The sequence below is a fragment of the Myripristis murdjan genome, chromosome 24, assembly GCF_902150065.1.
Source record: "Myripristis murdjan chromosome 24, fMyrMur1.1, whole genome shotgun sequence".
Taxonomy (NCBI): Eukaryota; Metazoa; Chordata; class Actinopteri; order Holocentriformes; family Holocentridae; genus Myripristis; species Myripristis murdjan.
This window is the reverse complement of record NC_044003.1, coordinates 17,032,974-17,257,365: the sequence shown is the minus strand read 5'-3', so window position 1 is coordinate 17,257,365 and position 224,392 is coordinate 17,032,974. Positions and strand designations below refer to the sequence as shown.

General features: G+C 40.4%; 9 protein-coding genes across 11 annotated transcripts; 6 read left to right on the top strand and 3 right to left on the bottom strand.

Annotated features, from left to right (window-relative positions):
- The first annotated feature begins 2,655 nt into the window (after positions 1–2,655).
- On the top strand, positions 2,656–30,442 carry LOC115356645 (brain-enriched guanylate kinase-associated protein). The gene is made up of 7 exons (XM_030047863.1): positions 2,656–3,729; positions 6,307–6,344; positions 19,179–19,340; positions 21,285–21,351; positions 22,694–22,801; positions 23,312–23,392; positions 28,073–30,442. Exons 1-7 carry the CDS (start codon positions 2,656–2,658, stop codon positions 29,492–29,494), a joined length of 2,952 nt encoding a protein of 983 aa, XP_029903723.1. The 3' UTR covers positions 29,495–30,442.
- An 864-nt stretch (positions 30,443–31,306) lies between these two features.
- rdh14b (retinol dehydrogenase 14b) lies at positions 31,307–34,382 on the bottom strand. The gene is made up of 2 exons (XM_030047223.1): positions 33,634–34,382; positions 31,307–32,944 (listed from the first exon to the last, which is right to left on the bottom strand). The coding sequence occupies exons 1-2, from the start codon at positions 33,985–33,987 to the stop codon at positions 32,327–32,329; spliced, it is 972 nt and encodes a 323-aa protein (XP_029903083.1). The 5' UTR covers positions 33,988–34,382; the 3' UTR covers positions 31,307–32,326.
- Positions 34,383–37,682: 3,300 nt separating this feature from the next.
- On the top strand, positions 37,683–48,685 carry LOC115355687 (interleukin-31 receptor subunit alpha-like). Of its 2 annotated transcripts, none has more exons than XM_030046537.1 (16): positions 37,683–37,998; positions 40,380–40,613; positions 40,717–40,846; positions 40,947–41,119; positions 41,214–41,341; positions 41,468–41,488; positions 41,752–41,911; positions 43,857–43,939; positions 44,103–44,307; positions 44,539–44,703; positions 45,220–45,321; positions 45,429–45,569; positions 45,675–45,815; positions 46,485–46,569; positions 46,780–46,861; positions 47,513–48,685. In XM_030046537.1, exons 1-16 carry the CDS (start codon positions 37,950–37,952, stop codon positions 47,939–47,941), a joined length of 2,328 nt encoding a protein of 775 aa, XP_029902397.1. In that variant the 5' UTR covers positions 37,683–37,949; the 3' UTR covers positions 47,942–48,685. The 2 variants fall into 2 exon arrangements, with proteins under 2 accessions (XP_029902397.1, XP_029902396.1); XM_030046536.1 differs by having other exon boundaries at positions 40,344–40,613.
- Positions 48,686–49,730: 1,045 nt separating this feature from the next.
- rngtt (RNA guanylyltransferase and 5'-phosphatase) lies at positions 49,731–142,217 on the top strand. 2 transcript variants are annotated; one of them, XM_030047081.1, is made up of 17 exons: positions 49,731–49,868; positions 49,967–50,174; positions 51,504–51,613; positions 51,759–51,862; positions 51,994–52,082; positions 59,352–59,427; positions 60,336–60,585; positions 64,221–64,330; positions 65,447–65,548; positions 82,459–82,594; positions 84,862–84,933; positions 99,266–99,430; positions 114,458–114,526; positions 127,229–127,329; positions 131,160–131,226; positions 139,385–139,508; positions 140,851–141,017. In XM_030047081.1, exons 2-17 carry the CDS (start codon positions 50,111–50,113, stop codon positions 141,015–141,017), a joined length of 1,806 nt encoding a protein of 601 aa, XP_029902941.1. In that variant the 5' UTR covers positions 49,731–49,868; positions 49,967–50,110. The 2 variants fall into 2 exon arrangements, with proteins under 2 accessions (XP_029902941.1, XP_029902940.1); XM_030047080.1 differs by having other exon boundaries at positions 49,747–50,174; positions 140,851–142,217.
- Positions 142,218–164,680: 22,463 nt separating this feature from the next.
- Positions 164,681–169,043, top strand: cnr1 (cannabinoid receptor 1). The gene is made up of 2 exons (XM_030046917.1): positions 164,681–164,893; positions 165,891–169,043. The coding sequence occupies exon 2, from the start codon at positions 165,939–165,941 to the stop codon at positions 167,349–167,351; it is 1,413 nt and encodes a 470-aa protein (XP_029902777.1). The 5' UTR covers positions 164,681–164,893; positions 165,891–165,938; the 3' UTR covers positions 167,352–169,043.
- A 1,549-nt stretch (positions 169,044–170,592) lies between these two features.
- On the top strand, positions 170,593–177,717 carry akirin2 (akirin 2). Its single transcript, XM_030046925.1, has 5 exons — positions 170,593–171,144; positions 172,273–172,407; positions 175,697–175,846; positions 175,942–176,013; positions 177,085–177,717. Exons 1-5 carry the CDS (start codon positions 170,964–170,966, stop codon positions 177,093–177,095), a joined length of 549 nt encoding a protein of 182 aa, XP_029902785.1. The 5' UTR covers positions 170,593–170,963; the 3' UTR covers positions 177,096–177,717.
- Positions 177,718–178,913: 1,196 nt separating this feature from the next.
- On the top strand, positions 178,914–190,706 carry rars2 (arginyl-tRNA synthetase 2, mitochondrial). Its single transcript, XM_030046915.1, has 20 exons — positions 178,914–179,074; positions 179,332–179,405; positions 179,499–179,601; positions 180,826–180,909; positions 181,020–181,117; positions 181,219–181,274; positions 181,431–181,514; positions 181,615–181,691; positions 183,240–183,398; positions 183,611–183,717; positions 184,790–184,885; positions 185,725–185,785; positions 186,091–186,167; positions 186,515–186,639; positions 187,690–187,757; positions 187,897–188,006; positions 188,208–188,303; positions 188,471–188,545; positions 189,245–189,308; positions 190,506–190,706. The coding sequence occupies exons 1-20, from the start codon at positions 179,039–179,041 to the stop codon at positions 190,590–190,592; spliced, it is 1,737 nt and encodes a 578-aa protein (XP_029902775.1). The 5' UTR covers positions 178,914–179,038; the 3' UTR covers positions 190,593–190,706.
- Positions 190,707–190,820: 114 nt separating this feature from the next.
- On the bottom strand, positions 190,821–197,817 carry slc35a1 (solute carrier family 35 member A1). The gene is made up of 8 exons (XM_030046918.1): positions 197,605–197,817; positions 197,104–197,284; positions 194,978–195,137; positions 194,269–194,421; positions 194,043–194,109; positions 193,527–193,703; positions 193,304–193,438; positions 190,821–191,982 (listed from the first exon to the last, which is right to left on the bottom strand). Exons 1-8 carry the CDS (start codon positions 197,612–197,614, stop codon positions 191,849–191,851), a joined length of 1,017 nt encoding a protein of 338 aa, XP_029902778.1. The 5' UTR covers positions 197,615–197,817; the 3' UTR covers positions 190,821–191,848.
- A 6,838-nt stretch (positions 197,818–204,655) lies between these two features.
- Positions 204,656–208,121, bottom strand: LOC115355979 (protein yippee-like 5). Its single transcript, XM_030046934.1, has 3 exons — positions 207,960–208,121; positions 207,228–207,394; positions 204,656–205,905 (listed from the first exon to the last, which is right to left on the bottom strand). The coding sequence occupies exons 2-3, from the start codon at positions 207,366–207,368 to the stop codon at positions 205,684–205,686; spliced, it is 363 nt and encodes a 120-aa protein (XP_029902794.1). The 5' UTR covers positions 207,369–207,394; positions 207,960–208,121; the 3' UTR covers positions 204,656–205,683.
- Positions 208,122–224,392: the final 16,271 nt, after the last annotated feature.

Here is a 224,392-nt window from a genome sequence, read left to right as displayed (position 1 = left end):
ACAGAGCACAACCATTGAGCAAGCATCACCAATTATCTCCACCTCTGTGCTTGTAGCAGGAATCCATTTCAGCACCATTACCTCTGGGCAGCCATGGGCTGACAGTCTCTCCCGTCAGGCCGATAGTTCTAAATTGGCTCCCACCCCTCTCCTCCTCCTGAGATTGAAAAGAGATTATTAAAGACATTCATCATAGCAGTGGGTTAAGCTTGTCTGGAAAGTTGAGAATGTTGAGAAAAGGTGACACAATGGTAAGGGCCTCAAGAAACAGGAAAAAGAAATGAATCGGAGAGATCATGATAAAGAGATGGGTGTACACGCTGAAGGCTTGGTATGTCTCCCCAGCACCAGACAGGGTGGTCCCTTGGGTGTCCTGTGAGCTGGCTGGGCACTAGCAGCAGGCAGGGTGTGGGGACCAGTTCTGGAGGGGCGCATGCGCAAAGCGGGCCACTCAGTCATGGCTAAAATCCTACATAACGGATGCTCTACTAATGACACCCCTGGAGACCAGAGCAGTCTGCCTCCTGCATGACAAGATGCACCCTATATTATTCCTGTCTGATCCAAGTTGACTTCTTAGAGAAACACTGTAGGCTACAGGACTGGCTCAAGTTCTCCTCTGTGGTCTTTCATTTTGACCTCAAATTATGATTATGTTGGCCTGGAATATGGAGGTCATGCAGATAATTAGAAATCCCTGCAGCCAAGAGAGCAAGTAGATGTTTAATCCCATGTAAGACCACTGTACAACATTTCATGCACAACACAGCCCTTAAGATGACCTGAAGCTGAAACGCTGGGTGCTGTGCTGGCTTGAATAAATCCCTGTGTGCAAGAATTTGCTTGTTTTCAGTGTGTTTCCCCCCCGTTGCATATTCTGGAAGACCTCTAATGAGCCTACATTGTCAGTCTGGATTAGCTACAATTTAATTGCCACCTACAGTGGGCTTGAGTATGGACTGGGGTCTCAGCACATTTTAAGATTGCAACAAAATTGGCCCAGCCTATTGCATCAAGAACAGACATTTCTGTCAAACTGCTGCCACTCAGCAGTGAGGAGCTAATCCTGATCTCTCACACCCCTCCCATGCACAGAGTAACAGAGGTGTTATCGATGCAGTTATGTAACCCCCTGAATATTGATGAACACTACAGCTATGCCCATATGAATACACTATTCAGGGTGTGACAGCTCTCTTCATCATGTACAATGCAATGTGCATCCCCATGGGTGCCTCGCATTAGCAGAGAAGATAGCATCCTCACGTGTGAATCTGTTTGTTTCTCTCTGTAAAGTGTGTGCATGGCTAGGTGTGTGGGTGGGTGTGTGTGTGTGTGTGCAATTTGTAGATGTGAGTGCAAGATGATAAACTTGCATAGGGACCGGAAAAAATAAAGTAAAAACAGCTTACACAGTATATATTGTTATAGCACAATTAGTTTAATTTTAGCGCCGGTTTAATTTCAGACTTCAAAAACACAAAACTGGGCCATTGTCCTATATTGCCTGAGATGGTGTTGCCGATGTAATTAGCTTTTGTTGTCTATCTCACTGACACTGGTATACTTTGTTGGTATCCACTGGCCATGTTGAGATGTTATTTCCAAAATGCAATCTGCTGCTAACAGTTTAAAACCGGCTTCAGATTGTAACCATTGCTATAATTTAGACTGCTTTAGCTCTATAACGTGATTTGATCACTTGAGTTATTGTTGGATTTGAATGCCTCAAAAATTAATGGAAAATGGCAATTTATTCCAGTGTAATGACTGTAATATGAACAATTCAATTATTCAGTTTGTTACAATTTTTTTTAAATTATTTCAATATATTGGTATATATTATGAAAAGGCATTTCCCATTCAAGCTTTAAATGGGTTTTCTCTTTCTCTTTCTTAGTCCAACAAGCATTTTTTTTTCTAAAGCAGAAGCAAAATGGTCGCATCTGCAAACACAACTCATCATACTTAACAATGTTCTGTAATGAGATTACTGTAATCTGTTACTCACCAACTCTGTCCATTAGTCTGTGGGTCTCGGTTTTGCACTGCATCCCATTATTTCTCTTCCCATCAGCTGCCATGTGCTATCTGGGATCAATGCTCTGTGCAAGTCACTGACCTGGAAAGAGCTGAAAAAGCTTTGCCTGCTCTGCTATCAATAGATGGTCTAATTAAGAACAGCACCCTCAGAGTAAGCCCCTGCTCAACTAGCAAAGATACTTGCCCAGAATATATTAACTTTCTCCCTTATTAGGCCCAAACTTGAAGCGTCTGCAGAGGAACTGGCATTTTCTCTGTCTTTGACTTTGGCCTCAGAATGTCTCAGCACAGGGCCAACAGGATGTGGTGGATTCCATTCAGGAATCAGTGACAATTTTTGCTAGGTTGCCTTGATGTGGCATCTTGTATGATTCCCCTAAATTAAAACTGAACTCACAGATGTCCTTGTCTGACATAGCAGGGGGTTATCCTGGCTTGGAGGGAGGCTGTCTGTTCAACCCAGAGTGAAATTTATTAGATAACTTCTAGGTCAGCCTGCCACGATGACACAGGATTGGGGTAGAACTGTTTAAAATTGGGGCTGTTCACTGAACCATAGAACAACGGTGAATGGCAACAATTAGAGAGAGTGCAGCCACACAGACAGTATCCATGCCGATGGACAAGACAAGACAGACTCTGCCAGGCCAGGCCCAGCATTCCCCAAACTCCTCAGCCTCCTCTGCTGCCCTCTGCCCCACTTTGAGCCATGACCAGTACTGGCTAGAGGAGCTGATAGGCCCCTTATCCAGCAGGTCCTCCCCTAGCCTGCCATCCAGCCCCAGCATCCCAAGCAGCAGTCCAGGAGGCAGCAGGAGCAGCAGCGAATGCACTGACAGCCAGCACAGCTGGAGCTCCGGGGCGACCTGTTTCCTGCACAGCTCCATCAAGAGGCAAATCCAGGAAGCCTTCCACACTCGACTGAGAAAAGAGAAGAGGCAAGGGAAGCCAGCATTCTGGCTAGCTAGAGGGCTTCATGGCAGAGCTCACCCATGGGCGAAGCAGGGAGGAGGCAGCAACCATGGCAAGCTCCACGCGTGGCCAGAGAGGGGTGGAGTGTGTCAAGGGAGGGGCTCCCCACAGCACCACGCCAAAGCTAAAAACTCCAAACTGCAGTGGCTGCTGGAGGAGAAGATCAAAGCCAAGCTGAAGTTCTCACAGTTCCTAGACGAGGTGACGTACAGCGTGCTCAATCCAAACAGCCTGCAGGCATTTGGGATCTCTCCCACGCCCAAAAGGGCCAGCTGCCAGAGCTGCAGCCACTATTCTGTCCCCACCGCCACCACCACCATCACCACTGCCAGCACCCCAGCCAAGCCTGACGACAAGATCCAAGTGGTGCGCTGGAGGAGCCCGAGTCTGCCCAGCTCCATGGCCCAGCAGCAGGACACTTTAACCGTGGATAAGAATCAGGAGGAGCAGACTCTCCTAGAGCCAGTGCAGAAATCCTATCTAGAAACAGATATTGACAGCGTGAGGAGTGAGGACGAGCTGAAGCACCGTCACACACAAGCAGAGGTGCCGCCACTGCTGGAGATAGATGAGAAGAAAGTGATACCGCCTCCTCCGGAGTTCTGTCAAGGGTCTATATTTGAGATGAAGAGCTCCTTTCCTGTAGTTCACTGGAACTCGGGCCTCTCCAGATACCCTTACAGATCTGTTTCTCTGCCCAGGGGCATCAACATGGTGAGTGATGGAAGTCTTCCCAGTCTTAAATACAAGCCAGGCTTCTGAACATATGTTTAGAGAAAAAAAGGAGTCGGGTGGAAGCTGTTTATCTCATAGTTTGAAGTTATGTTTGAATAAATTAGATTTGGAGATGATTTTCAATGAGATTTTTAAAAGGTGATTTCAGGGGCCCTTTCTGTTTTGCTGTATAGTACACAATGAAGGGAGACAAAAAAAAAAAAAGAAGAAAAAAAAAGGATGAGCATGAGTGGTACTGTATGTGGCTTATCCTGCTGATCCACAAGCACTCCCGCAGCTGAACTGTTTAAGAGTCAAGATAAATTATTTGGCCTTGACTGTGAGTTGGGGCCGTGCTTCATGCTGACCAGCGAACAGACATTTATGGGTGTGCTCATTAGTATTCTGGCCATCGCTAGTTCCTCCACAAACAATCTGAACTGAACAATGCAGTCCTTTACTGACTCATCCGCTCACTAGCATTTATTGTGTGACATCCATCATTTACTCAGCTGGAGACTTAACCCCCCCACCACCACCACCCCAGAATGGCTTTGAACGCACAGAACCCATTTAAACAGCTGAGGTGTTTTCTCCAGCAGTAACAAGCAATGGTTTCCCCACGCTTGTAGCAGTCTTAGGGAGTTTGGCTCAAAGGCTCAATTACCAATTACTAAATCAAAATGTATTTCATGCAGCTGAAGCCTGGACATGACTTCCACAGGTGGAGCTTCCAAAAATCAATGATAATTATCTGTTGTTTTTATGTACCTTGTTAAGTAAATGAAAGTATTTCAAAAATGTGCTTTATTTCAGTTGGTGAAAAGTGTTATGTTTTATTTCTTAAAGCAAATATCATCAAATACAATTGAATCTCGCATGTTTTGTGTCCACTGGATAGTGTAAAGTATCTCTTAACAAGCCATTTCACTGTTCATGGAGACTGCAGTTGGAACTTCTCAGAATGATTTGCAGTCTGCCGGTGTTCCTCTTCGAAAATCAAAACGTACCTGACAGATCTCAGAATCTGCACTGCTTCCATTCAGTAATAAAGGAGAAAATCACATTGCCTTAATTTATTGTCTGATTAAAATTCAGCCTTTGCTGTCACCTTAGCAACTGCTTGAAAAAAGGTGGGTGGTTGTGGGGGCTGAGAGACAAGCATGTGAGCTTGTTGGTGTGTGTGTGCTTTCGTCTGTGTGTGTGTGCGTGTGTGTGTGAAGCTGTAAAGTTTCAGCTCCTCACACAAGTCCTTGTACATGGTGTTGATGCACATGGCGTGCAAGTGCATCAACGTAACATTCTTCACAGGCACACAACCTTCTGCTGTGTACTCACTGATGAAGCAGCTCAATTCATTAAGTTCCCCACAGCCTCCCATTAAAAGCATTTGCCACTGATATTCCGACGAGGCTATACATGTTTGTGACTGACCCTGGAGACCAAATTTGCTATCATCGCTGCTTCGCTCATTAATTACGGGTGAATGTGCATCATTTCCTGAGCCTTCCTGCAGAACGACGGATGCTTAAATCAATTTCCCAGCATTCACCAAATCATAAAACATGATAACATAGCGGCATGGATGCCACACTCTATCAAGCCCGCAACCTAAATCTGAATGGAGATGAAAATTCCTGGGGCATAATCTCAAGTTGATGCATAATTCATGGCCAGAGAGAAAGAGGGACAGAGAGAGCGAGAGAGCGCGAGAGAGAGAGAGAGATAGGGACCGGGTGATAGGTAGGTCTTCTATTATTCTCCCTAAAGAAAGGGGCCGGTGTGCAGCAGGCTGGTGTGAATCTTTTTCTTCCTGACAACCTGGGACATATGTAAGATTCAACAGATTGAACCACCTGTTCCCCCTCACCTAGCCCCCCTCCTCTATTTCCCTCTCCCGCCCCCTCCCTCTCTCTCACTCCCTCTCTCTCTCCATCTTCCATTTTCACATCTCTCTCCCTCTTCCTTTGCTTCCTCTGTCCAATTCAACACCTCGACACAGATATTGAGTTGCTGCCAGTATCCCTCGTGGGGGGGCTTGCCATGTATCTGCAGTCTGGCTGCAATGGAGGTTTCGCACCCCCCCCCCTCCCTCCTCTCTCTCCCTCTCCCTCTCACTCTCTTTCTCCCCTCTCCTGTCTTCCCTCTCTCTTCCTCACTCCACTCCCCCCCCCGAACTCCTCTCTCTCCTTCCACACTCTTGGTATGATATGATTGTTCTCTTCCCACCTCAAGTAAAAGCGCAGATGCAGACAGGCTTGTTTTGCGTTGGGAGACAGTGGGGAGAGCGAGCGAGCGAGCAGGCGGGGGGCAGGGGTGTGTGTGTGTGTGGATGTGTTGGGGGGTGGGGGGTAGGGGAGGGTGGAAAGAGGAAGACGGAAAGAGGGAGGAAGAATGTAAACAAAAACAGTGGGAGATGGCGAGTGCGACTGGTGAATATGTATGTGGGCTTTATTTTCTTTCTCTTTTGCGTGAAGTGTGTGGCGGTGCTCTCGAGTGCTGCAGCAACGCTCTACTTGGCAGCTCCCGGGCCAGTTGATGGGTCCCCTCCACTAACATGCTGTCATTCCCCTTTAGGTGCCTGATGAGGAGATGAACAACATAGACACTATCAGGTAAGCTCTCTCTCTCTCTCTCTCTCTCTCTCTCTCTCTCTCTCTCTCTCTCTCTCTCTCTCACTCTCTCTCTGCACATATCTTTCAGCGCTCCATCATCACACCCCCGCGCTCTCCCTGTCTTCTTCCTTTATGCTCCCTCCCTCCCACTCTCCCTCTCTCTCTCCCACTCTCTTTGCGCTCTCTCTCTCTCTCTCTCTCTGTCTGACTCTCTATCTCTTCTACTCTTGCTCAGTCTCTCTCTCTCCCTCTCTCTCCCTCTATCTCCTCTCCACTCTCTCCTGGTTGGGCTGCTGCTGCTGTTGAGTGGTGCTGGTGGTGGTAGTGGTGGCGGCAGCGGCGGAGGGCTTGCGTGTAGAGGTGGGGAGGGGGGGGTTCTCCGAAGCTTTAGGGAGAGCTTGGGTAAGCCATTCCAGATTGCATAGGGGGGGTTTTCTCCATCCCCAGCAAGGCTCCGGCAGCAGGATTTTTATCTCTCTCTGTCTCCAGGATGAAGCTCTGCGTGAGCGGAAGGTACTGCTTCACCGTTACATCTTTGATTCAGATTACAGAGCTGGCTTGTGTCTGCCTGTGTGTGTGTGTGAATGTGTGTATGTGTGGGTGTGTGTGTGTGTATGTGCTCATGTGTATGTTGTGTCGCTGCATGCGCACGCACAGTGTCAGTTTGCTTGCTCTGGTTGCTGATGCAGTGCTGTTAGTAATGATCAGCTATTCTGATAGTTTGTGGAAAATAATGGAGTGTTTTATCCTGCGACTTGTGCGGAGCGGGCTCCTTATATCAAGGCTGATTGTTCAATGCAGGGAAAGCCTCATCTGTAAAAATCTGACTGTGGCGTATGTGGCATTATAAGGTTTCCCTTTGTGGAATCATTAAAAGGGTCGCTTCATTAGTCTTGCACTTGTTAAGATTACGTAAAGCTACATCTACTACTCTTAAATGTCTGCCTCAGTGCAAATTTGGCCGATCACCTGTCGGAATGCTCCCACGGTATCTGTCACAACACTAATTAATTACTCCGCATGATAGTGCTGCTTTACCAGTGGTGAATAAGCATGCAATACTAACCCTGATTAATCATTTTTTTTGCATGATCATGTCTCATTTGTTCAAATTAAACTCTCTAAGTGAAAACCAAACAAGTCCACATGCAGATTTTATAAAGATGACAGGTTACAAAAATGACAAATGTTGACATCCACTTTTAAGTGGTATTAACCAGGAATTAAAGCAGGTAAATGTAGAATAAATATGACTAAATGCTAAAGATCACCGCTTTTTTTTTTTTTTTTTTTTTAGTTTTCCCTCACTCCCCTTTCTTGCCTACCTCTCCGCTTTACCTCACTGTCCTACAGTAGACATGTTTTAATTAATAATATTACTAATGAACCGTAATTAATCCCACACAGATGGGAAAGATCCTGAGCTATTCCTTTTGTGTTCGATTACCTATGGTGTCATTATGATTCAGGCAGATTACAGCTTAAAAGCCATTTAACCAGTCGATGAGGGATAATTAATCTGATGGGGTGTTTCTCCAACATGAGGCATCGATTGTCCTCACCTCTGTGTCACAGCTTTAATTGAATTGTGCCAGCTTTGCCAAGATGAGGGTGGTGGGGGCGGAGCCTGGTGCCCCTTTGCTTCCTTCCCGTTGCTCTTTTTTTTTTTTATAAAGTAGGAAACTAAGTCACCTGTTGCCTCTCTGATGAAGCCGGGACACTGGAGACTGGGACTGTTATCGCTGGGTGTACCTGTGACCCCGACCCCACCCACCACATCCCACCCACTCCCTCTCCAATAAGCCCCGCCCCCACAGCCCGTCTCAGAGGCCTTCCAGTCCACATGATGAAATGTCCTGAAATCTCTCTCTCTCTCTCTCTCTCTCTCTCTCTCTCTCTCTCTCTCTCTCTCTCTCTCTCTCTCTCTCTGTCTTTCCCAATTTTGTCCTTCCCTCGGCCAGTCTCCTGTGCCAGGGGCCCTGTGGCGCAGATAGAGATGTATATTTTAGATGAAGACAGATTGGGGCAGGGAGGGCAGACTTTGGCTGGATGAACATGAGTTTTAAACTGTTGTCGGAATATTCTGACAGGAGTCAAATATTGATCTTCTGCTGAAAACAATTTGATGAGTTTCATTCTAAAATGAGATTGGGAGGGAAAAAAGAAAAAAAAGAAATAAAAAAAAAAACTGACAGTCATTCCCCCAGTGTGATTGATAGCACAATATAGGACTAAATTATGCTGCTTTCTGGAGGACAGAGGGGAAAATGATGTCCTTGGTGACAAAAAAAAAAAAAAAAAAAAAAAAAAAAACACTTGTACACTGGAGTTGCTAGATTTTAGTGATGTTGAATGACAAATTCTATCTACTGTCAGTGGATCTGAATTAAGAATACTTCTTACTACTTCTTACTTCTTACTATTTTCAAGCTATTTAAGTAAAATAACAGGAGGAAGAATATATGAACATGTTTTTTGTAAATAAGAACAATAACTAAAATATCCCTAACCCTAACCCTTTGTTGGTGAATTATAATATCACATAATGCTAAATATGCTTTTTATGTTAGTAGCAAATAAATAAAAAGGTTCAAAGTCACTGTAATGTTTGCTTCCCAAAGGACAGTTCTTACATTTATTTAACTGTATGTTGAGAAAAAAGAGTACATGTTTTTTCAAAGAAATGTTCTTAAAAGTGGTAATCCATGAGATACTTGTTTAATTTTATAATTTCTGCACTGCATTTCCCAGAAGTCACTTGTCAGTCAGTGCATTTAGTACTGTCATGTTTTTTGGGTGGATTTTGTCCTAATGAAAGCACTTTCTTCTCAGGTACTTTTCTGGCTATGTTTACCCTGCTCTTTTTTTTTTTTTTTTTTTTTTACTGCAAACAAATAGGCAACATAAAATGCATCACTTCCTGTGCAGTGGAGGACTTTTGCCAGAAAATACCCACCTGACACCGGGTGCTTAGAAGAGCAGATATAAAAGTTTTCATGAACTAGCTTTAGGTTGAATCACTATTATTTAATATTAACTGGCAAAAGTGAAGCAAACTGGCATTCATTTATATAAAAATGTCACAAAGTATTACCTTAAAATACAGTAATTTTGGCCTGGAGGGAAGAGGTCAGTGGTGAAGAGGTTTAATCTGTTTGAGTGAACAAAGTTGGTCAAATGAGCCATTCAAGTATCATGCACTCCTCTCCCCACTGTGGTCTGAACAGCCTGCTATCCGCTCCCTCTCTCTATTATACATCAAGCGCTGACAGCTCCTCTAGGGGTCATTAAGTATATCTTCTCATCTCAACCCCATTATTTCCCCTCCCCTTTGCCCTGCACAGCACTAGTGGTCAGATCTATTCCTCACCATGATGAAGCCGCCAGCCATGTAGATGGGGGGAATGGCTTTGGTGCTTATCGCTGCTGCCATAACTCCACAACTGTGATTTTTACATGAATTGAAAGTTTACATAGTCATTTATGTCCACGAAAACCGGTTCAAAACCTGTGATAGAATTTTGAAATGCACACTCGCAAATGTATGTAATGTAAGGCTGCCTCTCCGAAGCCCTGAAAAGCTGCAAATATGCAAATATACCAAATTTTCTTCCGACACCAGCATTATGCAAGGATGGAGCGGAGAGTAAACTCACCTTGGCTCAGTTCACCCAGTTCTATATTTGCAGAATATTTCCCCACTTCTTTTGCCTCAAAGTAAATTCATACTGTACATCCTAGTAAGCAGTATGAAACTGACAACAGGGTTTTTTAAGGGGAAAAAAGTATAAAACATAAGCTTTCATAATAGAAATACAATCCATTTTTGTTTCTTTTTTTAGTCTTGGGGTCATGTTAGTCTTGTTTCTTTACCCAACTTTCTACTTAGTATGACATAACTGCTGTTACACTGGGAAACCTTTTGCTTCCTATATTGCTTTCTACATTTTCTTCACATTTTTCCTGAGTAAAAGCACCATTAACGCATTCCTGAGTTGAGGCTTTTTAGACAGCCCCTTGAGATGTATGGATGTGGACCACTGAGTACATCTGAGAACTCAATAAGTGAATAAGACTACGAAGCTGGTATACATGGACATATGCACTCATGCATGCAAGCAGACATACACACACACACACACACATAGAGATCCATACAAACACAGAGTAGTACAGGACCGGGCAGCAGCTTTGCAGAGGCGGCGTCTTTGTTGTGTAACTGTGCCTAATCACTACCTGTCCGTTTGAGCTCTACTCGTAAACAATATGTTGCGATGGCGGGCAGCATGCTGTGTGTCTTTTGTGTGCATGTGTGTGCGTGTCTATTCTATTTTTAATGATTGAACCACTTTTGAAAGCTGTTTGGGCCACTTTGTCCCATCTCTTTTGGCTGTAGCTGAAAAGATGGCCTAATTCTGGGGTTAAAGTAAGCCAAATGCCACTCCATTTAGTGACCTATTTCATGTAGGACAGTGTTGTTCAAGCAGCAGGTCAGGACCCGGGAAGAGTGATGTCTGAATAGAGAGACAGTGGACAAACACAAACTCGGGTCAGAAATGGGTTTTCTTATAGATTTCGCTCAAGACTTCATGGCAAATTTGCAATGCAAAAGCAATTCGGAAGCACTGATTTGGAACACATCGTAATCTCTCACTCAATTTCAAATGAAAAAGTTCCACATTTGCAGATGAAGTTTCACGGTAAGTGTGTGGATTCTGGGTCAGAGGAAGATGAGGTCTCAGTAGGTTTGCTAGGCCAGCTCTCAATGGGATTCATTGGCGCCATAACATGTTTTTCATGTCCGCAGGCTCATACAGTTTTTTTAGAACAGCATGTGCTTCTGTTTGCATGCATAGTGTGTGTGTGTGTGTGTGTGTGTGTGTTTGTGCATATGCATCTCAATGGTCTTATGGTTTGGGGCTTTTCTTGGCTCTACTCTCTTCTGAACTCTCTACGTTTTGGATTTTAGTCAAAACTCTTCCTGGAAACATGTTTTAACATACAACAGACAAAAAGATGAAAGTGTTTGTGATCTTTATATAGGCTGCATGTAAATAGGCTGCACTTAATATTAAAGCCAAGCTTTTGAATAGAGAGTTAGGATGGCATCCATCATAACTTATTAATATTTACCCACTTGCTCTTGATGTTGAACTCCAGCTATCTATATCTGGACCATACTTTGACTCATTGCCCAAGAAATCTGTGTGTGTGTGTGTTCATGTGCGTGTGTGTGTGTCTGTGTGTGTGTATCTTACGCACAGCTAGGTTCATCATTTTTTCTGCCTCTCCTAAATTCCTCTCAGGATGCGTGCCCTGATTATAAACTTCCCCATATTAAGTGCCATCAACCGAACATGAAATCCATTCTGCAGGTCATTATCCACTAAAGCTGGTGATGATGTTGGTATTTGGTGAATAATTACATAGGTGTCTTGATCTGACTTTGTCAAAGCGACACAGTGACACAATCACACACACACACTCTCTCTCTCACTCTCAGAAACATCCACACACTGACATAAACCTACGCACGGCTTAAACCCACGCACACACCTGATAGCGCTACTGTGTTGAGAGCTTTTTTTTTTTTTTTTTTGCTGTGAGGAGGTTGAGTCATACATGTCAGCAGGCTGACTGACACATAGTGTGTGTGTGAGTGTGTGTGGCAAGGGGTAATGGGGGGAGAGTGGGAGGATCTGTGTGCCTCAGGGAAGGTTAGCCACCTTGTTAACGTGAAGACACACGCAGATGGCAGATCGAGCTTCTTCTTCGTCTTCTTCTCCTGCTCCGGCTGCCGCTGCCGGATGAGTCAGCCACTTGGGTTCCCCCCGCTTCTAATGCCGAGGTCTGGACCTGTGATTAGGGCTTTCCTGAGAGCTAATCCATCTGTGAGGTACATGAGAACGAGAGGGCAGAGAGCATGAATCAGGTAGACAGACAGGTAGAGAGAAGGAGATGATGATGATGATGATGATACAGAGGCCTCACACCCACTCCCTTTCTCTACTCCCTTTCCTCATCTCGCTTCTCCTTCTTCTCCTGTCTCACACCTCTTCTCTCTTCCTCTTTTTACTTCTCTCTATCTAAATTGCAGGAGTCCAGCTCAAGGGAGCAGTCCAACCCAATGTTCCCTGTTTGTTTTTTCATTTCCTTTTCTTTTCTCATCATCTCCCCATCCCCATCTCTTCTTCTTCTTCTTCTTCTTCTTCTTCTTCTTCTTCTTCTTCCTCCTCCTCCACCTCCTCCTCCTACTCCTTCCTCTGCTCCTCATTGCTCTGGGTACCTCTCAAATGTCAGCATGGCACACGAGTGGGTGGCAGGCAGCTCCATCTGAGCGAACCCCTGTCTGTGTTTGCTGCAGTGCGCGGATCGGCTAAAGGAATAAAAAAGCGAACATCGTGTGTCGGTGCTCGGTAGTTTGGCACCTGACACAGCAAAGAGACGTGTTGCTAATGGCTGCCCTTTTGCCTTTTATGGTAGTTATTGTTTTTTTTAATTTCTCTCCCTGAGAGAATGGGAGTGAGGGGGGAGAGCCTAACAGAGCTGATGGCACAGCATACAAACACACACATATGCAGACACACACACACACACTGAGACAAGCAGGTGTGTATGCATGAACATATACACAGATAGACACACACACACACACACACTCACACTTGAGCAGACACCCACATACAGATGCACACATGTATATAAACACACACACAGGCCCACATGCTCATACCTTCACATCAACACCAACCGGCATCTTCAAACATAAACTTAGACGTGCTTATACTCACACCCTTAAAATATCACACACACACACACTCACACACACATAGCCGGTGTGGTATGACTCAGAGGGGAGCAGCTGGAGTGAAGGCTCCAGTGGCGATGGTGAGCTGTCACCATCTGGAGGAGTGTATGTCTCTCTGCCTCCTCAGCCAGCAGCATAAATCACTTCCCAATGACAGAGCGTCAGTAGATCAACATGTTTCTGCACGTCTTCCGCTTTCTACTTGTGTGTGTGCGCGCGTGTGTCTGGGGATTACTGTGTTTCAGTCTGACTAACAGCCCAAACATGATGCTTTTCCTCGGCTCTGTGGCCCAGCTACACTGCAGTCACACCCGAGTTGGTCGCTCCGCATTCGTCTCCTCCTTGACTGGATGGTCCAGCACTCAGATCAGCCTGGCTTTGATCAAACGCCGGGCCGTCTGGTCTAATATCTCGCACCATTTGTCTGCATGCTGATGGCCGCACCTGTGCTGCGGACCCCATGGAGATGCAGGGGGAAGGAGGGAATATTTACTCCAGTTGCTTCTGCAGAGGAAAGTCTGTTAGCCTTGTCAAGCTCTTTTCAGTTGGACTGGGCAGATATGTCAGTTTGTGTCTACTCAGTGATGACATCAAGCAGATAAAAGTGTTGGGTTTGTGGATAGAATGCGGAGGGTGTGTGCGTGTGTGTGTGAGAAGGAGGCGGGTGTTATTATATTATAGGATTATTATCATAGGGAATGACTGATCAGTTAGTTTGCCTATATCTTGGGGCTGATATTGGTATCACATAATGGCCCAGTCAAGGACATCTACCTTTGACATGATGCCCACAACTACATAAATACAGTCTGTAAACCTATGAAATGATATTTTTCTTGCGCATTTTCTGTAATCATCATATTTTTAGTTCTTTATTCAAAGCAATGAACTATTCCAGCATTTCCCAAACCACTGAATATGTGGAGCTGGTCATATGTGTCACAGGGAAAAATGTTTCACTTGCAAAAAAAAAAAAGCCATAGAAGACGTATGATATGTATTTCATGACACATCCAAAGAGGAAAGCTGTGATTGAATTGCATCCTGGCCTACTGAAGATACTGTCAGTGGGGAAACAGGTATTTGCGCTGAGTGTTGAATGTTTGTGCCAAATAATAGCTCTAGAAAGAAGCTCTTTGATTCTGAAGGAACTGACACCAAAACCTAAATTTACTGTCAATCCACTACATAGCTGAAAAAATGTTTTTGCTATCACATTCCAGTGTGCTGTGCTGGAAATATCTTGACGTGACACAGTGTTGTCTATGTTTGGCCAGGAAGCCAGTCCCTCCTTGGGAATAAGAAAAATACACCATCATTCAATAACATGGACTAAGAAATGCAAGGTACATTGTCGATCATCTGCTGTTCGTATTTCAGGATGTATTTCTTCTTTGAAGAGACGTTAACCCTAAAAAAAGTAGTTTTACCATCATATAGTCTAAATATCATTATTGAAGGTTTTCTCTACCAAGAGTAAGGTTTTTTTTTCCTACATTCATCTTGTTTGGTATTTTGGTGGCTTGTGAAATTGACTAAGCCAAGATTTTCCTGTCAGGGATTACTGATTTGCACTTGCATTGCCACATTAAAGGTAAATTCAACACTAAATCACATACGGTGAAACATTTCTCTTGTTCTGCCTGCTAGTGGTTCAAGTTTTCGGGCATGTGCCACTTCTGGCCACACCCAGTCAGCGATGTGGCAGCAGGTATTTCTAGCAGCTGTCAAAGGCAAAGTACCTACAGCTACACAACGGATTGGGTTTTCTGCAAGTGCTGACTCACGCTTTCAAGTCCCCCTCCAGTCATTTATTAAGCCCCTAAAATAATCTCTGTTCATCAGTATTACTTATTTAGAGGTTCTTTTTTCCATGAAAAAAAAACATGTCTCGGTGTCTTAAATGTACCTGTAAACCTTGCCCTCATTAACAATGCCCAGCTCTATGAATATGTAAATAGTCGCCACCCATCCCCCTGCCTGCCGGTGCGCCGGCTTGTAACCAGAGCTCCCGTCCCAGACAGTCCTGAATATTGTGCCATATTTGAAAATCTAACCATTTTTTCATTAGCACCAGCTAATGATATGCATGACTGTCAGCTGACAGTATTGGCTGTTGCATTTGTAATGTACCAAATATAGCTGGCCTACGTCTGAATCTCATATTTCAGGGGCATGCACAGACACCTCCACCTTCAGTAGAAGATTGTGAAAGCACCTCTTCAGTGACAAACTCTGCACAGATACAAGTCAGTATAGTCAAGGTTAGACATTTTAGGAGACATAAACATACAAAAAAACACTTTTGAGTGGAGGGGGACTTTAATGGCTTATGGTGCAAGGTGAAATCGGATTCTATGCTGTTTTCATGGACTTACCAAGTGATGCACGCATGAAGAGATCCTATTCAGAAGCTTACCAAAACAGCAGATTCAGCTTTCGGAGGTTGATCGAGCCCTAGTTACTAATGGTTGCCAATCTGTGTGTTTGCTTTGTTTGGCAGGGTCAACACAGGTAGAGTTCTCAGTCACTCTGCAGGCCAAACTTAGCTGGTCTCCATTGGAAAACTAACACACATGCCTGTTCCCTGTGGTCAACCCCTATAACACATGAGAGGGAGGGAACACAGACAAACCATGAAAAAGATATACATTGGCAAAACCGCCTTAAAAGTCTCCCGAAATGGCGGCAAACATCAGAAAAAGAGGTAAGAGTGAACTTCTCAGACGCCCTCCTTCCATCCATCCTTGTGTTCATCTGTTTGTCCGTTCATCCGCCCACGAGGTGTCTCCTCTTGCCGTCGAGTGGTGCTCAAGCAGCCTCATCCTGGTCCTCCAAGCCCAGCAGTCATCCCGACTCGTCATCTCATCTCAGCGGAATGAAAGCACTCATTTCATCTGACTCAGCTCCTGTTCAGAGAGGTCACTAATGGGGGATTTTTCATCCCTGGAGCCGCTTCACATAAGCTCATCTTCTGTCATACAACAAACACCTGTACTCCCCTGCTAATACCTGCCAGCCAAAGTGAAGTGCGGGGTGTGGGAGACGGGGGCTGGCAGGATAATGAAAATACAGTATGAAATGCCATCGAGTCAGTCGAGATATTCATTGAATTACACTGTTGTCAGGCGTTTTTACTCACTGATTCAGTTTTAGTTTTGAATACAGGTTTCCAGATTCCTGTAGGAAGTGTGTAAAAAAATGAAGGATATTCCAAATCAAAAGTAAATAGATATGAAAGTAACAGCATCATTATTTAACTAATTTCACTTTATCAGGAGCTGTACTTTTGCTTAGGCAGTTAATTGCTTCCAAGGTCAGAGCTAATCAATCAAAATCAGAAATAATGTCATTAGCTGAGTTAGCAAGTAAATTAGCTGACTTTCATAATCTCAATGCAAAAGCAGGAATCTGAGCAAAACATGAGCAGACCCTATAAATGGCTTATGTTTTTCATTGATTCGTTGCCATGGTATTCATTACCTTTAGAGGTTAGTCTCAGCAGCTATTGACCTTGGACCTTAGACATCAAACAGCAAATAAAACAAACAACAAGACATAAAACCAGCTAATAAAACACAGTAAGATTAAATACAGAAAACTCAGAACAGGAACAGTACACATATCCAGCAAGCCTCTGAATTTCAAGGATCTGTACAACTCCAGAATTTAGTGGGCTCACTGCTTTGGGAGCAAAGGATTTTTTTATACACATTTCTAGTTGCTCTTACAACTTTAAAGCATCTCCCAAAGGCCAGTAACTCAAATTCGACAAAAAACAGGTGTATTTTCGCTGTTGTCTTTGTATTCCCAGTTACTGGACTCCATAGCAAAGATGCAGCTTGTGTGGATAAATCCTAAACCAAATGAACAATGAATATATGGACAACAACCGTGTCCCTAAATCATTGTCCTGGTACTAAAATTAACAGTATATAAAATAAAATAATAAATAAAACGAGGTGCCTTGCTTTTTTTTTTTTTTTTTCATTCAAAACTGGTGCAATTGATCACCAGTCCCCGCTAGACATTGTGCTCAAAGAGGAAACACAAGAAGGTGGAGTATGTGTAGCCTAGAAACATACCGTGGATAAACCAGCATGACTAGTTTGAACTTGGAAAGTCAGCCGAGCTCATTAGTTAACCAAGGTAACCAAGTTAACCAAGGTAGAGAGATTCAAGGTTACACTTAACAACTCGTCTCGCGTGCAGTTGTTTGAAACATTGCAGAATTGTCACACGTTTACAGGCTAATAAGGAATGCTTAAGATAACACAACCCTGCCGTATGAATGAAGTGAATAAATGTGTAGAGAAATTCATATAGGCCGACTAGGGACCTACATTATTATTGGCAACATTTCCATGATGAACCATATTCTTGTCAAAATGTCGATCACGTGTGGCAAAGTGGGAGAAATCGGGCAGAAGTAGCAAATCCTGAATTACCAAGAAGTAAACACGACAGGAATGTTTTTGTTTTTTTGTTTTTTTTTTTGAGTAGGAAGCCTGTAGTTATGGTTACAATAATATGGCATGATCCTAATATGAGTATGACAAGACTGCATATTGTCCATTTAATAACAAGAGTGCTAGGCTTCAATATTTTATATCCCCTCTCACTCCTCAACTTTTCCACAGGGCTTCAGTCTAACACACTAAACGAGAAACAGAGACACTTTGGCTCCACCCACTGAGACTGAACTCAACCAATGAGATGATTTCTGCCTCCAAAGCAGCTTTGACTCAAATGCTTGTTTAACTAAAAGTCCAATCTCCCAAATCAACACGTAATTTGTTGTATTTGTACCACTCGAGTACACCATCAGGTTTGTGTCTGTATTTGGCATGTCTGTGAATCAGCTGATTTCCGTAATACCTTGTTAGAATAACGGTCCAAAATTAACAATCTGGTTGATGAGGTTTATCAGACATTAGGCTACAATGCAGAGAAATCCAGAAACAATACAGAGAAAGGGTTACATTGCGAATATTTGGTCCAACCAAAAATAACTGAAAGGCTGATTACAATTAAAGCATGTGAATCTCTGTTGAAGTGTGGATTGTCCCAGTCTAATCTTCATCCCACTGATTGCAGGAATATTGGCCTATATATTAATTGGATGGAAACTGGATGACACCTCCACGTAGGGACTTGAAAGCACTGAGAGGAAGCTGTCCCTTGGTTTTATGCTCTTTCAGCCCCCAACCACTGTATCTATGATCTTGTTAAAAGAGAGAGAGAGTGAGTGAAAAGAGCAACGTGACTACATCTCCATCCACTTTCTGCTATCTGTTATCTGGCTGCAGATAGAGTCATTACACTCTTTCCTCCATCTGTCTGTCAATACAGGCTCCATTAAGCCCAGCAATGGACACTCAGATCCATCACGGCAACAGACATTTCCTCTTTTCCCACTCACGCTTGCCCTTTTATTAGATTGCAGCCCAGGTAATGCACATACTCTAAAAATAGTCATCATTGCGCTGTCTTGCTGAATTACACGTAGGGGGAGGTAACACTGTGCGGTAAATCCAGCCTTCAGAGTCTATTCTTGTGATGGATTGGAGTTCATTGGCTCATATTTCATCACAGATTAAACCTTCCCATTTGTCAGTAGGGTCAGTCTTACTAGTGATGGGCTTTCTGTGATATGCAGCAAGGCTTTAACGCATAGAAAACGTCTAACACTCAAAGAGCTAATGACTTTGAAAGCTCTACTTTCTCCTGCCCGAATTCTTAATTAGGGGTCTGCGTTTTGGTCCCATGATTTCCTCATACAAAGCACTTTTGCATCGAGCATTCCTGCTTTTATTACCCTCTCATAATGTTCTCATCATCGCTGCATGTTTATTCAGAGGCGCATTAAAAGAGATTTGTAGTCCCTGTACGTCAATTTAGATCAGCATATACCCATGTTACAAGCTTGTTGCCGCAACCATATGCCCTTTACACTATCATCTGCTCTGAATGTGTGTGCGTGTGTGTGTGTGTGTGTGTGTGTGTGTGTGTTTGTGTGCACACAGCTCATTGCAGGAGCAGAAGGAGGACCTGCGGAAGCGTCTCTCCTACACGACACACAAGCTGGAGCTGCTGGAGAGTGAATTTGACTCCACTCGGCAGTACCTGGAGACAGAGCTGCGCCGTGCACAGGAGGAACTGGACAAGTTCACTGATAAACTCCGCAGGTACACTGAAGACCGAGGCTTTACTAATAAAGTAAACGGACATTAAAGGAATGCTCCAACATTTTGGGCAAAATACCCTTTCTCCGACTTACTCTCACTGAGACAAGATGTTTGAAGCTGATTTGTGCCAGATCTTCCTATACCTTCATAAATGTGTTCAGCGGTTACAGTCTCTAACTTCTAACTTCTGCTGAAATCATTTTTTTTTTTTTTTTTTAACATTTTGAAATGGGTATTTCAAATACATATGACACATGGTGCAAGACAGCTTCAGAGTAAGGCTTATTTTTTAATTTTGACAGAGCCATGCTAATGACTCCCATAGACTTCAAGTCTTTATGCTAAGCTAACATGAAATGGTACCTGAATGAACCAAATCACAGGATATATAGAAGTGAAAATGGTAACGAACATCTTGACGCGGTCTGGGTACATCGAAAAAAACAAAAGGGTATTTTGCCCAAAATGCTGGAGTATTCCTTTTAAGATTGGCAACATATCCAGCATCGGGTACCAAAATGACAGGCAGTGTCGGTGGTTAGAGAAGTGGATTTGTGAAGGAATTATGATCTGAAAATATCTGCTTCGAGCCCCTGGATTGGTTGAGAAAATCTGGGTTGGTTAAGTCAATTAGTAATGTTGTCTCCGTACTCAACATCTACCATTAAATCCCCCCCTGAGCAAGGCACACCCTCACACCTCCGACTGTATCAGGAGTGAATGGAGCTTCCTTTGTTGCTAGCAGTCGAAACGAAGCAGAAATTGCAGAAGTGGTAAACATGAAGCAAGAGTTCTCTGTAAACACTGTTGCTCAGCTGACAAAACATCCTGCACCAACATTCAAAACCCATGAAAAAAGGGAAGCAGCATGGAAATGGAGGCATCTGTTATCATCTATAGCTATCTATTTTTAATGTTCAATCCAAGTAGTCTTGAATGTTTAACAAAAAAGTTTGTAATCACATGCCGAATGAAGAACAAAGATTTCACAAACTGTAGCCATTTCTGATAGCATGGTCTTGATCAGTGACTTCAACAAACGGAAGCAAAAAGGATACGAAAACCCTTCAAATTCTCAAAATCTACATGCAGCATAAACAGAGTCTTGACTCCCCATTTGTCTGTTCACTATGTCCTATATCAGTGAAATTACGGTAAAAATGACTAAGGATGTCCAGAAAAATGCTACTAAAATTAACAGCAACTGTGCAACTGTGCGACTGGCCTGGAAGTTCACTGAGCTAAAGACCCACCTCCAGCTAGATCATTTGTCAGTAGTCCTACTTATGCACTGGCTAAAAAGCATGTGCTCAGTTTGGGTGTGTTCAGACAGTTTAATGAACCCCCTAGCACCTGTTTGATGTCCCTGATCCACTCTGTACCACAGAAATGGATTAGAAACCCACGTTCTCTATGAGGAATACATTTACTGGGCCAAACTACTTAGGTGAGATACAAAATAAAAAGATTTTGGGTGAAATATTCCTTTAAGAGGTTGGCCTGACCCCCTCCTGCATATTGCCATTCATCAAATGGCTTTCCTTTATAGGTGCTCATCAAAACCCATCCATGGGTAAATAAAAAAATATTCATTTTTCCAGGCAAAAAGATTTTCCCATGTGACTGGAGCAGCAACTGTCATACATTCATTAGGCAAAGATACCCAAAAAGATGCCATGTGCATCATTTCCTAAACTGGACAATGAGCACAATAGAACGAAGCATCAGGTTTATGATCCTATTGCTGGTATGAGATCTGTGAGATGTGTTTGTGAAAACGGCACTCAGGAGTGCAACAAGCTGCAATCCTGGCATGTGATTTAGTTCTAACTTGTATACTGCTGAGGCTGCCGATATGCATATTTTCAGTTTGGAGAGATCTCAGGTCTAAGTTTATGTACAAACCATTATCTGCAAGTGAGCAATGTCGTTTGTATTCTTTAGAATACAAAGCAGCTACTCAGCACTGCAGAGGATCAACCAAGATCTGGAGGAAAAGATCCACAGAAATGTAAGTGTGAGACTGAGGTGGGTGTTTGCAAGTGTTTATGTGTGTCTGTGTGCACATGGGCTCCAATACTTGTGGTTAAGTACCTGTAGACACAAAGGAGAAGCACATAAGCAAGTCATGCGGTTTAGAGATGGTAGTGAAAGCTTTGAGGGATGATTTGAATATGAATGCCCTGCTGTTGGTACCACTGACGTTAATTATGGCTTATTACAATTGGCTGTCCTCCTTCCAATGGCAGAGTGATAGCGAGCCCATTGTTCCCCAGTGCTCCATGCCTCACTTCATTTGTCAGACGTTGCTTTTGCCGGTGGAAAGATACAATTAACCAGCCAGCCAGGGAACACTGTATGACCATCATGTGTCTTTGCTATTGAATAGACAGCTGAAAATATTCACGGACAAGGTTTGCTAGAGCACAAGATAATAATCATCATCGTCGTCATCGTGATCACAATGAGCTGAAGCAGAGGGACGTTAGGCACTCATGGTAAGGAAAAACTGAAGGTCACCTAGCTTTTCATGAAAAGAAAAATACTTTTTGTTTAGAAATAAAAGCCAGCAATTTTTTTTCTTATGATGCGACCTCATCAGCTGTTATTGACTCATCTCACATCTTCCCAGGGGTTGACAAGAGCGAGAGGGGTGCTGAGTAAGTTTATGTGTAATGATGAAGCTTTTTCACTCCACAGGGGCCACAAACTCCTCCGACCCCTTGGCCCTTTTCAACTTGAGAATGTAATTACCAGACAGATAAAAACAGATTATATATATATATATATATATATATATATATATATATATATATTGGAGAGTCTGTAGAATGACTACCACTTAGCCATGTGCAGGTGGTGCAATAAAGTCCAAAGAGAAAAGAGGAAGAAAAAAAAGAGAAAACTTTTGCACATCTAAACCTATACTAGGCGAGATACTCAGAAAAATCACAAAGTGGGGCTCCAACAGGGAAGAGTGTCTCATCCTTACTAACTGAGATGCCATAGATTTGTCATATTTGCCCATATTAAATTTTCATACTGGGCAAGAAATTGTCCCCACACACCTAAAGTGATAAATTGACATTTCAGAGCCAAATAGAAGAAGAGTCTCCTATACAGTAGTGAGTTAGTGCTCCCCTCCGTGCAGAGAAAGCTCAATTCACCAGTGATGACTCAACCTGTGCCAAACCTTTTTTTTCCATCTCCCCCTATAGCCACTAAGAAGAGGACATTTATCACCCTGGAGTGCACAGTGCACAGTTTACTGACATCAAGTTGGTTGATTTCTTGATAATGAAATTGTTCAAACTTTCAAATGAAAAAAAAAAAAAAAATGTTGTTCTCCTCAGTCCCAGCACCATGATGATGAAAAGAGAGCTCTGAGCAGGGAGATCATCGTTCTCAACAACCACTTGATGGAGGCTAAACTCACCATCGAGAAACTACGAGAGGACAATGTAAGGGCCTGGCGGACAGCTGAAGGTCCACTGTGCTTTTATCTAAAAACCATGCATTTCAGTTTAACTTTGCTCCTAGACTACTCCACTTTCCTCTGTGAATGGCACAGAGGAAAGCATGAGCTGACTTAGGATCAGCTTTTACTTAGCTCCAAATTCTGTGCAAAATGCTGCACAAAGCAACAAACGATTGTCACAACACCAGATAACCTAGACAGATGAACATGCAGTTCTCTGGAGAAGAAATTAGAGCCTTGTTTGAGTCATTAGGAGCTATAAGGTCAGTCAGTTCCAATCCCCTAAGTCTCTGAAGAGGCTAAGGATTCAATTAAAGATTTGATCCAGTGGTACAGTGATCTCTAGCCAGTGGAGCCGAGAGGAAAACTCACCAACACCAGTGGAATCCTTTACAATTAAAACAATATTGTCTGAATTGTTTTTTGATAAATGGCACTATTTGTCTCCAGATTAATTTCCATTTTTCTGTCACTGGCCATGTTGACTCCTTAGGACCTGTACAGGAAGGACTGTAACCTGGCTGCTCAGCTTCTCCAGTGCAATAAGTCGCTCTACAGGGCCCAGCTCTCTGAGGTCAGTCCAAAATACAGCGCATTCACCCATACATGTCCATCCAGTGCAGCTCAACTTTTCTGAAAAACGTGACACTCTATGTATCCTGCTATCACTCTAATCCAGAACAACTTGAGTATAACAGTAGAATAAACTTGAAGGACCATACCAGTGATTTTGCATGTTTAGAACTCCAGTATCCTCTTTTCCAACCTTTTATCCAGCCACTGGTTTCCATTCATCCCACTGCAATAGGAAAATTTACTTTTCAAGACTTCAAACCTTCTTTACAAGTATTTTATCACCATAATAAAAATCCACATTAGTTTTCCTAAAAGCAAAAACACTGTTGACTTGAAACTGGGGGGAGTGACAGATCTCTCTGCTGGAAAATAGCCCCCGGGGAAACGTTTGCTTTACACAAATTATCAGTACTATGGTTTATGAAAGGCAATGACTTTATTAGCTGCAGAAGCAGAACATTATAAGGTGGGTGTTTCAACCAGGAATTCAAATTTCAAAATTGAGGGATTTTGATTACATGTTGTGAAATCTTTATTACCCCCACATGAACTGCAAAATGGGTTATTGCAATATAAAATGTGGTTAAACTATAGTAAATGGACCAAACATCCAGAATCATTGGTATGGTCCTTTACCTGCTGTATCACTGAAATCAACCAATATTAAGAAATCCAAGGGCCTGACAATAGATGACAAAATAGTTAATACAATATAACTGATACAAAAAACAATCTCAACACATTAAAAGAGAAAGAAATGGAAAAAGGGATGTGAGTCAGGAAGCAGGGATGGGGGGGGTGGTTGTAAGGTGCCTTATAAAGATATGAGTTTTGTGCTCATAACAGCAGATGGAGAGAGGCTCTGCTGTCTTGACTATAGCGGGAAGGTCACTCCACAATTGGGGAGCCAGGGGAGATAAGAGCTGAGACTAGGTGGAGTGATGACTAGGTCGCTGCAGGGAAGAGAGATTGCAGCTTTAGTCATGCAAACAGTTTTTGGAAGCGGCTCTGCTCCGGAGGTGGAAGTAATGGGCTCCACCTTATGTTCCCAAGGTCCTGTGCTCTGTTAGTGTATTCATTATTATTATTATTATTATTTTCAAACTGAAACAGCTGCATGTTCCTTTAATCTTCATACTTACATTAAAAAAAAGCACAGTCTGATAATATGTGTTGAGTAAATAATATTTGAAATGGTGCTTATGGCTTCCAAAGATGCTGTCCTATTCAAACATGTTTTTTTTATTAACATTACAAAACATCAACATTGTTTGTAACAAGCCACATGATTTCTAGCCACAAAGAAAATATTCAGCATTAGCAACATATACAATCCTATGAACCCCCCAATATAAATACAAGAAAAGCATAATGTCCTTCAGGTCCATGTCTGCTGGTAGACAAACAAAAATACATAATCTGATAGTACACGTTTAGTGAATAATATCTGAAATGGTGTTTACTTACTGAAAAATTCAATCTAGGCATATAACTTGTGATTCGTTGGCTTTACCCATTGAGTGTCGAACCAAAAATCAAATCAGTGCTCGGCAGCATTGATTTGATTGCACTGAGCATTTGGTAATGATAGCAGCTAGCATAGGCAAGGCATGTATTGAATTTCATACAAACTTAATGCATTGAGATTTGGTGACTGACTCTGACTCTAAAAAAATATTTTAAATGATCTGTGCTATATTAAAACGTGCTTAACTTTAAAACAAAGCAGAAATGCAGCAGTTACTGGATGTTAAAAAGGGGGAAACTCTTTAGCTTTCAGTGCTGTGAAAGAAAATTGCCCCACAGTTTCATCCTTATGAAATCTCTTTGGCAGGGGACTGAAAATGAGTTGCGCGTTTGAACTGCAAAGTAACATTAGCATGAATCTTCTGTTGAGACCCATCACTGCATCAGTGAGACAAGATTATAAACTAAGCCGGGGCTCTGAAGTCTTTTCTCTACCTGTCGCTGCTCAATATGCAGCTAAGTCAGAGTGTAATTATACTGCTCAGGAATTGGTAATCATGCAATTGTTTGATGATGATTAAGCATCCTACAGGAACTGCTTCATGGCAAAGTGAGGACATGATGGATGGCTAAATGTGCACGGCTCTAAAGCTGGAAAAACACAGAGGGGGAGATTGCAGCCCTGCTATGTCATCCTGCTGTTGTTGCTTGTGAAGAGAAATACACGTGGTACTGATGAGTGTCTTTAACAAGTCTGAGTCTGCTTGGTGCTGCTATCCACTGCATCTGCCCTCAGCCGTGTGCCTTACCCACGCCACGTGACAAGAGCAGCCCTAATGCTGGCAAACGGCCATAGGATAAAGAATGCGTCCTCACGTTTTGCCCATATGGCTGAATGGAAATATCAATGCAACCCCCCACCCCCTCCACTCACACATAACACAAACACATCCACATTCCCACACATTAACTGCATACTGCCTGCATACTGCAAATATGTAGTCAAGTGAAAAGCAGTTAAATGGCCCTGCAGGCTTATTGCCAAACATAATGGGGGTCAGAGGTCATTCGTACACTTGCTGTATGTCCAACAGTCTGCTGGCCCTGTGGGTGGAAAGTAATCGAAAGCATATTGATGAATGGTGCTGCAGCATTTTGAGAAGTGCAATGGCTCTTCGGCTCCTGCTGAAGTGCTTTGGTTTGTTTTACTGCAAAACAAGCACAGACAGGGTACATAATGATAGGCCTAAATATCTGAATACACATAAAAGCTAGTTGTGCTTTTGTACAAAACAAGCACACGGAATAATGTGTGGACAGTAATTAAGTGGCATTTAGTTTGGTCAAAGTTGGAATAAAATTGTTGTGATGAAATGTTTATTCAAGTTCTCTATGTTAGCTTTGCTCTCCTGTATCTACAAGTTATAATTAGCTTGCTTCTCATTGCCAATTAGCAACAACTGACTAGATTCCTGTTGATGATGTGCTGCAGTTGGCTTAATGTTTGTTGCTATGGAGAGTCAGACACAGTGGATCAGGGCTTTTTTTTTATTGAAGAATGCTCAGAAAAGAATGTTTTTCTTTTCAAAGCAAAGCTGTTTAGTTTGCCTTCATCCCAAACTCTGACATTAATTCTGACACCCCCCCCCCACACACACACACACATAAATATCTATCTATCTATCTATCTATCTATCTATCTATCTATCTATCTATCTGTATATATGTGTGTATATATATATATATATGTGTGTGTGTGTGTGTGTGTGTGTGTGTGTGTGTGTATACATATATATACATACATACATATATACATATATACGCTAGTCTGCCTTCACACGCATATGAACGTGAGTGACATCTCATTCTTAAACCATAGGATTTAATATGATGTCGGCCCACCCTTTGCAGCTATAACAGCTTCAACTCTTCTAGGAAGGTTTAGGAGTGTGTTTATGGGAATTCTTGACCATTCTTCCAGAAGTGCATTTGTGAGGTCAGACACTGATGTTGGATGAGAAGGCCTGGCTCGCAGTCTCCACGTTAATTCATCCCAAAAGTGCTCTATTTGGTTGAGGTCAGGACTCTGTGCAGGCCAGTCAAGTTCTCCCACACCAAACTCGCTCATCCATGTCTTTATGGACCTTGCTTTGTGCACTGGTGCACAGTCATGTTGGAACAGGAAGGGGCCATCTCCAAACTGTTCCCACAAAGTTGGGAGCACGAAAATGTCTAAAATTTCTTGGTATGCTGACGCATTAAGAGTTCCTTTCATTAGAACTAAGGGGCCGAGCCCAACTCCCAAAAAACAACCCCACACCATAATCCGCCCTCCACCAAAGTTGGCGACCTCTGCGCACTACGCACCACGCCTCAGCATCTGCTGACCCCGCTCTGTGATTTTACGTGGCCTAACACTTCGTGGCTGAGTTGCTGTCATTCCCAATCGTTTCCACTTTGTTATAGTACCACTAACAGTTGATTGTGGAATATTTAGTAGCGAGGAAATTTCATGACTGGACTTATTGCACAGGTGGCATCCTATCACGGCACCGAGCTGGAATTCACCGAGCTCCTGAGAGCGACCCATTCTTTCACAAACGTTTGTAGAAGTAGTCTGCATGCCTAGGTGCTTGATTTTATACACCTGTGGCCATGGAAGTGATTGGAACACTTGAATTCAATGATTTGGATAGCTGAGTGAAAACATTTGGCAATATAGTGTATCTATCTATCTATCTATCTATCTATCTATCTATACACACACACACACACACACACACACACATATATATTGTGCTGTGGCATTGACACACGTGACATACACACATGGAGACATGCCCAGTTTCCATTACACAATACAAAAGGGAGGGGGAGAGGGGGGCATGTATAGAGACATGTAATACACTGTACACTGTACATGTCAATCTACATGTTGCTCTTACTTCAACACTTAGCTGTGTTCATGTATACAGGGATAGTCTGGTAGTGAGTGTACAGTAGTGCATTAGACCAGTGTGTGATGAATTAGTTACACTGAACAGAATGAAATGCATTCAATAATTTATTAACAGTATATGTTCCCTAAGGCTGTAAAGTCGCATCGTATGCAACAACTTGTACAGACACTGTAATTATGTAGTGCAAGTACTGACCTCATGGTACAGTGACACATGTATTTTCCTCTCCTCTCTATTTGTCTCTCTCTCAGCTTCCCGCTGATTTTCAGCAGCGAGTGACCATGCACTTGGAAGAGTCTCCTCTCTGCCACACGTCCTACTCCGACTCTGTCCCTGCCTCTCTCATTGCCAAGGTGCTGGAGAAGCCAGATGAAGCCTGCAGCAGCAGCCAAGCCTCCCGCTCCCCTAGTCCCCAAACCCAGGACCATGGCTTTCTCCTCGACAGCATGGCTACGGGGGAGCGCCTGGGCCTCCGGGCTGCCTACAAATCTGACCTGTACAGCAGTGACACGGCCCTGTACTGCCCTGATGACAGGCACCGTGAACGGAGGCCAAGCATGGACCTTCACGGCCAGAGGAAGCTGGTGTACGGGCCACAGAACTCCACGGACAGCAACCCGGAAGAGGGCTCAGAGGGACTGAGGCTTGGCTTCTCCCAGGAACACTTTGCCAAGTTCCAGGCCACACTTGGTGCAGGCTCCAGCTCCTACTCCAGCTTCAGTGGAGGTGGGTCTGAGGACAAAGGCAATGGCCCACCCAGCAGTACAGCTTCCTCCCCACACCATCACTCCCTCTACATGGAATGGAGGGATGCAGGAGATTATGAGAGAAAGAGTGACTCATCCTGGGAGCGGGACAGTCCAAGGGGCTTTGCCAATGCTCATCCCTTTCAGCAGGCTGAGCTGAGCCACCACCAGAATGGCAGCTCCCCTGTCTACAGTCGCACCATGTCCTCCTGTTTCAGTGAGCCCTATGAGCCCCTCCCTCCCTCCTCCTCCCCCAGCGTCGCCTATGGAGACAGTCGTCGTGGCAGCACATTAGCACCTGAGGAAGAGGAACTGATTGGCAGGTGGAGACAGCTGAGCGTGGAGGACTTAAGTGCCCACTCCTACCGCAGCCCTGGCCGGGCTTCACCCTACAGCTTCTCAGAGCAACATTTCTCTGTTCGACCCGCTAAGATCCGACTGGGGCCGCTCTACAGCAGCTTCCAGGAAGGAGCTGACTACTACCATCATGGAGTGGGTGTCATGGACCCAGTGTGGGTGGCTGCCAGCCCCAGCCCCGAATGCAGCCCAGGGCTGCGGCAGGCCCACAGCCAGGCCCACCTGTACCGCACCAAGGAGGACAGCCAGGAGTCGGAGCACAGCCTCTACCACTCAGGGAGCTCCAAAGACAGGGAGGGCAGTGTGGCAGCTGGTGGACATAGCAAAGATTATGTGGATCCCAGCCCCAACAGCTCCACTGAGTCTCTGAACCAGAGGTCCCTGGAGATGGCCGCAGACCTGCAGCACTATCAAGTGGAGATGCATAGTTTACCTGCACAGGTGAGCCAGCCACCACCACCACCCCCGCCCCCTCCTCCTCCTCCGTACAACCAAAAATTTGGCTCCCTGGGACTTTCCAGAAAGGACAGTCTGACCAAGGCCCAGCTGTATGGAACACTTCTGAACTAAGAGACTTTCCAATCAGGTATATTCTTTGATAGGCTATAACATGCAAGGCCCTGGTAAGTCCAGCTACAGCTTCTCATAGCACGATGACTAGTAGAAATCATGTATTTATGTACATGTATCATGTATTTATTGCTGATATTTTCAAAGGCTTTGATTGTAAGGCAAAGGATGACAATGGTTTTCATGGCAACAGTGAATGTCTGAAACAAGTGAGTCATGCCAAAATAATTAGGGCAGTAGATAAAGATTAAAGCTCTCAGAGCCTTGACGGTTTGTAAGAATGTATATGTATTTAAATTTCAAATGTATAAATATATACTTGATCTTTAAAAATTGAGTGATATATTTTGTATGTAGCTGTTAGAAAGAAAAACATCTGGAACAATCAATCAAATGCAAATCTTCTTAATGAACCTGGAACTTGTATATAAATTGAAATGAGAGAAACTGCCAAACCTATATGAGAGAACTCAGAGATGTATTTTAATTGAGATATGATGCCTGTATGAACTGCACAGAGTTGTTTCAGTCATTTTTTTAATCATAGGCTGAAACAGTGTTGGCCTTGTGAAGATGTAAGTGTGAATGTTTAACACAGGAAGACAATGCGGAGCAAATGAATGACTTAAATGAACGTTGAGAAGCCTAAGTTTTGTTTTTCTTCCTTCAGCTGAATTTGAAACTATTGATGGGTGTGCTATTTTGTTATTGATGGAAACTTTTGAAATGTAAACATCTGTTTTTGCAGTCAATATTATTTTATTTTTTTCTCTATATCCCATGGAGAGATTTCCCTGCCCCATTCTACCTCAAATTTGGATGCCCAGACCCCATCAAGCCACTGCAACCCTGTTTCTATGACAACAATGCATGTTTATATATTTCTGTTGTTTTGTTCGCCTAATAAAGCACAAATTATGCATATATGCTTCAAGCTTTGCTCGAGTGTGTTCAGTGCAGCTGTGTGGGGATTTGAAATGTAGATGCAGGTGTCCTAAGAACTCTACAACCTAATGCGGAAGCATCTTGTCATTTTTTTCTAAAATGTAAGGTTATTTATTACATTTCTACATTGCTACCTATTGTTCTGTGGAGAAAGAGAGAAAATATAGAATTGAGAGGGTGATGACAAATGGCAGAGGTCATTAGTCATTCAAACCCACATCGTTGCAGTCATGTTGCCTGAGCCTGCTGAGTCACTGCAGAGCTGCACTTTGCCACTATTTTGAATTTAGAAATGGGTTAGTAGGCTTTTGCCAAGACCAAATGCAAAAAGCAAAGAGGCCATATTTATTTATGTGTTTAAATAAGTTGCCATCAGGAAATTATACTATCAGGGAAATTGATGCTGTGTACTAATTAAACCATCACAAAATAGGAGCTAGTATCTGAAATACACAGGCATTTAGGCTTTTGCATGCACTTGATGGGTAAGTATACTGCTATATGTGACAATGTACATTGTGTATATCTATATATGTGTGTGTGTGTGTGTGTGTGTGTGTATATATATATATATGTGTGTGTGTGTGTGTGTGTGTGTATGTATGTATACACACACACACACACACACACACACACACACACACACACACACACACACACACACACACACACACACACACACACACAGAGGACAAAGCCAGGCAGTCATTTGCTCAGTGGGTAGATTTCAGAACTGTTGACTTTTTTCATTTGAATTTTGCATTGAAGTGACTGCCACAACTGGTTTCACTGTTGTATTGAGAGGATTTGCTTGAGTGTTTACATCCATCCAGAGGAGGGAGCCACAGTGCAGAATCACCTCACTGATCCGCATTGTCAACTTTATTGTTCCTGCCTCCTCAGACACAGCAGAAGGCATTTACACTTCAAACACATCAAGAGAGGGAACTGGATTACCAGCCACCCCCTCCCTTCCTTTTTACACTGCAAAATACATGCTTAAGTATGCACAAATTTAGCATCAAATATAACTGCTGAACTAGATAGATATGCTTTTCAAACCACTCTGAGGGCTTTCACAACACAAGCAATAATGTGACCGCTCAATGAAAGCAAATGTGACAACTCAGCCTCCCTTTGATGAATTCTATGGGGAGATATCTTTGCTCCCTTTGATCTTGATATGTATCTTGGTCAGGTTACGGGCAAAGAAAGCACAGCCCTATCTAGGTTTCCTATTCATACACACAGCCCAGCTGAGCACTCTTTGAGTAAAGCAAACCAGCTAGTATGGTTGAAAATCTATCTTCATGTCTGTTTGCATTCATATTTTCCCAATTCTTGCATACCTTGCAGATATGCAATAACACACAGTTAATGTCATGACAGGCTGGAAAAAAAAAAAAAAAAAAACACAAAATAGGCATTTAAATTTGTTTTACTGGTGATCTGAAAATTTTGCATTTGCATTTTTACATTTTGCATTTAAAATTGGCATATTTCTCTTGCTTACCTCCACTTAAATGCCCAGTGCTCACAAATTAATGTGGATGCTTGTGGTGAACCATCACTGAAAGGAGCACATCATTAAAAGCACTATTTATCCTCTGATTAGCTCACATTGCACACTCACAGCATGCTCGCTGTCACATGATTTACACACCCAGTAATGAAACCCAGAAAAACATCATCTCCAGTAACACCTTAATGGATTTCACTAACATTATTTGTCACGACTATTAATTAATCCATGTCCATGAAAACGAGATCCCTTTGAGTATTATGGTCTTTTTGCCAGTATTTTCAGTGATTGCGGAGTTGGTTTTGTGTCTTATTCATATACATGTTGGATCCCCAAAAACCATCCACATCATATTTGCCCTCTGCTCAATGAGTCAGCCCAACCATTTTCTCACTTATGTCCCACAGTCTCTTGGCTGCCTGGTCATCTGTAGCTTTGGCCATCAGCTCCTCCTCTTCACAGTTAGCAAAGCACTTCCCCGACACGCCGTCAACCTCTGGGGAGCAGGACAGGTACAGGGGAGTCTGGGCCCCTTCCAACGGGCTCTTGAAAAAGGCCAGTGAGGCGAGGTAGAACAGGGGCTTGGCCAGGAGGGGTATGTGAACATGCCTGCCCAGCCTTGTCCTCACGATGCCTGGGGTGAGGGCGTTGACTGTCACCCCTGTGCCCTCCAATCGACGAGCCAGTTCAAGGGTAAACAGCAGGTTGGCCAACTTGCTCTGACTGTAACAGAAGGCCTTATTGTAGTTATTTTCACTATTCAGGTCGTCAAAGTTGATGTGACCATACTTGTACAGTTTGGAGGAAACCACCACAACGCGGCTAGGAGCAGAGGTCTTCAGAAGGTCCAACAGGAGGTGGGTGAGGAGGAAGTGGCCCAGATGATTCACACCTAGCTGCATCTCAAACCCATCCTCTGTCTTTGTGTAGGGACACTGGTAGACGCCAGCATTGTTGATGAGCACGTCAATCTTGGATTCCTCCTGATGGGGCCAGAGAGATTGAAACCCATTTAAAACCCCGCAGTGAATTTCAACTTCACAGCCCATGCAGCAGAAGACTAACTAATAAACTCTTGGATGTGATTATTTAGATGTAGAACTGTAGTCAAATAGTACAGCATAGAAAGTATAACATATTACAAAATACAGTACATTATACTAATTTCATATTCTGCTGCAAATTAAAATAAGGAAAAAGACTAACATTGTTCCCAGGCCACAATGGCTTAGACAAATTTCACACAATTTTAAAGTACTTTCAAGCCACCTCAATTACAGGACTAAACGCACCCTCAAAATAATGGTTTGGTTCCCTGCCAAAGTGACTGGTAAGAGCATCTTGGCAGCTGCAACCACCCACCAGGTACATTTTGGCAATTTGCCCTACCTTGAAAATAATTCATCATAAATTTGGGCTAAATGGATCAAATTTCCAGTTTTTGGATACAATAGAGTGGCAACAATTGATTTCAGCACCACGGATAGTTCCCATTCAACCATACTGCCGTTCAACCTGTCTCTTTTGTATTGTACTTGACAATGGCTGGAATGAACTAGACCTCAGTGATACTCAAAAGCTGCACAGAAGTCATGACTAACACAAACATCGGTCCCATCTCTGCTGAGGGCTGCAGAACTCATCGTAAACTTCATCGCCTATCATAACTTACCTCAACAATTTCTGCACAAAATTTGCGGACTGATCGAAGCGAGGCCAGGTCCAGGTGTTTGACAACCACTGCACCCTGTCCCTGTCCGGTTTGCTTCTTCATTTCCTGGGCCGCTTCCTCGGCACTCCGCTGGTCCCGACAGGCCATGATGACCCGGGCCTGGAGTTTGAGCAGCTCCTCGGCGACGGCCTTTCCAATCCCGCTGTTGGCCCCGGTCACGATGACAGTCTTCCCCCGCATCATGTCGGCTGGATAGCGAAGCAGCTGCGCGGCTTTCTGCCGGGGGAATAGACGCCGCATGATCAACAACACCCCTCCGCCGACCACAGCGGCAATGAGCACCGCTGTCGACATGAAGGCAGGTACCCGAGCACTCAGCCGGGACAAAAATAGCTCACATGGGGTGTCAATGAATACGGTAGGGCATGTGTTTTATCCTCAGTTACACAATTAACCCGGAAACAGTCCAGAGGCAGACCAGCACTTTAACCCACAGGCGACGTTACTTTGCTATAACGTTAGCTTGCTAGCCAAACATCCGAAGTAGCTAACGCTTTACTTCGTGCGTTTGGTGAAATAGCAGGTGAAATACGGTTACTGTCCGACTGGAAGGAACAGGAATGGTTGCTGTAATACACTTAAACGACGACAAAAGTAAGGAAAACAACAACACCAACAGGCGAAAACAAGTCAAGTTCCTCCTTCGTTTGCCGTCGTTGGCTGATGTGCACACAAGTATTTCCGGTGCATTCAGTATCACGCCTACATCCCCCCAAAATACGAACTTATTAAAATAGGAGTCATCGCCACAATATTTTGTTTATATATTTTGTAGCACAACATTTGAATGTCTCACCCCCCCCCCCCCCCCCCCCCCCCTTTTTTTTTTTTTTTTTTTTTTGCCTTATAGATGTAATTTGAAGTGGATTATTTTTTCCCTAATATCAACCTACATGCAATACTTGATAATAACAAAATGAAATATTATTAGTAGGAATAAAGTAAATATTTGACCCCATAACCATAATCATTACTACGTTTGCTGCTTTACAAAGCCAGAAGAAACAATTTCAAACTGCTTGCTGTATAAAAAGATTTCACCTGTAAGGAAATTTGCATCATAAATCTATGTATTTGGTTGTAATTAGATATTTCAAAGAAAATAGAGCTGGATTCTAAACACAATAGTGCATTCTTAGGGTATTGATTGTAAAAATAAACACCTTTTCCAATAATAGTGTATTTTAGGGAAAGGTATGAGCATGCATTTACCATGCTGTGCAGCAATATGGATAGTGTTGCCAACTTTCATTCATGCATACCATGGTGCAGAGAGAGAGGCTGCAGGGAGCACAGCTAGTTGTCTTCTGAAAAAAAAATAAAAAATAAAAAATTCTCAATATGAGATTGCTGTGTTGAGGAATGCAGTGAACTCTGCCCGTGCCTTGTTTGCATCATGTCGGAGGAGACGCTGCAGCTTCACTTTTGTTAAGTAGCCATAAAACTGGTCATCTCTTCTCTGTGCCAGTTTTTGCTTGAAGGCAGACATGATGGAATATAACTCAACACAGGTGGTTGAATCACTTTCCAGCTTCTTTATAACTTCCTCAAAGAGGGAGAAGATGTTATTGCAGAACAGGAGGTAAACCTCCACATCATCAGCATCTTCTTCAGTTGAGTGTTCACTGAGCTTTAATAAAGCTCTGATCTGTTTGGGGCACTCTTCCCCCAGGCTGATGAAATAAGACCTGAGAGCAGACCAGGTTTGCATAAGAAATGGCAGGATTAAGGGACAGCTACCTTGTTGTAGCATGTTGCAGAATCTCCCAGAACTCCACATCACAACATTGGCAAAAGTCTTTGAGTGATTCCCTTTGTCTGGCAGATACAGAGAAGTGGCCATAGATCTTCAGCACAACATTTTCCACATCTACAGTGAGCTGGTCGAGAGCATGCTTCACTGTGTTGTGCATAATATGGGCATGGCAGTTCCCTTGCAGTAGACCTTTTTGCTTTTTCTTCAGGTTGGTGAAGACAGAGTTGTGAATTCCATAATTTACAGCAGTATTATCTGAACTATATGCTGTAATTTGATTTAATGATAAGCCAAGTTTATCAAGAGATTGTTGTATGCAATCTATAATCCCAGCAGCTGACTCATCTGCATTCTCAGCAAAATCAAGCATTTTGTTACAGATCCCACTTTCTGGCCTAAAGTATTGTACAGCAAGGGGAAACATCTTCCTGTTCCCTTTATTCGATGCATCTGTCTGTATGGCAAATGGGATGGGTTTACCTGACCTGCCTGTTAAGACATCAGCAACGCCAGCCACTGCCTTCAGAGCAAGGATGTCTTTGGCCATTGCTTCTGCCTTTGTTCTCCCCAGAGACATTTTCTTTGCGATTTTGGAGTCATGCAGAATCTTTTGGTTGAGCTTGTGCCCATAGTCGGCACTGTTATAGCTGAGGTTGTGTTTAACTGTGTGGTACACCTGCGTTAACTCAGCTGCTGTGATCTAGAGGGGAGGACTAGAATTCAAAAATATTAATGACATTTCATAATTGTACAGAATGGAGTGAAAACATGTCATACTGTTTGCAGTAACACTGCCCAACATAATTTTCAATATTGGTAAGTAAATTCATTCATTCATTTTTTGATCATAATAAAATATCAGTTTTCTTTAACCCTCTTACACCTGCAATTCAGCTAAAACCGCCTTCATTTATTTTGCTTTTTATGGTTGTAGAATTGTCAGAATTGTGCAATGAGTGAGTACTTTTGCTCATTTTTACAGTAAAATTACAACTTTCAATACCTGGCAGTTATTCAATATTTTCTGCGTGTTTTCACTGTGTAATAACAGATAAAAGGCATATATACATACATACATACATACATATATATATATATATATATACACACACACACACACACACATACACACACACACACACACACACACACACACACACACACACATATATATATATATATATCCATATTATATGGATGCAAAAGTAACAGTGCCTATTAGTAAGTGTCTATTACAAAGACTCTTATCTTACTAAGGCTTACTAGGAAATCTTCTGTGCCACTTTTGACACTGGACACTGATTGGAGAGACCAGGATGCAGAAAATATGAGGTGCTGCAACCAAGCCAAATGCGTGATAGACCCTGTTTTATCACTGACTTAATGCCAAAGCTCATGGTTGGGGGAAAATGTTGGCACTTTTGCTTGAGAGAGTCTGCTTGAGAAACGCAGACTGATATATCCCGGGACTGTTCATACTCAGCTGGCCATGGACATGAACAGTGACACCCTTTTAATTCACTTTCCCTCCTATGGCATCACTGCAATATTCATGTAGGAAATTATACTTTATCTAACAGGTTAAGATGAAGGTGAAGGGTTTATTGTTCACACAAAGCCCAGTGTATGTGTGTATGCATGTAATGGTTTGTTTGTTTGTTTGTTGTATGTATTCTTAGGATGTGCATCTTAGTTGGCTACTTTACTCAAAATTATTTCAGGGTTGATCTGTGTATATCCAGTGTAATGTAGATATGTGTAGGGCAAAACACAGCTTTTCTTAAATTTGTTTGTGCATTTGTTGGTCTAATCTCTGCAGCTCTAATTTCCGAGAGGAAGTTTTCCGATAAGAAGATTTCTTATTTCTATTCCCTCTATTAGGACAGAGCCCCCTAGGGTCAGCTGTGGAAAAAAAGTAAATCTGCAGGTTTACTTTCGGTTTCGGATTCATAGTCCCTGCTCTCGGGTTACAAATGCATGGATTTGCCCAACAAATCAGAGAGGAATAATCCTAACCCCAACCCGAGGGCGCGGATTATGAATCCGAGATCATGGTTTTAAACCACGCATTTCTAACCCGAGAGCAGCACACAGATTTACCCTTTTCCTTGCTTTCCTGTTTTTTTTTTTTTTTTTTTTTTTTTATTTAATTTTATTTTATTTAAAAAAAAAAAAAAAAAAAATCTATAAAACGGAAACCTACAGTTTAGGGGCTGTCCATGTTTCTTCACTTCCTCTTCAACAGCCGGCTCTGCCTCCTAGTTGAGCAATTCCTACCGAGTATTTCAGTGTCTGGCCAAGTTCCTCTTAGTGGAAGTGTAGCACAGTGTAGTCTCTTGTCTCTGAATAACGACAAAGTAAAGACCAACTTTATACTTTCAAGTGCAATCAACGCAGCTGGAGGTTTTAAAACTGCACTTAGACATGGCCTACGTTTTGTATGAGTACATAGTAGGATATTAATAGCCTACATTGTGCTCTGGTCTTTTAGGATAACGGAATGCATCCGCGTCGAGTCCTGTGTATTCTTGTCCTGATCATCAATACAGGTAAATCGATCTTTTCCATTTAGCCTGTCTGGTGTGAACGCCTGATCTGAAGCCTGATCACGAGTACTCAGTGTGGATGAACCTAAAAAATGTAGGAAGTGCCTCAGCATTTTTCTTTGGTTTCATTCTAAAACATAAATTAATGAATAGATTTTATTAAATCACCTATAGCTAGTATCCGCCGGTAGGGCAGACCTCAATAGTATTTAAAATGTGTCGAATTTTATGAAGTGTTTAATGCGAAAATGTCGAAAACAAATTGAGCATGATTTTTTGTGGATTAGATTTTAAGTGTATGTTTAGCTATTTGCATTCTCATATTAAGCTATTGTACATTGCAGCTGTAATAAATATTCCCACTAAATTGGTCTAAAATGTAACATAAAATGTTAGTGTAATATACATTCCGGTAATAATGTATTAAAGTCTTCAGACTGATACAATCATATTTGTCCTGATAATATAATACATTATTACATTAACAGATAGTTATTACATTCCAAGTATTAGAGCATTTTCCAGAGTAAATTTAACAACAGTCCAAAACCTTGCAAGTTTTTTTTATTTTTTTTTTTATTTTTTATTTTTTAATCTTTTGATGACAGTTTGTCATAGCATCAGGTTTTAAATTTCTCAGGTCATACCTGATTTCAAGCATGCAGCTGTTTTGGATTCAAATACTCAACTAGATACCATGTACACATTTTTTTCTCAGACAACTTTTCAGGTTCAGAAATGTATCTAGCTTTAAACCCTGCGGTGTGTTTTAACCTTGCCTAAGTGATGTCTCAGTGTGCTGTGATGTAACATCCCAGTGAAATTCATGTCACTTCTTTTGAAGGAGACCGCAATCAAAGGGTGCGTCAAGGCACTTGTTGCAACAGTTTACTGGTGTCTCTGTAACCTGCACAAATGCTCAGCCACGAGGCCGAACAGCCTGTGTTACCAGACATTAAGTAAGGCTGATCACACTGTTAGGTGTTGTCATGAGGCTGCTAAAGAGAGAAATCCTCAATGGGAGGGCAGGCAGGGCTGCTGGAGCCTTCCGGTACCTTCCATTTTCAGGGTTAGCTGGTTCGGCAAATGAGTTGGTACACACTCCTCAGTGTAGTCCAACTTCGGTGGCCTCCATCCTGCTCTCTATATTAGCCACACAGCTTTTCTCGGGTCCGATGAGAATTGGCATTGGGCTGCCCCACCTTGCTCTGTTTCTCATGGTCCATCCCAGACAACAGAGCATCGTTGCCTGTCTCTCCCCCTTTCTCTTTCATCACCTTTTCAGACCCAAGGCTATCTTTCCATACCTGCTGTTTTTCTAATCAGGTATGCAGGGAGCTGGGACCTATCTCACCCCATATGCATGCTGGAGGGGTTGACAGCCCTTCACAGCGATAACACAATCACACATATTCACGCCTATAGGCAGTTTAGAGTAATCAGTTAGGCTGATGTGCATGCCTTTGTACTGTGGGAGCATGCAAACTCAGAAAGGACCAGGGCTGAAATTCAAAAACAAGACGTGCTAATAACTTTAACAGTATTAAAAGCTTTTAGCTAATTACATGGTTTTACAAGGAAAAAAACACTTCATGACAAATCATTTTTGTACATTATGCAAGCGGTCAAACATATATTTGATATAATTTTGTAGTTGTAATGTATATTGATAAAATGTCAATACACATTATGGCATATCAATATATCAGATGTTTCCAGCACCAAAACTACGATATTTTTCATTGCTAAAAATATTCATATAATTAAAGGAGTTTCTCTTGCAACTGATACCACAGAATAACCAAAATAGTACATGTATTTGTTTTTGTGATAGATTTGAGCACAAGAAAATAATATGGTGTTGTTGACCCCTTTATATTTACTCAATAAAAGGTCTAAAAGCCACATTTGCACATTTGGAGAAACAGACGGTTCTGGCTCATATTCTTAAGAACAGTGAGCAAAATATTAGGAAGAGGTTGATCTGAAACAGACAGAGCAGCTGAATCCACATAAAGATAAGGACTGTGTACTGATTTCACCTGCAGATCTGAAAAACAGGGTAATTGTGTATAATTTATGTCACTAAGTCACAGACGTGTGGACAGTGTTTCCATATTGTTAATTATTGATACAAATTTCCAAGTTATTATTACATCAAAATATGTTGCATAATTGATTGCCAATGTAATAATGCACTACTTGATCAGAAGAATATAGTTTCAGTCATGACATGTTAAATATTATCTGGCAGTTTAATACATTAGCTTTTTTTTTTTTTTTCTCACATAAAGGGATATTTTAGTGCATTTTGAAAAGTTACCAGCCCACATTATTGTTTGTTACAGGCCGACATGCGCAGACATGCACCGTTTCCCCCACAGATCAATACTTTGAGATGGGATCGGATATTGAGATGATTTGCCAGAGTTCCTGCAGCCCCGGCAAAATCTACTGGAAGCTGAACAATGTTCGCGTTGATGACAGCCTTTCAAAGACCTTCAACACCTCACATACAATCCTGCAACTGAAAAATTTCTCTCAGCCCAGTGCTACATTGCAGTGTATTAGTTATAGTACTAATCAAATCCTCGGAGGGACTACCATCAAAACATACTGTAAGAAAAGCTTTTTGTTGTTGTATCGTATTCTGGCAGTATGGCTATAGATGTGAGCAGTGAGATGAGATTTTTGACAAGCTGTCTCATTTTTCAACACCAGCAAAACCCAGTAAGATATCATGCATCTTGGAAGCTATTGATTCATGGTATCTACCAGAAGAGTTCATTTGTAGCTGGGAACATCCGATGAATTCCTCACTGAAAATAAATTACACCGTAAGCTCTCAATGGTGAGTTTCACAATATCTCTCTTAAATGTAATCATTAATGCTGAGTCATGTCTTGTCACATTAATTTATTGACATCATACAAACCATGTTTTCCTTTCAGTCTCTCTTGTGTAGACAAAAACAAAAAAATCTGCAACACAACCCTGACCTCATGCAAATTCAATACCACTTCTTTACCAAAAATCGGCCATGATACCTTTGTCACCGTGACAGCGGAAACTGCTGCTTGGGAGGCTCACTCAGACATTTATACATTTCACTATTATCAAATATGTAAGTTATGTATATTTTGTAGAAAAAAATCTTCCTTTATTTTCTGTTTGAATTTATGATATTAAACTTTGTTGTTATGATTATTTTTCTTCAGTGAAAATGAAACCTCCAGATATATCAGTAAAGGCACGCTTTACTGGTAAAAACCATTTACTGGTAAAACTGGACCGAAAAGATTATGGCAAACGTCATGTCATTCATTATCAAGTCAAATACAGCAAGGTATGTCTGTCTTCGATCACCCCTTTGTTCATCTTTACGGTTACTGAATATACTTACGGTTACTGAAACAAAATTCTCACACCTACTCACATTTTCAACTTTTTCTGTTTGACTTTCTGTTTCAAGGCTCATAATGGAACAAAAAAGGTAAGGAAACCAACTTCTCATTACAGTTTTCATTTCAAAAGAACTTCCTGCAAAATTGGAGACTGGGAATGCCCCAGTGGCAAAACCGTGTCATGACTTTTATGGGAAATTAGTATTAGTTTCGATAGTGATAAAGGATGAGGCCCTACATGAACCCATCTAGCAGACTCTGCTTTTCATACCTGTGCTTCTTCCGTCTTCCGCAACTCAGGTGATGTATGGTTTTAACATCTCCTTTTTCGTATTTTCTATTTTTATTTTAGCAGGTGATTAATGAGTCTATTAATCTCAAGGAAGAGACAGGAAACGTGACAATCAATGTAGAATCCTGCATTGACTATACAGTGTCAGCACGCTGGGCTTTAGAAAAGGCCCCGTGGAGCAACTGGAGCGAGAACAAGATTGTCCGGTCCAAGCTGAACAGTAAGTGCAAAAGTCTTTTTTTTTTTTTTTTTTTTTTTTTGCCAGTGTTTAAATCTGATGATCTACCATACAATATCAAGAGAGAGGGCTCTCTTTGAAAACTACCAGAACCTTTGAGCACCAGTAACCATGCCTAGGAAGCGAATAATATTCAAGACGCCCTGGGAGCCTGGAAGTGGCCAGTTTCAACCTCCCAGTTCCCTCCCAGAGCTCCACTTGGGAAAACATAAACAACAAACATAGCCACCCACAAATGAACACAAATTATTCGGCTGATTTCTGCTACTGAACAATCTGAGCAAACTGAACAATATCAAGAAGAGAGAAGAGGCAGAAGGTAATTTTTATAACCCAAAGGATTACCCCCGGATTTTTAAGTCAAATAAAAAAGTTGGTGGTGCACAAAATCAAATGACACAATGGAGTGATTAAATAAGATATTGCAGTTTGTGTGTTTGTTTATAGTCTTCACCACACAGAAGCCAGGAAGTTGCTTTGACGTCATATGCTGTTTCTCGGCAAACTGCGGGCTCAGAAATCCTACCCAAACTCCCTAGCGGAAGTTCCCATGAGGGGTTGCATTTAAGAGCACTTTTCCTAATAGGAGCTGAGATTTCTCCCAGTTCCCTGGACATCTCAATCCAGCATTAATTAGTAGCAAGTGCAGTTTTGGGTTGGCAGTATAGTTGATGGAAAGTAATGGCACATTTGGCAGTAGGCTACAGTAAAGGGTAGGAGTATTTGTTGGCCTGGCTTGATTGGATTGGAGCTGAATGAGTTAACTGTCGAATTTGTCAGCATTTGGGTCTGTTCCTGAGAATCATCCATTCAATCTTGTATGCTGTTGGGGAGATTTGCTTGTGAGTGCATCTCCCAAACCATTGGTGCCAGCACATGTGCACCCACTCTCAAGAAGACTTTAAAACCCATTTCAGTGATAGGACAACCATGGGTGTGGGACCTTGGGGAAAATCCCTCCCCTACCTTTAAAATAATGCACACATTTCATCAGAGATACTTTATGGAAGGAGAAAAAGTATGCTGAGTTTGTGAGGATAGTATAATGGCTTTTTCTTGTTCTCCATTCCCTTCTCTGTTCTGTGGTTCTTACATCAGCATGAGGGGAACTGGAATCTGATGAAGATGCTCTGCCTCTAATTATCTCTGTAGTTGGGAAGGCTATCTCTAATAAGTGCCTGTAGCGTCTTTGATGATTAGCTGCTAACCTTGAATACAGGGGGATATTCCAGAGAGCGAGTTTACTGACCATACCGAGTTTGTTAAGCCAGACTTGAGGGAAACTACTTCCAGGAAGCGAGATTAGATGAATACTCGACATGTTATTCCTGTCTTCCTGCCTTATAGAGAAAAGGATAGTTGAGACGGTCTACATATAGAGTCAGTGGCACAAGTTGGGCTGATCCTCTGCACCATATTGCATTTACCAAACTTCAAATTCAAGAGGCGTGGAGTGGGACGCTCTGGTGTCCTTGTGGTCGGTTGCCATGGTGAATCCATTTATCTGTGCTCCACTGATGTCTTATTGAGTTCACCATGAACATGCCTTGCCTCAGTTACGTTAAATAGGGCATGTGTCACACTTTCTTGAGAACTGAGTTGGCCAAATATCATGGAACTCAGGAAGCTGACATGATACAGGTCAGTGTTTGGACAAGCTGGCAGATATAAAATGCCACAAAGACTATAAATTCACTCCAGCAGGAATCTGAGTTGACCAATGGACTTGCACAACCAGAAAAGTCAAAGCATCTTAGCAGACTGTGGGAACAATCAAATGTTACCTAGAGAAAATATCACTACACATTTCTAGGCAATAGCCTTGTTTCCACATGAGATTAAACTCAAAACGTTTTGGTTCTCAGGACTAGGCCATTAGTCTAATCACATATTTCTGATTATACTATTATCTGGTTATACTTTACAGAGAGTGCCATCAAATTGGGCCTGTGGAGGAAGGTTGATGAACCAGAGATCAATGGCATTAGAAAAGTTCATGCCATGTGGACGGTAAGGATGCTCCTCCCTGCAGCCTTGAAGTAACTTAATTCTCAACCTGCACTTCCAAGGTTTTTAACCTTGGAAAAATAACTCAATGAAAAAAACGTACTTTTCCTCAAGAGATGATCTATACATTACATCTAATCATAAGTGCTTTAAACTCCTTATGCAGGAGATTCCACCAACATGTGAAGGTGAATTTCACTACACCCTTCACTCCACTCCCATGGATGAGATGAATTACACAGCAGCTTCTTGTGGCCCTTCAACTTGTGACACTGATGTGAACCACAATGCACACAGAATCACTCTTACAGTCTTCCACAACGGAAACCTGCTGGCAAATGAATCCACTTACATTCCAGCCATTGGAGAAAGTGAGTGTTGCTGTGTTTTAGAAATGAAAACCATATGTAGAATATATTACTTCATTTTGTGAAGTACAACTTACTCACAGTGTGAGTAAGTTGGATAAAGGCTATATTGATCAAAATGTTTGAGTATTCCTTTAAACAGGATGGTATGTAGATGTGTATGTAAGTTAATGTTTATGTTTATGAAAATCCATGTGTGTGTGTGTGTGTGTGTGTGTGTGTGTGTGTATGCAGGCCTCCCTCAGGTTGACAAGCTCCATACCTCAACTCATGAGGGCTATATCCTGGTTAGCTGGAAGGCTCCTAGTCAACCTGTCAGTGGCTACATGATCGACTGGACCCACAATGGGAGCCAATACTTCTGGAAGGAGAGCAAATATACTAACACAACCATATCCAGTAGGTTGGAGAGGAGAATTTAAATGGTGTATGGATGGTGGATTGAAATGTGGGGAAGAGCAAAAATAAGTGGATTGACCATCTGAGTCATCATCAGTGGTGATTTGTGCATATGACATAACTTGTTTGACCGCCAGATCACTTTGTATCTACTTTTCAGTGGTCTTAATGGGTGTAATAAAACACTTTAATGGATGCACTGGTGATAACACATTTTTAAAAGCTTCTACTGTTTGATGTTACAGTTGGGAGGATGTTGTTATCGTTTTGGAAAACTCTAAGTATGAGTCACACACCACTCACAAGGCTAAGACGCCAGGATGTGCTACAGCTTGTCCTGTTGCTTGCTACTCGATCCTCTTTCTTTTTTTTCCTTTTTTTTTTTTTTTTTTTTAATCAAATTAAGATGACAACTAAACGGTCATGTAAAGTGGCTTCGATCAAAATTTGCAATGTGTTTTCACTGTCATACCCTCCTGCCATTGTTTAAGATCAACAATTTGCCCTTTCTTACAGAGCTAATGGATTTTACACCATACAACATTACAGTAACCCCACTCCTTGATCACAAGACAGGGCTTGAAACACAAGCCTCTCAGATCTGCTCCAAGCGAAAGGGTACATAGTTCTTCAGCTACTTTTTTTTTAATGATTTTGACAAACTATATACAAGTATCTAGTATCTAGTCTGAGTTTATAATCATGGTCCCTCCTTGTAAATTTAGCTCCAGAAACCATCACCTTCACTAACGTCGTAGCTAAGGACAAAAGTGCCCTTGTGAGCTGGACTATGGAGCCAGAGCAGTGCAGTGATGTAGTTGTCAACTTCACAGTCTTCTACAGGGCAGATAAAGGACCACTGCTCAGTAAGTCACACACAGCAACATCTGAAGAAGGCATGTTCAAAGCTTGAAGACATTTATATCTTATTACATTATATTCATGGAAAACTACCGTGCTTTTCCTCTTAGATGCAACTGTTGACGGCACAATACAAGAAGTCTTGTTGGAAGATCTGGAACCAGATACCCAATATGTCGTCTATGTCACCGCCATAGCTATAACCGGGAATACAAGTAGCTCTGAAAGATATTTTGAAACCAAAAAATATGGTGAGTAAAATGTGCAATATCTCTGTCTTTAGCACTTACAAGGAAATACAGCCAAATTTCAAGTTTTGAAAGTTGTCAGTTGTTCAGTATTTATTTCTCTGTCCTGCAGACAGAGAAAGTACATGAGAAATTATCTTCTATACTATTCAGTGATGTCACATAGGTACACTGGCCTGTAGAGAGAGGATGGGAGATGACAGAAGAGGAGAATATGTCAGTGCCTAAATTATGTACAAACTTCTGATATAGCTTATTTGGAGGTGTCATATGAGTTGACAAATCAGCGTGACATGACTAATGTGTCAGAGTTCTCTATTTTCACTGGAACAGAGCTGTTCATGTCCACAATCTCTGTAGACTGTTGAAGGCCAGAAATAACCCATGAATAATATGAGCTGAGGGTCATTGCCCTCTGATTTGAAGTTTCCCAGTAGTTTTGTCGCTGCTACTTGGAATCCACAATCTGAGTGAAAATAATGTATCACATCTCTTGCAGTGCTCTGTGTTTAACAGGTTCTCAAAACAACATGACTTTAACATGACTCACATACCACTATGAAAGAATTCATTATGCAACAGTACAAAGCATGGGAACTGTTATCATTTCATGCACTATTGCATACTGGCGGTCAAAGAAGTACTCCATAATTTTTGTTCTTTTTTTGGTAGATCCCAGCCTCATCGCAGCACTCAGTATCTATGGAAGCGTCGCTATCTTTCTTGTGCTGTCTTTTGGATTATGCTGTGCTTTTCTGTAAGTTTCAGTCATTTACTCTCACTGACAAATTAATAGAGATTGATTTCAAGTGAAAATATCATAACCAAATAAATTTCAAATTCAAGCCAAGAAAATTCAATATCAGAAGTACTGTAGAAGAGTTGTTTTCCTTTGGTCACAGCCCAGCAGTATGTGGCACCCAAACTGAAAGATGTTCCTTGGTGATGTTTATAATCTGTTTCTCAGGTGGAAGAAATTCAGGGATAAGATGGTGCCCAATCCTGGTCTCAGTTCTTTGGCATTGTGGCTGTCCCAGAGCCATCAAAAGGTGAACTTATTGGTGATGAATGCATTTTATAATTTATTTATTTATGGTTTATTTGAACAGGACAGATATAGTATACTAAGATAAGCTGAAGACAGTTATCTAATGCGGTTACACCCATTCATCTGGCTGAGGCTGAAACAGTTCCATATTATGAACAATCACAAGTGAAATGAAAAAGCTCTGCAACTTTATTTAGATGAAAGTGCAGTGGAGTCCATCCAGCTCCATCTATGTGCAGGTTTTCATCTCAGAGAAAAAAGAAATTAATTAATGAAATTAGCTGGCATTTAGTTGGCATGAAAACTTACATACATATGGCTGCCAAAGGCATGTCGTTACAATCTCCTACAGTTGTGTATGGGAGGAAACTGGCAAAGGAGACAAAGGCTATGCAAAATCAAATAATGGCAGGACACTCCCTGTGTATCCTTTTCCATGACTTACACAACCCTGGATGCTTGGTTTTATCTTCGGTATTACCACAACCACCCAATAATATGTTTAGCACAAAACTACTGATTGAATTCTATTTTTGCCTCCATGACAAAATTTTCCATCTTTCTGGTTCACCCTTTCTCTCTCTGTGTGTGTGTGTGTGTGTGTGTGTGTGTGTGTGGGTGGGTGTGGGTGTGTTTTTGTGTGCGGCCACAGATTTTGCAACCATTCAGCACTCCATATGAAAGCCACACCATCATTGAAACTGTTTACCCTTGTGAGCCGGACAGGACAACAACTGGCACTGGTGCACAAGCCACGGCCTTCAATGATAATCTAAATTCTAACCTGATCAGTGATCAAGCAGAGGAAAAGACTGACCTGGCCAGCTTTCCTACTCCAGTGTCCCAGGAGGAAAGGCCGGTCAAAATGGTGGAGAGACCATCCCCTCAAGAAAGCATAGCCCTCCTGGCTTCAGAGAGCGGCCCTCGCAGCCCCTATCGAAGCCAAAGCTCTGCGGAGAATTCTGAACTCAACAGCCCTGAACAATGCACACACCTGCTGGGACTGAAACAGCAGATTAAGACTGCACCGGTAACTATGTATGTCTCTATGGACATGTTTGAACAGGGACAGGACAAATGAACAACGTGGAAAATAAGAGTAACCCTCCAACAACTGGATGTGCCAGTCAGCTTTTAAGTTAATCTGAATAATGTAGCAGTGGCTGAACATTTCTCTAGTTATGTTAGTGTAGCATTATCCTGAGGTGAGAGATGGTTATTGAAGATGTGATCAAGACATCCCCAATAACTTTGCTTCCAACATTACCCCTTGCACAAGCTAAGTGACACAATTATCTAAGGTGTTTATATGACAGAGGTTGCACCCAACAATTAAGAAAGGTGACATTTTTGTGCGTGGTAATGTCACATTCAGCCTTTTAATAACTAAAATAATGGAAGAGTCCATTGCATTTTCATATCAGCAAATGTCAATTTGACTATTTTCTGCTGCTGATTGATATAACAAAATAGTGATTAAACAATTACCCTGTTCGTTAAAGCTTTTGAACACCGCTGTTCCACTTTAAAACCCAACACTTTTATTATACAGCATATCATACATCACTTGTCAGCTACTTGTCATGTCAGATTGACATGACAGATCCATAGACCACTGTATTCATTTAGCAACACCTTTTGTTTTTATTTCATTCCAATAAAAGAATTGGTGAATTTCTTTCTTAATTAAGCACTGATAACACCATTGTTTCCGACACTGGTAACATCCCTATGACTGATATTTGTCCTATGCAGGATTCAAGTTTTTAATGGCATGTAAGTACACTGGCTGTGTTTTTATGCTTTTGACAATAAACTAATGAACTTGGAGTTTATATTGTTTACTGCACTGCTAACTACAATTTATTCTGTATTGTTTAATATATTCAGTACTTTCAGTCAAAATTATGGGGTCCAAATTTATTTTTAGATGTTTTCTTTTTACTCAGCATTGGAGCACACCATGTAATGTAGCCCATCTTAAAAATACTGAATCAAATACAGTGTGTAAGGCCTGCATTAAAACCTAGATTATCCAGTAGTTGTATGTTCTATGCAAAGGTATGAGGATAGGGATTTAGTTGTGTTACAAGTTCCCAACTTTAAAAATAATATACTCCATTGTTATTTGGGTGGATGTTCTTGTTTGTGGTCTTCATGATTTCAAGAACTTAGGTTAAAATGTTAAAGTAGTGGTAAATGGTTTGGCTGGGGCAGGAGAAGTTTTCCTGGCACAGTACGAAGCAGATTACATTTAACAACCGAGCTGTGCATGAGCCAGTCATGTATAGAGCAGCATTTATCCAGCAGGTTCTTGCATTTGTCAGGTGATAATGTCTATAAATGGTGCATTGATATTTATTGGGCAGCTGATGGCTTGAAACAGGAACTGTCAGTATCAATATTACACTCATTCCTTTCAGCACATTTATCAATCTGAGCATTCGGTGGTGGAAAACTGTTCAATGATAAAATTTATATTTGTAGATTTTATTCTGACAATACAAAAAATAAAATGACCCAATGTTTCAAACTTTATTAGTAAGCATTCAGTAAGGGAATGTTGACTGGGTATGAGGATAATTATTTTTCAATTGCTCACAACAAACCTCCCAACATTGCAATAATGTAGGACTATAGCAATTGTTGAATGAACAGACACATCGGGAGAAGCTTTTAGGATCAAACTGAGATCAAAATCAAGGCTGGAGACGAAATGAAATAAATGTTGGACTCTGGCTTGAGATTAATAGCTTGATTAGTGCCATCTGGTGCCACCTGACGGAGTTTCATGAGTGATCTCTGTATGTACCGGTGGGTGGCAGTAGCACAACATGAAGCATCAAACCTGCAGACAATTGACAACCAGAAGAAGAAGGCTAGCTAGTTTTAGCCAGCTAACTCGTTCGTTGCAGTATTAACGGACTTAATGCTAGCTAACTGCTAACAACAGGACCAGAGGAAACAAACTGAAGGGATAACGCGGTTTCTTTGGGGGCTGATCTACTGTGAGTCACGACAACCTATGATTCAATAAATTATTTACCTGCCCGTCAATATTTTGGTCGGGCCCAAACTTTCTGGATGATTCTCCCGAAAATTTAAGGCCCTGAATCCACGGTGCGTTGGTAGGCGACAGCCGCGGACCATCGTGCTTTCTGAGGAAGCACTGCTGTAACTGAGCTGAACAAAGTCTTATGAAATATCAATACATCAACGTTTTGCTGTAGCCACGACCATCCCGAACACAATGTCACATAACGGGCCTCCTCCTCGATGGCGGAATTGTCCCAGAAGAGGACAACCTGTGGCAAGTGAGTCTTAAATGCTGTCTGGTTCAACCGCCTTGTCTGCCCTGAGCTGTGCTTTTTTTTTTTTTTCTTTTCGTATGCATTGCATGTTGTATACCTGGTAGTACGTGACTGAGGAGCTTTCCTGACTTATTAGGGTCCCCTATACAATTTGACACATGTAGAACACCAAACGGCACTTCATTGCTTTAAGCATCATCCTCCAGAGTTGCCTGACTGGAGTCATTCAAAAAAACCTTCCGCCAAAATGCACCCGGTGGATCGAGTAGCGTATGATTCAATGAAAAAGTTTCCTTTTTATAAAAACTGAGTGATGTTTTGGTGATCACTTGCATGCCGAATATACTACAACGTATTAAAGATTCATAAAAACTCTTAAGTCATGTTCTATGAAGTGTGCACAAATGCCAGTAACTCAAGTTAATTTAAATGGTCACATTGTCACAGAGCTTTTCGCTTCCAGCGCTGTCTGGTCCATGGCTAACCCAGCTAACGGTACTAAAAAAGCGCTGGTTAATGAGGTATCAAAGCATAACTTGTTGCAGACGTACCGCTTTTTAGCAAATAAACATAACTTCATGTTACAGCAAAGACGTGGAGTTTATAGGGACTGTATCCTGTCACAGTTGGACCATTTAAAACATTAGCAGAGAGCAACAGAGCTAGCCCTGCTGACGTTACATTGTCACGTGTCAAAACAAACTCAACGCTACCCGTAGCTCAGTTTTTCCACAAAACAGAAACCTAGGGCACTTAACGTTCAGAGCTATTACACTATAAAAATTAATACCAGATTCATCTGAGAAGGGAGTTCAATTTGATGATTTGAAAATAACGTTACCCGTGACAGCAACAAAAAGATAAATATGGATAGCACATAGTTCTGACCTACTGGATGTGCTTCCATAAGCATTAACATGAACAGGAGTCATGTCTTAACATGATTTTTTCCACAAGATATTCACCAAGATTATGAAAAAAGCATCTGTGACAATTTTTTAGTGACCTTTAGTTCCAATCCAATACGACTTGTATGAAGTCGATGCTAAATTTATTGTAAACAGTCTGAAAGTGCCTATCCTCCTTGACTTGACCGCTGGAAAACCTCTATTACTTTTCATATGCTTTTTCTTTAATTAAGGAATAATTTAGTATGGCTTGCAATTATTAATGTTAATGTAGTGCAATTGTTGACACATTTTCATGGTGTATTGTATTATTTAGTAGTGCATGAAGACATAAATCTTTCTTCATCCTACAAGGGATGCCTCTTAGGAGTGCTTGAAGTTTTGGTTTCTAGGGAATCCTATGTGTGTCTGTTTCCTTCTGTAGACAAATTCCTGCCGATGAAAACAATGTTGGGTCCCAAATATGATGACAAAGTTCCAGAGGAGAATAGATTTCATCCAAGCATGCTGTCAAACTATTTAAAAAGTCTAAAGGTAAGTACTTATATGAAAAATTAAATACTTTGCCAAGTGCAAATCAATGAGAGCTTAAAATGGAAAATCCATGTGTTTTGTCTGTGTGTGTGTGTGTGTGTGTGTGTGTGTGTGTGTGTGTGTGTGTGTCTGTCTCTTTCTTCAGGTGAAAATGGGTTTGCTGGTGGATCTGACCAACACTACTCGCTTTTATGACCGCAATGACATTGAAAAAGAAGGCATAAAATATGTGAAGCTTCAGTGTAAAGGGTATGTAGGAATTCAGGAACTGAAATGATTGTTTTAATCTTATAGTTCACTGTTGAGTATCGAGTTGCCTGATGAAATGGTGTTTTTCAGAATCTCATGCATGCCATTACTATAATGTCATCCTGTCTTAGCCATGGAGAATGCCCCTCAACGGAGACCACTGAAATGTTCATCAGGCTTTGTGAACACTTCATGGATAAGAATCCCACAGAGTTAATAGGTAAGGAAAACCTATCATATCATAACCATGCCTAGATGGTTCCAAGGCAAAAACTGATCAAGTGTGTGGCTCAGCTGCCATTTGGGACCTTTTTCCAGCAGCAGTTTTGCCTTTAGTGGTATGCTCAGCACAAATGAAAGTAACTCCTTGCACTGACACCGCAATAATACACCCACAGATTTGTTAATGTGGAACTGGATCAAATAGTGGATCATATTGTAAAATAAGAGCTTGTACTTTATTAGTCTAATATGTTATTTTGTCTAGTTGTAATGTGCATTAGAGGAGGTTTGAAGTTTTAAGTTTTTCCCATCACTATACTCTTCTCTGGTTACATTAGTGCTACATTTGCACTTCCTTTCTCTGGCTGTTATCTTGCTTGTGTGTGCTGATATGACAGGTAATATTTTTTAAGATTTGGAAATGATGAGGTCCCTGCCAGAGCAATGACACATTATCCTTTTTACATGAAGCTGTGTTTTTTCATACTTCTGTTCAAGGTAACATTGTGCACGTCTTTAATTGTGCCTTTGTGTAGAGAACCAAGAGCTTCACCACTGTGACCACTGGTATTGGGTATTGGGTTGGTACAGGTTTAAATAGGTTATCATTTCAGGGTATTTTCCCCAAAGTATAATTTCATATTTGTAGCTTAGTCATTAGAAACTGATTTTAGGGTTTTGGAAAGTCTCTGACTGGCTAAACAATGGACTAATTTCAAGTATATTTCCCTGCTCACTCCAAAACATGTCATCTAGGTCTGTATTGTTCAGTAAAAAGAAAAGACTAGACCAGAGCTCCATGTGGGATCTGCTGAGAAGCTGTACTCTTTCATTCTTTGTACTTCTTAAAAGGACAGAGGTGGCAACTGAAATTTACGTCATAACATTATGTTATGACGTTGTGCTGCTCCTGTTTAGCCTCTGCTGTGTTTATAGACAAGGATGAGCAGATATTTGAATGCAGAATTCCCATGCATTTCTCAAATCTAAAGTATGCAGAAAACACCATTGTCTGTATTATTCAGACTGAATGTTGTTGCCTGAGCAATAGCTCATTTAGATGGAGCTGTGATTTTTGTCAAGCCTAGTTCATTGTTCCTCTTTTGGCATTCAATTTCTCTTTAGTCTGCTCTATATAATTACTGATACTGTGAGCTTGTAAATGTTGAATCTTAAGTAGGAGCATCTTAATTTTGCTTAATTTTGAAAGGACAAAATACAATAAAATAAAATAAAAGCATTTGCTCATTTTGCATGAGATTTTGAGATGAACAGCACACTTGCCCTTGTGAGAAAGATTTGTACAGTTTAAATGAGCTTCTTTTTATTTTTACTGAAGTAGATTTTTTTTTTATAGCAGTACGTCTACTTCTACTAAAGTAAATTATCAGCAAAGTAAAAGTATTTCTACTGTAGTAGCAATGTGTAGTACTCCTTCCACCACTGAGCGTATATAAAATGATAAAATAATTATAAAATATTCCACAGGCCCCAGCATCTTAATGAGACTTATAGTGTCAGTATAAGGTTAGAGGAAAAAGTGTTCATATTAAAACATAATCGTACTGTACAATGAAAGCGTAATGTATGTTTATAGATAATCATTTCTTGTCCTTTTGGCGGTATTGTGTCGTTTGGTTTTTAAAATAAAGCATTTATTGTTAAGTTAGTGTTTGTCAGGGAAGAAAATGTAAATGCTGTATTTCATCTCGGGGACGGTACTAATCTTAATGCATTTTAGAGGAATCCTGTTATGTAGACATGAACAGCAAAACTTAAATAAATCATTAGCTCAAGAAATATCTGCATGTCTGACTGTGGACCTGAACACACACATACAGTTCCTATCAGAGTATTTTGGCGTATGTTCGCATTTGGGAGTCACCCCTTTCATAAATTGTTTACACATACATGGAAATCTCTTTCAGATAGACTGAAGTGCAATACAAAAAGGTTCGTCATGAGGTTAGCCAAAAACGTCATTAGTTTAAGGCCTATTGGCTGTCGATGTTAGATTAGTCCAGTCATTTTATGAAAAAACCTAGGACAAATTGCAAGAGAAGCAAACTCAACTGATTTTGTATCCTCAGTATGTTCTGAGTGATGGAAAAAAAGTCCCAGGAAATCCCATTGGTGGAAAGTTTTGAAAATCACCTATTTATGACCATATATTACCAAAAAACTGTTTTTAATACACAGGGGAAAGGGGTTCAAAATTTTACTTTCAGATATCACTATAAAAATTCATTCCTTGAATTAAAAGGTTACTATATAAAAGTGAATTAAAAGGTTACTATATATATAGTAACCTTTTAATTCACTGTTTAAATATCTGTTCTGGCATTTATTCCTTATATTCCTTATTAGCCCATATCAAATCAGATCATGTGTGATATGCATGTGTAAACAGAATAATTCAAAGAACTTGTAATTTACTTTTTTTCTTGTCTTTGTGTGTGTAATCACCTTGTGAATTTTTATAGTGATATCTGAAAATAAATTTCGAACCCTTTCCCCTGTGTGTTAAAAAGGGTGTTTTTTTGGTAATATGTGGTCATAAATAGGTGATTTTCAAAACTTTCCACCAATGGGATTTCTTGGGACTTTTTTTTCCCTCACTCAGGACATACTGAGGATACAAAATCAGTTGAGTTTGCTTCTCTTGCAATTTGTCCTAGGTTGACCCCAATTTTGGCCTAAAATTACTGGACTAGATGGTTAGAGACAAATATACTGTGTTATCCCATTGGGAAATTTGACATGGACCCTAAAGGGGCACAGAGCACCAGCAGACGGTAATATGCTCATAGACTAAACACACGGCGCTGATATCGTTAATGGATAGGTATTGAGTGGGGCATCACAAAATGCATAAAAGTTATTATAAACTTTGTCTTTACAAGTTATGATTTTATACAATCGCTGCTCATTGACAAGTGAGCTGTTTTTCTCCACAATACTTATGCTAACATTTTAGCCATTTAGCATATGCTGTCAGAGCGACTTAAGGTTTTAGCGTAATTTACATGGACATAAAACGATTCAAATGATCGATACCTGCCTGACATTTCTTTTGACCAAGCCACGCTAAGAAATAAATTTGACAGTAGCATTTCGGCCAGTTTAATTCCTACATTGTTAATGACATTTTATACACGAATCACGAATTCATTCATTAAGGAGGGACGGTATTTTCCATTTGAATGCCGAAAAATATGGCCCAGTTGAATCGGAGTCGTTTAAGTTAGGAACTGTTTCTTTGGTAATAATCGAAATACTACTAATACTGAAATATACGTTTCCTGCACAACTGTGGGAATGTCAAACCTTCCAACAAATGTCACTGTGACGTTGCAAACATCGCTTTTTCTTTACTGTGATCCAAGTGGACAACAGACAGCCTTATCAAACCTCCTCGGGAGTTTGAGAAGAATGGTTCATCTTCCTAAAATCAACCCAACTGGGGGGCAAATGGGAGGCAGCTCCATGCCACCAGCACCAGTCCAGGAGCTGCGCAACAGCGTGGTCCGACAAGACCAGAGGCGCAAAGTAGCCGCTCCGCGGCTGAAGCTTCCAGCTATTTACTTAATGGACCGCCACAAAAACAAGAAGCCAACTGCAGCTCTCCAGTACATCCAGCAGCAGACAGACACTGCTCAGCCTCTTGATGCCTGCAGGCAGCTTTCCTCAGAGGATACACTCCCCAAGATTAGACCTGTGGATACTGGATGTTTGCTGACTACGAATGAAACCGGTGCCTTCTGTGTTGCGGGTTATCCAGCCTGTGCCTGCAGAGAGATCATTTGTGCTGACTCCCATCACCAAGGGCATTCTAACACCGTCAACAAGACCCAAAAGAAGAACAAGAGGAGCAGGAGAGAGATGTTCCAATAGGACAGCAACACGCAGTTCTAAGTCTGGGGACTCATTATTCTCTACGTTTGAAAGGAGCTATCTCTGAGGAAGATCACTGCTGCCAACATACCATTTTCAGAAACTGCTGCTTTTTTAACCCAAAATTTCAAAGATGTGTTGCCCAGGCAGGGACATAATAATAAAAAAAGTTGTTGTAATCTTTTGGCCTCTTGGCATGTGCAGTAGTATAAGAACGCCCAAATAAATAATCATTGTGGTACTGTAAATTAAGCATTATTCAGTGAAAGCTGGTGGATGTCATTTTGGAATGAAACCTCATTTTACATTAAATAAATATAGAAGGAATTACACTTGTGATGTGTAAAAGATTACAAAGGTACCAACCAGGCAGACATTTCAGCTGGTCTATGTTGCTGGTAAATCTATTCCTTAAAATATTTAGCTATAAAAATATCAACAAACCATTTTTCTTTAGGAATGAAGAAAGAAGTATTTTTAATATCTGCATAATATCCCATAATCTTTTTCGGTTAGGTAATGAGCACCAGGATAGGCTCCAGCACTCCCCACAACCTTTACGGATAAGCGGTTTAGAAAGTGAATGAATGAATAATTCCAAGCTATTCTAAAAAATTCAGACATGTACAGTTTCAGTCCCTGTGAATCTGCATATATCTTTTCTTAGTGAGATCACTCTAAGGCCATAGGTTGAACTGCCTTCTAAGTAGCAGTACCTTCTGTGTGCAGCAGGGAGCAGCCTTGGTCCTAAGTTGGACGTGTTGTAATAGCAGTAAGGTGGCGGGTTGTGTTTCTTCTACATCTGTATCTATCTGAGGAAGCTGTGGAGGAAGATGCATAAAAAATTTAAAGACTGAGACATTTTCTGCTGATAATAGTCCAACACACTTCTTGTTCTTCAGTTTATTGAGTTTTGTTCATTAATTCTCTGCTCTTTAAGAACTCCAGCCTCTAAATTAGCTGTGTGTGTGTGTGTGTGTGTGTGTGTGTGTGTGTGTGTGTGTGTGTGTGTGTGTGTGTGTCTTTCTCTTTGGTTGTCATGGTCTCTGTGTTCTACAACAGAAAGCCTTGAAAAAGAAATGACATAAGAGCCAAGGGGAGGGGCAGAAAGATATTTACATATTGTCAAGCATCGACATTATGCAAATATCCAAGCACAGGATGTACAGTCACCCTATTTAATTCTGTGTGTGTGGTTCTGGACCAGTTGCTGCCCAAATCCCACGTGCCCAACCTGGTCCTACATTAACCCCAGGGTTGTACTGCCAAATTCCTTGGTCGCACTTAATGCATTGATCATTTTTCTCTCCTGTGGAAGTCCATTCATTTCATTTCAAATGACAGAATCCATCTGTCACTGCTATATCATCCTGTTGCAGATGCATTGTGCTGCGGGTGTTGTATGCCTTGAATTTACTCACTTTATAAAGTCTGACTCTGTGTGAATAAACTACCACTGATGTTGGAAAGAGATCAGTGTTCATTTTCAGTAATTGTAAACATTATCAACTTTGTCGTGGTACTGATGTTAGGAGAAATTAATGTTCTAGCTGTTATGCTCCATTAACAATGAATTAGAGGTTGACATGATTGACTCTAATTGTTGTAATTTCCAAGATGTTTGAATTTTTCATCTAAAACCCTGTTTTTTTTTTTGTTTGTTTGTTTATTTTGTTTGTTTGTTTGTTTGTTTGTTTGTTTGTTTTGTCCAAGAGTTCTCTGTTTACCTGAACATTATCGTGGGATTGAATTAGTTAGTCAGATAAACTCTCATTACTTCTCTGGGAAATGTGACAGCAGTGAATATTCAAATTAATTCAATAATTTATTGTCATGCTAGAATAAAGTTGATTGGAATTCAGTATGACTAACAAATTGCTAACAAGGTTGGGCCATGAATAGCATTGTACTCACTTTGCGTATGCAAATATTTGGAAATGGAAAGCAAATAGTCTCCAACATAGCTGGGAGACTTGTCAAACTTCAAATTCATGATTCTGAATGACAGAATTTATAAAATGTTACTAATTTAATCATTAGTTTACTGTATTGCTATCAAAAGACATCATGTATGTAAAAATATGAGTCTGTAGAAGCTAATTTGCCTAATTAGTCTACTGCTGCCCCGCCTTTTCTCATAGTCTTAAGGCGGTTCTGGCTCAGTGAACAGCTTCTCTTTCGGTGTGTTTTGTTTTTCATATTTCTTTTAACTGCTGCAGTTAGCGAGGAATCCAGCTGTCTTTCACTTCCCATTCAGTGTGAAATGCTCTTTGTGTTGTGCATGTATACTCAATGGCCCGAGGCAGCCTTGGGGACACGTCCAGCCAGCACTGCTGGTGAAGCTGCACTTTCACACTACAGACAGCAGGGTGCTCTCTTATATCTTACTCAGCCATGTCACAACTCAGTCCTGAGCCCTGTTGCCCATTAACTACCACCTGTGTTGTAAAGTGGAGAGTAGAATGTATGAATGTCATTTTTATATTGTTCCTCAAAAGCCACTTGGTGATTAGTCTTTGTTGTCTCTGTGGTGCACAGAGTCCAAATTTGACAGCTGGGCTGGTAAATCTGATCAACTCCATCCCCTCCCTGTAGTTGACTCTATCTTTATTAGTGCCGGTATTGCCAGACAAACATCTTCTGCTGTCTCTCTCTGCTGTGGTGGGAAATATTAGAGTGGGATGATTGTGTTTATCATCATACCTTTGGAACGCCGCTGTGCACCTGGTGAAGAAAACTTGTCTGTGAGGCTGTGTCACAGCATTGGGAGGATTTGTTTTTATAGTTCAACCTTTTTGCTCCTTCTTTAAATGGAGTACAAATGCTTAGAAATCTTAAGGACCCCCCCCCCCCCCTTTTTTTTTTTTTTTTTTTTTTTTTTTTCTTTTTTCAAAACCTCCCTCAGTGTGTCATTAGTCTCTAGGTGTCTGAGCTGGTGTCTGACAGTGATTTGGGCCACAATTTCAAGGCAAGATTCCCCCTCAAGGAGAACTGAATCAGCCTGCAAGACTGTTTGAGTGTCTGGCCTGTTGCTCAGTATGCTCTAAGACTTGTGCTCTAACTTACTCCATCTCAAAGAGAACTGATATTATTGGTGTGGGAAGGGAGGTCATGTGGTAAGATCATGTGAAACTGCAGCGTTCTTGAAATAGTAATGCCTCTTTCACATTATGTCACATTAAATTGATTGCATGAAAGCAATGAGTGATAGATAGAGGATGGGTGTTTTGATGCAGTGGTGATACACAGATATACACCTATTTTTCCATTGCACTGCTTATAATAAGAGCATCATGTAAACACCTACGATGTATTTCAACTTGGTTTCTGAGTTATTGACCTCTGGTGTTTTGGTGTTTTTGTTCTCCTAAAGGTGTACACTGCACACACGGCTTCAATCGGACTGGCTTTCTGATATGTGCATACCTGGTGGAGAAGATGGACTGGAGGTAAGCCTGATCCCGCCTTGGAGCAGTCTGGGTGCACAGAGTATATTTTAGGTTTCAGAGGCTGGGCGATGCTTTCCTCAATCTCCCCCAACCTTTGTCAGTAGACTTAATGCATTATAACATGTACCACACAGTATGAATTCCCTGCAGCAGCTTGCATCCTTGCTGTAGGTTTAAGAACCCGCAGCCTCCATCTGTCCTTTTGAGAGAATGCTGTGGTCTGCTCCTGCTGATAGATCCTGCAAGAGTGATGGCATGAAAGTTACATTGTCAGTACCAATCAAGCAACCTTTCACAAAAATCTTGCTGGTTAGGAATGGCTAAACTCAGCGCAAGACAACAGGGGTGCTGAATAATTTACAACAGCTGAGCGAAGGAGGGATGAGAATGTGTCTTAAGTCAGAGGTTGAGCAGAGTCTGGGAAAGGAGAGCAGGATTTTTGAATTCTCTGGAAGCTGTAAACATGTAGGCAGGATAAATCCTCCCACCACTTCCTCTGTATTACTGTGAGAGCAGCTACAGCTGTGGCCTAAGCTCTGCAATATCATGTGTTGCTAACATAGCATGAATGATAAGTAATCAGCAGCGGTAGTATTTAATGTTTAAAGGCAGGTGTTTTTTAACATGTCAATCTAAATAACTACAAATCTTTATTGCTGTTTGTTTGATAAACCTATTTTGTCGTAGTGGCTAACTCAACTTCACTGAGATCAGAACGCTTGATGCACTGTGTCACGTTGTTGTTCATCACACAGTCAACAAGGCTTTTGAGAAAATGAGCACTATCTGTAGTCACCCTTTTGCCTTTTCATAACACTCAGAGGCAGTCCACATGTTAAATAAAAACAAACAAGTACAACCAAGCCTCTTTTTAAATCAGCGTTCTGTGTTTCTCTCTTCCTTATCAGTGTGGAGGCAGCTGTGGCTGCTTTTGGTCAGTCCCGAGCCCCTGGGATCTACAAGGGAGACTACCTCAAAGAGCTTTTCCGTCGCTACGGCGATGTGGAGGATACACCCCCTGCCCCTGCACTGCCAGAGTGGTGCTTTGATGATGATGATGGGGATGTGGACGATGACGGGAATGTAATTGGCCAGGAGTCAGGCCCCAGCTCCTCAGGGTCAGGGCCTGGCAAACGAAAGAAAGAGAAGCTAAAAATGGTAAGACTTCCGGGGAGTACGAAGAAATGGACTGTCAAGTAGGAAATCCATCAGTCTTGCTCCACATGATGTGGATCTCATGCAGTGAGAGTAATGTAGGGTCCATAGAAACTCCAAATGTCCAAATGAGTGACCTCTCATATTCAGTCATGTGGGACATGCCAGTAAATTTGTTGTACAATTTCATTCTATCTTCTATCTCTTCAGGCACAGAAAGATATAATTCTTAGGGATGCATGATATTGGGTTTTTTGCTGATAACCAATATGGCAAATCTTTTGGTCGATTGCCAACACCGATACTGGTATATTCACATTTTTTTTCACCTAACTGCAAGGAACATCAGGTCGCTCCTGTTGTGAAATTCACATATTATTATGCCTACTCTCATCGTGATAACCCACTGGCAGATACAGACATTAAATACAGTGCTTGTCAAATTGTATAAAAACTACTTACTAAATGTTAAACTAACTTAGCATAGTAACACATGCCATATCTATTTTTATTGGGGATGCACAATACTGGATTTTTTGCTGGTATCCGACATGCGGGTATTCATTTTAAAGCCTTTATTGGTAGTACATCCCTAATAATTCTGATTGGGTATTAGGCTTTGTCCTCTTTTTATGTAAAGATATCATCAGCTCACATAACAGTGATAGTTCATGAAATTAGAAGTGTTGAATCTTATGCAATTATCTTTAATTAGTTTTTCTGCTGTTTACATTTAGCAGATGCTCTTATCCAGAGCAATTCTCACTCAGTGCAGCAGTCAATTAAAGCTAAATTCTTGTGTCACAAAGACTACAAGCAGCCAGTGTAGAAGAGATGCAGAAAACAAGTATTTAAATTAAGTATACATTATAGATTAGGTAAAAACATAGCTGTAACATTTTAATAATTGTATACTTAGTGTAATTATGTATTCATGTTAAAATTGTAGAGTTAGTAAACATTCATTCATCACTGTAATTTCAAATGGCTGAGTAAAAAACTGAATCATGATAGTTCAGTGTCTAATAGTGCAGACAGGTCTAGAGGGAAGAGGCCAGAGAAGAGAGCAGCATCTCTGCTCAACCGAGACAATGTTCCTTAATGACAGAGAAGCTCTTCAGTCTGCCAGTCTGGCCCGAAGTCAGACTGGTTGGCGTCCATTTGGCTGTTATGAGGGAATCATCATAAAATCTGCTTGGATGGAACACGTTTTGAGTTTTGAAATGAAAAGTAAAGATGCTGCTCTGAAGATTTGATACTAGATGGACTGATCAATTGTTGGGTCCAAAGGAGTTGAGCTCTGGCTACAGTTTGTTTTTGTTTTGTCAGAACCATAGCAGAAATGTTTACTTCATTGCACTTTTGTATTTGGCTCATGTAGTTTAACATTGCCCAAGTACAAGCGAAGAAGAGCCTGTTAAACCAAAGTTAACATGCACTTGCAACTGTATTGGACAGAGATTCCAGTCCATGTAACTGAACATGATGGACTTTGTGAATCTGGCACTCGTCAACGTAATTTCTCATGCATTTGGTCTGGTGTATGCGTGTGTGTGTGTTTGTGTGTGTGTGCCTGTTTGTCCACAACTAATCTCACAAACTACTGGGCCTGTCAGCCTAAACTTTTTGTGCACAGCTATGACTGTATGATGAGGAACCTCTCATGATTATGATGATTCATTTGTTCGCTGCTGCCTCTCTTGGTGAACAAATGAATGAAAGCTTTTTGTTTTTGTTTTGTTTTTTTAAATCCTGTTGTGGCCATGCTCATTCCTTTCATCTTAGAGGAAGACTGAGACTTGCTATTTCAGACAGTTTCACTGTTGCACACAATTGTAAATCAATTGTAAAACTTACTACAAAGAGGAGGTTGATAGACTTTTAGTGTGGTGCTCAGACAATAATTTGTCTATAAATGTAATCAAAACCAAACCAAAGAGCTCTTAATTGACTTCAGGGTCTTCAGGGCAGTCTAAAACCCGCCCCAATTCATGTAAATGGAAAAATGGTTGAACAAGTTAGGAACTTCTAGTTTGCTGGTTTTCACGTTTTCACAGATAACCTTACCTAGACCAGTCACACATCTCTTTTAGTAAAGAAAGCTCAGCAATGCCTGTATTTCCTTAGGAGACTCACCAGAGCCAATGTACCAGTCCATTTTGTCATACTTTTTCACAGAGCTGATATAGAGAGCATTTTAACTTACAACATCTAAGTGTGGTATGGTAATTGCACTGCAAAAGAATTAAAAGCCATACAGAAGTAATTATGTCTTCTGAACATATCATAGGCACCAAACTCCAGGACATCAATACTATTGGTGAACACAGAAGCCTCAAAAGAGCACCAAGGATTTTAAAGGACAGTACCCATCTTGGTCATAGTCTCTTCTCTTTTACCATCAAGCAAAGGATACAGGAGTATGAGATGCCAGACTAGCAGTTTTTTTTTTTTTTTTTTTTTTCAAACAGGTCTAAACTCATCCAGCAGACCATGCACTAACTGCCCGTCTTTTAATCTGTTTTTTTTATTGGTGTATTTATGGCTTTTACTGATTCCACCAGCATTCTATATACATGCATCTTAATTCATGCATCTTTAAGTACTTGCACATTACTTTGTTTATTTTTTAATGCTCTGTTTAATGCTGTGCCGCTGTCACTGTTATCAGCACTGTAGTGACAAAAGGTTCATTCAAAGCAGCTGTTTACCTTGTAGCTGAAAGTCTGCAGCTTCACCACATTTTTTAATTGGAGGTCAGAGAAAAAAAATCCAAGTAATTCAACAAGATTCTTGTGTGGGTGAAATATATCCCTCATTTCCATCCAAAAGGAGTTTTTTTTTTTTTTTTTTTTTTTTTGCCTCAACTTTTGGTTTTGTACAAGCAATCTACCGTGAACCTTAGTGCAGCCTTAAGGCACCAGATCAGTGGCCTGAATGATGTTGGGCAGTAGCCCTGCGGGCCTGTACACCTCAAGGGTAGATGATGAGATTACAGGACCAGCAATGGGCATTCCTTTCCCACTCAAAGTAGTATATGTTATCATCCAACATCAGTTTCTGTACTAAATGGCACATATTATCATATTACACCGGTTTCTAGATTTCATCTGGGAAGAAAGAGAGAGGTTATGTCAAAGAGAAATGAGTAAGAAAGCTTAGGAAAAGAGGCAGTGTGAAAGTGGGGAGGAATCCTTGTTAATGGGAAGGAGAGCTACAGATGTCATCAACCTTTTTATCGAGGTAGCTTACGTCTGATCCCCCTGGAAACAAGAGCACTGGGTGGAGGTGTCGAGGGGCTGAGGCGAAGGTGCCATGTGGTTTCCTGGGAGTTGAAGCGTAGAAGCAAATTGAAGAAGATGGATTCAGAAAATGATTAAAGTGTGAATGGCACTGAATGTGGAGATGTTACAAGGAAAGCAACATTTATACCTTTCTTGCGTTTTGTCTCTGTGCTCAGGGATTCAAGCTATAAAGAAGCAGCTGTTTGGCAAAGTTTCACCAGTACTGAGAATTTTTTGTGCGTGTGTGTAGGTGGCTGTGAATATTTCTTCAGATTCCTCTAAATTCCAACCTGTTGTGTTCTTTTTTCTTTTGTTTTGTTTTGTATGTTTTTTTTTTTTTTTTTCCTCTCCCAGGATGCAGTATTCCTTGAAGGCATCAAAGTGAAAGGCGTCACACAGGTCACCTCGCAACCCAAACTGGGACAGATCCAAAGAAGATGTCAGGAGTTTTGCCAGTGGGAAAAGTGAGAACCTCCCTCTCTCCTTCGCACACCCCTCTAGGAAACAGTATTTTTGTGTCTTTGTGTGTGTGTGTGTGTGTGTGTGTGTGTGTGTGTGTTGGTGTATACATGTGTGGGCGTTCTGTATTGTGTTGTGAGTGAGTCATTCGTCCTGAGTTGCTGCTTGTTTTTTTTTTTTTTTTAACTTTCAGATCATGACAGGCACCATAGTTAGGATTTTTTTTTTTTTAGAGAGAAAATGCTGCCACAATCTTTTTATAGCTGCACTGAAATTTCAAATGTTAAATCACTATTGGAACTTGAGGCAATCTATAATTGAAGTAGCTAGGTAGTGCACTGTATGGCATTAACAAAAAACCCTTTAGCTGCAAGCCAAAACAAGCCACTGGATATGATGTGGATGAGGTTTCCTCCAAGTCTCCTTAATCAACAATGTAACAACAGAGTGCACTGCTTTATTGTAGCCTATATTGTTGCGTTCTATACATGATTGTTTTAAGTTATTTGGTTTACTAACATAAGCAATACTTGCCACAAAAAAAACATCTCGGCCCAGTCCATCTACCAAATTGATATGCCTGCATTCCCAATGCATTCTCGCCTTCTAACATGGTGTATTGCATATAGAACCTTTAATACAAGAAATGCAGCTCCTAGTGCTTTACACTTCAGAAATTACATGCACTTAGTGCTTCACATGTAAAAACAGGGATAGAGTGCCGTAGGTAAAGTAACATAAGCTGGAAAATCAGCACCCTTCGATACTGCATATTCAATACAGTAAGCCTTAAATGGAGCCATGTGTACCACTTTAGAGTGACATGTTTAACGCTAATGTGCTATGATAAGCATGTGATAGGTATGCAATTGAGCTTGCTAGCATAAAGGATAAAAGGATGTTTTTTTTTCTTTGAGCAGTTGTTGACAGCCAACAAGTAGATGGTGCTCTTTTCATAAGATGTCAAAAATGGCTTAAGACTATAATTCTGCCAAATGTATTTGTAAAGACTAGGCATGTGATGGATTAATGCTGGGAAACAGTGGTCAGATGAATGTGAATGAACAGAATGCAGTCAGAAGAATTAAAAACTCGTGTGTGTGTGCATTTTTATCATCCAGGTCTGGTTTTCCTGGTGCCCAGCCTGTGTCCATGGATAGGAGAAACCTGCACTTCCTAGAGCAGAATCCATACAAAGTTAGCTGGAAGGCTGATGGCACACGGTGGGTCTGCTACATAATGATTTCTCCTCCATTCTTGTAAATGTGTGTTTCTCTCTTGATGTGATTGACTGGATAGTTTGCCCTCCCCTCCTTTTCATTAAATTCCTTTATGAGTTTTCACTAAGCACAGGGTTGGGCTATCTGCATGAATAGTTAAATCGGAGGTGTTAACTCACTTTCCAGGCTTGTTAGTGAAAACTGTCAGAGAAATGCTAACACTGCCTCTCTTCGGTTCCCATTAGGTTTTAATCACCTTCATTTAACTCAGCACTGTACAGCTGTGGAGACTTGGGCGGTGTAATTGCATATGGGCTTAACTGATGCAGCCAAAGGCTGACTGTTTCGCATCTTGTACCCAAGTGGAATAAGATGCAACAAGGCACTTTTTCTTTCCCGTCACTCTGCTCAGTGAATTTGTTGTGCTCTCTTGTCGTGTGTCTCTATTGCCAGCGGCTAGCATTGCAGGGAAAGGAGTTTTAGTATTCTGGTAGTCAGCTATGAAGCACTGTCTCTCTTGCTGGTGGAAATATTCACTGTGCTGGTGAATATTTAATGAGTGCAGTCAATTTGGAAATTTTACATATCAGTGCTTTAATTTCCTGTTAGAGTGAGACTAGCAGAGTACAGATTTGGCCCCTGACCAAGATGGTGCTAATGTGTGTAATCGACTGCCATCAGCTGCAAATTCTTGGAAGTGTTGTTAGAAACAGGAATCATAGTTTTCTCAGAGGTTCCTGTCAAATTTGTATATTGAATGATCCTGAGCAGCTCTTCTCTCCTGCTCCTTCCCTGCAGACCTTTTCCCCTTCCAGCTACTTGAAGAGCCTTATTCCAACAGAAATGCTTAATTTCTCCAGGAGAGGGAGAGACGGAGGGAGAGAGGGAGAGAGGGAGAGGGAGAGAGGGAGAGGGAGAGAGAGAGGGAGAGAGAGAGAGAGAGAGAGAGAGGGAGAGAGAGAGAGAGAGGGAGAGAGAGGGAGAGAGAGGGAGAGAGAGGGAGAGGGAGAGAGAGAGAGAGAGAGAGACTCGTCACATCAGGCTGTGCCTTAAGTAGAGCTACTTGATATTTCCAGGATGAGATGGATTTTACATGGGGCTTTGGGGTTAGATGAATAAGACTGGCTCGCTATCTCTGTAAAGCATGTTCAGACTCTGGCTTTGTTGAAGATCAACATTGTCACTACCAGTCCCACCCAGTAGAATAATTTAGACTCACAAGAACAAATTGTGCTGCAGGATAATGGAGAGAGGCTAATTTATCTGTCCTAAGTATAATTCAGTCCGTGTTCATGCCATGTGTATGTATGTGCATGTTTGTTGGCACTGGAAGAGCGAGGGTCTTTTGCACCTGATGCTGTCAGTGTTTTGAAACCTCCTCATACCTGTTCCTTCTTGAAATCTTGAGATAATAAACATACCCTTAGTTTTTTTTTATTATACAGCACTATGTTCTGAGAGCATTGCATGTAAATTGATCTCTTCAGTTTACCTGGAGCTCCTCTTGCCAGTCACTGTCGTTGTGAGTGCAGTTGTTTTCCACAAATTGAATAACCACATGAAAGATGTTATTTGGACTTGTCGCAGTTGTTGGGATAACTTCACCAAATCAGTTAAAGAACAGTGTTTATAAAGGTAGAAGCATAACCATTTCATCATTTAAATGATTATTCTACTGCTAGCACTTTTGCATTAACTAATTCCTGAACTGAGGTACAACATATTTGTTATCAAATGATAAATTCGGTAACTGGTGATGTAATATCTGCAGTATCCTGATGTTTACACTTCACCACTATTCATTTCATACCATGCAAATAAGCCGCCTCTTGGAAGATTCAGCTCTAGATGCAGATCAGGCTTTTTACATAGCAAAAACCCTGATTTTTAGAGAACCATGTTTGATAAGTTTCCTCTTGGTCTTGGCATTTCTTTTCTTCTTACCTAATGCAGCCCTGTGATGTGAAAACTGTTTTGAGTTATGATATATGCTTGAAAAACAGGTAATCAGACAGAATAAAATGTTCACAAAAATATAAGTTTACAACAATTTTTGCACTCAGAACGTTCCTAAATCGTTTTCTCTCTTTTATGTCTTAAGTGGGCTCACCTTTGTGCTTTCTGACTGACATTTTTGTAAGCTTGAACACCTTTTCTACTTTCTTCCAAGGTAATTTGGAGACAAAATTCCTGTCATTTCTTCCAGAGATTAGCCTGACAGCCGTTTAAAAAAAAAAAAAAAAAAAAAAAACCCTTCATCAGTGTTTTTTGGGCCTTTGTGGTCATCTCTTCTATAATCATTCAATGTTGGGCGTTTGGGTAGATGTGTCACCAACAAAGTACACAGTCACTGTTAACCTTGAAAAACCAAAGCCAAGATTCCATTTTATCAGAACCACCCACAGTTGCATTTTTAGCAAGCAAACATGACTTATAAACTGATCAATATCAAAAAGTGCTTTACATATTTAACTTTGTAGTTGCCACATGCTGATTTCTGCTTGATGCCCAATTCACAAATGTGTTTTGGCAGGCACACAACAGTATTGTTAAAGAAATGTCAGAGCAATAGCTTGTGTCCTTCTGCTGCTTAAATGCTCGGCCAATGTAAAAACATCCTTGTTTTCTGCACAAGCTTTAATAAATTCAGTGTTTGCCCTAGAAGTCTCTGTTGCTGTTTGAAGAAGGTTGTTACTTGGAGGAGAAAATATATGAAGGATGCAGCTCACGAAAAGTAAATGATAAAAAAAAAAACAATTGTCGGAATGATGATTAAAGTAGAATTTATTTGATAAAATATAACTCCTTTTGATAGAGGAGTTTTTTTTTTTTTTTTTTGTCAAATCAAGTTGTTTGATAATACACCTTCTGTGTTTCATCAAAATTCTTGATTGTTGTCAAGAGACGCAGGTGGCAGCTACCATAAGGTGCTGAAGTGATGAATTAAGGATATGTACTTGGTACCTGGCACTTCTGAACAGCATCAGCTGAAGTGTGAATTAATTCTGCGTTCAAGACAACTTGCAGTTCAGAAAAAACAAGCTCCAAGTTGCAAAAACAAATTGAACGGCCTCAAACTTGGAAATTTCAGGTCGGAAATTCGGGCGTCATTTCAGAGCGCCTGATTTATCTGACTTGACATCGGTGACGAAGTCAAAAGTGACAGCCCTCATCATGAATTGCAAGATGGAACAGTATTTGTTTACATTTGAATGCATAATTTGATTTGTACTTGTGCAATCTGTGAAATATGCTTATATTTCACTGTGATTATAGCAACATGGGGAATTTAACAGCTATTTTACTGTCTTTTCTTTGTTTTTTTTACCAGCCATATTATGACTTGCCATCTCACTAGTTAGGTCACAACAGAGCTAACGTAGGCTTTTATTGTTACCGACCGTCTCTGCCAAACTTCTTTGGACGTCTGTGTTTTCCCCTGCGTTAACATGCAGCGTGAACGCATTGATGTCAGAAGTCTGAAATCTCTGGGTTGGAGTTTGATTGCTGCATAAGTGCATGTTGAATGATCTTGTTGGAGCAATATTTTTGTACATTACCTTGTTGACTTGTCTGTTGGTCACTTAGTCAGCAGTCAGGTCCAGGGGGCCATATCTATAAATCTATTTGGTGTGAATTTTGGTGCGAACATTCATGTTGACTAGAGGATGGAACCTGGTTATTTTGGTGATCCCATGACCTTTGCACTAGCACCACTTTTTATCTTGCACAGGGCATATCTCCAAATTTATTTGGTGGATCCCCATGAAATTTGTTGATAGCAGTCATGTTGGCAAGAGAATTAAATCTGTTCATTTCTGTGACCCTGTGATGCTCCCTCACGCGTCACTAGCAGGCAAAATTTTTAATCTTACTTGTGTCTTACTCTATCTAACTTACTTAATCTTATTAATGCACACTAATGTCTCAAAACTACTTCAGCATTACCATGAAATTTGATTACAGCATTAATTTTGGGTGTATAATGATACTTCTCAACTTTGGTGACTCCATGACCTTTCCTCTAAAGCCAACAGCAGGCCAAAATGTTGTAACAGTGGCAGTTGCTGGAGTGGTGGTTATAAGCTGAAAATTTTATGACAACATTCGTGTTGACTAGACGATGAAACCTGACAAATTTTTGTGACTCCTTGAACTTCCCAATAGTGCCAGCAGCAGGCCCAATGGGACATTTGCGTTAGAAATAATGTGCTCATTTGATTGGTGTAAGCTTGGCCTTCTGTACATGAATGCTCACTGAAGATTGCAGTACCACTGGTGTGGGAGGTTGTAACTGGGTGTGTGTGTGCTATTTTCACTTAAATCTCTTGTCAGCCTAAGAATTTCCGATGCATCCGTTTGGATATACTCTTACTACGCTGATAGTCATAGCTATGTAGATTTTCCTCCTTTTTAGGTGCATTCCTTTTCTGCCTTCTTACTATGCCAACAGTAAAGCAGAAGGGATTGACACGGTGATTTCATGTGGATATTTACATAATTATTAACTGTGGTCTGCCGTAGTGGAATGCAGGTGATAAGGCATTGCTCTGATTTGGGCAAAAAAAAAAAAAAAAAGCATATGACATCCTTTTGATAGTGGTGTGACATTGCCCTCTATTGAACTGCAAAATGGAGCTCAGCTATTTGAAGGGGTGCTACCTTATTGGTCCACAGCAAGCACCGCTATGCTGTGCTTCATTCGTATAGCAAATGGCCATCTCTCTCTTACATGTTTGGTTTTGTCTCAGATTCAGTGATTTTACTGAAGATATGATGGTGACAGGTTGTTGTGATTGGTGACAAACCAAAGTAGGAATTAGGATTAGTTGAACCTTGGTGGGTGTGGGTCTCATTAAGGCTGGACACTGACAGTGTCCCTGACTCAGAGACAGCAAGCCACTCGCTATAAGGACAAGACAGATGGCAGTGAACGGTCCCAGGGTCAATTGCCAGTGGGTCTAAACAAGCACCATGTCAGGAGATTAACTCTGTTTTTGATCACCATTGTTTAGGCTGTTTTTAATCATAGAAACTCTCCAATGATGAATAAAGTATGAATTCTGAAAAATTGAACTTTCATGTGTGGAGCAGTTATGCCGCACATTTGATGACATTAATTAGTTTTGAGATTGCATCTACTGCCAGTGAGGTTCACTGATTGCCATGGTGCAGTGCGATCTTTATTCTTCATTCTTGTCATGCATTACATAGACTGTGCAGAGAATTCCTTTACTGAATGTCCTCCTCCTTTGCCAGTGGCTTTCTTCAGACCGGAAACAGACTTTTAATGGGAAATTTGTCTCTTCAAGGTGGTGCAGGAAGATTGTCTCTTTGCATATTTCTAGAGGCAGTCTTAAAATGATTACATTTTCTAAGTCTCTCCAGCTTTTCTTTGTTATTTCACTGAAGATAAGAAAGTTTCCTATTCTAGCATAAGTCATTTTTGCTTTCAAATAGATTAATTCCATTTCTTTGTATCACACTCAGAGCCTACAAAAGCATTATTTTTGCAGGATAAATTAAGCAAGCAGCCATGTGCATTTTCAGCAGCATCCTACTAGCACTCCCACACAGTTAACTCATAATCCCACCTGGGTGATAACCAGTGCAACCACAGCCTTCCACATATGGCCACTGGGTACAGTGCAGCAAGAACTATTTCAGGTGAATAGCCATGCTCAGCGGCACAATAGCAGTCATAACGATGACAGAGTTTTGCTGCTCTCCAGTCCTACTCACCACCAAACACTGTGTTCCCACTCCCGATTCACTGGCAGAAGATTTATTCAATACGTGACAGGTGTAAGTCTGCTATCTGCCCATGAAGTGGCCGCTGATGGGCTTTGGAAGGAACAGGAAAGTCACTGGATTTGCCAAGAGGGAACACATAGCCGATGTTAGGTTTTAGCTGTCCTGTTGTTGAGCCGTATCTCAGGGATAGGTTTGTCTGCACCTCAGAATAGCTGGAGGAGGAAGAGAAATTATTTGTGCCCATGCAGCTTCAAAAAACTAAACAAAACACTATTGCTGTTCCCTTTTGGCTTTGAAATTGGACCAAAACGTTTTTTTTGTTTGTTTGTTTGTTTGTTTTTTAAAGATAATCTCAAACTCCCCTCTCTATCTGCAGCTTCCAAATAAATAATTCTGTCAAAATGAGGAATCAATAATCTGATGTTTTCATTGAAGTCTAAGATTAGATAAGATCTTCTGTCTGAAGGAGGAGTTCACATGGCTGCTGTCTGTTTATTGGTCATTCACTGCCAAAGCATTATTACTCATCTTCCACAGTCTCTGCTGCTTATTGTGTTGATTTATGATTACTACAGCTCTCCTGAGACAGGGTTCATAATTTGCACTAGCATTCTGCTTTCCCCTCAGACTTACCAATATTAATACTTCAATAGGAATTTGCACAGGGCAGCTCAGTGTGTTTGCAGCTCCAAATGGCAGCAAGAGATAACTTGGAATAATTTGGACTTTAGTACCCAAAAATTATGCAATGTGACATCAATTAACTGTGTGCAGCATGCTCATATTTACCAACCCAGCTGATCTGGGTTGCTTTACACTAAAACATAGATTTAGCTTTGACTTGTCATTTCCTTTGAACAGAGAAGTATCAATACCTGACACCAGTGTTTCATTTGGACAACTAAGCAAATTTATGCTAATTCAAATTATAAGGATGGAATTCTGTTGTAGCCCCACTTTGTGACTTAGGCTGATTAGTATATTTTTACATAAAACTTTTCCTTCAGGAAACTGTGTATCTTAAAACTGTTTCAAATTCTGCTTTGTATGAAAAATGTTGAAATATTGCCTGAAATATGTTTGTATGTTTTGTTTATGATCTTGTGACATTGAGAATAAGTTACACCCTGTTTTACTGTGTGCTGCTTGAAGATTTTAGGGCTCCCCTGTTTGAAACTACAAGATATAAAAATGCTGGGCTACTCATAAATCTAAAGCCCTGGAGATAACGCAAGTTATGCAGTTTGTTTAAATGCCTTTGCTTAATATTTGATTTATTTAGTTGTTTATTTACCTATCTATTTACATTTTGCATGGATGTTTGCATGAAGAATCTTTTGTTATCTATGCAAGAACTGTTTTTTAGGTGGTTTTGCCTGACACTCGCTGTGATTATGTTTGTTACTTTTTTTTAATGTAATAAACCATAAACTCAAGCTAAACTAAGATCTATAACCTGTATAGTTTTATGAACGATGGGTTTGCTGCACTTTTGCTTACCCTTACTCATAGTATACACATCTGTATGTGTGTGGCATGAACTCTCTGTTGCTAGTACATAATGGTGCCTGTATGTTGCAGTATCAGAGGAGACGTTTGCAGGTTTCCACAGTATACAGAAGAATAGTGCATTTGCAATGTCATGTGCAGTGTGTACTGCACAACGATGTATTGTGGTCCTTGTTGTTGCAAAGACTTGAATCTTTTGTCTAAATGAGAAGTGCACTTGGTCCTCTGTGGGTAGTAGAGAAGCAGTCCTGCCTGAGGACCCAACGCTAATGATGTGCAAAGCTGCTGGATTTGATCTGAGGCCCCCGAGAGCTGAGCTGCTGTCAGTCAGGCCACAGGACTGTGCTGGTAAAGCCAACACAATGGCCGTCTGTGCCTCATTAGGGCTAAAGCGCTCAAGGGACAGAGCTCAGGGATAAAGGGAAAATCTTAGGCTCACAGCACCCATCAGAGGACAGGGGCGGATAAGAGCAGTGAACATGCACTTGTTTGAATAAAGGGACACGTTAGATTGAATATTTTCCGATTGGTTTGAACAAAGAATACGGTGTCTGCCATTATACTTCAGAGGGAGAGAGAGATTTGAAGATGGTGAAATTGTGCTTCATACTTCACTGATGAAGAAGAGCTCCACTGGGAGTTGCACAGCACTAACGGTCTCACTGTGCTCTCTATCTCACATACTTGGCAGCGTCAGCCATGGCTAACTGGCCAATTAGACAGCAGGGGGATCTACTTTAGCGCAGTGCAAACCTGTTGTAACCTCTGTGGTGGGCATGTCTGTTCTTTTCTATAGTGACGTTTATCTCTTTGATCTTCTTAGACAGTGGTCCTTTTCAGAGTCAGAAGATATCAGCGTGGCTTGCTATCGCCCTTGTGCACAAGGAGATATCTTTCCGTCTGTGGGAATTATTATTTGCTCATGCTCAGCTGTCGAGGCGTTTCCTGCTCCCATTCTCATTCAGTACAGTCTCCCTTGCCTCTAAGCCTTTTAATACTTTCATTGTGTGTCTGCAACCACCCTGAAATGTAGATCACTGCATATGGTGCGGCTATGTCTGGTGCTCTCTTTGACATCAGTCCTTTTTTTTCCTCCCACATTGTCTTTTTCTCTCTGCAAATTCCAAATGTCTTTTGGACGACCCTGATTCATATCTCAGGGCTAGTTTTTTTGTTGCTTTCTTCAGTCCACACTGGTATTGAAAAGTTGTGTTGAAGAGGAGGGTCAAGCTCATCATTCTCTATTGATCTTGTTTAACTGAAGAGGGTGTGGATGGCTAAGCCTATTATTGCCAACACTTTCCACAGCCAGGCCAACCTCGGATCATTTGACTATAATGGCAAGAATTAGATTATATGTCTGGTTTAGTGTTTAATTTTTAATTAATTAATTAATTTATTTATTTATTTATTTATAGTAAATACAAGCTGTTCATTGCATTGGTCTCTGAGCGCACACGCGCTCAGAGACCAGAGTCCCTTACTGCTAAGGGATCATCATTACCTACACATTCATGCCTTGAATTGGTTCATAATAAGCAGAGCATGAAGCATATTTAGTGTTTATTTTGAAAACATACTTCATTTTGACAAGTTTGCCCATTGAAGCCCATATTTCTGCAGAATTAAGTTGGAAGTAATTTGATACTATGGCCCTCAAATATAAAATGGGGTGAAGTGGAGTTGCACATCATTAACCTAATGCACCGTATAATGTGATTTGCTCAGTGTTACAAAGTCATAAAACGTGTCTGTGCATAACTTTTGAAACAATACAGGGAGTGGAATTCAAAGGTAGTTAGCATTTACTCTGAATATAATGAAGCTCATTGTTTCTCCTATAGTCATTCAGCAATGTCACGTTTGCCTGAACAATGCAAATGTGGCATGTTGGGATTAGTCAGTTCAGCCCAGCAGGAAACAGGGGTATACTTTCAGCAGCTCAAAGGTGCTAAGCACATGAACCCGTGCACACACACCACACTTGATGTTTTCCTTGCTGGATTCACAGTAAGGCAGAAGTTACCTCAGATATCACAGAGAAGAAGTAAAGCAAAAAAGCACCGCGCTCATCTTTATGTCATCTTAAAGCTTTTTGTTAAGCAAACTACTTAGTCAATGCCCCTAATGAAACGATAGTATCTTCAACACCTTGTTGAATGTTTTCACTGCAGACACTACATCGTACTGTTAACTACATAACTTTGGCTAGATTGCAGTCATAAATGGTGTTTGCCGGACTCACCTCTGATGCCCTAAATAAGGACTGATAAACCTCATGGAGGGCTTGGCTTTCCATCCCCTAATGTAAACTGAGCTAAAGCTTTAGAATAAAATCTGTCTAAACCTAATGAGACAAAAATGGGAGTTCCAAGTTCCAAGTATTGCAAAACAAATGTACAATAGAAATAAATCTATACAAATGTACAATGGAAATAAATATATTGTAAGTTTCTTTCTCAATCTTAAACTCATAAGGATATCGCAGCTGCTATAAACTTGATTCTTTGCTTGTGATGCCTGTATAATGGAGCCTAATCCTTGTTGCACTTGTCTCGTTGAACATGAGTAAAACTATCTTGAATGATTCTGTGGCAGTTTAAAGTTAATCTTCCAGCATTTTGCACAAATATGAATCCCAGTGGCAACAGCACCGCTGCTGGGGAACAAAACAATCCTTAAAGGAAACGCTAACCCATTGCTCTCAACCACAATTTATGCAAACTTCTATTTGCATCCTACCTTATCCTCTGTACTCAGATACCAAACTTACATGGCATCTTGAGCTTACTGTCTCTGTAACCGAAAACAAATTGGTGAGCTAAACTGTGAACTCCAGTCCACAAATAGTAATAGTAAAAAGTAAATCTAGGTACCTTTGATACAGTAAGCCCAATAAAATTAAAACTTTGATTCAAGTACAAAATTTTAGAAGTGTATTCACTTTTCACTGCAACCCTGCATTCCCTCTCGGTCTCCCCTCAGTACCCACTTTCGCAAACCCGTGCCTAGTAGCTCCCCAAGGCTCCCACTTTGAACCAGCTGGTATTTATGGCAGATTAATTACACGTAATCCATATGTGATGATGGTGGAGAGTCACAGCAGGTATTAGAAATGCACAGCATTGGCAGTGGAAAAGTCATTAATCTCACAACCATCGCTGTCTTATTTCCCCTGAAGCTGTACATCCCTTCAGCCTGTGTGTTATTTCCTATTTTGTATGCCATCAAAGCTTTCTGCCAATTTGTTCTGCATGGATGCTGTAATATGATAAAGTAGCAGCCCAATTTGCCTTCATTCTAGGTTGCATTGATTAGGATACTTAACCTTTTGAAACAGAGCAGGACTGGAGTTGCTCATTAGGGCATTAGGACTTTATTCACCCCTTGGTATTTTGTGATAAAGAGCAGCAGTTGGGTTGGTTTTTGGAGGTGTAATTAGGTTCATCATAAGAGGTGTGTAATGAAGCCTTGAGACTGAGAGTACATGTGTCAGTGACACACAGCAGAAGTATTTGCCATCTGTATTTTGGCTGGGTTCACATATTTGGAGAGCTACTTGTACATGAACTATAGGCTTTTTGGCGTCTTCTTATCAACAGGTATGGCATACAAACATTACAAATGCACAGAATGGCAATCCTTTATGTTGCTCAAATGATTGATAGATAGACAGACAGACAGACCTCTGTGGTATTTCAACTGCTGCTCTTAAAAGAATACTCCAGTATTTTGGGCAAAATACCCTTTTTCCAACTTAGCCAGAGTCAAGGTGTTTGATACCATTTTCAACTCTGTATGTCCAGTGGTTCAGTTCCTATGGGTAGCATTTAATTTTAGCTTAGCATACAGATTTGATCTACAGATCTATGGGAGTCATTAGCCTGACAAAAGTGACAAAATAAACCTTGCCACAACTCTGAGGCTGACTTATTTACACAGTGTATCATGTGTATTTGAAATACATGTTTTGGCTTTAAAAAAAAAGAGTTGTTTTAGGAGAGGTTAAATGGTGGAGCTGTAACTACTGAACACAATCCCTCCATCTATCACAGTGACCTGTCCACCGCTGAAGTTACAGGAAGATCCAGCACAATTAATTCCCCCTGAAATGACTCTCATTTGTTTATTGAAAGTGTATTTTGAATACACATGACACATTGTGTAAATAGTCTTATTTACACAGCTTCAGGGTTGCTGTAAAGTTTATTTTGTCACTTTGATGGGGCCAGGCTAACAACTCCCATAGACTTAAAGTCTTTATGCTAAGCTAGCACAAATTGTTACCCAGTAGAACCGAACCACTGGACGTACAGAGGTGAGAATGGTATTGAACATCTTGTTTCAGTCTGGGTATGTTAGAAAAAGGGTATTTTGCCCAAAATGTTGGAGTATTCCTTTAAGAACTGAAGCTTGTCGTGGCGGATGATGGTGCAAAGGAAACAATGGTATTTTTGTTTTGCGGGTGGGTGTGACCCATCTTCTTAGCTTGTCCATGGGAGCCTGCAGAAGTTGGAGATAAAGGATTTTGTCTGTTTGCTGTCCCTCTGCCAATACAGACTGATCAGGCCTGCACCGCTGATCAAACCATAAGCATTTGGTATGACGTCTTTGTTTGCACTCATGCCCCTCTAGATATCACAATTTGTTTTTCTTTTTCTTTTTTTTGTTTGTTTGAAATTACAAATGATTTGGTGATAAAGACCATGTTGGTATGCAGACTGCAAATTACCATCTCTTGTTGACTCAAAAAAATGCTGAGCTATTTAGTTTGTAAATCAAAGTTTAGATAGTGATCAAGACAATAAAGACAACCAAAACACACAAAATAAAGGCTATGTGAAAGAAATGGACAGTTGCAAAAAGGACACAGAAACTAAGATGGAGGTGGGGTGTGGATCCTGGTTAGGGAGAGATTTGATACACTGGCACAGAAGGCAATGATGGATTTCAGTTGATACATGTGTTCATCAGTACTGTATGCTTGTTTCAGAATGAGAAAACAACGTTACAGGCAGATCTGCCTGTTTGGTTGTGTTCAAATTGAACAAGACTGAATGAGAATGGTTCTAAGCAGATCAGCTTATTAATAAAACTGTGCTATTAACCCAATTTTGAATATGTTTGTTATAAATTGGTGAAGTTTTAGGTTTATACACCTAGTCAGGGTAAAGGATGAGACCCGGGCATGTCGTGAAGTGAATAATAAATTATTATTTCCTTTGAGATAAACATATTTGCCCTATCAATAGATTGTAAGGCTGTGCGTATGCATGCTTCCTGATTTATTGAATGTGCTTATGTGTAGGTTAATGTATTAACAGAGCTGACTTCAAATAGACTGACCTCATTAACACAACTCATTTGGAGGAGATTTTTAGAACCCTAATAAGAGTGAAATATCTAGCATGGCACATATTCACCTAATTCTTGCGAACCTGAATAGATTACATAGGTGGTTATTGGTTTTATCTGGGTTGAAGTTTTAGTCTGGACACAGACACAGACTCTGAAATCCATGGATCTGTTCATTTGGAGTAAATTAGTCCTGTTACCAGATAATGTTTACAACCTTGGGATGTCAGTGTAAAGCTGAAAAGCTCCCCTGCCACCACTGCAGCCTAACGACTGTAAGCCCAACTTGATTGGAAGACATGGTCGTTCACACACAAACACACATACTTTAACCATTCCTATAGAACTGACGTAACAGTTAACAGCTTACAATCACAAGCATGTTATTAAAGTTGTTTGGTAGAATAGAGTTGTAGTTAGGCTAAATAAGGTGTAAGGGCCTGCATGCTGGTGCTTCATGCTCCAGCTACTTTGTTACCTGTTTGGCATGCTGTAGAGGACAAGAGGGCATATTTGCCCAGCAGCTCTTTGAAATCATTCTGCCACAGGGGGAAATTAATAACAGGCAAATGCTCATAATGTAGCCCACGCTGGCAAATATGCATATTCTGACAGCTGTTGTAGCAGTGGAGCAGTCATTGCTCTGAAGTCTTTGAATCTCCAACCACTTGGGGCTGATGAAAAAGTTACATTATGGCATTATTCTGCAACATTCAGTCCTAGGGGTTTCTTCAAATATTAAAAATATGTTTAATAGAAGAGATTTGTGGGGGTGCTCTTCCTCTAAATATCCACCTATGGTTTTGTTTAAACTATGAACTAAAGTAGGATTTTTTTTACATGTTCCTGGCTTTTATTGCAGTTGTTGAGCTTGTCAGCAGGTCTACAGGAAATTAGATTTTTTTTTTTTTTTTTTTTTTTTTTTTTTTTTTTTTTTTTTGTCACAGTAATGGTCATTTCTAAGTCTGATATCTGACCTGCAAATGCTGGCAACATAGTTGTTGGGCAGCCCTTCTAGTTATAGAAACAAATTGCTTTGACTCCATGCAATGTCTGCAATATTAAGATAAAATTATCTCCTACAAGTACACATTTTTTATGAGTACAAACCATCCCAGGACTTTGTAATAGAAAAAAAGAATTTGGTTGATCATTCAGCATAAGGATTTACATATTTTATACATATTATATGGCCTTAGATATTTAGTTTACTATTCAGCATAAGGATTTACATATTTTATACATATTGTATGGCCTTAGATATTTAGTTTACCATTCAGCGTAAGGATTTACATATTTTATACATGTGGTCTTGTAGTCAGTATGTGAATCCAAATGATCCCACCCCCTCCCATCCCATGAACCCACAGGCTTTCTCTAAACTGAAGGTCAAAGCTGACCAGTAGACACTGTAAAATAAGGGACTTGTGTTAACTAAATTAATATCAATCTTTTTAGACTTGGCTTAGTCTTACCTTCATGTATTTTTTTTTCTTAATCCATCTTGTGCACTTACTAGTTTGTCCTCCTCCTTACTTACCTTTATTCCAAATTTTGTGCTGTTGCCTCTGTCTTTATTTGAATTTTTTAGGTAAGTTATTATACTACTACATGTCCCTACCTTTGACATCTGCCATTGACAAGTCAGGGATATTTTTGATTCAACCCTACTGCCGTCACCTTAAATCCTGGGCTTGAGCACAATAACTCAAATACTTTTTATCTGAATCTTTTCAAAATTGCTGTGAATACTCATGACCCCTAGAGGACAAACACTGCTAGATGTTGTGACCCATAAACTTTCCTCTAATGCAACCATCATACCAAACTTTCAAGTTGTGAATGCAATGTTAGCATTACTGTTAGCAAACAGCAAAAGAGGATGCGTTAAACACTTGACATTATAGGATAGATAAAGATTGAATGGTCTCATTACTGACATCAACCATACTTAATACACTTACCCATTCATTGGCAACACCGTTGAACTAAATTAAGGACATAGTCACAAGGTCTCATTGAGGATTCAGGGGCTTTAAAGATGTACCCTGCTGCTGTTCACTGATAACATGTCTGGATGGACAAAGCTATCAAAAGGAATATGAGTGCAATTTCAGAGATGTTATTCAGTCTCTATACATCCTGCTGCTGTGTTTAAGTGCTAAAGTAGTGATGCAGTTTGACATTTGCCTGAAAATTGTGGCCTGACCTGACCTAGAAAAATCCTTTGGTAAACATACCACAAGAACTAGAATGATGGGAAATGTCAGTGGATGTGCAGCATATACCACCTACTAGTACACACTGCACACAGAACTGTCAACACAGGAGGACAAATGGAAGACCAACTGGTTGCTCCTGCAGTTCATAGATGACAGAAACTGTATTTTGGCTGTCTGTCCCCCATGTTGACACAGAAATTCAGAGCTGGAAGCCATGTCAAAACAGTTTTGATACACCACTTAGCGCCTTTAATTTGCCCACAGCCATTGAGAACGATAGGTATATTTGTTGATGCAACCATCTGGTACTTTCTATCTGTCCAGGGCTTGAGGATTTTAGCTTTTTGTGAGGCCAAACCCCAACTATAGTCTGACATAAATATGTTGTTGCTGTTGCTTTTTTCTAATGACAAATTGCCCATACCAGAATTTTTCCACAATATTTGTGAACCCAAAGTCTAGACTTGTAAGTGAGAAATTCATTCCAGCTCTACTGAAGTTCACTGGATGTCAGTTTGGTCTCCTCACATTGGGGCATACATGTCAGTCTATAATTGGTAGCAAAATAAAGGTCTGACTGATTTCTTCAACCAATCACAGTAATCTAGTATGATGTTTAAAACTTGGGGATTGACATGAATTTTATGTGTGTACCAGAGTAAGCTTTGTTTTGTGTGTGTGTGTGTGTGTGTGTGTGTGTGTGTGTGTGTGTGTGTGTGTGTGTGTGTGTGTGTGTGTGTGTGTGTGTGTGTGTGTGTGTGTGTGTGTGTGTGTGTGTGTGTGTGTGTGTGTGTGTTTGTGTGAGACAGGGCTGCAATAAGAGAAGAAAGTTGTACCTGCAGTGAAGGAATTGGAAGGGACACAATCACTAGGGGCTGTCCTGTAGTTTAGGAGTGAATGCTCAAATCATCATTCCCACCTTTAAGTTCTTCTCAGCCAAACTAGAGCCTCCTTTTAACTGCTACATGCATTAAAGTAAATGTTAGCAGCAGAAGCAACAGCTGTTTGTAAGATTCAAGGATATTGCAGTTTAGGTCATTTTAAGTTCAAGCTTTGAATAAACAAAACTTAGATTCTGCGTTTCCCCCAAGGTTAGTAATGCAGGCAGACGTGTTGTTCTGACACTGGATTTTGTCACCTTGAATTAAATTACTGAACACTGAAGTTCTCTATTGTAAAACGGCTCATTAAACTGTAAGATGTAGAGCTGTTAAAGATATATGGTATGAGAGCTGGACCTTCCTCAGCGTTGCTATAGTACATTGGGTTGTGATAACCTTGAGGCCATTCCAAATACAGGCTGTGAAAGAGCATTATTCAACAGGTAGATCCACATAAACAGTGTGATTAGATAAAGCTGATGTCTATCTCCACTGATACTTCCGACACAGCCAGAAAAGTGGAATTGCTTACCATGCTTACTTTTGTGATTACCAGCCATGTAGATACCAATCTTTCTTGTTTTCCCTGACATGAAAAAAAGCTCTTCAGCTTTCTTCTTTTGTTTAATTTCAATTAAACAGACCACTTTACACATTTGAGATATGCTCCAACTCTCTGTTGTTTATGGGGCTGAAGGCAGTCCAAATCTCAAATGCTGTGTTTCTCTCTTCTCAAGGCAATTTGAAGTAAACTTTGAAGTATGATTACCATATTCGATCTGCCAAAACAAACTAATTAGAAGAAAATTATAGGCAGTGTTGTTTGTGTGGAGAAATGAACCTTGAGCAAGGGAAGTTTTACTTTACTAGTTTAAGTGTGATGATTCTGCAGTAAAATTATCATAACTGAAATGGAAAGTTTCTGCAAGTTAGATCGATAATTCACAAAGGCTTATCTGCTCATTTTGCGCATACATAGCATGTGCCGAACCGCTTGTCCACTACCAGTTTATCCCTGAGGGTGCACACTTTTAGACTGTGCATGCATGCTGTCGATCTCACCATTGGGACCAAATGAAACTGAAAAACAAAAATGGAAAATTAATGTGTTTTGTAAAATAGACATACTTGCATGCTGAATCCAAACTATCCAACAGGGAATAATAACTCTCTGATGGTTTCTCTTCTACAGGTACATGATGCTGATCAGTGGAAAGAATGAAGTGTACATGATCGACAGAGACAACACAGTCTTTCACATAGACAACCTAGAGTTCCCTTTCCGTAAAGATCCACGCGTCCATTTATCCAACACTTTGCTGGATGGGGTGAGTTCTTTTTCCTTTTTGCTCTTCCCTGTCTTCCTCTTTTGGGGAGTCTGCCATGCTAGCTTCACTGTGGCCTTGCCCAGAGTCGTACAAGTCGACCCTGCCCTCACTTCACTGGACATGGACCCCATCCCCCCCTTCTACCCAACTTTGTACCTGCTCCCATGCTGCCCTGCTGCTCAACCCTGCAGATAATTGATGTCAGTTGCTAGCAACCACCCCCGGGAAAACCTCACGTAAAAGAAGTGCATCCCTCAGTCCGGCAGTAGAGCCTGTCAAAGAGGATCACCAGGAAAGCATATGACTGTATCCTGGAAAAAAAAGCTAGTCTTGCCCTGCTTTGTTTTGCCTTTGTGTTGGATGCTTGTTGTAATGCTCAGCGCTGGGCTTCCTGGGGGCTGGGGGGTTGGGTAGGGGGGCGCGGGAGGTAGTGTGTAGGTTGGGGGGGCTTATCTTCGCTGTGTAATAACAGGCTTAGGCTTTTATTGGCATGTTTGTGCGTTATAGGTCACGCAGGTCCCAGCTGCCCCCAGCAGCCCCCAGCAGCAGGTGCACAAGACATCAAGACATGAGTCATTATCGCCTCCCCTAACCGGAAATACAAGCAAGAAAATTGGTGCATGTTCATGTTCTCCGCAAAGATTTGATTAGATGCGTCTGGCACCGCTTCACGGACAGTATTCCCATGCAGGACATGTGATAATATGAGCTGGCTCTCAATTCTTCTTGTTTTCTCAGAGTTGAGCAGTTTTTTGCAAAGTAGGTATGTGATTCCTTTTGGCTTAGGACTTGCTGATTTGATATGGTGAGTTTAGCTTCCTTACCCAGGAAGGCCATGCAGTGGCAACACATTAGTGTTCCTTTGAAGGAGCTTTGCGGGTGTGTGTTTAGATTGCTGAAGGGGTTGTTTTGACTTGTGTTTATTGTCATCTGTTGATGCTTCTGGCTCTCTGTACAGAGAGGCTGTGTGTGGCTGTTTACGGTGAGCCCTCTAAGAAGCCCAGCTGTGTTCTTTGATACATTTTATCTGTAGCCCAGAGGAAGTGTCTTTGTCTTTATATGCAGATTTTATAGTGCACTTTAAGTGAGCTGTACATCAGCTAGAGATTCAATATCTTTGATGGCTGTGCACAGGAGATTGAATTCTTGATTGTTCTGTCAATGAATTGCTTTTTGCTTGTGCAGTGGCTCAGTGCTACCAGATGTCTAATAATGACAGCCTCCTGTAATGACATCATTTGTCCCTTCCAGTATGTCCCACCGTGCAATGCATACCCACCAGTTGCTCAAGCTCCTCCTCTCTGTCAGGCCGGCAGTGGCACGTTATTTGTGGAGCTTTGCTCTGTGAGATTCGTGAGAAAATAACTTCACCCAATTGCAACACAATGCATTTGGTCAATTTGGAAATACTTTGCTGAATTCTCCACCCTTTGAGTGACTTGCCTGCTATCCCTTGAATTGTCAGTGTAGCAGTTGGGCACGTTCAGTAGCCTATTATAAATATCATATGAAGGGCAATGGACTAAAATAGAGTCCTATAAATGGAATGCTTCCCCTTCAACATTAAAACATTAAAGTAAAAGAAAGGAAAGGCAGGATTTATGCTAATGTATCAGAGTTAAGACACTCTTGTCAATAACAATATGATAGCTGTGGTGGCGTTGTCTCCATGCCTGTTTTATCTGTCCCCTCACCACATGCTTGTGTAACAGCTCTGTGAGAACCAATCTTGTGTCTCCTGAACCGCCAGTACCTGATTCTGAACTTGAGAGTCTTGCATAATGGATATACAGTGCTATTTCTTCTCTGTGCCTTTCCTCACTGGACCTCCCCCACCTCTTCCCCACCACCACCACCCCTCCTTGCACAACACACACACACGTCGCCCACCCTTGCCCACCTCCCCAATTCCTTGCTATTCTTCCCAGTGCCGCAGGCATGTTCCCTCTCTGAAGATGTAGCCCCTTGAGAGTGCTCACCCCCACTTCTTGCCTCTATCCTGCATAACCGATCTCAGAAAGGAAATGTTTTCAACATACTGTGAGATGAATAGTCCACAGATTTAGGATTTTTCTTTATGGAAGTTTTTCTTATTTATCGTCTGAAAATATCTTTATGTTCTCTGCTCAGGTATATTCCTTTATTTCTCTAACGTGTCTTTGCACCAATCAGTTGTACAGCTCTCTCTTTCTCCCCTCTCCCCCTCTCTCTGCTCATCGCTCTCTCTGAAGATAAATTGCCTGCCGTTTCTCCCATTGTTTCTGCAGGAGATGATCATTGACAAGGTGAATGGCCAGCCGGTGCCCCGCTATTTGATCTACGACATCATCAAATTCAATGTGAGTAGCCCAATCAGTGGAGGACATGCTGCCACTGCTTTGACCTATCACTCTTCCACACTCTTGACAATCTGCCAGATCAAGATCTCAGACAGTCTAACAGCCCATTGTAACCATGCCATCAGCAGCCCCCTCTGCTGTTGTTGCTGCCCTGTTTTTTGACCTTTAGTGACCACGGGTCTGCTTACACAGAGGAAATTATGATTCAGATACTTGGTGTTCTTAAGGCCAGTGTCCAGTTTTGATCTGACATTTAGGTGTGTGTGTGTGTGTGTGTGTGTGTGTATGTGTGTGTGTGTGTGTGTGTGTGTGTGTGTGTGTGTGTGTGTGTGTATCTATCTGTCTATCTATCTGTCTGTCTGTCTGTGTATCTGTTGGAGCAGCATGCAATGATGTTGTGTCTTGGGGAAGGATGGGGTAGTGGAGCTAGATGGCAATTTTTGCTGTTTCATTCTTTTTAGTCTGTTTTCCAGACATGCATCCGTGAGACATGGAGGTATACTATTTTGACTTGTGGGTGTATGGGTACAAAAATGAAGAAATAGAAAATCAGTATAAGATCTCTGGATTTACTGTGCCAAAATATCAGTTTCCATATTGAAAGCAATGAATATGATGTAATATTTTATATATGTGCTTGAATCCTAAAACACAGAATCAAGAAAAACGGTAAACATGGAATTACATATAACAGAACCTAAAAAAAAAAAACGGATTTCATTGGGTCCTAGAGAATTTGAAGTGTTTCCATTCAAGTTTTATCATGCACAAATTCAAAATTTGCATAAAAAGCGGTGGTTGAAAACTCAACTGTTGCCTTTTAATAAATTGAACCTACCAAACTTGTGACTTATCTCCATTGTGTTCACTCTTAAACAAATTACTAGAAACCATTTAATTGGTAAATTATTATTAAAACAATAATTTTAGTACATAAAATGAAATGTAAAAATATTTAACTTTAAATAAATGTTTACAGTATAACCTTGGGCAACAAAATATATAACCAGTGACATTTCTGGGGAAAAGTCAGTCCACTCAAGACTGTTAAAAAAGCTGCTCATAGTAATATAGGTCAATGGAAATCCACAGTGCAGGCACAAACATTATTGTCCGACTGCCTGTGTGTTTCTGGCTTTACACCCCTGATGTGAATGTGACATGACTACCATGGTGCTGGAATGCATATTTGCCTCTCGGTAGTCAGCAGTAAGTAGGATCTTTGGGTGTTGAGGTAGAAAATGCATTGGCATTGAATCAATCAGAGTTGGTTATCATCAAACCGGAAAACTCAAATCCTTGAAATTGGGTTCGTTGAAGTCAGTGGCAGGTCAGTTCATCCTGGCACAAAGATGACAATGGTGTACTGGAGAAGAACAGCAATCTGTCTGACCTTGTGGCCAGTCAGTCACCAGGGTTTGCTAAAGCCTCACTTTGGTCACAACACTCTGGGGCTGAACTCTCTCTGAGCCATGCTGAATTTCACAACTTAATTCTTTGTAAAATATCGTTCTTTGAGTAGTTGTAGTTGAAGCTGGCTTAAGTTTTTGATTAGTGCACAATATAGGAGTTATGATTTGCAGCAGGTGAATGAAATGTCTGTGCACATTGTATTGTTTTAAATGGTACTGATCATCCTGTTGCTGCACTAACTGCCCTAGCTGTGTGTAAAATTTGCTATAGTGGTGTAATTATGTATTTCCCTTGTTACATTATTTTGACCTGGCCATTTTTTAAAGGACAGCCTGAGGACAACAATACAAGGCTGTTAATTGCTAACACTCTTTGCAAGTCTAAATTAATTCATCCCTTCAGATGATCTGCCTGCCTAGCAGGCAGGCACAGAAACGAATGAGCCTACACTCTGCCGTCAGCAAGCCTGTGCTCCCTGCCTTATAAAAACTTGATGAATACCATGGGGAAGGGGAGGGAGGTTGACTTAGGCCATTATGTTTGTCTGTCGCCTCCTTTCTTCATCGATTAGAGGATCACACAAGCAAGAGGCTCAATAAAGTCTCCAGTGGTGAGGGGATCGTCTTTGAGATGGTGCAGAAGTTCGCCGCTCCACACGACTCCCCCAAGCCATCAGTAAAACACTGCTGTATTGATCCAAACTTGCCTTTATTGGCCTTCTCCATTATCTGTGATAGGTCGCTCCTTGGCACCAAAGTTCCATCCTGAGTTCCTCCAACAGGAGGAGGAACACACCACCCACCAGCTCCATGGCTGCCTAAAGTGTTTTTTTGGGGGGGAAGTCAGCATTTGAAAGCAGTGCTGGGATGTGTGTAATTAGTCCTGCATGGGGTAGTATACTCACAAGTACACAAAGGGGCACACAACAAACATGCAGCTAGTTAAGTTTCTGTTTTGGTTTCATCTCTGGATTTGGGTGCAGGCGAAAACAAAAGGTGTGCTTGCCAGGCGCAGGTATGAATAGTATGTGGTTGCTTGTGTGATTTTCAAAACGGTATTTTCAAAGCAGTGTCTTGGTTTCTTGTGTATGTGTGTGTGTATATATCTGTACTCTTTATAGCTGCTTTACCTCTAATAGCCAGCCGATGTTGCCTTATAAAAAAGGCTAACAATCAATACACAGAGTGGACAGAAAAGTAAAGTAAAACATAGTCTCATATAGCCAGACCTATTTGCACACATCGTTTTAGCGCTGTGCCAGCACTGGAGAAAGCTCTGGCTGGACCCAGTATCAGAATGCAGCGACGCTGCATCTGTATCGACAGGGTGACACTGTAGCCTTCCCGAGATAAACTTAGCCTATCTCTCATTGATGGTGGGATGCACTATGGCAGCAGGTGCCCGCTACCTCTGTGCCAGCAGAGCACCATTACTCCATAGCTGTGATAGTTTTGTTTATGTAGGCTAGTGTTTAATTGATAAACAGCCAAGTATTAAAATTACATACAAGAATAGAAAAGCAAGCTTAGCTTTTATTGGTTCTATGAGTTAAGGAAAGTTTAAATTTCACCTACATATTATTTCTTAATTTGTTGCATCATTTTTACAACAAGTTTTCAAGTATTTGTTTTCCATCCTTTCCTGTAATACTGACTTGTAGAGAGAAATCCAAGAAACTCCTCGTATTTATCTGTCCCAGGTTCTGTTAAAAAAAAAAAAAAATCTGGTTAGATTTATTACAGAGTTTATTATCTAACCTAAAGGAAACTGTTATAATACTTCATACCATTGTCTAATTAATAACAGACCATCTGAAGACACCCTGACCTGGTGCTGAATAATGAGTTTGCTAGGTCCCAGATGAACAGTTAGCCTAGTGTGTCAGTCAGTATGAATGGTATCTATGGGTCTAGTGTAAATAAGTTAATTTGACGTTGTTTGGGCTATATACATCACTCAGTTTTATTTTCAGCTTGTGTTCAGTCACAGTCAATAGTTCATACAAGATATGGCCATCACAGACAAATATGCTCACATTTGATTTATAAAGCTAATTTCCAATTCCCTGCCTGTACTTTTCAAAAGTACAACTGAGATCAACAGTCACTGACTAGAACTATGTATGCACTTTGCATGACCATAAGTGAGAATGGCTTAAATTGATTATCCACACACCATTGTGCAGATGCCATCACTGTACTGTAGTCACCATACCCTTAAATCAGAGTGGAATCTCAACTCACTGCTCCCCATCTCCAGCTCTGAGTCATTGGTGTCTGAGTCCAAGTCTAAGTCTGTTATGTTATCAAATATTAAAACAACAAAACCTCATAATTATTAGGATGTATCCACAATAATGATGACATATTCAAGTCTCAAGTCATCAAGGTTGAATATATACAACTTATGTGTTGATATACGGCACTCAGTTGTGTTGTGACTTCATTGATTCACTGGCAGTGGGGTTGATCTAGTACATGAGTAACCATATTCATCCCCCATAATCATGGATCTTAGAAATTAATAGGAAAAGTGCTGTAGTGTTCTCCAGCTACATTAAATATTTCATCAAGAAATAGGAATCCCTTCCAGATTTGCCATGTGGTAAGGAAATGTGCATATTAACAGATTAATATGCAGTAATCACTGTTTCCTACATTTGCATAACACAAATATGTATAATGGATACAGGTTGCGTACATTATTGCATCGTGGGACCCGGTGGGTTTCCTGTGCCTGACCTATGCAGGACTGTGGATTAGAATGCAATGACAAATATGTGTCCTCTATATATATCCATGACAGGTAATTTGAGGGAGGTTTTGCTCATCTCTGTAAATGATGTTAGAAATGAATGGGGTTTGTCACAGCTGCTCATGTAGCTAAGACCCATGTATATTCTGCCATCCTACAGAGGGCTGTTATGGAGAGCCTGTGTGTATATGCCTTTGCAAACATGAAATTGGTTGGCCCTGACTGTCACCCTGAGGCTTGGAGTGAATGTTCTATTTCTGCTATAGCTGGAGGGTAAAAAATAAGGCATTTTTGTCTTCCTGGAAAGTTGTCGTTTCATGTCAGTTCTTAGCAGTAGCTTGTCAGTCACTGTCAACTCCCCCACTGAGGACAAATTGACGAGCTCCGCTGTGATGAAGGCACAGAAATTGCAGATGTACAGTATATCTCCATATTGTGAAATTAATACAAAAAAAGCTTGTATTTTCAAATTAAACAGTCAGTTCAGCTTGGAGTTTTGCACTTAACATCAACATCAGAGTCCTGACATTTTCACTGATTGACGGTTTAATTAACCTTATTATCTTTCATCCAAATGATCTTGATTTAGGTGCCCAGATAAACCAAATCGGTTCAATGAGATCAGCAGCTGAGCAGAAATTAATGCTTGTAACATTCACTGCAGAGGAGAGGTGCCATTTCTGTTGAGGTATGGAGTATGTCAGTTCAATTTACTTCTGCCTGAGAAGTTGGATGGAGGCCACAGTCTGTGGTTATGCGGGGCATTCCTTCTAAGAATAGTGCCTGAACTACATCATGCTTTCGTCAGACTAACGGCAGCATCTCTGTGATGGCGCTCTGTTGCTCTTCTGCACTCATTTCAGCGTGTGAGAGAATTTAGCCTTCTCCACACCATCCCCCTACTCCTCTGGACTAGTTTTGCAGTGGTTGCCCATGCAGTAAATACATTTCTTTTTGTTATACCTAACTGTAAAACAGTGGTTCCTGCCTTTCTTATGGAGAGATAAGGTTTTCACACAGGGGTGTTGTCTTTTGCCTCAAGGATAGTGTTAGTGTTTTTTTTTTTTTTTTTTTTTTTTTTTCCCCTAAGTCATCAAGGCCTAGCAATGGAAAGGCTGTTCATTTATGCCTTGATGAAATTATTTCCCTCATAGAGATAGTGGACCATGTGTCATACTTGAAAAGTCACATCCACTGGAAAAAAAAAACAAAACATGCATTTAGCTGCAGGGAATGTTTTCTATTCATATAAATGCAACCAAATATTACTATAACTACCTAGTTTGGGCCTGTCCATGGATCATTTGGCACCCTGTGTGCACTGGAGAGATAATTTACGTAGAAAAGGTCAATATTTTTGGTTTCTTTCCAAGTGAAAGAAAGGAAACCTTAATTGAAATAATATAGCTTCTTTAAATTCCACATTTTCTTTTTCAATAGCTCCCTGGATTACTGTTGACATATTACAACAATGGGCGAAAAAACAACTGTAATTAGCTAATGACTTGGTGTGAGCACGCGAGGTGTAACAAGCAAATGTTAGGCATTGTGTAAGAAAACGCATTTTTGAATTTATTCACATTATTGCGCAAATTTTTTACTCTAAAAATTATTTATTATTGTTTCATGTGGTACCCATGAACATATTGAGAGTCCACAGCCCCCAACCCCAGTGTTTCTTATTTCTCATACAGTATCTGCTTTTCTCTTTTGTCTTTGGTGCTTTCCACCCCACATCAGCTTTTGGGCATTTTTTTCCAGCTTGTTAACAACACAAAATCAGCAGGAGCCAGAGTCACGCAATATAAAGTCACTGCAGAGCGATGGAATGTTTTCCCTTCAGGGATGGGTGGGACTTATTTGCGCAGTCTCTTTATAAATCCCAGTGCCTCCAAAGTGCATCTAAAACACTCTCCAGACACTCTTCTCATCATCTATATGCTGCTTATCACTGTGACTCAAATACCAGCCCATCTCATTTTTCATGTTGAGTACTCAATTTGACATTGTTTAAAACCTCAGGAAGCTCAAATGGGTAATATATATATATATATATATATATATATATATATATATATATATATATATATATATGTATGTATGTATGTATTTTTTCCCCTTTTGGGATTTAATACATACCACCAAGGTCTGGAAAAAGAGGCAGTATTCCTATATGGAGAGAGGCGTTGTGTAATTAGATGGTTTGTCCCTGGGACCCACATCTCAAGTTTTCAGCAGCTGGGATTACTCCTCTGTGACCAACTAGCAACTATAGCTTGGTAATATAAGCCAATTAGCTGATAGTAAATATAACAGCAAAAAACAGAGCCTTTCATGGTGAAATTGTCATATTCACCATACTATCATTGTGCGGAGGGTGGAATTTGCAGTGGTGGGTTTACATTTCTAGACCTGTCATGTTTTGGTTCATTAGGCTTGAATGTGTAAAACTGTATTTACATTTAAGCCCCTCCTTTTCTCTGAACACAGTTCACATCCATACTGGTCTTTTCCAGCGACTTTACCTGAGCAATAATGGAATACTAATGCAGTCATAACTGACAGCTCTTGGCTGTGTTTTAGATGTACTGTATATTATTTTTGAAATGTGCCAGAGAGGTATGCACAACATGTTACAACATGACACATAAAGGTGCAGGAAAGGTAAACAGCAGGGGCTTTGAAGATGGTGATGAGGACTGCACAGTCAAATATTTGTGAACACAAATAACTTGTGCCTAAAGCCAGAAAAAAGAGAATCTTGTCCCTAACTTTTGCTATTCGTCAGGAGGGAAAGGTAGTGAAGCTGAGTGGAAGAGGAACTGGAGGGATTTCCTGTGGATCAGGGTGCACACATTGAGTGTCATTCATGCAATGTACGTAAATTTGTGAGCATATTTGTTTCAAATATTTTTTTATTGGAAACATTTGTGCAAAAATGTTGACATTTATAAGAGTAGAGAACTGCTTCATTTTTTACACTATTTGACAAAAATAAAAAGGTTAGAGAAAGAAGAGAAAAGGAAAGGAAACCAAAAACATGCAAAACACTTGGAGACTAAAAACTCATGATAGATTCATGAAATGTGTGGAAGCACCTGTTTTCAATCATATTCACATAAATCCCAGTCACTCAGAAATGGGAAGCACGTACATGTAACCTTAATTATCATAAATTAAGATAATGGCACTGCCTCAGGGACACCTTTTTAGGCAAAGGAGAACACCCACATTCATAATCTTCCAGGCCAAATTGCACATTGAAGAAAGTAATAAAGATCACTTCAGTGATGGAGAAACTGAGGTAATGCTCTGTGCTGTTGCAGCGAAAGGAGCTTCCTATTCTGCTGAAGAAGCAGAGGAGCACCTGCACCGAATCAGGTGTAATTTTTATTTGGCTATTAGAAAAAAAAAATCAGAGCTATCAAGAGTTCATCAATATCCAAATGTGCATAATTTTCCCTCAGCTTTTACTCATAAATGTGTCCTCTTTCTTCAAACTTCAAGTTTATTTAGAGCCTCAGATCACTGTTAAAGTCTCAAAGGGCTTTGCATGCCCTAAAGTTTACAACAAACAAAAAGTTTTGATGAATGAGACCCATTGTCCGGATTGAAACTGCCAATGCACCATGGAATAGAGCTCATTAGGGTAGAAAACACATTCTGTGAAATTAATTAATCAACCAATCATTCGGAGCCTGTTTTTTATAAGGACGTTGAAAAGAAGAAAAAGCACCTGTACACTGTATTACTGATTCCTTATTTACTGGAAGGAAACTTTTTGACCAGGGTTGGCCTTCCTCAGGCACATGTGGCAGACGCACCCTGGTTGAAATGTCGCCCGTTAATTAATGAACCAGTAATTCACTGTGTGGGTGCTTTTTTTTTTTTTTTTTTTTCTTCATAATTTGATGCTTTCCCAGCACCTGTTTGGTAGATGTGCTTACTTTGTCTCCTCTTTTGCTCATATTCACATAATTAGTTCTGCTGCTCTTAGACCATAGTAAAACAGAGAGGAATTGTTAAATTGAGTATTACTTCCCTTTAAAGCCAATGATATATGGACAACAATATGAGGCAAGGAAATGGAGGCAAATGACAGTTTGAGAAAAATACAGACTGCTTACATAGTGATGATGAAGAACCAAAACCCACTGATAGCACATTATGGCCCAGTGATGTAAACAGATAAATACAACACATGGATATAAACAGTTTTATCTGGCAGCTGTTTTACTTGTAATATATCAAGGGAAGTTGCACATTATCCTGCTACTGACTGACTCCAATTGTCTCACAACTGCCTAATGTTCTTTACCTGAAATTAGCCCAAATAGTGTCAAAGCTTAATGTTTTTTTACAAGGTACGTTTGGCTCTGCTGCAGTTCGAGTTCAGTTGTTCAACCTTGTCAATGATACCCTGAAAGAAAAAAGGTTTAAATCTAAACTCTTCCACTCTCTGGTGTTTTAACATTTCATGCACATTTTACTCTGCATTCAGTTAAATTTGCACTTGAGATCTGCTTTTTACTGAACTGTAGCTTGTTGGAATTGACATGTCCTTTTAAAAAAAAAAAAAAAAAAATTCTTGCTGTATGTCATGTTTCATTTTAAGCTCTGTCAACACATTTATGATTTATGCATCTGTGGACTTTTATGCTCCAAAATATAAAGGGCCCTTTGTTCAGCTTGTAAGAATTGCTTTATTACAGAAACTGTATGATAACTGTGTGGATATGAACCAGCACGATATAATAACTATGATGACTGGCTGATGTTTACTGCAAATGACTTCGTGGAACTAGAAATTGTTCACTTTCCTCTATATCATAACAACAGTTTAATATAAATTAAATAAAGTGGTCTTCACTCAAATTTTGCTAAATGGATCGACTTTTGTAACAGGGAAATCTGATATTTCCATGCACAGTATTTTGAGGGAGCACCAGGTTGTATATTTATTTATTTACATTTAAGTGTATTTTGAGATGCATAGTATAATCAGAATTAATTAAACAGGTCTAAGAGTCTAACAGCCTGATTCACATTTTGTATAAGAAATTGTTTAAAGAGAAAGTGAGTCACCAAACTAATAGTTAATGACCTTGTCATGTTTGGAGGCCTGTGTTATTGGTAAGGGGGATGGATAATAAGTTTGTAACCAGCTGGAAGATGAAGGCACTGGAGTAAATTCTTTCAAGATCAACTAAATTCTGCCAATGCCATGCTTGCCTTTATAGGGAACACTTGATATGACATCCTGAAGCTGGGTCAGTTTTACAGGAGCACCACTCAAAGTAGTTTTCATCAAAATTTATAAGGGACATTTTACTTGAGGACTGTTCAGACTCAGCTGAGAAAAAAGGTGGAATGAGCACATAGTTTCTCAAGGACTCAATCTGACTGTGAGAACAGTGTTGATTCAACCATTAAATTACATGCTCATTCAATGCATTTTGTTAGTTGAGTCTAAACAGTCCCTTGGCAGTTTTGATTATTGCGTCTTTAACTATGCTAGCAAAGTGATGTTGGTTTTAAAACCCTTGTTTGCTTTAATTGTGTTAGTCTCTCACTTGTGTTGAGTCTTTTTCAGCAGGTTACATGTCTTGTAAATATACTTTATAAAATAACAGATGAAAACAAATGTCCCTTTCCAAACTGTGTATGACAACCTTTGGTAAATATGTGTGTTTTGGTAGGCTTATGTAATGGGCTTCACAACTGTTTATCTACTATTTCACTACAGTATTTCAAGCATGCCTTTACCAAAAGAAGTTTTTTTCCCTTCTTTATTTCTTTTTTTACAGTGACATATTTTCAACAGCAGCGACACTACAGAATGACTATAGAAATACTATAATAATGATACAGACACATTGCTGCCTACGAAAGGTAGAGGTGTGTCTGCGTTTTTATTGCTCTGTAGAATATGTATGGGGGAGCACTGACTAAACTACTATTATAAAGACTTCTCCCGGCTGAAAGTTAAACGGCAAGCCTCAGATCACATGAGCTAAATGATGAACATTCCGACTGATGTTACCATTTGTAGAGCCTCATGCCATCGGTAGCAGGACTAAAAATAGGGCAACCCCATCTATTTGACATTTCAGATATTCATTAGTCAGCTTGACATTCAAACCTAAGTTTAGCATTCAGTATAGCACTGCTTCCCCCCACTCCACCCCCATTTAATGTTCACTGACGGCAGTTTATACAATATAGTTTATCAATATGGCACATAGACCTTCTGAAGGATGTGTCAGGAATTGCTAAAATGGGGAAATAAATCAATTGCCTGTCATTATAAATGTGGTGGAACCCCACAAAATGCGTAAAGCACACAGTTCGACCATAGAATAAACCAGGAAACCAGGAAATATACCAGGAAAGATTCATCACCATATTGCTTTTGTTTTTAAACCCCCCCTCCACGCTCCTCTGACTTCAATTCACTTTGCACCTACTGCTTATTAAACTTATTTTGCCCAGATGCTGAAGCAGTTGGTTCAAGCTAAAATTAATCATGAACATTCGCTATTGTACCAGCCAGAAAGATTGTTTTAGAATGGAAAAGGACTTTCCCATGATGGCAAAATTTCTGGTAGAGAAGGTAAACTTGCAAATAATGGGCCACATGTACTTAAATTTGTGTGGTGGCTGGGCATAATTTTCCAACTTCCAACTTGTTTTATCTCGAATTTCATTGTGAATTTCTGGGAAATTGCAATGTTTTGGATTTATTTAGTGGTACAAATTACCCCTGCTCGGAAAAAATAAAACAGAATTATTATCCCAAAATTATTTGAGTAATATAACATTTTGAAACAGTGTTTTCATGACAACACAGTGCCAACATAAAAATAATTTTCATGCCACAATCTTCAGCAGAACCAAAATTGGGAACATAACATCAACAGAATCAGAGACATGTAAAACCTCAGGCACCACTGCTGCAAAAATGACAGGGGAATAAAAAAATGTAAGTCATCTAGACATTTCACGTATTCTATTGATCCCCATTCCAAAGAGTGTCGGATTGACAAGAGTCTTATCTGCTGTGCTCTCCTGTTGAGCAGGCATGGACTGCACATGCCTTGAATCATTCACACTTACATCTTGTTCTGTCCTGATGACACAGCTGACAGATGGTGCAGAATGTGTGGGACATGATACCAGTTGTTGAGAATGTGTGCTACATTTTCAGTCATCACTGAAAATGAATGTCGACTCTTTGAAAGAATGCTTAAATTTAATTTAGTTTTGGCTCATAGTTACAAAGTCATATATATTGGTAAAATTGATGCTTTTATTGCTTCAATTTTTATTCATTTATTTATTTTTACCACACTTAAATAGATCACAGCTGAATGTTTCACAACTCATTATGAATGGCAAAACCACTGCATGCTCTCTGTTGATTTCTATCACTATAGTGTAATAGACACCATGCAGGCCAGAATGACTGTTTGACTTCACCCATACAGCTGAGATTCTCTAGTTCTCAGCTTGTATTTAGGATAACACAGTTCAGTAAGAATGAATAGAGCTAATTCCCAAGTTGTGTGTTTTTTGTCACTTGTTTCGGTAATTAAAAATGCCCTGTGATTAAGAGTCTCGTGAGCAGATCTTGGTCCTCTGGTGCTGGAATCTGCATTTTAATGCCATTTTTAGTCGTCTGCTGTGAGAGTTGTGTTCTCAAAGTTTCTCTGCAGTTTGAAAACACAACCAGATGTTTCACTCCCTTTCTTGCTGTTACAAAGGAGAGTAGTGGTGCTATCTACCTCCCATCGAGTAGTGGATACTGGCTCGATGCTCGTTAGCCTCCTTCCCTTGAGGTCGACCCGGCAAACAGTATTAAAAATACCGACCTTAATCCACTCAAAGTGTTAAATAAACAAAGGTTTAGTATGGTGATGTGTAGCAAAATGTTTTACAGCCCAAAATGGCATTAAAAAAAAAAAAAACACCACATAACTATCAATGGGAGAACTATTTTCTTGTGTGGTCTAAGCTCTCTGTGCTGGTTCTCAGTCACAACGGTGGCTGGCAGATGCCTGAAAGGTACATGAAATGTATGAAGTAGAGGGGAACAGGGCAAAATTAGAAGCTAGCCACAGCATTACTGACCACCTATCTTTTTAGTACTCTGGAGAAAGTTGTTTCTTTGTCCTCTGATATGCGTACATGCCTTCAGTGAAGAAAACAAACGATAGCAACCTCAAGCAGTCTACTTCCATCTCTGCTGTTGCTTTCTGGATGTCGATAGTAGGAAAAATACAGTGTGAATAGTATTTTGAGCAACTTTTAAAGTGATGTTAAACTTTCTTTGAGTGGATAAAGGTGTTTATTTTAAGAATCTTAGCAGAGTCCACCTCAGTTGGCAGGAGGATAACTGTTCTGAGCATCTATCCAGAATCCTACACTCAGACAGCACCACTACTGAAGATAGCACTGCGATTGACCTACATAACAAGTGGAGTAATATTGAATTTTTCAAATAGGTGCACTACCCCTTTAAGAGAACCTCTCATAATCCATGTTCAGACCATCTTAAAAATAATAATTGTTTGCTCTCATGAAACTGTAGCACTGCTTACCAGGCACTGCAGCGTGTGGGTAAATATGAACATTAATGGTTAAAGATGAACCGTCTTACACTGAAGCTGTTTTAATGAAATCATGCAGTAGTCAGTCAGGCTAAGCATGAAACTACACTTGAGGTGTCTCATACTGAAGACTGGAACTCCCTTAATATTTCATGCTTAGGGGCAAGATTCTAGTCTTTTTGCTGTTTTTCTGAATCTCAGCAATGCTCACTAAACATTACAGCCCCATCAACTTCATCCAACCTAAGCAACCCCTCCTGTGCCCTTTGATTCCATAGAAAGCTCTTGAGAGGAGAAGTGGCCTTTACCTTTTAACAGTAACAGAGCAGCATACAAATGCCCCCAAGTCACAGCTTCTCGCTCACTGCCCTTCTTTGCCTGTAGATGCGGGAATATTGATTCATAGCCCACCAGTCCAGGACCACTACATGAGTAATTTTGTCACCAAATAAATTCTTGACACTTTATCTCAGCATTTATTCCATTCTCACTCTCTCTCTTTTTTAATCTTATGGCAAAAACAAAACAACAGCTTACATTCTGAGTTTGAGCTTTTTTCATGTTAGTATAGTGTGAAAAACATTAAATGTCAAATGGTCATCACCCATGAATTTACTCTTATTTCCATCTGGCTGACGTGCCATAATTCACTTGCTGTTTTTATGTATTGATTTATTTTCTTTTTTCAATGCTTTGAATGGTGAAATCTATATTTTTTTTTCTCAGACTTTCATTTTGAAAGAAGAAATGGCCTACGTGTTGTAAAACTCAATTATTGTACCAAAGTGATTTCCTCCGAGCCCCTCTGCCTCCACTTTCACTTGAAAGAAGTCAGACAGACAGTCATATTGTTTAATTTGGCTGCGTTACTGTCTCCAATCAGTGTCAGTGCTGCTCTCTCTTCCACCAGGCGACTTTAATGAGCAACTGGAGGCAGCAGATTAAGCATTGTTGCACTTTAATTTTGCTATAGACACAGTGGACAGCCAGATGGACCTGGTGGCAACAGTGCTTGGCCTCAGTGGCCCTGTCTATTTGGAAGGCAATGACCGCTCAGGTCGCTGGTGCTCATCTATTTAGAAAAACAGAGTGTGAAAAGACTAGAATGGAAGGCAACTCAAGAACCTGTTGTCATAGAGACAAGGGAAAGCTGATTGCAGTGTACATACAGGGCACTTTTGGCATTGATATTGTAGCAGCCACCATGGCTGTATGGGAGCCCTGCTCAGCCACATGCCAGTGTTCGTCCTCCAGCCGATGTCTAGTCAGATCAACATTGTTGCCATGGCAGGGGATTGGCAGCTCATAATGGCTTCGCGTACTATCTGTACATTTTTTTTCCTCCACAAACAATGCACATTCGGTTGCTTATTTGATAGCTTGGGATTAATTGGAAACTTCAGCCTAAATGCTATTCTAGAGAGTGTTATTTGGATATTGTTTTCTTTATACATATAGTAAAGTGTCAATGTGTATAGCAAAGTATCTGCATGAGAGTCATCTTCACAAAAATGCACAGGATGATGGAGTTGTTTGTTGCTTTGTTTGTTTTGCAGGAACAGCCTGTTGGCCAGTGCGATTTCAATATCCGGCTGTTATGCATAGAAAAGGAGATAATTTCTCCCCGGATGGAAAAGATGAAGAATGGACAGATTGACAAAAGCAAGGAGCCCTTCAGTGTTCGAAACAAGCCCTTCTTTGACATTCATGCTTCACGAAAGGTAACACAAACAAATACATCTTTTTTTCCCGTTTCCAACCCTCTTTCTCCCTGTTCATCAGATGTGGCATAGTCAAAATCAGTTCCTGTTCTTCACACAGATACATAGATGGCCTAACAAAACAAACATCAAGCTGGCACACGATGCACCAGTATTCTTACTTACGTAGGCATGAAATTGTGAATGTGTTTCTTTGCCTCTACAAAATCTTAGTGTTGTTATCAGTGCCTGTTTACTTTTGCCTGTAAACGAAATTGCTGTTGCCTTAATGCTGAGGGGCTTTGTAGATGCATCTTAGCACCATTAGAGTGTGAGTAGTGTGATCAAAGCATTTATTTGACTACTACCAAGAAATCAGCCTTTAATCTAATAATCAGCGTTTTTGTTTGATTACTATCAAGAAATCCGCCCTTCATCTAACAATCAAAATTGGGACAATTGCTTGTAAAACCATCCATAAGAGATGAAAGTGAGTTAATTCTGTGTGAAAGGATATCCTTGGACAAAACAAAACGTGACACGAAGCACTTGAAGACTCTTAAAGTGTGAGCTGTCTAGTTTGGGAAATATACTGTTTCTATATATTTTGTTGGATAATGTACCTTTTGTGCATTTCTCTTTTGGATGTGCCACAGAATGTATAGCTTACATTATCATTACTAAGGCTATGAGCCTGTGCTCTTCTCAAGGCTGAGTACAAGAGAGCCTTGTCCTCTGAAAAGATGTTAAGCCTCCCACAAAGGCCTGCACTTCTGGCCTAATAACGGATCTGCTGGAAGTCAGTGCAAAATTAATTTGATCTTTTGCGCAGGCCAAGATCAGTGGGAAATCGTCGCCCTGCACATTCACAAATGATCAAAGTGTGTGGAGGGGCTGAATTTGCAGGCAGTCCTTGTGCTGTTGTCACATCTTTTTCTCAGCCAGGCCCAACATTGATATCTTGGTTTTCACTTCTTGTTTTTGTTCTCTGTGAAATGTTAAGTATGAATGACTGGGTTACCTCCAGTCTAACCCTGTGCTGTCCACCCCTTTAATGGCCTTTATGAAGGATCACCCACCGCCCTTTGGGGTCATGTTGATGAAGATATTCTAGAAATGAAGTCACTGGAACTATGTCTGGTTCCTCACTGCCTCATTGTTCTATGTAGTGGCCATCTGCTCCCCATACAGCCATTTCTCTGTTGTAAGGGACATTAAATGGGGGAACTGGAATCTGGCTCATTAATTCATAGCAGCGCAGCCCTCTGCTTTATGGCATGCTAGCCAGAAATTCCTTTTAAGGATATCTTAATCACAGGCTGGAGTTGTATGATGGCTTTTGTCTGTTGCGAGGCTGCTATTTTGTGACTGTACCACTTATGCATTCATGGCACCATTTCCCCTCCAATGTCTTCTCAATTTTTGTGCAGTTGTCTTACAATAGCCTCTTTGGAGTACAAAATTTGTAAATTGAAACATCTAGATGATGTATTTTTGGAATTTCCCTCTTTATGTTGAATGGGCTTGGCAGACAAGATGTATTCTGAGTGGAAGACTATTCTGAATTTAATGGCTTAAAGAACATAATTATGTCTGTCGTCTGCATAATGTAACTTCGTCAGTGATGCTGGCTCCATAGTTTATTGTATGTGTTTTGTTTAGTTCTGAATGGAAAAACTCTGCAATGCATGTGCACTGTAACTGATTGTCAGGACATCAGAAAGAACTGGAATGAGCTTCTATCCCAATGAAAGTTACTTATTTACATCTGCAGCAACGTATGCTATTTATTTTACATGTGTATAGCTACAAAATTACATACTTCATGTTTATGCTAATCTCTTCCCAAAGCAAGCAGTTGTATTTTCTTACCTTTTATCCAGCCATTGGATTCCTTTCATTCCACTATGATATGAAAATTAAGTTTCCAAGACTTCAAACTATCTTCACACCAGTATTCCATCACAAAGCAGCAGTATTGCTGTGTCTTGATGACTTCAGACCATGCGGAGTGAAACCATGTCCTCACCAGAGAACGGTCCCCAAGGAAATGTTTGCTTTACACAGCCAGTTATCAGTTCTGTGATTCATGTTTCAATCAAAAAATCAGATTGGGAAATGGAGGGATTTTGATTGTGACCATTGCAAAATAGTAGATTCAGATGTAATACCACAAAATGCAGAAAAGTTCAAGGGGGTTGAATACACCTGAAGAAGTTTTATCTACAACTGTTATTATGATGGATGCATTGGACCTTAGCATATGATTGGCTTTTAAAACAATGTGTCACAATTAGAGTTACCTTTAGCTGGTACATGTTGTTTGTTGGCTGGTACAAAATGCAGTTGTCCAACAAATAAGAATACTGAAGAGTAAGCAATTAGGAGTGCTGCACGTGGTCAAACATAAACATCGAGAGAATGATGGCAGTGAAAGAAAATGTGAAAAACAATCAGGTGCTCTTCCAGGTAGAGGGCAAATAATACACAACAATAAAATAATAATAATAATAATGATAATAATCCAAGGCTCTCTGATTATGGGAAGAAAAAGTTTTTAAAAAATTCAGCATGATAGAACAACGTGTTTTGACTACGGTGTCTTCATCAGGGTGTAAATTGCATTCAAATTACATTCAAGTTTGTTATTGCCCTTGCTTTTGAAAGAACTGCTCACCCGAAAATTTAAATGTGTGCAGTTGAACACAGGTGAAATTTCTATGCCCACTTAATGCACAATGAGATTCTGTTGCTAAAACAGGTCTGAGTTGGCATTTTCTACAACAAAGTTGGTTGGAGCGTTAAAAAATGACCACAAAAATACTTCATACAAATAGCTCATGCAGCACAGTCTAAGTGATCTGAAGACAAACCAATTGCACAGTCTGTCTAAAGTTTATTATTACTGTCAAATCAAATCAAATTTTTATTGGTCACAAACAAAATCATATACAGTACAACATACTCAATACAGTGAAATGCTTGGTGTGTCTGTCTCTGAAGTACAAGGTACAATCATGACAAAAGCAAGCCAGTGTGCCTTAGGATGCTTTCAGAAATGCTTGAACAAGCCAAAATAATGATGAACAAGGGAAACTGGTTGAGTTGAATTTTATATTCTAACCAGGTTGTCAAGATGAGACATTTTTACTCTTTGTTGAACATTTAAGTCTAGTCATATGCAACTCAAAGCCAGTAAACTCAGAAAGATTCTGCTCTCCATTCCTCAATTTCAGTACGAAATAGCTCTGTACTACTGAAATAGGCATCCAAAAAGATCAATGTTTCAAGATTTGTTTTGTTATTTTATTAGTTTTATGTAAAAAGTAAAATAAGTCATATTTACAGCTGTCAAACTCAGAACTGTAAGCATGTAAAGAGGGTATAAATGCAGCAAGACTCTTCCACCAAATTGCTGTGGTAGTGGAACACGTCAGTCATATGAAGTTGTAGAAAAAGTAATAGAAAATTTGCAATTGAAAATTTTGGTTTCCTTGGCAGTTGGTAATTTATTGGAAGTTATTATCAGTTTGCGATATTACTTGGGCTGAACAAGCCTACCTTAGGCTCCTTTTGAATATTTGACCAGGTAGGATTAACTTGCAAGGTAGCAGAGTGCCACCAGCTAGTTAGTATACTGGCCTGCCCAAAGAGCTTGAAAATTATTTTTGGCCAAGCTGACTGATATTCTAGCTCATTTCATTACAGAAGTTACAATCCTGGAAAGACAGATGCATTTGAACTATGTACTGGTGAAATGATACCACACAAGTTATACCTTTGCTGTAGTCTAAACATCATCTCAAACACTTAAAGAGTGAGACATAGAGGGGAAGTTGGGGAAATCCTGGATTTCTGCTTTAGATAATCTCTACCTTGCTTCTAGTGTCTGCTAAGCTTATTTCCTGTCACTCCATTCCTCAAGTGCCTCATTATTTTCACTGTATTCATAAAGCAAGCTGAGTAGCACATGTGGCTTGGTTCAGTTCTTTGGCTTCAAACAAGGGTGTCTCTTTATATATAAACTTAGAAATTTTTTAATATAGCCTCCATCCCATGGCCATCTGAACTTTTCATGTGCTATACTGCTGTAGCAGATGTACATCCTGTTGACAGCTCACTGTTGAAACATTTGCTGCCTTGGTTTCCATTGTCTTTGTATTTTTCTTGGACTTCATGCATATTTTATCCAATGTCATGGAGGTAATGGTGACTAAGTTTAAATGCCTGTGCTCACCTTTTTTGAGGCATATTAGTGAGCGCCGTATAGGAATTCACTGCATTAGTGAATTTGTGAGCAGATGTAACTGCATCTTCTGCCATGCACATGTTTTTTGTATTCAGGGGATCATTCAGAATTCACAGTCACATTGTGTGACAGTTTGAATGCTGTCAAGAGCTATGACAATGAGGGCTGAAATGTAGCAAGAGTTTCAGTGGGTTAAATGGGTGGATAGGATGGGCGTATGTCATCTGCCTTTGTTAGCTGCCATCAAACTGTATTCTTTCAGATGAATTTGTCTTGGGTCCAATTTTTTTGTTTGAATATGTTTCCTGAAATTATATCCTCAGTGTAGGGTAACATTTGTTTTGCTCAGTTTATTTTTCTCCAGAGTGGGCAACTCTTACATAGGAGTAAATATCAGTTTGGTGTATTCTTGAATAGGAAAAACTCAGAAAGGCATGCACTGTTTGCATAAGCCTAACATTTGTACAGCTTAATTAAATATGAGTCAAGCTGTTTTTCCAACTGTATTCAGATTTAATGAAGTCACAATTTGGTCACTTTTTTTAATATTAAAGAAAAGGAAACTACATAGCTCCAGTTTTGCCCTTTGTCAAAAAAAGAAAAAAAAATTAATATCCAGAGCTCATTTATCAAACACCTAAAGCAATTAGACATAAGTTGAATAAACATCTCTCTAATGAGATCAGTATCACCTTCAATCTGGACATCACTTCGAGTACCCGCCCCAACTTCTCCCAGTATTAGAAGTATTGCTCCCCACTAGTGAATTTTGTGAGATAGGTTTCATTTGAAACCAGTGGAAGAATGACAGCTTTCCTACCAGAGAGCCAATCTCATGTTGAAATACTTTTTTCTTTTTTTCTTTTTTTTAACCAAAGATGGAATTTGCACAGGGACCTCAAATGTCGTTATCTAGATACTTTTGAGAGATTGCAATCTTTTTCATGGAGCTCAGACTGATTGCCTAATCGCAGTGGTTGAGATAAAGGTTTAGTTTATGTACTGAATACAGAAGAGCTGGGAAAATTGGACTTCTTTGCAAACAGAATTGGTGAAATGAGATAGACTTCATGACCACTGAACTATACAGTTATTATCACTGATGTGCACCAAAGCATTTATTTTGTTTGGTGGGCTGTTGGGTGTGGGATGTAAATCAGAGGCATTTATCTCAATCTCACTAGAGCAACTTTGCTGCTGCTACTTCATCATAAGGAAATTAACTTAACTCAGCTAAGGTTTGATCTAGACTCTAATCTATGGATTTGATACATGAAAAATAATGAAAACTCGTGTCATTCAGGTTTAGGGTCTTGCTATTACTTTTCCAGGCATTCAAGCCGTCTGTCATCTTATCTTGGATAGCCACATGTATTTTCTGATAAAGAAAGGGTTTTCTGCCATCGTCTGTCCCAGGAGCCTTGCAGCTTATTGTTATCAGTTCTTATCTGAATGAAGTTGTCTTGGGTTTATCTCAAATGCATGTCTCGTTTTATTGTCGTCAGTTGCTGATGTTTGGCCCAGAATGCTGATCCTAGACACCGTGTTGAGTAACTACAGCCAAACCCTTAATAATAATTGTATTAACAGGAATGCACTTTATCTCTCAATAACTTCCCTTCTTCTCCAGTTGGCTCAGTCCTCATTATGGGGTCTTGATTTTATTGAAATGGCCTGCTCTCATTGTTCTCCTGTTCTACTGTTGAGCCCTGACAGACGTGTCAGAGAGCTGTTTTCACTGTCGGAGCAGGTTCATAGCACCAGGCTGAAAGAAAGTAAATCCCCCTTAACAGTGTGTCTCATTAGCTGAGCGCTGTCAGTCTACGGGTTCCTCACTGGCTTGCTGACCTCACATCCCTGTCAACCATCCGGTGTCCAGCTGCTGAAGGTGGAAAAACAAGATAGGTGTAATTTTTTTATCTCTTTTATCTAGGTTCTTAAGCAGAGTTAAAGTTGAGCTCTGACATCTGTCTATGATCTGACATTAAAGTAATTAATATCTAAGGTTAAAAAGAAAAGGTGGTATTCTTAATTTCCCATATGCCTTTTTCTTCTGTTTCATAATGCCACATTATATCCAACCCTTTTGCTTGCTGTGTAATCTATAGTTTGTAGAGTTTTCACAAAAGCAGTGTTTTTCCAAAGTGTTAACTCTCAAGGCTACCACATTCAAGGCATATGTTTATCTTTTGAAGCTTAGAAGTGTTGTCTGAGAACAAGCATACCAGTTAATAAATAGGGCAGTACTGAACGGCACCTTATACCTTGGCAGTGGAGGTTTCGTACAATACTGCCTCCGCATAAATGCTCCACAGCAAAGGCTTTCAACTTTCTTTCTTTCTTTATTTTTTTATAAAACCCACATTTGCATTTTTTCTGGTGACACAATATTGATTTTTCTGGCTAATGGGTAAACTGGTGAAGCAAAATCTGCTGTGTTTTTAGTCTACTGACCTACAATCCTACAGTATTTTATTAAGTCTAATTAACATTGCAAGGACGTGGGAATCCGTTGGCAGGCTAACATCACCGGTTAACGTCCCACAGCTCAAATATGTATCCTTCTCAGTTTATGAAATACACTGCCATAAAGCATTCCTCAGCCTGTGCAGCTGGCCTTGCTAATAAACCGATCCTCCATGGTTAGGTTCAGGAATAAGATGAACTTCATCACCTGCATCCTCTCCTGCTACACCCACTCACAGCAGGAAACATGTTGACTGTTGTATAAGGGCTTATGTTGCTTGGAAGAACACACTACATAGACCCGATGACTAACATTTGTTTACCTCAGTTGCTTTGAGATTTTTTTTTTCTTTTTCTTCAAAGCCTCCAAGACGTTATGCAATATCTGATGATGCACGGCATATCTGTACAGTAAAGGCCCTATTCACTGGAGAGAGCTGCTGTATGTGTAGCAATATGGAGTGTACTGGCTCATTTTATTTTTTCTTATGTTCACCCGCTTTCTCTATGCCTTCAAGGCTCAAAGACTTGTACTGATAGAAAGCATCTTGCATTCTCTGTGTGATGTCAGCAGGTGTCAATCTTCAGATGCTCTGTGGGCTTCTGAGCTTATCCAATGTTTCACCACCTAGTCTGTCTTTGCTCTGCTGTCTGAGCGCACCATAGGAGCCACACTGATGTTACAACCACCTTGCCCTCCATTCGCTCCCAATGCTGGACCCTTGCCAGATAACCCTCCACAGCTTTAACAGCACAGATCCGCTTCATATTGCGGGCAGGGGGCTACAATTCTTCATTCTGGATATTGATGAAAATTTCAAGTGTCAAGAATGTCAAAAAATAGAAAAGAATAAATACATACATAAATAAAAGCATCTGAAAATGTTACCAAGGATGATTGCATCAGGTGCCAAAATTGGTGTATCACAATTCTCTTTGATAGGGCCTTGACAACAGATCAACACTTTTTGCTCCACAGTGGACATTCTTTGCCAAAGCTTTCAACAGCAACAGCAAAAAAGGTTTTAGACTTTTTAAGGCATTGTTATGAACATGAGCTACAGGGGAGTAGTGCTGAAACAATTATTCCATTAATCAGTTAGTCATTCACCAGAAAATGGATAATAATTTTGGTAATAAATTACCTGTTTTTGTAAATTTATAAAGTAAATAACCAAACAATTGCTAGTCACAGCTTCACAAAGGCTAGGTTTTTTTTTTGCTTTTTTCTTTTCTCCATTTCATGTATTATAAAATTGGGCTTCTTTTTTTTTCCTGCTGCTCTGACCAAGGAAGCAATTTTAAAATATCACTTGGCTCCTGTAACTGTCTGTGGTGGGCATTTGTCATTACTTTTTAGCATTTATAGACAAAGATTAGTCAAAGATTTATCAAAAAAAAGATGGATTACTTGACAATGAAAATATTTGTTGTTGCTCCTGTGCAATGAGTCATGCTGTGTATGCTAATTGGTTGGTTGGTTTGTTTGTTTCTTCATTCTCAAGTAGTTGTTGTTGTTTTTTTTTTTTTTAACATTGTGTAGTAATTAGAATTAGGGTACGTGCTCTTGAGGTACATAAAGAAAATGTGTATGCACTTTGTGCCTGTACACCAGGCAGTACAGTGAAGTCACACAATCATAATCCATCTTAAATTGCTGTGCAGTGATCCAACAAGTATGAGTAGGCCCATGTGTATCTCTGCCATTTCCCCTGCACATGAAAATATGAAGATGTAATGTCATTTACAGTTGTCACTGAAACAACCTTCAGTCCCACTATGACATCCACCTCTCAAGACTTTGTACCTTGTTTGTCTCACGGCCAGCTAGTAGTTTAGTGGTCCTGCCTGCATGCTCTGATGTGGGCCTTTCATTAAATAGGGAACTGCACACTGGCTTCTGAGGGCCATTCGCATTAGGCTTGAAAGGAGCCTCTGGCAACAGCCCTGTGGTCTGACTGGAATATCAATCCATCCTCTCCGCCTTTGATTAAGCCCCCGCACCTAAAGCTTTTGAGAGCCATGAGGATGAGCAGGCAGCAGGGAAATAAGGCAGCTTCAGAGAGGGAAAGTGCATAATTTCAGTCCAGGTGTGCTGAGGCAAACTGGTGATATGGAAATATAATGAGCTGAGCCATGCTGTGTCATTGTGAGCACTTTGTGCTTCACTGCCTTACACACATTGCCAGTGCATAAAATACAGAAAAAGTCCAAGAACTTCAAATGCGTGTTAATATCCGGTATATCCTTAATTCATGAAACTTTACAAATTTCACTAATCGGCATGCGTATGGTGTGATGTCATTAATCGGCACAAAATAGGCACTTTTTTGTAAGCAGAGCATCTTTCTCTGTCATTTTGGTCAGTACAAATCAGCCGACTATGAATCATTGCTTTGAATCTTGAGCTACTTTCATATAAGACTTTCGGAGGGGAATATGATCTTATTTCAAGCTTGGCATACTGGCAATATATAATATATATATGATCAATGGTATTATCCCAATATTAATTACACCCACCCCTCACTCCCAAAATAAATTAATAGAAATTGACAGAAACCATTTAGCATTACTAAATTTTGGATCTTGCCCAAATAGTGCACTTTTTCTTATTACTGTGCAGTACGCATTTCTCAGGCTATTAATCAGTATGTACCAGCCACTGAGATTTATTTCAAATATGGAATCACATCACAGAAACATGGCATCAGCTGCTGTTGATGATGACTATTATAAAGCACTTTTAGAACCTCTTTGATGCTCTCTTGATGTGGCCAGTTTCTAAGTTGTACCCATTCTTTGTAGCTACAATCTAGTTATCTACTGTCACACAAAAAAACAGGCATTGCAAATCAAGATCTTTTTTCTTGTTTTTCCCCAGCGTGGGAGCTTAGGTGCAGCAAGGCATAGAATAAAAGACAAAAGACCAAAAAAGTTTGGTCTAAAGGATGTTGATTGATTGGATAATAATATGTGGAGGGAATTGTCTGTTTTATTCCCATTAAAAACATCAACCTCTCTGTAATCTGGTGGCCCCTCTTGCAAATAGTGTTTATCTTTCTGGGGTTTTTTTTGCCCCATCTACACAGCCCTTGCCCTATACTTTCAGTGGGGTCAGGGTTAATGGTAGTGGACCTTGTTTCTGGGGCTAATCTTGCATACCGCTGGGCCTATCAGCCTAATATTTTTTGTTCACAGCTGTGACTGTATGATCAAGGACCTTTCGAGGTTGTAGTGATTTAAATCCCTTGAAAATCCTGTGTTCATACTGCAGTTGAGAGCTAGCTCCTCAGTTGTTTCTCCACCTAAGTCCAAACACTGGAGAAGGGATGATATGAAGGCAGTGCCTCTGCATTTTCCTTTCTCTCTGTAGGCGAACAAAGGGATGGTGTGTTGCTAAGTCCGAGCACCAGAGAAGGAGAGGTGCGTACAGTGGAGGTCTGCACTCTAGTGAGTGCACTTTTGTTGTTATGTTTCTGATCCATTATTCATTAGGGGGAGGGAATGACAAAAATAGAATCAGTGATGACAAGTAGTTTTGAGACTTGATTTGTAAATGAAACCTCAGCCATTGCCCCATGGACGACAGACTACATGGAGCATGAGGGTGGGAAACATACTTGATGTCATTTTGATGTTACTCAACTATTGCCGAGCCAGGTATGATTCATTATTGTGTCATTATGTGAAATGAGCCTAAATGTGAAACAGTGGAGAGGAAAATAGCCTGACTTCCATCACTCTGACACTCAGTCTCCTGAGGGGAGAGGCACTGCTCACTGTGTTAGCTGTTGGTTTGTCTCCCCGAGTGCATCCGTTCTCTTGTCTCTGCCCCTAAGTCTCCAGTGAAAGCTTGATCTCTTAATGGGGCTGTGTTGTTTGCCTCCGCCTCCACAAGCTTACTGTACCAGGCACAGCTTTGTGTTTCCTTCCCCAAAGAGGTTTACCATGAAAGCAGGGTCGTGGCCCCCTATCTACAGCATCGCTTCAAGGAACTTCCTTACTGGAGGAGGATGTGTGAGTGGAAGTCTTCTTTCTGCTCATCTCTCCATCCAAGGTTCACCGTGCATACTGAAAGTGGTGGGTGGGTGTGTTAAGATGGCGAGAGAACTGAAATGGAACTCCCAGATCTTGCCGCCTACATGCCATTCCCTCATAAAGGCACCAGCTCTTTCTAGTCTGGCTATCTGCCTTCTCCATGTCAGCATGATTGTCGAGCTTTGTGTGATCTTCTGTGACTCATTCATCATTTCTTGAGAGCACTGATGTTGCTTTGCTGTCTTGACAGATACAGCATCGGCCTAACAGACTCTGTTGCTTTAGTCAAATGTATGCAGCGTTCCTCTAAGGGCTGCGCACCTCACTTTTTTTCCCCAGAAAATTTCCCGTGAAACCTAGCAATTTTCAGCATTAAGGTTTTGGATGGAAATAGGGCTTCCTCCGATGGCATAAATAAAACCACAAACAAGTTGTATTTGCATCGATGCCTGTGCTCTGTGGGCGGGAAGCCCACTATTTACCCAGCTGTGCCTGTTTGCATTTCAATTAGATTATATGCTTTAACCTTACTCTTCCATTTATACAACATTGATAACAGTCATAGCTTTCTGTTTCTGTTTTATAGTCAGCACATAAATATTAGTTAATATTAAGCTCAGGTTATATTCATATATAGATAATGGATGGCTGGCTAGAAAGATGGATATTTTTTATAACAGTAGGTTACCAATCTATACACATTTTAGGACAGTACAGTACAGAACAAGATCTGTTTCTATGATGTAGAAACTGGGATTTAATTGGTTGTACAGTAACATGTAGACTCGGTGTTGTAGCTTTGCATTAAACTGCACAATTCAGGTTATGAATTAAATTGGTAAAACACCTTAATACAAGCTCAAATTGATTTTAAAAGGAGCTAATGTTGAACAGATTAACCTTAGCCTTCTAACCCTTTCCAAATGTAACCATATTTTCCAACCAAAACATAAAGAGAACTGTGAAGTAAAAAGGATGCGGGAGGGCGGGGTGGGGTGATTAATGTATTTACCGCAGTGTAAGGACAAGCATTGGGTATTATAATTTACTTTTTCTGTTCTTTATTTTTGTCATGCAGGAGCTGTGTTGTTTATTAATAGTAATGGCGCTGTATGATATCTTTACTGTTTTGAAAATTTGAATAAATGTCCTGCTTTACGGTTGATGTTATTGGCTTTGACATACAGCAGCCCTGACTTCAGAAACAGATTTTTTTCTTCTATTTGTAAAACGTTCCGGATGTGTCATGATAGATGGTCATGGCCATTCAGCAGCATTATTACGCAGGCCTATTGTGCTGTAGCTGGACCAAACGCATGGATCAGGGTGTTAACAGTAACACGATTGTCTCTGGCGCTTCTGAACCCAGTGTTGCTGTAGAGGACCTGCTTTGCCAGTCTCGCATCGTGAGCTTTCTCCTCTGTGATTGAGGCCTTCATTTTGTTTTTCTCTGTGAGGCTCCGGGACAGATGATGATGATCTGTCATCTCCTGCATACCGAATGTGTCTCGGCTTATCGAGGCTCTGATGTTTGACAGCCTCTTTATCTACTGAAGATTGTCCATCTTGTAGTCAGAGCCACTTACAGGATGCCCACACCGCAAAGTGAAATGTCAGATTTGGACATTCACTAGGGAGAGATGGTTCAGACACGTTGATTGGGATTTTTGGTTTGATTTCATTTATTATGTTTTATTTTTTTCCATCATTCAGACAGGCTGCCACAAGTAGAATATTATTGCTCCGTTTTCATAATACCTCTCTGCATTGCTTAAGTGCATTGCTTTCTGCTTTAGCTTGTCTTGATGGGTTGGATATGATACCTGATCTTCACTATAGTGCACTAATGCATTAGCTTTCTGCTTTATTGACCCAGCCCATTTCCTGCCTCCTAACCTATATTTACCCCCCTAGCAAAGATCAGCTTGCAGGTCATCAAGTGAAATATTTCTAAGACGTTGCCCCTAACAGATTGTGCAAGTTATTTGCTGAGTTTCATTTTCTTGGATAGATTGCTGTATAATATGCAAATCCCATATTTAGCAATGAGTCATCTTCCTGTGTTCTAGCAGGGACTCAAGGTATGACATATAAAAATATTCACTGCATGCCTTGTTTGAATTTGTTATCAGACGACGTGCATTTGCCCCATTTCAGATTTTTTTTTCTTCAATATTGCAGAAGATTCTCTCATATTTGGATATTGATGAATCATATGCGGCTGTCGGATCCTTTGTTTTCAATACCACAATATAATAAATAGATTGCCAAAGGCAGTTAGCAGCAGGTAGTCAAGAGTTTATGGTTTAAAAAGAAGATTAGAACACTAGATACCTCAAAATCCCTCTGTGATTCATCAGCATGAGTCTGTAGTATGTTGTTCAGACCACAAGCATAAGGAACACAGTGGGATTTATGCACGAGTCACAGCTGTTGAGACCAGAGGTGTGTTTTTGCACAGCCCATATCTAATTTTTACCACATTACATGATGGAGAAATACCTTGTGAATTAGGCTCTGCTTGCATTGTGCTCCAACTGGCATGGCAACAACATCCCAGCCTTATTGCTTTTTTAATGTTATTCTTGCAGAAATAATGCTGATAGCTCAACTGTACTTTTCTTCTTTAAGGAAAAACATTAGATCATCCTGCTTCTGCACTTTTTTCTCACACTGCTTCATCAAAACAGCCACTTATAAGCACTTTGTTTACAATTTTTGTGTCTTGACTTGTGATGAGATGATCACAAGTAAAATTCTATAACCTTTCTTAATCAAGGTTATAGGACCTATACATCTTTCTCTCTCCTGTCTCTCCCTCTTGAAATAGTAATGTAAATACATGAACTATAAATGAAAGAATGAATGAATAAATAAATAAATAAATAAATAAATATCTGCCCTTTCAGTTCAGTAACAGAAACACTGTACAATGACTGCTGCATTTAACATTTCATCAATGCTCATAAACTAATCAACAACAGTAAAAACAATCATCAAACATACACATGATTGTGTGGTGCCCTGATGCATAATGATCATCTATGGTATATTTTCACCGTGTATTTTTATACTTATGGTCAGTTACTGGCTTAAGAGCAATGTGACAGTTTGTGGAGTCCCTTTCACCCCTACCTATGTTCTGCGCACATTTGACCACATAGGAAGAAAGCTGATTTCCTGTTTGTTGTTTTGTTGCCTTACTACAGAGGCTATTGATCTTTGTCCTTTTACATGACAAGGCCATAGAAAATAGTTTCTTCAAATATCCAATATTCACTTTTAAAACACTGTTTTCAAGTCTGTACTTTTCACAGCTGAAGACTTTGAGTATAGCTGAAATGTCCTTGTTGTTGATGCATATATGGCAGCGATGTCATTGGATGTCTGTTCTTTTGTCTGCAAGTATCACTGCAGAGTGTGTGTCTGGCTAACTTTGGATGACATTTTCCCATTGTCTACTCTCTATAAGCACACGAAAGCCTCAGATTGTTGATTGTTTGTACGACATACAAATACAACTCCGCTGGCTGTGCTTTGTCACTGTAAAATATATATATATATATATATATATATATATATATATATATATATATATATATTTTTTTTTTTTTTTTTTTTTTTTTTTTTTTTTTTTTTAAACCACAATGTTTTCTCAGTTTCAATATTTTACAGTTCTGCAACTCTGCAGTGACACTTCTCTCAGAATGAATCCCTAGCATGTCTGCTTGCTGTGGTCTGAGACCATAATGCTGCCACTGGTGATGTGCTCCATGTTGTAGAAAATGTGCCTCAACTGTACAGCAGCTCTGTCATGTCCCCTGAGCATCCTTATCCAATATGGTGCTGCATGTTCCTTTTCCCTACAACAGCTTTTGTGCTGCCAGTGTTAATGGATGCAATGAAATCATTTTTTTCCCAGTCATCAGGTATTTGATGTTATTCTAGTCTTTAACCTGGTCTGTCAAGTCACAAGTATTGATGTTTCAGCCATGCATTATCAATCAAAGAGATGAGTTTCTGTGTTAGGCAGATGAAATGCATGAAAACAAGGTATCAGACTTCTGCTTTCAACTCTGCCGGATTCGATAGGCGTCAGCCTTCCTGCTGTGTTGAAATTCAATACTTGCCCTGCTTTTAGAGTGTGAGGTATTGTGTGTGCTCTCTTTAGCTGTAGCTGACTTTATAAATCAATGTCATTTCTTTTGTTCTCATCTGAAGCTTGCTGTTTCACATTTTGTCATTTATTTGCTTTTGTTAGCTAAAACTATGTCCCCTTTTTGTTTTTTCAGTTACTGGAAGGCAGCTTCACATCCCAAGTCAGCCATGAAGTCGATGGGCTTATCTTCCAGCCGTGCGGGGTAAGCTTCCATCTATGAGAACCTGTTATTTTTCGAAACCATACCCCTTTCCCTAACGGTTGATTGTCAGGCATAGGTTTTTCCTCGACTGGCCTCCTCTGTAAGAACCCAGCTTGTCACTACCATTTGCGATTTGTCACGCTTCATGTAAGCGTCGCCTCTGCTCCTACTCTAGTCTCCTGATGCTGTGAAGGAGAGGACACCACATGAATTTGTGCAGACACAGGTCAGATCTGTCCACAAGACACAGCACAGTAAAGCAGAGATGGCAGACAGCGATGGCAGAGATGGTGAAAAAAGGGAATTAGCCTTCTCTGTTAGAATACTGATGTGCTTGGCATTAGAACGGCACAGCCCAACAGGGATAGAGCCGTGCAATATGGCAATTATATATCATGGGATGAGAGAAATATGACTGTCAAGAGATTTTCCTGTCTTTCTGTTGCTGTTGTGACTAGAGCCGCTTCATGGCAGTATTTTACGTCAATGAGTCAGAGCTCCTAGTTGCCTTGAATAACCAATTACTACATATGGGCTTGAATAATAAGGAGCATGACACAGAATGAAACTCTCCACAACTCGGTCATTTGGCTGGGGTTTGGATATAAGAAATCTGACACTGAGCAGTAGGGCTGTGTATTGACAAGAGTCTGGCTATGAGATAGGTATCACAACACAAGGGTTACGATTCAGTATATTGTGATATATTGCAATACTGTAAGCAAGGCAATATATTGTAAATTTTTTAAAATCTAGTTTTAGGAAAATTGAGTGTGCTTCATCTGTATTCTCTCATTATAACTGTGACAGGGACGGGGTTAGGGTGGGCATAAAACTGTCGATTGAAGTTATTTGAGAAAATGCATTAGCCTATTTCTGATGTATCTCACTATTTCAGTTCAAAGTAATTCTTCATTTTATTTTAATGTTTTTACTCAAACTATTTGAACCTGCTCATCTTCTGTTCTCTTTCCCACAAACACACACACAAACACCTCTTTCTGTCCCCCTCTTTCCCTGTGTGTCTGCTATGTTGACTTTCTTCATCATCAGTGTGTTTTAAAAACTCACCAAAAAACACAACTCATGTCTTGGATTTTTTTCACTCATGACTCTTTTTTCACAATGGTAGATGAGCCACGTGTGGGGGCACTTTGTTGTTAATGACGTATCAAAGGACCCGAATGACAGTTCCTTTGTCCAATAATCTGTACTCGTGAGGCATTTAAGGTACCAGATAGCTGCAGAACTTTGATAACCAACACTGCTATTAATATTAAGACTGTGTGCGTCTGTGTCTCAGCTAACAAAAGTGCTGGTTACATGGTGACCGTGACCATGGAGGGGGATGGGGTTGATGTGAAACTCTGGTGCCAGAAATAAATTAGTTTACAGTAAATGAAAACCCTGAATGGGCCGAATTATACTCGGGCAGCTGTTAATATACCTTGGCGTGGCTTCAATTCAAGTATAACGTGGGGAAATGCTGAAATTATCTATATCGTGATCAAAGATTTTCTGTGACATTAATGCTATTCTCTCGTTGTCTCCCTTGTTGCACTCAAAGGCTCCATAATCCACTCTAACTGTGATATGGAGAATATCCTATTACATAAAATTATTGCAGGCATAGGATGCGTAGCTATCTACAGAAGATATGAGCTCTCTCCTTTAGGAATATTAAAGCCATTTTTAAGCATGGGTTACAACCAGAGAGCTGTCTGACTAATACTGGTTTTGCAAAATGTGGCAGCGTTTTGTGTCGTGTTATGCATGTTTTTCTTGTTGAGCACCTGTATCTAAATCTGTACCTGAATTCTGTAGTTTACTCCAGTGGGTGAGATGGCTCCCTGAGTAAATTTGTTTACTTGCTTTAGGACTTTTAAAATTACAGCTCCGCATATTTACTCGTGTCTGAAGTGGATTGCTTTGCAGCGCTGCAGCTGAAGAGTGCATTCAACTCTTATCTTCTTTAATAACATAAACCACCAAGCAGTTCTAATTAATTTAGCATCATCCATCTAGTCAGAATCGTGCCTTCATAATTATAGCCATGTTTCAGGTTGAAGTTGCAGTTGTAACACGTGTCACTGAGGCTGGTAAGTCAACAAACAAACTGCAAGCTAGATTTGAGAATTAGATAATAGTCATTAGCTTAGACTCTTTTGGTCATACTTTGACCTTACTGCTTATGGAAAACGTCTCAGGCTTCCACCAATCCACAGTGTTCACTCAGTGTATTCACATCAATAGTAATTGTTATTTCTAAGTTTGAACAAACAAGGAAACATTAGAAATGTGATTTCAGCACTATAATGTTTAAGTGTAATACTATCATATGACTACCATGATTATGGCTATCTACAAAATGTTTTAGCAATAGGTTATTGATACTTTTTGCGTATTGTAACATTTACATCCAATAGATTGGATGTTGCACACATTACCAGGCATCTCAGTTGTTTCAGAACAGAAGACAACTACCTGTGGTACAGATTTGCTTTTCAACCACCTAAGTACATTTTCTGTCTATACTGTATGTGCCTCTCTCTCTGCCAAGCTTTATTTTTTTCCTCTGTGATTTGTGAAGTAATTATCATGGAGTGTATAACTGTGGCTATGGCTGTCAGGTAGCAACAGGCCCCAGGAGAGCTTGCAATGAAATTAGGCGGAGGCAGCTTTACACAGCTGTACTTTCACTCCCCAACCTGGGAAAAGTGGATCTGCCTCTCTGAGCACACATCTCTCAGTGGATGGTTAATTGATGAGTCATTTTGTTGATCAGTATCACAACATTAATTTCTTCATGCTAGAAGCAGTGGTCAGCACTTGTCATTATATGATCTTATATTTTTTCTCCATCTCAAGGCTTTTCTTTGGATTGGACATTGGTTGTTTGTGAAGTGTTTAGCTCTACACTGTACTTTGAGTTTTTATAAAGTAGAAAGGAGGGAAACTGTTCAGATCTTTTTTTCCAAACATGAAATAAAAATGTTGGGAAAATAGGCCTGTATGTTTGGGACAAAAAATTGATTTTATACACAAATGTGAGCTATGGGTCAAACTTTAGCCACACATAATGCCCCATTAGTATTCTGGAATGAAGAGGTGCCATAGACATGAAATCAGGAATATTTTTTGATGGACTATATTGAATTTGCACAAGCTTAACCAGAGAAAGCATCTGAATTGAAAACATGTAAATACACTGGCTGCTATTGATACAGCAAAGGGTCAGGTTGTCCTCTGTGACTTGAGTCAGTTTGATAGATCAAATGTCTCATGCATAATTAGGCTAGAGAAAAGGGGGTGAGTACACTGTGGCCTTTGAATGCTAGGCTGTGTATCTGGAGGACTGAGCACCTGTCAATCTGCCTGACGAAATTGCAGAAACCTCACCCGCATCACAGTCATGGATTAGCAAACATTGTCCAGTTTGTCAAGTCCACTTATCATTTTGAAATCACTGCATTTCATCAGTATGTTCGGGTGACAAGATTACAACAGACCAAATGTGGGACAAAGAGCATGCTTGTGGGGGACAATTTGGGACACGCTTCCAATGCAGAGAGGGAGTCCAAAATTTTGAAAAAAGTAATCATGCTGCTGGACCACATGAAATTTAGTTTTTTGCAATCTCAGAGCGTGTAAAAATACTGCACAGTGTGGTAAACGCTTGTTATTTCAGCTACTCTTACCTTCTCTGTCTGGCAGTCATCTTTGGGTTTCAGTAGGAGTGCATCCACAGACCAGAACATCTCTTTGTGAGCCACACGTTTCTTGTGTGGCTCACATTTACTGTGTTGCTTCACGTCACATCCTGCCCATGTGAAATTGAAAAATAACTGGCAAATTTTGCAAGAAATTCTCTGAGAACCGCCTTGCACTTTCCTCACCCAGTTCTAAGCATTTTCCCAGTCTTTGTTGCAGCTACATTTCCTTTTCTTTGTGGTAGCTTCCATTACATTCAATCTAAATCTGCGTGGCTTGTGACTTTGTGGTGACTCTTAGTTTTCCCCGTTGGGCATAGCGTAGGCAGCAAAGGCGGTGACAGATTAACCTCCACTTGAACTACGTGTGCCCGCCCCCCTCCCCCTCACCCCCCGTGATGACTGCCTTGTCTGCTTTCTTCACATCTTTTGGAAAAAAGCCAGATTTTAGAAAAGTGTCTGTCTTGCAGTGGTTTGACTTTTGAAAACGAGAGTCAGTCCAAATCTACTCTGCATCCCACATTTCAGTATGTGAGATGAAGGACAAGGGATACAAACTTGGTCAGTATGTATGTGTAGTATGATAATGTTCTGTCAAAGAGAAAACAGATTGTTTTTTGCAGCTTCTTTTTTCCAACCTTTTGAATTTAATGGAAGTCCCAGCACAGCAAGCAGCTCTGTTTCCCAAATTTCAGCGAGTTTAAAGTGTTAGTATTCAAGAGAATGTGTCCCTTCTAAGGTTCTTCCGTTTGTGCTGTAGAGATAAAAGCCATCTCTTGCAGCTGTAAGGACCATTCATCATGTAGGATTTTCCAGTATCGTGTAGGTGGTGGACTGAGGTGATGCTTGTCAATGAAAAGCACTTTATGTGATTAGTTGTCATAGTTATGTTATAAATGCACGTGCTCTACATACTTAAACACAGCTGAAAGAGCAATTTTAATCTAGCATGTAACATATAGCATTTTAGCACCAATAAATTATTTCCACATTAATTTTCAGATATTAGTAAATGAGACCATGGCTGGGAAGATGCTTATCTGCATTGTAAGTGCCACTGGGCACATTCGTTAGGTAGCAAGTGTGTTGGATTGCTCTACCACAGAAAAACAGGAACAGTTTTCACTTTGCAAGTAGTATGCTGTTTTATTCCACTTCCACTCTTATAACTGCATAGCCTCAACTTCCCATTACTTCACCTAATTATCAAGAGCAATTTTGAACCCTTATCATTATTCTTGACCTACAGATAAATATGTGTAACAGCATGGGTGACAGGGACAAGTAGTAATATTCTGTTTGCAACAGAAAGCAACTTCAGACGAATGAAAAATTAATGGGGAAAACCAACTTAAAGTGTCTTGGTAAGGTGTTGGGCCACCACAAGCAACCAGAGCAGCTTCAGTGCTCCTTGTCATAGATTCCACAAGTCTCTGAAATTATACTGGAGCAATGGAGCAACAGTTGGCCCAACACCTCAATAAGACACTTAATGTTGTTTTTTTCCTTTTTAATTTGTGAGCCATCTGTAAATGTAAATGTGGCCTTCATTTTGAGAAACATGACATGCTACACATGGCCCCTTTAAAATACATCTAAAAAAAAATAAACCTTCCTTTCTAGTTTGTAGGTCTAGTCTTTGGCTTGATATGTATAGCCTGTGGCCCAGGATGGCCTCCTGTTGTCACCAGCAGCTCATATCAGTGTCAGCAGTAACGACATCAGTAGTCTCCTCTCCTCCATGGAGAAGGACAGAGGCATAACCCTACCCATACCTCCCCCTCCCCCCAACCAACACACACACACACACACACACACACACACACATACACACTCCGTCACAATCAGTTTCACAAGGGCTTGGCTGACCACAGTCTCTCAGTGGAGCAGCGGCATGACACCACTACCTGCATAACTCAGCGACACCTGGTGCATGCTGGGAATGGTGGAGTTTAAGTATTTTTAGACCGTCCCTGTCTGTCTTGACTTGGAACTAAATCGTGACAATATGGCTATGAAATTACAGGTTCCAGGAAAGCTCCTCACAGGGTTCTGGTTGCTGCATAACCAAAATAAACAACCACTCCCCCCTCCCTACCCCTTTTTGCATTCACTGGTTGCCTGTTGCAATTTTGACAGGTGATCTAAGCTGCAGCACACAAGAGTTAGCTGTTTTCAGCTTGGTCGGTTCTCAGCGACCAAAAACAAAAAAATTCTGGCCACGACACAGCGCTTCCCAGGCCCTTGAGCATCAGCAGGCATGATCTTATGTTGAAATGCACAGAATTGAAAGCATGTGTCTCTTAATGCCCCATAACTTACCTGAATTGGAAAGCACCGTGTACATAAAGGTTTGGTGAATAAATAAATTTTTGAAGTGCACCTAACTATTTCCTTTCTTTCTCCACCTTATCTTGGTTCAGGGGATTATTGATTTAGACAAGCAAGTAAGAGCATATCGATTAAATTCACCGTGGTGTGTCAGCCATTTCAAATATGCCAATATTTGTGAAAATGCTGAGCTGTGGGAGGTACATGTTGAGGGTTATGTGTGAGCTCTTAATGCCACCTGCTACAGAGGACAGGTTTGACATTCTGCTCCATGTGGAAGCACATTCTCCTTTAGGGACACCGTATTTATGACTGCCTTTTTTCATTCACTGCCTAGACTGATTGAGAAACAGTATTTTGCTGTTTATTTGTATGCAAATGCACGGTGAAATGACAATATAGAGAAATCGTGAATCTTGAATCTTGAATCTTGAGGTGCTTCCTTCCTCTTGTAAGAAATAATTAAGTTCAGGATGCTCCATGCTTACTTGTTTCAGTTAACTTAAATCCCGTAAGTATTAAAGGACAGAGAGACAATGGTGTAAATATTTTCCATGGCATTTGTTGCTTGCATGTAGAGGGCAGACACCTATATTTTAGCCTATATTTGAGCCCTGTTGCTGAAATGTTCAGATTCCTCCAAACCAGGGCAAAGGACAGATGATTTTGCCTCTGTTTCTGATCTAACCTTTCAGAGAAGATTAATGTGTTTTGGCACACTGGACCCACCAATCTGATCTTGTATTTGGCGATTTCTTTTTCTCTTCTTCAGTTCACATATTCACAGACTCTAAATAATTGATGAGCATTCAGCTCTCAAGCATATTAGTCATTCATTAGATGCTTTTATTCAGAGCAGTTTACAGCTAGTGTAAGAGGAGAATAAACCTAAATTCCACCAACATTGCAAGCACCCAATAATGAGTGCAGAGGCCAGAAACATGGCCTCATCGTGAGGCACAGTATTTGCCGGTCTTTGAAACAGCCAGTGCAGTAGTGTAATCTTCACCAGCGATCATGACTTCAGGGTGTTCTCAGGGGTCATTTCACCACGGTATTGCTGCAGGATGCTGAAAAGTCCATTAATGTACAACAGCACAGGTTTGCCACAGCAGCAGTCCATAGGTGTGTTATCTCTCCAGCACACAGTGTCCTTGGAATGTACTTCTTTTATATAGGGGAAATCAGAGCATTTGAGAATTTATAACAGAAACATTGCCACAGATGGCAGAATTGCTCATGGGAGAATACTCCAGATGGTGATCTTTGCACAAAGTGTGCAAAAAAGATTTTTTTGCTCTCTCAAATCTAATGTCTTCATCTCTGATTATTTTGCTTCCACTCCAAAGGAAAGCAAATTGGTGTGATTCAGATCAATTTTGTACCTGATGAATATGAGGCTTTTGAAGAATGCCTTTTATCCTGCCCTTTCCCCCACTAAGTATCTACATGGCAAAGCTCCTTACAATATGTGCATTTAGGAAAAAGATTATCTGAGACAGATTTGAATGGATGTAGGTGCACTGTGTCATTTGTTATCATCGATTTTATGTTTGAACCTGCAGTTCATGAATAAGATGTTGTTCTTTGTAGGCATTAGTGTCTTCATATAATATGTGCATGTCATAACTGCAGGCCACTTAGCTCGAGATTATCTCTCTTGTGCCACCCTAAAAATCCACAGGCACAGTGTCAAACTGAGAACTCAAAGAAGCAGACTGGTGCACATTGCCTCTCTGGGGAACAGATTTATTCGACTGGTCCAGCCTTTTGTCTTTAATCCTCAACACACTTAAACAATAAATCTGCCTTGGAGCAAAACGCTGTGATTCAAATGAAACTGCTTATGAAAAACACTGTTATCAAAGGACTGATTATGAGGCCCACCCCCTCTAGGCAACTGTTTTTTCAGCGGAGTTCAGGTTTCTACATTTAAGCTCTTACTGGTGATTGATGGCTTTTGATACATAATTTGTCTTATTTAGCACATCTGTGATTGCATAAATGTACTGAATAATGTGCAGATGTACTGATGTATGTTCATCTTTACATATTTTGCATTCACACACCATTATTAACTGTATGAATAACGGTATGTATTGTTATTGTATGTCACACCATTACTACCCAGTCAGCTGAAATCCATCAGACGAAGGCGAAATTTGTTTGGTAATTTTTTTTAAAGATGTGTATTTTGTTCTGCTCAATTCGAACAAAGGTGAAAACATTTTAGACAATAGCAGGTTGCAGCTTTTATTAAAAGGTGAGAGGAGGAAGAGAGGAGAGGAGGACGTTCCCACACACAAATACCAACTTCTTGTTATACTGAAAAATGGTGTAGGTTCATGTTAATTTTCTATTTTGCAACTTCATAAAATGTACCATCCCCCCAACATAATTTGTAACTATGTGAGATTTGAGTGATTTAAGAGCATAGAAATCAAGTATATTTTCAGCAATATTTTCCTTTTGATGGGGAGAGGGCGCATCTACACTCAGTGGCCACTTTATTAGGTCCACCCGTTCAATCTAATGCAGTTCAGTGCAACAGCTCTGCCATAAATCCTACCTTTTAAGAAAGTTTATAATGTCCAGGTTGTGTTAACATTGCGGAGAATGTGTCAGTTTAATTCTATGTCTATTATGGAGGATGTAGTGGACTACATTATATTGAGAGGTGTTTCTAATTTTTTGTCCTACCTATTTATACACATGAGGAGGACAGAACAGTAGAAACACTTCTCAGTAAATGCAGTCCAGTACAACAGCAGCACTAACTATGAGCTCAATGCCAAACATAGAATTGAATGAACACCTCTATTACTGTGACAAAAAGAAACCCTGAGCTTTAAAGGCATCAGAAAAGTAAACTTTATCGTAGAACAATTGTATTGGATTGTATTAGATTGTACAGGTGGACCTAATAAAGTGGCCACTGAGTGTTGATGTCTTCAATACTGAATAGTCATGGATAGCAGGACTGTTGCTATCAATAGTGAAGGACATCATCATATTAAAATTAGTAGAGCCTGCTTTTTGATATCGTCCAGTCTTCCTGTGCCTTGTCCTGGTGATAAAAATTTTTCAACAAGTTTACAACTGAGTAGTCAGTTAGACAGATTGAGCAAAGACCACCAAAAAAAAAAAAGATCCTAACCCTGAATCCAAAATATTCCCTCGAAGAGCAGTTGTTTCAAACAGCAAGAATATCAGCGCTAACATTTGTACTCCATTTGAAGTGTGAGGAAAGTACCAATTTCACCTGTCTGGCCTCCTTTTTTTTTCTTTGTCGTTTTGTGTGTTTTTCTGGCCATCTGTTCAGCAAAATGGAAAACCTGATGCCTTATTTGCTTGTCAAAACAGATGTGGTACTGTGCTATTTCTGGACTTGTAAGAGGGTGGCAAATTTCTATTGTACAGCCCTTGAATAGCTTGTCACACTGTTTGCTGTTGCCTACCTAGAATAAGTATGCTAATTTTTTTTCCCTCCACATTATTTTTGCCACCCTTGATTGAAATGGGAAGGACCGTGGCTTTTGGTCTCCTACTGATTATGTCAAACCTTTGCTACATTAGTAATTACCATAAAGCCATTAAATCGCTTACCCAACAAGCACTGCCGCGACTAATAGTTCATCACAAGTGCTTTGATAAGCCATGATTTTTCTCAAAAATCTAAAAGACGCATTTATGAGCTCTAGGGTTCCTCAAAGAATCCCTCAGTTTATAGGGATCTTTTCACAACTTTAGGGATCGCTGAGGGAATAACATACATTAGCAAGGATGCTTTGTAAATGTATATTTGATGATGACTAGTGTGTGTTTTTGGAGGGGCCATATATAATATTTGACTTTGGGTGCATTTGATGCCTTCTTATTACTACAGCATGCAGATATGCTTGTAAGGAGGGGTTATAATTTTTATACATTTCTATAGCAGAGGGTTTGAGTAATTGATTTTATTTACATTTTATTTTTAGTGTTGATTGATTGTCAATAGATTTTCCATGGATAGTAATTAGATAATGGGAAAAAAAATATTTTCTACAATTTAAGTGGAGGCTCCTTAAAGAATATTATGTTCCTGCACATTTCAAAATTTAGCCCTCTAGCCATCAGTTTGTGCCTTTTTACTCAGCAACTGTTTCAGTTTGTGCTTCAGTCTATTCACAAAGGAATTCTCGAAATTTCTAACCTTAGACAGTAGGCAATTTATATGCAGCGGAACATCATCACATGGAAATGCATTTGATGAGTGAAAGAAGTGTGCCTAAATGCTCGGTCAGAATTGAAGGTCTCTTAATAAAGCCCTTGTTTTGTATTTGCACTCACTTATTGACAACACTAACAACAGTAATGAAAGAGAGAGCGAGCACAAGTGGCAGCATTTTTTTTCCATTTAGGAACCAACTTGAAGGTCACCTTTTTATTGAGTCTGGAGTCTGATTGGGTGCTTGTTAGTTTGTTGCTATGGTTGTGCAGGCTCAGATACATTTAAAGCAATATCTCACTTTGGTAGAATATGTACCTTACACATATTAGCACGTAGAATAAGGGACTATGGATCCCTTAGAAGCAGATGCTCAGTGGCCGACTGTTCATGAAAATGCTCAGGTATACATGTAATTGTTTTACCACAGGGGGCACACACAAATTCTGAAAAAACTTGAGAATTCTGCCTTACCACTTTAAAGAAATTTGTCTTTTTTTCCCCCTTTGAGTAAGTTACTTTATAAAGTAGTTTATCTAACAGTTCAATGCAAGACTTGATCACTAGCCCGCTGTTTTGACTTCACCTCTTCTTAGATGTAAATGTCTTAATTGGACTAAGTCATGCCACTGGTGACTGTTGTGATGGTCGTAGATTTTCATCTTTGTTCATCCAGTGTGCAGCATTACTGGCTGTATTGAAGAATGTTCCTCTCTACGCCCACATAAGAAATGATGTACTCAGAGGAGAGGTTCCTCAAAAGAGACACGCTCTCTTTTCCTGCTCTCTAGTTGACTGTGATGAATAGCCTTAGAGAGCCGGTTTCAAAGGCCTCCTACACGCAGAGCTCCATCAGGGACAAAGCAGGACGCCCTGCACTCACTTTCCCTTCACTTTACACCGAGGAAAACAAAGTTAACCCACCTTTGACTGAACCAATTTATAAAGTAAAGTTAGCCTCTCTCCCCACTTTGCCAGCAAAAGGGCTTTTCAATTCATGGTGAGGCAGACACTGTACATGAAAACTGAGACACGGCAGAGGAGAATGTGCTAGTGTCACTTTGGGGCAATGTTATACGTGCTCCTGAAATTGGTACTGTCTCTCCATTTTAGTGTTGACACCCACTGACTGCTGACAAATACAGTACATTTTCTGACAAAAGTTCATAACCTTTTCTGACGCATGATGGGCGCTTTTAGACCTCTTCAGTATTGAGTGTTCATCTTGGGTGTTACATCAGGTCTGTTGCTATCTATAACGAAGAATTTGCCTCATTAAATTAAGCAGAGCCTACTTTTTGATAGCCTCCTGTCTTCCTGTTTCTGTACTAGAGATGGCCCTGTATCCACATATTGTATTTCAAGCTGAAGAGGTGGCTGTTGAATCAATAAGTAGCTACCGGTTTCAAGGTTTGCTGATCAGAGTGACCATGACCCTGAATTGCTTGAAAAAACAACAATAAAAACTGGCTGTCAGAATGCAGTGTCATATCAAAGATCGCTCTGCCATTTCTGTAAAGCCTGCTAAGGTGAAATACCAAGCTCTGTGTCTTTAGATGAGTTTAGGCAGATTTGAAGAGCATGTGTGTGTGTGCGTGTGTGTGTGTCTCTGATTTGAAGTTCTTCTCAAAAAATCTGTCACAGGGGAATGGGTAGATGACACCAGGAACCCCATATTTGTCATGTTCTGTGGCACAGTGCAGGTTCTCCTGAGGAATCCTGTCTGTTTCCACACAGTTCCTTGGAGTAGACTTCTGTTACCGGGCAACTTGACAGAGACAGAATTTGCTCATCTGTTCCCGCCTCCACCCTTTATGCCTTTACATTGCTCATGTTCCAGTGCACTTGTTTCATGTCCTGCTAAATGTCACACATGCATAAATAATCAGGGCGATGAGGGAAAGCATGTTGTTTAGCACATGATATGATATGTGATATGTGAACAGTAGTAAACTCATGTTGAATCAGTGTACATATTTTTTTCAGCCTGTATTTGTATTTATAGAAATATTCTTATTGTATTACCACATGATTAACTCCTTACAGTCACTTGTTTTTTTTAATTTGCTCTATTTTTTGCTGGAAACACATTTGCATTTAGCAGTTTCGTGAGAACAAAACAGCTTAATTTTTTAACGTAAGATCAATTCAGTTCTATTACTTGCTGCTCTCCAGATAGTTACCAACAGTGTGTCCTAATGGCGTTTAATTTGTATGAGAGTTTGCAGCTCATTAGCTGTGACTGTTACTTAAAAATTCTGTTCCGCTCACAAATTGCTGTAATTAAGTCTGCAGTGTTACGGGCTGAAAAAAAGAAATAACTAGTCATTGGCAGCGGCACATCAACTCTGTTTCGTGCTAGTAATATTAATGTGGCTTCATCCTGAACTCACCATCAATGTTGATGAAGTATTTGGACATTTTCTGATTGTTGATTGGCCGTCCCTACAGCGATACAAGCCTGGGAGGTGTGATGACATTCTCAAGTGGAAGCCCCCCAGCCTTAACTCGGTGGACTTTCGCCTCAAGATCACCAAAGTCGGAGGAGAAGGGTGAGTCGCTGTTGCCAGGGAAACTCTGCCTGATGATTCTAATAACACCTATCATTTTCTGACACATTGGAGTACTTTGAGACACCAACAGACCCACATACAGTTGCTGTGTGTGTGTGTGTGTGTGTGTTTGTCAACTGTTTTCTTTGAAGCATGTTTTGCAACAAAGAGAAACACATTTAATTCCTGTGACATCAGTCCTCCTCCCTGTTTTATAGCATCTTTTTCATGTATTGTTTATTTTGCCTTGGGGTCCAATTCAATTTAACTCCCAATATTTTTGTTTTTTATTGTGACAGCACAGATATTTGAGGTGCCACGGTGTTAAACAATGTAATTTTTGTATAAAAGGTAATTCTGTCACCATTATCCCCATTTTAGCTTGAGTCTCAAGAAACTCTCTGAATTGATTACCCATTATTTTTTTGTTGTACAAATGTATGCAAATAAAACTGCTGCTGCTGTTTATGATCCTTAGCACATAAATTATTCAGATCCACTAGTTCTCATCCTAAGCCTCATCTTGGCAAACATTAAGATTCAGCAGAGCCACATTTCCATCCAGTTATAGAACACAATAGCGGTAATATACAAGTAATTAAGGGTTTTGTAAGTGTATGCATTTCTGAGGTAACAGTAAGATAGCTGTGAAACTTGATATTTTCCGGAAAGCGGGTGCGGGCCATCACAGGTAGAGTACATTTGCGGCTTGCATCCAAAAACCCAATATAAAAGGATTTTTTTTTTTAAAGGCACAGCACATCCTTGATGTAATATGTTCTGTTTCTGAGGCGGCGGCAGCATTGACTATGAGTATTGTTTTAGCCCAGGCAAACAGATCAATAGCGGTGGGCTTAGTGGACGTGCTGCCTCTGCCTTCTTAGAGCCAGGTAGCCTTGGTGACTGCCCCAGTATTGTAGCCATCAGCCCGCACTAGTCACACACAGCAGGCTGAAACCATCACAGAAGAGTACAGTCACACATGCTCCTCTACAGCGAGCCAACTTCTCAACTCCTTTCTTTGTGTGGGAGAGCACAGGCGATCATTGTTGCCATCTGAAAATGTTCTGAAAGATACATCGGCCAGCGAGGGAGCACTCATCAGACCTCAGTCATGGTGTAGGTCTTCAGATCGCTCTTAGTTTCTTACTGAAGAGCGAAAAGACAGATCGACATATAAGGAGCCAACGAAGGTTTATTTATCAGCCCACACAATCCATCCTTGAGCACGTCTGTGTACCACAGAGAGGCATACAGCCTTGCAAGTTTATTACCGTCTCTGAAAATGAGCGCAGAGACAGATTATTGGCTGGCAGGAGAGGTGGAAAAGGAGGACAAGAAAACAAGATGCAAAGAGGAAGCAATACCAGAAAACCTTCTAATGCCCCTCCCAAGTGTGGAGCTGAACAATATCTCTAATGCTGTACAGACCACATGGATCATTTGAGCCAGCACTGTCTCACAAGACGACAACTTATCGCTCACTGTGGGTGGATAGTGATCTGAAACCCCATGAAAACACCTGGTGAATAGCAGCGCCTGCAGAGCTCAACTGGCTCAGTTGGGTCTCTCGAGAGAGTCTAGTGGCAGTGCTGCTTGTTACTCAGCTCACTCTTTTGTTCACTGAGGATTCAAGTGTCATTATGCTACCCAAATGCTTAATTTGTTTATTCTAAAGAATCCCCATTACCTGTTGCCATAGCAATCTTGTAGTCTTTGTGGGGACTGTTGTGTAAAAACATCCAAATGAAGCTGAAAAGCACACATGATTAATGCTAACAGGTTCTTGTCCTTGGCTATTGGCATTAGAAAATCGGTTCTCTAGCACAGCACACACAGAGCATTCATTTCACACAGAGATTCAAATCGATGTGGAGATTCGGCTTTGTGCTATAGAGTTTTACCTCTGAAAATAAAATTAACTAAGAATTAATTTCAGTTGTGGCTTCCATAATCTCAGTACTTACCCCTTTTATAAACTGCTGAGCAGGATTTGGGCGAGAATACTGTTGAGCACCCTTGCAGGGCCAAGGTGTTAGGAAAGTTGAAGCATAAGGAGGCATGTCACAAACATGAAGGATTCTGCAGAACAAACACACAGCCTGTCTTTGGACATCGTCTCCTCCTTGAACGGATTGCCCTGTATGGACACAAAGCTTTCTGGAACTGCAGCCCCAGTGATTTGGCTGTCCTCCACCTGGCACCTTATGTCACGATGGCACATCATCACAGAAATGTGTTGCCCGAACTTCTGTGCACATTGTTTTGTGATTTTAAACTCTAATTGTCCTGCTGTTTGATACGTTTTGGAGGTTCATTATAATCTGTTGGCATGTGTACACAACTGTCAATTTTAACTTCATTTGCAGTAAACGGCGTTATAATGACTCCTTTTGGTTAGCATCTTGAAGACAGCAGTAGATGAGTGGATACACCAATTATTTGACAAACTGTGCTACTGTTAGGTCTGCAGGCCTGCATATTGTGCTAAAAACTTTGAAGTTGATTGCTCTTTTAAAAACAAAGAACCCCTGTTCCCCAAGATACTATTTTTGCTTACATTTAGTATCTTCAATGTCTCATGCAACAAAACTCACCTGAGCCTAAGCCAGAGGAATAATTGGTGTTGCACAGCAATTGAAGACTGCAAGAAGTAGAACATCAATTTAGCATCTCAGACAGAGCTTGGGAAATTGGAGTGACTTGCACCAACAAAAGAGTCAGTTTTTCCCCCCAGGACATATCTCATTGACATTTTTCCACTTATTTCCAGAGGACAGTGTCAGCAGCAATATAGTTTCCTTGTTTGTGAACCCCACAGGTAAGCAGTATTGTGTAGTGAACATACATAACTACATAACTTCCTGTTCAGAAGTATTATGACGGGAAGAGCTGGGTGCAGTGAACTCTTAGCGCTCCACTCCAGTTGTATCCATCACTGTATGGCCGATTTGTCTCCTCTAATGTCTAGTGCTGCCTCCTTCCTGCCCATCTTAGCTGTCATTGCACAGGAGGGGGGTGGGTGGACGGAAGGACTGTCTCCCATCACGGCTCACATCGAAACCCCTGAACACACTGAATAAGGGGCCTCAGACAGGACCAAACGACACGGCTGAAGATGCCCACTGTGGTTTAGCCGTCACTTTAGCTCAATAGCCCCCGTTATTTCCGCACTAAGAATTGTTCTTACAGCTCAAGCAATGGGAAGCCAGTGCCAATGCTGGCATCCTCAGGGCTTCACAGTGGGGAAAAGGCTGCGGCATGCGCAAGGGCAGACAAAGTATCTGGAAATAACAATGGAGACATGGGGGTGCTTAGTGGACAGGGGTGAGGAACAGTGTGTGATTAGGGCCATCTGTGGGGCGTGATCTCTGGGGTGAGATGTAGATGCTGCATGGACACAGTGCCAAGGTACTGAGCCACACACATGATCTTTCATGTACAGTGCACACACACCTGAGTTTACTGTGGATTAACTGTGCTGAGTGCTCACAGCCAGCTCTCAGAATTTAATCAGCTAATGCAGCAGTGATCGGCCTTATGCTCAGTCTCTCTATTTTGCACCAAGTTGTTATTGACCGGGCCTCCAGATGTGCTGCAGTTTACTGTCTGTAAGTTGAGAACACATCAGAGAGAGATATGAGAGAGAGACTTAGCAGCTCAGAGACATGTAATCTCACATCCATGCCTTTCTGTTGCAAGTTGGCAAAAGAAAATGGTGTAGTGACTTCAGTGCACTCTTGTTACCCCTCAAACAATCGGCAAGTCTTGTGTTGAGGTCCAGCGATGTGGGTGCGGCGAGTGCTAACCAGGATCTTTTGTCTTTGCAGGCTGCTCCCCCAGACTGTTGGCTTGCTGTACGTCGGCAGCTATGACAGGCCCTTTGCACAGATGAAGGTGAGACAATAAATCAAGATGTGTTTCCAAATTTATTCTCAGACCCACACACCTAACACCTCCCCCTTCTGTCTGCTTCACTCTTTTCTAGCAGTAGTGCAAGGCATTTGCTTTGCTAAGTACCTGCAACTTTGTACTGCCAAGAATTAAAGGAATACACTGACCTTTAGGATAATTAGCTTTTTGATCAACTGTTTCTCTTGTGTAGGAGTAAGATTTGTAGCCTTATCACCTGTGTGTTCAGTTTTTAGTTTGTGCACTTTCAGCTGGATTTTGAGATAAACTTGTACCTCATAGTAAACATCCAAATTATCACTGTCTCTGTCCATCCATCAAAAACATATTTTTTTTACTCAGTTGATATTTCTTAATAAAGAATGCATTAGCACTAATCCATACTTACATAAAAATGATATATTTGAGCCAGGAAAAAATGTTGGCATTTGTGTTTCTGCAAACCAAGGATAAGTTGAAATGTCATGTTTTCGAGTGTCATGATGTAGTATGAAGTGAGTGGAAAAGCGCTGTGTTTGTAGGTAGGGAATCATCAACAGTACTTTCCCTCTGCAGACCAGGATTCAAGTCCCATGTCAAGCAAGAGCTGTGTTCATTTTTAGACGGTTTCGATGACTAACAAAGCCTAAACAATAACATTAACAGTTGTGATGTTGATGCAGACTCCACCACATTGGCTTTTTCTGGTGACTGGGTTGATTTGAGAAATGCTCATATCAAACTAAAAAAGCACTCTTCACACACCATATGGTAAAGTTTTCTCAGATTTGTTGTCCCACCATGTATTTTATTCAGATATTACCTCATGTACTGTATGTTCCTAATACACAGTGTGAATTGTTTTGGTCTTTTAACAACAAATACCAGATACTGGCTAAACTATTATGGCCCTCTGTGCATTATTGTTGCTGCTGAAAAAGGACTTCAGTTTGAAAATATTTTCCAGTTTCTAACAGTGGCAGGAGAGCTCAGTGAAGTTGTTCAGGGACAAATTGTTCTCCTGAGTGCTGAAAACACTATGCCATTCCCAAATTGCAGCTAAATTGTAAGTTTGTAAGGGGTCAGTACAGCACACTCGAGAGGTTTTTACAAACCAAGTCATTTTCATCCAAACCAAGACAGGCAGCCCCAAATATATCAAGCTAACATCTTCGCAAGACAGCACAGCATCTGTAAACAAGATTCAAAGCCAAGTGAACAAAGAACACCGTACTCATGTTGGTTTAAGTGCAGTCAAAAAACTTTTGGCAAACTGCTGTACGGGAGAGTAGCATTTTCCAAACCACTTCTCCAATGACAAAACAAGGCGAAGAGTTTAGCATGGGCCAAACTGCAAGAGTCTTTTATCCAACACTATCTTTACATTCGGAGCACTGATTGGAGACAGCTTCATGAAAGGTGAGTACAGCAGTGCATAGACCTGGCAATCTGCCGCTGTGTGTGTGTCTGAATCCAAATATCATATTGTTAAATGCACAGATCAACGAATTGTAACAGACTAGTCCATCTAAATATTATCAGTTGTGTTCTTGATAGTTGCCTGTTGAGCAGTTACAATCAGTATACAAACATAACTCTTATGACTTGCAGCGTAAATGTTTGGGTTGTGTTTTAACTGATTTTAGTTGCTGATGATGTAGAGAGGAAGGGAGAGAGAGTTAGAAATATGTAGTGTATGTTGTGTGTGTGCTACAGCACTACATAACTTGCTTAACATGAGTTTATCAGCTGTAACACTGAAGTTCGATTCGAGGATTTCTATGTGTAAGTATGTGGGATTGTGCACGATGCATCCCATTTATACTGGCACGTCCCAAAGCTGCAGGCACTCAGTGTAATACTGGGTGCATATCTACCATCACACAACTCTCCCTCCTCATTTGATCTAAGTTTCGGTCATGGCCAAGGGCTGGAAATATGTGATGAATAAGTCTTGCTCTTACCTCTCCTGTTTGCCGTTGACAGATTCCCAGGTATCAGCCCTGGGCTTTGTTACTCAGCTCGTTCTCTAGACCTTTCTGTCAGGGAAAGAGAGCAAGAACACCAGTGGTGTGTTCATCTTTTGAGAGAGAGAGACAGACAGACATACCCTAACCCTGAAGTGCAGCTCTCAACAGTTTGGGAATCGGTGCTTTGCTCAATGGCGTGTTGGTGACAGCTCACTGCTGGTCTGCATCCTGCTGCTGGAGGAGCAAACTTTCAATTCTGAGACAAACTCCCACACTTGGAGCTTAACTTTATGAAAAATAGATTGATGGGCTCAATTTTACCACTTGAGCTGCTTCTTGTAATATCTAATACTGTAGGCTCCTACAGGGAATTGCTAATATGCATTTTGGAAAGGTGCATTCATGAACAGAATATTTATTGGCTTAATTTCCTTAAAAGACCCAATATTTTGACACAGTCGCAACTGATTCTGAGTCTGGTGTCTGGTCTTTTTTCCCCTTATCACCAGTAAATTCATCTATTGGCCACTGTGAAAGTGTGAAAAGCATGTCAGTATTTATGATGTATTCACGGTATGTTTTCAGACAATGCATATGTCACAGTCTTGCTGCTTTTGTCGTTCCACTTCTGTCACAATATCTAGCAAGTGATCTAAAAGCTAAGTCTGTCAGTTTTAAATGAAAATACACAAGCCACTCATGTTTTCTCTTTCCTAATTAATTTTGTCACAAATACAATGAGCTAAGTGCTCCACTTGCTCTGGAACACAAACATGTATCTCTCCTCAGCACTTGATGTATTCCTTTTCCCACCTCTTGCTTTTACATGACATTTATGTGGTGACAGGTATAGTGTCACGGCACTAAAGCCCCACCCTTTGATCTCTGTTTTTCAGAAGTTTTTAGGATTTGTATTAATCTTATTCTACTGTTGCACTCATTGCAAGTCTCTCTGGAAAAGGGCATCCGCTGAATGTTAAAAATGCAAATGCTACAATTTAGATCTCAGCAATAATTTCTGCTCAAGCTGTCAAATCAACAGTTCCTGAATATTTAAAGGCAGATTCATTCGAAATCAGTTCTTCGGGGCATCTGCATTATTCCAGATTTCACTTCTAGCAATAGTTGAATTCACTAAAGCCTGTTGGAGGTAATGGCTATTGATTCCCCATTTAGCCTTAGTCTTGCTGTTTCATGCAGTAGGCTCCCTGCGCAGAGCTATATGTGGTATGTGAGTGTAGCTCATTAATCATAAATTATCTGAATGGTGCCTGACAGATCTAGTCACTAGAGCCCAGGGGCTCTGATGAAGCTATCGAAGGCTATCGAAGAGCAGAGGCTTTGATGAAGCTGTGGGAGTGCAGCAGTGCGCACTTCACCTGCTGAGCAGTGAAATGTCTGCCACTGTTCTTTTCATCAATGATTTTCCCAACTGTATATGACTCAATATGTATGGCTACGTGGGTGCTAAAAATAAGTGTAATGACACCAGAAAATACCCAAACTGTTGCTGTCGAGTCAAGGGGAATAATTGGCTGTTGAGCTGCACTCATTAATTGTGTGCAGATATTTTAGATTTTTGATGACGACACGTATACCATATGACATGTAGGGATAGATATTTTCTGAATAATTATATGTGTTGCCTATGGGAAACTGCAGGAAAACTGTCAAGTCATCATGCACAACAATTCAGACTAGAGTAGAGACAATTAAAAGTTTGGGAGGAGAAAGGACTCTTTTGTGGGTATTGCAGAGGCTATATATGCAGTTTTATTGAGTTGTTTGCCTACTTCTAACAGCCACACCTGACAATGTAAGAAAGCTTCCCGTTGGGTTTTTCCCTCTTCTCCCCCAGTTACACATTATTACTTTGTGTTTCTCCTGAGACAGCTCCTCAGTAGAGACGTGATATTCAATCTGATAGCGTGGGATAATGATCAGTGCTATACTTACTCGCTGAGGACCCAACATTGACGTCACGTAATGGCCCCATCCTGTTTGTTCTGTGAGACAGCTGTTAAAGGCCACATATAGAAGTAATTGGTCCTAATTACAGTGCCTCCCTAAAAACATAGTACAACATAGGCGAGCCATTAGATAGTGAGGCGAAAATTTTTTAATGTGTTTGAGTCATCTGGTTAAGATGTGTAAGTGGCTGTAAATTGGTAAGTGACTGAAACTATTGGGCAGAATCATAAAGATGGCTCATCGTACAGACATCTAAAATGTGCCATTGAAAAGATTTTATCAATGATTTAACGTTGACGTTGATGTTGTTCATCAGCTGTGAAGTTGTTCCTCCTGAGGCGATGTTTGTCCATGTCCGCACTATTGTATCTTATAGCCTCGCCGCCCTTATATATTCTCTCATCTAGTTCCTTGTTATTAAAATGTACCTGAGTGCCACGGTGCCGTAGACCTCCGGGCCAGTTCTGATTAAGTCTGGAATGAAACAATGGCAGGTCAGTTGGAGAGCAATGAGGAAAACACGGCAAGAACACAGAAACTACAAACTTTGAATGTTTACTCGTCTGTTGGCATTTCTCCAAAAGTTCTGTAATATACTTTCAAACACAGTATTCCCTTGAAACTGTAACCAGGGATTGCTGTATCAGCCAAAGCCGCAGGTAGAGTGTATTGTGCAGCGGAGCATATGAGTGGAATGGAGCAAGGAGCAGAACAGACATAATTTCACATTTTATAAGATCTGCTCAGCCCACTCTGGTCTGCTTCACCAGAAATACCCTGCTTCTTTAGACCATGTGTAATTTACTGTATGCTAACATTTAGGTCACACAAAAGCAACCAACGCATGAATTCATAATGGAATTTGCAAAACATTTCATTAACATAATAGACTGTTCGTACTATAAAAATAAAGGTAGAAAATTTGCATTAGAGCAGTGTTTTTCCTGCCATAATAAGACTTAGAAAAATTGAACAGGAAATATGGAGGGCAAAAAAGTTATTAATATGCAGAGCCTGTCAGTCTGTTGATGCGCAAATGTGACCAGTCAAACATGGACTTGCACTTTCCAAAAAGAAAAAGGTTCGCTGCAGTCTAGTAGCTCCGGCCTCGTTAATGTTCCATAAAACCACAGTCAGGTCAGCTCTGGCTTCAGACTTACCTTATTGATCAAAGGGAAGCTGCTAAGACACAAGGATGCATGTGTACACATAAAAAACACACTCTATCTTTCTCACTCACTCAGTCACACATTTTCTCTCTCTCTCTCTCTCTCTCTCTCTCTCTCTGTCTTTTTCTCTTTTTGTTGTCTGCCTTTGGGACACAGCAAAGATTTATAGCCTGTATGTTACTAGCTCAACAAATGTCTCATTGAAAATGGGCTACTCTTACTACATGATTCAAGCAATTAATTTCAAATACAATTAGTCCAAATAAGCATGGAGCAGAGCTTTTGGGCCTGGAGCGATGGAGCAAAGTGACCGCACATGAACAAAATACTTAGCAGAGTTTCAGCTCGCTTCACTGTGCTCTCTTGTCCTGCCCTGGCCTGGGTGGGACACGAAGCGGACTAAAGAAAGGTTAAGTGTCAGATAATTGTTTGTAGGCATTGTGGTTGGGGCGCCATTTAGTTTTGGCCCCAATTGCTTTTTAAATGATGTAGCATTGTTAGTGGGTTGCAAAATGAGTGAAAGCACAATGTTCAATCATTGGTCTTGTGCTTTCTGTTTTTAGGGTGAGACTTGGGCTAAGTTGTTTGGTAGTTTTGCTTTGTCTTTTCATTTCCTATTTTCTGTTCCTCAGATTTTTTTGTGCCACCACTGATGAATAAATAGGGAGGAAGTATTTGTGCACTTAGACAATAGCATCGTGCTGGTAGTATAGCTGATAAGCAGTCTTTGATGTTTTGCTCTCAGCGTAGGCACCGGCCCAAATGTTCTGTAATGACAAGAGTCTAACAGCCTGCGAGCAGACTGCATAAGAGACCAAAGTGTTGTATGGGCTGTAATAATAAGAGAGCTTTGGAGGCATGTTGCCGGTAAAAGGGCTAAATACTAAGTTTATGGCAGTTAGTAGACACATCACACACTGCAGTAAATTCTGCCTAGAACAACTATTAGACAAATACAGAAAAATAGAGAAATACTGTATCATTTTTAGTACCATTGGTATATGATGGTTTAGCCAGTCTTTACCTACTACGTTACTAAAGTATCTCTACCATGCTTTTCTAGAAAGAAAAGCCATATCTGGTGATTTACTCTTGTGAAACAAACCATAGTTGGCTGCCACAGTAGAGAACCACTCACTTAGCTACCATTATGAAGACTTCTCCCAATCAAAAATTAAACTCAACTGCATGCCCCAGGTCACATGATGTAAATGGGTAAGAGACCAACCAACCAACCAAACAACCTACACAACCCCCCACTAGCAAAGCTACAAACACTGGGTATAGTTATTCTGCCATCCTACCGTTTTACCAAACAAACCACCAGTGTTGCTTTCGTGAATGTAAAATGTGTCACTTCCTGTGCAGCAGAGGAACAAGTGGTCCTTCAGAACAGCAAATGCCAACACTTTTAGGAACTGGCTGTTGATAGAACCACTATTGGTTTTATTCAGTGTTGGAGAGTAGCATAATGTACATCTTTTGATATGAAAAAATTACTTGTCATTTTGCGACGGAAAATGGCAGCCATAAGGATTGCCATGATTGCTTGCATCATTTTCTTCCTTGTTAGTACTGTTGACAGTTTCTCAGCCTGAATACATCAGGATTGAAGTGGAAGACTTACGACAGACAGAGCTCTGAGCTGTGTTGAGCAGTAGTGCAACACTGCTAGATTGAATGGCTGATGGAGAGTTTGACTTCGCCAAAGTCCCCGATAACGGGTGGCACAAGTGTGCCGCCATAATGAGGCAGATTTGGATGGATTAAGCGCCAAGTGGTGGTGAAACATGGCAGCCAACATGTCACATTTCACGAGTAGGAAGGAATCCCAGCCTATAGCAGCACTTGTTCCTGCCAGTACTGCCCTGCACTGTTTTCTGGCAGCTTGGTTTGTTTGGATTTAGGAAAGCTTAGAGATACCCATTCTGTCGCCCCTTCAGATTGTCTACCGTTCTTCTCCAAGTGTGAGATGTGGTTTGATTTACAATCCACCGTATCAGTTTTGGTCCTTAAATTGCAACCCAACAATACGTTTTGAAAAACGCAAAAATGAAAACACTTTGTAATTCATCGTAGATGTGATTGTGTAGTAGACATGCTTATGACTTACACCTGTCAAGGTCATTATCTGGAGTGTGATGTCCAGAACATACCACCTCCTCCTTTGCATGCTTTCTTTTTCCCTCTTAGTCTGTCACACACACACTCGCTTCCTGTGCGAAACCCCTGCTGTGTGCCCAGATGCCCTGCACTCCAGGATCAGACAAGCTCTTACTTGGCATCTTAGAGTCTTGCCAAACGGCGGTGCTTTGTTGGCAATGGCAGTGGCTTTCTGGCGTCAGCTGGAGCTCATCTGCTCTTGGCTGACCTGGCCACTTGCCCACATTGAACCCTGGAGGTCTCTCTCTCTCTGCTTCTCCAAAGTCTCCACACACCACTCTCTGGCTCTCTGAATGATTCAACAGCCGCTGTCCACATAGCCAAAGTGGATATGAAGGCTGAACACTTTGTAGTCAGCCTGAGCCTCCCTGTATTATTGCTTTCTTTCCATGCCTACCACAACGCTTGACCATTGCAGTTGCACATTTTGGCTTCCTCGCAGCACAAGGATTTGCATTTTCCAAGTCCTGAGAATCCTCGCAGTGAGACACAGTCCCTCGACAAGTAAACAACAGATGCTCAAATGTCTTCTTTGACTCATACTCGATTTTCAGTATCACATGTCGTATTCATATAGTTAAACTGTGTTACAATGTGCACAGCACATAGAGTTGATGTTGTTTCCAAAGCAAAATGTGATGTAATAAGTTGGTGATGCCATCTTGCTCAAAAAATGGAGCAGCATAGTTGCAAAGCTCTATTAAGGGACAATATTAATACAGATATACTGTGTACTAAATGATCGCTGCATGCTGAAGTAGAAGCATTTTTCAGACAGTTTCCTCTCACTGCCTTTTGGCTATTGCAGTTCACAGCTTTAAACATCCTTAGATCTCACTGTGTGGTGCACAGGTAAAAAGCAGCTGTGTCCTCTGCTCTCTGTCTGCACAGGCCACTAAGGAGCTGAAGCAGTACGACAACAAGATCATCGAGTGTACCTTTGAAAACAACAGCTGGGTTTTCATGAGGCAGAGGATAGACAAGAGCTTCCCCAACTCCTACGACACAGCCATGGGTGAGACTCCCTTCCTTCCTCCATCCCAGTTCAGCACTTATTTATCGATATTAATATCTCACCATCCTGTCTGTCTCTGTCTGAGTGGCACAAAGTGGTCAGCTATATAATTAAAGACTCATTTTATCTAGATTTCAGCTTATCTTCCTGTCTCAGTTAAATGTGTGTATTATCACACATTAAACACTTGTAATGTTTGTGTGTGTGTGTTTTTTTTTTTTTTTTCGCTGTTAGCGTAGAAGTGTGGCACAGGTAAATTTCCGTAATTGGCTAGAAATCATGTCCATGTTGTGCATCTAAAATATTAAAATATGAATTTTGTTCTTGTCAAAGCATCATTTGTGTTGCTTTTTAGATGCAGCTTATTAGCACCAAGCAGAAAGAAAGCTTTTATCAACAGTTTAGACTTCTCAGCCGTGCATGTATTCGTTTATTAATTTTGCATTACTTTAAAAGCCGAGTTAACAAAATGCTTTGCAGGAAGGCAGATAAACAGGAATGATGAAATTCACGAAAAAGGCTGTAAAAATAAGAAGCATAAGCGCAGGTGAAGTGTCATAATGACTGGAGATCGTGACTATACTGTTGTGCGGCTAAAATATTATTTGTTCTCATCACAGCATGATTTGTGTTTTTCGGGTGCAACTCATTAGCATCAAGCAGAAACCTTTTTTATAGCTAGTTTAGACCTCTCAGCCGTATTTATTGATTTATTCATTTTTTAATGTTTCTCTAAAAGCCGAGTTTACAGAACACTTTACAGGAAGGCATATAAAGAGGAATAGTAAAAAACACAAAGAGGGTACGAAGTAAGAAGCACAAGCAAAAGAAAATGCATTAACAGAAAAATAAAAAAAAAAAATCTGTATAACGAATGCATATTGAATATAACACGAGATTAAAACAGGTCAGGATCAAAAGCAGTTATATAACAGGAAGTCAGTAAAAGTGCATTTTAAAAAGCGAATCAAAAGATGATACTGAGTCAGCCAGGCTGAGTTCCTCAGGCAGGTCGTTCCACAGTCTGGGAGCCCGGATGGTAAAAGCACAGTCAGCTTTCTTCTGGAGTCTAGACGCACAGCATCTGGTTTCTTCTATTTTTACACTTTGGCTGTTTGTTACGGGACCACTGCTGAATTTTTTGTGAAACTGTCCAAAATACATGGGGCCATCCTTGGGACCATCATGCTTTCTTTTTCTTGTCTTTTTTTTTAAGCACTAAAAGGTTTCTAAGTGGTGAAATGTAAATTTACTGCTAAAAGAGCCTGTCCCCATCTCTGTAGTAACTTCCTTCCTCTGTGTGTGTGTGTCCCTCTCTCTCTCCCTCTCTCTCTCACTCCAGCTGTGTGCAACAGCATCCAGCATCCCGTCACTAAGGAAAACCTCTTGGAGTTTCTGGACCGCAGCGCCCAGGGAGTCCAAGCCCAGAATCGGAAACACCCACCGGACCCGGACACTGAGCTGATGCCCCCTCCCCCTCCGAAGAGACCCAACCGGGCCATCCCATAGGCCGCTCTGGACCTGCTCCACGCTCGTGGTGTATATCCATGTCTGCAGCACCAGCCGCACCATCATCCTCACCCAAAAAAAAAAAAAAAAAAAAAAAAAAACGGACATTGAAGGCTTTCTTATCCCCAGCACATTTGTTTTAGCAGCCTTTAACAGGCCCAGTTATCTAAAGACTTCCAGAAACCTTATGATTGACCGCCTCTACGCCATTAGATTCACCTTGTAGACTTCCTCTTAGCTTTAATTGCCGTTGTTCTTATTAAAATGGAAAACATGACGGTTGGTTTATTTTATTATTTTTTTTTCTTTTCTATTTATCTTTTGTAATGTCTGAGGTAATGAGTATTTATCAACAGGGAAATTGTTATGGCTACAGATGCACCTGACAATGCAGACCTTGTTTATGTTTTTTTTAATCCAACAATTGCTTGTTTTGTCTTGGAGGACTAAACAACATCAGCGCTGGATCCTTCTGTCGTAACAGTAACTAAAATGAAGGAACAATGAATTTCAATCTATTTGCAGCATAGATCTGACTTAGATCTACATAACCTGTGCTGGGTAACAAATGACTTAGATATACTGTCATACAGATATGTTCCATATCGGGGTTCGTACAGATTTTTGTATCAATAATCCAAAAACAGTAGTAGAGTAGACTACATCCATGCATCTGCAAAGATTTTGTCCCAAGAAACCTCCTCTCACTAGACTGATGCTACTACATATGATTTGGTGCATAATTTTATGGGAGGTGAATGCAGACAACACATCATTATACATTCACTACAAACAATCTCCGTCTTAAGAATTCATTTAGCCCCACATCCACTGTTAAAATCTTGTTTTTCTTAATGCTAGAGAAGAAAATCTGCCATTTGGAACAGATAATCCCACTTGTTTCCAGTGCTAATCAACTTGTTTCAGCATATTTATACTTGTTCCCAGAAAGAAAAAAAAAATCTGAAACAAGTGAAACTGTAGTGGAAACAAGTGGGATTATCTCATCCTGCTGGCACAGTTTTTTTTTTCACTTGTCCTCAGTAAAAAAAAGATGTTTTAACACTGAATGTGAGACTAAATGACTAGTTAAAATGGGTTTTGTTCTTCCTGTGAAAGCTATGTAAGCCTTTAACCTCTCTCTGGAGGAAGGCAAGCAAAAGCAGATTTTCACTTCATGGGTATCAAAAAAAAAAAAAAGTATCTCATTCACATACTGTTTCTCCATCATGGCTCCTGTATTTTAGTTCCATCGGATAATGTTGTTGCGAGGAAACGTTTAAATACATCCCTCTATCCTGTTGCTAGGCATGTTGCCAACCTTCATGTTTTTGTACACCAAATGATTTCCTCGGCGACCTCCACACGGACCTGCTCAGACTACTAAAACGTTTAATGGTGTGCTGAATTTCTTGGTTGGTTTATACTGTGGAAGCAATGTAAAATAATTCATAACAACGTTTTCCATCTTTTTTTTCTTCTTTTTCTTTTTTTTTTTCTAAAAGTGTTGGGTTGAGCCTTTTAACCAAGAATGGATGGAGCCAGTTTATGCACAGAAATTATTCAACATTCGAGGAATATTTATATCTGTCTGTCTTACTAAAGGTGTGCATTTCAGAACATCCGGATATTTGTCTGAGACGTGTGTTTTTACGATCTTGTGAAAAGTTTCTTTTTATGGGTGGAGTGTTAGAATTCAGTCTTTTTTAAGGATTAATGTAGTTGTTGTGGTCAGGTTGGATACGCAGTGTGGAGAATTTACATCCAGTGTCGCCAGATTGGTCAGTTTCCACCTAACTGGGCGGTTTTGGGTTGGACTGTGCGGGAGAAATGGGAATGGGTGGGCGGACAGGATTTGGGCTTGTTTGCCATGAATTGGGTGGGTTTTAAATACATAACAATTACAATTAATTAAAATATTTATCTATTCATAAATTGCATTCTTTTCTCTCCACATCCAGTCATGCAGCACGACTCTGATATGACAATTTTTATTCATTCTTTTGAGAGGATTGAGTTACCATCATTATCACCCACCCTAACCCTATAAACAGAAACTGCTTGTGCTGCAGTCTACCAAGTTAGATAAAACCTATTGTTTTGTTTTATTTGAGCTGTATCTCTACTCTTTTTTTACTGCATTGTTAGGGCAGAGGGCAGAAAATAGTTTTCTAGTTGGATTGTAGGCTACAGTGTATTCTGTTGCCTCCCTCTGCATTGTAGTGCACTTCTGAATACTTAAATTGTTGTTTTATTATCAGCATTATGCCTTATTGAAGAATTATTGTGAGCCGCAACACTCTTGCTGGTCATGAATTAATTTGTATTGTTTATTATTGAAAATATTTGGGCAGTTTTTTGTCAATTTGGACGGCTTATGGGCAGTTATTGGGCTGGACAACATCAAACCAATCTGACAACACTGTTTACATCTGGGGTTAGAATATGGTTATATGTCAGTGGAGTGTAACATGCAAGGGTGTAACAAATTGATGGGGTGTGTGTGTGTGTCTGTATGTGTGTGCTTGAGTTACCGTCTGGCTCTGTGCCTGTGGCGACTGTTCTCCTTGTATTGTAGATAGATGAGCTGTACTCCCACCGCACTCTCCCCTCTGGCAGCACATGAAAGCTCGCTGATTCTCATCAAAGCCTCCCTCACCTTTTTGTCATGAGGTTGCTGCCGTTGAGACAGACGCTCTGCTGCAGCAGGTGCAGGAACCTCTACCGAGCATCCAAATTCCATTGAGATAAATTCATCCTCTCACCCTAACCCTGGCTACTAGCTGCTCGATCTAATATTAACCAAAGCCTGATTCAATCCATACCCGCCAGGGCAAGATGTCCTCTCTTCGGAGGATTTTCTGCATCATTCTCTTTGGGAGAACATTCGGTCCTCACTCGGGTGCAAGTTCAATACCATGCAGACACACAAATGCACACCCACATCCAGGCACATCAATAACGTCTGCTGTTTTCTCGGGATATGTTTGTGCACTGGAGTAGACACGGCATGGAGGGGGAGTGGTGTGACTGTACAGATCCAGCAATGTAAACATGCTCTTATGTCTCTCGGGTGGTGCAGCAAAGTTGATAAGGCCGACTCTTGGCTCAGGTGTGAGAGCCGGGAAGCCGCTGAGCTCCACACTGATATTAAATCAGCAGAGAAGTCTTGCCAGGCTCTTTCCTTGTGGGTATTATTCACATTTTGAATAATGCATTTATGCGATCCTCTCTCTGTGATCAGAGGTGCAAAGATGGGATTTCTGGGCAGCTCGAATCCCTGATGCACTGAGACATTTTCATTGTGTGAGTGTGTGCACCCAGGTTAACTAAAAGTGATAATCTGCTGGGCAGTTTTTTTTTTGTTTTTTTTTTTTTTTTAAAGTAATTGTCAAGTCCAGTGAACTCCAAAGTCACGATCCCGAGTCAGGTCTCCTTCAGACGGATTTTAATAATAAGGTTTGCTGTAATAATGAAGTTAGACAGGTCTAACCCGATTACCCCTCTGAAATTAGAAATTAAATTGCATGAATTTGTCAGTGCCACAGTTGGAGAGGCATGGCGCCACAAATCTATTATCTCAAATTCTCCTCCTCCTCCTAAGCTCTTCCCAGGCGTAGCCATGACTGTAGCAATAAATGACTCCCATCTGGGCAAACGGTTATGAAGCAGCCCCGCTGGTCCTCTGTCTCCATCAGGGGTAGCAATCAGAAGGGGCGTTAGTGACAGCGCACAGCCGCTCAGCTGGCATCGTTTTTAACACAAGCAGAGTGAGGCTGCCACGGTCATGTTAATACCCACTGTGATCTGCACACACACACATACACCTTTCCCTCCTCTCACATCTGCTGCCGTGGGGAGCACATATGCGGCTCTTCCACACACAGCGCCCAAAGGTGAGTCTGAAAATGACTCAAAGTGGTTCTGCCATTATTCTGGAGGAATTGCAGTTAGTTTTGCTTACCCTCCCTAACACTTCCAAAAGCCATAGGTGATACCTTTCTCCGGTGGCCTTTCGTATCCGTGTTTGCTGCTCTAAATGGTGTTAAAATACCCATAAGAAGAGCTCCAGGTTTTGATTCAGTTCAGAGCACAGGCTAGGAGGTAGCGCAGTGCCCCTGGACAGCACAGCGCTTTATTCAGTGTCGGGCACAAGGGCATGTTGGGAATGATGAAGGGCAGCCACAGGAATACAGCCTGCTGCCTGCAGCTTTAAATGCAGGCTTGTAAATGAGTTCAAACTATCTGAAAGCTGTCAGTGCCCGGCTGTAAACGCTAAACAAAAACCATGACATCAGGGTGAATGTGTCACCCCACCTCCTGTCTTCCAGTGCTGGCATTCTCCTATTGCACCAAAGTTAATGGAGTGAAGAAACACATGAATCACAACTCATTTGTTAATTTCCTGTTTCTTTTTTGCATTTGACAGCTAGAGGGGGAAAAAAAATCTTTGTCGTACTGCAAGAAATATAATGGCAGTGTTTCCTCTTTGATTACATCAAATGATTGCACCAAACGGTTCACCTGGCACAGCGTGTACTACATATTGTTTGTGTGTGTGTGTGTGTTAGCCCTGCAATGGACCGGCAACCTGTCCCAAGGTGTTTCCCAGATAGCAACCCCCTGACAATCCTGAGTAGGGTACACAAGATTAGTAAATAGATTTCACCAAACGAATCTTCATCATCCTCCACTTGTGCTGTATGTGTATGTTATTATTTATTAAAAATAACAGATAATGTACACAGCATTCTTAAAGCGTTCTTTGGCATGGAAACGACCCCATGAGAGCACAATCCAGAGAACTACGCCTCTAACTGGCAGTGATGCACCAATGAACAGTCTGAAGCGCCTCCATTTACAGTGAATGGGAGACTTAAGAACCCCCCTCGCATCCACTGGTGGCTGTTGCCCATGGTTACCACCAGGGCGTTGATGCCCCTGCACCAGCTGTCCTCCTTATGATGATGCTTCTAATGACAGCAGTGATGGTAAAACTGACTTATCCTTGATGCTTTGCACCCACAGAAATTGAGATTTGAACCCATCCAGATTGCATGCTTGGATGCTCCACCCCAAATGTTCTTGTGTTTCTTCTGTATTTTGTTTATGTTCCATTTTGTTGTCTTTTGCCCACTCGCACCACCCACTGCATGCCTGACTCTCCTTTGTGAGGCCCTTCCCCAAAGTTTCTCCCGTTTGATTTTCCTATTTCTCCAAGGTTTTCGTGGGAGTTTCTCTTTGTTCTCTTTGAGGGTCTAAGGCTGGGCCATGTCATTTTCATTTATTGTTTGATAATAAGGGGCGTTGTGAAGCCCTTTGAGACTGCGGCTGTGATTATGGCCTGTACAAATCCACTTGACACTGGCGCTGTGAAAAGTCTGACTATTTAGACTCAAATGAGCTTGAGGTGAGGTGGCAATGCAACAAGTTCTGAACCACAAAATGTACCAGTATTACCACAAAATCTTCCTCAATGCTGTTACAGCCTACTTTTCATTCGTATTAATTTCCCAGTCCATTGAATTCATTGCTGTGGCATCACACTTTATAGGTGGGACAAACATCACCAAATGTACTTTAATTGAAATCAAACTGGTGTGCTCTGTGCAAAATGGATAACAGACATAACAATGCTGAAATGCAGGTGAGTTGTTCTTTAAAGTCCTCCGGAAATTAAGTCCCTTATTAATCCTTGCTGGAAAACTGTATCCTAAAAGAATACCCCCAAAGTTTTGGGGAAGATTCTCCTAGACTGACACCTCTGCATTTGAAATATACCATCTAACTTCTCCAGGAACGACTTGTTTAAAAAAAATTAAAAAAATAAATAAAAAATCCAAGATGTCTATTTCAAATGCATATGATACGTTGTGTAAATAAGACAGCTTGGGAGTTCACGAGAGGTTTATTTTTTCACTTTGACAGAGCCAGGCTAACGACTCCTATAGACTTAAAGTCTTTATGCTAAGCTAACACAAAATGCTACCCATAGGAACTGATCCAGTGGACACACAGATGTAAATCGTATCTAACATCTTCTCTCAGTCTGGGTGAGTTGGAGAAAGGGTATTTTTCCCCAAAATGTTGGAGTATTCCTTTAAATGGTGACCTCATGCTGCACCCATTGGCATTAATACAATTTTCAACCAATAAACTTTGACAAATTCACTCACCAGATCCTACTGGTTTACACTTTTAAATGATCCCTAACAGCAAATAACAGCGAATACATAAAATCAGTTAAGTAAGATAATAATTCTTTGAATCCAAGACTTATGTCTTAAGACGCCCCTGTCTGGTCAAAATAAATCACAGTCATGGTGTCATTGATCCAATCTATTCTCCCAAATGAAATTCTACTGTGTATGACTGCTGTCAAGAAATCCTCTCAGCTCACGGGGAGTGATGTGCCTCCCCAACATTAGCTCTTCTGCCTCTCCTCTCTTGTTGCTTTCCTTCGGTATAAAGCATCACAGTGTGGCCAGGATGGTAAACATGGGAGTGCTGTGTGCGATTTACCATCGTCGCATCACATACATTTTGGGTATTGAAGTCTCTCTCTCTCGCATGGTTGCAGTTTTAATATGCAGGCTTGGTTTCAGGTTGTAGTCTAATGGAATCTGATGCCACTGGGCTACATCATGCAAGCTTCCTCTGGTCTTAATAGTACTCCATGGATCACTGAGCTCCATTTCATCCAACCCATTACTGTGCCGACACTGTTATCTGTTATCTCTGCTTGTCATCACTTAAATGTAAAGAGCGACTGTGTGTTTGTGTGTTCTCAGAGGAAGAAAAAAAAGATGCAGTCCTCCCAAAACAGTAATTTTTCACGTGAAGTTGCTGCAGGACTGTTTTGCTGTGTATAAAAATGATGGAGGGGGGCATAAGCAGGCGGCGGCTAGCTTGCTTGCTCAGTAGATATTTTTTGTCAACCATCATAACATGCCAGAGGGTACAGTCTTCCTGCATCAGCACGACACACCTCATTATGTTTAGGGACACCAAAACAGTAAAGAGAAGTGTGTGTAAAGTGTCGCAGTGAGTCCGATGAGCAGCAGTAAAAGAAATGGACTCAAGGATCCACGAGCAGGATTTCTGTCTTAATGAGAAGGCTGACACAGGAGAAAAGTTTGTTTTTTGGGAATCTGTCAAGTAGTTTGGATTGCAGTGGTCCTCGGTACAGCTCAAACGTTCACAGCAAAACCACCCCAAACTATGATAAAACACTGATGAAACACTTATCTGTACATTATTGATATATCTCGACTTTTCTCAACATCCATTTTTGTCCCTTTGATCTCAGAGTTTGGAGCTCCCTTTATGTGCCTTTTTGTGAACAAACCATGCAGCGTGCAGCCCCACATCTGAAACCACAGCGGATAGTTGCTGCATGCACCAGTCCAAACACCAGCTGGCTGATGCAGATCTGTGTGTTATTACACTGATGCACAATGAAAAAAAAACAACAACAACAGGCAGTAGGATAGATTAGTCATGACTCATTATTCATCCAGACAGGACTTAGAGTGAACTAATTGCTGTGGTCATCCCTGTGGCGTTTCAGCACCAATACTTGAGTCTTTAGAGTTGCTTTTGGATCTTACCCACTGACATCAGCAAAATACATTTCCCGCCCCGCTGTCCCAGTCTGACAGCCATAGTATACCTGAGCCAAATCACCCCCACCCCGTGCCAGACAAACAGCCTTCATTTCAATAAAATCGCCATTTGTGGTTGCGATGGAAGTGATTGGACACCAGCAAATCCATTCGAGTGTAGATAAATGTGTGCAGTGTACAGTAACAGTAATTAACCAACCAATATGAGTCATACGGCCTCATGATCAAATAGAAAGATAGGCCAACTGCATCGAAAAACATCGCGCCTGGACCGCAATTACCCAGATTACTGTCATGCACAGATTAGATCATATAGTCTGATGGACTTTCCCCAGATTGTTCCCAGGAAAAAATCTAATTTCTCATTCGCTATATTATATAGAATTGTTATATCAATCAGCAAAATGTTGCAGACAACATATTGAAATCCTATCCTTCATACTCGTGCCTGTGGCTAGGCCAAATTAACGTACACCGAGATTTATTCGACTTTGGGTGTAAAATCTGTCGCTCACATCTGGCTTTAGGTCCTTTAACAGCATCAGTGGGAGTCAGGAGGAATCATCTGAATATTATATCGCCGCATATGTTCTGTTGTTGGCAGAGGACTTTTCTCAGCATTTGTGGCTCAAGTTGAGCGCTCAAACCACTAAACAATCATCACTCATTCGGAGGTGCAATTAGCCCGTCCTCTGAGGCTGGTCAAGGTGAGGGGAAGCAGATGTTTCAATGAAGATCTTTATTGGCTCTTGTACAACAACCTCACCCTTGGCAGATGGGGAATACCAAGACAGCCTTTATGTCAGTTCCAGTTTAGCCGCAGAGGGGCTCCTGATGTTTTCTCACACAGTGCTACCCAAAGGAAGATTAGAGAGACCATGCATATGATTTTTACTGCCCCACAGCACAAAATGAGCGCAGTATATCTGCCTGGGAGTTGATGAAAGTTGGTGATTAGTGCCAATGACTCAACTATTTTTTTGTTAGATGGTTTTCAAACACAACTTTTCCCAACTTTTACTTAATTTTAGGACAAAAACTTCCCTGCCATTGAGATTTCAAGATATTTCTCCAGTTGAAGTGATCTCCATTCTCCAGTAAAGAAAAAGCAATAGAGTCATCCCAGAGTTTATCATGGTGATATATTTCCTCTTCACTCAACATTTCTTCTTTTTCTTATTCTAAGTACCTTACCTTTCTTAGAAATGTTAGGTAATTGTGTGGACTGCTGGCCACCATAGCACAAGAGAAAGGCTTGGGGGGAAACTGTTTCTGCCCTTGTTAATGCAGTTTCTGCTGCATGGCTGCCAATAGAAGCTGATCGAGGTTTAGGTTTTAGTTTGTTTTCAACGCTGAGTTTTTTCACACAAGCCCTGCCTGACACATGGCCAGATGGTGGTCGGGAAGTTCCGGAAATGCAAGATGGAAGTAAACAAAGAACAATTCTCAGATGATGCCAAGAGTCTGCAAGCTAATAAGACACATGAAGAAAATTGAAACATGTGATTGAATCAGTCCGTGCTCCATGAAAAGTGATGATTTCTCATGGGATATTAAAAATTAGCCAGCAAGGGAAGCCGATAAAAGTATCGAGGCCTACAACTTTTTTGTGAGCATGGCTGGGCGCATGATTTGGGAACCACGACACAAAAGGCGGTTTTCGCAAAGGTGAGAGAGACGTGGAATGAATTCTGTTTGTTGTGAAATTGCCAGCTAACTTCTGCCTTATGAATGAGCTGAATAAGTTTTATTTGTCACATACATAGTGTCAAAACAATGAATAAATGTTTATTAAGTGGTAAAGAGGCTTATGTAGCCTGTCTAGGGGCTTATTATTACTGCCGACCCTTAACTCCATGCTTGTCTTCTCTGAGGATGACATTATTATGGCAGAAATGTGAGTTTCCAGGTAGTAAGTACAATAAGGGTGAGGATGTGAATGCTTTTTCCAAGAGGGAAGCTCATATCTACAGTCTGTAATGTTAGTAATCTTTCAGATACTTTCTTGGTCTTCCTGCCCCCCTCAGCTGTATCAAAGAGGATGTGACATCATCTGAAAATCTATATGATGCCCCTTTAATGAGGTGGCACAACGTTTGGCTGGCGCATCTGTCACCATAGTGATTCTTCTGTCTTATTTTTGCGCGCTCCGCCTCTCCTCTGCTACCTGCCATTACACTGATGACATGACTTGGTATCATCGCCAGTGCATTTGATACCCGCTGATGAGACACTTAAGAGGGGAAACTCCAGGCTCCATTTAGCCAACAGGATCCTGCACTGCAGTCACTGGTGTGATTTTCAAAGCCCTGCCGAGGCTCAGACAAATTCAAAAGGCCTTAATGTGCGCACTGCTTGACTTTGAAACAGAGAGTGACTGACATGTGAATGAACACACGCCACTGTGATTCAGTTTGATACAGAAAAATCAAATAACAGTCTTGCTCAATGTTTGTTGATAATCCTAAATTATGATTGACTCACAAAAAAAAGCATAATACATGTAATAAGGAGAATATTACAAAGTGGCTTTTTTTGAGAATATATTCACCAAAAGGAGATTTATGCTTTAAATGAGAAATCTCGGCTATTTGTCTGGGAAGCTAGAGAGAAAGAGAGAAATTGCACTGCAACATCTATTTGTAATGATGTATTTTTGAAATCCAAGAGCGGAAAATCAAGTCAGGATTGTAGTTTGAGGGGGTGTGTGTAATTCATATAATGGAAGGGAAAAGCTTTGAAATGAGAGCTTTAGAGCAAGGCAGAGAAAAGCCTTTGTACATCCATTGCACAGGTCCTTTGTCTATTTCTGTGCAGAGGCGACACAAAGCACTGCTGGTCTGAGTTACAGCTTTATTTTGTGGGGATTTAGGACTTTGGATTCCCCCGCAATATTGCCCCCAGCCACATCAAAGATTGCCCTCTAACTCAATCGCCCAAAACCATAGGCTTGTTGTGGTGGCTCATAGTGGACAGCATGAATGAATGCCTCATTCTCTTGTGGTGTCTTGGCACAAGTATCTCCCTAAACCAATAAATGAATCCAGCAGGTGAAGAACTGTATACATTCATGGTTAAGACATCTGTACACTTCCAAATGAGTAACACACCGTGCACATTCACTGTTTCAGACAGCTGCAGTTGTGGATTCATCACCACATGTGTGGTGATGAATCCACTTTATCATCCCAAAGGACAACAAATCCACTGAATGTTCAAAGAATTGGTAAGAGAAAAGCTGAAAAGCTTTGTTGTCTTTTCAATTAAAACTTTGTTTGGTCTTTACATCAGAGAGAACCAACAGAGAGGAAGATTGAGAACAAACACAGAATCCAGTTCCTGAGAAAAATAAGACAGTGACCACGCAATGTTGTATCTATTTAAAGCCTTTGTGTGCTAAACACAACTTCTCCAGGCAAAAACCTGCATGTGGAACATTTTGGAACTTGATTTCATGTGATCTGAGGCTTGCACACTGCCATGAACCCGTCACCTGGCAGGATAAAAAAAATTCATAAACACCTCAAATTTTGCAAAATTTTGCAACACTTTCAACCAGTGTCATCTCCTAACTTCATAATCATTTTTTCCCCACTGCAAAACATTAACACTGCATTTAGGCAGAGCTTCAGATAACAAACACCTCAGAGATGTGACCTGGTCCAGCCTAACACCCAAATCTGCAGCTGAAGTATTGGCTGTTTTAGTTTATACTGAGGAAGTCACAATTTAGGATCCCCATCACAGCTACATGATATGGCACACTATTCAACATCTCCAGTAAAATTGTGCTGTTACACCATTATAAGTATATATTTGTAAAGCTCTGCAGATCAAACTGTGTACTTACAGTCGTTTCCCATAGGTTAATACAGAGATTAATACCTTGTGCTGCTCTGGACTGAGCCAAAAAGACATTTCACTGACCTTTTCAGATCTCTGTGCTCTGTTTGTGATAGTTAGAATGACAACAGACATCGTTTGCACTTGCAAAATGTCACTTATACAAACACATAATATTTCCACTGGAGTTTTTGCTTAGGTCTGCATGCTATGTGCATATGATTAATACCTGTAAAGTGAACAGATCTGATAATCTGTCTGCTTATTTAAAACATGCTCAAGTCATCATCATGTTCATATTCTTGTTCCTCTCATTTGTATATATTGTATATATTTGTATTTGAACTGCTCACGACTCATTCATAGTGCACATTTCTCTCGCTTTTGGTATAATCAGCTTTTATACAGAATTACTTTTTTTCTAAATACTACTGGTGTTTTTTTTTTTTTGTTTTGTTTTGTTTTGAGAAGCCTTTAAATGCTTATTTCCACGTTTCCACTTTTACTTCATCTATTGTATTTCTACGCAGTGTGCTGGTGATGAAAGTGTGGGTGTGTGGTGTAAGTTCATTAAAGTCCTGTTTGCTCTATTATTCTTAATTCAGCCTTTGATTCATATATCCAGCTACAGTATTTGCTGCTGCAGGAGCCCAGTTTCCCCAACTGATAATTAAAGTGTCATCCTATCTTATCTTAATCTGTGTTTTGCACAGGCAAGAGCAATCTGATTTCAATGTGGGTGACGTGCATACCAATGACAGGTGTAAAACTAACTGTGTTTTGAAAGTTGGATGATGTCAGATTTTGAGGTCGGATTTTGACTTTGAAGCTTTCACCACATGGATACTTTTTCTCACCCCCACAAGATCACAAAGATGCATTTTGCAAATAAAAGCACCCTTTTACTGCACTCAGTCTAACGCAGATATGCTGAGTCAGCTTGCTCTAAACGCTGAACGCAAGCTGCTTTAACGCTGCACTAGGCAAGATTTTGATGTAAAACCACACCCATCTTATCTGCCGAAATCACAAGAGGGAGTGCAGCAGGAGCGTCCCGTCCCAGTCTCATCTAAACTGAGCTGCTGTTGTCCTGTTTGTACAAATCAGTTTCTAATGACTATTATGAGCACTGATGGAAAAAACTGAAGCCTTATTTATGATTGTGAGACAATCTCAGATGCTCATCGCATCTGATAAGCTCATCAAGATTACACCCTACACATTGTATATCTATCACAATTATCAATCATCATACAATGTGTTATTAGTATGTAGTTTTCTTGCTTGTGAATTATATTCCAGTAGCCACGTAGTGTGGAAACATCTGAATTCAACACACAAAACCCTGTGTTCTTGTAATGGTACTCATTGTATATGTATATGTACATGCTCACTCATATTATATTCATATACATTTAATGACCTTTATGCTTGTATTCTCTCCCAATGGGTTGCTTTTAAATATTTAAAATATCATTTTACTCACCCAGAGAAGCTCCTGTGTGAGTTCCTGCATCGAGAGCACCAACGCATGTGTTTGGAAAGGCTGATATTTTTAAAAAATCAGTTAAATAAGTAAAAGAACCACTGAAAATAACGTTGTGAGGCAGCTAAGATCACAGCTCTTCAAGATTACAACACAAAATGACATTCACACATGCAAAAAAATACAACTAAAAAGGGATTTCAAATTCTAAAAAAAAAAAAAAAAAAAAACACTGATAACAAGAATGTCCATGAAAAAGTAGTCCATCCCTGGTGCAATCTATTGGCAGGAATTTAGAATGATCATTGCACCTTTTAATCGATCCCTCAGCTGACCTTTCACCGCTTGATTTACATCACAGCTCGCTGCGTGCCGCCTTGGAAATGTTTGCTCAGTCTGAATGGAAGCACGGGCACCTGGTGTAAAGATGCTACATGTGACATTTCAACATCAATAAACCATTACCAGATTAATGTTGAAACATTAATATAATTACCATAAACAAAGACACCGTCACTAAGAAGATTGTCAACCTCTATCAGCCTCGCCGCTGCATTTTACATCGTGTGCCATGGTGTCGGATTTGGCAGGAAATCTGCTGGATTATGATACATAACAGGAAGAGGGAGCTGCAAATAGCAACATCTTCATTATGGCAGGAAGCAATATAGTTTATGGGAAATATTATTAACTCTGGCATTAATAATGCCTGAGGTGTAGGACAGAAGCTATCAAACATCTCAGACATATATTATTTTATTATGATAATTACACCAAGGTAGTGCACTCGGTTCAACATGCTGATATTTGAAAATGCTACAAATGGCCCATTTAAGTGACTGTGGATGCAGGCCTCCGTCAAGAAAACCTCTCTGCCTAAAAAAATCAGTGTCGCTGCTCTTGGAAACAGAGGAGGGCTGCTGGTCAGTAGTCTGGTCATTCTGTGACTGAATTCCCCTCAGTGCTCACCCTCCGGCTGGGATCAGCGCTCCATGGCCGTATCTGTCCAGAACCCCGCTTTCAGCGACGTGATGGAGCAGCACCAACATCGCATCTGAATGGATCCTGTTGCCATGACACCAGAGCTTTAGCCTCGCTCACATGGCAGATGTTTACCCATTTTTCTGTTGTTCTTGTTTTTTTTTCTCACCTTTGTTCAAGTAGCAGTAATGCCTCAGCTGTGCACCGCTCTGTCACAATTGCCAGATCATTATGTGCCAGTTTGGTATATGCACACACTTCAACTTCCTCTTACAGCCACAGCCAGCATCCTTTTGCACCTATTGGATGTCCTTGGGATAATTGGCATAGAACATCTTGTTATTGGCTGCTTTTGGTGCAAGGCTGTTAGTTGTGAAGACTTTCCCTGTGGAAAAAATATTATGTTCTCTGGCTTTGTCTGTGCTCAACCTTGGCTGTGTCATGTGACTCGTCGTTTCAATCCTCGGTGGTTGTCATGCCAACAGTATATCTAAGGCAGTCGTGCTAGTTCAATGGAGAGCTCACACTTCACAGACAGACAGATATGCACATTGATCCGAGTGAAAGGTGGTTTGGCTGCTACACCCTGTGAGGAGCCTTTAATTTTGTCAGTGAAGTGATGATAACAGAGTAAAATTGTTCAAACGCGCATTAAAAGAAAATCATTTGGGCTTTATTATCTGGCGTAGGAGTAAAGAAACTCCTCCCGCTCATCTCCTCCTTCTTGTCCTGGTCAGACTATAAACCCCACCCGATCCCCTCCCTTCTTCCCACTTTCTCACTTCCATTTTTCCTGCAATTCCCTCAGGAAGTGGCTGTTTTTTCAACCCCATTCTGGAATCACAATGCACCTCATAGCTTGTATATTTCTACACTTTCCTATTTGTCTGTGTTTGTCTACTGTGTCGTGTCATTTATGAAGTTTTTGAACATTTTTTTGACACACAATAGCTACTGCCTAATTTCACCACTACTGTATGCTAAAATTATCCCTTTTGTTTGCTGACACTTTGTCTTGAAAGAGCAGCGTTTGAATGCGTTTTATTTTTGTTTGACCCTGAGTTCCACCCTAATGTGTTTGATTTTCCAGGTTTTGTGAAAGCTTAAATAATTTATTTGTTTCGTTTTATGTTATTTTATTTTTTGCCATTAAATAATCATTGTTGTGTCGTGAGCAATTTACCATCATGCACACCTATACAAAAAAGAGATTACACCAGTCAAACCTCTGAGAACATTTGATGCCTAACGGATAAAGTGATTACCATTTCTCACTATAACAAAGATCCCAGACTGTTTCAGGATGCTTTGAAACACTTTGAGCGCTCCTCTGGGATGAGATTTGGATCTGTGTTTGCCACAGTTGCATCAGAGCACTCATTACTGTAAAGATGGGTTTGCGTAGAGGAGCTCATCCTGGTGCTGTGTATCCATTTAAATGCACTGGTGCTTCACAGCTTTATCAGATGAGAAATGACTAAACACTGAACTGTATATATTTAAATATTTCTCTTTGCCAACTGCTGCCTGTATGTGTTGTTTTGCTTTTTGCTACACTGAGATTTCTCACTCGTGGTCATCCCCATTTTAACATCACAGCGCCGTGTGTTGTGGGAAACTCCCTCAAGCAGACGCTGATTGAGATTTATGGAAAGCCTTCATGAAGGGCTTGAAAAGTCGTCATGCACTTGGCAGTTTCACAGCGGGACAGCCTTCAGCCTCTGTGGATTTTTTGGGAAAGTTTGTGAGTCTGTAAATACAGACGTTGGGAATGGGTTGGATTGTCCAGCGACTGGGTCAAGGTTGCAGTGGCAACAGGTCGAACTAATGATTTTTTCCCTGCAGCTTCCTACAGTTCTTTGTGGAGGATCCCCGGATGCTTCCAGGCCAGCTGGGACATGTAGTCCCTCCGGCCTGCCCCGGGCCAGCCCTGAGGTCCCTCGAGTCTGATGGAGGAGCAGGTTCGGATAGTGACGACTCCTGGTCTCTTGAAAGGTCATCTGACCCTGTGATATTTTCAATATCATTCAATGGCATGAATTTTTGCCCACTAAAACAAATCAGTTTGTTCTCCTGCAGTTTAGAAAATATTCATGTTCTTTTCCTGTGACCCTCAGATAAACTGTTTTGGCCATTTTGGGTTATATGTGCATCATATGTGTCCATAAAGTTTTTTACTGTGCATTGAAATGCATATAGGTGGTGTTTTTATACAAGGAAGAATTAATCTGTTTTTTATTTTACAAAGAAAATAATAGAATATTGATCTAATTCAAATTTGCATCTGAAATTACAACAACAGGTCCAGTGGCTGTCGATTAACTGATAAATTTTCACATTCATTAGAATTTAATTTTTTATGTCCTGATGTTTATTATTACATATCCTAGATCCATTTATTCTTAGATTTTATACTGACTGTTGAAATTCTGTACAAATAATGTGTGATTGGTCAGAATGGCTGCGGGGGTCATTTTAGTGGTTGGAGAGTCCAGTAGCTGAAGTGTTAAACCTCCATGAGAGTCAGGCGGCACCCCTACCAGCTTGGATCAGTTTAGCTGGTTCCTTTCAATGTGGAGGAGCAGCAGAGTGACTCTGACCTCTCTTAATCATGCAGAGTGAGGTCTGACACCCTGCAGTGGAGCCTCATCTTTGCCAATTCACTGCCAGGGCCAGCACAAGACGGACCAGCGAACCCAGATTTTTGCTTCGTGGTTCAGCTCTCTCCTCCCCACAGATAGACCGTCTGCAGCACTGATGATGCATCTAACCGGTGAGTGAAACCCCAAAATGCCTCAACATCTCCCCTTTTTATCCAGCAGAGGAACATTCTCATGTTGACTATATCACACTCAGCTGCAAAGTGTTCCAATGCTCAACATAAATCATTGTCCAGTGAAGCAAAAAGGACAAGATCGTCTGCAAACAGTGAAGATAACAACCTGTTGCCACTGGGCCGGACACTCTCCAGACCTCTGCTCTATCCTCATGTCCTATATACAGTATACTGACTTGGTTTTTCATGAACAAAACAAATATGATTTGATCACAAATCATTTTCCTGGACACAAACAAATACCGCCTATTTTAAGTAATGCCAACAACTATCTGAGTAAATGTCCAACAATGCCGCATATATATATATATATATATATATATATATATATAACATGTATGCAATAAAGATGCATCTGGACTTCTTAGTGTACATTTTACACATAAAAAATGACATTTAATACAAGGTGTGGAATCTGCACTCTCTGCTCTCTGATGCCTGTGGATTTGGTTTCACTTGTTTTGAGGTTTCTGAGGCGTTTATCATGCAGAGTCAGGGCCTCCAGTCCAATTTTATCCGTATTCGTTTTGGCCAGAGAAAGCAATTTTCATTTTTGTTTGAAGATGGGACTTGGCATTGTCCAATGTTGTATGATTTGTGTGTTTTTGCAAATTATTTTTGAATCACAGGGAAAATTACTACTGACTACTATTGTAGCCACCGTTCCATCTCAAACGGAAACAGCACTCATATTTGAAATGTGCTCTTCCTGCACATTAGAGCATTGGGTTTGCATCCAGGTTTGTTTACTGAAACAAGAAAGAGTTTGTCCTGCCACACTAACATGCTTATTATGGTTTCATGATTTGTACGGTTTTATTTTAAATGTTCATTTCCATTTCATGTCAAATTGAGTGGGATTTTGCAATGGATTTTCAAAATTTAGCTTATTTTTTCAGGGATGGTTTTAATTTCATTATATTATTATTGTTATTTTCTCCATACCAATCATGCCTGTATGGGCAGTGTTGGAAGTAAGCCAAAATATTCTGTGTAGATACAGACAGAAAACTGCCTTTTGATTCACACAGCATGTGTCAAAGTATCAACAACGTATTGATTAAGCGTAAGACGCCGGTGTTGGCCTCCTCATTAGGGGACTTCTTTTACGATCCCTGTCAAAATACTGAAAAACTCAACTTCTTTTTTTAAAACTGCCTTCAGTTATGTTTGTCTGAGCCCAGTTTAGCAAGATTCTGCTAAGTTTTAGTTTATCTGGTTTTAGTAATCCACAGTGCATGCAGCTCTGTACCAGGCTTCTCTGCTCTTAGTGAGCCTCCACATCGGCTCACTTTACCTTCTGCCGTTAACATTTGAAAGCTAATGGACCACTGCAAATAGGATGCAACTCTGATGTATTGCGTTGGCAGCAGACAAATGCTTTTCTTCCAAATGCGATAACAAATCACAATGAAGAAAAAAACTAATAGTATTACATGCCTTTGCAAGCCAGTGTGAGAAATTGCTGAAAAATCAGTGATAACCTACTTATCATAATGAGCAAGAGAACAAATTCTGATTGGAGCGCAGCTTGAACCCTTATTTTAGTTTTGGCGTTTTCATGATTGTAGATATTCAGCTTTCAGCGCAGTGTGTCCAGCATCATCTGTCATTTTGACTTATGATTCATGAAAAGTGTATGAGGATTCTTGCAAAGGCAGTATCATCAGTCCACGTACACCAGGGGTGAGCGGTAGTGTTCATCCATCTGACAAATCCTGCCTGCTACTGCATTCCACATGAGTTTAGAGGGCCGATAAGCAAATGGTTGATTTGCACTTTTCATGCTTGTAGTGCATCGCATCTCATATTTCACCATGCGGCCACGTCTCTTCCCAGATCCATTTGAGCTATCACATTATAACAGATGAACCAACATATACCTCCTGACATATAGTGTCTATTCCTTGCTGCTGAGTTTCGAGCAGAAAAACCACAGTCATGTCAGGAGAGAGCGGAGGCTACAGAGTCTCCAGCGATGGCAGCCGGCCACGTGTCACTGGCACATTTTCATGCCTTTTACTTAAGAATCTGTCCTTGGCAAACTGTCATGTCTCCGCTGACGAGTTTCTAAAGTGAAGTTTCAGCTGATCCCGACGGCCAAGTTATTTTTGCAAGGAAGGCGCAAACCAGACATTATGCCACCATGTAAACTTAAAGCATACTCATAAATATTCATAAATGTTGGATTTCATTTGCATAAAATAACTTTTTGTTATGAAAAACCAAACGGGGAAAGTAACTTATTACACTTACCCCTTCTGTTAATGTAACTGAGTAGCTTTTTGTGGATGCTTTGAGTATTTATACTTGAACTTTGCTATATTTTCAATCACATTTGTTACAAAGTACAATTTTTGTAGACCCTCCATAAAAACTGGAGCATCATAAATTGGGCAACTGCAGAGCCATTTATCATGAATGGTCAGTCAGCAAAGCACAGATAAGCCGTCTGGTTTACTCTGGGCTCTGTATTTTCTAATGTGTAATTTTCCCAATTCAAATAATCAACTTTTAACTATGTCCCAGTATCGGTTTAGAGCTGCACGAAACAGATTAGATGTGACAATAATCTGTTCTCTCAAAATTAACTCATTAAAAGTTTATTTTAATGAGTTAAGAGTACTTTTAAATTGAGTTATGTTTTGCCTCAGTAGATTTTTACATCAGAATACGTACACTTCTGCTTGGTTAAAGCAAGAAGCTTTTATCTTAACAAGGTAATGATACTGCTACCTGAGAGGGATGTTTTAATACCCTCCCTCTCTGCTAAAGCACAGGTTGGTTCTCAATTTTAATGTTTAGATAAGCCTTCTTACCTATCTATAAGATCAAATCAATAAATCCACAGCTTGGTGACTATGTTTCGGAACAGAGCACCATGCTGAGATTACAGGGGCTTTAAGAGGGAAAAGGCATTTATGCATTATGCATTTATTTACAGTTTGTGCATCCTCAAATTGGATTAGATGGTGTTTCTTTTGAGGTTTTTGAGACATATATCACACAAAATCTTCCAAAGTTTTCCACTCCATTTGAAACAAAAAAAAAAAAAAAAAAAAAAAAAAAAAAAACAATATTGGCCACTGAAAGGTATTTTTCAGAGCTTCTTCAAAATGAGACTCTCAGCATGAAAAATGCTACATGTATTTAACTAATTGTTGACATCAAAGTAAAACTTACTAACACATATTATGGTAGTTACCTTCAATCTAAAAAATGAGCAGCACTCATCTGTGAAATGTGCTGTTCCTATGCTGGTGTGGCAGATTAAGCAGGACAAGCTCATCTCTTGTTTCAGCTCTCACTAATACAGACCAAACAATGGGAACATCCATTTGGCAATTATTTGATTCCGAACGCAATAAAGCCTTTTTTCATAACCAGAGGAGATGCAGATGAGATACATATGATACAGACGATGCAGATGACTCCTAAAACTGTCTTGGAACTAATCCAATTATATAACATAACTGCTGGTGATTATTCATTCTTTGGCATAATTGGATTAAATTATCATTATTAATTTTAATAGCCAGCTAAAGTTTGAAAGGTTTGTCATAGCAATTGAGTAAACTGTAATTTGTCATAAACTGATGGTGCAGCTGTAGCTGAAAATTATAAATACAGATTTTAGCTGGATTGTGTCTATTTGGGGATGCACCAGACATCAGCCCATTCATCTTTATAGTTTTCTCAGCAGTTCACACATAATTATAAGCAAATGCAGCAGATGAAAAATGAACACTAAGCTTGTTTTACTGCTTACTGGCAAAATACAAGCACATCAGCTTTTATATGGCCTATTTTCAGATCGAGCTGGAATTTGACTCATTGTTATACCATGTGATAACCTTAATCACTGGTTTAGCCTATTTTGTTCAGGCTTGAGCAGCTGAACTCAAAGTTTGTAGAGGGGTGCAGGAATTTTAAGATCCACATCAGAGGAGCAGCAGCAGGGAAACAAGGTGTGGATTTATATAAGAACCACAGACAGATTTTGTTTATTCAGTCTTAGCTGGCGTCTGATACTGATGAGGTACTTACTGATGCATTTGGAGGATAACATAGTGAAGTAGCTGTGAAACTCTCACTTGACGAAACCAAATCTGCTTACTCAAAAAGCCACAAAACTGGGATTAGGCCAGAGCAAAATGTAATCTGCATCCTATCAAGCAGCAACATAAAATGAACTCTGTCTGACCTTTAAGTCACGCTGCAAGGGCAGAGCTGTTTCACTTCCATGCCTCATCTATGTCATTGGTGTTACCTGACTTCCATGATGTACAGGTGATATGTTTATACATGAAATTTGTTGAGAGCAACATTCTAGTTAATAGGTTTTATTGGTGATTAATTGTACCAAACAGATCTATAAACCGGCATTTGACCCTGAATACCAATTGTTCAGTCAAAATGACAACAGATATGGAGATCACATAATACTTCCTTCCTCTGACTGCAGTTTTCCCCCAAGCTCTTGTCTCTGAACCGACGACTCTCAGTGAGTCATCAGAGGACAAAATGTTATGTACCACAACTGAAACGCAGATGGCCACGAGCTTTGCTTGAACCATCACTCACTGCTCACTCACAGGTTAGTATGCCAACCAAGTCAGAGACTTGTCACTGTACACCAGTCAGTTTGGCAAGCCGTCCTGCTGCTTGAAGTCTAACTGTTTCATGTGTCGGATGTGGCAGAAGTCTGAATAACTGAGACGAGCATAATAATCACTGGACATCATGTAGCTGATGAAACTCTGACTATATTTGGGTGTTTGTGCTGCGGTGTTCAACACATCCTCCTTGAAATACAGAAATACAGGTTTTAGAGACAGATGCTTTTATCTGGACCTCACTATCATCTGTAACGTAGATACAAGAAAACCCCGTACACATGCTGTAACACAGAAAGAATGCATCAAAGGTAAAGGGAAAAGCCATCTTATAGCACCTTAACAGCCTCAACATCACAGACTCACGGTGGGACTGGGGACTGAAGCATCACTCCTTCAAATCCCTGCAGTTTACCTCAGAAAATCAGAGCAGAGGAAGTGAACCGATGTTGATCTGCTCACTCCCACACAAACTGTCTTTGATGTTTCCTAGAACAAGGCGTTTATCACCCAATTCTGGTGCAGCTAATTGGTGGTCAATAGTAATAAGGATTTTATGCTGAGCAGCTAACAGGATTCAATCAGTTTTTGTAACTCTGTAACTACTCCAATGTGAAAATAGGGCCATCTTTGTCAACTGGAGTAATAAATATTAATGAGAAGCACCGTGGAGGGCATTTGTGCTTCAGCTGAAAACTTGCACTCATTTTGTTTAGGTGAATAATTAAACTTAATAAATGGGTATAACCAGAACAAACAGCCCAGAACTGGTGATGGAAGATGATGTTTTTTTCTTTTTTCCATGACCTTCTGTCCTCTGGAGCAGACCTCTCATCTTTTCAGGGCTGTGAGGGAAGAACATTATGCTAATCTCTGATAGAGCCATGGCTGGACAATATTAATAATTACACCTGTTCTAATGATAGAGCCATAGCCTCATTTCAAGTGGCATGAGGTTTTCATGCTCTGCCTGCTCTGAGGATCTGCAACTGTGACACAAAAGCCATTTCTGTTCCTGTCCGGATTTTTATCTGTGACACGCACTCAAGTTCAGTGATTCTGCCATTTTTTTAATATGTGGCGAAGAAACACTAAGATGCTTGCCTGGATATTACCAAATTAATTCATGGAAATGGGGTCATTCATATTCACCGAATTGAATCTGTTTTGATTAAGCCCAAGAAAAGGCCAGAACTTTTTCTTCTTTATTATTATGATTCATACAGGATCTGACTCATTAATTCTGAGGTGGGTAATCTGCGGGTAACTAGTTGTCTAAGGCTGAGAAGAGGGAACATCACAGTGTGTGTGGAGGGTACAATGCAGGATAAGGTATGAGGGAGTCGTCTCGTCCTGTCACATCACTTGGTAGCTCTCTCTGAATTATGATTTTCAATTTATAACTGAGAATCTATGGGGCCCCCAGTTCATTTGAAATGTGCATTTTAATCATATACTTTCCAAATACTAACACACAATTATAGGAGCTGAGTAAAATAAGTCAAGGCAGACATTTTATGAAAACCATGCACCTGTCAAGTTTTTTTTTCTTCTTCTTCTTTGTTTGGCTTGAATTAGTTTAATATTTGGTGTGTGATAGACAGAGAGTGAAAACATTTATGAAGTAAAAAGAAGGGGCATGGTGAGAATAATTGGGTTCAACCTTTTCCAGCTCAGCATGCATTATGTATAGTTTGCAGTTCTCCAGGATTTCAGTTTCGACAGCATGGCAGGTTAATAATTTACAAAAGAATTAGTCCTGCACTGACCACAAAAATTCTGCAGCCTCGCAAAGTTTACATGGCAAATTCTTGGGAAATGATGGAGAAAAAGAAAGGATGCGCGGTATCTGCTCCTTGACGAGGAGATCCGACTGAGGAGCCTATTGTTGGTGTAAAACACAGCAATACCTTATGAACTGAGACAACAAGGCGAATGTTGCGAGGTTTTCTAGTCTACTCTTTAGTTTTTAGTCAGTCTTTGTGCCTGGTGTTTTTTGGAGAGGTCCTTTGTCCAAGCACCCCGTCTGGTTGTGGAGCTTTGGGAATTAAAATCAGATGCTTTTTATACCACTGTGGTCTCCCGTGTTCTTGTGCACCGCGCTTGGCAGCTCCATGGGCTGGGCAGATAAAGCTATGGAAACACGTGACAGGGCTTGTAGGAGCGCCGCTTCATAAGTATGAACACACGGAGACAGACTGGAGACACTGGAGCCAGCAGCCGGCAGCACCGAGCACCCACGGACCAAGAGCGCACGCCAGGGGCGACAAGGCACTTTCACATAGAAACTTGAAAAAAAGAAACATAATTCACATATAGAATTAGCATATACAATTGATTAAAAGCATGACTTCATCCTAATGCTTGGTTTTACTCTCGTGCCATTTGTCTGTTTTTCGCGCAAGAATTTGGGTTTGATGTTGAGCGTCTGAACTGGATTAAGGCGCGGTGGAAAAAGGGATTCTGCGCACTTGGAAAAATTATGTAAGGTAAATAAGTCCTTTTCTTATTTAAAAGGGCGTTCAAGACTGTTTTTTTTTTTTTTTTTCTCTCTTACAATAGACTAATACTAATACTATACTTGCTTATGTGATGTGCACTAAGAACTTACTGTAAGCGCATGAATAAAGTGTTATTCCGTAAAAAAAAAAAAAAAAAAAAAAAACTAAATTAAAAAAACTTGTTTTTAATAGATCACCTATGATTTGGTTATTTTTTAATATTTGCATTCAAGATTTGTCGTGCTTGCACCGAAAATGTGGTCAGCAGCTCTACAGCCTTGCATAAATTGGATATATAATCCTGATGTGAATATTTAATTTTTACTCAGATCTCAATTGTGTAACACTAATATTATATTATTCGGTGTTATTTGGTAGTTATGCTTCTCTTTATTGTTCGAACAGGTAGGCTATGTCCCTAAAAGGAGTATGTATGCATAAATTGTTTCAGACAGGGGTTAGTAGTATATCCTTTGGAGTGTAAATTCCTCCCAGTTACAGGCAGGTGGGATTTGCATTGCCTTGTACGCCTGTTGTTTATGTGCGTCCCTAAAAGCAACATTCTGGTTAATCTGGTTGAAAATAAGGTGCTTCTATTTGTAGACCTGTATACCTTTATTTTTGTAAGATCGTTTTTTTTTTTCATGCAGCTTTCTTGTTCTTGAAAAGTTAGCACTCAGTAGTGAGTAATCTTATATGAGTTATCAGCCAGAGCCCTTTTCTCTAAGAGCTGAAAACAGCTGCCTGAAGATGAGGTTTCTGCCCAGCCCTCATCGGAAGATATCATGAAATGTTTGCTGTGTAGCATTTGTCTAATGTGAAGTTCATCCACAGTTCATGTCAGAAATGTGTATAGACTCAAATATTGCACCACTGCCATCACGTGAAAAAATAACGTCTTGTAGTATTCTCAGGAGTCTCTTTTTCAGTTTTATGGTCGGGTTGAAAACAAAGCCTGTCTGAAATGTCTTTCATCAATTTGTAGGTTGTCCAGGCAGCATCTTAGACTGCAGTATTACCCTCAGACACAGCCATGAAATCTGTGCTGGATGGGGTGGCGGACACCACCTTCCGGACTATCACCTCTGGTTTACAGTATCTGGGCTCCAACGATGCTAACTATGACGACCCCACCAGTGACATTGACTTCACTAAGGGCAGTTTCCCGCTCCAGAAGCCCTTGTCGGCTTTCCGCAGCAACTCTTTCCCAGACAAAGTGCCTGCAGATGAGCAGCTGATCCTCAAAGGCATCCCCCTCTACCCAACCAATGCCACAGATCTGTTTGGAAACAGGAGCATGTTTGGAGATGAGGATAACAATATCCAATGTGGGGAGAACTTCATGGACATGGAGTGCTTCATGATCTTGACTCCCAGCCAGCAGCTGGCCGTTGCTGTAATGTCGCTGACTCTGGGCACCTTCACGGTGCTGGAGAACCTGGTGGTGCTCTGCGTCATCCTGCAGTCTCGCACCCTCCGCTGCCGGCCGTCCTATCACTTCATAGGCAGTCTCGCTGTGGCTGACCTGCTGGGCAGCGTCATCTTTGTCTACAGCTTTCTGGACTTCCACGTTTTCCACAGGAAGGACAGCCCCAACATTTTCCTGTTCAAACTGGGCGGAGTCACTGCCTCATTCACTGCGTCTGTGGGGAGCCTTTTCCTGACTGCTATTGACCGCTACATCTCCATACACCGGCCTCTGGCCTACAGGCGCATCGTGACCCGGACCAAGGCTGTCATCGCCTTTTGCATGATGTGGACCATCTCCATCATCATCGCAGTGCTACCTCTTCTGGGTTGGAACTGCAAACGTCTCAAGTCCGTCTGTTCAGATATATTCCCTCTGATCGATGAGAACTACTTAATGTTCTGGATCGGGGTGACCACTGTGCTGGTCCTTTTCATTATCTACGCCTACATGTACATCCTGTGGAAGGCACACCACCATGCCGTGCGCATGTTGAGTCGCACCTCCCAGAAGAGCCTGGTTGTGTACTCAGCAGACGGCAGTAAGGTGCAGACCACCCGCCCTGAGCAGGCACGCATGGACATCCGTCTGGCCAAGACCCTGGTGCTCATCCTGGTGGTGCTGGTCATCTGCTGGGGCCCATTGCTCGCCATCATGGTCTATGACCTCTTCTGGAAGATGGACGATGACATCAAGACAGTATTTGCATTCTGCAGCATGCTCTGCCTGCTCAACTCCACTGTCAACCCAATCATCTACGCTTTGAGGAGCAAGGACCTGCGGCACGCTTTCCTCAGCTCCTGCAACGCCTGCCGGGGCAGCGCCCAGCAGTTGGACAATAGCCTTGAGTCGGACTGCCAGAATAGAAATGTCACCATTGCTGCCAACAGAGCTGCAGAGAGTTGTGTGAAAACCACTGTGAAAATAGCCAAAGTGACTATGTCTGTATCAACTGACACTTCTGCTGAAGCTGTCTAATTGGTTGTCATCGGGGAAACCCTGTAAAAGTCACCTTCTCCAAACAATGCCATTAAACACAAAAAAGCAGAACCTAAGGTTTACCAGAGAGACATTTCTCTCCCGAAAGTATTGATTTACATCTTTACATAAACGCTTCAGTGGTTAACTACTGCATTATTTTATGTTAGTGTACTAGTATATAGTGTGCCAAAGTGCCAAATGGTGATGAAAGGTCATAGGAAGGACTCAAAAAAATGAAAGGATTATCAAAGACTATCATAAGTCTGTTGTTTACCATAGACTTCATGATATCCAATTAGTGAAGGCATATTATATTTTTGTACTGTGAATTCAGGTTTTGAAACAATATATCTTCATTTATGGGATAAGGGGCTACCTACATTTTTAATTAGAGATGTTTTACTATGTCATTTAGAGGTCAACATGTGTCTCGCACCATAATTTTAGCAAATCCTTGCGCCTTTGACTTTCTCTACTCTTCAGGCATACGTTGTAACAACATTTCCACACGTGAAAGAGAGAAACGATGGATTAATGTTTATTTCCAAACAATTGCCATTAATTATGTCATCTTTGTATTGCTTTCGCATTTCATCCAATACAGAATTATCAGATGACACTTGATTGGTGTCAAATGTGTAAAGAGAATTTGGGAAATGTGAGCTGAGTCACGTTCCTGGTCATCAAGAGGAAAAAAAAAATCTGAATATTGCTCGATTGTGGTAATCACCATCACAAATAAACAAAATGCTTTCATCTCTACCTGAAGTTTAATGAGATGGAGGTTAAAAAGATTCATAGCTTTTGAGTATGTGGCAAATTAAGCTGAAAATTTGAAGTGGCATTTTCTGTGGCAGAGTGACGACTGTCCCCGTTGTCTATTTCTTTACTCGCTAGCTGTTAGACATTTATAGTAATGTGTCTTTGTTCAAATGTATACCTTGCAACTGTGCAGTGTTTCTTGTAAAATACAGTGTTCAAATTGATCTGTTCAGCTACAGTCAAGACAACAGGCCTTTTGGCCAAAGCTTGAACTTATTGATTAAAACTGGACTGGGATGCAGTGTGCTGGTCACTACTGTCAACAGGCTAAAGTGGTTTATGAACCTGGTTTGAATATAGCTGCTTACAATCAAATGTATGGATTTTACTAGATTCCGCCTTCTATGTTTGTGACACCTTGTGACTTGCTGAAATATTTCAACTCTAAGCCTTTGATCATTGCAGTGAGTTGTTTTCGTGTTAGTGTTGAAGGGGATCATTTGGGAACTTAAAGCAACCCATGCACAGGCCTAGTGAAGTACTTTTGGCATAATTCTAAATAAAAGTATGTCTGCTGTGAATTTTACTTATCTAAAGAAATAAATAAAGGTCTTTTTGTAAGCTGGTTAAGTTCAATGGAAGTTTATGTGTTTGCAATGTAAGGAGAATTGTCAACTGACCTTTGCAAAAGAATTGGAGAATATGTAATTTTCTAATAGATAATGTAGTACTTTTAATCTAGAAATCTCACAGCACAATTGTTCTGTAGACATTTATCTTGGTGTAAAGCTATCCAAACAGCTGTTTATCAGTATGCTTTGCTGCCTCTTGTATTATTGATTATTGGAGATCAACATGTCAACTGTCAAGTGGCTTCTGTACAATGGTGGCATAATGAGGAATATGACTTTAAAAAAAAATAACAAGCAGTCAAGTGTTTTTAGTATTGCTGTTTTCGAACTTTTGAATAAAGACACAGCTGGTTGTCATTTTCGCCTGCAGTTATTTCGTTGGTGCTCGGTGCTGAGTAAGGACGGGTGAGTATCGGGAGATCACATCCATCAGGCCAAGCCAAACCAATTACTGACAGAGGAGGAGTACAAGGGAAGCCAGCACCTGGGCTGCAGTGAGTCCAAAAGCCTTCAGTGGTGTTTTAGCGCCCCCTTGTGGAAGATCTGGTACTTGCCGCTCTGAGGGAAGAGGAGTCTCTCTTACAATTTCTTTGGGACCTACATGGTCGCTTCCTGTCCTGTAATCCAGTGCCATGAGGGGCAAAAGGCAACATATCCTCTGTCCCATCACTGCAGTGCCTGCTCTGTTTCACAGCCATCTGCTACATCTGTTCATACAACATAACGTTCATCTATCAAAGTGTGACTACATAACTACAATAGGCAGGTACCTTACATATGTGAAAGGCAGGGATTAAGGCTGTAGGTAATAAAGATAAAAAAAAAAAAACAAAAAAAAAAACACATAATTAAAGGATTGGAGTCTCCTATGGTCTGGCACCCTGTTTGACTTAAATACAGTAATTTAAGAATTCATATTATTCATAATGTCACATAAAATCTAATCAGTCATAGCATGTTGGTGTTGGGTCACACCAATGTACAATCAGTTTAATGATGAGATATAGATGTTTAAAAATGCAACAGTGCACATTTAATTCAGTACAGACCCCGAGCTCACACTTGGCTGAATGCCTGCAGTGTTATGTTCAGATTGATTAGGTCAGGTGCTACAGGACCCTCAGATTATCACCTCTCCTTGGGCCCAGCCATGTCAGTTTGTGTGGGTGCTGCTTGGGCCAGGACATTGAGCCATGCGCACACTCGTTATGTCCAAGGTGCTGTAAAAGCCAGCCAAAAAAAAAACAAAAAAAACAATCCAATGGTGTGTGGTTTGTTAAATAGGGAATGGTGGGCATTTTGAAAAGGGGAAGAGCTCTCAAGGGGCCCCCAGCCAAGACCGGGCCCTTGAGAGAAGAGAACGGGACAGTGTCAGTGTGTCCAACACAGCCGGGCCGGTCGCTCACATCTGGATAGAGCTCCTGCCTCTGAAGTGTGTAGCACCTTAAGAGTGTTTGACATTTTATTGATACACCAAGTTTTGTTATTCAGAGTGGACAGCTGTCACACTGCAGACACAAGGCCAGATTTGGTGGGTGACTCTCCTGCACCACAGGTAATAAGACAAATATATTATTGTTAACTTTTATTCCAGAGGTAATCCATTTTATTATGTAACCCTGATCACATTTGTCACATGCTGTGTTTGAATCTTACGTGGGAGTGTGGTATGCGAAAGAGAAACTTTGGTATGTTGTTTTTGTTTTTTTGAAATAAAACAATTTTTAAAAAGGGACGCACTGCTTGACGGGAAATGTAGTCTTCGCGCTCATGAAATAATAAGCTAGAGGGAAAGAAAAACTACAAGTACCAGCAGGCGCCGTCTCCTTGCGCATGCGCAGTGCCGATCAACCAAGTGAAGGTATAAAGAGAAAGCAAAATCGACTGTCAGCTTTTCAGGAGTATTACTGTGAATTAGCAGAAGTTAATCTGCGATCATCTGACTCCAGACGACATTTATCCCAACAGGTTTTATTGATTTCACGACAAACCGCATCCAGTCGGTAAAAGTCGACGAGTTTGGGCGGCAGAAAGCAGCCGGAGAGGAGAAAATCGGTGTTTGTCTGAAGCCGGAATTGCGCGACCGAGCTAACGCTAGCTAGCTTTAGCAGGCAAAGAGGCAGACCGGGGCCCAGGTCAGTGACAACCCCTGAGACACCTCATTTTTTTAAAAGAGACTTTTCTTTTTTTATCTTTTAAGCTACCGTTCAGCACAATGGCGTGCGGAGCTACGCTGAAAAGGACTATGGACTTTGACCCACTAATGAGTCCGGCGTCCCCCAAGAGGCGGAGGTGCGCCCCGGTCATGTCCCCGGTCGGCTCCACTTCTTCTCCGCAAAAATATCTGCGCATGGAGCCCTCTCCGTTTGGGGAGGTGTCGTCCCGGCTCACGACAGGTAGGCAGCACCGGCACCGTCTCCCGGAGGCCGTCCGACACACTGCTGGTTCATTAAGAACCCTTTCCTCACATTTGTTAGCAGTGAAACGGTGTGTTAGCATGCCGGGTTTGTGTAAAGTCTCTAAACCATGGGGGAAGGGCCCCAAACTGCGAGAAATTAGTAATTAACAGTTACAAGAATATGACCTCTTAAAATTTACAAGAAATTAGTAACAACTACCAGAGAGGAACCTGGAAAGTGCAAGAAATTAGTAAACACATGCAAGAAAGTGACTATCCCCCCAGCCCCCCAAATTTGCAGGAAATTGGTAAACAGATACAATAAAGTGACCTGAAAATTAGCCAAACCAGAGCTTTTTAATCCCTTTCGATATATTTTTTTCTTAGTTATTGTTCATTTACTATTTGGTTTTTTTGTAACCTAATTTTCAGGTCATTTCTGTGTAACCTAAGCATTTAAACACAGGGAATCTGGTGTTGTTGCAGGTTTCAAAGGGTTAAATGTGTATTTATCACCCACTTGTATATTTAACATGTGCAAGCATGTAATTTCAGTCCAACTTATACTTTTGAGAAGGTTTCACAGTAACTTAATCACCGTTACCTGCTTCTGTGTGTTTTGATTATGAAAGACTGGGGGAATACCAGACACACAGATTCTGACTTACTAAAATAACTGCTGCTTTGTCTGTGGGATGGATAACTGTTCAAGTCTTATTTAACTAGTTATAGATTATACAGATAGTATTTGGAGTGGCATGGTCTCTATACAGGTGTGTTCAAGAAATAGAGGCTGTGTGTGTGTGTGTGTGTGTGTGTGTGTGTGTATCCAGAGACTCACTTCACAGGTGCAAGACCAAAACTTAAAAGTAGTAAGCATAAAAATAACCTGCAGATCAGATATAGTTCCCAAAAACACATAAAGTTTAATAATCCTGAGTGGCAACGTTGCCCACGAGTGGAATGGAAATGGATTTGATAGAAATGGGCTTCATCCATGTTTTTTTTTGTTTTTTTTTTTTTTGTGCACACGCAAAGGTACGGGCTGTGTTTGGGTTGCGACAGTTAATTAATGAAGAAAATGTTTTGTTTTTTTTTCCTTTCTCCAACTTCATTTCTGTTTCAGAGCAAATTCTACACAACATCAAACAGGAGTACAAGCGGCTGCAGAAGCGAAGGCACCTGGACAGTACCTTCCAGCAGGCAGATGGCTGCTGTCCTGTCGACCTGCAGAGTGTTCACTGCGGATCTGCCCTATCAGGTAGCTGCAGATGGCTGGTTTTCACTTGAGTGGATTTAATTGTCTGTTTAGTTTTTAGACAAAAAAATCTGTCTTTGGAGGGAGAAGGTTTTTTTTTTTTTCCTATTTGTACTTCTGTTATGATTTTACAGGCTCAAGACTAATGCAAACTGTCATTGCATTGTGGTGCCTAAGATGACTGAAAATTGCCACTCTGCATTCACATGTAGAGCAGGAACATGTAACCTTATGCCATGAAGTACATGAAGGAGAGCAGGTTGCCATGCCAAACCAACACTACAACGAGCGATTTCAGCTTAGTTCACTTTCAGTCACAGAAGAAGAATTAATTATTGAAATTGATTGATGTTGTGTTTGGACAGAGCAAGAATATGCACACTGTTGGCCCTCAGTGGCTTTGCATACAGTTTTATTCCATTAGTTTTACACAACTGAGTCCAGTTGTCATGGGATCACATTTTTGTTGATCTTCATAACGCAAATTGGCTGAGGCAGCAGGGAGTTCAGCCGGAGGATCTGGGTCCAAGGCTCTGGTTTCACAAGCATCTGCCCAGCCAAAGTGCCCTTGAGCATGACATTAAAGCCCTGCCACCTTCAGTGCTCCTGCTCTGTAGCTGTCCCTGACCTCTGACCATCCTCTTCCTTCAGTAGAAAAAAATCAGTGTAGCTCTATGTGACCTTAAAAGTAGAATCAAGATGAATTTATTGTAAAGCTTTAGGCAAATGTTGTAATTTTGTAGTCATGCTGTCCTGTTTTGGAAAGGTTATTATCAGCATTACAATAACTTGAAGATTGTGTGTGTGTATACAGAGTGATGTTTCAATTAGAGCTGCATCCTAGATTTGTTTGGGGAGAGAGTTATTCTCACTACTGCACCAATTAAGCAGGTGGCCCTCATCTTGTTATGCCAGATTATAGCATTCGTGTTAAAATCACTGCACTTAAACCAGAGGTATTATCTATACCACACAGCTTGCAATTGGCTGAGTGCTTTACAGCGTATAAAACATGTTTTTTTTGCTCTCAGATTAATGATGTTTTATTAAGGACTTTTCAAGTTGTCTTGTGCTTAACATGCCAATTATTATGTTTACATGCACACAGGAAACTGAGTTATTGTGAGTATGTGGGTTACAGCAGGAAATCGTGTAACATGTTGGCATGTGTTGCCGTATGCTGATTACTCAAAATCCCCGTTGCATGCACTCCCCAGTAATCGGGTTCTCCCCCACCTCCAACTTTAACATGACCGGTACCGTTTCTGTGACAGCGGGGTTGCAGCGGACTCGCAGCCGACAGAGAGCGTCCATCTGCCGGCCTCTTGTGGGATTTCCCTGATGGTGCCAGCAGATGCATTTTTTGTTTTTTTTATATTTTCATCAGTGGTAACATTGATATGAAATGAATCAGCATTTTTCAGTGAATGTAGAGAGGGAAGTGTTTACTCTCCTGAGTGTTGTACTGTGTGTGTTTTATAATGTCAGTTTCCTCACTCACTGTCTTTTCTGGCATATGCACACACGTAAAAAGCCATTAAGAAATTCGAGTAAGGGCTTACATGGCCCAGTAATCAGGTTTCTCTAGCACAAATCATGTGATCTCCAGACAAGGCATTTGAGAAATCTGATGATTGCCTGTACATGGCAAATAACCTGATTACTGAAAGTGCATGTAAATGCAGCGAGGGATAATGCTATGGCTGCCCAAGTGGGACTGGAAATAAGGCTGGTTGCTTTCAGAAAAAAACTGCAGAAATTTTGTTACTTGTGGTTTTAGAGTACCAACACCCTGTAGAGCAGCTGTGCCACAGTTACACATTCCTCCAATTTCCCTGGTATGTTTTGTAATTTACATAAAGCTGCATGTAAATGTTGAGTACAGGTTTTCCATACATTTTATTAGATGCTCAGGGGAAATTTTTGTAAGAGCTAACCTCTGTGTCTTGGCTGAATTCATTCATGCGCAACACTTTCTGCAGTGCACATTGTATAAAGGAATTGAAGTGCATGCCATGGAAGCAGCACAGAGTCTCCAGAGATCTGCATAAAGGGAATCGGTGTAGGCAGTACAGTTGAAATCACAAGCATGGACATTCACATACCAGCAGACACTTCCAGTGATTTTTGTAACTCTGCTGACTAAGTGAACACAGGAATTAAATATTTTATTCAGTGACTTACAGTTAACACAGCCACCACATGCTACAACAGTGCTTTGGTATTCACAAGTGCCGTGTTTAAAGTCAGTATAGTTTCACTCACTCCAGTCATGCCTCTCCACCCCGAGCACCCAGAATACACTTGTACACTGCACTTGTTTTCATTTTGTTACTCAAAATGTTTCGCTGTGTGTCACTATGGTTTTTATTTTGTAAATTAAAGTGGATGTCTTGTTTTAATGCCCAGCATCGCAGAGGCTGTGGATGCCTGCTGCGCTACTGTAGGCAAAGTTAAACTAACACAGTCACAATCGGTGTGTGCCAGATTAAGTGTTCCCATATTTTGCTGTAGGCCAGCTCAATCTTTGTTTTAAAGACTTGCTGGAGGCTCATTGGTGATGCAGCTGCTGCATAAATTAGCCTCTTGCAGAAACAAGGAGGTGGTGGAGGTTATGTAATTTTTCACTGTTAGGAAGATATCTCAAAAGATTTTGAACGGATTGTAGAAAAATTGGTCCCAAGCCAAGTAAGAGTTGATTCGATTTTTATCGGCCAAAAGATACAAGGACAAACAGAAACGTGACTGTGACTGTGTTGGAGTTTGTCTCCTTCACACTGACATCATGCGGGGGATTATACACAGACTCCTGTGTTAAAACTCCACCATAAAAATATTATGTCAGTAGTACTGAATGAAAGGACACGTAGGTCACACTTGTAATTTCAAAGCCCTTATTGAAAGACTTGAAATTTGTTTAATTTTCCTGGTTTTCCTGATATAAAATAAAATGAATGGAGATAAATGACTGCTCTGGTGGGTGCACCCTCTGTCTCAGATCCATCTACTTGCTGCAGACGCAACACAACCAGTTTAGGGGGTTCAAATGTTTTAATGCCATGTATCTGATCCAACCGGGTGACAGAACATAGACCTGCTGCACTATTGGGTGCAGGAAACAGCGGATCTGCCACATTGGTGGTGGTCTGCGCTCTACCGAGCAGATTTTGTAGTTAATTAATTCTTATCTTGGTCTAATGACAACTCTGGTTTAATTGCTGTTGGAATATTAGAAATCATGTAGCTGGGTGAATACTTAGTAGTGACCACCTGACTTTGATTGTCTTCACAGGTACATCCACTGGTGCCTCATCTCCAACCAGAAAAGAGCAGCCTCTGTTTTCTCTGAGGCAGGTTGGGATGATCTGTGAAAGACTATTGAAAGAGCGAGAGGAGAAAATACGTGAAGAGTATGATGAGATATTGACAGCCAAGCTTGCAGGTATGTATTTTTTTCAAAGTGGCATAAAGAATCAAGCTGGAGCAGTGAGTACTGTACACTTTGTGAGTGCAAATACATCTTTGTTTTTCCCACAGAGCAATATGACGCGTTTGTCAAGTTCACTCATGATCAGCTAATGCGAAGGTTTGGAGAGCAACCTGCGAGCTGTGAGTATTATCAGTCATTCTCTTCCTAAACAGTCAACCACATTTTTCAAGTTTTTTAATGGCCTTCAGAAAGCTTTTATCACATCTTCCCTCTCTTTTTTTAACACATCAATGCGAAACAATGTCTGACCCTGGTACTAAAGTTTTGCTTATCCTTTGAACGATGCAAGGACAGAAAAAAAACAGCTCCGGGCTCTATAGATCATGTGCTTGTAAAATATAAAAGTCGAGAGAGGAATGAGCAGCTGAGAGCTTGATGTGTGAGAATTGAAAACATTTTGAATGTCAGACTATGCATGTGCTTTTATTTAACTTACAGGAGGATAAGTCATTAAAATGTTGACACTGAAACTGCACAGGTATCAATGAGGAACTTAGTTTTCACTCAGGTCTTTCCTCAGGTCCTGTTCCACAGAGGGGGGGCTCATCAGAAAGCCTAATGAGCAGCATGATCAGTAGTCATGTGCAACATTTGTTGGGCACTGCTTATGCAAACAGCGGAGACTCAAAACAGCTTGACTCAAAATGGCATGTTGAGTTTTCTCACATCAGCTGCAGATAAGATAGATAATAAGATAGTCCAACTTCAGAGGACTGTCTGTTGTTTTAGGCAAGCATTAAAACTCATTGGAAATTGAAATGATGAGGCTTTGTGGCGAATAGCACAGGCTTCTGACAACACCTGGTCACTCACAAAACAATATGTATCATGACACATCACCAAACTCTAAAATAATTGACTGTAATGTATGTATAGATAATAGAACTTACAATACAACCTACTGCATAGCGTCTGGGTAGACTAATTAGATTTATTGCATGTGATTAAAAGTTAAATCCAAATTTCCAATTCATTAAAACAGACTTGGAACTTATCAGTGCAGTAAAATATAGATGTGATATGAAAATAAAGGAAGAACACAATCAGTGCATATAGATACAAAGAACTGGAGAGTCAATAGCGTTGCAAGATATAAGTGATACATGCTCAGCTGTATCTGTTGTTCCTGCTCAGCTATTTCTGTGTTAATCTTGAGGCGTTGCCATGTGCGTCTTGTCTTGCCTCCACAGATGTTTCCTGAGTGTGACCATGTGACCGTGGGAACACCCGTTGGCCGTGAGCTACTCCAGGGACTCTGGGTCTAGTTGGACTTTTACTCCTACCTGTGCCATATCGCCTCTATGTGGACACACTGCCTCAGGCTTCAGTCGGTGGCATCCGCGTTTGCTGTTGCAACTAGTGTTAGGAGGGCTTCCTGCTGTCAACACGTTCTGCGACTCCACCAGTGGCCTCTTAAACTGCCGTGTCAATATTTTATTTGGCTTTGTTCTGATGCCTTTTACGAGGCCGACTGTCACCACACACGTAGCCTTTTTTTTGTCTGATTTGGTTTCTTTACAGAGGTGATGTTACTTGTATAGCTACTCTACATGTACATTTTGAAAAGGGATTGGTCTCCCGTGAGCAGACCAACCAAGGCAGCCTTTAGACTGGACTGGAGGCAGCCTTTTTAATTTTTTCCAGCAACATTTTTAAACTGTACTAGCAGTTACTGCTATTACATTTGTACACTGTATTTTTTTTTCTTTTTCTTTTGCTTTACTTTTGTTCCTTGTACCAAAATGGCTTTATTTTGTTTGCTATAGGTGTTATGGGGCTTTGATTCAAGAAAAGCAAATTATTAAAGTGTTTACACAAAAACATCTGGTTGCATTCTCATTGTTGTCAGTTTGCTGGAAGACCCAGTTTCAGTCACACATCATGGTGAGTATGTGGCCTGCTGAAGTGCAGTGGTGGTAAGAGCACTGCAAAAAGGCCAAAGAGGATGAATCTCCTGTGGCGTCTCAGGAGGTTCAGACTGCCTGAGGAGCTGCTGGTCCAGGTCTTTTCTGGTTTGGATCAGCCTCCAAACGGGACAGGAACTAAAGACTAAAGAGGACAGTCAGGACTGCAGAGAAAATCACTGGTGCCAACCTGCCCTCCATTCAGGACTTCATCACACCCTGGACACAACCTGTTCCACCTTCTAACCTCTAGGGGGCGCTACAGCACAGCGTACACCAGGCCCACCCGACACAGGAGCAGTTTCTACCCGCAGTCCATCACTCTGATAAATAATCAGTCTCACAGTATCAGGATCAATCCCTGTGCAAAAAAACTAATATCCACTGTACATGCTTATTTATTCTAGTTACACTGGTAGCCTCAACAGTTTCTTAACATCAAAATTTGTCAACACAAATCTTAGCATTCTGTATGTATTGTATACTCCATATCAACTCCACGTATACATCCATAAAAAAAAAAACAACTCAAAAAAGTACAAGTACACCAAAAACTACTCTGCGGTAAACGTTATTATTTACTTCCACCTCTGAATATTCGTCGCAACTAAAGTATCTTAATGTTTCTCTAAAGAAAACAACCACATTTTATTTTATTTTATTATTACTTTTTTTTTTTTTTTTTTGGACAAACTATGTTTTGCAGGGTGGACGCAGAGGTTGATGTCCACGTTCACAAAGTCAGCCTAGAACACATATTAAATTAAAAGTTCCTGGTATCTGAATAAAGCTCCATATTTCTCGGTGCGGGGAAAGTTAGTTTATGAATATTTTAATCCGAGGCCCTGTAAATTTTGAGCAAATTAATATGACAAGACGGTCTGATAAAATAAACTAACATAACGGACCTAAAGTGTTTTGATTTTCGGAGCTAAATTGACTTTATTGTCTCTCATAAACAAAGTCTCACAATATTTTAAGTCCTTGAATGAAACTTTGCACGTGCGGGGCACACAGCACCTGATAACACGGCCGGGCGCAGGGGAGGGATAATCCAACACACCTTCTCAAAGCATCGACGTCATCAAACGGAGCACTCTGATTGGACACCGCGAGAGGAAGCGGCGGTTAAACAGGAAGTAGAGCAAATGTCAACGTGAACTGGTCAATGAAACCCACCTAGCAGCGTTTTTTTGTTTTGTATTGACTAATTGAACCCGCGGTTGATCCTGTTAAGCTCATGGCTTGTTTCTTTAGAAGAAGTATAGCAGCGAAGGTAATGAAACAGAGCCTTTACACTGTGCTGCTGAGGCTTTGTCGTGCAGTGCATTGACCCTGAAACGACTAAAAACAAGAGCTTCCCAAACTTAAACATCTTAAAATGACCTGCTAGCTGTTGTGGAGAATTATTGAATGACCCCAAGCATATACTCACTTCCATACAAGCTGTCCTGCATTTTAACTCCACCTCTTCACTCCTGTGTCTGACTTTTAACTCTTCAATGTGTGTGTTTTTATTCCTTGTACCTGCAGCTGAGTAGATCATTGCAGCAGCCTGAAGATGCCTTCATATCAGCCGTGTCAGCCGTCCCAGTGTTAAAGAAACAGTTAAGTGTGTGTGCTGTGTGTGGCTCGCGTATTTCATGTGGTTTAGTCCTCTGTCCAGTTTGTCTAAAGCTCCCTGACCCTCTGCTCCTCAGGCAGTCCGCCGACTTCAGGCTGTCAGTGAACTCACTGCGACTCAGTGGGGTCATACCATCCAGAGGAGACCTGCAGCAGCAGACTGAGGCCTTAGCCAGAGAGGTGGGGCACACACTGTCATGTTCACACTGCTGGATTTAAAACTGCTCAGATACACTTTACACTTAAATATATAATATATACATCAGTGTCATTACTCCTATAATAAATGAGCACAAACAGCTTTCTTACAGCTACGTTCTAGAGGTTAATCCTCCTGTTGCCTTCAAATTCTCCTACATTTTTTTTTTCTAATCAATTTGATCCAAGTAAATCTCCTGAAAAACATATTATAATAAGGAGTGATATCCAGGTTTATGTATGAGCTGCTTGATGTTTGTTGTTGACCGCCGAGACTGCCCTTTAAATAAAACACGACGTCACCCACACTCAAAGAAATGTGTACAAAATTTGTCCAGGGCATTGAAAATACATCATCATGTTGTATTAATGTTTACCCAGTTGTCCCTGTTACATTGGGAAAAGCCATCGCATATGAGGCAGAAAAAACTGAGCCAGCCATGTATTTAGAGAAGTTAAAATTGAATGGGGTCTGTAGTTAGCAGTCTGAGTTTTTTTTATCATTATTATTTATGAAAATTATTGGATTTCTCCTGATTTGTCCGGTGCTCAGCTGCTCTGACTTCACGTGCCGTTTATCTGTGGATGAACAAAGCTGCTAGAGTCTTAAAACGATTTCTGTTATATGCCCTATTTGTCGTGATTTAATGTGTTGCAGGATGAATTCCTTAAATAAAATTCTGCATGATATTTTCTTCTTAAAAAAACGAACAAACAAACAATAAAAATGAATTAAAATTGGGAGAAAAATACTGATAAAGCCTACATTAGGAGTAATAAGTTGGTTGTGTTTTACCACTACACAGATGACTGTATTTGACTAGTCTTGAAAACAGTTGAACGGACGACATGGACAGCATCTCATACCTCAATATTTATGTCCAATATCTCGATAGCGATAGGATATGACTGTGGGCTCACACTTAGGCTATGTGTAGCAACACTGAAAATTAAGAATTCTTCAAAAAGTGTTTTAGGTTAACCTCAAAGATTAGATAATGATATGATAACAAAATAATATTCAACCCTAGAAGTTTTATAATTTGGAAAATCCTGATTTAGCACTCATTGTTTCGACATCAGCGTTTAAATTGTGAATTATTCATAAACACGTTGATCTGCTTGGTTTAATTCAGACATCCATATTCTGACCCGGCACAGAGGACCTTGTGTTTCATTCACAGTCCACATTTTGTCTCTGTTTAGCTGCAGAAAGACAGCGTAGTGGAGGAAATATCTTCTGCAAACGGAGTGATCCACTTTAGAGTTCATCGTAAACTTCTCGTGCAGGTTTGTTTTTGTTTTTGTTCCCCACATCTATGAACGCCAAGTTATGGCTCCTGCTGCTGCTTTTATCATGATGGACATGCTGGTTTCACGGTGACTATACTTTATTCTAGAAAATGTTGGAGCCGTTTGAGAAGGAGGATAACTCGTTTGGGTTAAATAGTGAACTGTTTAACACTCTGCAGAGAGGAACAACACTAGTGGAGTTCAGGTATGGTGTCAACAGGTTTTTGTGTCTCTGGTTCAGGCAGAATTTTACATTTAAAGACTCTCAACCAGATGGAGTGACTGTGTGTTTTTTTTATGTCGCAGTTCTCCAAATATTGCCAAAAAATTTCATGCCGGACACTTGCGGTCCACAATTATCGGTGAGTCCTTCCTGAAGTTCATGTATTTGCCAGCAGAGGGTGCAGCGTGTTCGTATTTGATGCTGCCTCCACAGATTGGGGCCTGGCTCACTTGCATTCAAACCATGAATTGCAGTTTCAACTCTGCTGGACTGAAACTGTAAACTCTTTTCCCAGGTAACTTCATCGCCAACCTTAAGCAGTCCCTGGGAAACAATGTTATTCGAATGAACTACCTGGGAGACTGGGGTATGCAGTTTGGTGAGTGAACAGTAGAAACTGGCCTCCTTTGGTTTTGTGTTGTCGTCTTCTGAGCAAACAGCCTCTGTAACCTTCTCTCTCTCTGTGGTTTGGATCTCAGGGTTGCTGGGAGCCGGCTTCGACCAGTTTGGCTGTCAGGAGAAACTCAGAGAGAATCCCCTACAGCATTTATTTGACGTGAGTTTGAATTGTTTGACGGAGTAAATGTATCCGCAGACTGGCCCGGATATCATATCATGCCAGACTAGTTTGGCAAGTTGAATGTATGCACATGTATGTCGAGTTTAAAATGACCTTTTTGGCTTACATGCCAAGTGGCTGGTAGATGAAAAAATTTACCAACCAGACAAAAATAATAATTTGTTTTTTACTGTAACAATTTATTATTTTCACTATTTAGCATGTCATCTTAATGTAATTCTCAATTAATATTATAGTAGTGAGCAGTAATAATAGTAATAATGCTAACTGTCTGCAGACATATTAATTTAACTGTTTCAACACTAAAGTAGAACACCTTTGAACATTCATAAATGGCAAGAAGAATAATTTATGAAGGAATTTGAAAATATAATTATTACAATGGAATGAAAAAATAAGTTTACAGAGAGTTCAGAGTTATAGTTCATATGATGTTGTTTTTTTTATCCTGTGGTCGCATGTTCATTCTTCTTCAGATGTTTCCCTCTCAAAGCGATTTCTTCTCCACATTCCTGGGTTAGTTGTCGACTGCGTCACACACTGTCACAGAAAACTGTGCGCTTTGATGACTGACGCAGCTGTGTACTGTGCTCGTCACATGGCCGTCGCTAGGCCCGGGCATCTGAGGCTAAAACCCCGAGAACTGTTTTTCTCCATCCTTTAACGTTCCCAGCAGTCAGCCACATCCGGAGGCCAGATGCATAAAACTCTGTGTACATTAGTAACTGTGTGTACACACAAAGCCAGAAACATGCATATGCATTTTTTTTTTTTGTCAGATTAATATAAAGCCGTTTGTGTGCATTGCCGTGTTTTCTAAAACACAACGGAACTGCGGTTAATAGTGCACATGCCTAGATTACTAGCCATAGATATGTGCAGACACACCCAGCTGTGTTTGATATCAATTTGCCATCTGCTCCACTGGTCTCTACACCTGTCAATTAATCAAACAGGATATAAAAAGTGCTCTTTCAATGATTGTGTTGTGTTCTCCAACAACCACACCAACTGTCATTACGTGCAACCATGAGTCAATGATTCAATGATTGAATGGTTCAGTGATTAGTGATAGTTTGTAGTGCGCATGTGTAATACGACATTACAACTAAGTATTAAATTAAAGGATTATTAACAGCTAAATAAAATGTTGATTCCAACTTGATGTGAGTTAAAAGAATGACACACTTAATCACACAAAGGTAATTAATTATCGTTACCTTAAATGTGTCCTTGATTGTCATTTTACAAACCTCTGTGAACTTATCAAACCCTTCCGAAAGACTTTACTAACCAGAGACTAAATTTACCCACCTCTGGGAACTGCTGAGTGTTAACTTTGGACCCTGTGTTTGTCTACACAATGCATGTAAATCAGTGTGACTGCTACCTCTAAATATGTCCAGGTGAACTGCCAGTCTACCCACCAGAACTTTTAATCTCTGTGAAAATAGATGACACCACATCGGCCGTCATCGTGTCAATTTTGGGTCTATCTAGAAGAGATGTTTTATTGTCTCGCAGGTCTATGTTCGTGTCAACAGGGAGGCCGAGCACAATGAGCAGATTGGGCAGGCGGCCAGGGACTTCTTTCGACAGCTGGAGCAGCGTGAGGCCCAGGCCACGTCACTATGGCAACAGTTCAGAGACATCACAGTGAAGGAGTATCAACAGGTTTACCAGGTACATTCAAAGCAGGCATGCCACCATGCGTACAAATTGCTTTGCATGTTCTCTTCAAATCTGGTAAAACCTGAAATGCCGTTGTCATGGAATAAAGAAAATTGTTAGCTCAGGTGTGGTGCAAAGGTCATTTTCAGAGCGAGAACAATTGAAAACAGTTGTTGACATTGTTAAAAAGCTGATGTTCATTTCACTAAACTTCATTCTTTCAGCGGTTAGGGATTCACTTTGACATTTACTCTGGGGAGTCCTTTCACCAAGAACAGGCCCAGGAGGTGGTGCAGCAGCTGCGGAGCCGAGGCCTGCTGAAAACCACCGAGTACGTTGTGCAATTCGCTTCGACCGGTAACTGCATTGACAGACACTTGAATAAATATCTCTTGAGAAGCCAGAGGATAGGGCGCCTGCCACACCCATATGGTTTATTAGTGTCTCTAGACAGGTGCAAAGAATGTAGATCAATATTTTGATGCTCCCGGGCTTAAAAGAAGCACAAAAAACACAACACATCATGAATAAGTGAGGGAAAAGGTCTGGAAATTCAAGATGCTCAAATGTAAGAAATACTCTGTACACTAATGATTTAACACTTCCAGCTGATAGAGAAAAAGATTAAACAATGCATAAAAAATCTTAAGTATAGATCTGAATAGGGAACCCCATATGTAGTGTAAAATATTTAAAGGAGCATATCAGTGAATTTGAATGTTTAGCATGATATGTACAAAATGTATAAACTTCACGTTTCTGCTAGTCTTTTCCCAAAGCAAGCAGTCATATTATCGAACTTCAGTATCATATTTCCTACTTTTTATCCAGCTGTTGTTGTCCATTCATACCACTACGATATGAACATTAACTTTCAGAGACTAACTAGTTTTCCATCACTGTAATAAATCGTCCATATTAGTTTTCCTATAAGCAGGAGCACTGTTGTCTTTTGATAACTTGAGTTCTCTGCTAGCAAATCATCCAGGGAAACATTTGCTTTACACAGCCAATTATCAGTTATTTGGTTTGTACATGGGGTGTTTTGTTTGTTTGTTTGTTTTTAGTCACAGAAGCTGAATATTATAACGTGGGTAGGTTTTATGTTTGAGAGGATGTACCGTCCTGATATTTGCTTGTGGTGCTATTATAAGTTGGGTATTTTTTAACCAAAAATTCATCAAAGGATTTCAGTCACCTTTTTGAAATCTTTAGTACGTGCTCATGGTCTGCAAAATAGTTCGTTGCGATATAAAATGTGAGTAAATTGTAGTAAACGAGCCAAAAATCCATATCACTGGTATTGTTCTGTTTAAACTGCAGGACTTTTCAAGATCAAGATTCAAGTCTTGACAGGGTGGGTTAGGGAGTTTATCAGTCAACTGAGTTTGCTGTGTTGGCAGGAAGGGAACTGCAGTCGTGGATCTCTCCCCTGCTGGTGACATGAGCAGCCTCTGTACAGTACTTCGCAGTGACGGCACATCTCTCTATATCACCAGGTAGTGTTGTGTGTGATTTGTATGGGAGTTTTTAAGGCCAGAAATTGTGAAACAGACACGTAGGAAAGTAAAGGAAAACTCTGGGTGATTGAGGGATACACGGCACGTGAAAACCAGGGCTCAGGAGGCTCTTAAATGGTGTTTTTTTTTTTTTTTTTTTTTGTTATGAAGTTACACTTCAGTCACTGAAGAGTCAACCAAAGTTAACACACACAGGTAATTCTGAAATCCATCCAGAGTGACATTTTCCACCACTGTCAACTTACCTCTTGTGGAATAACAACTTCACATCCATCCAGCGATGTTCAGGACACTTTTTGTATGTCTGCTGAGATCCATTAAAGCTGTTTTGGTGGCTTTTGGTGAACAAACTTGATTTTGTTGTTTTAGTGATGGTGTTGGAATCATGTCATTCACTGTGGATGGTAGCATTGTAATCCTAGAATCCCACTAGACACCAGGCATTTGCATAGAAAACACAGATCAATTCAAATGGTTGTGTATTCATGTTTGTGTACTTTGCCCTGCACAAATAATTCACACTAGTTCATTATACAGCTCTCAGAAACCTGTTTTCAACACTTCATGAATGATTTAATCACTTTGTTTTCCTCTAATTTGTCACCAAACTGCATATGTCATGTAAAGGTCATGGAAAAAGTGTTGGGATTTTGCTTGTGAAAATTGCTGTACAGCTAAATGGAGATGCTCTGATGAGTATTAATATTAGTCTTTTAAAGGTCACATCAGGGCCAAGTCATCAGATCAGATTAATAATGCATGAGCCAAGAGCGTCTGAGGAAGCAGTTGTAGCTCATTTTGTATTCTGTGTGTTTCAGAGATGTTGCTGCAGCCATAGACCGAAAAGAAAAGTATCATTTTAAGGAGATGATTTATGTGGTAAGGCTGCTGATGCGCTCTCACACACCACTTGTACATTTTTCCTAATTGTTGTGATTATGTTTTACAGCTGTGATGGAATAGTTGGGGCACATAAACAGATTAACAAAACATGCATCTGTAATATACATTTGTAAAAGTGTTGAAAATGGCATATTAATCTGTAATCATGAGCTACATTTGATCACCCATCTATGAATAGTGGATAATGTTATATGACCTTTGAAATCTTAAGTCTGTTTTCTCTATTTTTATTTTGCATGTTGGTACTGCCTTTTGCTGCAGCTTTTTTTTTTCTTTTGAAGACAGACAAAAGTCAAGAGAATCACTTCCACCAGTTGTTCCAGATCTTGCTGGCGATGGACCATTCTTGGGCTGAGAGGTGGCTAAAATATACCCCTGTTAACACACACACACATACACACACACATGCACCAGATTAATTTGTAGCTTTCCCATAGTGAAAAAGTAGGAATATGCACATCCCTTATTAGTTGAGAGAGGACTGAGGGAGGAATCATTTCTTTAGAAAGAGTTTGCACGCCAACATGCTCCACTTAACACTTTTTTATTATGAGAGTGTTTCACCAACTTTCAATCCCAAGACACTCCCCCCACACACACACACACAAAAAAAAAGCATTGAAGCATTGACACAGCCATATTAATTAGTAACCTCAGTTTCTTCAGTCTTCACCTCTGCCCTGTCTCTTGTCTCTGCTGTTGCAGGTGTCAACATGTGTCCTTTGGCCTGGTGCAGGGCATGAAGACCAGGACAGGGGAGGTGGTGTTTCTGGAGGACGTGCTGGATGAGGCACGGGCCAGGATGCTGCACAACATGAGCCAAACACAGAGTAAAAACTACAATACATTAGTCAGTCACTGGGCAAAGCAACAGGAAGCAAAAGAGACCCATGGTCAAACTAGGGATGCATGATATTGAATTTTAATTGCTGATATTTTCCAGGTCTTTTGGCTGACAGCCAATGCTGATACTGATAGATGCTCGTATTTTTGCCCATTTAATTGCAGAGATGTCGCTCCTGTTAGTTTTTATTATGCCTGCTCTTATTGTGAAGACAAACATTGTCTTTCAAACAAAACTGCAATATTCATCCTACTTAAACAGGCTTGGATGATGCTCCCTAAAACAATCCTGACAACAGCCACAACTAAATTTGAGCTATTTCACATACCCGCAAGTCAGTTCATTTCAGGCCAATGATGATATTTCATATTAAAGCAGATATCAGCCGATACTGATGACATGCTGATATCATCATGCATCACTTGGTCAAACTCCTACATGCATGAAAGACTTTGTTATGCAGTGAGTGCTGAGACAAGTGCAGAGGCAATGTTGTCCCTGGTATCAGTGTCTTAAAGGATGGACAACAACACACATTTGTTTTGATTTCACTCTCAGTGCTATTTTCAACTATTTTCTGCCATAAAATTGTTCCGTATAATTATTCTGCCAGTCACAGTGAGTGTCACATGTGTGGCAGGTCATGCAGGGCTGATTAAATTACTGTCATTGTACCAGGTAAAATGGTGACATAGTTGCAAGGGCTGAAATTAGTGGAGGAGGTTTGGTAACACCCGTCACACAGATGAAATTCATTTTATTGAGACTGCCATCAGTAGAGATAATCATAAATCACTGAACTGCTGAAGGAATAATTTTGAAAATGTCCCAGGAGGGGGGGTGGGTTAAGCATAGCTGTCCATCAATAATAGACAAACCAGTAGGGTTATCAATGTAAGGTATCGGAGAATGAAAATATGAATGAATAGCAGTGTTTGTCATAATTCTTTTGGTAATTACTTCACCAAATATCATTAGTGAATATGTATTTGGACAGTTGTACTGATGCTCTCTCACTTTTAAATTGCACTCACAGCAACTAAAGAAATGGATAATCCAGAGGACACTGCAGAGAAGGTGGGAATCAGCGCATTAATTGTTCAAGTGAGTTCATGCCTCACCTGCCAGACCGGTCTATCTGGCTTTGCTCTTTTGTTCCTGGTATGTGTGTATGACATTGTCGGCGAACATATGATTCCATCGCCTACCTGAAATATCTGTTTCTCTACTTTATTCAATTCAGGATTTCAAAGGTCCCCTGCGGTCTGATTACAAGTTTGACTGGGAGCGGATGCTGCAGGCTCAGGGTGACACAGGCGTGTTCCTGCAGTACTCACACGCTCGCCTCTGCAGGTTCACATCACATCTCCTTGAAAGTCCTTGTAACAAACGTGTGCACAGACTGTAACAAGATTAAAGTACAACTACCCCCCCAAACACACAGAAACTAAGTTGTATATGTTGTTGTATTTCAGTTTTTACTTGTAAAGAAGTCTAAGATGCTTTCTGATAAAGTCAGTCATTCATACTTTGTCTTTGATGTTGTTGAAACAGTTTGATTCGGAGGAATGAAGGTGTAGAGGCGGGTACATTGGATCCATCTCTTCTACTGGAGCAGAGAAGTATCGCCATTCTGCAGCACCTCCTTCGGTAAGCTAAGTTTACATCCTGAACAGCTTGCTTCTCCTTCATGGTGTAACACAAGTCAATGTGAAAAGCAGTCTTACATTTAAATTTACATAGACCGTGTTGCAGTTTTCTATCCAATTATTTTGCCCCACATTTAACAAACCAGATTGCCTGATATATGTTTATAGGTACGATGAGGTGTTGCACCAGTCTGCCCAGGATCTGCAACCTAAACATCTTGTCAACTTCTTGCTAAAGCTCAGGTAAGACATAGGACTTCAGGTCAGTGGGGTTGTTAAGTGCACATCAATATCAACTCAATGTTTCAATAAATTTAGAGCACTATTGCTGCATTTGGGCAAAATACCCTTTCTCCGACTTACCCAGAATAAGACAAGATGCTCGATACCATGTTCACCTCTGTACGTCCAGTGGTTCAGTTTATTTGTTTAGAATTTTATGTTGGTTTAGCATAAAGACTTGAAGCCTATAGGAGGGGCAAAAGGGGCATTTTGTCCAAAACACTGAAATATTCCTTTAACTACTGCTAATACTATAAAGCACAATGTTGTCCAATAGTTTTGAGTCAAATCAGGGCTGCGCAATATGAAGGAAATCAAACATTTAAATATCTTCCATCACCGATCTCACTGTAATGATGACATTGTAGGGATGACTATTGGTGCTTTCATAAAATATTTATACGCATATTTACACATCTTTTTGGTTAACAGTTATTAGTAATGTGAATATGGTGACTAAGTAGGTAGAGGTATATAATAGAAGAGCTAGAACAGTCTAGTAAGTTCAGGAAATTGCAAAATACTGGGTGGTGGCTCATGTCATAACATGATATCGATATAATATCGATGTATCACCCAGTCTGAGTCACAAAAAAAAACAAAAAAACAAAACGTTGCTTTTAAATTCAGCCACTCAGTGTTTCCCTCTCTCTGTTCCAGCCACCTGGTTGCTTCAGCACACAAGGAGTTGCCAGTGAAAGGAAACCCTGACAATGTAGCACAGGTAAAGAGCAAACTGCCTATTTCTAATGTGACGACTTGGCTGTAAGATTTTTCCATTAAACGCATCACAGTGAAGTTAAAGCTGCTACGTGGGGCATTTCACTAAATTATTACCAGTGTATATAAGACGATCACCAGCCTCTGGCAACCTCTCTACTTCATTTTGATGCTGTGTGCCACATCAGATTTGGCAGGAAAAATGCTGAATCACTTTACAGCACAAAACTGGAGTCCCAGGCTCCAGGGCAAACAGAGCTAAAGCTTTCAGAAGTTTGGCAAAGGCAGGTGCTTGGAGGAAATGAAGTATCCTCTTTAGTAAAGCCAAAGAGAAAACAAAATGTGCAGGAGGGGAGAAATGTGGTCTAAATGTGAAAAACACAGGCACTAACATTATCACTGGTGTGAGTTAGAGGCTACCAATCATCTTGACTGCGGTGTCACTCATTGTCCCCTACAACTGAAGATTGCAGAAGGGGCTAAGGATCTTCTTTTTTTGGGGTGGGAGGGTGGGGGGGCAGGAAAATCACATTCATCAAGAGTTGACCATAGATGCAGAACTGAAACAGCAACGTAAAACCAGGGTGGCAATAAATGCACTTTAGGAGCGAGCAACAAACATGGGGTGCATTCGTCCATCACACTCAATATCTGAGCCTCGGCTGGCTTGTTTGAGGTGAAGCTTGGTTGAGTGATGGAGTTTGATGCTTGGGTATGGCGTTTTGAATATAAACTTGGTCGGCCCACCACCGGTCCAACAGGATCACGAACTTAACACCAAATATCTCAAAAACAGGCCTCAAGTCCCCAAGCTTCAAGCAGCAATGTGTCAGACACCACATCTTGACATTACACTGAGGCTGACTTGCACCAAAAACTTAAAAACTGTAGTTGTAGCACTATTAAGTTAATACACTGCAATGTTTCTATATTTGATTAACTGTATTGGCTGCTAAGCATCCTTAATACCTTTCCTTGGTCTCTGCGTCATATTTTACAAGGTCCTGAAAATCAGCCTCTTAATGACTGAAAACCAGTTAAACAGGAAAACCAGAATAGCTGCAGTGATATTGAATTCCTGGAGCTTCCCACCGTCAGACTTTTACTGTATATAAGTTGCATGTTAAACGATGGAAATTCTCTCATCTATTGTGCTAAAAATATTGTATCATAATATTTAACATCTGTTGAATATCTGCAGGCGAGGTTACGGCTGTTCAGTGGCGCCCGCTCCGTCCTGGCCAGTGGGATGAGGATCCTGGGCATCACACCAGTTGACAGAATGTGAAAAGCTATTAAAGTCTGTTATTACTTGGGACAGTGTTATTACATGGCTGTTGATGCCATAACCCTGTAGTTAATTTATGCTGTAAATAAAAAGCTGTAATATTTTATATTTTAAGTGTGTCCCTTGAACTCAGTGTGTCACAGAAAATTGATTCGTCAGTATCACTGTTTCAGAATGTAGCAGATTATTTCCTCTGGTATTGCAAAAAACTGCCGGCATCAAGGTAAATAAAGGGAAATGCTTTTTAATCTTATAATCTTATTCATTAAGTCATGTGCATTTATAGCACACACATAATATGTGTAACATGATTGGGGATAACATCTGTGTCTAAAAAGTGACACAAAATACTTGCTGACCTTTGTACATCATTAGGACTGAATATAGTGCTAAAATTGTGAATGTAGGTTTTCTCATTCTGCGTACTATGATTATCACAACTGTATGTAGAATTCAATTTTGTAGCGTTGAGAGCATTTACGTTCATTATAGCTTTTAATAATGCTTTCAAATGACTTTGAAAAAAAGACACTGAATCACAGACATGAAAAACAACACATTGATAATCACAGAATTGAAAGATTAGAGATATGCCACTATTAACATGCCACACAGTCTGCTGTCTTTCACAAGCTCCTGTGACCAGGCACATTCAATGTTATATGTTAATAACAACACACTCACTATGCACAGTTCAAAACAGGCTACAATGTCAAGCTGAAGACCTCCACTATTGAGTTGTTCAAGTGATAAGTTCTGCGTCTCCTACAGTAAATACACGGAGACGTCAACATCCGCAAGTCTTAGGGCTCCAGCACGGCTGAAGACACCTTAACTGGATTTCAATGATTGCTTACAATTATTTTCAGAGCTTATCAGCAGCTAGTTTATAGGTCCAGTTTTATCAAAAATAGCCAAATAAGTGCCCTTTGACATCATGAAAAATGATATGAATAAACAGTCATCAAAAAAATGTTTTCTTAGAATCTGCTGTATTTCCACATTGATGCCTTAAATCCAAAGTGGGTGCAGTTTGGCTGGGTTGTGGGTGTGTCGGGGAGCAGACTTTACACTAAAGTGGAACACAGGCTGTCTTCTGTGTGATGAACTGAATACAGAGCCAACCCCACTGACTGTTCATTTGGAAAGTAACAGGTGGCTCTCCCCTCTGCAGGCGCTCGTTTAGCACCCCAGAGAGCGGCCCAACACGGGTCTGGTCCTCAAGTGATAGCAGCTTCTCTTGTAAAGTCAGAGGCTCACACAGTGATCAGTTTCTGTCGGGATTCTTTGTCTCCGTCCTGCCTGGTCAGCTTTGATGTGTCTTGCTTTGGAAGTCCATACAGGTATATGGACACACACACCATCACGGCTCCAGAGGCAAAGGTAGCCGCTGCAGGAGAAGAGAAAAGCAGAATGAGAACGTTTCCACTGTTTCAACATAAAATGTTACTCAGGTCTTAAAGGTGCACTACGCCAAGTTGCGATGGATTGACAGAAGCAAGAATCCTTGAGGCTGACAAAAAAACTTGGAAGAAGCACATAATTTGATCCTTTGACATCATGAAAAATGATATGAATAAACAGTCATCAAAAAAATGTTTTCTTAGAATCTGCTGTATTTCTAGATTGATGCCTTAAATCCAAAGTGGGTGCAGTTTGGCTGAGTTGAGGGTGTGTCAGGGAGCAGACTTACACTAAAGTGGAACACAGGCTGTCTTCTGTGTGGTGAACTGAATACAGAGCCAACCCTCATTGAGTTTGCACAGTTCTTATGGTCTGACTCAGATTAGGTGCTTATCTCACATTTTTGTCAGCTGAGGTTAAAGGTTCCTCACTTTAATCGACCTTTGGCAAATTTGCATAGTGCACCTTTAAGTCAAAATAAAGCAACTTACAAATATTTAAAGATACAATAATGATAATGTCATCTCTCTGAAGTAAAGAGCAAGCAAGTTAAGCCATTTCTCCCATAAACTGTAGAACTCTTAATTAAGGCCCGAGCCCTCCAAGGGAGAAGGGCCCTATTGTTATTTTATTTTATTTTATTTATTTATTTATTTATTTATTTAAAGCTGCAGTATTTCCATAGATAAAATAATCTGGTCATATGTTGCAGAAGGTAATACACTGAGCAATGACATGTCAGTCATGGCTAAGTTTTTCCAGTCATTTTATCTGTTTACAAATAGTTAGTAGGAAAGATCATTTTGCATCATATTATGTACATGCACATTTTTTAATCTCACTTACACAGGAATAAAATGTCAAAATGATGATGATGTGATTTTTGCTGGGTTCTGTACCAAACATTTGTCAGAAACATCTGGAGAATACAATTTGTACGCCAGGGCATCTCTGCCAGGGCGATTTTGATACGCACTTGACCACACTGCAATTTTGATTAATTGCTCAGCCCTAACAACTGGGTAACTGCAAACAGTCCAATTTCTTAGAAGTCAGAGACGGGGGCTTTTTTAAAAGGGGATGATCAAATGGTGAAAATGCTTTTCCCAAAATCCTTTCAAGCTTCAAGGACAATTTCAAGTTCAAAGTTAAACACCTGTGCAGCTTTGGTCTGAAAACAAACCGCTCTTCCTGCACAAACTTTATGATCTGAAGCACGTGCAAAGATTTTTTGCACAACCTGTTTCTCAATCATCAGCATTCGTACAGTTGGTGCAGGTTATGAATGTTGTGACTGGCTAACATACTTATCTGCAGTCCAAAAAGGAAGACTGACGCCACAGTTGACAAAACGATTGCAGCAGCAGCAGAGAAGCCCTTCATGATGTTGTCTGTGTACTTCACCACCACCGATGTGTACAGACCGCCCACACTGAGAAGGACTGGCAGGGCAAAAACAGTGTCAACAAACATACAAAACAAGCTGGAAAACAAGTGGAAAAGGCATTTTGCAGGTTTAATTTTACTTACATACTACAAAGCACACCCATGGTGTGTAGCCGAAGAAGAAGCCTTTCTCTATGACATTGCTACCATCTGTCATGTACACACCAGCCAGCGTGACCACAATGCCAGACAGGTACATCTGGATGTTTCTGATCCAGAGGGATGTGTCCGAGCTCTTCAAGACCTTCTCAAAGTACACACCTTGACCAGAACCGAGACACACATGTCTTAGAGCTCATGAAAATAATTCATGTTTTGCAGGCCCACGTGATGATGTGATCCATAAGACAGCCCCATGAACACACAATACACTTACTTTTCCAAATAAAATCATCACTGACATGTAGGATACCAGTGTGTATCAATTTAACATTCATGACTACATTATTTATCAGCTGGCTACAAGGCAAACTAATATATAACATTAAATATTTGGATCCTACATGTACTGGCAGATATATTTTTTGTTGACTCTGTACTGAGCAAAGAGGTGAAACTGCTATCAATCATTTACAGAGAAGGTGTTGATTACATAATTACCTGCAAATCCAGAGCAGAGGACAGCAATAGCGATGGCCACAAACCCAAGGAAAGGGTTTTGCTCTATCTGAAAAGACAGTGTTTGACAACCAGATGGTAAATATTTGCAGTAGCTTAAGCAACTAAAGGAAATAAAAGCCTTGAGCTGGAGCCAAAACCACATAACTCTGTGCACAGGGTGCCCATTTTACTCCACCAGGATGCTTTTGACATCCATCCATCCTACCTGCACTTTTGTGGTCTCTGCAGGCTTCCACTGCACTAGTGTGACGCCGCCGCAGAGCATGAACACAGAGAACCACTGCAGCCGGCTCAGAGAGCGGTTCAGCATGAGGACTGTGCACAGAGCTGTGCAGGGGATCTTCAGCTGGTAAGTCACCTGTGCAGAGAAGTCCACAGTCAAGTCTCAAATTGTGTACATTAGCACTTCTTTAACCTATTCATCCCTGGAAAAATACATGCACTGTTTTTCCAACAATACTGTACTACGTAGTGTTGGTAACTGATCAGCTCCAAGAAACAAGAAACACCCAAAATACAAAGGCAATTGATTCATCCAGATAGTGATTTGTGATTTGGAAAAGTATCTCTCTTCCTGCCGGTACAACAGAACTGGGTGGGTATTCGTTTGTGGAGCTCAAATTGTCAAATTTTCAAAAACTCAACAACACCATCTCTTTCCAAAACAGTGACACAGATAACAGGCATAATGAGTTGGACTTCTTGGGATCAGTAAATCAAACTGAACTGATCTGAGCTGAATAATCCATAGCCTTCAGGAGCAACAAGTTTGGCAGGAGCAAAGCTTTCTGCAGACTTGACCCCCAAATGTGATATCAATCAAAATAAACACTTGCCCCTTTTATTACCCATGTATTACATTGGGATGATTCCTAATCATTTCAAAGACATAAACAGCAGGACGAGGGTCATACCTGATACACAGCTGCATCAAGGTTGCTCAGGGCAAGAAAGGCCATGTTATTCTGAATAGCGTACACGATGGAGGGAACACTCAGCTTCAGCAGCTCTTTAGGGCTCCGAAAAATATGTTCCACTATTGTGTTCTTCATCCTCGTGGGGCTTCCTGTTTCTCTGCAAGAAGAAATAGAAAGAGACACGAAAGATGTGCAAATGAGTTATTGCTGTTAATTCACTGTTGATGAATTTCTGGTTTAAGATATTTATTAATTTTTTATTTTATTTTCAGGTGCGAACAGCAGCCTTATAGCTTGCTCAGTCGTCGGTCCACAGAATTTCCCCATCCTTTCACGGCCACAGTTTTGGCCCTGGGAGCCTGAAATTTGGCATGGAGGTAAAGTGTGTGCGTGGGTGTGAAGATGTGTGTTTGTGTTCATGCCAACTGGCAAAAAGGGGGTGTGGCAGTGGGACTCGCAGTGGGCCTATAACAAAAAGGGGCATAACTTCTGAACAGATGCATGTAACATGCGTTGTGAATAGTTGTATTCTTTAAACTAGACTTTATCTTTCCGACACACATTTTATTTTATTTTCCCTTTTATCCTTGTTCTTCTGTGGCTTTATGTAAAGCACCATGAATTGCCATTTATATGAAATGTATTATACAAATAAATTTGCCTTACCTTGCCTAGAGCGACTACAACTTTCCTGTGAGGCTGAAATCTGTCATGTAGATCAAGTGTTTGTGAGGTTGGGTGTGCGTGTATGTGTGTGTGTGTGTGTGTGTGTGTGTGTGTGTGTGTGTGTGTGTGTGTGTGTGTGTGTGTGTGTGTGTGTGTGTGCGTGTCTGCATGCATGAATGGATGGATGCATGTATGTACCTGGTCACTGCTATTGCAAATTCACGCTTATCTCACTCCTCATCTTATTTGTCTTGTTTTACATGGGTGTATGCAATGTATGAACATGAACTACTTATGTTTCTTAACTGCTAAGCACATTGGTGAATGTCTGCTGTTTGTAAATGTATTTCATTTTACTAAATCACTGATTTATCTGGTAAAATGGGAGTAACATCTAATTGCAGACACTTAGTACAAGCAAGCCAGGCCCTGATTACCCTGCTACATGTGAACACGTGATTGGTGAGATAATCATATACGACTGGAGGGAGGGCTTTAAGAGCTTGCACACTTGTATTAAGTAAACAACATTTCAGGTTGCTGGGACCTTCGTCATGTCATGTCACACTGAATAGTTTGAGTTGGTGTGTCTATATGTCTTCTCCCACTGTAACTACCAGGATGTGGCTGTATTACACGGTAAGCAAACAATTAAAAACCTACACATTTTCAATATTACACTTGGAATGCACTCAAACCCATCGGTGCATGTCATAAAACTAGAGCAGAATGCAGAATAGTGACGGTGATCAGTGCTCTCTCTGTAAACTCCGCCACATTTCTAATCATCACACTTATACAAATATTCTCCTTCAGTGTGGTTCTTGAGTGTGTCAAGTGTGGAAAAGGAAAATCCCTCATCTAGCCCAACTGGTGGCTTTTATACCACAAAACCTCAACTTGAACTTGAACTTTCAGGATGATTTGCATAACCTAGTTGATGGAAACCCGCAGTGCTTCCCATTTTCTTTTATAGCAGCTTTGAAAATGTGCTTAAAATATGTGAAACATTTTGGTTGGAAACCCAGCTTTTATGACTCTTGCCCTCTGAGACTTGTCTTGTGACACAGATTCGTGGTTTTGACAAAGTGCGATTCTGCGCTGCTTTAGTCCCGTCATCTACAATCCACAGGACTGGTTACTTCACACAAGCTCTTATTCCCTTCAAATCCTACGTTGTGAAGTTAACAACAAAATTAGATAACAACAGCACACTCACAGGCTTGACAAATGAATAGATTACTATGGAATGATCTCTACAGTTTTCTACATTAAACAGATATTCCAATTTGCAGTGTTTGCTTTGACAAATGTGGTTTCATGATCACAGTGAAGGGATAAATACAAAAGGCAGCTCTTTAGAAAAATGAATTCATGGCAATTTCTGTCACTTCATTTTAAACACCACCATTACCCTCCAGTCAGCATCATAACATAACAGGGTGGGAGAGACTTACTTGGACAGCATGACCACACTCAGGGCCAGTTTAATGACCTCTGTGATGAACACCGCCGTGGTGGAGAAGTACATGTCTGCCGAGGCGATGGTCCTGGTGTAGCGCAGGGCCACCGTGTACGCTGCCGCCACCAGGGTCATGATGGACAGGCAGTACAGTTTGAAGACGACACTGACGGGCTCTGTGAGGACACACGGCAGCGGTAACGCCACGATGCCAGCAAAAAAAAAAAAAAAAAAAAAATCACAGCAGCAAAGAAAACACTAAAGTCACACCTGCGGCTTAGTGGCAGCAAACAGTCCACGTCCGGCAACATTTTGAATCACTTACACCATCATTTTTAAGTATTATTAACATTACTACCCATTATTATCACTATTGTTATCATTATTATTGTTTTACATCGTGGCTAGTTTCCTCTAGATAACGGTAGGGACCGTTAAATGTTAGCCAGTCATGCTAGCTGCCGTTTCGCTGCCTCGCTGCCGCTTTAACACTCACCGTTCGCCATTGTGATCCTCTGTCCGTGTCAGTGAAGAAGAGAAGGCCTTTCTCTGGCTACATGCTTGTCTTAAATCACACTGCGACACCTCGTTTAATTTCGGAGACAGGAATGTTGCTCAACCTGTAAGTTTAAAAGCCATGGGTCCGCTTTTCTGACTTGGGCTTGTTCTTCTTCTTCTTCTTCTTCGTCTTCTTCTTCTCCTTCTGGAAAACCAGCCGCGGCTCCGTGCTCTGCTGCCCCCACTGGTGGAGTAACGTCATTAGCCGTGTTTCCAACATACGGGACAGTACTCATGATGTGTAACCTGATGATGTATTCATTTTATTAAATAGATATTATTATTTTTAGGTGGAGGGCCAAATCTAAGACACCATTATATAAGTGAAATGTTGATTAAGAAGTTTTTATGGTGTAAAGATTCATATTGACTGTAAAAAATAAAATAAAAATAAATAAAATTGGCAGGAGGGATCTTGATCTTGGCCCCACAGTAGGTGGAGTTAATGAAAGGTATAAAAGCAGGTGTAATTCAGGTGTTGAATCAGCTGTTCCATGGCCCAGCTCGGTTTATTGTAATCTGACCAAGCTGATATAATAAACCACATACTGTATAGGCTACATACTCAGAAGTTTGAGTTCACTCCGAATTATTACTGTATATAAACTATATATAAATTAGGGCTGGGCAAGTTAACGCGTTATTATCACGTTAATTCATTAGACTATTGACGCCGATATTTACTTTATCGCGCATTAACGCATGTTGCTCACATGCTTTTATTTTGTAAAAGTCTGTTGCACTCACATTACCTAAAGCCCAAATGCGCCCAAGCACGTTTGCCCCCGGTGTGCGCGTCATCACGTTGAAACAGACACAGGCATGGCCCGACGACATTATAAATCAGTGTAGTTCAAATACATTCATCATGTCTTCCTTTTAACTAAAAAACGTTTTTGGTCCTTTTAATCAGACATGGGATGTTTATTTACCTTGACAGTTTCGGAGGTAACTTCCTCCTCCTTCAGAAAGGTCCAACTGACAGCCGGAGCGGCACCTGGCAGATCCAGCAGAATAGACCTGACCGGGTTGCCCCACACCGCGCGGTGCCGCGGCCGGTGCTGGCCGGTACTGACGCAGTGCCGGCCAGCACCAGGTCTGCCGGATCCCCGCGCACACAGACTGCTGTACTTTCATTATAAACAGACTTTTGTTTATACGCGGTTGCAGCAGCACAACGGACAGCGACACAGACAACATGGTTGATTATTGATTGCGCAACAATCGCTTGTGAAAGGTTGTTTTCTCTTGCTGGTCACATTGTGCAAAATAAAAAAGAGAGCTTCTTTATCTTATGAAAATGTAAATAATCGTGTGTGCCTTAGCAACTGGCTTAGTGCAGAGGAATAGAAAAAAAAAAAAAAAACAGAAGTCCAGTAAAACATGCGCTTTACATTCTAGTCCCCTGTAAAGGAAGTTTCAGTAGTGAACTTTTTTGTGCTTCACACTTTGGTATTGAACATAGACTGGTAATGCTGCTCCCTGTTAAAAGTTTCTGCTGTTACCTCAGAAATTGCGTGTTTGTCCTGATTGTGGCTCAGGATTTTGTTGGTAGATTTTTTTTTTTTTTTCATAAAGAGAATGTCCTGGCAGTGGCAATAAGCTTTAATTTATTATTATTACTATTATTATTTATTTTATTTATCATTATTATTATTATTATTATTATGATGATGATGATGATGACATTTTTTAAGTTGAGATTTACACTAAATATGTGTTACTGATAAGTGGTGATGTTAAAAGTGTTTGCACAACAAATGTTATGGCACTTTCGTTTATATGGCAGCAGAACATTGAAATAAAAGTGCTCTTTACACTACTTATTGGATTTTGCGAATACAATGCGATTAATTGTGATTAATCAGGCAAATTATGCAATTAATTGCGATTAAAGATTTTAATTGTTGCCCAGCCCTAATATAAATAGTTATTGAAGAAATGAACGTGTGGCAGAAGAAAATCCCTCATCTGACCCAAGTGGTGGGTTTTATATCACAAAACCTGGACTTGGACTGTCAGGGTGATTTGCATAACCTAGTTGATGGAAAGCCGCATTACTTCCCGTTTTCTTTTATAGAATTTCCTAAGTGTGCTTAAAATATGTGAAACATTTTGGTTGGAAACTCAGCTTTTGTTACTCTTGCCCTCTGAGACTTATGTCCCACGATATAGGTTTGTGGTTTTGAGAAAGTGTACTACTTCCCCAGCTCTCTCTATTTTAGACACCCCATCTTAACGCAGTGTTCTGAGTTTTTTTTTTCTTCTATTTCCACTTTGCATAATTCCATAAATAAAACTCTCATTTTTTGTAAATCTTTATTTCAAGTCATGAACAAAGAAAATAACATCGCTTACGAATAGACGAAGCATTAAGACAATAAACATAAAGTAGTGTAAAAAGGGACAAATGTAGCAAAAACAAAACAAACCTAATAACAAATTGGGGGAAAAGATTAGTAATAAAAACAAAAGTGAGTGAGTGTATGACAATAAACTCACTTAAAGACTTTGAAAGCATTGCATACATTCAGAAAAAAACCTAACCACGACACAGAGCGGGTATTGTCTGACAAAATGTTTTTTCTCGAAGTCACGACCGGATTAACTTAGCCTATATTCACCCTTTATTCTATGGCCTTTCCCTCAGCCTGACTTCAACCTAAAGGGGAAATTGTACAAACATATGACTTAGCCAGCCTGGAGAAAAAAAATCCACCCATGGTTTTGTACAACTGCGTGTTAGAGCCGCTGTAGGGAGAAAAAAAATGAGAGCCAGGGGAGGGGGGTAATATTCCGAGGGGGGGGAAAAATCAGAATTTCCGAGATTAAAGTCGTAGATTTACGAGGAAAATCTCCCAAATTAACCCTTTTAAATTCTGAGATTACAAAGTCACAAATTTACGAGAAATAAAGCCGGGAAATCCTTTTTCTTATAGGCTATATAAAATCAGGTTAAGTAACAAGAAAGTTCAGCGCAGAATCACAGTAGCTAGTTATCATCAGCTCCCGCACTTTGAAGAAACATTGTGTGACTTGGGTCTGTTTAAAGGAGAACAATATTGTGATTCTGGTCTAAAATCAGGAGGATTTCCTTGTTATTAAATCCCATAGCAATGTAGACTTTCCTGAAGCCACCAAGTGCATGCAAGCAGCAGCCTCTGCCCTGTGTGGTTAATCCAATACAAAGAAAAGCCATGTGATTCCTTGGCCAAAAAGTAAAAGAAAAACTATTTTTCTCCAAGATTTACGACTTAAATCTCGGAAATGCTGAGTTTTTTTTCGCGGACTATCTCCTCACTCTCCCAGCTCCATATCCCCCACCCCTATAATGGCTCTAATAGGCGGCGTACAGATTAGTTTGCACATTTAACTGAATATTTTCAGTAAACACATCTGAACATCTTCCGTAAAATGTGTCCAAATATATAGCCTATATAGTAGTCTATGATGTAGACGAATTTAACAATGTGAAAAAGTAGTTCTATCAGAGACGGAATGGGAGGTTGTTCCTTCACAGAGTATTTCAGTCAGCGTTTTTATTACAAATAAATACATAAATATAGACAGGCTCTAACTTAATTGGGTTGAAAGTATTTTTCTTCTAATAATAACAGTTGTAGCCGCTGCGCTTAAACTTAAAGCCAAAGTGAATCAAGAGAGTCCAGCTTCTGCTTGTTGCTCTTGATGGTATATTTATTTCTCACCGTTAATGATCTTCAATGTGTTACATGCAAAGTCCATAATCGCTGATCATAAGTCTCCAATAAAACCAAAAACTTGACTTCTCCAACAACACAGCGCTCATCTTACTGCACGTGCTCCTCCGTCCAGCAACACCTGTCACTCAAAGTTCCTACCTTTATTGTGAAACACCCAAAGCACAAAAGGGACTCCTGCTGGACCAAATTGGTGCCTACACATACACTTTACATGCAGAAATGACTCCTTAAAAAGTGACAGCCACGTTAGTAATGGTTGGCTTTTCTTGATACATTAAAATATTATGTATATGGCATTTCGGCTTATTTAATTTGTATAAAGTAGCAGAGATACATCACCACAGTCAGGGAGGCTCTGCCAGCAGCCAAGTTATTGCAGAGCATCGCCTCCTCAGTTTGACCTGAAGCTGCTGTCCCCTGTAGGCTCTTTGATTCACGGCTGTGCGCATCACTACTTCCAGTCCAACGTCTCTGTTTGACTCTCTTGTTGTTGTGATGTCCATCCGGGGAAAAAAGTGTTGCTTAATGAACTTATAAAACGAGCATCCCTAAGGCAAAAGAGAGAAGGCCACCATTTACTATTTCGTTCCCACGAGAAATAATGCGTCACCTTAATTTAATCAAATCATTCCAAGGTTTTGGTTCATTCATCAGATAAGTGTCCATACAGAGAGCCGGTACACCAGTAAAGGGTGTGCCGCCTTTCTCCCCGAGGAGTGTAGTGCAGCTCACCTGCGTCAAGCATCTCAGTCCAGCTCTGTGTTGAGGGTATTAAGTAGGGTATTAAGAGTATTACCAGCCTACTCCAGCTCTGAACCAGTGCCTGTTCATTGTTGACATTCAGATTTGCGTAAGTTAGGCCTGTTGATAAAAGGATTAATAACAGCAACACTCTTTTGTATATGTTTGTTTTATTTTTCAGTCATACTGTTACTTTACTGCTTCATTTCACGGTCAGCAGCACATACACCATCAAAAATCTGGAACCAGTACACTGTATGAAAGTAAACTTTAGCTTGACTTTTCAGCTGTATTTTGGGTTAGAAATTGATTGTAATTTCACCTCACATAAAGAATGAAACGTCAGGACTCACATCCACAGGAAATGACCGCACACACCGTGGAAAAGTTAGCACAATGGACTGGTTTACTTCAGTGATACATCTTTTGTTATTATTTTCACACAATAAATGACGATTGTTAGCCATGTGAGGAGTGTAAGGTCCTTTCCAACGGAACTGAATCCTAAAAAGTTTTAACTTATGTTTGGGCTTCATTTTGCATTAAGCATCACCTCCCACACTGGATGTACACGAATGTTCTTTAATTGCAATTTCACCTGATTGATTTGCTGTTGTCTGCAGACCCCTCACTACAGGGTGTTTATTGTGGGGTCAAACATGGATAATAAGGCAACATAAAAATCTGGTTGTCATGGTAGACATGTAGCGAGGTCTTTTGGCAGAAACAAACAGTAACATTCATGTAGTTGCCTACTCAAACACTTGTGGGTGGATCATATCTCTCCATACAAGTAAAGTGCTTGCGACCCACACACTGGGAAACCCAGGCCTGATTCTTCTATTATGAGTGTATTCAAATCAAACGAGTCCTCATCACATGGAACTGAAGTTGGGGACTTGCCGCTCTCTCTGCAAGTGACTAAAGGGATGTTTAATAATGCGTGGTATGTTTTGTGGACCCACATTATTACGCGCAGATGCAGGGAGCTACTAAGCACACCAACTTACTGGAAATTTACAACTAAACTATAAAAAGCAACCTTAACTTGGCATCAATTACTTCACCATAACACAGCCTACAGCCGTATGGCAGGCTATCAACAAGCAACTACGGCACGTTTAATCCGCGCTGTCCGTGGTGCTGAAACCACAACCGTTATGTTTCTGGCACTTTTTCAACAGTTTGTTATTTTTGTGTGTTTTGTGTGTCCACAATCTGTCATTGATCATTTATACTCAGTAATGAATATGATTCAAAATGCAGTGAAGTACAGTACTCAAGGAAAAATGTACTTAAGAAAAAGTATATTATATAGTATATTAACTTTAAAAAATATAAAAAGTACAAGTGCTACTTAGTTAGAGTAACATGAATAAATGTAATTAGCTACTTCCATCTCTCACTCGGTGTGTGCCAGTTGGCGTCTATGTGAATATGTTTGAATTAAACAATGATACAGTAAACACTGATAAAACAGTAAATCAGTTTTACCTATATACAAACCTGTCAATCTGTCATTTAGGATCCAGCATATTTAAACAGACCTGGACTGGCCGTGTGTGGTGTCTGTCTGCCCATTCTCCAACAGTAAACTTTTTTTCTTCGGTTACCAAAATTAAAAACAAACGTACTGCATCATAACATCCTCACGTTTGCTACATGCAATCATTTTATGGCCCTTTGGCACTTGATAGAGGATGCAGGAGCTACCAGGATGGAGCACATTAAGCTCAGCTCGCTGAATTTCTCATACATCTATCTGTGGGCCTGGACCTTTCCCACAGGTTTGGCATCCATTACACAACCACCAGCAGCTATCAAGGCTTGGCTGCTATCCAAATTTAAAGGGTTTAGAAATCCAATGCCAACCCCCTTCCTCACTACTTCCACACTTCAATGTTTGTGTTTGTGCACATGTAACATTTCTTTATGCTTCATTTTCAGATAAGCATTTCTGCGTGTCTATGTGAAAATTGTATATTTTTGTCTGTGTTTTACTGTTCCAGGCATTAATCATGATTTTTTTCATAAGTATCACAGGGACTGGAATCACCTGTAATATTTGACCTGGTACTGTCAAATGCTTAGCAGTGTTTAATTTGTTGAGCTCACAGTCAGTTTTCTCAGGGTGTTAGGATTTCAGGATCAGAGTTTACATCAGGCCATTAGAACAGCTTTAGAAATGGCTGAAAAGGGGAAACTAGTCACAGAGTATAAAATTTCATCTTATAATTAAAACTAGTATCTGGGAAATTTAACATACTATCATCCTGGTGATCTGCTTCAGAAGGCATTAGTGTCACACATCAGATCAGTCATTTATTAAAGTGCTGATATTAAGAACCGAATCAGCAAATGCACTGGATAAATGCTATTATAACACATAATATACATGGCGCAACGGTAGTAATGATAAAGAAGTGACAGAGATATGATGTTAAGACGTGGCAATGACTGAATATATGGTAGTATCTGACTGCTGACTCTCACACTGGTCCCACAAAAAAGCCCTCAGACCACATGTTCTTCAAGGACTAAATTTATTTTTTTTCCAATAAAAATCGAACAAACATGACCACAATTTGTTTCAAATTAGTTGCTATCAATAAAGCTTGGCATGAATGAAAAATAAATAGCATGAAAATACAGTCAACCAAAGGCAATAAGATCAATCAAAGCAGGTGGCTGGAAGAATCGGCCTGCAGCAAAAGACAAAAATTAGCTTCTGTTCAAACACTGTAAAAGGTAGTTTGGTCTATTTTGTCATCCATCTGTCACAGGGTTAAACCAAAATGGAGATGCTTGAATACTTTATAGGCCTATATTGCCATCTATCTTCTTTATAACAGCATCAATAATATGATATGATTCTTTAATATAAAGGAACATTTTAAAACTATCTTTAATGATTAATTATTACGTTCACTTTCAGTAAATGTTCTTTCTACAAAAAACTGGTGCAATTGTACAGAAAAATAACTTAGTACTTAAATAAAAGATCCTAGAATTGTATACTGTCACGCTGAACACTTGGTGCAATAGCTGAGATTTTCTGACTCACTAACTAAGAGTGAATAATGAGAACTATCCCAGTCTCCTGCCAAGATTGAGTATCCACCAAAACCAGTTGATGGTTAATCAATCCCTACATGAGGCTAAACCATCTGTCCATCTAACTAAACCTCTTGTCCCAGGGCAGGAGGGCATTCTCTCCCCCTGACAGCAGCCATAGGTCTGCAGCACCTGCACATTTTATTTTACCCACACCCCAGTCCAGTGGACATGCATCGTAAATGTGGGCAATTTGAGAGTAGAGGAGAGACAATGGAATGTTTCCTCTTAAGGGTAAATCCTCATGCATTGTCACCTTCTGTTGTAAATTTAGGGGAAAATGTGCATGACTCCTTCTCAGAACTACCCGCTTCTACCAATTTGTAGCCAGCGATTTTATTTTGCTGTAGTTACATCATATTCACGAATGGCAGGCGCTCAGTGCTAGTCCATGCGCTGTTGCTGGCACAAAGCTGTGGTATGTAAAGACAAACATGGATTCAGGAGCTGTCAGAGGGGATGTGCTCGAAGCCCTCACTCTCCCTCACTAGCGCCCTCTCTAGGATGACACGGCCCTCTTTGTAGCGCTGGCTGTCCTCTGTAGCAAACTCGTATATCCAGCCCAGTTTGCTGTTGCAATTCTTGCAGCTGACATCCCGTACCATGTGTCTGCCCGTCAGCATGACTCTGTCTTGCACTTCGCTGTGCTGTAGATTCACAACCTGGAGGAGACACACAGTCACATGCTCATCACTGTGTCATAGATAAAGTCTTTTTTTTCAGGTAAATTTCAACAAGTGCAATGCGCTTCAAAGACTACACAACATTAAAGAATGGATGTGTGTGTCTATACAGATTAGAATTAAAGGAAAACCAACAAAGTATCTTAGCAAGGTGTTGGGTCACAACAGATCACCACAACAACGTCAGTGTGATTGTACAAGTTTCATCCAAAAAGATAATCCTTCATTTGGCGTTTTGATGATGATAGTGGAGAGTGCTAACATGTCAGTCCAAAATCTCCCATAGATGTTCACTTGGTTTAAGGTGTGCTGACTGTGAAGGCCACAGAACATGATTTTCATCCTCCTCAAATCATTCAGTGAGCCCTTGTGCCCTGGAAGAGACCACTCCCATCAGGATAGATCTGTTTCATCATAGGATAGCCTAAATGTGATCACTCAAAATAACTCTGTATTGATTTGCTTTCCTTTAAGGGACATGGGAAACCAGACCATGCCAGATAAATGCCCCCCACAGCACAACAGAGCCAGCAGACCCTCTCACTGTAGGGCTAAAGCATTCAGACCTGTATTGTTCTCCACACACACACTCTCACCCACATGTCCAGAATATGGTGAAGGACGACTCATCTGACATCACTTTTTTTCACATCTCTGTAGACCAGTGCCTATGTTTTCTACATCACTGAACTCTCTAATGTGCTTTACTCTTTGTAATGAGGGGTTTATGCACTGCAGCCCTGCTATAGCCTGCCTCCTGGTGTATACCATTTTTTGGAAGAATGGTGCTCCACCCCTCCAGTAGAGTTTCCCAGACTTGTACAATCTATGCCAAGGAGCACTGAAGTTGATCTGGTGACTGGTCATGGTGGCCCAATATCCTACTAAGACAATTTGTTACCTGTCTGTGTCTCATACTGGTAAGCAATTTTGATGTGCTGCATGATTATATTGTGAAAATTTGTGCTTGTCTAGTTAAACGCAGAACGTGGCCACCGCCGGCACATCACCAATCCAGGCTACCCATTGTTTGCAACAGTGGGGCAGCAAGTAAAGAGTCCTATCACATTTTGATAACGAGGTACTGATCATCCATAGGTAGCTCAATTTGTTTACATCAGAAATAGTGGGTGTCATTGTTTGGAGACACAAGACTACAGTGGAAATGGGTCTATGACACTTTCATTCATTTCTCAGTGTGGTTTTAATGTGTCTTCACCGCAACCATGGCCCAATGAACTAAACTAAAAAAACCTATCTTTGTAAACATGACACCAATAAGGGAGGTGATTATGGGAGACCTTGTTGAACAGGAAGGCTCGTCCTGTGGCCCCGGTGAAGCGGGTGGAGATGAGCTCAGCGCGGTTGGTCAGGATGGTGTCACAGTTGGCACAGGAGAAGAGGCGGCTCCCACCAATGTGATCCAAGAAGATACGGCCCATGTTGAGTTGCAGCAGTTTAGAGCAACCTTGTGGCAAAGACAGAAGCCCCTGTTAGACTCTATGAAACACACACAGTGCCGGCAGAAACAACCCAACAATATGCTGCTGATAAATACTTTTCTATGATTTTCTATGACACCCAGTTTAGAAAGGTCCAGATGGAAAAAAAAAAAAAAAAAAAAAAAAAAGGAGAACATGGAAACTATGAACACAACTCATTCTTAAAGACATGCATTATCGGTTTACCACTATGTATAAATAGTAGCATATGTAGCTTTTGGCAAAAATTAGTTACCAGAAAAAAAAAATAAAAAAATAAATTCCAACAAGGTAGCACTGTTTTGATTTCTAAACCAGAGGGTCCATTATGTCAAGAGGAGCTCAGTAGAAACAGCTGACAGGGGCGGGATGGTAAAGTCACAGCAACCCTTTGATTTTTTGACAGTGAGGCAAAAGACAGAAGTACAATAAAAATTTAACCTTGGCTTAAATCACATAAATCAACACCGTAAATCGGCTAGCCTACATTCTGCGGAGCAAATCTCTGCTCACCACGGTTAGGAGCAGGCTAACGCCGAGCAAATTTCTTACCTCTCCGATAATGTCGTCGCAGTTCAAAATATTCCTATTAAGATGATTTTCGTGTGTCTTTATTCGCCAGGTTCGTGGGTTTTCTCTTGCTGTTGTTGTCTCGGCGGAGAGGAGCAGTCTGACGCAAGACAAGCTAACCACAACTTCCGCTTACCAACTTTCAAAATAAAACCTGGACAGGCGAACAATGTCTTGCAGCGTTTTTAGAAGAAGCACCAAGGTTTTTAGGTCATAGATAATATGATTTTTTTTTCGAATGCCCACGCCCCAACAAACAGACAAACAAACAAACAAATAAAATAAACCCCTTCTCACATCCAATATATACTGCAGTTCCTCGTTTTAAATGTGCTGGTATTCTTCAAATTTAATTATTAAGTCGTTTTTATTCTATATACACTAACATGATGGAGGTGTGTATTTTGTGTCTGTGGTTTCAATCCTATGCACCATCCGTGGAGCCAAGACAGAGAGCATGATGGATATATTAAATATCTCTAAATGTTAGATCTGCATGTTATGCAAATGTAACCACCTATACTAATACCGCAGGCAGCAAGGTTATTTTAGTTAACTAAGACTAAACTAAAAACTACTAAGTGTGAAAAACATTTGAGTTAAGTGAAATAAAAATAAAAACGTCACTGTAGAATAAAACGAAAACTAACAGAAACGATATTGTGTTCTTACAAAACTAACTAAAATAAAATGAAAATATGCAGAAAATGTCTTTAGTTGTAGTCTTTGTCCGTTTGGTCAAATGTGTGAGCACAACCAGCACGAGGAAGCGTTGGTGCTGATGTTTATTGAGACTGGGATGTTGACATGACTGGGAGTCAACTGCCTACACAAAGTGTTGGGTTTGTACTCTAACACCTATTCTGAACTTCTTAAATCTTGCCCCTGACAAGCAACCCCCAAAACTAAAACTGAAACTGATAAAAACTAAACTAAAACTAAACATTTTTAAACAATAAAAACTAAAGTGAAATGGGTAAAATTCTCTGGAAACTAACTGAAACTAAACTGCGTTGAAAACAAAAATTTAAAAACGACATAAAAAAAAAAAAAAAAAAAAAAAAAAAAAGCAACTAATGACTAACACATAACAAGAATAACTCTGACCGGTATGTATACCTCCTGGACCGCTGGGGTGGCAGGGCCCCAGTTTGGACCTCTCCAGCTGTTTGAGAGGTGACTCACTGCCATGCAGACCCAGGCGGGCAGCAGGGGGCAGCAGTGGGCGGGACAGCCGTGACGCTTGAAGTGAGCTGAGGACAGGTTGCTGTGGTCCAGGGACAAGTAAGGCCAGTCATTTTTACCTGCTGGCACAGGAAACTGCCACGGTGCTGCATGTAGGACAGTCTGTTCAGACCAGCCAAGCCTGTTCAGAGATAAACGCAGATAGACACACACCGTACACACACCGTGCTCCTGCAGGGGAGGTGGGGGTCAGGTATTGCAGTGTGAACCATCCTTGAGAGGAGATAACAGACTGTAAAAGCAGGAGAGCATGACCTTATATCAGGATTACAATAATCATGATAGACAGTTGACTCATCTGCCTGTGATCTCCTGTGAGCAACAAGGAAGTGCAGATCATGACTTTTTATCACAATTTGACAAGCAAATCAAAATTCAGGTTTGAAGATCGGCAGCTCTTTGCCTACTTCAGCTGAATAAACCCTTGGAGGTAGTGTGTACTTGTGCACGCATGTGTGAGTGTGTATGCTGGCATGCACAGGACTAATGGATTTTAAAGCGGAGCGAGATGAACACTGGTGAGGGTGATAAAGTCATTATTAGACTCATGTAATGTGTGTGTGCGTGCGTGTGTGTGTGTGTGTGTGTGTGTGTGTGTTAGAGTTAAGTGAAGAGGCATTAGTCCTGAACTGATGGAGAGTAACAGTAAATGAGGATGTTTTTTGAACTTGCTTTAACCTCCACCCAGCCCTCACCTCTCTTATCAGGAATAGATAAATAAGAGATAAATAATCAAAGCTATAACACTTAAGCATCACTGTTATGTAAGAAAAAGCCAATCATACCAGTCGTTTTGCTCATGTCACTTGGTGAAGACATTAAATAGGCGCATCACTTTTATACGTGACCAGACTGTGATGGCAGTACAATAAAAGACTAAAAAGATTAAGACTTTTTTTTCAATCAGACCAGACATCCTTGAGTAAAGTTGTAGATAAGCTTTTGAGGTCAGCAGAGTTGGCTCTCTAATCTTATATCTGAGCTCTATTTGACATATTTTTTTCTCCAATATACAATTACTATACACACCTTTTTCTTGATGGCTTGGACATACACTGACAAGTTATAGAGCAGCTAATTAAGAGGTTTGTGATATTACTAAATATACAGCTGATGTAACTATCAGTTGTGCTTTGTGGGTAAGCACCTACATAGAAACGTGGCTTGGATGTGAGAGGAAACAGAGGTGAGTCAAGCAGCCACTGGGCTCAGGGACCCAGATGGCTCCCAGAGTAGAGCTAATAGTTTTTTTTTTCTACATTAGGACTTCCAATAATGACATTCAAAACCCCCTGAAGTTCTTCTTTTATAACACTTATCATACATGAAGGGAAAACCAAAGTATTTTCTTGCATTTGTGGCCACCAGTAACCAGATTACTATTTTACTCACTGTGTCACTATGGATAACACACACACACACACACACACACACACACACACACCCACACACACACACACACAGTGGCCACTTTATTAGGTGCACGTGCACAATCTAATACAATTAAATCCAGCTGTCGTGCCATAAAGTTTACCTTTATATTGCCTATAATGCTCAGGTTTTCTTTTTGTCAAAGTAATAGAGGTGTTCATTCAGTTCTGTGCTCATAGTTAGTGCTGCTGTTGTACTGGACTGCATTTTATTGAGGTGTTTCCACTATTCTGTCCCCCCTATTCTGTACAAGACCTCTGCAAACTACAACCTCAATAAAAAAAAAAAATCTAGAATTAAATTGACACATTCTCCACAATGTCAACAAAACTGAACATTATAAACTTTCTCAAAATGTAGTATTTATGGCAGAGCTGTTGCATTGAACTGCATTAGATTGTACGGGTGGACCTAATAGTGGCCACTGAGTGTGTATATATAAATCAGCACTTCAAGAAACCAAAAAGACTATAAGCAAAACATTTATGTAACAAGGAATAATCAAATCATGTGGCCGTTGAGGCCCACAAAAGAGGATGGCAGGCAGTTAAACTGCTGATTTCACTCTTCCTATCCATAAAAGGATATAGATAATAAGGGGATATAAGATAATAAGATATGAGATAATAAAGGGGATACCGTACCATCAGCTATTTGTGGTGACGCCCAATAGGATCCCACTCCCACTCAAACCTGCAGAGCTTTGCCCCGTTACGCCATGAATCTGTTATTATAGTTAAAATACCCGCAGCAGAGGCATATCTCTCACAAAGTGGTGTAATGTGTGACCTTCAAGTGCATTGTTGTAGCAGAGGTCAAGTCAGCAAGGTCAGGGACTTGTATATGGGGCATTTCAAAACGCAGTTCCTTATTGTTTCCCATCAGTCGGTGTCAAGCTGATATTAGCTGGATATCACCTGGCCAAGTCTGGTGGAAATCTGCTTTAAGTTTTTGCTGTGTGTAATTTTTTTTTTTAACAATAATTTGTTCGTGGCGTAGATGCAAATGTGCAGATCGTATCGTAGGTCCCAAATTATTTTATGGCTTGGCTGTGTTTTCAATGGAACATGATAAAGTTTGTTTAACCTGCAGATAAAGACCTTGGCCTCATCTCTTATCATACCGCGGACCAGATAAGGAATACCTCTTTTTTTTTTTTTAACCGGGAAATGTTGTAATCAGAGACTTACTTTCCTTGGAAGCTGCACATGTAGTCGTCTTGGTTAAGCCTGATCTCCCAATTCACTATAGTGCATTTAGGTATAATTTCAGATTTCTGTCTGCAGCAGTGCTATTACATAAACAACTTAAAAAAACGAACAGGGTGTAGATTCTGAGGCATTGTTCTAACTGAGCTGAATGTAAATGTCTGTTTTCAACCAAATGGAGAATACAGTTTAATTTTGACACTTGAATCTTCCATAAATGCCTCTGCTCCACCCCTTGCTCACACCTATTAAGACCATACAAAATGTCATTATCATTATTAACTTATCAGGATTATGATTTTACTATGAGCCCGCCATGTCCTTTGAGCAGTAGGCCAGTCCCTCCCCCCTGTCCATATTCAAGATGTATATAGTTGAGGGCAGGTAGGACTGGAAGTGACACAGAGAGACACAGAGAAGGAAGGACAGCTACAGAAAGGACCTGCAAGGACAAACTTGGGCAAATAAAAAAAAAAAAAAAGGAGAGGATGCTTCCACTGTTTGTTGTAATCTCACTCCTGGGGCTCACACGGACAGCAGGTCTCCACTCTTTGCGTGCTTTAATCCTCATCTCATTGTGTCAATGCTGCAGTTTTGTTTTATTTTTATGTAGATTTGACAGTGTGGAAACCAGTTTCTCCCATTTTAAACTGGTGAATCAGTGAATAATAATGAATGAGTGAATTTTGCAGAGAATTCATGTTGTAACTTATCATCATTTGGGGGTTTTGGAGTGCAAAATTGTTACAATACATAGAAATTATTACATCTGTGACAATTATGTGCTGAAATCTTATTTTATTTAGTTTTTTCCAATTCCTTTTGGGATTTGATAGATTGTATAGCTGTATTTTTAAAGCTTCTCCTTTTTTCCCTCCCAGCTTTTGTTTAAATCTATCTAAGTTTAAAAGTATGAATAATGTTATTTTGTTTGGCTGTTGAGTTCAAATGATGCCTTGTGTGTTACATTTAATGAACATTGTGTTTAATGTTTGATCCACTGATATCAGGTACAGTGCTAATATCTTACTGATTTTCTATTCTTATCTGTCTTTACTTTCAGTATCTGCATTGCCTTGTCCACAGACGTTCCCCTCTCGGGCCCCTGCTTCCACTGGTAAGTCACATGGGCACCAGGTCTGCATGGATATGATGCCAAGGCAATGACTTGGGAAGGGATGACTATTTTAATATGTCCAGCACTGATGGGGATTTATTTTTATGGCATCATTACTCAACAAAATTCATCGTTATGCTTCTTTTGTAGAGCGAATTGAAGATCATATAATTTATATACTGATTTTGTTCAAATTGGGCCTGAATGAGGTTTTCAAAGTGGTTTTCAAAGCGTATTTCCCCAGGGAACCAAACAGCTTCAGGGAAGGCTCAGAGATAAAAATCATGAAAAAGTTCCAATGAACTGATTTTTGGAATTAGTTATTAAAAGGAAACATGCTGTACAATATCTTGAACATTTGTAATGAACCTGGAGTGAGCCCTTCTTATGTCTATGTGTGCAGCATGTTGATCTCAGCTCAGTTGTTGGATGTCTGATGGATCAAATAGCAGCTGCTTGATCATACAAATATACAAGGACTGAGCTGAGCTAAAGATGGCACATTTTTCTACAGTTTGTCCAAGGGGATGCTCACAGTCTCAGACACTGAAAAAGACAGGTCTAGAGTAACTTTGGTAACAGTTATTGCAGAAGATTAGAGATGACAAAAAAGATAAAACCTTTCCTGATATATTGGTGCATCAATGCTGTCAGCCATATCTTTGTTTTTTATTATTTTTACTGGTCTTATGTATAGACTTGTGTGAGAGACTAGAGTTCAGTTATGTATGGGGAAAAAAAGCCTAAAACTGAACTCATTTAAACTGAATAATCGAATAATGTCATTTCCAATCATCTTAAAAAGTTGCAAGAATATTAGAGATGAGATAGTGTCAACTAAGATTGAGATATGTGATATTATAAAGAAGCACATGAGTGGAAAACAAAATGAACTTAATTTTGTAGTTCTGTACCTAAAAAAGTGCCCTCTTGAACTGTGCAGGATAAAATTGTCATCCAACAGGGAATGTCAGTGAAATCGCAGATACATGGATCTCTTGTTCCAGCCTTTAGATTATGTTTAAGTATGTTTTAGGTTGAATTTTCCACTATATGTACAGCGATTCACAATACAATGCAATACAGAGCAACTTTATTTATAGCTGAATCGGGTAATTAAAAAATAGTGAAATATTATCTTTGTCTACAGTCTCTTCAGCTCCTGCAAAAATATTGCTGAAAATTTAATTCTCACATTGCGCAGTGTTGAATTTAATTCAAATGATTTTTTTCTCTCGCTCTAGTTGACAGTGTCCAGCCCTCAGATGTGGCTGTGCTTTCCTCCATTGGACTACACAGGTGAGCACCGTTTCAACAAACCATGCAGTGATATTTCTATCATGAGAAAACCTGAACGTCAAGACCACCTTCAAACTTCTGACCTTTTTTTTTTTTTTTTTTTTTACCCTGCAGCAGCGAGCTGTCCAAAGTGGTATCAAGGCTACAAGGTAAACATCTAACCTTTATTCTTCTGTCTGTAGCGTTGCACAGGCTGAGTGCCAAAGCATCCTTCCATTAACCTTCAACCTTCAGCACAATCAGATCGACTCGGTGAAAGGAAATTGTGATAGGCAGATTGATCCTGTGCCAATTTCTCCTCTACATGACACGTTAGCATTTGTCTTTTTTGCCCCTCTCTTTACAAACGCTGTAAACTAAGATCCTCTGATTGTAATTGCAATTTAAACCCCATTTAGGCATTTCAGTTTATTACTGTGAGTAAACAAGGACAAAAGACAAGGGAATTCAGACCAAGAACACTACAGGTAGTACTCTGAAAAATAAGGCAGTGCAGATGCAGTACATAATACAAGGGAGGAGAGAGGGTTGCTAATATTATTATTTGGTGAGCAGCTGTTTAGTAAAACTCACTAATGTAGTTGCTTGCAAAAGTTTGAGGGTGGTGGATGGAGGAGAGTAACTGGTTGTACATGGAAGAGGAGAATCTTGCCTGCTGGTCTCTAGTGGGCATCAGTAAATATAGGTTTTGAATTCTTGTATTTCATACCAATTTCTAATATGTCCCATTTTTACAGGGTTTTTATACCAAAAATATGAAGGATTCAGTGCTTCCTCCAGGGGTTTATTCTTGTTGGGGTTGGAAAGCCTCTGAATCTGCATTTAGACTGTCACTTGGTGCTGAAAATCACTGAAACCCAGACTAATGAAATTCTTGAAGGGTTCACAGCTTTTTAAAAGCAGAGTGACATCACACCTCAGCTGTAATTAATTTGTCATAAAATGCCTTCAAAAGTTGAATTGATGCTTTCAGGTAAATCATAAGATGCCAGAAAACACCATGTCTTGAATTTCCCCTTAAAACATATGAGCCAACATGGACTATATATGTAAGTTTATGTATGAGTATATGTAACTCAAGCTGATTTAAGCTTCTATTACACTACTGTGCTATCTTTACTATACTCATATCTGTTCTATCCTTGATAACTTGAACCAACGAACCCCAACACAGACTCCATACACCAAGTCAGTGGCCTGTTATCTTTTGATTGAAACTCTTTTCATAAGATAAAGTGTACTGCCAGTACACTATACAGATGGAATATGACACTGGCTGTGTTGACTTATGGAAATTAAACATGTTACAGCAAATTGACCCTTACATGCTTTAAAGTTTCAGTTTTTACTGTGCTTAAAATATCATTCCAGAATTGCTGTATGGTGCCCCTACTGAATCTCTGACACCCTGTTGTTGATTTTGTTTACATTTTGATCTGGATTCATATCTTTTCCCGGCAATCTCACAGCATTCAGTTGCAATCCAATCCCAACCCAACCAGATTAAAAAGTTGGGAATTTATGTTCCTGCAAACCAACAAACAAATGACCAAACAAATGTTGTTGCTCATGTTATAATAGTGAGCTCACATTGGCTAAACAATCACGGCTCTTACTTGACGTGGGATATTTCAGTGTATCCAGAAATGTAAAATGCCAACATTTTCTTCTGCCGACTGAGTTGTTAACTGAGTGTTTGATGCAAGGGTTTACAATATATGTATATACTTTAAAGTGGAGTATTATTCATGATTTATATTATAAATTCATATCTATAATTTGTTATGGTTTGGTTTCATGTTAATATTATATTGCAAATTTGTAAACTTTGAAGTCAAAAAGAGTAATATTTTGAATTGTTATGGGTTATGAAAATTATATATATATAACTATATATATATATAACAGTTTTTAGCTGTGATCAGCAGTTTGTATAAGTCACTCTGTAGTTTGGTCAGTCCCAGAAAGTAAAAAACTAAAAAACAAATTTTCTGCTATAAAGACTCCATGAGCCAAAGAGCTGCTTGGGTTTGAGTTTTTAAACCTGTGTCCATTTCCCTCTGTCAGACCTGATGACTCTGTTCAACCCTGCACTGATCAGTCCCCTCTTGGATGAAACTAATCTGTACGGCACTGAACTTGTTCAACAAAGGTACAAATGGCCACAGCATTTTTTTTTTTAAATGAGAACATTGTTCCATTGATTTTAGCTACTAAGTGGATTTTTCCCTCCATGTTTCTCTCTGTTTGTAGGACTCTGCTGGAGCAGGCACAGGAAGTGTCTCTTTACCTCCAGAACAATCAGGTACTGTGATGGCTGCATTTCATCTTAAAGCAGATTTTCACATTTAGAATTATGAATGGTTCATAAGAACCCTGCTATATTGTGGGGAAAAAAGTACTTTTGTGTTTTTAATTTATCTAAAGTAGCTTTCTAGCCAGCATTCCACCTTGAAACCAAGGCTTATAGGCAGCTTCACAGTGAGGAAAAATAACCAGGAAAAAAAATGTTGAAGGTCACCTTTAATATTAGAGCAAAGTCTACAAGGTGTAAAAGAGTTTTCCTCTGTTTGTCCCGCAGGCTGTTGATGTGGATCAGCACTGGAAGCTGGTGCTTCTCTTTGTTCAGGTCGATCAGCTCTGTGCCTGTGAGGAACAGCAGGTAAGAGGTGAAACACTTTGCAAGACGTCTCACTTTGATGTCATGAGATTGCTCCTTAGAGATATATATAAATGTATGATGGCTCTCCCAGGATACCATTCGTCTCACAGGGGTCAAGCTGAGACAAACGTATCTCGTTGTCCTTGTTTCCATCTTGGCTAAACTTTGTAACTCTGTGAAGTTACAGAGTCCAGGTTTTTTATTCTTATCAACAGTAAAGTTACACAACTTCACTGTATACATGTCAATCATCTGTATCTGGCAGACACCTTGTATTGCTAATTTTGCCATTTCAAAAACTTTACATCATAGGCTCAGCACTTACCATAATGTTGTAATCCAGAGCCAATTCCAAAAAAAAAAAAAAATCAAGTTTTACAATTTGCTTACAGTACACAAATTTACATAACACCAGTCCACCATACAAAATAATTAATATGTAAAGAATGTAAGAGACAAAACAACTTTGGCAGGACAGGAGGATAATTGACAAACTGACAGCCAACTTTATCTCTCCCATTTAAAGAGCGCTACTTGACCACCAAAGCATAGAAAATGCATTGTGAGTTTTAAGAAAGCAAAACAATTACAGGTGTCGTGACAACACTTAGGGGCATACCTCACAATAATTAGCAGCACAACCAAAAGTTAATCTTTTACAGTGGAGAGACTTGGCAATTTTGGGCCTGAGACTGTTGTGTTTGTGCGAGCAGATCCAGTCCATCATCAGAATGACAGTTGAGGAGGTGGATCGCGCTCTGCAGCTCCTGCACTCTGAGGTTTGTAAAAGATTATGTATTTCCCACCATATTTACTGTTTGTATTATCAGTCTTTATGCCTTTACCACTTCACTGATTACAACTGTATCTAACATTTTTGTAGCTGAAGCGGACTATTGTCAGTGTTGCATTATGGGATGGAGAGTACGGCACTTTGCAGAATAAGTAAGTCCAATTTGTGCTGTGACAGCGTCTGTTGGGACACGTGTCTGACCACTGGCTTTTGGTTTTATTGCAGTTGAATGTATGGCCATCACAATGAGCCTCTGACATAATAAAAACTAATAGCATATGTTACCCAATGCCACATTTGTATGTATTATCAGACACTTTATTTACACTTTGAACTCTTGAAGTCACTTGAATCATCCAGGTTTTGATTTTATTTGGCTTGACTTTAGTTTAATCTATATTTGTAATTCAGGCTCTGTCTTGTATTTTCATTACCCACAATTTAATTCTTCAGTATCTCCTGATTTATCCTCCCTTCCTTTACCATTAACTATCAGTGGAGAAATTCTGTAAGTTAATTTGTCTTCCAGTATTATCGCTGTTTAATGAGATGAATCTGCTGTATTTTACTGACAGGATGTGTCCATGTGAGGAAACAGGCAGACTTCAGAGGGCCGTGCTGACTCAAGGGCTTCAGGTTTGTTATCTTGCATCTCCATCATCCATCTTGTTATCTTGCCTCCAAATATGTATTGATTCTGTGAGTTTGTCCTGTTATTTGTTCATCTGACTACCATCTAGCATCAGTGTGGATATTTAGCCAAAGCTGAGCGCCATTAGCCACAAACTGCTGTGTACTTTAACACTTTAACTTGTTTGTCTTGAACAGGAGTCCTTGGATGAGCACATTGTGAAGAAGCGTTGGTTTGGAGACAGAGATGATTTTACTGTTGTTATGCAGGACTCGCCTTTCATCAAAGACCCCACCGCTATCATTGTGAGTTACAGGTTTCCAGCTGACAGCATCCTCCACCCTCCATGCCATACTATGTCTGTATATAGCAATGTATGGCCAAGTTTTAGACTAAGCAATAAAAATAGTACTTATTTCTACAATGCATTAACAGTTGCAAATGTCAAAAACATGCACCAGAGAAGATCATTATTTATTTTTGCATATGCCAATGCCAATCCCAATGTTTAGATTCAATTGACAAAAAATCACTGAATACATCATTTATAACTGAAGTGGCCATTGACTCAACCATCAAATCATATGCTTACTCCAAGGTTTTTACAAGTTGAGTCTAAATTGCTCTCATTTGATTCCACCCTTGCTTGCTTCCAACTGCACCATTGCACATCTATGTTTGAAATCAGCCAATACTTATTTGGAGCCATAATGTGCATCCTCCTCTCAATGGCCTTTGCACCCTAAAAAAATATCTATGATAATGAAGTTCATGTGGCCTAACCCCTCTGGTGATGATATTCCAGGCCCAGCTGGGACATCAAACCAAAGCAATAAATAGAGCATGCTGGCTGTCTCACTGAAGGAACCTGAAAATCTATATTTTGCATCTAACATATGCACATTTCTGTTATTTTTGTTTTTACAGAGTGGGAGGGCACCGTCTGCACCACAGGCATCACAGCAAACTGATAAATGGCTGGTTCAGATGTGGACAAACCTGGTGAGGCTTAAAGTAGTCTTAGTGACACTTACACTATCATTAACCACAAACAGACTGTCATAAGGAGGCCTAAGTCATGAGTTGTTGTCCTTCCTTGTTGTTCTTTTCAGCTGCAGCCCACAAATGACATCCGTAACACAGAGGACAACTTGAGGGTCACAGTGCCATGCCCCACCGAGGTAAGAAATAAGAAATGCATGGTAAAATGGTCAGTTAGACACATGTCACAAGCCGCTGAATAGGTTCCAGCATAGTACACTAATGTGCTATGGTGAGTAAATGGGCTTGTTTTTTCCCCCCATCCATCCACAGGACCACCCTTTCATAAGGACGGAGGGGAACTCTCCTTCAAATCGCCACAATGATCCCTCTCCACTCCTCAACCCAGTGAGTATTTATTGAGTTAGTATTTAGCAGCGTGTTTGGCTCAGCTCCTGTATGGTTCTGACCCTGGGTGTGCTCTCTGTGTCCTGTCAGGTTACAGGCTCAGAGCTGCTCTGTGACGACTTCAGCCCTTCACCCTCCCCACCCACCTCAGGTGAGACCATGAGCTCTTCTCTGTGTAATCCCAGCACATTGAATACAAACAACCATATAATTACAGCTCTTGGAGAATGGGGTGTACAACATGTTGAAGTGCATTGCATTGCTTTACATAGCATTGCACTGTGTTATGTTGGTACAGTGCAATGGCATGGTACAGTATAGTCAGGAGAGGTCATCAGCATCAGCATCGTTACCATTACTATCCCCAGGTCATGCCATGATACATTATGTAATATAGCCTAAGAATGAATTGAACATCTTTGGACATCTGATATATTTTTTAGTTATTTAGAAAAAGAGCAGGATCATGAAGAAATAGTCTGAAAACAAACAAGCAATCTAGTCAAGCCAACCTGAAATAAATTCCATTTCAAAAGATTTTATACCATTTGCAATACTTTCTTCTATTCTTTTATTCCAATTTTCAGATGGTAAAGGTTATATCTGTGAATTTCATATAAATAACTGATATATTCATATAAATAATTGGTACAATGGTCATTTGTACCATGTATGCATTACTTCAGCTACTTATACTTTAAATTCTGAAGTCCCATGCCTTATTGTTGACAAAGTTTAAAGCACATAATATCCTGATGGCCTGTGGTTTCCTCTGTATTTCCTCAGTCCATGCGCTCCGACCTGGAGACATCAGTGTTGTGGCTGCTGTGGGAGACTCTCTGACAGTGAGTGAACATTTGTTGGGTTCTTGTTTTCTAATAAGTTTCTTATAAACCAGAGAAAGTGACCTCTCAGAGGACTCTGAAACTAACTGGACCCTGCTGGGTAAAATTTGGAGTTTTACTATAAACAGATATTCAAAGAGGCTGAAGCACTGTGTAAGCAGAAATAATTGTATTGGTTGAACTTGACTAAGTAGCAAAAGCATGTGTCTCATATTTTGGTATTTGTGTATATGAACCCCTCAGAAATGAAATGTTACATCTCAAAGGGCAATCCTCTCAATAAATACAAAATTTAAATGTTAGCTTACCTTCCAAAATCTCAAATGCTGTGGTGACAAACTGAGGGAAAAGTCATTCAGCCTTTTAGATGTTTAATCCATATTTTCTTAGAATTTTATCATTACAAGACTATTACACTATTATATTATACAGCATATATACAGACATTTGTATCAGAGAAACTGAGGACATAGAACAAAGTACAGCAGTGAAAAAGATTAAAATCAAATTATTTTTTGATATGGTAAAGAAACCAGTACACTGATATATTTTTCCACAAGAAACATGGAAAAAGACAGGGAATATTTCTCTTGTGTCACCATGTTACTGTAACATTGGCTCCATCTAATTTGCAGGCAGGCAACGGCATTGCATCCAGCCCGCAAAACTTACTTGACGTCCTGCGTCAGTACAGGGGCTTGTCTTGGAGGTTGGTCATTGTTATAGCACAACTATTAATATTTCAGCATGACGTTAAATTTCCAACTTTTTGCAGCATCGCATTGTATTAATAGCGATCCACAGATATAATTTTCTTTGTTTTGAATATAACACAGGCTTGTTTAGAAATTATATAGCGCCTATATAACTCTTCCTCCACATTGTAGAGGAGAGTTGTAATACTTTTAAAATTTCCTTAATAAAAACAGAGAAAGCAGTAATTACATTGTAATGCTCAGGTATCATAGAGTGATTATTCTAGGAAAGGGCAGAGATGCTGGGTGTTTACCAATATATTATTTGTTTTCTGCAGTGTTGGCGGAGATGGAAACCTCACCTCTGTCACCACATTGCCCAGTGAGTCTCATTCCTTGACATCCAGTTTGAGATTGCACATATGATTATATAATTGATGACTTATAGCTATTGTTAGCATAGTTAAGTAAGTTTTATATATTCAGCTCTTTATCACAAGCATACCTCAAAGGGCTTTACATACTATGCCATATACATATCATATACATCATATACTGTATATGTACACTACATATACATCCCTACAGTAAATACCATACCACATCATATACACTGCATATACAGCATACTACAACAATCTGTTGTACTTTTATTTGCTGCTGATGTTCACTGCTTTGGCTGTTGCTCTGTTAAGTTATCCTTTATCGATGCCCATGGGGAAATTCATTCTCTTGGTTCATTCTCACATTTAACCCACCCAAGTGTTAGAGCTATCTCTTTTTCTTTGTTCATACAGACATTTTAAAGCACTATAACCCTCTTGTGACTGGCTATTCTGTTGGCATGGGCAAGCAGGACACTCCTCAGGCTTTTCTCAACCAGGCTGTTGCTGGAGATAAAAGCGAGTGAGTACTCTCAGTCGCCATTAATTACAGAGTATCTGTTTTAAAGGAGCAATACAATAAAAACAAAGCAAATATATTATATTAAAATATATCTTCCATGTAGTGTTAATATAAAAAACGTAGAATTGATTAAAAAAAAAAAAAAAAAACCTAGCCCTATCTAGTCTTTTTAGAATATAGTGGTGGGATAATATAGTTTTCAAGCATGTGTGTTTTATATACCTGGTACCAAAATGGTTGTATTGTAATATTGTCAGGAATTGTCACATTAACTAAGTTTATCACTGTAATATGTGACTGTTTCTGTGTTTTAAAGGGACATGCCAAGGCAGGTGCGAGCCCTGGTGGCAAGGATGAAGAATGACTCTGTAAGAACATATTTACTCAATTCTGCTTTAAATATGTTTAAAGTGAACTGCTGGCGCTGCTAGTGGCTTTGCATCAATTAATGAGTTCAGGTGCTGAAATCTGAAGACTTTATCAAAATGGCTTGCAACATGCATGTCCACCACTTGCAGAGATAACAATTTTATTGTTGAGAAATGCTGACGTGTTTCAGCAACAGTTTTCTTCCAGTTCCTATTGTCAAAATGCATCAGCATTTCTTGACAATATCATTGATATCTCTGCAAGCAGAGGACTTGTTTGATACTGCTGATGCTGTTATCTATGAATGGGGGGGGTTGCTTATCCAGTTCACATGCAGTACTGTTTCATGATAATAGTTCAAACAAGCAAAAAAGATAAGCTTGTTTAAAATTGTGTGCATGGTGGGACTCAATGGCACAATGCTTCATTCAGCAAAACTTTGTTTGACTAGGACAATGATCATGCTCATGACAGAATCTCCTTCCTTATACAGCGTGTCAATTTTAAATCTGACTGGAAGATAATCACCCTTTTCATTGGTGGCAATGACATCTGTGACCACTGCGTCAATTCTGTGAGTACTAGTGAGGAATATATTTCATAAATCATGATGGGTGGGAGAAGGAGCACCTGCAGTTCACAGCCATGACACCTCTCCCCTTTCCTCTCATTCCCCCAGCTGTATTACTCTGCAGAGAATTATGTTGGCCACATTCGTGAAGCCCTTGATTATCTTCATAAACAGGTAATAGACCACAGACATACTGCTATATTTTCACATGTTAGTTCCCTTAATCACATGTTAGCATTAATCCAGTTTATGTCTGTCAGGTTCCTCGGGCTCTGGTCAATCTGGTGGAGCCTCTTCACATAATCCCACTGAGAGAAATGCACAAGGATCCTTCAATTAAATGCCCCACCTGGCTGGTCAAGTGAGTGTCAATTTGATTAACATTTGAAGTCTGAATTTAAAAGACCATACTGGCTCCTATTCTGACTGCTCATCAATGGGCAAGATCATATCTGCCTGTAATAAATATTGCCTGTATGAGTGTGTCCAAAATACATTTTAGTATCTTAGAGTTTTAGCAAACATACACGGTGGCCAGTTATTCTCAAAATGAATTACCTGTGCATTGTAACTTTTCAGTTTCACAGACCAGTATTTCACTTTTTTTGAACATGAATGGAAACAAATTGGTTTTAGTTGGCCTTGACTTCTACACTACCAAAGCGTATTCTGTACACACTTGTGGAAGCAATATTTGTGATGAGCAAATATGATCACAACTGTCAATAAGAGGTCAAAATAAGAGGGTATGGTGCTTTAAAAGGCTCGCTAAGATCTTGAAATTTTTAAAGCAGCAGCAGTGATTTTTTTGTTCATAATAAAATGAGCATTAAATAAACAAATTCAGCCACGTGCGAGGGTCATATATCACATGTGACTGTTGTAAATTTGGGCGAAAATGGGACGTGGCGATTAACAGCATGACAAATGGGATGTGTGGTGTGAGTGTGTGATGGCCCAGCCCAACTTAACCCCTGGTCCTGCCTGTATTCTTACATGATTACTGTATAATAAAGCAGAAATGTTATGAAGAAATAATCATGACCGATTGTGTAAAATCCTGATCTCTCCGTTGCCAGAATTCTGTGTCCTTGCGTCATCTCACCAAAGGATGGCTCTTTGGCTCTTCAAAAGCTGGACAATCTCAACAGAGGCTATCAGGTAGGATGGACTTGGAAGTTTCTGTGGTCACAAAAACAACCCTACTGTGCAACTCCATTCATCATCGCCTCTACTTTCTTTTAGCGTCTACTG

Excerpts from the sequence above, each read along its gene's own strand:
- LOC115356645 (XM_030047863.1), top strand. The coding sequence starts at position 2,656 with ATGCCGATGGACAAGACAAGACAGACTCTGCCAGGCCAGGCCCAGCAT. Across the intron at positions 19,341-21,284 it reads TTCACTGATAAACTCCGCAG|AATACAAAGCAGCTACTCAG; the intron begins GTACACTGAAGA and ends TGTATTCTTTAG. Across the intron at positions 22,802-23,311 it reads AGAAACTACGAGAGGACAAT|GACCTGTACAGGAAGGACTG; the intron begins GTAAGGGCCTGG and ends TTGACTCCTTAG.
- rdh14b (XM_030047223.1), bottom strand. The coding sequence starts at position 33,987 with ATGTCGACAGCGGTGCTCATTGCCGCTGTGGTCGGCGGAGGGGTGTTG. Across the intron at positions 32,945-33,633 it reads TTTGTGCAGAAATTGTTGAG|GAGGAATCCAAGATTGACGT; the intron begins GTAAGTTATGAT and ends TGGCCCCATCAG.
- LOC115355687 (XM_030046536.1), top strand. The coding sequence starts at position 37,950 with ATGCATCCGCGTCGAGTCCTGTGTATTCTTGTCCTGATCATCAATACA. Across the intron at positions 44,704-45,219 it reads TACTAACACAACCATATCCA|AGCTAATGGATTTTACACCA; the intron begins GTAGGTTGGAGA and ends CCTTTCTTACAG. Across the intron at positions 45,816-46,484 it reads TTTTGAAACCAAAAAATATG|ATCCCAGCCTCATCGCAGCA; the intron begins GTGAGTAAAATG and ends TTTTTTTGGTAG.
- rngtt (XM_030047080.1), top strand. The coding sequence starts at position 50,111 with ATGTCACATAACGGGCCTCCTCCTCGATGGCGGAATTGTCCCAGAAGA. Across the intron at positions 51,863-51,993 it reads GTGAAGCTTCAGTGTAAAGG|CCATGGAGAATGCCCCTCAA; the intron begins GTATGTAGGAAT and ends ATCCTGTCTTAG. Across the intron at positions 59,428-60,335 it reads GTGGAGAAGATGGACTGGAG|TGTGGAGGCAGCTGTGGCTG; the intron begins GTAAGCCTGATC and ends CTTCCTTATCAG.
- cnr1 (XM_030046917.1), top strand. The coding sequence starts at position 165,939 with ATGAAATCTGTGCTGGATGGGGTGGCGGACACCACCTTCCGGACTATC.
- akirin2 (XM_030046925.1), top strand. The coding sequence starts at position 170,964 with ATGGCGTGCGGAGCTACGCTGAAAAGGACTATGGACTTTGACCCACTA. Across the intron at positions 171,145-172,272 it reads GTCGTCCCGGCTCACGACAG|AGCAAATTCTACACAACATC; the intron begins GTAGGCAGCACC and ends TTTCTGTTTCAG. Across the intron at positions 172,408-175,696 it reads CTGCGGATCTGCCCTATCAG|GTACATCCACTGGTGCCTCA; the intron begins GTAGCTGCAGAT and ends TTGTCTTCACAG.
- rars2 (XM_030046915.1), top strand. The coding sequence starts at position 179,039 with ATGGCTTGTTTCTTTAGAAGAAGTATAGCAGCGAAG. Across the intron at positions 180,910-181,019 it reads ATCGTAAACTTCTCGTGCAG|AAAATGTTGGAGCCGTTTGA; the intron begins GTTTGTTTTTGT and ends ACTTTATTCTAG. Across the intron at positions 181,118-181,218 it reads ACAACACTAGTGGAGTTCAG|TTCTCCAAATATTGCCAAAA; the intron begins GTATGGTGTCAA and ends TTTATGTCGCAG.
- slc35a1 (XM_030046918.1), bottom strand. Across the intron at positions 194,110-194,268 it reads CAGAGACCACAAAAGTGCAG|ATAGAGCAAAACCCTTTCCT; the intron begins GTAGGATGGATG and ends CTGTCTTTTCAG. Across the intron at positions 193,704-194,042 it reads CCTCTGCTCTGGATTTGCAG|GTGTGTACTTTGAGAAGGTC; the intron begins GTAATTATGTAA and ends GTTCTGGTCAAG.
- LOC115355979 (XM_030046934.1), bottom strand. The coding sequence starts at position 207,368 with ATGGGCCGTATCTTCTTGGATCACATTGGTGGGAGCCGCCTCTTCTCC. Across the intron at positions 205,906-207,227 it reads GAGCCTTCCTGTTCAACAAG|GTTGTGAATCTACAGCACAG; the intron begins GTCTCCCATAAT and ends TGTCTCCTCCAG.